Source organism: Indicator indicator, chromosome 5, assembly GCF_027791375.1.
Source record: "Indicator indicator isolate 239-I01 chromosome 5, UM_Iind_1.1, whole genome shotgun sequence".
Lineage (NCBI taxonomy): Eukaryota > Metazoa > Chordata > Aves > Piciformes > Indicatoridae > Indicator > Indicator indicator.
The window spans coordinates 29286154-29574511 of record NC_072014.1 but is presented as its reverse complement, the minus strand read 5'-3'; the positions used below and the strand labels follow the sequence as shown (position 1 = coordinate 29574511).

At 39.6% G+C, this 288358-nt stretch overlaps 4 protein-coding genes across 4 annotated transcripts; all 4 read right to left on the bottom strand.

Annotated features, from left to right (window-relative positions):
• Nucleotides 1-17949: 17949 nt before the first annotated feature.
• Nucleotides 17950-21715, bottom strand: INHBB (inhibin subunit beta B). Its single transcript, XM_054381295.1, has 2 exons — nt 21313-21715; nt 17950-18725 (listed from the first exon to the last, which is right to left on the bottom strand). The coding sequence occupies exons 1-2, from the start codon at nt 21713-21715 to the stop codon at nt 17950-17952; spliced, it is 1179 nt and encodes a 392-aa protein (XP_054237270.1).
• A 21186-nt stretch (nt 21716-42901) lies between these two features.
• Nucleotides 42902-48357, bottom strand: RALB (RAS like proto-oncogene B). The gene is made up of 4 exons (XM_054381488.1): nt 48244-48357; nt 47438-47646; nt 44530-44707; nt 42902-43153 (listed from the first exon to the last, which is right to left on the bottom strand). The coding sequence occupies exons 1-4, from the start codon at nt 48355-48357 to the stop codon at nt 43034-43036; spliced, it is 621 nt and encodes a 206-aa protein (XP_054237463.1). The 3' UTR covers nt 42902-43033.
• Nucleotides 48358-130727: 82370 nt separating this feature from the next.
• EPB41L5 (erythrocyte membrane protein band 4.1 like 5) lies at nt 130728-187020 on the bottom strand. Its single transcript, XM_054380980.1, has 27 exons — nt 186935-187020; nt 186401-186418; nt 185688-185872; nt 174939-175043; nt 168686-168728; nt 167493-167571; nt 165039-165083; nt 164623-164675; nt 161818-161938; nt 161319-161406; nt 160611-160699; nt 159500-159569; nt 158666-158835; nt 156978-157084; nt 156270-156297; nt 153558-153600; nt 152543-152658; nt 141961-142127; nt 141337-141431; nt 136201-136329; nt 135567-135628; nt 134849-134959; nt 134189-134282; nt 133211-133288; nt 132126-132167; nt 131593-131726; nt 130728-130785 (listed from the first exon to the last, which is right to left on the bottom strand). The coding sequence occupies exons 3-27, from the start codon at nt 185865-185867 to the stop codon at nt 130728-130730; spliced, it is 2307 nt and encodes a 768-aa protein (XP_054236955.1). The 5' UTR covers nt 185868-185872; nt 186401-186418; nt 186935-187020.
• An 8999-nt stretch (nt 187021-196019) lies between these two features.
• On the bottom strand, nt 196020-265493 carry PTPN4 (protein tyrosine phosphatase non-receptor type 4). The gene is made up of 26 exons (XM_054380729.1): nt 265341-265493; nt 260033-260140; nt 256480-256522; nt 256304-256382; nt 252035-252079; nt 251738-251790; nt 249405-249525; nt 248174-248261; nt 246434-246522; nt 241478-241541; nt 238079-238251; nt 229807-229875; nt 222408-222542; nt 220463-220621; nt 215407-215566; nt 211747-211830; nt 211605-211661; nt 210146-210302; nt 208494-208660; nt 206951-207041; nt 206802-206863; nt 205499-205645; nt 203130-203258; nt 201515-201663; nt 198386-198521; nt 196020-196203 (listed from the first exon to the last, which is right to left on the bottom strand). Exons 1-26 carry the CDS (start codon nt 265476-265478, stop codon nt 196117-196119), a joined length of 2790 nt encoding a protein of 929 aa, XP_054236704.1. The 5' UTR covers nt 265479-265493; the 3' UTR covers nt 196020-196116.
• Between the last annotated feature and the right edge of the window lie 22865 nt (nt 265494-288358).

Sequence of the window (288358 nt, the reverse complement as noted above, 5' to 3'; positions counted from 1 at the left end):
AAAGAACCCCAAGACGCAGTGTGGTTTCATCATCTTGCATCCCCTCCTTCACTCTGCCAGTCTGAAAGGTGTAAGTTTGAGTCTTGTAGCAGCTTTTCTAGGGAAACACAAACCTCAGTCTTCCCATCCTCAGTCCTGAGCAGTCAACACACACACAATAGCAGAATCATATTTCTCTTCTGGAAGTAGTCCTCATGACAATGGTCCTTTTTAATCACTTCCACTGCATCATTTTATTCCCTTCCTCCTACTCTGACTCTTCCCAGTCCAGTTTCTAGCAAGGAGGATTGCCAGGGACTTCACTGCCCCTCCTTGCTGCAGGGTGGCATCACAACACGTACACCCAGATCTAGCAGGTTAAAGTGCTCAGAAGCCTCTCTGCTGCATCAGGTAAAATTCTAAGCCTCTAACTGGCTTGTCTTTATGGGTAAGGAAGCTCAGCATGGGTAAATACACCCTTTTGGCCATCTCTGAAGCAATCCCTGACGTTTCTCTTACCAGTCATTTTGAGCCATCCTTCCTATCTGACCCACTGGCTTTTAGCTAGACTGTAACTTCATCATTCTAGGTCCTTTTAATCATTTTAAGTAGTACTTACAGATTCTTCCCAAATAATCTAAAACACAGCCTTCCTGAACCTCCTCACAAATGCAACAAGGACCTTCTTATAACATCAGTAGGATAAATACGTGCCATTATTTTTTGTGTCATAATTTTATGCACGCAGCTTCGATCCACTGTCTCCTACAGGATTCTGCTGCAAAGATCAATTGATCATTAACTACATTTTGTTCATAAGCTCTTTTGGAAGGCACCATATTTTGTTGTCTGCCTGTGTAGTGCCTAGAGCAATAAGGTCCCTTCACACCATAGCGGTGTCGATAATATATACTCCCAACTGTGCTAGGTGCTATACATACACAGAGTGACACATAGTAGATTGGTGCTACCAGTTTTTTCTTTGTTGCTTGCTAGAATAGGTAATAGATGACTGCAACAGAGATGAATAAATGACCCTGCATTATAAAACTATGTCACAAACACACATTTGTAAACAATTTGACTGGAGAAAGCATGAGACATTACCAATAGAGGTAGTCTGAACCAAAATAGAAAGTATAGACACAATATCAAAGGAATATCTAGAGTAATTTGTAATATTTTCCAGTAAAACAGAGATTTTGTCAACCTGTAGAACTGTAGGCACCAGCATGTTGTAGGACATTCAGAATAAGTGCTTTTCACCAGGGTGTACAACAGCAACAGCAGAAGTTACGCAACACAAAAAATTTACTTCCAGTTTATCACCCCTGGGAGAGAGATCCTCAGGGCTGTGTTATCTCCTCCTACCAAGTCTCTCAACATGGGCCACTCCACAGGGAACTGTGGAAATGATGCAAATGTTCCTCTTTCCTTTATTAGATAGCAATTGTTTGGCTGCTTTGGTTTTGCTGTGGGATAAACAAACAACTCCATAGCCAGAAGTGCCATCCCAGCAGCACACGCAGGTACCCACAAGTTAGCGTTACCTTCTCAGTTGATAGCATCTCATTCAGGGGTCAGACAACACCAAACCTCAGCCCTCTTACAGGGCTGTAACACAGCCCATGCGGACCACAGGTTAGGTTGCCGAGAAGCTCAGAGGTGTGCTTGCTGCAGCACACATCCTGCAAGAGCCCAGGAGCACTCCCACCATGTCCAGCATCACCTACTGGAGTGACTGGCCAGCACTACTTGGAGTACAGCCAAGTAGCACATACTCACTCTTCCCAAACTCCTCCCAAGCATGAGATCAACTTTTCATTCTTACCCAATATATAGATGTTTGCCAGAGATTAAGATAAACATTGCTGTGGTTTCTGCTAGCATCAGATCAGGAGACTTGTCAGGTGCTAATGTTCGACATGGAAGCCTTATGCGCAAGGCTACCTCTTGTCCCAGCTAATCTTTGTCTCAGAGTATTCTTATGGGGGTTTATATTTGTGCTACTGCTGTTCTTCCATGGTGCCTTTCACTTAGAAGCATTAAATTGCAGTCAAAGAAGCAGAGACTAAGAAGATCTGCAATTTAATAGTTCCTCTGAGGTTAAAAGCAAACCCTCTGGGTACTCAACCTTTCTTAGGTGGCTGTGTGAGACTTCCTGAGCTGTGCAGCGTAAACAGATCTGGGATTATCTCTGTCACTAGAGTTACCACAGTTTCATTATGTTTCCCCCTCTCTCCCTTTCCTGGAAGCTGGAACATGAAAGGTTTCTCACAGTAGTGAGTCTAGCTCCCCAACTCCAGCAGCCTGCAGCAGAGGGTGTGACAGCACATCTCTGCCATCATCAGTTCTTGAGGAACATACCCATAGAAAAGGCAGCACCTGAGCAAATGCAATTCTCTATTTGATGCCTTTGTTATAAGAAACAAAGCTTTTACTTCATATCACCCTGACTTTTCACTGTATGTGAAAATAAAAAAAAATATAATTATTCTTATCTAAACTGAAGCAAATGAGAAGTCCTGATTTCCTGAAAACTCCCTCATACATACTTCTCAGGCAGGCAAAGATGTTTCACAAACACACACAGGCCTGCTTCTGAACTCATTACACCAACATTGAGGAGTTATTGCAGCAGAGGCAAAACTAGCAGAAAACAAGCACCAGTGGAATAAGACTCACACCCTTGATTTTAGTCTCTGTGTAGCCCTTTTTCTCCCCTTGCATAAGCCTCAGCACTCCAAGCGCAAGGAAAATGCTCGCAATATGTCTGTGTTATCCTCAGTAACGTGACAAGAGTAATTAGAGTCCAGGAAAGCTAAGCAACACTGCTAAAACAGTGGGTGGTCTAATGGCTTGAATAGCTCCTGTGCATTAACATTGTAGTTGGAGTCCCCCAGACCCCTGCTTTGCACCCTAGGTAATTCAACCATGGTTTGCAACACTGGCCTTTTTGTTCAGGATATCGTGGCACCAGCATTGCTTAGCTGACTTGAGATACACCCAAGTTCTTTCAGGTGGTCTACAAAGTTAACTAGCCCTTTAAAAGTGTGTCCTTGCTATCTACCAGATCTCCTTCATTCTTGATTTCAGCTGAAAGTTCTAAGCAGACATATGATGACCATTTTGCAAGGAAAATCTGCTCAGAGACAGCTATTCCAGGTGCTCAGGCTTTTGCTGAGTACAGCATTATTTGGGGTATTCTCTAAAAAGAATTTAAAAACACCAAAAATCTACTTTTACAGTAAGAGAGCCATTTGACATGTACAGTGTGCTGAAATACTTTGCCACAGCAAAGTCTGGTCTAAACATGTTGTTGGCCAATAAAAGAGGGGAAATATGCTGCCAGTAAACATTTGCGTGGTATGTCTTTGAAGGCTTCAAGGCAGACTAAATGGAATAATTGTGAAGGCACATTATTTATAATACAACGTATCTTCCCCACAAGATATAGGTCTCCATTAATCTAGTACCCAACTGCTTTTAAGTGCATTTTTTAATGTGTTTACCCTGCTAAGGGAGTTATGTTTTATTATCTCCATTTTGCATTTGGGGAATTGAGGTACTGGGAGATTAATAGATTTGCTCAAGGTTACACAGCAGATCTCCAGCAAAGTACAAATGCAGACCAAGTGTCCCAGATTGCTCTTCTCCACTAGATGTATCCATCAATATGCCAGGACACATTAAAACATCAAAAGTCTCTCATGATGTGACTTTTTCTTGCATTAAAAAAAAAAAAAAGGACAGATCTCATAAGCAAGCAACGATCAACAGAAATTCATCTGTTTATACAAAAGCTGAAGTACAGTCTGGAGCTGTTGCTGGAATATTATCATTTTTCCACCTATATAGTGCATTCAACCCAAATTCACAAATATTTTTTCACTGACAAAGCCTGCTGCATCTGGCAAATAACCTAGTCATTGATAAATATTAATTGATACAGTCTTAAATTTCACATACTACCATTTGAAATCATATACTGCTTCTTGTCTTCCTCAAGATAAATGAAACTGCAGAGGGGCTTTGCTTTTGAAAGTCCGCCCCCATCCTGAGGTTGCCGAGTGTGGATTTGGGACCCTTTCTATTGGACAATGATTTTTTGGACTGGTTTGTTTTCTTCTTGACTTATGTAAATAAGTGGTGGGAGATAATATCCGAATCTTTCACAGTACCTGACACCAGCAGGCCTTTTGGGTGAATGGTTTTATAGGATTCAGTAGGAGAAATACTCTCTTCCTATATGTCCTTCACCAGCTCTACACTAAGTCAACCTCCCTGAAGAGAAGATCTTTATTGCTTTCCAGCCCATGGTGGAGTTTGGGGAACTGGGAATACTGCAAACTCCTCTCTCCTACTCCTCAAATGCTAGCTTAGTCCATTTACCCAATCCTTCCTGGAAAGAAAAGATAAAGATGCGGTGCTAAGGAACATGGTTTAAACTCAGACTTGGTAGAATTAGAGAATGGTTGAACTTGATGATCTTAAAGGTCTTTTCCAACCAAAAACATTCTATGAAATGAGCCCAACCAGTGCAACTAGAAGGTTGCATCTTTCAAGAGGATGGTGTTTCCATCAATTTCCAAGTTCCAGTTTAAACCCAAGTATAAGAGAAATTTGATTTAGAACCGATAGCAGAATACTCTGTGCCACACATGCCCTTGTCAGCACACAAACTGAAATGCCATAAAGCCTCCCTGTCTCAGCATAAAAATACTAAAAAGTAGTCAAGGGATTTGCCTAAAGCATCTTGTCTGGGGAAGGCAGTCATGAGGGTTTAAATTACTCACTTCCAAGACTAAAAACATCCCTTTGGTGGATCACGATGAGTTAAACCAAAGGAGTTCTATGAAGAACATATGAGACTGGTGATGTGTTTCTCATCCAGCATGGGCCCACTTTAGCTTAACACTAACGTACAAACAAAAAAACCCCACCAAAAAAACCAAACAAAATAAAAATAGTGGCAGAGCTCAGCAAGTTTCCCCCACAAGTCATCACATCTAAGTCAGCCTTGTGACTAGTGCAAGCAAGATATAGTCCTCACTGCAAAGATGTCACCAAAGATTCCACAAGCAGGCTTCCTCTCTCCATTTAAGCTCAGGGATACACACAAGTAAGCACCAGCAACATGTCCTGGCTGCTCCATGCCTCAGCTCACTTCGAGTAATGCTATCCCAGGTTTTGGGGCAAAACACAGACTGATATCCTTATTCTTCTTCACCAAGGTAAGCCTGACATGCAGAACACTGCCTCCAGCACAGAGTCTGGGCTGCTAAAGACCCATTCAACATCCCCCTCACACACACTTAAGGATTATTTGGTATCAAGCGTTCACCAGCATTTTGAACAGCTAAACAATGAATTTTCCCACTGCCTCTCCTGCTAATGACGAGCGAATAAAGAATCCCCTAGGGAATTTCCCTTCATCTGCTCACGAGTGCCACTTTGCTAGTCACATTTATCTGACAAATCTTACAGATGGCTTGGCACGAGCATGCAACATGCACACCATCTTTGGAGCTGGGATTGGCTGCCTGAGCCACGCGATGCTTTCTGCAGCAAATTGGGCAAGCCTGTAGCAGAGTCCCATACCGGCAACTGCTACTGGAGAAATACCTCTAGCAAATTTCCAGCTTCATCCAGTGCTGTTTCACTAGAAGACATCAATAAAAGTGATGGCATTTCCAACACTGCAGCCATCACATGAGGAACAGAGTCTCTTGGCACAGAAGTCATGCTCTGACCCAGAGAAAAAGATACCTTGCAAAATAACTCCCATTGAGTCATCTTCCTGCTGTTATTGTGCTGAATGTCTTTCTGTTAAAGATGAATTCTCCCCATTAAAATAATGGGGAAAAGAATATAAAGAGGCATCTGCAGACCACATTTTCAGAGGGTTTTTTGTTTGTTTTCCGACGCTGCCTGTGAAACTTTGGTTGAGTCTTTTGGGCTCTTTCCAGATGTCTACTCTCCTCATGCTATGCACCGACCTCTAATTCCAGTTTGTAAGCTGTTTGACTCAAGCAAATGAATAGCAGGGGTTTAAAGGAGATACAAATAGTAAAACTAGGGCTTTGTACAATCCCATAGGTACTATAGATGGAACTGTCCAAACACAGACCCTGCTAATCCACCAAGAAAATGCCCTTAAGACCTGTTCAGAGTCAGACTTAAACCCATAAAATCCAGGAAATTCAGAGATAAGCCTGGATATGTGGACTGATATTCTGTCCTAGTTCACCTTACTGGGTAAATGTTAATGAATACATTTGTTTATTCCCTACAGTTCTATGCAGGGAATATCAACAATCTGATATTATGGGAGAAAGTGAAATTTTTTTCTCCTTTATATGTGTGTGTAGTAGTTGCTCAATACAATTTCTTCTCTTTCACAATAAGGCTTAGCAGCTCCTCGATCCTTTCAGAGCTATGCCGAGTTTGTCTCGCAAAGCTTTGGAGAAGAGGCCTCAAAGGTAAATCAGTTATCATAGCAAACAGGGACGATTTTCAGTGCTCCACAGAAATACCATACTAAGCTGGTAATTCAGCACAAAACACCATCCAAATGCATTTCACAGAAGATCTGAACCCAGACCTTCAGAGGCAACAGGAAGCCAAGTTCCCCAGTTGAGACCAGAGGAGAACTGGAAAACACAGCACCTCTGGAGCAACAGCCCACATGCACCTGCTGCAGCAACCTGCATAGCAGCGTTACCACGCTGAGTACAAGCAGAAGAGCATCCATACCAGTCCATCTAGCCCAGCATCAAGAGTTCTGTAGTGGTCAGACAACCAGAAAACAGTAGAAGCAAGGCAACCACTTATGCTATTTCCCTCACATTTCTGCTAGCCTCCAGCTATTTTCAGATCAAGGTATTTCCTAAGCCAGATGTGGTTTCTAGCTACATAGTAATCCTCCCTGCATCTCTTTACACAAACTTGTCCAGTCATCCTTTGAAGTTTAATAAGCTTTCAGCCTTCACAGCCACCTTTGGCAGTGAACTCCTTGTGTCCACTACCAGTTCCATGGAGAGTATCTCCTCCTGTTTGTTTTGAGCCTGGCTTCTAGTTCATTTAATCATCTTAACTGATGTACCGCCACAGAGCAATTCCTGCCCACCTTCTAACTTGTGCTCCTGCCTTGCAGAACTCACCCCTACCTCACTGACAGCTTCTTTTCTTCAGGCTGAAGAGTTTCAGCTGAATCAATTGTTCTTCTTCATTCAACTGAGTGGTTTTATCCTTCTCTCAACTATTCCAGGTTCTGCTGTATCCCAGATGAGCAGTCTAGAATTGCTCATGCAATCTGCAAATATGGCTGAAGCACAAACCATCTCTTTTTCCTTTCCTTTTGAGCTCCCAGTACAACCCTTTCATTTCACACTCAGGGAAAAAAAAACCAACTATCTTTGCCATGTTAGAGGCAGTATGAAGTAGCTAAAAGGTTTTACCTTAGTGTTATAAGAAACCTGAAAAGCAGCAGAGAAATAAACCACAGGGGCTACTAGGAAAATGGGGACTCTAGCAGTAGTTTCCAATGTTAACTCTTAGCCCTGGTGGCTTGGTCAAACTCCAGTCTGGATAAAGTTCATTTATAATTCCTTTAACTGTATGAAGCAGCCTGAAATTACACACAGCATTACTCTTTCACCCCATAAACAATGAATATCATGCTCAATACAGAATTCAAGTTCTACTACATTCAGGAACATGTCTGAGATTCCAGGTGTGCTCTGAGCAACACAAATGCTAAAGTCCTGATACCCTCAATCCAGAAATTACAACTGTGAAGTCAGCTTCAGCAAAAACTCTAAACAAAACCCATGGCCACAGCCATCTTTTCCCACCAAAAGAACACTGTGCATCTTTGCTACCATCAGCTGCTCTTCTCTTCCTGTTTCCAAATTACACAGTACAAATAAGTTTAGTCTAAGCAAATACTCCTCAGCATGAGAAAGCAGATGTGGCACAGACTCCGTGAAGTCTGCCAAAGGTTTTGCTATTGACAGCTTATTTGATGTAAAAGATACACAGATAGTATTGTGATGGGCAGCCTTACAAGCCCATAGGACAGGTAAAACTTCCATTTATGACAAGAATCAGCCATGGTAAAAATGGCACTATTCCATTGAAATCAGTAAGGTTGCACCTGTGAATGCCAGCTGTGAACAGAGTCCATGGTTCTCAAATGATGTAAAGTGCTTCAGGAGGAAAGATGCTATATTTAGGTGCCATATTATTGCTATGTAGACATTTTCATAACCCCTAATTATGGGGCTTTTTTTTTGCAAGCTCTGTAGTATTAACTGGATTGGATAAATATATAATTAGAGAGTGTTTCAACATGCACACTCTTGATGCTAGAAGCTTTATCAGCTCTTTCTTTCCTTCATAATCTGTTTTGCTTTTTTTTTTTTTTTTTTTTAAAGCTGTTTCTATCAATTATGGTAAGATTTACTTAGAGTCCCAATAAATGGTCACTGCAGGCATCCCAGCAGAATAGAAGAGAGCTACACTTATGTTCCAGAACACTTCTTTTTTCCAGCAAGGCACTTTTGGGTTGTCATGGTATAACATTGCCAGCAGCTATACTGATCAGACAGGAAAAAAAAAATAATAATAACCAAACCCAAACCAAACAAAAGCAGAACAGCAACAAAGAAATTTTTCAGATGTTCTCTGACCCCAAACTGTTTATAGGCTATGAGTACATACCCCAACAGCTCTGACAGAGGATCTGCTGCCCAAATATTGGCTGGATCCTACTCCTGACTCTTCTGCCAGTGGACAAGAAAGGAAGATTAATTTTCTGCATGGTGCCAGGGATGCACAAATGGCTTCAAAGATCTCTATCTAGGATGCAGATACTTCCCTGCCTAAAAGAGCAACCACCTTAACAAATTACTAATTTGAGAGTAAAAAAGGCAAGTTACCTTTTTTCCAACATTATGTTTTGTCAAATTAAAAGGTACCATTAACTTTTAAAACCAACTGGTCCTACAGAAGGGGAAAAAAACAAGTAGCACCAGCATTCCTTTCCAGGTGTTAATGAAGCCTGTATTAATGTTTATTGCTAACAAAACAACCAATCAAAAAATCATAACCAAATCCATTTCTGTTCACTTTTCTGATCAGACATGGCTGATAAATTATTTGTCAGGTTCTTTCAGATGTGTTTACAAACTTTTTCCTCTTATACTAGCTAACATCCAGTGAGAATTTGAAATGCTAAATTACAAGTATAAACACTTCAAAGCAGAAGTTAATGATAGAAAGAATTAAGAACTTTGCTAGAGTGATATGATATGGATGCTGTATTATTAAACAAATGGCTCACAATGGTATTATGACATGAGTCATAATGCCTGATGCCATGAACATATTGCAGAGAACAATAGCTGCTATCACCAGCTATGGAGATACACATAGCACAATACCAGGAGCCTGACTGCTGACTGATCTAAAGCAGGGGTTTTGTCTACAAGCCAACAGAATAAATTCACACCTGGTGCAAATGGATGCAGCTGAAGGGAAGCTCACGGAGTTGCAGCATCTTCAGCTAGGCTCTGATATTGCCTCAAAAGTACTACAGGCTTTGCTCAGTGCAGTCTCGCAGCCTTGTTTATGGCTGTAATTCACTGGGGAACTCTAATTTGGTAGAATTTTGAATCCACTTCCCACAGGTGTGAATAACTGAATCTGGCCCTACATTAACACCAACAGATTTTTAAGCCCAACAAGTCACAGAGCACATCTGAACTGTTGTAACATTCAACATCATCACAAGAAAGTCTGCCAAAGACAGAAAACTGGTTGCCATCAGCACATGGACGGGTTTGTCATTCCTTTTGTTGTTTTATCTGGTAAATGTGGACTGCAACTGGTGATGCTGAAGAAAAAGATTACTGAAGGAGGTGGCACATTCACAAGCTTGACAGACAAAGCACAGAATCAAATCCTGGGGCACACTTGCAGCATGTGCTTCCAATGATTAAAAGTCTATTTGTGCCACATAGAGTGGAAAAATCTTTCACCTGGAGTAAAACTTAAACATAGCTTTACTCTCCCTGCTTAGTGCAGTAACCCGATTCAAGAAGATATGGTCTGAAAGCAAAGTTCTCCAAGATTCACATACAGTTATCAAGGGAGCAGGAAAGAAAAATGAGAACAAAGTAAGGGGAACACCCCATAAAATGAAATACAAAGCTTAATTCACTGTCATCCACCGTTAACATAGTGATTCAATCACTGTGGTGTGCAGCTAATATAATCAGAGGAGGCTTCAATCCTAAGTCTCTGTACTTGTTAGGGTTCATAAACATGTCATAGAGACTTAGGTGGGGTTCACTCTACTCTGCCCAAGTGCTGCCCAGCAGCTCCCAGTAGAAGAAACATGGCCCAACGCAGAATGCTTGAGCAGCTTTTACTCAGTTTTTACAGCAGCACTAGGGAGCCCTGGCATCTATCCTGAAGGCAGCTTTAGGATTGCTCTGAACTGTACTAAAGACCAAATCAGCTTTTAAACAGTTTCAAAACACGGGTTGAGCAAAAGTGGTTTGCTGCACTCTCTTGTATGTGGAGCTGGCTGGAGCACAGCCATATGTGAGAACAGGCTGCCTTCTCTTCAGCCATCACATGGGCACTCACATATCATGTACTTAATACAAGACAACATACTTAGACTGAGGCACCCAAAAGTCAAGAAACCTGCTCAAAGCAGTGGGTAGCTACACTACAATACTTCGATATGTCACCAGGATCCCCCAAAACACATTTTATTACCGAGGCATTAACATGGCAGGACTTGATTTGCTTAGAGAAAGGCTTACATTTCTTGTCTGTGTATGTTTACACATAAAATGCACACTCACCCATGCAAACATGCCATCCCAATCGGGCCAAACGTACACAGTGCATACAAGACATAAATAAATACCTCATAAATTACATAGCCTTACAAAGTATCACAGCTAAAGATAATTCATACAATTGGATACAAAACACACATAGGTGACTCTCATTAAGAGAAGTAAGAGCTGTTTTTTTCCTTTCACAAGAACACAAGGCCTTAATTTAGAGGGTCCTGGATTACTTTTTAAGGTTGGAGCCCTACATCTGTGGATCTGTTCCAAAAACAAGCCATAAGAAACCAAACCTGATTACAGAGAACAGAGTAAACAGGCAATGGGACAGGAGGATCCAGAAGTCCAAAAACCCAGTCTGCTCCAGTTCACAGGACCCAGACCTTGTAGCATTTATAACCCTTTATCCTCAAATGAACATTGCTTCAGCATCCACCTCTCCTACCTCGCTCCTGCTGTACTACCCAGAACCCATCACCCAAGTGAGGAGCTAAGCTCTAGCTGCAAGAAAGCATGGCCACTGCAGCTCTTCTACAGCTTGTAGCAAACTCATCTGTGGGAACAAGCACAAGCCACTCCATCCAACAAAGCAAAGAGGGACAAAATCAGCCCTGCAGACTCTGCTTGGGCAAAACCTAAATGCCACTTTGGTACCACTTGACTGACACAGCCCAAACACGGCGTGTTTGTTTTGCTGACACACGGCTTTAAGTTTGTTCCCCAGCCACATCTTCTTTCCCCTCAGATACAATAGTCATCTTCACAGCACTTATTATAACATATTGCAGCAATAACGTGCAATTATCGTCAAAAACAAAGCAAAAGCTCAAGATAAAAATAACAGGCACTGAGCACACTTACCAGCTGGAGAAAGGCAGGGAGGCAGTACTAGCTACAGCCCTAAAATGGCTGTACTGTAGTAGGCTGCAGCTGCGTCTCCCAGCCTCATTTCAAAGGCCTGTCTGCAGGAGGGCAAATCAAAAAAAAGGACCCTCCCCAAAAGCTGCTCCAAAGTGAGAAGAAATAGGCAGCAGCTTGGCTCTGCAGAGCTGTCATTAAGTAAAGATGTGCCACACCTGGGGTCTATGCACTTCACAGCTGGATTCACTGATTGGTTTGGGGTAAACAAGTTAAAATGTTCAGCACCTGGGAGGAATACTTCTTTCATTAGGTGGACAGCAACCACAGCTCTCATCCTGGGTCTTCCTTGGTAATGATGAGTGACCTAGGGAAATTAATGCATCTCTTGGGTTTTCTCCTTGCCCTTTTTTCTGTTCTGCTATATATACTTACTTTGACTTTGCCCACAACAGGCTCCTGCGCTGACCTATTTCCAAGCTTTCACAATAATGTACCCTGAAAGTAAATTATAATAGGGAGGAGGTGGAAATAATTTCAAGAACCAAAAAGAGGGAGACAATTAATTTAATAACAATAAAGATTTCAAATTCTCAGCAGCAGATCACAAAGACAGCATATCTGATCAAATATAAGGAAGCTGTATGCTTATCTCAGGCTCTGATGGCTTCAGAGATCTCTGTTATATGGTGGGTGTGTAAAACCTTGACGTCTCTGCTTTGTAGAAGGAAGAGCTGCACACATTCAAGGAGGGCCTGTGTTGAATAGAATTGGCCAAATCAGATTAAAAACCCAGTATCTATGATGAAGGCTGCAAACTGCCTGCTCGGAGAGGTTCCACTGATGTGAACCAGAAGTTCCTTGCATGTGGTCAGACCCTAAATTTGATACTGGAATTTAAAAACAAATTAAGATTCCCATGTAATATTGACTCTTTTTTTTTTTTTCCAGAGTAAAAGATTTTACAGCATGGAATGCTATATGCAGTGGTTACATGAGTCCAAGTAATTGTACCAATTATATAATTTGATATAATTGCACTAATTACATAAACACATAATAATGAAATATAAGTTATTCCAAGAGCTAAACTGGAAGAACATTAAAGAACTTAAATCTGCTCCCACTTATTCTAGTACAAATCAGAAACAATTCCCCTGAAATCAATGAAGTTACCCAAAGAAAATTGGCCCCCACCATTACAAGCAGTCAGGTAAATCTAGCTTTTGGTTCCAGAGTAAACAAATTAATGCTACTGGGGTATTTTGTACCAATGGAGATTGCTAATTCCTGGCCAAATTCCAATATATGCAGGGAGATTTTACCTGTGTTCATAACCATTTTAGGTGTCTTCTCTTGTTCTGATCTGTCAAGCAGCATCTGCAGGTTTTGCTAAGTCTTTCAGCTGCTGATTCTAAACAACAACAAAAAGTTGTTTTTGTTGGTTTTTTTTGTAATAAATACTTAGAATGACCTGGACCCAGTCAGGCTTTAAGAAGATTTTCTAGTGCATCCTTAGTTATAGTAGTTCTATCCTGAATTACATCTGCAGGCTTCAGGGGAGCTACTGCAGGCTGACACCAGTATTAACAGAAACAGACTCTGCTCTTAGACAAAAATTTGTATTTCTGATCCATTTTGTGAAATGTTCTTCAAACTTTCACAGCAGAAACCACTCTAAACCAGAATTATTCTCAAGAGGGATACATTCAGTGAGGGGTTTCCCTCTTCTGCCTTGGCGGGGGGAGGGGGGGGGGGGAGTGGCAATTAATTTCAGCTGCTGACTTCATTGCTCACAAGTAACAAAGCAAAGGATGTGAGAGCTGGCAATTTTGGAGCAGGTGTCTGTTATGTGTTGGAAATACGTGATGTATGCAGAGTTAATCCACCAAGTGCTCTGTTGCACCACATCATGACAGTCACCCTGTTCACACCGTCCTCATTGACACCAGTGGGGGGTCCAGGCACCAGAACCAAGGTTTTGCTTGGGATAGAATATTTTACAGGACAAAGATTTTTCCAGCTGAAGAGATTGAATTTGCCACACAATAGAAGACAATGATTTAGCATTTACAGAACCAAATTCAAAGCCTATCAGAGATAAGAGAGAGAAACGCTCGGTCACCTCAGGGTGGGGGTATGGACCTGACCCACCTGGTTTTTTAGGTACAGTATCTAACCTGACATAAGGCAATTCAACTGGATGCTCAGTTCTATAGGAGGGGAATAACAGATAGGAAAATAAACCTCAACATTTTCTAAAAGTAGCCATCAGGCTTGAGCATCTCATTTTTCATTTTGCCTGATTTCAAAAATGCAGGAGGTGGAAGCTGAAAAGAAGTGAAATTCTTGCACCCTCCTGCAAAACAAAAGACCAGTAGCCTTGCCACATTTCTAAAAAACTAAGCCCAAACTGTCTCACATTTGTCCCACAAAATTAAACACCTTTTAAATATTACTTCATTTTAGTCTAGAAATCTGTGGCAGGTTGCTGCTGGCACCAGAACTCAGGAATACCTCACTGGCTGCAGCATGCCCAGAGCAGTGAATGATTCCACAAAATCTCAAAGCATGTTTTGTTCAGCTCAGTTTCTAGAGATTGTTTCACACTAAATAAAAGTACCTGAGAACCTGAACTATACTCTAGCTTTTCCCACTCCTGAATGATACCCATCACACCATCCTGATTGATGCTCTATTTCTCTCCCATGAATGTCTGGGCCATAGCTACAAATAGGGGAGCAGAGAAGGCATGGAAAGAAAGTTGTGAGAGTTTTTTACCAAGAGAAGGAATGTTTGTTCTAGCTTTTCTGAAAGAGTTCAGGATCCTGTGCTTACTTGTGGGTTTTTGGTGAGATCCAGAGCATAGCCTGTTCCTGCCCCTCACTCCTGGCCAGCCCAGCCTCATGGCATCCGGGCTGCCTGCAGGTCCTTGAGGCTGCAGGTCCAAACGCCACGCTGAGACAACCAGCTCTTCTCCTGAGAGAACACAGGAGTTCAACACTAGGCTTGGCTTTGACCCCAGAAACCAAATACTTTCAATTAAGAATGAAACCTAAGTGGACCCAGCCTCCGAGGCCTTGCATGTCAATGAGCAAGATTTCTTAATACATTTTAAAAAGCACAGCCCAGTCATTCATAATGATGGTGTCATATTGGGTCAAATGTACTTCCAGACTGAAGGGATGTGTATTTGCTGGGGATTTCAAGGGGAATTTATTAAATTCATCAGCACCGTGGTTGACCCAGGGAACAAGGATTGGGAGAAACTGCTAAGAGATGGAGCAGGAACAGCAAGGGGTGGCTTTGACAGCAAACATACAGTTTGAATTGGTAAGAAAGCTACAAAATATTTTAAAAAATTGGTCTGGGGGACAAAGTTCTGTGCCGCAGGTTGTTGACAGAGCCACAGCAAATTACTCCTGGAGATTTCCCAGAAACAAACAAACAAACAAAAAACCACATTTAACCCCAGTGCCTGATTTTGAGAAGGGATGGGCAGAGCTACACTAGAATGTAACAAGAACCCATCATTAGTTGTGTGAACTTGCTGCTTCAACACTTTCTAGGTCTCAGGGTCAGATCTAATGTTTGCTAAGTCAACAGAGGTCCTTCTGTCAGCTTTAGCTGGCATTTGCTCAGGTTTCCAGGAGGAAGAATTTATCTCTGAAGATCACTGAAATCAATATCTGGATATATGCATAGCTGATGAGAATTTCTGTGAGTATTTGTCAACATTTTGGGGTTTTGTTACTAAAAGGAATATGTTTTACTCCAAAAAAAAAAAATATCTCTGGTGCTAGCTAATTAAAAAAAAATAATTAAGAAAAATTAAAGTTCATCAAACTTAATATTGACTTCTTTTTCCTGGAAGTGCTTTCCACGTTATTTTTTTGCTTCTTGTAACCAACAAGGGAGTGACCTAGACAAGAAGTTACATTCTTACATAGCAGGTGAACCAGGAACTTGCTGTAAACGACCCGCAGGTATGCGGAACAGTGCTTAGTCCTGTGCCCAGAGCCCCAGCACTGATGCAAATAGAAAGAAGCAGATGCTTACATGTACAGACAGCAATAAAACTAGAGTGTAACATTTTTAGGATTGCAGCTGAGCTCACAGACAAGGGTTTCTGCAATGACTAATACAACCACAGTCTAATGCGACAGTTCACTGTCTGCAGCCACATTCAGTCCTGAAAGTAAGCAAGTATCCCAGATGTTACATGCTGGGGGAAAAAAAAAAAAAGAAAGAAAAGAAAAAAAAAAAAAAAGGCACATCCAGTTTTCAATCTTTTTTATTTATTTAAACTGTACACAAATGTAAAATACCTCAACAGCAAATCTAAGTGAAAATTGTTTGGTTTAAATTATTATGGAACAGAACCTAAAAGGAACTTTATTAAATAAACATAAAAATTGGATTTAAAGAATGCACATATTGTAATGTATTCTACAATAGTCTTTTTTTTTTCACTCTACGTTCCATGTGCGTATGGTATAGAAAAGACACTGAATAGAACAAACAGAATCCATTTTGTACCCTGAAACAATTGGTAGGCCTTGTGAGGGATTGCTCAGTATGACTACATGATATATGATGGCTTTGCCATCTCATAAAAATTATAACTAATATGTTGGCCTCTTTGGTTCCAAAATTTATGTATAATACATTTAACTGTATTCATTTTTTGCTGCTATAAAAATAACATTTTTTTTCAAATGGCAGTTTTTTGACTAATCATGCAACTAAATCAGTGCAAACATTAAAAGCAATCATTCGCTTTAAAAAAGAAGCAAAAGATTTAATTTCAAGTATAAAAAAATATAAAAAAGTCATATCATAAGTCCAGTTTTGTCTAGTATGGGTCAACACTTTAAATTGCATAGCTCATGCGGCACCTGTTTACCTAGATAGTGAGCAAAGATAAGTGCACTATCAAGTACCACTTTTCAAGGCATTGAAATTTGCAAGTGCTATTATACGTGCATTCAAGCAGTTTGCAAGTGCTATGCTGTATCATTATTTTCTGATCTTTATGGCCATTCTTGACACCTCCTGGTAAGGAAATTGAAAGCACTCTCCTCCTTTCCAAGACTTGTTAAAACGTTCCTCGCCTGTTATTAAATGCACTGCATTTTTCAGAACGTCTCTACTCTGTTACTGTCACTCCTCTTTAGGGTTCATTGGTTTAGCCGTGGTGGCAGTTACTTGTTTGCCCGACCCCGACGTGATGTGTCCTTTCTGAGTCCCCTGTTGAAGAACACAGATTGCAACTCTGACTTTTTGTTCTCCGAACAGCGAGAGATGCCAGTGGTCAACACAGTCCAGATACGGTATTGGATACTCTTCTCCAAGACACGGTGGGTGTAGCCATCCACGGATTGCTAGTGGGCACTTAAAGCATCAGATCATGTCAGCCCAGCTTGCGACTCTGCAATGGTCAGATGTTAGAAATACAGCAGTTGCTTATGTGTCTGTCCCCTTTTTCTCTCTCTCTGTGATGGTACCACACGATTCCTTACTGGAAGTGCTGTAGGAAGATGCGGGTATCTGTGATGTTTACAATTAGGTAAATTGAAATTAAGAGGAAGTGATCACCTCCCAAACTAGGTGTCCTGCAGCTTCCCTAAGAGGTGATGGTCAACCTTTTTTTTCTTTTTTTTTTCTAAGTTTGGTCATTTCGACACCTGCGTGCAAGAATACGTCGTGTTCTCGCAGTCTGTGCTTTTGCCCGAGCAAATGGAGCTCATTTCGGTCTGGCTTTGCCAGCAGGCGGGGAAACAGCTGCTCAGCCGTTCACTCGTACTGGCAGGCATTTAGGTCCGTCGTCACTGGTCACTGACTTTCGGTGCTTATGTCCCTTTTCTGAGCTGCCTTGTGGGTGTGTGTGTCTGTGTGTATGTGTGAGTATGTGTGTGTCTGTGTGCGTGTCTGTGTATGAGCGCATGTTCACGTGCGTGCCCACGTTTTGTGTGTGTGTGTCTTTAAGATATTTCATAGCATTAACTTATAAGTGGTAGAATATATAAGTGTCCAAGATCCACAAACTGCCACTGTCTTGACACCAAAGTGAAATGATTTTTTTTTCTTCCTTTTTTTTTTTTTCCAAACTTTTCCACAGTGACTTTCTAACACTGATGCCTGGATACACAGTGAAACTTCCTCCAACACCATCTCATATGGGAATGTTTCTCTCTCTCGCCCTCTCTTTCTCTCTCCCCCCCCAAAAACACACCTTAAATCAAGCACAACCACATTCTTCCACAATCATATTGGGAACGTCCCTTTTCACAATGTTGTATTCATCATCAAAGTACAGCATTGACATTGTGCTAAGTTTGGTTGGAATGCAACAGGAGTTCACGGTGCCCGGGTTCAGCCCCCGCATTCGGTACTGATTCACGACGGCGGTGTGAAAGGAGGAAGCCGACCCCGGGACGCCGGCCAAGTAGGCCGGGCAGCTCCCTTCACAGTAATTCCCATAGTAACCTGATGGTGCTATGATCCAGTCATTCCACCCAATGAGTCTAAAGTCAATGTAAAACTGTTGCCTGCAACATAGATTGGTCCTGCCATCGCACTCCAGGCCTCTTTTCCGGATCCTGTGTTTGTTATCGGCAAGGCGGGCTTGCACCACTAAAAAAGGCCGGTGGGATTCCTCCCCGGGGTCCACATAAATTGGCAGCACTGAATACTCTTCACAACCCTCACATTGAACATCCAAGTTCAGTCTCCTTTCTCCTCTCTCAAACAGAGCCTGGATTGCTTCTGTCATAGGAAAAGTGTGCCAACCACTTCTTTTGAGATCAACTTTCTTTTCAACCACATTCCACTTGTTGCTAGTGTCCGGGTCTTGGAAATAGACTTTGACTCTTACTTTTCGCCTGCTGCCTTTCTCTAAGACATATGGAAGCAGCTTCAAGTAAAGCCACAGGCTGGCTTGAACGACAAACAAGTTCTGGTTCCCTTCATTCGAGATGAAGAAATAGAGGCGGACTCTAGATGAGGCCAGATCGTCTGCAAGATAAAGAGAGATCAGCAAGATTAAGTCAAAAAGGAAACGTTATCTTGTGTACCATTCTGGATTCAGGGACAACACTCGAGCACAGATCAAGGGAGCAGCAACAGGGCAGTGCTGGGAAGAAGGCACACACCGAATCAGATATCCCCAGTTTGCAATCAAAATGAATTGAAAAGGGACTTCCCACTACAACGTTCATAATCGGGCTGTAGTCGGATGTGTCAGATGCACAGAAACCAGTAAGAGCTCTTTCTATCTGGCCAGCTTTAAAGATGCTACAGCAGCACCTAGAAAAGACCGGCACTTAGACTCGGCTATCTCATCGGTTTAAGAACAGTTTTAACTTTCAAAAGCTACCTGCCAATTCTCACAGGGAGAACCCTTTCAATAACCACTGAAATGCCAATGCAAATGCCAAACCAGGGATTTTGTTTCAATTTTCATGTATTATCATCGTCGTTTAACAGAGAGGATTCACAAGGCACAGGAGAAAATATTTCAGTAATGTGCCTGCTTGTCCAACAGATCAAGCTAACCCCCACTTAGTCTGTTAGAATATCTGCTATTATTAATTGCTTCAATCTCTGCCTTTTCCCCCCAAAATTATAAACTCCCATACAAGGCAAGGCAATGAAGCGGTTACTCTCGCTGTAACGCCGTTACTAACTGTTCTCAATACGCTTTTCAATAACACCAGAAATCAAAGAGTGAAATTGTCAAGAAAAAGCAATGTCACCAAATGTGTAACACAACCCTTTATTTGTAAACAAAAGAACCGGCTGCAAGAAATGTTTCAGAAATACCAGTGGCCCCCCTGCAATTTTGTACAAGTCCTAACTAAATTTGGTGTAGGTGATAAATGTGCAAGCCGGCCTTCATGGGAGAGGCTGTAATTCTGGTCCTTGAATCAAAGCCTCCCAATTGCTATTTAAAATTATTGCTGGAAAGGCATTTTCTCATCTGCCCCTATCTGTTTCGCTTTTTCTGTACAAAACCAAATGCAGCTTTTTTCTTCCTTTTCTTTTCCTAAGAATCTTTATAATTTTTGTCAGTCTCTGAATAGGATTTTTTGCACAGCCGATGTCTTAATTTGTTACCCTAGATACCTTCAGTGTCCATTTGGTACCTTGTAATATTTCAGTGACAAAAATTTTCACTGTGTTTTTCTGTGTTCTATGTAAAGTTGATTTTGGAAGTGTTACAAAAGCCAATGATTGATTGAATACCAAATGGATGTACAAGCCCAACCCAGAGATCCCAACAACAGGCTATTAAAAAGTAATAAACCCAAAAACATTTGCTAAGAAAGCCTTTTGCATGTTAGTAAATGCACAACTTCTTTATGAAATGTGGTGACAGTGACAGAAAAAGAACAGCACGGTGTTTCTGCACCGATCCACATCACTTGTGTTGTGTGAGATTGTGTGTGCCCATAAATTTTGTATGTGAATATAACAAGCATATGTATGATGCAACAGATCCCATAGATACTGTAAATGTATATGCCTTTGGTAAGTGGGAGGGTAGATTAAGAAGATGAGTGGGCAGTATAAAGGAGAGAAAGAGATTTATTTTGTGGACAAATGACATATAGATGCCACAGAAAGATAAAGTAAAAAATGAACTGTGTGATAGAGTGATGAAGGAGAGATGGGCAGACAGAGCTAATTTGCAGACTGATGGTGTTATAGCCAGATGTGCAAAGTTAACAGGCACAGTGGTTGCTTGGATAAACCACTGGAAAGCTACGATGAAGGGACTCAGTGACACATAACTGCAATGCTGGACAGGACTGAGATGGCTGGTACTGCGGGGATGGATGGCACAGTTAGTAAATGGACTTATGGACAGAGAGAAGACAGACACACCTGGTAGGCGGCTGCACACAGGGGACAGATGGGCAAGGCCAACAGTATGAATGGAAGCTAAATAAATGGGAAAGGAATGGGAAAGGGAGGACAGGCAAACGCAAGCCACAACAGACAGATGCATGCAGTGAACCAGATGAATGTACAGAGCAGACAGACGAGGCGAGGGATGCAAGAGATCGAGAGAGACAGGTGGAGGAGGAACAGTGGGATGCACAGCAACAGAGGCAAGCCACGGTGCAGCTGGAAGAACCGCTGGAGGGAAGCCGGGGGCACGGAGGCTTAGGAGGGATGAAGGGATGAGCGAAAGGAGTTGCAGAGCACTACCCGGAAAGAATCCCAGGTACACGTAGGGAGGACGGGAAGGTGCGAGCTGGGCCAGAGGGGAAAGTGGGTGAGATGGAAGGCATGCGGGTGAGCCCGACAGCCAGATGCCTGCAGCAGGCTGGAGGACAGACAGGAGGACAGGCAGGGCGCACGGAGGGACCAGCTGCAGGGCCAGGCAAGGACGGCCAGGAGAACTGCCAGGGGAACTGCCAGGAGTCAGGCAGAAGGAACAGAGAAGGTGAACAGGAGGACAGGGAGGGCGAGACAGAGGTCTGACAGGGGTCGAGCAGGGGGACTGCCAGAGGTGAGGGCAGGACAGGCAGGGAGAGTGACAGGGCAGGGGGCCGAGGCAGGCCGGGCAAGGAAGAGCGAGCCGGGCGGCGCCCACCTGTCTCGGCGAAGCTGATGATCTCGGAGACGGGGTCGTGGGCCGGGGGTCCGGAGCTCGCCTGCCCGTCCAGGCTCGGGATCTCCACGCGGCCGTCCTCCCGCACCTTGCCGGCGTGCAGCTTGCGCAGCGCGGTGACCATGGCTGCCTTGGGCACGGCGTGCGTGATGTTGGGCCGGTCCCGCATCTGCAGTCGGCTCAGAATGTGCCTCTTCACCGCCTCCAGGAAATCCCCGTCCACCTTGCCCGGCTCCTCGGGCCGCCGGAAGCCGCAGGAGGTGCATGTGTCCTGCGGGGAGCCGCCGGCTGGGGCCGGCGGAGTCGGGGTGGCCGCGGCGCCCAGCAGGAGCAGCCCGCAGGCCAGTAGCGCGGCCAGCACCCCGCGGCGAGCCGCCCCGTCCATGGTGGAGGAGCGGGGGGCCGAGCTGGGGGCCGCCCCGAAGCGCCGCAGGGAGCCCGTCTGCAGGCAGCGCCGCTCCGTGCGCTCCGCGGCGCGGAGGGGGCGGTGGCAGCCAAGCTGGGGGGCCGCAACCGCTCCGCGCAGAGGGGGAGCCGCGGCGAAGGGAGGGGGTGCCCGGGGAAGCGGCGTGTGCCGCCGGGGAGGCGGAGGGGGGAGGCTGCACACGCAGGCACCGAGGGCGAAGTTGGAAGCTGGAGGGGAGGGGGGGGAGAGGTGGGGAGGGGGGGCAGCAGGCTTGGCGTGCACGGAAAGCCTGGCTCCACGGGGGAGGGGGACGGCAGCAGGTGAGGGGGTGGCTGAGGAGCCCGAGGACGAGGGAGGGGGGAGCGGGAGCGAGCCGGAGGTGCGAGGGGAGCCGGGGAGCAAAGTGGGAGGTGGCGCCGCGCTGCCCCGGTGCCCCGCGCCGCTTCAGAGTGGCATCCCTGGGCGCAGCTGCTCTTGGTCCATCGCTCGCTTCGGCAGGTCCGGGCGGGCCGCGGAGAGGAGAGCTCTTTAGTCCAGCGTCATTGAGGGGGGTCAGGGAGATAAACGAAGCAGATTTATATACAATCCAATTTATAGCCTGGAAGGAGGGGGGGGCTGGGGGGGGGAGAAATGCCACTTGTACCCCCCCGCCCACTCCGCCCCCGCAAGACAACAATCCACAGGCCGTGGGTGCAGGTCTCTGAGCAGGTCGGCTCCGCGCCGCTCGGTTGTCCCTGTTCAGCGCCCGCTGCTTCTCAACGTGCCATCAAAGTTGACCCGGAGCATAGCTGGGTAGGGGACCGGGGCGGCGGGGAAAGGGTACGCGGCTGGCAGCTCCACAGTTGCGAGTCTTCTCACCACTCCGCGTATTATTAGCAAGATGCTTTTATTTTCAAAGCAGCGCGGAGGGTTTGGAGTCCGGCGAGGATGCTGCGGCGGCTCTCGGCGCGTCCCCCCCCCACCCCCCCTCTCCGCGGGCGGTTTCACTGCTCGCTGCGCGGCCGCGGAGCGGGGAATCGGCGCGATCCCGGCGATCCCAGAAGCTGCACGGATCCACTCGGTCAGACCAGCTCTTCGGCTCACTCCCTCGCTCGCTCTTTTTAAACAATATCTCCCTTGTTGGTGGTTTGCGTTTTATTATTATTATTGTTAATATTATTTTAAGTGTGATTTCTGTTGTTGTTGTTGCTGCTGCTGCTGCTGCTCCAGTTAATCTGTCTCTCTCTCTCTCTCCGAGTCTTTTTGATCTTTTCGCTCGCCTTGTGCTGGCTTGAACGCTGTGTTTTGTTTTGTTTTGTTTTTAACGCGTCTGATGTTCTCTCTCGGATCCGCAGTGGAAGGTCTCGGGGAAGCGGCTCGCTCCTCGCTTATCTTCCTCTGATCGCCTCCTGCTAATTTCCCCCCCCTGCAAAATCACGACATTGTGGCACTTTCTACTGAAACTTTTATACAGGAGTTAGAACCACGTGGGAACTCCAACCTATAACAGAGACGCCATGGGTTCCTCACTATTTAGGAGATTAAGTTAAGTCTTTTGCCCCCTGGGCTATTACAGTAACTTCCTGATGTGGAAATATTAACTATGCTGTTTCTTTAACTCCCCTCGTCCCCTCCCTCCCTCCGATTTCTGCAAACACACCCACCGCACACCGACCCGCGTCCCTGTCCCATCCCTCGGCAGGACAGACGGACCCCGAGCGGTAGTAGCCCAGGGCCCTACTCCCGTCCCGGCCAGGATGCCCCCCACCACCACCCCACCCCCCAGTATTCCTTGCCTTTTAAGCACTTGAAAGAAGAAGTCATTAGAAAGTTTACCGTCGGGTTCACTTTGTGACGGGGCGGGTTTTTGTTTGTTTGTTTTAATGGGCCGGGTAATCGGGGCGGGTGCCGGGGATTGTGTGTGTTTTCCCTGGGGCAGGAGGGACGCGGAGGCAGCGCGGGGGAGCCAGGGGCGGCGGCTGAGGGGAGTCGGGATGGGAGATAACGGGAACGCCGCGCTCCCGCAGCCGCGGCGGGGAGCCGACAAGAGTGCCGGCCCTGCCCGTGCCCTGCGAACCCGTTTTCCTCCCCACCTCCGTGGGGCAGCCCCGGGCTTGGGGGCTTGGAGGGCTGTCCAAGGCGAAGATCAGGGGAGGAACCGTGACCCCTTCTTCGCAGAGGTCAGGAGAGGTTCCCACCTGGTTACCCCTAACAGCCAAGCGCCGGGGGCGAGGGGCCAGGTACTTGGGGAGGGGGACGCCCCCGCGGCGTTAGAGGGAGCCACGCTGCGCCTCTTCCACCGCCCCACACACCTCACATACACACCCCCGTCCTCCCCACTCCCTCAACAGGAACAAGCCTGGGAGGGTGGTCAGTGGGTGAGGCAGGAGCAGCAGCGAGGCTCCGCTCACCTGCGCGGGTCCCCGGCAGCGGCGGCCTCTGCGCGCTGCCCCGGGGCCCTGCGCGCCCCCGCCGCGGGGAAGCCTGTGCAGAGGGCGCCCCCTCTGGGCCGCGCGGGGAAGCGGGCGGCGGGACCGAGCGGGGGCGGCGGCGGGTCAGAGCGAATCCCCGGGACCCGGCAGCGGCTGCAGCAGCCGCCAGAGCCCCGCGCTGAGTTAGCGGGCGGGGTCCGGCCCGGAACTGGCTCGGGGCGGGGGCCGTGGCTCCGAGGCGCGTGGGAACCGGCGATCGCAGGTGGGGGCGGAGGTTTCTGCTGTCCGGCTCACATCGGTCACGCAGCGGCGGAGGGCTGGGGCTTAAGATGCGGGAGGCACGGTGAAGCCTGTGCTCGAACTTGGCAAAGGAGCATCGTAGGCTGAGCCTCCTACAGCCTGGGAGCGGGCCCAGACACGGGAACTGCTGGCTGCTTTGATTCTACTGGTTTTTTGTTGTTTGTTTTTTTTTTTTCAATTTAACTTCAAGAATTGAAAAATAAGGTAGTGAGATTGGTATTTTCATTGAGCCAAATGTTGTTTTTCTACGGGCAGATGCAGGACAGACAAATTTCAAGCATGACAGCAAAGAAGTCCCTCCAGCTCACTTCAGTTCTTAGAAGAGGAACGAAACTTCTCATATATTCCTGGACTGAACACTCATGCGCCCTGCTAGCTGTCACTAATGCAAGCAATGCAAGAACATAAAAAGGGTCAGCTGGAGGACCAGCTCATTACTCTGATGTAAGAATGGAAGGGATAAATACTATTCTCATCATAAATACTTACTTTCCTGTTCTGTACTGCAAAAAGAAAAGCACTTAAGGCTGTGCTTCAAAACCTCACTGCAATCCCAACCTGATTGTTGATGTTGGATTTAATATAAACGTGGTCTAATTGCCGCGACAGCACTGTAAGTCAAATCCTCAGTACCACTGGAGCTACCCTAATGGGAGATCAGAATTAGATACAGTATTTCCTCCCTGCCAGTAACAGGTTTTGAATGGAAAGCCTGGAATGTAAAAAAAGAAATAATGCTAAAAATCCAATCACTCTGACATCCTGTAAGCTAATGAGAGCACGTGAATGCAACAAGCTTAGTACTTCACAGTAATTAATTTGACAGCAAAGAGCTAACAAGAAAACAACAGGCAGAGAGCAGTGATGACTGGTTCATAGAGGTCACTGTCAAACAAGAAATAGGTGCAAACACAATCCCTCTCCATTTGAAAACAACTATGTCATTACCCAAGTAAGAATGAAATACCAAAGAGGGAAAATATCATGTCTTCAGTGGGGATTACAAACCCGGGAAGGTACTTCTAGTAGAAGGTTTTCTATTTTATCTACAGTGATTTTTCATCATCCCTGTTACTCACAGCAGTGGCATGGTTTGTCCTTTTTTTTTTTTTCCCCTCCTCTCTTTTTCAACTAGCCAAAGCCATTTTGCATATTCAAATATTGGGAAGACTTATCTTCTCTAGCAATTACCAAGCAACTAATACACTAATAACCTCTATTGTTATTTAAAGTGTGTCCAATACAGCATTCTGGAGGCAGCTCTCACAATGGATTTTCTCTGGCTTCCTCCTAGAGAAGAACTTAATCAAACCCTTGATGCTTTCAGGCAGAAGCACCTACAGGGAGAGCAAACAGGGTTAAGAGAAAGAAACATGCCATTTGATTTCTAATCTTGCTCGAGGAGCAGGGCCTATTGATTGAGCCATAAAGCACTGTTAATTTTAAGACCTCAGCTTTCAGTTCTTTCCCTTGGGCATAAACTTGTTGCTTACACACAGTGGATGAATATCAGGGAATGGGTAGCTTCACACTCCCCCAGCTCTGCTCTCCCCTCCTCCTCCCCTCTATTCTATTTGTTCTGAGCTCATCTGTGTGAGGATACATTTTCACACACACCTTCTCAAACCGGCTGCTATTCATCTGATTCAGGGTCATGCTTTTCCATACATTAAATGCAGGGGAAAACTGGTAAGGAAATGACTGGGATTTGTGCTTGATGGGCAAGCACACAGTCATCCAGGGAGCCCCTCTGTAAGAAGCTAAAATATCATTTTCTGTGGAAACATCGTCTCATGACTGCAATCTGATGCTTATTAAAGCTACTAGTATAATGAAAACATTTTAAACTGAGATCCTCAGGTGGTGTCAATTGTCATGTTTCTGAGGCATCAAACCACTCCAACTCTACCTCCATAACCTAGATATTTGCTTATGCACAGTTTTTCTCAGGGGGAAGCAGATGAAAAAGTCATGCTTTTGGAGAAGCCAGCCAGTGCAGCTCTGTACCTTCCTGAATCACTGGGAAGCTCTAGAAACTTATCAGACAATGACACAAGGCAGCTCCCTCACTGCTCTATTTCCATTATGCCCTCAGTGGGACAATAAACAATCTGCACCAGCAAAAGATCTAGCCCTTCACATATTGCTAAATCACCTTTTATACTCTTAAACCATTAATAATATCTATTAGGTAACCTTACTAATCCCTTCGAGGAAGGATTTTCTTTACTGTACTTATGGCTGAACTGAATAAAGCTTCATATATAAGAGGCTTGGTTTGCACTAGAAATGCTTCTCTGTTGATAACCAGCAAATACAAGTTTTACTAGCACAAGCATCTTTTTCTGCAAGCATTCCCAAATAAAATAGGCTATCCTGGCAAAAGCATTTTTTTTTTCTCATATAGCTGCGTCTGTATGGGGGATTTTTGCACGTAGTGAAACGCAATCTGTTTCAAATGGCACTTCAGAAAAGCATTGATGTCCCATAGAAGTTTCAAAGCTATATACTTCTGTATTGTATCTGAGAGAGTGTCTTACAAGGTGGCCATTGTCGCCTTGCTGGAAATACAGAGAAAACGAGACACATAGTTACAGGGGCAAGCTAGGAGTGCTGTGCTCTATCTGGTATTTCTATTAATGCCATTCTTTTGCTTCAGATGAAATTATGTATCCATATCACTATGCACAGTTACTTTTTAAGTAACTGCAGCAAAAGCAGTGGATGTTTCAAAAGCACCACAATTCTGGACATTTTCTGAACTGTAAAAGGTAGACCTAACTCATGGAAAAATATACTAAGAGGTTAGTCTGGCTCCTTTGGTCCTGCCCATACTTCATTGACTGATTGACTGAAAACTGTCATCTGAGAGATGCTCTCCCTAGGAAAAAAAAAAAAAAAAAAAAAAAAAAAAAGGCCTGTTCTGAACACCACTGGGAAAAAGGGGTTATAGCAGGCAGAAACAAAGGACCTAACCAAACTGGCAACTCCTCATCTAAAGCAGGCACAACAAGAATATGGAAGATGAGTCACAGAGGAATAAAATAGAGTTCTCAAAAGGTTTTGAAGAGCACCTATTGAATGCCAGTTCCTCATACAAGTGTCAGGGGGAAGCAGCACGACAGGGGTATACTCACAGCCTCAGCCTCCCACTCCCGCTGCACCTGCTTTAACACAGCTGTAGTCCCACTTCCTTCAGCTCAGCTACCTTGCAGTGCCTCACAGGCAACATGTTGGCCAATGGGTCCTCTTCAATAACCCCTTTATGCTCCAGGAAGGTTCTCATCCATGCTCCAAGGTTTGCTGTGGGGAATGAAGTACAGATGGATCTCATGAGTAGTGATGTAGTCAGGTCCCTAGCCTCAGGCAGGTCTGTGAACGAAGCAGCATACCCTTTGGCAAAGGGACTAAGTTCAGAGATCTGCTTCAATTTCCAAAGTAAGGGGACCCAACACCATGGGCTGGATATCCCATGTGATAATTAAGGCTACCCACTGCTTGTTGACAGCCAAAAAGTGCTCTTGTTTTCCTTGCACGCTCTGTCCTCTGCAGTCCAAAGCTGTAGCCTTATAACCAGGCAGTGACTTCCTCTGAAGTTTCTTGTATTGACCTAAATACGTTGGGGCGGGTGAGGACACACAGACAACATGAAAAAGCTGTGCTGGTTGCCCAACAAAGACGTGTCTGCTTTGTGGTGAGCACTTTTAACATATAAGCACTTTTAACATACTGTTAAAGAACATGATTTTCATGTTTGTTTAAGTTGACACCAAAAGCCTTGCAAAGTCACAAAGTGAGTAAAAATAAAATCTGCATTTAAGTGGTAAACAAAATAGTTAATACTTGGCTTCTCATAATTTAAATGGTACTTACTGAGGCAATGCATTTAGAAGTGAACTGGTGCATTTCTTCTATACATTCAGCTGTGACTGGTACATCTAATAGGCCAATAAACAGAGCACTGTTAAAATCAGCATTCCTGGGAAAAATCAGTGATTCCTGGGGAGTGGTGACAAGATGGAGAGGTTTCCCTACAATTTCAAATGGAGCTCAGAAGCAAAAAAAGTGGCTAGCACTTTTGCAATGCCACAGGAGAAATGGGGCACAGAGTCATCTCCTGATGGACAATCAGTAGCACTTGACAAGTACCTGAACATAAGCTACCTTCTTTTTTTCTACAAGCGAGCAACACAACGCAGAGGAAGTGTCCACACCTACTGCCTGTAGGACAGGATGAAGCTGGAAGAGCTGTGCTTAGGCTTGAGTTTCTTCCTCTTTACCCTGTTTTCACCAGCTGTAAGTTCAGGATAAAGGCATTTAACCCTCTGTAAGTTGCTTTGAAATCAAGTGAAGAAAAGCAACGTACAGGAATTCATCATTTTCATGGAGCTGGACACTAAAAGCATGGCCTTGGGTGCTGTATGACATACTGTGCACGCTTAAATTGTCAAGTCTTGTTTCCATGTGTCTTTTGGTTTATCATACAAAAAACTCATGCAATTTTGCTATCACAGGCAGGGTTTAAAGGTGATTTTAATATAGTTGATCGATGCACTTACTGCAGGGGCCAGAAACAAGGGGCTCCTGTGACAGCACCAAAGTCTCCCAGTTCACGCAAGGAGGTTCTTCCACTGAGGTAGAGCAGTAGCACTGTCACAGTGGAAATCTATCCGTTTAGCATGAGAGTTGGTCTGTGTGGTTTATAGCCATTTGCTCCATGCTGTTTAGCCACTGCAGGCCTCTAGCAAGTACATGCAGGCTGTCTCGCCCTCCAAGTTTGCTGCATTGACGTTAGCTACAAGCAAAGTCTTCTGCCACCACTCCTTGCTCATGTTCCAGTTCTACTAAATCACATGAGAAGATTATTAAAAACTTCTGAATCACCTTCTGCCCTGCTTAGTATTTACCACTTGTAAGTCAGTGCTGTCTGTCCCCTCGTGAGAGAATAGCTTAAATATGCTGTGATATTAAAACAAAACAGATTGCAAACTCTATACAACTTGTGTGCTAACATCTGCCATTTCTTCCAAAACACCTGGAAAAGCACGTACACTGTGACAGCTCAGGCTGTCCCCTTCACTAAAAAGTTGACTGAGATGGTTCCCTCAAAGGTTTTTTTGAAGACTGTAGCAGTTTTTCACTCCCCAGGTTACAAGCAGGTCTTGTTCTGCTATTTTTTGCTGCTGTTATCTCCTCAGAAGTGGGGAAGTTCACTAGTAAAGAATAATCCTAAAACTTCTCCACAGCCCTTTGCCATTTCTGACTAATGTGTCTCTCACACACACACATTTGTCACTGTAGTTTAGACCCTTACCAACAGCACTATTAAGAATAAATCACGGTACATGGAAATATTACTCTGAACTACACTGGTATGCAAGGCTAAGGAAAAAACCCACCACTCCATAGACAGCAAGAACAAGGAGTGTGTGGATTATATTAAGCAGACATTGGGTCTACCAAACCTACATAGGTACTAAAGTGTTAGGAAGGTGCAGAGCTACAGGAAAGTGCCTTGTTCTAGGGTTTTTGCTTAAAAGATGAGAGAGAGGGCCTAGGGGAGGGGAACACATGAAAAAGAAAAGGATGAACTTTTTTTTTTTTTTGGCTACTCCAGATGGGGTTTTCCTCTGTTTAAATGCTGAAGGACAGAAAGATTTTAAATTAAAATCTTAATAAATATAGCCCTGAGGGTAGTAGCATTATTACATCCAAGATGATTACAGCAGCTAAGCCACAAAAGAAATTTATTTATTTATTTATTTGAAGCATAATAAGCCTCAGTATTTAGTTAGAAGAAGGCTAAGCAGCTAACCAACTTCTAAACTAGTAAATTTGCCATTCCACTCTGCTAAAAGGATAAACCAATATGGCACACAGTTTGCAGGGCTTGGTTTCATTTCTGTACAAGACAGCATTATTACTGCTTATATTTTATAAATGTATTTATATATTAAAATTAAAATTGTAATTTTTCAGATCACTTACATGAGAGCTGGCAGGAAAGAACCCCAAGTCTGCAATGAGATATGGATCATTAGTGAGCTTCATTGTTAAAGAGCAATCCAGATCCCCCAGCTTGCTTGAGTGAGGTGTGTTCTGCTTGAGACGTGCTTTTTTCAGGTGATCCTAAGTCTTAAGGCAAGGTACTGCACTGCACTTGTTTACATGGAGTTATTTTTTTTTTAATTCTGAGAATATTTTAATAAAGGATACAGGGAAAATGCAAGGATACAAAGAAAAGGATACAAGCTGATAAAGATGATTAAATCATAGAGCGACTGTGGAGTGGGTCATGAAGTGTTATAATCCCCAACTCCCCTCTGCTTTCTGCCTCAATGTGTTAATGCATCACACTTTAGTACAGTGACACTTTCAGCCCTAGGTGGAAATTCACACATGATGAAGAGGTGGAGGAGGATTTCCAGATGGTCAGACCTCAGGGAGTGCGAAAAGGTGGGGGGGGAAGGGAGAAACTGCTGAAGGAATCGGACTCTGGTCACATCAATAATTTCCAGCTGAAAATGGAATATTAAATTTAAAAAAAAAAACAACCCCCACAAAAAAAAAAAATCTAACCAATCACCAATGATCCCACACCAGAACCAGGTGCATTCAGGTTTGGATGCTATACATGATAAATCCTAAGCAATGGTGGTTGTGAAAGATCCCTTGGAAATATTGGTTTATTTGTGTGCAACTGTGAAAGGTGTGAGCTTCATTTCCTTCGCCAGATTTCAGTGTGGGTACTAAAGCTGCCCAACACAAACCCAATTAGCTCTTTCATTTTCTACAATTCCTCTTTACTAGAGGTTATTATAAAGTGGTACTTGCTCTGAATTGTGCATGTGTTGTCCCTCCAATAGAGGCTGTACTTGGCTGCTGCACAGCCTTTGAGACCCTCTTCTACAGGGCCACCTCTCCAAGAGCAGTGAAGGGCACCAAGAAAGAAAATGAAGGCCTGTAGTCACTTGGTCCCATCACACCCCAAAACAAGCCCCACTTTCCCTTTAGGGAAGCAAAAGGCAGCAGCGGCTATCATGCAGCTGGACTTCCCTAAGACAACTTCATTTAGTGTGGCCTTCTGGGGAATATGGGAAGGTAGTTATGGCCCAGAGTTCAATGGTTCTGGTGCTTCAGGTTGAGAGGTGCTAAAGCCATATAAGAATTAGCAATATCCACCACAGCTCTCTCCAGATGTCAAGACTGTGGGGAAAGTTAAGATGATTATTTAGGCATCACGGTACCCCTGTATCAGAGGGTAAAAGCCTCCTCACTGTGACATAAAGTGAACATTAGATATACCTAAGGGCTCTTGTTTCATTTTCTTAGGTGTTCCTATGGTCAGAGTATTTCCTCTACCATAAAAGAGACACTAGAAATGGCAATGGTGTGCCATTACAATGGAAAGCCACGTATTGTTTAGTATTACCAGTATGGTTGCATGGAATTTACCTGTTTCCTAGATGGCAACAAAGTAAACTGACCACAGCACAATGAACTGCTTGGACATATCTCATGAAAAATAAGGCTGGTGCTTACAGCCTACAACACTTTGGAGAAATGTTTGTTGTATGTCCACTCCCTGTAACTCCCAGTACAAACCACGTTGTATATGCAAGTCAAGAAAAGCCAAGTCAAGATGCTGCTTTGTCTTATTCACCTTCTGCTAATACAACTTCAAATTTGTAAAATCTGTTTTAGCTGATGCTGAATTCCTCCTCCCGTTAGTTACCTTATATGCTATATAAAAGGTGAAGAAACCTCAGGTATCTGATGTGGTGGTGACTTCCACAATGATATATTTGAGATGCCCAGATGCCTGCCACTGGCATTAGTGGAAAGCCAGAAGTCTTTGAGCATTGTCGAGCCTGCAGCATTCATCTTCGAGTTCAGTCCCTTACAATAACTAGATGAAAATCTGACTTGCTTCCCCAAGGACTCAGTGCAGCAGGTGTTTTCAGTCTGCCCACCTTCCAGATCAGGTGTTCAAAAATGCAGCAATAAATAAATTTTTTTCTTCCCTTTTTCTAAATGAGCTCAAGGTGGGTGGAGGGGATGGGTGTAGGGCTATTTTTTCTTTATACCTTAATTTAGTCAGTAGTCCAACAGTTCATGAAAGAATAGTTGGACTCAGTCCACTTCCCTGCCTGACAGGAGTCCCAAGGAGCATGAGAGGCAAGCCACATCTTCTCAGATGGAGCAGGCTACGTGGTGATGCTGGGACAGGAGCATTCCACAAGCCTCCAGCTGAGTCGGCGTGTGACCAAAGAGAACACGATCCCACAGCTTTCTAGGTAGACAGTTCAGAGAACCACAAGGCCAGGCTTTCCTTCCTCCCACCCTGCTAGCTAACACACCCCAAACTTACCGATTCACATGAGACCAGCTTTTAGAGGACAGAGGCAGACCCCTTCCTGGCATGGAGTATACCCTGGTATGCACACTCTGCTGGGAGGGGAGAAACACACGCTCCCTGGGGCAGAAAGGAATTAAGCCATGTGAAATTCCCCGTGTTCAACACTAGCCTTTTGAGTGCTGAGCGTAGTGTATACAAAACATCGCTGTGCTGCCAACCACCCTGCCTTTCCCTTCCAAGAATGGACCCACACTCTATTTGTGGAAGAAAGCCAAGAGAACTTAAATTGTGAAGCCCAAGGGATCTTCAGCCCCTCACCAAGGTAGATTTAAGGAGCTGTGCTCCCCCTCACTTACTCAGGCAGCAAAGCAGCCTCTTGGTTTCAGTAGCTGCCATCTTGAGGTGGTGCATGGTGCAGGAAGCTTCACTACAGAAAAGCAGTCTGTAGTGGCTGCCAAAGGATAGGCATTGTAACCCTCCATGGTGATGCCAAAGATCTTTTGTAAGTCCTATTCCCACAAGCTGAAGGAGCCCTACCATTGCCATGCTATTCCCACAAGGTGAAGGAGCCCTACCATTGCCATGCTACCAGTCCACAAAGCAATAGCAGATGGAGCTCCCCTGGAGTCCAAACCACTGCACATTAAATGCTGTACAGATCCATGTCTGCCTAAAGAGTAGTCATTACAGCAGAGCAGGAACATTGCAAGTTGCCAGGTGACTTTTCCCCCTCTTTAAGAGACACGACAAAACCAAACTCTTGAGATTAAGCCTGTAGCAAAATTGGTCCTGCTGTAGCTTATCCTGTGTCTAGGTAACACGGCTGAATTTGTTTAACAGTAAAAGAATACAGGTGTAAGAGCAGGTGGAGTTAGACAAGGCAAACACTTAACTATATGTATTAACTTGAAAGTCAACAAGTGATTGATGGTAGTGGAAACTGCTTTTACAGCACAAGTGGAAGAATTGAATGAACTGAAAAGAAAATAGATAGAAGCAGAGTACTTCCCTGTAGTGTAACTGCTGTTGTGATCTACTACAGGCCTGCAACAAGGATGGAGGGAAAGGTCCCCATCCTCATGGCTGGGATGTTTTGCTATTTAGCAGAGACCACCTGGTACAGAACAGAGAAAACCATCTTCTCACTCTGGACTTCCAGACTTCAGAGGTTATATTCTGGTTTTGTGCTTTTGACAACACTGCATAATAAAAGCTTTCCTAACAGGAAATTCCTAGCATCTTTAACTGGGAAGCCAAAATTATTAGTCTTGCTAGGACATCTTTCCTCCCCTCACCCCTCACCTCCCAAAACAAGAGGAACTATAAAAGAGCCCTTGACCAAAAGGGAGAATCTACCAGCAGCAGAGGGACACGAGTTTGCTCTGTGCATATGTCACTTACACTGCAGCCTGTCTGGGGTGATGGTGGTGTCAGCAGGAAAGGGTTACTAGAAGAGGTGGGGCTGCTTGGAAACAGGCCTGAATGCTGCAGAGATTTTCACCTTTTGCTTCCTAAGCTTATCCACAGCTAGGAACATGATGCAAGTCCATTCCGATTTCTACATTCACGATAACCTAAATTGACTTGTTTAACAGAAAGTCCCGAGTTGGTTGTTGGTTCTTTTTGGGAATAAGCACAAAGTAAAGCATGCATCCCTTTGTCATAGACTTGCATTTCAAATATTCCAAACCTGTTTAATACTTTTGATTTTACCTAATTTTTGTCTCATGAGGAAAACTGTTCCCCTGGAACTCATATCCCTATTTCTTTCCAAAAAAGAAGAACAAAAGATAAGTTTTAACTTGATGCTGATGCAATATTCACCCCACCCAGAACCAACTTTGAAAGCTCATGTAAAAAACATGAAGAGTAATTTTTACTTAGCTCTTGTTATGAACAATTCAGAGATAAGAAACAAGGCAAGACACGTCTCAGCAGCAAGTGTGAACATGATCTCAATACTGCAACATTTTCCTTGCCTGGCTAGAGATCGGTTGGCAGCATGAGGTATCTGAAGGTAGGTTACAGGTGACAAGAATGTAAAAAGCCTATTATTAAATTAAGTGTAAGCAGTCTTGAAGCTCCATTAGGGCCAGAATATTCAGCCCTGGACATTAGGACCTGCTTAATTATTCACTAGAAACGAATGTTAAACAAATGAAAGTAAATTTGAAGCTAAGCTGGAGAAGATTCAGAGGCAGCTCTTCCTGCCCTCTGACTGGGCATCATCTGGAAAGCAGTTTGTATCATGGACAAACTCCACCTGCTTTCCTCCTTTGGAAAGAGGTGAAGTCTTCTTCATCACAAGTTTTCACCAGATATGGAAGACAGGTCATTTGCTGTCCAACTGCAACTACAGAACAGCAAACTGCAGAATTGTGGTATGTTAAAGGTGCGTTTGAGCAATGACCTATTTTTGTTCATCTGCCATGGGAGAGACATGTGGAAACATTGTGGTTTGATGGATTTGATTAAAAATATGCTAATGAATAAAATTAAGTGCATCCCTTGGGCTCCTGGCAAGTTGCCAAGACAGACACTGGGACCACCAACAGGGGTCCTTATGCTTCAGCTTTTGCAATCCTTCAGATTCCTATTGCATAGGATGGTGACCCAGCAGAAACAGGGCTTAAAGTTGAGTGTTTCATGTGTCCTGTCTCAACTCCTCTCCAAATGCCACAATATTTTAAAATGTGTGCCCCAGGTGCTGGAATTAGCATGCATAAGAACATCTTTGTTTTCACTGAAAAAAATACTTCTGCCATCATTGTCAAAGAAAGAAAGCTTGCAAACAAAGCAAGTGTACTCAAAAAGCTTGGAAACAAAAAGATTGTGAAAGAGAACTCTAAGTTCATTTTCTAAAGCATCTCATTATTTCTAAACTAAATGTAGTTTTGGAGGCCTTACTTATGGTTTTCAAGCTCCTGAGGCAAAGCTGCAAATGCGGCCTTTATTCCCACGCAGGAGAAGCTCTGCCTGCCCTCCTCCCTCCATGCTGTTGAGAGAGGGAAAAGGGGAAAAAACCAGCAATCAAAACAACTCAAACAGGCACAGTTTTACCCTCCACTCCACAACTGCTTGCTGCACTACTGCCATTGCTTAAGTGGATTTACTCCAAGTATCATATAAGAGAGCTCTACCCTGACTACAGGAATAGGTGAATCACATACTTTGCTTGCTGTTCCTCAGGTAGGAAGCAGCTTTCATTAGGAAAGTCTGAAGTGCTGAGCTCTCCTAGTGCTCATAATCCTTCTGTGCGTAGTTGTTGTTCTAGTCTGATTCACTCTGTTGTTCTGCAGTCTTGAGCTGGAAGTAAGCAGCTGACTGTAGTTGAGGATGCAAGTGCCTGTCATCCAGTGGCACTGGCTCAGTACCTAAATGAAGTACAGTCACCAGGAATGAAACAGGGACTCACATGTAGTTAGGCTGTCTGAACCCAAGTAGCATATTTGAAACCCTAGGGTAAAGATGAATATCCAATGACAAAGAACCAAGCAGGCCTATAAGGAAATTAAAATGGAGACCCCAGAGTCAAAGAAGTTCTTTCACACTCATGACCAGGGCATCCTGGAGGCATTTGTTTAGCAACCAAGTAGGTTTTGGTTTCATAGCTCCACCTACCAAGCAGTAAACAAAGTTTTAAATTCTGATTTGTGAACCTCATCACTCTGGGCAAAGATGGTTCTGTCAGTGAGGTCTGTATCTGACCAGGACCATCTCTCACAGGTTCTCATCAGCCTCTCTAGAACTGAGCAGTCAAACTTTTAGGAGAAAAACTGCAATGTTACCATGATAGTTTTTATTTAGAAGAATGAAAAAAAATTAGCTATTTTTTAGATAATTACTCCTTCCCCCAGTCCACAGTTGTTTTCCTTGTTTACATGTACAGAAAGTGTAACACCATCATTTTGTGGGGAGGGTAATCATGTTACCGAGTACTCATACAGACCACAGGTTGAAAACACTCATCCAAACAGCAAGCTGAGTTTGTTGTTATGTGTTTTCATTTTAAAACAAAAACAGAACCCTATTAAACAGTAGGGAGTAACTTTCCTTGTCTCTCAATGCTACATGTATGCACAAGTTTGTCCTTGAATTCTGGTATTTGGCCTATGAAGCAAAGATGAATAAAGCCTCCGATACCCCAAATGCTAGACTTTAAAAACAAACCCTATAAACTCTGATTATATCAAAAACATGATTTTGCCTCAAAGCCATATAACAAAGCTCATTGAGGGGAACTTACTGTAAACTCTGGAGATTAATCAGGAAAGCAAGTGCAGAGCATATGGCCCCAGTCTCACCTTCATATTTTACCTCCAGCTCCCTTTGGATTCACAAGGCTTAAGAAGCCATTTGCTGTATTTAGTAGACCTATTCCCACAGACACAGACTAGTTTGGGGGGAGAAGAGACAGAGGGACAGGGGAAGGAAAAAAAACAAACACCCAGAAAACTTTTAAATAGAATATTCCACACACCACACACTCCCCCAATTAAAGCTTGATATTTCAAAGAAAACTCAGAATCTTTAGTAACCCTTAGAAACAAAATGCTTTGTGAAATACTGCACAGTGCCATGGAACAATAAGTATTCTTTCTGGCATGCAAATCAGTGCTCAGCATGCAGAACAAACTTACACTTGCAAAGCAAACTGGTTTTAATGCCATAGAAATCGTAAAGCCACCATCCTCATGAGAAATTGGGTGTTCTGTTAGCACACTCAAATGTTTAGGCAAGAATTAACATTAGCATTTGCATGCAAAAGGAAAATTTTAATTTAGAACGAGGTCTCCTCCTGCATGAAAGAATCATACGGCTGAACAATGAGAACAGAAGAATCTAGTTAGTGTGGTTTTCTACATGTAATTCAGGTAGCAGATTAATAGCAGCTACTTCTTGTATGCTTGTCTGAGCATGCTGACAGCCCCTCTCCATGGTAGAGCATCTAACTCTTAAAGCCACAAGATGGAGCCAGCAGTTCTCAGGAAGAGGTGCCTGTACCACCCCAGAAACTCTCAGAGCATTTAGCACAGAACCACGCTACTTAAGTGTTGTGGTTAAGGCAGCAGAACACAAGCAAGCACAAAGGCCCAGCCAAACCATGTACATGCAATCCTTCTCCAGTTTCATCCTGCTACAACTTATGAAAGACCTGCTCTTCACAAGCATTATAGAATACTTGAAGCAAATAGTACCAGTTTGGGCTTTGGGTACAGCTGTGCCCAAAACCCTCCTCTTGCCTCCTGCACAATGTTTTTCATGCTACCATTTCTCTGCTGCAGGTGAGGGGTTTTTTGTTTGGTTGTTGTTTGGTTGTTTTTTTTTCAATTATTATTGACTAGAAAACAGAGCTACATAAACCACCATGGCATTCTGAAACACAAGGCAAACACCATACAAACAAGTTGCTGTAATACTTGGCCACAAGTCACCAGCTCGGAGATGTTCTGCTTCCAGCTTGTACAGCCGTGGCAGCACAAGCTACACCTAGTCTACTGTGAATCTCAGTTTTATGCCACTCCAAATTAAATGCCACAACAGGGTAGCGAGTCTGCCCTGAACCATCCTGCCTCACAGGCAGCTGAATTTCTCTGCTGCAGTTTGTTCATTTCAAACCAATGCAGAGAATAGAGTCTGTCAGAAGACTGAAGATTGGTATTTCCTAACCATGTTGCTTATTTTGTCATTTGAGCCACAACAACTGAAGAAAGCATCTCTATGATCTACCCAGCTGATATAAGCTCCCTGAGCCAATTAGGTTGTGGAACACTAACTACAAACAAATCAAACTACTGTACCAGTTCAGTTCTGAAGCATATGCAGACCACTGGCAGAAAACTGATGATGATGTCTTAGTCACCTCCTCCTCTCCTCCACAGTATGTAATATAATCATGTTAGAGATTTGATACAAAGGTTAGTTCCAGACACTGAAATTCAGCAGTTGCCTGGTTCAAGACTTTAAGGATTAGACATGCAAAAATCAGTAACAAACAAATATTAAGCCTGTTTTTCTTTTTATTATCAACAGTAATACAAATCGGTTGTATTAGCATGATAATGAAAAGTGACCAGTTTATAGACATTAAAATTGTGTGCAAGTTAGAGACAAAGCTCTGAAGCTATGCAAGAAAAAAAAAATTACATTGTATAGTATAGCATACATAGTTTAGAGGCAGTTTTATTCTATCTTACAATCACTTCCTCTACACTAAACCTCTTTCTTAGTGTTAGAGATAACACCTTCCCCTCCCAGGAGGAACACCTGCCATCCCCATGAAGTGTGGAGATTACAGTGAAAAATCATAGCTTCTTTGTTCCTCTTCCCTCCTCTTAACTATGAAGTCAACAGGAGGTGAACACAGCAACATATGCTTATAGCAATCAAAGAAAGCTTCTATCTACTCAAGCTCTGAGTTGAATTGATAAACAGTATCCTTTTTGAGCTGTAATTGGTAGGCCTCTCAGCCCTAAGCACTGGGTCAACTCTTTGTAAAGTGTTAAAAAAAGATCTTGGTGAGCACATAGTTAGATGCATTGCCCCCCATCCCACCCCCTTACATTCCAGATTGTATCTTTATGCCTTAGACCTAGAGTATTCTTAAGCCTTGTATTAGTCAGATAAAATTCAACTGGAACTTCAGATGGCTGTTAATATCTTACAGAAGTTTAATGCCCAGTAAATGTATGCATACATCTCTGTTCATGAAGGCAAGTGTTCACTTAGAAATTGCAGTAAAGGTGCATTAGTATATACAGAACACATATGGCACAAGTCATTGGAGATGTGCTTCATGTTGCATCTATGCACTCATCTGGAAAGGTAAACAGGAGTCAAGTCTGCCTTTGCACTCCTGGAGTTTAACCTGCTTTTTTCATATAACTTAGCCCCATTGTAATTGGGGCTTTTCTCATAGGTGTTTGCTCAAACCAGAAGGAAGACTGAAACACCAGAATGCATATCCACAGCTAAGCCACATACGGAAGATTGCATATAGCAGTAAACAGCTCCCTGACTTTAAGCCATTACACAAGAATATTTGAATGTTTAAGTGCAAGTGCATAGTCAAGTCTTGCATGACCTCCAGCTTCAAATATCGTTACTTGCCTGCAGCCATGCTCCACAAAGATTTAAGAGCACATTATTCTGACTGAAGTCTTAGTCCTTAATTACATAACACGCAATGGCTGCTAGAGTATATCAGCTTCCATTCAGTCTTCAGCTGCCTCAGTAATACAGCAGGGCTAGCACGCAACTACACATGCCACCACCCTCTTGCCAAAGTCATCCTTGCTTATGTAGCTGACTTGCAAGTACTCGTTTAGATTGGAAGAAAAAATTCCATTTCTTCTGCTCACAGGAAGCCCTCAAGACCAAAGCAAAGATTTCTCTGCACCATTTTGTATTTACTGTAGTCAACCCATCTAATGTTGATGTCCACTGCTGTCCAGGGAACCACACCCAGATGTCATTGAAGGACCCTCAAATCATACTGCTGCCATTTGAAGGGCATGCTTTCAGGCACTTCCACTATGAGGTGGAGGCAACAGGATTCCAGTCCACAGGAGTTTTATTGCCTTCCTGGTACAAATTAGAATGCTTGTTGCCCACTGTTATGAAGTAGCCATGTTTTCAGCTGTGACTAGAAAGTTAAACTGAAGTTTGTCACAAGTACAGAAGGGGAATACTGAAAAGCTGCTTCCAAGTAAGTCTGCCTCAGCAGTGGAGTTTTATCAGTTAAAAAAATAACCTGAGTGAGGAGAGCACATGGACTGTGACAATACCAGTAACAGACTCTCTATTCTGAGTAGAAATTCATCTGTTCTATCAAATACTGTCAGGTACTTTAAAGAGATCAGAGATCAAGACATGCAAGTCTCAAGCTAATACAGCTGAGCTGCTCATTGTGAGCTTTGTTGAGTTCATTATTCATATAGCAAGGAAAGGAAAGCTTATTCAGTTTTAAGACACAGTTTACAATCCACCTTAGAGCAGCTTGACCTAGATAAGCCCGTAATGTGAATTCAACTGTTGTTTATCCTTTAGGTTAATTAAGGACTTGGCCTTTAAGTCTCAACTAAACTCAAACCTAAGTGAGGTGCCCTTCTCCAGAACCAAACATTCATTTGCTGTATACACAATAAGCACTCAAAAATGAGCTTTATCCATGGAAGTTCAAGGGGAAACTTTGTTAAAAGGGTAACAGCTCCAAGTGGCTCATTAGGTGCTTAGTCTTTAGACATGGGTGATAGAGGTCAAAGGATAAATTCCTCCAGCCAGAAGGCTCCCAGCCTTCACTTCAAAACTGTGTTCTGAAGTTGGCTTTGCAATACTGATTACTTACACTGTTCAGACCAGTATTTCCAGAATTCCTTAAAAACATTTTTCTGTGCATACAAGAGATTAACAAAGAAGGAATTTAACTTGACAAGAACAAAGATTACAGCACCTTTTATTTAGTACAGCTTCCCCAGTCCAATGAGTTGCCTGACAAATTGAACTACTTATGGAAGACAGTGAGTTTGTGATAAGCCCCTGTGAAACGTCAGGACAACAGAGGTTCTGATATCCAACACATCTTACTTTTTTTCTGAAGTCCAGAGGTGGAATGCACAAGGATCATCTACTACATGTTAAATGTGGGTTATTTTCTTTCAGCCTCAAATTACAATGCTAAGTACTGAACAATATTCACTACACCTCAAGAAGAAACACCGTTTGTTAATTTAGTACTGCAGTTGTTTCACTGAACAACCACATGACACACCCATTTCACCAAGTAAGTTTTGTTTTTAAGCATCCAGTCAAGCAAGGTACAGTCACTACTTTAAGTCTCTCTGCTCCTTCAAAACGGAAGATAGCCATAATTTATGGTGAGACTTCACAATCAGAAGAAACAGTTACTTTCCAAAACTGTGACAGAAGTGGGTTTTGGCAACTGCACTTAAACTGCATCACAAAGCTCAGTTCGGTCAGCTGATAAGAGGACCTGCTAAATACTGACTTTTCCATTTCTAGGCTGGTTTCTATTGATCAGTACATGACTCCCATTGCATAACTGAGCAAAACTCAACACACATCCCCATGTGCTAGGTTGCTGTGCATTGGAAATAGTGCATATAAAATTAACAGTAACAGATGTGACAACTGCTTAATTTAACACTACAGAACTCACTAGCCAGCTAATCACTGAGAGGTGGAATAGGCCTCACCTATTCCAAGTCATGATTGTGTGATGTGACCCATCCTTTCTCAGATTTTTCATCCTCACCAAGACGAGACAGATGCAGATACTCCTGCTTTCCAACATGATCACAAGTGTTCCAATATAAACAAAACTGATGGAGTCAACATTTTGATTTTCACTACTCTAGTACCAGGGAGGGATGATAGGTGCAGAGTGAGTGTGACTGAGTCTAGCCACAATATATGGAAGAAACCAGCATTTTAAAGGGATGGCAACAAAATTATTCTTTCTGAAGAAAAAGTTTAGTCATTTTCTCACTCCATACCACTAATTTAAGGACAAGAAGACAGACTAGTGGGGAATGCATCTAGCCAGTATTTAAGTATCAATTTTTGCATTGCCTAAAAAAAGTCTAAATTAAGTCCACAGGCTTGATTCATGAACACTGTATTGACTAAACAGAACATGGAAGAAAATTCGTTCTGCTTTTAAGTGTCAGTTGCTAATTCTTACATGGAGCATGGGAAGGAAACCAGCAGATTTCAGAGTAAGAAGTATCAGTGACAACTAACAGAAGAGGGATACTCAAGCACTTCATCAGATGTCATCTAGCTTTTCTGAAGTTCACAACATCAAGGAGGGCAGCAACAGTGGAGGAGAAAAAAAGGTTGAACCTGAACAGCTGTGCTTGTTAAGGCTAGTAGAGGTTCAAGAGAAACATATTCAGAGAAACACCTGATTGTATTAAGAAGTTAATATAAAAGTATCTTGTATGACCAAGCAGAAGGATTGTAGTTCTGAAAGTGTTTCTAGTTTTGAAAGACACTGGGAAGACGGAGCCCATTTCCATTTAAGTAGGCATAGGTTTTGTTGGATACCAGAAATGTTTTCAAAGTTCTTTTCACATTTTGAAGGTGTGATATGCAAAGCAAAAGATAAGGGAGCCAATACAGACTTCCTTTCATGAATCCAGCCCTATATCCTTAGTGGTATCTTATCCGTGCCGCCTGCAGATCAGTATTTACAGTTCCCAAGTATCACAGTAAGCAACACCTTTCTTTAAAGCTTTTCTTGTTCTTGCCACTTTTCTTGCCATTCTTGTCTTTGTTTTCTGACATTTTTTTTGCTCTGATTTCTCTCATCAAATCAAAGAATACCTAGGAGGGAAGAAAAAGAATGATTAAACAAGATCCACCACCAGAAAGCAGATAACTGTATTCAGCAAATAAAAACGCAGCATGACACCGTACCTGATTCAGCAGAAGCAAGTATAGACATTAGATTCCAGTGACAAACTCAACATTAGAATTATGTAGCATGTCAAGCAGGGCCAACGAGCAGCAGTCTTACCTGGCTATCAAATCACTCAATAGCCCTGTCTTAAGAGCTTTTTATTGAGCATCAACCTTTCACAAAAGTAGCACTCGAAGTTCATGAGAACATATTTCTCTGCCTAGCAAATATTTCTAGGCAAATCACTCTTGTTAACCATGCAAAACATTTATTCCAGTCCTTTCCATGTAGTTACAAACCCCATTCTGCTCAATGGCATTCTGCCTGTTTTATAATTAAAAATCTGCAGCATTCAAGTGACAGTGTCAAGCACAAAAAATTCTTAGCCTATGTTATAAGAATGATTCAGACAAAGTCATTACGCTGATATTTTCTTACCCCTGTACATCTCTGATGCCTAGGTACATGCCACTTAACATGCAACACCTATTTTACTCTAGAGTGTTATAAGAAAAGTTATTTTTAGGATCTCAGGGCAAGAACTTAATGTCACTCTACAGAGTTAGGGTTTTTTTTTTTTCCATGTAGAGCTACACAAGTCCAACACTTGGAAACAAGGCCAAGTTCAGAAGTTGAATAGTTTCATGCAAAACCCTGAAAGTTTTTTTTTTGTTTGTTTTACTATGGCATCAATGCACAATCATCATGGTGGCAAATAACATATACAAGAGTGCTTATATAGAGAATAATCACTATGGCATAAGACATCTAGAGAAGACCTATGCAAGTAAGTCTAGAACACCATGCTAGTACATCCCAAACAACTACACTGCTGCTAACCCCTAACTGAGTAGAAAGCTAGTCAAAGTATAAAACAAGCTAGGCATTTGCTAGTCACACGAGATGCTGATAGGCAAAAGGAGATCTTAATGTTTTACTACCCAGAATTTATGCATCTGACAGTGACTTACTAGAAACATTCTGCAAGTCAGAATTGTTGTTATGCCTGTTAACAAAACATCATACTTTGGAGAATTCTTAAACCCATTCACCAAATGTACTACTGGAAAGATACTGATTCAGGTATAAAGAGTTAAAACAAGGCAGCAGCAGCAGCTAGTACTGTCTCTGGCTCCATTAAGATAGGTATTTGCTTAAGTATACATATTCCAATAAGTTCATTCATTTATTATAATCTAGACTTTCAGAAGCCAAACTACTGATTTGCTTTCATCCTGGCAAGAGTCACTCAATTGAGCCAGCAGTAACAATTTAACTGAGAGTATGTTGCTTGTCTTACCTTATCTACATTTGCTCTGGTCTTGGCAGAAGTTTCTACATACTGCACACCCCACTCCTCTGCCTTACTTCTAGCTTCCTCTACAGGCACTTGTCTGCGCTCTTCCAAGTCAGATTTGTTTCCCACTACCAGTAAAGGGATTTTATCCTCTTCAGCCTTCACACGCAGGATCTGTTCCCTAATGCATCAGGTATTAGAGAATAATGAAAATTTAAAAATAAATATAAATTAAAAAATTACATGTCAGTAGCCCACCCTTATCAAGAGTGGATCAAGTGGTCTACATATTACTAGAGTTTACAACAGTATGTTTCCCAACAGTTCAACACCCACTTAAAACTATTCCAAGTTTAACATAATAATGCTATGGACTTTCACTAATAAAAATCTCACACTTCCATGATGACAGTTTTACCGTTTACTAAGCTTAGTAAACAGGGTCTAATAAGAGCTACATAACAACAGCAACTCACATCTGAAAAAGTGCCACATTTATCACAGAATCACAAAATGGTTTGGAAGGGACCTTAAAGGCCGTAGAGTTTCACCTTAGCATTCAGTCACCATCTTCCATTTCCAGTCTACATGGCATCTTAACACTGGTCTGGGCAAGATCAAGGCTTTGCCAAGGCAGTAGGTTGGGAACAATATTAAGTAGCTGCCAGACATCATTCTTAATGGCTACCTAAACTTTACACAAGGGAAAGATTTCCTAAACAGTGATGAACTAAAAAGATAGCAACCTTCCTCTTTCATAAACTCCAAGAAAATATTTGAACCGTCAGCATGAACCTAACTATTCTTTGTCATTCTAAAATGACCTATCACACTCCAGGAAAGGAGACAGAATGATGCTGCATATTGGTCTCAAAGTCTGTGCTATTACTGGAGTAAAACACAGGTTGAAACCAGACTGATACATGTTTCTGTCCACTATGATGCTAGAAGAACTGGACCAGTCTACAGCTGTTTAGATTGCTTCATATTGCTATGAATAAGAGCCAAACAAGGCATGAGCATGATGCTACACTGCCTCATCCCACTGAGTCACCACACTACTTCAGATGCCTGCACTTTCCATCCACAAAATATATGCAGAGTATGAAAATCTAAAATACTGTCAACACTGAAGACAATTTGCTATTGCATTCAACTGTACCTCCACACGTTTTCACATTAGAGGCAACAAAAGCAAAAACTGGCTGCATAGCATCAGAAGAGTTAAGATTTACAGATAAGCCCATAGTTCAGTGTAACTTTTTCATAGTTTAAGAGTTCTGGAAGTTAGAGGGTCAATAATACCAATCTGCAGATTAACCTCTGATGCTGGGACTCATACTACCCACTCCCCCTTCCCTCAGGAAGATTTTTCTAAGGATCTGGTTCTTCGGTGTCAGCCCAACTAATATTCTATTTAACTTTTTCACTACTTCTGCACCATTGAAAAGCAGAGAATTCTCCAACACAATGCTTTTAGGTCCTTCTTCCTCATCTTGAGGGCTAGCATTGCTTTTTCATTGCTTTGTTCTAGATCCTTGAACCAACACAGAGTTACTAGTTACAGAAGTCTGACAAAACCCCAAAGACCTCCAAGATAGCTACTCCTATTCCTCCTCATCCAAAGCCTTAACCCTTATGTGCTTAAGGGAAATATAAGGTTAAACCCAAGTAAAAGCCCAAGCTGGGTATGGTATCCGACTTTATCCTCCATCTTCTGCTAGGAATAGTCTGAATACTTAGTTTTGCAGTCCTACAACAGTTCGATCACCTCCTTTCAGTGCTTCAGTTAGATCAAGTGAGCAGAACAGCTCTGCTTATGTGCCCCATGACTGTTAGCCTATGACGTCAAGCAAAGTCACAGAAATATTATATAACAAAGGAACAGTGTTTTTATAGTTAAGATTACAGAGTCTCCTACTACTGTTGGAATAGTTTAATACATTATGAATCTGGACCAGTCTTAGGGTGCAAGGTTTGCTGTAACTTTAAGAAAATCCTAGAAATAGGAGTCTACCTTAGCACCAGGACTTGCAGTACTAATTAGTGTCTGTTGACGTACCACCAAAGCAAAGAGACCATAAGCCACACTGATGATAAGCTTTTGTTCTAGCAAACATAAGGAACTCCTAACGCTTTCCCTATTCTTAGGCAAGTTTTTGCTTCAAGCTGTACATCTGTCCCAGGTAATACCTGGATTACCTTCTACAGCTGTTCTGAGGCAACAGCTATTATCAAATTAGAGTTAGAACACTTGCCCTGAAGAACCTGGATACCTGAGTTATGAGACCAGAACAATGGTTTAAACCTCATGTTTCTTTTACACCACATAAGCACTTTCTGTGCTCAATCTGGTGCTGATTTTTTACACTAGAACTGCTAATCCCAAGAACAAAAATGGAAGCATTTACTACTACTGTGTGTCTTTCTAGGAATACGTCTGCCTACAATAGTACTTCTTGGCTGCCAACCCTTGTTTGGCATCAATCCATACCTGAGAGCGGAGGCTAATCCTTCCTTTCCTTAGAGCACCTGCTTCTAGCAGTAAGCAATACAGTGTCTGAAACATGGCCAAATGGCAGACTTAATTCCAGAAGTACTGCTCTAAGATAATTAAACTTCACATCCATAAAGACTGAAAATTGGCTTGAATATGCATGTTTTAGGAGTCCAAGAATCTGTTACTGGCCTGAAGCTGCTGCTGGAATTATGTGCTCAGAAGTTGCAGGCATGAAGACAACTAGAGCCAGAGGCTGAATACCAAGGTCACCAGTTACTGGGAGCAATACAGTTGGGTTGCCACGTTTATTGATCAAATAGTAGAAAAGGATAAAGAGCTGTAGCTTTTAAGAGTTGTCAAAGCAACACTGAAACCAGATATTTCTCCCTGTTTGGGAGAGAGACTACTTACCGAAACTCTGCTGTTGCTGTGAAGGACTCATGCTCTGTTATTGAGAATACTAGAAGAAACCCTTCCCCACTGCGGAAATAGTTATCTCTGATAGCTGCATAATCCTCCTGTCCTGCTGTGTCCAGAATGTCTATCTGAACTTCTTCACCATCCAGAACTACTTTCTTTCTGTAGCTGTCAGCCTTGGTAGGTTCATAGTCTTCCACAAACTGAAGATAAGAAGGGGGTTAGTGTTCAGAATTACTGTCAAGAAGTCCCTGTTTTGGCCCATACCCATTTTCTCTCATTTCAGTGACATTTCAAATCCCCAAAATCTTCTCATAATTCAGCTAGCTACTAAGTTCCAAGACTTTTGTTAGCTTTGCTATAAAAAGAAAATTATGTAAGCACTTAAATACATCAAAGAGCCAGTCTCCTAGTCAAGATAAATTGTCTTGTTACACATAATGCTTCAGTTTCAGCACAGTTTAAGAGACAAAGACACAGTATAAGCTACCAGTGATCTGGTAGCTTCATCTAGATCTCCCACATCCAGAAAAAGCATTTGACTACTTCAAGTATAGGTACCTGACGTTTCAACAGGTTTAGATGATAGCATCCAGGTGCTGAACATCAGAACCTGTTCCATAATTACCCATTTTTAGTCAATTCAACACTGATCAGAGCCACAAAACCACTACCAGTTGTGCTGACAGCACATATTCAGCAGAACCCTTATCTTTTTTTGCAACTTACACTTAGTTCCCCTCCCCCACTAAAATAGGTTAGTAAGCTGTATCTACTGGTGCTTGAGAGAAGCTACTTACCTCATCATACATAAACTGAAGAGTGAGTGCAGACTTGCCCACACCTCCACTGCCAACCATAATTACTTTATGGAGGGCCAAGGAACTCTGGTTTTTGCTCTTGCTGGCAGCCATTGTCCTGCCTGCCACAGATGAAATGCCAGGCAACCAGTTAAATCTGCAGACACAAGAAACAGTCAGTATCCATGACAGTGATGACATCACGGTAACACACAGGTAAAGCACCCCACTAGTGCTGAAAGACCAGATTAAAACTCCACACAGCCATTTCAATGCACTGGCAAGCAAACCATGTTACTGCTGTCTAAAGTGTAAGTAGCAATGAGGTATTAAAACAAACACCTTCTATTTGTGACAACAGGCCCATTAATAAAAGTGCCAAAGCTTTAGCTAGCAGCTGCTAGCTGAACAAACTGTTCTTATTTATAAACCCATCCTACATGACTACTATCTACAGCATTTTCCAAAGAACAGAAAAAACCCTACAATCAAAAAACCCATGAAATGAAGGTTTTCATTATTCTTGTTTTAAGGCTTTTAAACATTACTAAAACATTTCTTTAATGTCAGTGCAGCATAGTTTGAACCTGGAAGCAGCACTATACTTTAGATCTGCTATAGGTAGAAAGATTACTTTTGATCTCCACACAGGCTAAGAAAAAGGCAGAGATACATAGTAAATGCTGTCAGGAACAAATAGTAGAAGCATCTAAAAGAAAGTCTTATGACATGTCATAAGACTCAAACTCTTTCTGCCTTTTGATGCTGCAAATGTAATTTACTTTTGAAAAAAAAAAGGTAAAATTCTTAGTTCCTATTCTTCTCCTGATGTTACAAAGCCATAAAAAAAGCAAGCTTCAATAAAAAAATACTAGTTAACAAGCCTTCATGTGTTGTGCAAACAGAGTAATTAAGTGCTGAAGACATCTTTAAAATACAACTGTTATTTTAAAGAGTAACTGGACACAGTCATTGTGACAAACAAGCATCAGCTGCCACACCCCAATGAGGTCAGAGCAGCAGCTCTAAGAACATCATACTGGGGACAAAAGCAGAAGTGAACACAAAAAACATGTCACAGGTCAGGATTCCTACACAGACAAAAAAAAACAAGCATGTGTATTTCAGACATGATGGCTATTATAAGCGAGGTTCTAGGATAGTGACACTTGAGTCATCACCATCAACAACTACTAAGGGGTCCAGCTGCTAATATCCTGGCTGAGTACCATAAGGAGAACAGCAGACCATCCAGGAAACAGCACTATGGAAAGTGGCTATATTGTAGCAGCACCCATTATAGCAGAAGCACCACGTTTGCCTGGATGTCATTACTGAAAGACACTGGAACTGCCAGACCATACCATCAAGTTCTGTGGGATGGAAATACAAGGTCTACAGTAGAAGTTATAACGTACTATAACATTGGAGAAAACTTCAGGATAACTACCTGCCCTAAACAAAATTTACTGCAGACTACAGGATTTTCAAACTACAAGCATACCAGTGGATTATTTAGCCTGAAAAGGGCTTTTGCATGCTGTTCAGACCAATGCTTTCCCTTAAAGCAGTTTGTGCCAAGCAATCTAGTTTATGCACCTTGCCCTTTGAGATTGGTAATTCCTTGATCAGTCTGGGCAACCTGCCCTGGGATACACTGATGAAGATCTTTCCCCCTTGTCACGATTTATGTTCTGAAAAGCAACAAATCAAAGTCCTCGCTGACTACTGCATAGAACAACAAACATGCCAATAATTAAGTGCCCCCAGGATAGCATTTTTTAAACATCTGGGCAGAATCATAGAATGGTCTAGGCCAGAAGGGACCTCCAAAGGTCAAGTCTGACCTCCCTGCAGTCAGCAGGGACATCCCCAACTAGACCAGGCTGCCCAGGGCTTTGGTGAGCCTCACCTCGAATATCTCCAGGGAAGGAGCCTCAACCACCTCCCTGTGCAACCTGTTCCAGTGTTCCACCACCCTCATAGTGAAGAGCTTCTTCCTGATATCCAATCTAACTCTGCCCTTCTCTAGTTTGAAGCCATTGTCCCTCCTCCTGTCACCACAGGCCCCTGTAAACAGTCTCTCCCCATCCTTCCTGTAGGCCCCCCTCAGGTACTAGAAGGACAGGTAGTACTATTTTTACATGCAGAGCATTTTACTCACACTTGTTTGCTACATACATTTAGTACAGTAACATATATTAATCATCTTTAAGTGTTTGGGAGTTTTTTGTGGGTTTTTTGTTGCTGGTTTTTTTTTTTCCCCCTCAGACAAACACTGGTAAGTGAAGACATATATTTTTCCTCTGGTACTCTTCTGCATTGCTATACACCAGCTCCCTCATCCAGGACATTTGGTACAGAAATGGTAATTCCTACTTCTCAGAGATTTTCCCTGTACATCACAGGCATTTGTGCTGGGGACACTGAATTCAGCCATTACCCCAGAGATTCAAACCAGGACTGCAAGCTTGATTTTTAGCTTTTTAATAACTAGGAGGCAATAGGAGAAGAGAACAGAGCTCCCAGTCAGAGGGAATATAAAAAAAGTGGGAGAAAAAAAAATAGGTAGTATCTGAACTCCTGAAGCTAGAGCTTTTTTGCTTATGGGTCACATGTTCTACGGGTAAGATAAAATTCAGTTTGCTTGGACAGATATCCAAGGTATAAGACCTACACGCTGTCTACACAGTGAGATAGTTTAGAGACTTGAACATGTTCCAGTAAAAACACAGCTTGCTCTTAACTAAGTTGCAGAGAAATTTGCATCCTAGTTCAAGAGTAGCCTGGCTTTGTCAGCAGATACAAACTGTTTTCTGGAGAAGCTAAGTAACTCTCAGCAACTGTTCAGTGTAATTGTGACTGGTTTTAACCTTTAACTATTCCTTTAAGAAGCATCAAAGCTGGTGAGGGGTCTGGAGCACAAGCCCTCCAAGCAGTGGCTGAGGGAGCTGGGATTGTTTAGCCTGGAGAAGAAGAGGCTCAGGGGAGACCTTATTGCCATCTACAACTGCCTGAAGGGAGGCTGTAGACAGGTGGGGGTTGGTCTCTTCCCCCAGGCAACCAGCACCAGAACAAGAGGACACAGTCTCAAGCTGCACCAGGGGAGGTTTAGGCTGGATGTTAGGAAGAAATTCTTCACAGAGTGATTGGCCATTGAAATGTGCTGCCCAGGGAGGTGGTTGAGTCACCACCCCTGGAAGTGTTTAAAATAAGACTGGATGAGGCACTTAGTGCCATGGATTAGTTGATTAGATGATGCTGGGCAATAGGTTGGCCTAGATGATCTTGAAGGTCTTTTCCACCCTGGTTAATTCTGTGATTCATCCCAAGGTTGTTGTAACTGCTGTGTTATCTAACACATACCTTTCAAGTTAAAAGTTTTTCTATGCAACACGATATTATTGCTGTTGCCCATTAAACTGCCTTAAATCCACTGTGCTATGCAACTGCAATAAAGATATTTACTAACAGCCCAGAGAGAAGACAGTAACTTTCTCTCTCCTGTCAACACAGATACTCTATCTTTACCTGGTCACGTGAAAGGAACAGCTGCCTTTTAGGAAAAATACTGGACAGCTTGCTTCAAATACAAGCTCATCATAAGGCTAAGTGGAATATTCAAATCCTTCCTTGTCCATCATACCTCAACACTGACTGGTAAAACTGCAAGGTCAGCTTTACAGCATTACCTGATTTGTAACCAAAGTATACTAAATAAATCCTGCCCAACAGCATACAAATTTACAGTTTCACTGCATCTAAAGGTAGCCCAGCTCTTAATGGCAAAGGTAGCTGACATTCCTTACAGTTACAAGTGCCACTTGAATCTTTTAGAGTATCAACACTACACCAACCCTCTGAATGTAGGAGTCTGTTCACAACACAACCCCATATTGTATATCCCCAGTGAAGTCCCAAAAACTTCACACAAAGCATCTCTTTAGTGGCAACAGAGGAAGCATCATCCCCTCCAGCACCAGAATAGCCAGGTGGTACAGAACAATGCAACATGGAAGTAGTGTAGTACAAGACTGACACAGGTAGTATCAGTGCAGAAGTACCACTGCTTACAGAACCAGCTAATAGCTCATCACTGATTCAGAAAGGGGCATGATGAGATCTTGATAGAAATACTCTAATTAAACATTGAAGCCAACTGTTTTGTTTACTGGTATTTCTAGCTCTGTATCCCAAGAACAGTTTACACCCCACGGTTCAAGGATCACATCTAACAGTGCCTTGAGGTTAAAAAAAAACCCTGAATAAAAAAACCTAATGCAAGTGGCTCTCTTCAATCATCTCAGTAGGCGAGGATGAATTTTCATCTCATTTTGCAGATTAAGCACCCTTGAGGCAGTCAAGACACTGACAGTAAGTAATCTAGTCCTTACAGAAAAGGAAGTCTTGGGAAATCCAACCACCTATCAAAAAAGCACCAGTGTCTAGGAAAACCTGTGATGACTGCAGCTGCTTTTAAAACATTATTAAATTCCCTTCAGTTTAAGGGAAAATTCAGGCCGAGTCTTAATACATCTGCCAAAGAGTCCACTGTGACGAAGCATCCAGAAAAGTAAAATCCTGAGTTAGTAATTCCCTGCTCTCCTGTATTGCTCTTTACTTGGTAGAAAGTAAATGCACCCAAACAAGATTTACCCACCTCTGAGAGGAAAAGAAGCAACCCAGTCAATGGCAGTCAATCTGTTTAATTTCAATCCATCATTTTACCCTCAGGTTTTATGACACAAAGTTGAACTTTCAGTAAGCGCATAAGCTGTAAGAAACAACCCCAATCTCATAGAAGATTTAGGGGAGTTCTTCTGGCTACAGTTCATCCTGCTTTGAAATAAAGTCTTATATGGAGCCCGGGACAGAGCATGAACTTTTCAATCAGTCTTTAAGATTAAAGAAATGACAAGTACCAGACAGTCTGCCACATGAAGTACAGCAAGATCTACAAATCAAAACACCATAGTTACTGAAAAGCTGATTTCATTTAGACTTGTGAGCCACAAGGCTACTCAACCATTCCACCCTCAAAGAAATCTAACCCTAAGCTTAACTATTTCAACCTTCCATTCTCTTATCTGTTTAGACCATAACTTCACCAGGTGAACTAAGACCTTCTGCTCCAAAGAAACCTGCACAATGTTCTGTCTCAGCTGGTCCCTTAACTGAGCACTTCAAGGCTTTTGTTTTTTAAGAAAGAAAAAAAAAAAGCTTCATAAAACTCTAAACTCAAACATTAGTTCGCTGTTTCTCCACCCTGTCCTCAGCCTAAATAGTTAAGCTGTTCAGAACAGTGTTAATGATAAGGATTGGTTTATCTAATACCAAGAATTCAGAGACTAGTACTGAATGAGTATTTCAAGCCATACTGTACTTTACATCACTTTTGACTTCACCTGAATTAAGGCTCCATAGCTGTACAGTTACTTAAGAGGAAAAAAGCATTTGTCACTTCACAATAAAGGAAACCATTTTGCCACAACCCCCACAAATACATGGAAGGGCAAAAAAAAAGCAAACATGAGAAACTTCAGTAAGTCTACCTGATTTCCAGTAACTGTTGTTACTATAATAAAAATTCAGACCATTCATGATGTTTTATTTGGAATTGCTTCTAGTTCCTCCAACTCGGTTTGGAATTCAAAACTGAAATAAAGCTCCAGGCTCAAAATTACTGAGATCAGTCCTTGTTCTGTTGCTGTGCAGCTGATATCTTTGGACATGTCTTTTCATTGCTATCCTGCCACTGAAAGCAGCAATTCTTTGGCTTTTAAAACAAGATTCTAGAAACCCTTAGCCCAACAGCTTGACAGAGGAGCTTTGTTAAACCTTTCAGATACCTACTTCTACAAGGAAAATCCAAGTATTCAACTTAAAGGCTTAAATGTGTCATCAAAAGTAAGCACTGAAAGGACAGGGTTTTGCAACAGTACTTTAGTGATTCTCCTTTATCAGAGTATTACTTAGAGATTTTAAGGTGCTTGGTTCTGTGATATACCCACAAGAGTGCAGTCACTGAAATTCTCTGGATCACAAAGCTAATTAACAATCTCACTGAGCTATGAACTGTAAGAGCTCCTCAGCTGTTCTGAGGTTATCCAGAAAATATTTAAGTACTGAAATTCCATTAGCTTTCAATGGACTGTAAATGCCCCAAATGGCGATTCAACTATAAAAAAAAAGAGTTCATTTGAGATTAAGTGGCATATTTAATGCTACTGAAATTTTTAGAATATGCAGGCTAAAAATAAAAATGTTAAGTTATCTTCTTTTGCTGTGCTAATATCTTACCTCTTGGCAGGTCTCCAGATACTGGTTTTCAAGCCAAAAAGAGCTTGTGCTGCATCTTGCCGTAATTCCTGGTTGAGATACCCTTGTACCCTTCCTCAACATACTGCTGGGCATTTCTACCTTCTCAGTTGTGGTTACACACGTTTTGGGGGGCCATGCTTAATCAGACTAAGGAATTCAGCTTGAGATGTCTTGCAGAGCAGGCTGGGGCAGTAGTTTCACAGCCCCCATTTTATCACCCAATACAGTTATCACCATTCTCTTTCCCTTTCCTCTGGCTGTTCAAGCCCCATCTCCTGCAGGAGAGACATTCAAGATGGATGACTGGGTATGCCAGTCACAACATGCCTCGGTGCAATTGCTGACGTGAAGGAGGTAAAAACTCTGTACAACTATTGCCAAAGAAGGTAGAACTATAGCAGCCAAAACGTTACTTATATTGCTGCAGAAATGGAGAAGTTCCCTGACCCTGTTCACACCATGCTCCTTACACAAATGTGTTGGTGCAGCCAGTACCCTGATGCAGTGTTCAGGCTGAGCACTGGAGCAAGACCAAAGCCTGGTATTTGCTCTTGTAGTACAGTGTTTCTCTCTGTGCAAGATCCATTAGTAGACTTGCAGTTGCAAAGATGACAACACCAAGCAGGAAACTAGAAAAGGGTTTGGAAAACTTAACAGGAGAGAATAGCAGGAATTTAGGACAAGGAACTACCTCAGTCTGTATGCATTAAGAGCATACTCTTTCACAGACTGAATTGTAGAAAGAAGTGCAACACCCATATCTCACTGAAAAAACTACACAATTAATACATTACTTGATACATTGAAAGTTACAAGCTCACATTGAAACTAGTGTAGTTATTAGTTAATCAATTACAAACTCACCCAAAACCCAGAACTGTATGTACATTTAAAGTTAACAGGTGTTACAGCTACTCTCTAGCAGCAGCTATACACACACTGCTAGTTAAAGGACACAAGAAGCAAGCCCAAGACAAGCAAGTTTGCAATGTTGCAGCAGTTGAAGATTGAACCAAAACCTAAATCCAGACCATTGTTATTCCCCATCTCCTCCAAGGCTGGGGAAAGGAAAAGCATAGACTATGAGGCAGTTTTAATTCAGGAACTTATTTCAAATTCATATGTGACTGGAGTGCTAGCTTCCAGAAGAGAGAGTCCCTTAGACTTGATTCATCTGGAATACATTATGCAGTATTTTAAATTTACGTGTGATTAGAGGTCCTCCCTGCAAGCCTGCATGAGAAGGCAAGCATTGGGACACAGAAATCACACTATCAATAGCATCAGACACCCAGTCACTGGATGCCCATCAGTTAAGATTAAGAATATCTACAAATGATCCTAAGTCTTAATACCATATCTTACTTTTGACTATTCCACACATTTGCATGCAAAGTCATCCTTAGTTCTCTACTTAGTAAACAAATTTTAATCTAAGATCAAGTGATCTTACTATAAAAAAAGACTTCCAATGTTTTTCTGACATGTGCAGTTAATGTAGAATAAGATCATGAAGAACAGGAGATTCCCAGATGCATCGCTACTTTAATCAATCATTACCCTAGCAACCTACAAAGTCTAGTAATCTTTCTTTCCAACAGATTATAGCTAGACTTTGACAACCTCACCTTTTAAGGCTACCTTCAGACCTCGGTGATCAATTTTAACTAAGAAATTTCTGTATATATTCAGCACATTCCTCCTCTCCTCATCCTTGACAAGCACAGCTCTACTTTGCCTATGAGTTTTCAGAGATGTGTTTTATAGCTAAGAAAACTAATGTGACAGCAGTAAGCATTTACTTTCTAGATAAAGCTCCATGCCCTCTCACATCTTTCAGTAGAGGACCATTCTGGACTATTCAACACAAATAAAGGGACATTATCTTGCACATTAGCAGTAATTTCAAGGTAATTACCTTGCTTAGAATAATCTTGATGTCCAAGAAAAAAAATGGAACTAAATCCTATCCAAGTCTTCAGCAAGACTGCATATTTGAATACAGCCTTCAAAGATTTAGTCACAGGAAGGATTTCATCTGGTCAGTCCAAGTATCAGAATAGTAGCAGTTTAAAGCAAACCTTTAAACTGAAGTTATATCTTATGCTGAACTGAAACACAGGCAAATGCATACATATCTGTTCTTATGGGACCTAAATATCTGGAGGGTTTTGGTGTTCTGGTCTGCCCTTTTTTTAGAATTCCCTTAAAGAGTGGAAAAAATAGCCAAGTAACTTGTTTCTGATCAGTAGCTATGTGATGAAGAGAAAGGATTGCCCTTAACTAGTACTTTTAAAGCACTGCAGCGCCCAAAAAACCCACAAACAAAACCCCCACAATTATGTCCATGTTTGATTACTAAGGTTACAAAGATCATGACAGCAAGTTAGTATTCTGAACAGCCAGAAAAGAAGGGATTAGCACCACATGTACGCATCCCAACAATACTATTCTGCAATAGTGCAGTAATATGCAGTGCTTGAAGTCTTGCAAACATCTTAGAGACTGAACACGGGCACCAAAATGCAAGCTTTATTTCTACTGCTTTATTTTTGTCTTGGGACATCTTTACACAGATCTGTAAAAAAATACCTATTTCACTGCAACTATTCTATTTTTGTCACAGGGTGTTTAGGTAGGTAGGTATTTCCATTTCCCAGCCCAATAAAGCAGTGCCTCTTTTGCCCTTAGTCTTAATAAATACAAAGACTGTTCAATGAGAGGGAGGAATCATGGTAGGCAGCATTAAAGAGACTATTATAATGAAAGAGGACAGAGCCATATAAAAGCCTTTCCAATTTACTACCAAGCTAAGACTATGCTACAATACCAAGCTGATGCTCACTTAAAAGAAAATGCACAGCTTATCTCAAAATTGAGCCCAGTAGCTGGAAGTGCAGCTACTTGACTGTGCAGTAACGCATTTGCACAACTGTTAGTAACCTTTCTAAGTGGGCAGATAATGCTGTCATCTGCTCGTACTAAATTCACATATACTGAGTGCATACAAAGCATGAACTGCAAGAACTGAAGTTAATGCTTGTCCTCACTGTTTTGTCCACTTTATCATAAGGTCAACTCCTCTAGGATATGAGGCATGAAAACAGATCAGAGAGTGCCATACCCCTAACAATCATTAGGTGAATCATGTCTATCCAGACTTCCTCATGGAGGAAGGAGATAAACTGGCAGTTTCCCCTACAGGATTCCTTATAGATCCTAATGGGGATCAGAAAAAAAAAAAGGAGACAACATAATTGTGGGAAAACTGCCAATACTCTAGCACGCATCAACTTTCCAGGGAGAGTACCATAAAAATCTGTGTTAATAAGCAATTCCAACATTGCTTAGCTTGTGTCATGCTGCTACAACTTAAAAAAATGCAACTCCTGACTACCAAGGTACAAAAACACCTAACATGATTCTGTGCTGCTGTGCTTCCAGATCATCGTTTCAAAGCTTGAATTTCTGTCCTGGATGCAGTATCAGTTTCAGTGACACTGACAAACACATGAGGAAGTGACAAACAGCAACAAGACAGACGGATCTAGTGATACCCCTAGTGATAAGTATGCAAGCAGTTTGGTCCCCACAATACTGCCAGTGAGAACAATCATCTTCAGAGCAGTAAGGAACATGCACAACAGGCATCGTTGTGGATTAAGTGGCTACCACATTTGGAAATCTTTGTGAAACCATTTAAAGCACTGTTTATAGAATACTCTACCTATTACAGCTGGGTTGCTCCATTCACTTTTGCACTTTGACTTAAATTAAAAAGAAACTGTCCTTTTTAAGTCCACAGAAGTTACATAGAAGCCAGCATCTTGTTTAGTGGATTTTTTTATCTGTTTTGGTCTTTAAAGGCTTTTAACATTTTCTGCAGATTGTGTGCACCTTTTATATTAGGAACATGGTAGAATTGCAGTTTTAATATTATACCTGTCCTTCTGGATCCAAATATCAGCCTTGCATCCTGCTTGCTTCATTGTGTGCAACCTGCCAACTTTACCAGGTTACTTATCCTGTCACACAGGTATCCATCCCACGCCAACAGTGATGAAGCAGATAAATACAAAACATGCTGCCTGCCTTCCATAGCTAGTAGTATCACTTCTCTTTCACTGGAAGAGACAGCAGCTGCATCAGACACACACCCCCTGCAGTGGGGGCATATAGCACCATCCTAAAGTGAAGTTTCTCCTGAGAGGTGAGGTGTCCCTTAGGGAAGGTCCCGGTCCATCACAGCCCCTCTAAACTTCAGCATAAAAGGTTGAACATAGGTAGTCAGAAGGTCAACACAATGCAGTTATTAAATACCTCACTGTTTCACAAGATAGCACACAGAAGCATATATAGAGTTTATGGGGAAAAAAAGTTAGAAACCACCATCCTGCTTTCCCTGTCACCCAGTACACAGCAACTAGCAGATAGCACCAAGCAGAATATATTTGATTTCAAGAAGATATTACATGAAGTCATATCACACCAGTGCCATTACTATTAAAAACACATCTAGAGGGAGATACCTACTCAGATCTCTCTAAGCACTTTCAGGAATCTTCCAGGTCTAGTATTAATGCCCAGAAGACATGCTGTAGACAGACTATAAAAGGGAAGAATCTACCACCCTGCTGTTACCCTAGTAAGGAAACATGATAGAAATCTTCTACAAACACAAAGACTGAGTTAATACAATTAATCAGCACTACTATGATGACAGCTTGTCACTTCGGTGGTCACTGCCTAGTTGCTCAACTACTTAGGATCAATTACAACACCATTTCTCATACTAGTCAATTAGGATCATACCAGAAAATGACACTTGGGCAACAGAGTTGTAAAACAGCCTTAGTACCATTGACTTGTAAAGCATATTTCAACTATTTTTTTTTCCAGCTGGTTAATCATAGAATTCTTAGGGCTAGAAGGGACCTCAAGGATCATTTAGTTCCAGCCTCCCTGCCATGGGCAGGGACGCCTCACACTAGATCAGGTTGCTCAGAGACACATCCAGCCTGGCCTTAAAACCCTCCAGGGATGAGGCTTCCACCATCTCCCTGGGCAACCTGTTTCAGTGTCTCACCATCCTCAAGGTGAAGAATTTCTTCCTAACATCCAATCAGAATTTACCCATTTCTATTTTTGTTCCATTCCCCCTAGTCCTATTACTACCTGACACCCTAAAAAGTCCCTCACCAGCCTTTTTGTAGGCCCCCTTAAGATACTGGAAGGCCCCTATCGAACTAACCAAAGAAGTATCAAAACCCACAGATTTGGTCAAATCGGTACTAATTCACCTTCCTTTGGTTTCACCCAATCCTGAAAATAAGCAAGTCAAAGACAAGCTAAAACTAAGCTACTACTGCTATGCAAAACCTGTAGTGCGTTTGTGATAACTTAAAGCGCTACCTGGTGTAAATCTGTGCGTGACAACACACATTACTCAGAACAGGGACCGCTGGTATTGATGCCTTGTCCACCTCCGAGGAACAGCGAGCAGCAGCCTCAGCTCTGCTGCGTTGCTCACCCAGCAGGTTCACAGCAATGCGGCTCTTCTGGAACCGTCAAGACACAGAGGCACGGCACTGACAGCCCCATGGCCTCTTGTCGCCCCATGCCTTGCCTTGTTCCTCATCCTCCCAAACCTCTGCAAACGCTTGGGCTACACACATCATGCCACAAGACCCCCTGCAGACGTGCACAGCCATCCATCTACACGCACACCAGCGGCAACACATGTGAGGAACGGTGGGTTATGGATCAGCAGATCCAAGGTGGGGTCAGCAAAATCCTCACCAATTTCTAAATCAGATCATCTGGGAGATTAAATACAAAAGGTGAGGTGCTGTACAACCTGAGATTTGACTTAAGTGGCATGCTAGATTTCAAAACAACTTAAGATTCAAATCTCACATCAGTACAAGGCTACAACATGGTTTCAGTTATTAATTCAGTGGATAACCTGCAGCTGTATAATCCACGAGGAAATTGCTACTAACATTGACCTAGCAGATTCTAACACCAATTCAGCCAAAAGCCATGCTACAGAGTTGCAGAATTTAATTTGTCCTTTCTCCTGAATTATTACCATGCCAAGTTTCCTCCTCTCATCCCCCCAACCTTTGAGCTAGCCCATTCATCTTGCAAATATAGCATAAGGTGTCTGCAGATAGACATGAGCTGCTACCACTGATTGCCCAGAAGATGGATCTCATTAGATAAAACCAGTCTTCAGTTTCCTCAGCGTAACAAACGCCTGGGATAAATTAGAAGCCTGAATGCTGTTTAGTTCAACTTAGGCAGTACCTGCAGAAGTAGGGTCTCTGGCCATACAACTACATTCCTTGCTCTTAAACTGAAGTCAGTGCCTCATGGTCACATCTCTGTTTGGGGAAAAGTAAGCCACATCATTGTGCTCAGATTTGATGGAGGTAGGTATGTAATAAACCCCTACTCTGAGTTTACTCTTAACCCCCAGGGCACTGGAGAATCATCATCCCACAGCCTCTGAAAGTATTTCCACTATTTCAAGCACATAACTGAAGGGTCACAGATTTGTACTATGAGTCACTAAGTTCCCTCAGTCAGGCACACCACACATGCCCCAAGCCCTGAACCTTTTTCCCCATCTTTCAATCAATGCATTTGGTTGACAAAGTAACAAAAGTGAGTATTTCGGATAATTACTAATTAACCATAACTTAGCTACTGTGTTATATACAAGAAGCTACCTTTCTGCTGGACTAAAACCAGAGGTTTTCCATAACAAAAGGCATGCAGTTTTCCAGCCTACTGTATTCATATACTTTAGATTAAAGGCAAAAGTAGTATTTCTATTTTTAAATAGAAACTGGATTGTTACACCAGTACTGGGGTCACATGCAATTTCACTACCCCTACTGTAAGGGTAGAGTTTGTAAAACTATAAAGCTGTGGAGAATTTCCCTTATGAGAAGCATTATCCTTGGTCTCCCTCACAGAGTACACTCCACCTACCACTGTAAAAGCATCTACAGCCAAACATGCTCTCGAACCGCAGAGCCTTCAGAGTGCTACAGAAGGATGAGTGACACAATACAAAATGCTTGTTGATAACTCAGTTTGGGTAGCAGACAGGTTACTCAGAACTACCTAACTTCAAACACAAAAGTGAGGACACATTTAGTACAGGATACTTCCCTTTATGATCTAGCAAATGGCAGGTCACATTAAAAATACAGAACCAATACAGAATAGAAACTACACATTTATCTGTTTGCCCTTTGAGACACTCCCTCTCTCCACAGAGCACACTACCAGAATAGAAAACTACTACTCTGATGCACATCCAGCTCATCTCATAACTCTCATGCCTTGCCTAGGAAATCAGCACAAGAAGATGCTTCTGTATACCAATGCATGCAGGACAGGGAACAAACAGGAGACATTGGTGGCATGCGTAGCTGCAGGGGTGTTAACATCCCAGGATCAGAGATGAGCTGGGATAGCTCTCATGGTTAGTGCTGCAGTGGATGGCTACAGGCTCTTTAGGACAGACAAGAGGGAGGGAAGGCAAGAGAGTTGCCCTTCCCATGAGAAATGCAGGAATGCATGGAAGCTCTAAAGATGGAAGCTTGGATGAGACAGCTTATGCATCAAGATTACCGCAGTCAGTAGAAGAGCTGAAAAAAATCTCAGAAGCGTCTTCCAGCCTCATCAACAATTCAAGTTTCTGCCCCAGCAAGACAGTTACTACAAATCCTACTTGTGGGGAGCCTTTGAAGTGGAATGCCTATTTGATAACTTGCTTAAGCAGTAGTACAGCAAAGCTAAAATATTTACATTACTAACCACTTAATTGGAAACCTTAACTAATATTTATTTACAAGAGTATAGTAGGACACATGATCACCAGACAATACCTACTACTAGAAGACAGTTTTTAATACTTAAGGCTTTCCTTAAATTGGACAAGATTACTGCTTGATCCCTGTTTTACAAAGTAGACGAAGACGTGCAGTATCACCACTAGTCAGCCTACTTATATCTAGTAATTTCAGCACCAGTTTCAAGTACCCATTCCTGTCCTTTGAAAGACCATTTTCTTAAATTGCTTGGCTAACCTATTTTACGATATGGTAGGTAAAAGCAGAAGGTTGCCATAAAAGTCAGGGAGATTTCTTGGTGGCTACGTTAAAAAGAATTCCTTACCTACTCAAAACTGGATCTCACAGTAAGCCAAGAACATTAAATAACAGAGGAGCACCATCATGGGGAACTGCAGCAGCAGTTTAGCTGAAAAGGCAGCTTCCTCAGTTAGCAAAACCACCTCTTTTCTGGAAAGTTGAGGCAACTGGCATGCAGATTGAGTTAAAAACACTTTAACCCATTAAATGCGTACTTTAGAGGGGTGCCCAAGACAGTGCCCTGCTGGGCAGAGTAGTATTAACCTTATACACCAACTTCTTTAAAGAAAAAAAAAAAACAAAACACACACACACACACACTTTGGTTAGTGCTCTGCAACCAGAGCCGAAAAAATTAAATTTTTAAAGATGCTTTGTCATGTTTTAAGTATGATCTTATAGGGCCGTACTCTGTAATAGTCTTATCTGTAATAGATGGGATATTTTTACTTTTTTTGTTGAACTTGTGACTTAAGCCACTAGCTTGCAAAAAGAAAAAAGTCATCAATATCAAATCTAAATAGAAAAATCTTTACAGTGTCCATCTACATGAACCAAACCATACCGAAAGTTGAGGCTAAGTCTAGACCTCCAGTAGTCCACTGAGGAATGATCTTTTCCACTACAGGTAAAGATATATACAGAAAAAGCTAGAAAACAGATAAATTACACAGCTGCCTAACTCGGCATGGTCTTGTCTTTCCAGTTCTCTGATTACTGGCAAGTTCTATCACATTCCAAATTTAAGAACATATTAAAAACTCCAGTTTTGCTGCACTTTTGGTAGCTTGAAATATTTCATACTAATCACATCAAGGGACAGTAATGCTAATTGACAAAGTAACAGCTCACCGGATTACGGCTTTAACAAACCCTTATAATCCCACGACTGATTTGTGAAGTCTAACTTTTGATCCTGCAAAGATTCCTAGTCAAGACTGCATTTCCATTAAGTCTCAGATTCTTGTAATTAACCATTATTTGCACCTTTCTCAGCCACTTCAGCAAACATTAGGAAGGCTATAGGCTCAGGGTCCACACAAAACAGTTCAAAGTGACTGTTCCAAGTCAGCACTTTGTCACTGTAAAGATTCAAGTCATTACTTACACAGCAGCCTAAATACCACTCTCATATTACATGACTCTCATTTTGACAGGTCTTGAAAAACGCATTTGCACATCTCAGGCACAAGAGACAAAGCAGATTCTCTAATGTCACTATTAAAGCAGTATTTGGAAGAATGTGAAGAGAAGACATGAGTTACAGAGACTTATTTTGCTTTAGTGACAAGACAATTTGATATTTCTGGGGCAAGCATGGATGAAAGTTGCTTAGCTCTGCCTAATGGGCTAAAAGGAGCCACCAACAAAATGACTGCTCTTTGGCAGCTATTAATAAGTACTTTTAAAATATCTGCTCCATAGCCTCCTATCAAGAGGCAGATATCAACTGTATCACTGAACCAAAGCCGCAAAATTGATTATCGCCACTAGGAGAAGGAAATAGCCAAGCTTGTTTGCTGACCTTGCTGCTCCCCACAATAGCAGGTAACAAGCAATGGAACCTTATCACCACTGTTCAATGGCAGTGCAGAATAGTTACCCGACACATGCAGGTGAAAGGTGGATGAAGAGTGAAAACCCGAAGAAATGGACTTTATCAGCAAGATAGTACTTCCAAGTCAAGACAGAAAGAACTTGAGAATATATTTGCTATCTAACCTGGCTGATAATTAGGATAAGCACCTTTCGTAAGTCAATCACGCAGAAGTTACTTGAAGTCTGGTATATGTGTGAAAAGCAGCAAGCACCCGTGTTACCAACTTCGGCAGCCTCCCCAGGCATTGCCTTTCACTCAGGCTCCCCGGAGGCTGCTACTCCTATCCTGAGTTGTTTGCTCCAGGCACAAGACACCTACTGCCCTCAGGCACTGTTTGCTTGCATTGATACTACTATATGCTTGCATTCCCATTAGCGCTTACCTCCTGCACTGCTGTCAGGAGAAACAGGCTCCTTCAGTACTTCTGCCAAGAAAGGTCACTAATTCCGATTAATTCACTGTATGATATAAAGCAATTCACTTAATCACATGCAGTTTGAATGCAGTTAGTAAGAAAACAAAACAAAAAAAAAGTGCAAGTACCCACTGCATGGAAAGTGAACAGTTTACAAAGCAAAAGTATGAGAATAAACTATGAACCAGATTCCCAAATCATGATGTTATGGCTTGTTCTGCTATATCACTTGGCCGTTTCTGCTCTGTTCACAGTGCAGTTCTGATGCTTGTGAAGCCCGGACCTTAACACTTCCCCCATTTTACTCAGAATTTGATGAAATAATTGTTGGTGCCTATTCAATTAAATTGCATCTGAAAAAAACCCCAAACAAACAAAACCAACCAACCACCAACACTCAAAACCCAAAAGAGGCATTAGGTCACAGAATCTACATATCAGCCATCATTTCAATGTACACATAGAAGTTGTCTAGGCATTGTCCCATCATTACTGCCTTGATTTGATCAAAATGTCTCCAGTACTCTTCTATCCAGCTATCCAGTACCATTGCACTAACAATTAGAGACAAGTTTGAGAGTTTTAAAGGGTGACTGAAAAAGGGTATTGTCTGATCAAATTAAGCTTTCAGGTAAGAGTTTTTGTACAGCAGTCCAGCTAAATCTTTAAATTAGACATTCCTCTGCAGTACATACATAACACCAATGAAAATAGGTCAACTTCACTTTTCTCTGGGCACACAAAACAGAGAATCAAGCTGGCCTACTCTAAGAGGTGTGCAATTTAACCCTAAAAATCTACTACAGGAAACTTATTTACAGGAGTAGTCTGAAAGCTTTTCTATTCCTTAAATGAAATATTTAATTCAGGAATCAAATGCAAAAAAACTTTCACCATGGTGAATTCCTATCATCTGATAAGCAAAAATCTAAGTTCAATATATAGGGACCAGAAATTATTGAAGTAGTAGATAAAACTTTTAACTAGTTTGCTGTAAGTGAATAAGCTGTAAAGATGCCATTGCCAAGTAAGATAGAGCTGTTGGTATAAATTCTCCACAATAACATTATTTTCCGCCTTTGACCAAATCCCTTGCAATAAACACAGGTCTGTTTCCCAGTTATTTGTTCATTCACTCAGCTTTGATAATTTCAGTCAGAGGGGGGCAGCGTTTAAGGCATCTAAAACAAGACGGCTTTTCCTGAAAAATCACAGCTCTGAGGATGCCCTTGAAGAGATAGGCATTTCACTCCCTTCACAAGAGACACAAGGATCTCAGAACTTATGAAGTAATGTTTGGACAGTTCAACAAACAAAAAGCTACCCAGACCGCAGACTTTGAAAAAGGCAAGGCTGGTCCTAGTGCACAGTCTCCCTGCTCCCTTTCCCCCACTATGCAAACACCCAGGGGTAAGTCAAGACTAAGACCCCTGTTCTCGGCTCAGAAATGATTCCACAGGACTTCAGCAGAAATACCTGGTTAGGCCTCCATCAGCTGTTCAGGAAGCATGACTGGGCTGCTTTGTCTAAAAACCTCTCTCCCTGCCCTTCTCCAGATAAGGTCACACTCAGGCACCACCCTTCTCCTCCTACAAGATCTACACCGGTAAGGCTAAGACAAAATAAAAAGCAGCACTAAGAGAACCTAGCCAAATTCAGAAGCTTCTGGCTCAGCTGAGATCGACAGCATCTCAAACCCTCCGATTATCTCGCACAGATGAAACGTTACCACTTATCCCAGAGCAACCAAGGGAAGGCAGAAAAGCTTGCACAGATAGAGTTCGCCAAAAAAACGAACACTCAAGGCCAGCTCCTCCTCGCCCATTCCCTCCCTCGACCCCACTTGTAGATACAAGTCACAGCAGCCACAGAGCTCCGGTGACACCACCTCAGCCTCAACGCCACCGGGACGCAGGCGAAGTAGTCCAGCCCAGGAGAAGGGCTGCAGCGCAGCGTAGCCTCACCTCCCGTTCCGGCTCCCATGCAGGCCTAAGGGACACAAGCTACACGCGCTGCCTCCCCCATTCCCAAAGCTTTCCGACGGCCGAAGACCCGAGTCCCGAGGTCCCTGAAGCCGCCGGGCCCTGCTCACTCCACACGCTCAGGAAGAAGAAGGCTACCCCGCATCCCCGGTTGACACCTTCCCTTCCTCTCCACAAAACTAAGGGGAACTACAGGACTCAGCCACATCCCCATCCGTAAAGTCCAGGCCCGCTCGGGCCGCGGCCAGAAGCCGGCAGCTCCCACCTCCTCTCACTCAGTCTCAGCGAGACTGGGACAGTCGAGCTCCCCACTATCCCGGGCTGGAAAACCGGGGCCCTTCCAAAGTACACTCCCTCTCACCTGGAGAGTGGCTAAGACCCAGTTCCGCGCTGCAGCTCCAGCCCGGCGCCTGGGTCTGCTTTAACCGCCGCCGCCCCCCGCGCTCTCATTGGGGTGCCGCCGCCCGCGCGCCCCCGCCGCGCACTTCCGCCCTCGTCGGCGCCGCTCCCGCCGGGCCTGGCTCCCCGCGAGAGCGCGCCCGCCCCGGCACCGCCTCCTTCGTCCGCCCGCCCGGTCTCGTGGAGCCCTCAGGCCAATCGGCTGGGACGGCGGGGCGGGGCAGCGTGAGCGGTGATGGTTGGCGGCGAGGGGAGCGGGCGCCTGGGGTACCTAGAACTGGTGTAGTCTTCATTTCCCACAAAGTCCTGTGAAGAGGTCCACTAGGAGACTGACCTTCTAAACCTCACAGGTTCCAGTCTGGCCCAAAAGAAGCTAGGAAGGGCTCTGTCTTATACCTGGCATGTTTCAGTGCAACTTCTACTGATGGCTGCAGAAATGCCGAGTTCAAAAAGGGAAAAGAATGGCAGCGTCCCTGCCTGTCCTCATGAGCGTTGAAGGTGCTGCGCATTGTTATTAAACCAGTGTACTACGATGCTGTCAAGTGTGTGCACCATAGAGCAGTTTTAACTAATAAGGGGCGGGGGGGAGGGGGGGAAATCTATTGCTGCGTTTATTGCAATTCTTTCTTCAAACGGATATCATCCCCCAAATTCAAATTCTCTTTGGCGAGTTCTAATATTACTAAGCATAGTGACCAGTCTTGCCAGCTACAAAGGAAAGCATGCCTTTTTTCTCTCCGGTTTAATTTGCCTATTTTTTCTAGATTTAAGTGTTGACCTTCTTTAATTTCACACATTGAAGTTAAAGTGAATATGCTGAGTAAAATTCTTCTAGAAAAACAGCTCTTTGCATGATAACGCTAGCTTTGGGAAACGATGGTAGTCGTTATTGCTACTGATTTCTGGTAGTTTAAATCCTCTGGGACAAAAGTAATAGGTTAAATAGTTGTGTTAACTGCTGGTTTTCACATTGGTTCTCTTTGTGGCTTTCTACAGAATAGAAAGGAAAATAATTAATTGCCATCTACCTCTGTCTACTGATGGCTGGATGAAATTGCCTTTTGAAGTTGGAGAGCACAAATAAAGCCTGTCACTTAAAATAAATGGGGAAAACCCCAAAGTAATCTAGTTTTATAAAAGTGATCGGTGAAACAATGGCCTATTGTGAAACCAAAATAAAATGGAGGAGGAATTGGAAAGAGATTTACTATAATCTGTAATTTCAGGGTTTGCAAAAATGCCAGGAATTGGAAAAGAGAAGTTACAGAGGCAGGAACAAAAGTAAGTGTGTGGTTCTGAGAAACGGATGAGTACTTCAGCAGTGAATGAAAACAAAAACGTATTTGAAATTTCTTCCATCTTAAAGAAAACCCAAGTTTTCTGCATTGTTTGTAAGTAAACAGGATTGACATAATCTTTGCATTGTCATCAGTTTCTCTTTGTAGCTCAGACATCTGCAAACCACCAGATTTTAGTTGACCCCATACATGGAAAAGTGATTTTTTTTCTTTTCAGGTTTATTTATTAAGACATATCTTGATTGCAGTAATTCTTCCCCTCTTCCCCTCAGTATTAATCCTGCATTACAAGACTGAGAGCTATTTCCTATTTGAGGCCATCCATGCAGAGAAGGAATAAGCAGAGAAAAAAATACTGCCAAATGTGAAGGAATGTTGTTTTACTGCTAACACTTAAATTACCCAAATCTTGGTAATTCTAGGATTATGCATAAATTGTTTGTAAAACAGATTCTGTGCATTTGTATGTAGTCATAAAAACAAATACCAACAAAACCAACCAAGCAGCAATTGATTAGACCTGTTTCCTATTTCTTCTGTAACGATTTGTCTCCATGGCCATCTTTTATGTTGCATAGGCAACGTGGTGGGACCACTTGCTTTGATGTGACTATTCATGGAAGATAAATAATTTCAGCAAATCACGTCTATGAACCGAGACAACCAAGAACCTGGGAAGCTAGATCTTTTCAGAACAAACACAGTATTAGTCTGCTGCCCATACAACAGTGGTGACATTTCCCCTTCCCCATACAAAAAAAAAAAAAAGAGGGTTGAGAAATGAACCACATCTATCCTGCTTCTGCAAATTGTTTAGGGTAAACCTTCTTCTATGTAGTAATCCAGTCATGACAAAGAACATTTGTCTGATGCCACATTTTGAATCATTATGCATGTTGCCTAGTATAATCTCCATGGTTACCATAGGTGTTACAGATATATTTTTGCTTCAGTACTTTAGGACAAAAAATTCTGTAGAACAATTTAGGGGAGAAAATGTCTTTTCATTGTCATTTTATATTGCATCTATTTTATTCTAAGTGCTTTGCAGAAAATAAACTTTCGCTTCTAAATGAGTAAGATTTCTGTAGAGATGGAAAAATTTATCCCCAGTCGTTGCTTTATTATGCCATAATATGTTCCAAACTGCAAATTCTTAGCTGTAGGGACAGTATTTTTGATGCATGCATTTAGTTTCTAACCCACTAAGAATGTAACAGGGCACTCTGTGTCACTGCTCGTCATGAACAATATGTGTGGTGGGATGACTGCGCAACAACTATTCTTTTTTTTGCAAAGGTTAGGACTCATACTTCCCTTCTGAACAACTTCATTTTTTAAGTACAAAAATGGTTAGCTAAAAAAGAATTAACTGAAATTAGTCCTAGAAACTAGTGATGGGAAAGATGTAAATCCGAGATATATAGCTTTTGTTTGTTTGTTTGTTTGTTTGTTATTGTGGAAGTACCTGACAAAGAAAATCAAGGCAATGTCTATAAGGAATTAAATGGAGAAAATGCAGTAGACACTCCTAGTAAGATGGGTAGCAGACCACCAAACCTTGCCTGAATGCTTCGGGGGAGAGGGGAGCTGTGCGAACATTATGGGGTTTATTGATCTGATCCCTTGGATTGCCATATCCACCACTGCTGAGGGGGCAGATACCAACATTGTTATCTACCTCTTCCTTCTGATAAAATTCATGCTAGATGGGACTGACAGTTGCCTTGGCCTCCATGTTTGTCATTTATGCCTGTACAGTACCTTCGCCTGCAGACCCAGTTCTCCTCTGGCAGTGTTGTATAACATCCTGGGCGTATTTTTTTGACACAAATGACTATGAGACAAGCAAGGTAAGGAGCCAGTTTGGAAAAAATGTATTTGAGGAACTATAAAGCCTAGTTGGCTGCAAATGGTGGACCGAAGGAATTCCCTGTTTCTGCAGGGAACATGTAATAGTAGTCTTAGGGGGTAAAAAGAAAGGTATATAAAGCGATGAGGAGCTTGGAGGGAGGGCCTTGGATTGCAAGGGAATCAGTGCTACCTCAGTCTTTGCAGATTTAGTGATGTCATTTGCAGTCTCTGGCAGTAACAGAAATAAGAGGCAGATTCTCTTCTGTGCTGACATCTGAATACTTTCAAGTGACAGCTGCAGGACAGATAACTGATCATAACCTTTACCCTAGACTCAGTTTACAAGAGACTGGGGCAGGAACCGTTGCCAGTAATAACCACACAAAGATTAGGGGTTAGTGCAGAAATAAGTGGTCCTGCAACATCCCCAGCACTGAAGCTGAACCGGTAACGTAAGAATAGCTTAAAATAGCAGGGAATTTTTGTTCCTCTCTGAAGGAATTCTTAGTTACATGTGACCATTCCACTGTAGCACCTGTGCAGCACAAAGCAATAGTTCAGTGAAGGTGACTAAACCTGTAAGCTTTTATTAATTTGTTCATTCCAAAGCCACTGTATTGTTTTTCATCCTACATGTTGAACCAGTGTTCAATCAAAATGAATGGTACTGTAAAACTTGGGAGAACAGAAGAAAGCTAATTGGAGAAAACGGGAGGAAAGGTTGGAGTATCTAGAATGCTGTGATGTCCTTTTTGTTCTCAAAATACATTTTTTGTATGTGCCAAAGTTAATCTGCACTCAGATAACTTGTCAGAACAGGTACATGCACATAATGTGCACTCAGAGTTTGTTCTAAAATTAAAAAAAATAGGGGTTTTTCGGGTTTTTTTGCATGGGTAGTCTAACAAGAACTACATTATACAGATTATTTGTATACTTAAGAGAACAAAACTGACCTTGCCATAATTTATGAATTCCAGCATTCAAACCCCCTAAAGCAGTAACCTGAAGTACGCCAGAAACAAGTGATAGTAAATGAAACATAACTGGTTTTGGCCTGGTAGGAGTTTATGGCGTTTTGACTATATCATGCACTTTATTTTTGCTACAGACAGCAGGAAGTCACCACACTAAAATAAAGTTCAGTGTCAAATCCCCTTTCCATTTCAGATGCAGCTAGGATTTGTCAGGATCATATCACAAGGTCATTTTTAAGGAGATTCTCACTGACATTTTGTGAGGTAAAGGATTTCACATTCCACTTTTACAAGTGTTACACTTCTGATTGTCATGATTGTCAACAGCTTGACAGATTTAGGGTCTGATCTTGGAGCCTTTGCAGAAGGAGCTAAGTTTATTGTAAATATCTTGATAGACAAGAATCAAAAGAAAATAAGAAGTCAGGTCGTCTTATTCCATGGCCCGAAGGCAAGATCAGTTATACGTATATAACTTCTTTAGGCATGTATTTTTTTTTTAATGCAATTAAGATTGTGGTATCATCAGAGCAGTTTATTTAAAATATTGCATTACTTTATCATAAGGAAAAACTCAACCACATTTACCTTAAATGTCACTGCAGCTTAAGCATATTAATTAGTTGTATACTAGACATATCAATCATATTTTTTGTTATTTTTGCATAAATCTGCTAAATATTAATTTTTTTTTTCACTCCTCAGAATTCTTTCTTTCCTTCAAATTACACCTAATTTTTTCAGTTGTTTTTTATAGGTCATGTTTCCTAATTGTCAGTTACTTTCTCTTATTTGGATTCCCTCCAGCTGGCGCACATTTCCTGAAATGCACTGCTGAAACAGATACATTAACTAAAGTGTTACCAGTTATATACAGGGTAGAAAGCATACTTCAGTGTCTCACAGATAAAGTTGAATGTGATTAGCATTATCACACCAAAGTCAGCTGCATAAACCCTGGAATTACTTCAGAAATCGATAAGGCAAGGGATTTTTCCATAATAATAAGACACCTAACATTACTAAGAATTTAGCACACTGGGTTGAACAGTCCTACCTTGTTGAATAGCTGTTGCTGGAGAGTGATTTGGGCATGCTTGAAAAATATTCATGCTAACAGATCTTGTGTGCCTTATGTTTTAATCAAGTTTTCCAGATTAAATTATTGACAAATATTTTAAATTAATAATTAAAATAATTTGGTTTGCAGCAACCAGCATTCTAGCAGAGTGAGAGCAATACTTCAGAAAGATCTGTCAATTAAAATTATATCATTTGTAAGTATCTACTTGTGTCTACAATCTCTAATTAAGTTGATGTAACTCAAAATGAGGTTCAAATGCCCTCTGCTAATTAAATCAGAGCAACTTTTGTGCAAACATTTGTATGCCAAAAAAGCCCTTCATATTTAGTCTGCTGTCTTCACTATTATCAATGCAGTTTTCTCTTTTCCATCTTTAATCACAACATCTATTGCAATCATTTGGGAGCTTTGATGCCCCTTTACTAAGTGGCAGTAGAATTATTTTTTTCTCAAACACGTCATTATTATAAGAGGGATGCTGTGACCTGTATTTCGTAATAAAGTTATTGTTATGATGGTATTTTACCTATTCATCAATGGCACACCTTCTACAATTAACTCTGATACGACTCAGTGGCTCAAAAATCAGACTTTTCTTGCTCCTGCAACATGACTTTGCACTATCATGCTGGCAAAGGTCAAATTAAAGATGGTCTAAATGTGAACTGGAATGGAAAAATCTCTGCTGGAAATCCAGGTTCTGTATGAAGTGGTTTGGATGGTAAAACACATGGCTACAAATTGTCTGCCACAACTCCTCTTCAGCCTCACTTTTCTACAGGTTCTTTGCTTCCTAAACTTGCACAATATAATAGTTCATTGTTCATTAGTTGCTGTATTTCAACGCAGAGGTGAAAGCACAGTCTCAAGCTGCGCCAGGGGAGGTTTAGGCTGGAGGTGAGGAGAAAGTTCTTCACAGAGAGAGTGGTTGGCCATTGGAATGTGCTGCCCAGGGAGGTGGTGGAGTCACCATCCCTGGAGGTGTTCAAGAGGGGATTGGACGTGGCACTTGGTGCCATGGTTTAGATAGGCATGAGGTGTAGGGTGACAGGTTGGACTCGATGATCCTTGAGGTCTCTTCCAAGCTTCTTGATTCTTGATTCTTGATTCTTGATTCTTGTTCCAGCAGTGGAGTTCATACGGAAGTTTGTGTGCCTATGAATATGCTAATATAAGTATCATAGTGTTAATGATACCACTTCATTCTCAGTTCTAGAACTTGTTAAGAACATAATACAGTTGTGATAATATTGCTCCCTTTGAGAATCTTTTCATTATGGAACTGCAAGTGCGTTTTAGTTTGCACAGCATCATTCTCTCGAAAATACATGTTACTTGTGGCTGAGAGCCTGACACAGTCTACAAACCTACAAACATGCTCTTCTTCTTTGTTTGTTCGTTTGCTTGTTCGTTATTTTTGTTTATTTTTTTCAAGTTAAATTGATAAGAATAAAATATGCTTTACTTTATAGGATTGAGGAAAGTAATTTCAAAATAAACTCTTATATTCTGGCTTCTGTATTATTTTATCTTTTCGGTGAAGATCTGTCTGCTTAGGATCTCTCAAAAGAGTCAGAGAATAACTTTTGAGAAAACACTACTTGCTAGAAGCTAATTATGTCAATAGAGACCAATAAGTCAATTATGACTTATTAATATGTACAACATATTAGTAAGTCAATATTTAACCTGTTAACTAATTAATAAGTTAATTGTAAATAAAAATAATCTTTTGTCTTCTGATGTAATTTACATTAAGCCTATTCCTTTGTGAAAGCTTGGGAGGAGCGTGTACTGGTTTGTAGGATCCTCAATCTACAAATCCACCTACGCTTCTGCCTAAACTAATTTCCTCAAAATAAAACAACTGAAATCCTAAATTCATCTGATATTTGGAGCTCTTTTGGGAAGCAGTGAACTCTAGCTTTAATTTGGTCTTACCTTTTTGCTTTTATTGCTGGCATATGTTTTAAAGCCTTACAAGCTGTGTTGTAGTTTTCTGCCACAGAGCAGAATGGCCAAAGAATGGCTTTTTAGGGGACAATTTTTGATCAACTGTAGTTTATTCAACAGTGTTATATCTTGGCTTTCTTAAACCTTGTTTACTGGAATTGACATTATTATAGATGAGAGCAGAATCTGTATATACCATATACAGCAGATCTGCACCCATGCTACTACTGGAGCATGTTTGTCTGTAATGCAAATGTTGAACAAATTAATTTAAGAAGTTCCACCTATTCAGAGTGAAAAACCAAACCAAACCAACCAAACAACAAATTTACTGTAAAAAAAAAAAAAAAAAAAAGAAAAAACCACCAAGCTGTGGCCGTGTCTTCTAAGAGTCCTTGAGAACTACGATTACCCTTAATCACGCAAACCACCTTTGTGTAACTTTGAGATCTTTAGTAAGAAGCTTTATGCAACCTTTCAGAGAACAATAAATCAAACCTTGACTTTTCAAAATTGCTTCTCTGCATTCAGGCATGAATTTCATCCTCAAACTGGATTTCTTCAAGGGCAACAATGTATCTTTAGCTTCATTTTTTCTGATTAGACTTTCAGTAACACAAAATGAATTGATCTGGCTCAAATAACTATATTTATGCCCCTTATAACCCTTGTCCTTTTTTAAGGCTTTGCTTTTTCTATGCAGTAGTTCTCTGACATTTTAAATGGAATTACAAGCTGCTGATAAGACATACAAGGCCTGCTTTTCCTCTACCTTTTTTCTTCCATATCAGTTTCTGTCTGTGAAAACATCTGCAAAATGCTAAATAACAGTTAATGCAGATTTAAATCACTGCAGAAATGGTCAGATAATGAAGAAGGTGGGTGATAATCTTTCCACTCTTCAGAAGCCATGCACAGTGCACCAAATTAATGTGGAATCTTTCAAAATACAGAATAAGTCAAAAAACTAGTGATCTGATTCTAAGCAGCACCATCTGAGACATTGCTTTTTTTCACACTTTTTTCAGTGTGACTTCATTATTTGCTGTTTACTTTTAAAACAATTACATGATTGAAATTAGAGAAGGGGTGAAAACTGACTAGTTTGAGAGACTGTTCTGAAAACTTTCAGTACCATCTGAGAACACTGAGCTGCCATAAGTCAGCAGTTTCATGGCACACTTCAAATTAATTGTTGGCCTCAGGACAGTTTGTATAGTGTAAAAATCAACCTCATATTGAATCGTTATTTCAGTTGAACACAAAAAGGAAGTAAATTCTCTTCAATAATTCATTTCTGCAGATAAAGAGTGGTATCTGCATATGCACTTTATAAAGAAATGTTTTTCCCTTCTACAGATCAAAAGAAGACTTAAGTCTGCAAACTTAAGCTTAAACTCTCTGTTGGTCACTGTAAGTTAGCTGACAAGGTTAAAACCTAGAAATGGCCATTTATTACTGTCCCGTAATGGTTCTGGTTCACAGAAATAGATGGACAAAGCCAAATGGATAATGTAAGCCTTCCCATGGTAACTATAAAGGCTCAGATGCCACCGGTGTAGTTAATATAAATTTTGACACCTTTGTAAGAGCAGGGACTGCTCAGTGTGTGCTGTAATTGTTAGATAAGATAGTTCAGTCTTGCCTATACTGTCTCTGGTTTGGAGAACAGTATTCCATGCAAAATGGATCAGCTTCAACAAGGTCTTTGGCTTGCTATTTGGGGCATTTTCCTATTATATAGGGGCTCAAATCACCTCAGAAGAGGAAGTTGATGTCTGTTTTATTACATGCTAGACAGATGTTGCAAGCCCTGAGACCTTGCAGACAAAGGATGAATATTCTTCTTGTGATTTGAAAGAAAAGACTGCTACTCCCCCTTCCCTCTTTCAATTTGTGAACAAGGATAGGAATTACAAGATACCCTCTTCCTAAGTCATTTCCTATCAGCTTCCCACTGAACTTGTTGGCTTACAGAGATTACATTCAGAGAAGGGTCACTGAATCATAGTGCAATGGCTTAAGATGCTATTTTCCCCCAAGTCTACCCAGTCCTTTCACTGAAGGTCTTGAAGAGAATGCTAGATGATAATGTTTGTGATCTTAGCTCTTCCATTTAGCAGTTATACTTAATTTAGACTGCAAGACTTATGACAGCTAAGAAGCAGGTACATAGCTGGCAGAAGGCAAAGTAAATGGAAGATCCAAAATGTTTAATGATCTATTTTTTTTCTTGACAAATGTTTTAACCCACTAAGTTACTTCCTTGTAAATTTAGAAAAGATCTTTACATATATCAAGCATGAAATATGATTATAGTCTTGTGGTAGCTGCCACTTCCTTCCAAGAAAGGACAGTCCTTCTTGCTTTTTGGAAAGCAAAAATGCTGTGGATTTTACTGGTGTGACTGGAGATATCCATTATGTCAAATGCAATAATCCTGTCACATCCATGCTAGATTCATTTTGACGCAGTTCTACTGTTTCAGTTTCTTTTCACAGAGCAATGTGACCAACCTTGATGAATCTCTTGATTAGTATTGATTAGTATGTAAAGAAACCTTTGTTGGGATCGGATGGGATGCTTTGAATTCTCAGCACTGAAGACTTTTCTTCAGCTTCTCCAAGTGTTTTCTGGGGATAATTTGGGAAACTTTCAATTCAGAAAATAATGGTAAAACTCAGTTCCTTTTCCACTTAGATGATTGTACTTTCTTACATGATATTACTGGAAATAGGTCTAAGCTGCCATTTGTAAATACTGTCTGAATCATGGCAGAAAGAGTTGCAGCACTAGTCTGTAGAGTTCATGAACTTCATGGACTTCATGAACTTCCATGAACTTCAGGACTCATCTTTACAATTTTTTCTAGAATTCCTTGCCAAGAAATAGCTGTGGTTCTCAGAAAAAAAATTCAGTACACTAAGTCATAGCTAGCTTTTCTGTCACTAATGTTCTAGGTATCTTCACAGAAGTTTCATTTCTTTGTTCTTATAATGTGAACAATGCAGTGAAAAAGTAGAAGCAGGTAAAGACTGCAGCATGAAAGAAATTAAAAACCTCTGATAGGACACTACTTTGTAAATAGAAGTAAAAGGTTTACCTAGGATTCTTACCTGTGCTAGAAGAATTATCTTCAGTAAAAGATAGGAATCATTGTAATATGATTCCAGAGGGCCTTGAGAGACCTCAGATACTTGGGTTTATTCTAGTTAAAAGAAAATGAGATTTATTCCATGGCTGTGTGAAACACACTGTCTCATCCCGAGAATTTCCCAGCTTGGTTTAAAGCTGTCCTCATGGAACGACTCCACACACAAGTTCATTCTGCTTTTGACATAGCTGTTTCAGGATACCGGTGAACTACCTGATAATTGTAAGGTCTTCCTTCTCAGAAATAGGCATAATCTTTTCTGGAAGTTTCCAAAAGCCGTAAGTGTAAAAACAAGTAGGTGTGGTTGCCATGCTTACTCCTTGGTTGCTGCACCTACCGCATACATTTCACCAGCAACTTTCATCTCCTCCCTTTTAAAAGTTCTTAATAAAAGGGCTGCTCCCCTTACCGTGTTAGTTGGAATAAATCTACAGGTGTCACAAAGTAAGATGCTGTATAGATAAAAAAATCAGGTCACAAATCAGCAATGAAAAAGGCTAGTTTCAACATCAAAAAAAGATTGTTTCTATATCTCTCAAGATAAACGTATGTTCACTTTGCCTACTAAAGAAGTAAGGCTTTTTATGCCTTTTTGGCCAGCTAGTGGAGGACCATGCTGTTCCTGACAGAGACTTCCTTCAGCAGAAAGCCATAACTAATGGGGAGATCAGCCTGTGAAGCTGACCAATTGCCAGCTTTTTTCAACACACATTCCTACTTCAACATGGAAATTTGCAACAACCAGGCTTGCTCTGTCACAGTTTTGGATTGTGGGAAGACTTTTGAGTTTCTATTAGAAGAGGTATGAAAACACATTAGTCCAGACTGGAAAGTGCTGGCCAGCTCACAGCATCACATTAAATGGCACCATGCTTATGGCTATTGCTGGTGTTATTTCTGATGTAATTTTAAATCTACACCACAGAGCTACTTTCCTATTTTTATTTTGTTTCATATGCACTGGTAGCTCTCCAAGACACATGCCTTGTGTTCCAGCATGAAAATATGAACCAATTTTTATTCTCATTGACCAATATTAATTCTAGTTCAATTTTTGTTAGACTCCAAACTTATGTCTATTTGTTTGTCAGTAGCCATAACTTGTTGCTCCAAGACATAACTCATCTGTACTCTCAATTCACCAAAGCAGCGTTCTCCAACATGCCAGAGTCACTGCTCCACTCAGGCAGCTAGAGCTTTCATTCAAAGTTTTTGAGCATAAGCTTTTTCTCATAAGCTCCTGATGATTTACAAATCTATCATTCTACTTTGCTAGCAGCCTTATTTTAATTATATTTTTTTTTTAAATAATGGTTTAGTTCCAGTTCCTACTCTGTTCCCTGTACAAACATTTCATTCTAATTCTGCCAAAACTTTGCCACTCTTATTGTAGTTCCTGTTAATAAAACGTATAGCTTCCTGGTCTGCATCCTGATAGTGCTGACACTGCCTCACAATATCCAGGGTAGCTTCATCCTCCCAAGGACAGGAAACGTTCTGCTTTGCTGATTAATATCTGAGCAGAAATAACATGGACAAAGAAAATTTTAAAAGGGCAAGTTTAGCTAAGAACAAGAAAATTAAGAATGTAACAGTGAGAGTTAGAAATACAAAGGAGAGAAATACCAGAACTGGCTTGAAAGTCCTTGACAAATGGTAACAGTAATACTAATGAAACACAGCTTGAAAATATAGCTTAGCATTAGCATTCTTCTTTGTAGGTTTTTCCCTTCTAAGGTTTTTGTTGGGTTTTGTTTTGGTTAGTGGGCTTGGTTTTTTTTTTTTTTTTTGTTTGGGTTTTTTGTTTGTTTGTTTTTGTTTTAAGTATTCTAGTTTATTTGACTTGTTATTTAAATTGGTTTGAGTGTAGACCAATTTTAATTTATATTATTCAACAAAAGGTGGTTACTAGTGATTGATTCTTGAAAATATTAATATTACAAAAACCGCCTATGGAACTGGAAGCTTCTAGACAAGAAGCAAAGGACTACTAGGGAAAAAAAATATACTTGAAATTCACAAACTAACAAATAGTATGTGGGAGTTGTGCAGCCAAAAGGGTGGAAGTTCCTAGCTGACGAATTTAATAGGACATGGCATCAATATTTAAGTCAAGGCATAGCATGAAAAAATGAAAACTGATCAAGTTTGCTTGACAAAGGGGGACAAAACAAGACAGGTGAGTCCTCATGTTCTTTATACAGCTCCTTTGAGCAAATGAGGAAGTCACAGTATAGGAGAGTGAAGTTCAGCCAGTGCTTTGCACACTCACGTACAAAATCTTGGCTTCTCTTTCCTAACCAAATCTGAATATCCTCCTTCTTAAACAAGAAAAGGTAAGGGACTTGCTGTGTTAACAGGGACTCTCTAGCTGACTTAGCATGACAAGGCAGGATGGTTTCCTTCCTCTGAGATTGCTAATGACTACCAGGAAGTATTGCCTTCCTTCCCAGCTCTCAACTTGCTGCCTCTACAACATCCGCTGCCTCTGCTGACAGGGCTTCCTTGCCAGACCCCAGCACAGATATACATACAGTGTAAAAACAATAAGGTGGTCCATCCATTTCTGATGGATGTAATAACCTTACTCCTTTCTTCTCATGTGTTGTATATAATACATAACTGCCATGTTTTACCTAGCGGTGAGCGTATTTTGGTTGTGGACTGATCTGAGAGCGGTGAGGCATTGGAACTGGCTGCCCAGGAAGGCGTTGGATTCGCCATCCCAGGAAGCATTCAAGAAGTGTGCAGATGTGGTGCTTCAGGATATAGTTTAGTGGTGATGGTAGCTGTATTATAGTTGGACTTGGTGATCATAAAGGTCTTTTCAAACTTGAATGATTCTATGACTAATTACAATTTTGGAAAGCAATGGTGTTGACACCTTTGGGCTTGAAAGATGCTGTATCAACAGATTTAAATATGTTCACAGAAGTAGGGACTGTTTTTTTCAATTCTAGCTGTCATGTTCCCATGTTCACTCTTGTAATAATGGACTTCTCCCTCTGATGACTCAGAGGAAATAGCCTCTCCACCCAGTCTTTCACAGAGTAAAATACTGCAGTTCCCCAAATTTTTCACTGCGAAAACCTGCTATTGTAGAGCAAGAATTTAAAGCCATTCCAAATACTAGCATAAATATGCTTAACAATGAATTTCTTGGAGCTTGTGACCTCATTTGAAGCTGGTGTAACCTCACTAGTTGCAATAGTGCCTGGTTTGAGAACCACTGATTTATGCACTGTTAATTAGCAGATGTGCATTTTTTAATTATATTCTCAGCCTATAGCACAAGGCAACATAGAGTCAGCATGTCCTGAAGAGAAGACTAGTGTTATTTATTGCTTGCATGGCCTAAGGTAACGGAAATTAATCTATTAGGTTCAGTATTACTCTCCCCTTCAGTCGTCTTTGTATCAAGAGCTATGACCATATTCCATTCCAGTGACTTCAACACCAAATCTGGATTTACACTAGGATAACAGAGTGGAATTCTACTGCTGATCAAGACAAATCTTATTCGTAATGTAAAATTACTTCTTGTTTCCTTCGTGTTCTTCACTAATTTGCATAAAGCTACAGACATGTATGATGCCTCAAAGGTGCATAGGGACAAGCACCTCTTCCCTGTAAAAGATTACAATCCACAGTAAGAAATAAGAGTGCAATATAAAGAGCTACTGCCAGGAGCCAATAGACTTTTTTTTTTAATGGACTCAGCTGTTCCATAGGACATACATGAGTTTAGTAATTCTAAATCAACATTCAGTCCAGATTAAGTACTTTGTTTCTTCTAAAGATGCAAATAGCAACGCCTAGTGGATTAGCATAGAAACACTTCATGGAATAAATGAATCCTAGGAAGGATTTGAATGAAGATAGCATTGTGATTTCTTCCAAAAGACTTATCAGAAAAGAATTTACAGCTGAGAATAATAGATTCTGCCTTTTCAGCACAGTTGCTTTCTGGAAAACAAGTATTGAAGGCAGATAAGGAAACTTTCTTGTAGACTACTCCTATTATCAAAGAGCAACTTCACTCCACCCCGCCCTTCTATTTGGCTTCTTATAGAGCGCCTGGAGCCACTGTTTTGTTCCAAGATTACCCTCAGAAAAATCCCCCTGCATTATCAGACGTGCTAACAAAAGAAAGAAATGTATACTTCTTCCAAAGAGGAAAAATGTAATTAACTGCCATCTGTCAAAATCAGGAGGCATACCCCTTTGGTTTGACTGAAAGTTAATGTGGCTTTCCCTTGTAGTGTCACTGGCTGCATGTTCTGAAGCCATGGACACATCCAGTAGCACTTTCTTCAAGCAGAAATTTCATATGAGATTTACATTAATCTCAATTTTTTAGTCTCCCTGATGATGAAGTAGTTGTTTCAATGCATATTTAAGTGAGGGCTCTCAGTTTTGGTAATTTATACTTAGATTACAGTAAAATTAAGAAAATATTTTAATTCTTTCCATTGGCTTTTAATCTTTGTAATAGCTCAGAGTGGTGCCTGTTCCCACTAGCAAAAGAGTTTTTCTATCAACTCCAAGGACAGCAAATTCTTTTCAGTCCTCACCAGCCCTATGCTTACTGTACTGGAAGAAGACAGGGCCCAGAACCTGGTGAGTGTATTCACTTGAATACAAAGCCTGGAGGATTAACCCATAGGTCCTGCGTCCTCGTTTGCATCTAGAATTCACACTTACTGAAATTATTTCTGTAATTACAAGGAACTCATAACTCCTGCAGTTGTGCAGGAAAATTGAAGTCATACATTGCATGCAGGTGGACAAAGAAAAGAGACAGTTGTGTCATAAAAATACAATACAAAGAATACAAATACAACAAAATGCATTGGCACACATTCCTTTGAGGTGAGTGACACGTACGGCAACATTAGGTACAGTAACAGGATAGTCAAGCTCCAGAGGCTACATCACTTATGTCCCAGTTTAAAGACAGGCCTTTGAGATGACAATTAATAGCAGCTTAGGACTGTGATTTCATATCTTCTACACCATTCATACGTGGACAGTGAAGCAGGCTTGTGAGAGGAGGCTGAGCAGCACAATAGGCTGCAGGGGAAACTACTGTTCCCTGCTCCCTACTACTCTCTCCCCTTTCCCCCCCTAGCCAAACAGCAAATAAGAATGTCATTGCTGGAGGAGTGCTGCTGTTCTTACCTGCCCAACAAGGAGACAAGGCAGCAGGCTATGCAGGAGTGTTTTCTTTCATGCCTTGAAGCACTCACAAACTCATTCAGACAGGATGCAGTTCTTGCACATCTCTCAGAAGGGTGGGCAAGAAGCATCCTTTCACCATTACTTCTTTTTGGGATGAGATGGCAACTTGCTCCTTGGAATTTTCATAGGAAAGGTGATCCAGGACAGGCAAAAAGTCGTGCAGACCAAATTTGGCTGTTGGGCTGTATGTTGAACCACACTGGTGAAGAATTTTCAAAAGTCATGTTTCAGCCTGACTACATCCATTCACTGTGCTGTGAGTTTGGCCAGTGCTAAGAGCTTTTGTAATCACCATCCAGATCTGAACATAAAGACTCTTACTCTATTCTCAGTCTTTATGCAAACTTTCTCTTTGCAATGGGACACTCTGCTCATAGCAAGGCTTACACAATTCTAGTTCTATAATCTCAGACACTGGGCAACATTATAAAGGGAATTGTCATCACCCAGGAACTTCACACACAGCCTTTGGAGTCATCAGTCCTTACTAGAAACAGACACCAGTGTGAACAAGCTAAAGAATTATATTGAAATCATAATCCTGACAATGGCAGTCAGTTTTATTTTGATTTGGTTACCTCATTTGTTGTCATGACTCTATTCTGGAACAGAAACTCACTGGACAAAGCACAGGATTAGGAATTTAGTGATTTAGCTGTAGCCTTAACACTAGCTCCTATGTACTGTGGCAACATGAATGAAAGAGTTCTGCATCAGTGCTGAGGTGGGAAAAGGATTGTTCATAATTGTGGTTGATACCGTGCGGCTACAGTGTAATTTTAGTAAGAAAAAATGCTGTAACCTAAATGTTTCTATCAGTTGGGAATACACCTTGTGTGTAAGATTACAAGAGTAGAAGGAATGTTCATCACTCAAGTTTAAAATGTGCCTTTTGTGTAAAACTGGGGTCTTGGCTTAACTGAGACTGAGATAACCAGGACTGAAGGAGGTTGGCATTTAGATCACAGTAGCAACAAAACTAGATGACAAAGCACAAAGCAGAGCTTTTAAAAATCTCTCAGATGGAAAAGTTGGGCTGGAAAGGAAGTGAGAGGGTTGCTGCTTACTAAGCGGAGGAGATAGGAAACAATGGTGCTATTGTGGCAGTGGAGCTGATGAAGGGCAGAAAAGAAAGTTCTAATTTGCATGTCTTCAAAACATTCATGCAAAGTTTGTGACTTTTTGGTGAAAAATATGGTGGCTAGGGAATCTGCTTTATTTGTATGAATTGTAATCTATGATGCTTTAGTTTTCCAAGTGAAAAACGCTGCCTTGGACAACTTTATCCAAATGATATCTGCTTTGCATTAGGTTTGCCATATAGGCCTCTGAACAATTAGCTCTAAACCTTAAGAGCTGCATTTTAGAGGAATGTCTGGGAAGGGTCTGTCCAAGCTATGTTATCTGGAGAAGTGACTGCTGGATGTGGAACAGGCAGACTGTCAGGTCTAACTCTATCAAAGAGATACTAAGCAGACTATTCCCACCTTAAACACAGGCTTTTGTGACCCTCAATTGAAGAACTGTGCCCAGATTTAACCAAATGTGAGAGAGACAAGAGTCTTGAGGGCATGGGATCATAGCAGGGTCTTGTGAAATTAATGGGAAAGAGCTCTACAGGGGCAACTATGTTAAGTTTCTGTTACAGAAGTTGCTTGTACAAACCTATCTCCTAGGAAACAGTATTTGTCTACATAAACATTTTTCACCTAGTACTAGACATATAGAACGTGCCTAGGTTCACTGCTGTTTAGATTTCCCTTCCTTAGCATTCCCACAGCTTGCCAGAATGTCTGCTTCTGCAGAAACAAAGGTTAATTAAACACATCCGCCCATTAGAGCAAGGAGTGAACATTACAATCTGGCCCAGAGCTACCTTCTTCAGCTGTCAGCACTGAAAGACACTTGGAACCACAAATTAGTCCTCGAGCAAAACTAGTTTCAGCAGAAACTGCATGTTTAATTGAACAGAGAAGTCTTTACCCATATTTACACTTTCAGCTTGTACTTGCCTCACTCTACCTAGTTCCAGCAAGAAACATTCTAGTGGTATTTTGCACTTTGCATGATCCAAGATTCTTGGATCTTTACAGTGCCATGATTAGCACATAAAAAGGAATGTTGGAAAAAATGTACCTTGCCTGCATTTCTAACTCCACCTTTTTAAATTAATATAATTTAAGGTAACTGATACTGGATTTTTTTTTTTTACTTGGGCCATTCTTTAGCTTTGTACCTTGCACTGTGCTTGCATAGTGAAACTAAACTGTCCAGCTCCCTCATTATTCTTTTCATTTTCCATTTCATTTTCTGGCTGCAATGTATAAGCACCATATTAGCACAAAATCAAATACACATAATTATACATTCATTATACTAACTTTTCAGAATATCACAATGGCAGTGCCTCAGTTTCCCTGTCACTCTCATGCAGGGAATGAAGGTAGACAGCATACACCTCTCACAAACATAGGCTGTTGCCCTGCTTATAGTCCCCACTGCTGGAAGAACTGACCTGCCTAGAATGTTTTCTTTCTGTGCTGAATCAACAGGCTGTGATAAATATATTAAAGGGCAGGGACTAGTAATATGATTACTAATGTAGGCAAGGCACACTGAGGGTTTAACTGAAAAATAGGATCTTAAGTAAAGCTAATTATGTAAAATACCATGATGTCTACTTAATCATAAAGGCTGGTTTGTTTTATAGCCTCTTCAGTAATAGATAAAGAAAGCACAACTCTCTCTACATCCAACATTCTACATTCAAGACCCATATTTTGTGACAGCTCTTCTCAACTGTGAATCTCATTCAGATCACACAGAAGCACTTTCTGGTTTTCTCAAGATGACTAATTCTTCTTACCTATTGGCTGAATTGTTGATGAAAAGGAATCTCTGCCCATGAATACTGTGCCTGTATTTAATTTCTACTCTTTTGGTTAGTTTTTATCAGACAAAGTCTTTCTTTTCCTAATTTAGAAGAGTAGACCTAGGCACGTTATCATTTCAAATCTGTCTGCAATGTCCCTAGCCCTGATGCAGACAGTGCATCTAACAGAAACTGGAAGTGAAGTCAGAGCAGTATTCTGACCAATATTGGACAGTTGATCACTGATGACAGAGCCCTAGTGGCAAATGTAAAATAGTTCCTAGTTAACATTTTAAGGAGAAGATAAACTCAAAAGGAAAACAACATGGTAAATTGCAAGTATTGATCCCACAGAAGAAACAGAATAAACTATTTGGAGCATCTCTTCTTGGCTTGTTATCTGAAACCTTCTCTCTGGCCCTGTAGGCAAGATGTGACTCCTTTCTTTACAGGTACAGTATGTTAGATTACATTAGAGGTTTTTTCCATAAATACAGCATGCCAAAGCTTACTGGCTGATTTTACCACCTCAGAGCATTCAGTGATGAAGCAGTTGAATTTTTAAGGCATTTCATTGTTAAACTGCAATTAAGTTGGAAGGCTGCTTTCACGGCAATGCCCTATTCATTACATATAGCAAAAATATTTACGAAAATCTTAGAGCCGACCACAACCTTGTGCTGCTTGTCATGCACACCCCAAAAATACTATACCGTACAAAGCATTGTATAAGGCTGTGTAAGACAGCTCTGCCTACACCCACGTTTAATAGGGAGCAAGCCATGGTAATATTATTACTTCATCCTCTCTCCTGAGCCTATTTCAGTCTTATGACTATGTACATATTTTCTGGGCCATTTATTCTTTCCTGTTCTGAGGAACACTATGAAACAAGTAAGATAGTGAGGACTGGAAAAATTTATATATGTCCTATCAGCATAAAAAAAAATATGTGGCCTATAGATAAGCTGTAAAGCTGCTGGAGCATACCATTAGCCTGAACACAGTTTCTATTCACTTAAATATGTTTTCAAGGATCTCACCTCTTTATGTACCAGTTTATTCCGAGGTGACACAGCACACAGTTCAGAGCTGCACTTGTAAGAAGGCATTTCTTAAGATACAATTGCTCTTTTGTGCTTCAGGCTACATTTTCATTTAGTCATGATAGTGTAACCAGTAGTCCATCTTTTGCTTTCTGTGGGGCAATAACTTTACTATGCTCCACTAATTAAGGCTATGGGTGTTATTAAGTGGAAGTGGAATGGCTGTTGAGAAAACGAAAAAGCATTGCTACACTGACAGCAAAGAGATTGTTGTGAGGTTTAACTGTGCTCCTTATTTTATTGTGGAGATCTGCTTGAGTGTGTTTTTGAAGTTCAGGATGACTCTAAACAAAATACATTCAGATGATATCTGAAGCAATATCTGAACAAGAAAGATTAAAAAGTCCTAAGCAAGCAATACTTCTGCAAGTATTTCATGTGCTTAGGTGATTAAAGCATAATACTCCAACATGAAACTGAGAACAATGGTTTTAATCATTTAAGGAGTTTGTTCAACTTTAGAGTTAAGACTGGTTTGATGATTAAAATACAGGGCAAGGAAACAGAAGACAAACTCTATTTTCAGTGTTAGCACTGACTAATGGTGTGATATTATGCAAGTCACTTTTTTAACCATCTCTCTCTCACACCTGTAAAACAAGGGAACCTACCTCACAAGTTCTTCATGACATTAATAAATTAAACATTTGCCACGCATCTAACATTTCTTGAATGGAAGGTGGTGAAAAACTTATTATTAAACACATATGTAAACAGGACACAAGAGCAGAGCTAGGTAGTTTATATAAAGGAAACTCACATCTTTCATCTTTGAATTTTTTAAGCATGACAACAAGATAATTAAATACAGGACCTGTTAGTCACCAGTTCAAGTCAGCTAATTGGTGATGTCAAGACTGGAGGCAGCCTGAGCTGCAGTGATCATGCACCAGTGAAGTTCACAGTCCTGAGGGATATGGGTTAGGCAAAGAGTAAAGTCAGGATCCTGAAATTTTGGGAAAGCAAAATTCCAGCTCTTCAAGGAGTAAGTCAATAGGACCCCCTGGGAAACAGCCCTCTGGGACAAGGGAGCAGAACAGAGGTGATATCTTTAAGGACACTTTCCACAGAGTGCAAGAGTGCTTGATCCCCAGGTGTAAGAAATCAGGCAAGGAAGGCAAGAGACTGGCATGGCTAAGTGCTGGAAACACAAACAGTAGCAAATTACAGAGCCCATAAACACACAGTGACCAGAGCAGGTACAGAGGCTGGGTGGAGACCTGGTGGTCTGTGTTACCATGGCACTTTGGAGAATGGAGGGGCAAGGAGGACCACCATTCCATTCTTCCACTTATCACCTGCAACACTTCTGACCAGAGGAGCTACACCAAACCCAAGAAGCATTTTGTCCAACTAATGAAGGAACAACTGTTTGGCCACCAGGAATGACCACCATCCCACACATGCACTTCAGTAGTGGGTGGGACTGGGGATAAATAGGTTCTTGTCATCCAGCATTAAAAGAGGGCCATGTGCTCATGCACGGGTGCTTGTCTAGCCACTATAGCAGCTCTTTTTTCCTACCTGTCCACAGTGAATGGGCACATTGCCTCACACAGTGCATGTACCTTGGCCCTTTCCTACACCTATCCACACTTTCGTTCCTATCTCTGCACCCTGAGAGCTCCCTAAGTTGCTGCTATCACTTTTCTCACCCTGGCTGGGTCAGGAATGTCCTTTCTCTTCTCACTGCAGTGATGAATGACAGTGAGTTCTCCTTTCACTTGTATTTGTGTCCCTAACTATACATACAAAGATCATACAGAGAAGAGATCTTCTTTCAACACAACTTTACAAGCTAGCTAAATAGTTTGCTTTCTCAGCTGATACTCACTGTGCTCAAAGGGTTGTTTGTCCTGTAGCAGCAATTTCTTCAGTAGTGTGAATAAGACAGGCAGGCGGACAATGGCAGAAGCAGCTCCACTGTAATTATGAACCATTCACATGATGACTGTAGCTGGACTCCTCCTAGTGCTTCAGAAAGCTGCAAGAAAAGGGAAGGGCTCAGGATATGATATCATGCACATATTCTAAAAACAAGGAAACTGTTGTAGATGATTGAAAAAGTAACAGCTGAAAAAAATCCTAAATGGCCAATAATAGAAAATTACTTTTCTGCCTAACCTTCCCTACCATCTCCAGTGAAAAGTTTCAGCAAATACAAATGACAAACTTAGAAAACAACACAGGTCATTACAGCCAAAGAGATGTATCACAGCCGTGCCATCTCAGATCACTGCTTGGCGTTGTCTGTTGTCAGTGCCTAGGTCAGATCTTAAACTTCGAAGTTGTTACCAGGTCTGTTCAGGAAAACACAGCAGTCCTCTGCAGCCACAGCTGGGTTTGAGTAAGCAGCAAAGACTCATGTGTCTGTACTGCTTGGCAGTACCCTGACTTCTTTATTGCCTTTTTCAGTGAAAGTAAGGCACTTTCTAGAGTACCTACATGAATTAGGAATCCAGTTAATATTTTCTAACGCAGTGTCAGCAAATGGGCTTGTAAATCTCATGGAAAGCCAATGTGATTTTGTGCAGAATTGCTAAGGTAAGTTTTACTCCTTAGATCCCATTATACTTGCAAGCCTACTTTAGAGATAATAATCCACTTACAGGGCAGTGTTATTATAAATATATTTTCCAGGTCATCATTTATAGGTTTAAAAAAAGAAATTAATGAACATTTGAAGCAAACCAGATGTTCTAATTCAGCACTGTTGTTCCTAAACTGGATTTAGCTTTGAAGTTTGCTGTATCTAGTTCAGATCCAAAGAAGCACCTTCATGCCTGGAAGTTTGTCTGTTCCTTCCAGCTTTATCAATTGGTCTAATAAATCACTCATTTTTCTCTCAAATTGTCAGGATAATTTTCTTTCTATTATAACCCCATAAAACACTGTCAGAGGAAAATTAACACAGCCTTCAAGCACTCAACTTTTCTCTGTCATGTTTGGAATTACTAAATTCTGTGTTATGGCAGTCACTTTCAGGTTTCTTTTTTCGTGTTAAAAAATCTGTGGTGTTTTTTTTTCTCCCGTGTAATTAATCCCAGGTTTAGCATTATAGAATCATAGAATGGTAGGGGTTGGAAGGCACCTCTGCAGATCATCTTGTTCAATGCCCCTGCAGGATCATCTAGATCAAGCTGCACAGGAACATGTCCAGGCATGTTTTAAATATCTCCAGAGGAGGAAGTGCCACAACCTCTCTGGGCAGCCTGTTCCACTGGTCTGTCGCCCTCAAAGTAAAGTTTCTTGTTAAGTTCAAGTGAAACCACCTCCATACCCATTGTCCCAGCCACCACTGAAAAGAGCCAAGCCCCATCCTCATATGACATGACCATTTAGATATTTATGAGCATTTATAAGATCCCCTCTCTTTCCCAGGCTAACCAACCCCATGTCTCTCAGCCTCTTCTTGTAGGAGAGATACTCCAGTCCCCTCATCAGCCTCATGGTCCTCTGTTGGACTCTCTCCAGAAGTTCCCTGTCCCTCTTGAATTGAGGAGCCCAGAAAAGGCCACCCATGAGTGATATATTACTGTTTACTATCAGATTCAAGCTCCTGTATTGGCTTTTGATTTCATGGCTTGGAATTTGGGGAATTTTATCATGTTAAAATAGCTTAGTGATTGGGCATTTTACATATTTGTCAGTACCCTTCAACTGAGCTGTGCAACAGGGTGTTGCTCTTGCAACTCTATTGTTTAAAAAGAAATATTCTGCTGCCAGATTTCTTGTTCTATTTGTGCTCTTTGTTCCTGAACTTTCAATTTCAGGAACTTGCTCCATTTAAGAGGATAGTGGGAGAACAATAGTTATAATAAAATATTTATTAAACAAATCATGGTATTATCAATACTTGTTTGTCCAGTGGTGATGAGTTGCCCAAATAAACCAGAAGTAGTAGTAAAATTAAACTGGAATGCAAACCAATTCTTTTCATAAAAACTCTAGGGACTTTTTTTAACTGTTTGTACCTCTCAAATCAAGGATCTTTAGTTATTCCGTGTAGCAAGTGATAGTGACATCTCAAACTGGGAAAACAAATTGTTTGTGAGGTTGAGGAGTGTGAATTAATATCACTGAACATTCACTTTTACAGAATTCATTAAGTCCTCCTCAAAAAAAGGGGATACAATTTACATTTATATTCTTATTTCTCTGCCTTCACCTATAACACCTGCATCAGTATATTTGAGATTTCCTGCAAAAGCATAGACTTGTCATGGCTCTTGGACATTTCATGTATCCATACACTGGAACACAAAACATACTCGTAAATGTTCAGAGGATGAGAAAGCTGGACCTGCTGCTTGCTATGAAAGAAAACAGGGTACTTCTGGTTTGCTCTAATTCCCTCTGGGCCCCTGAGAAAGTTACTCTACAGCACCCATCTGACTGTAGCATTTGGGCCATTGCTCAGCCCAGGCTCTGAGAAGGTGCTCATGCTTGCATCATGCTCCTAATCTGAATCTGCAGGAATTAAAACAGAATATTCCATCTGAGAATATTCTAAAGACATCACACACATTAGTAGCCAGGCCTTGGGTGCAGACAGATGAAGCAAGCTCAGACTAATCACAGGCATGTTGGTGTTGATTCTCTCCTTGGTTCTCTACTGAATTTAACATCCATCTGACTTCATCCTGAATTACTTAAGTACAAGCAAGATGAAAAGCAGACTAGTATGTAAAGATCATTCTTCATGACAATACTAAAGAGCTGGAGCAGTGATGAGAAATTCTAGCAGTGAGTACTATGCAGTATGAATAATTTTCCAACACTAATTAAAAGGAAAACCAGAAATTGAAGAATTCTTTTCCTTTGCCAATTACTTAAGTGCTTAGGAAAAGCCAGTGTGATTCTTAAAATTTCTCTCAGGTGTCCAATAGCAACACTAGCAGCAACTGTGACTTAAGAGTAGCAGAAAACAAAGAGGAATATTGATGTGTGAAAAGAGGGAAAAGATCTTTAAAAAGGGTGAGATAAATTTGTGTTCCTAAGAACTAAAGTCTAGGGCATTTAGACTAGGAAATCACGTTTAGTCATGCAAACATGTTAAGTGATGAGCCCTTACAATACCATTGTGAAGTAGGGAAGGATTATGCCTTGTTTTGTTGGATGAAGAAACATGGACAGAAAAGGCTAAGTTCTTACCAGAATCCTTGCCATCTTCTGTCAAAGCAATTTCTAAAGATCTTTCTCTGCAGAAAGCTTGAAGTTACAGACATTTCTCCAAGTTTCCCAGTGTTACTATAGGAGATTGTCATAGGTCTTCAAGCTGCTAGCCTGGCCTCTTTTAGAGCTCTTACTGGATTACAATCTGAACAGACAGCAGGCAGAAACAACCTTTTCTATATGATGACTCACCTTGCCAGAGGAAGATTAGTCAATGGAAATTTCTGTCTGCCTGTTCTGGTTAGTAAATACGTACTAACGTTTTGAGTTTTTTTTGCAGTTGGCACTGCATCCAACATCAACAGAAGAGCAGATGAGTCCTAGGCTGATTTCCAGCATGTAACAGACCTTACGCTTAAATGATGTCAGGTGCTGAGTCCCAGATCTCCCATTTACCCTTTCCACTCACAATCTGTGCAAGGCATACTCCAGCCTTTTCTCAACACACTCAGAGATGACAGCCCTTGACTGCCTTGATGTTGGTTGCTCAATTTTAGTTATTTCAGGAGAGGTCAAGCACTGTTCCTAGTCTGAACAGCATACTACACCAATATAGTCCATCTGAACTTTCAGTATGGACTAAAAAAAAAGACAAAATAGCAACCCTAATACAAACAGAGGTTCACAACCAAAAACAGCTTATAATTTGACTTTTGCTTCTCTGACATGCATCTCATCTTTGGAATAAATACTATTGGGATGTCATGTAGGCATTAGGAGGAAGAGCAAAGGAAAGAGCGGAAAACATGACTCAGTGTGTTACTTGTTAAAGAAACATATTGCAGAGAAAGGAAAGTTCTCCGTTTAATTACTCTTTACAGTTATTCTTAGTCATTGTAACTTATCAGATGTCATCACATGCTGGATTACCATGCGTAAGTGTGTTCATCTGAGGTAAGAAAAAAAAATGTATAGGACTCTGTTGCAGGATTTGTTCCTGTTTCTTAACCATCTGCCCTGTACCCCAGCTTCTCCTCATGAAAGAGGATGTTATGTCCTCCTGAGAATTGGTAGCAAATACATTTTAACTCATGTAAGTTTCAAAGTCAGCTCAGCTTTTCACAAAAACATAGAAATAAAATTCATCATAGGTTAATTGGTTCTTAGCTAATGTAACTTCATATATTCGCGCAGCATTTTAGGCGCTGGGAAATTTAGTCTGTGTTTCGATGGATAGTCTAGTTGGCACAACAGTGTACCTTTTTTGAGCAGTGACATCTTTATTTGCTATATTCTATTGAGCCACTAGATGTCCCTCGGCCCTACATTAAGCTCCAGATTCATGATTAATCAGTGAGACCACATTGGAGCTCAAGCAGCGTGGAAGCATGTTTGCGTTCTGTAATAAATGATGGCCCTTTGAATTGCACCACTGAGTGTCATCTGTAAATCGTGGCAATTGGAAATACTGATGTGCCAAACACATAACAAATGTAACTGTTTGGGAAAAGGGCAAATAGAAAAATCAGGTGAGGCTGAAGAGAACAGATGAAGATGGTGCTGAGCAAAATAGGATAACTGAATAAAGTGGGTCATTCAGTTCCCAACTTTTCATTGACAACAGCATTCTCCACATACATATATTATTACTAACTTTTTTGGCTATTGGTGCAGTAAAATGCCACAGTCTCTTAGTCAAACTAGGCCTTATTTACTTCAAGCATGCATTTGACTGCAGTCCAGTTGGGGTATGGGTGGACCATACCACAGCATGGGTTTGGATAATTAAAGACTAGGTGAAGAATGATCAGTATCAGATTGTGAATTCTGGGCAGTGTAAACCAGGCACTATACCAGTAAAGACTTAACACTGGTGATGGTGAAAGCAAAGTCAAACACTGCTCTGAAGGAAACAAAGTGCTTCACCAAGTAAATAGTGTCAGGAAGCTGCTTGCAACTGCCTACAAGCTGTACAACTCCCTTTTCCCTTCCTGCATCCTATCTGCCTTTAGCAAGTTTCCTCTATGCACACAGACCTGACCCCCATTAGTTAATTTATACCATCAGCACTTAGCAAGACCATGCCACAGACAGTGCTGCATCTCTAATTCTGTTTTGGAAACTCTTCCTCAGATTAGGATTCACTTCCTCAGTATTTTGATTTCATGGACCAGGAAGAGAAAGGTCACCAAAAAAATTGAGAAAACCTTCCTCCAGATTAGTTTTGCATTTTAGGTCACATGAATGCTGGCAAATTACATCAGTATAAGAAATAGGATGTCAATGGCCTTTCAGCCTTTTTGTGTCACCAAAATGTTCGTAGCAAAGGGTCACAGCACGTCCTTTCCCTGTTGTTTTTGAGACTGGTCCTGAAAAACAAAGGTGCAGTCATTTTTCAGTAAGGACAGCTACAGAGGGTTCTGCCACTCCTGTGTTGCTACTCTCCCAGTTTTAATGTCACTGACTCAATGATACAGATTTTCATTGCTAATTAAGTATCAGATCATGGGGTGCACTCTCAACGTTATTTATGCTTTTATTGCCCAATGATTTCAGGGGAAGCATAAGCATCTAAATGCCTTTAGGAGTCTTGTTCCTGTTCTTAAAATATAAGGAGAAAAGTATGCAGTTCTCAAGAATGTACTTGTCTGTTGAAGGCATTCTCAAAGCATGGAGAGCTGGGAATGTAAGAACTAAAATCTATACAGTATGTTTATGGTCTTCTCTACTTGAGACCTTTGAAATGATTCTTCCTCCCAGCTGTCCTCAGACTGACTCCACTGGAGTAGAGACAGTGTATGTAATGCATCGACCATTTCTAGCTCTTCAGTGCCCGCACTGTGTAGAGCTGCTCAGATGACAGTTAATGACAATCTTGCAATTAATACGCTGTATACTAGTGATCTGCTTCCACTACACCATCTATCAGTGATGAGAGGATCAAATCCAGAGCCCGGTGACCAACAATGCAAGATTGTCATTGGTTTTGGTGGAATTCATATCAGTTTGTTATTCCCAATGATGAAAGATAAACCATTTGGGGGCTAATAAATCCTACAGTTCCATATAACCCCTGATGTTTTTCTAATGCTTAATAGCTCTGCTCTCACCAGTTACCTAACTTACTCCGAAGCTAGATTTTTTTTTTCCACAGGCTAATAAGTACACTGAATGTCCTTTCCCCTCCTGCTTATTCTTGTTGTTGGCCATTTTAACAGGAAACTGAGGACAGAATGACCTATTGAACCAATTTTGCTCCACAGCATAGCTGACAGGAGGACGACTGTCTCAGCTCAGGGCTCCAGGAACACAAAAACAGATGTTTCTTGGCTACATTTAACAGATGCTATTCCAGATTGGAACAACATTTTAAAACCCAGATCCCAAGAGTTTCATGTATTTTCAAATTATTCAAAGAATGGAAATGTGGAAATTTCTTGCAAGTCTTCAAGTACTGCCAAGCATGCCTTCTTTCTTCCCCTTCCCCCACCTCCCTTTTATTTTTCCAAATTAACTTCTACAGTTTAGCATTCCTGTGACTGATACATCCACCAGAACATGCATTGGTGCCTACATACCTGAGATTGGTTAGATTAACACTGCCACCAATTTAGTATACAACCTTGAGCGAATCACGCACTTTCCCTAGATCTGTGTTCTCCACTTGTGCTACCTGAAGTTTTTAAGTTCTCCACAACAGTGTTCCTCTCATCTAACGGTACTACAGCACCTAGTGTGAAGAAGGAAAGAAGGCTCTGCGGAGAGATCTGGATAGGTTAAATCAATGGGCTGAGATTCTATGATCCTGTTCTCTGAATAGATTCAGGTTGCTGTGTATTAAACCATAACAGAACAGACAATTCTTAATCTGGAGCATCCCAGAGTGACTAATTTATGCTAGGACCATGATGACCCTCAGAATAAGCGGAAACCAGGGAGGGCAGGAAAGGTGCACTGAGACATTGTTACCCTGAGCTTGCTAGGCTTGCCTCTGTGTACAACATGCATAACCACAACCTCTCTGGGCAGCCTGCTCCAGGGCTCTGCCACTCTCACAGTAAAGATTTTCCTGATGTTGAGGTGGAACTTTCTGTGTTCCAGTTTGAACTCCTTTTCAGCTCAACAAAGGACACCGATGGAAGCCATGTCAATACACAATTTGGGCTATGGCATTGAAACTTACAGATGAAGATGCTGAAAACCACAGATGAGCAAAACATCACCACTACCACACCTCTGTTGGTGGAAACCCTGCTGAATTTTATAGGCAGATGTTTCTTTTTATTCATAACACTTTTTCAACCTAATAAAGATTTACAAGTCAAGCCATTATCCATTTATATCACACAACAGCATCATTCTACAGAACCCCTCTGTCTTGGATGAAAGCTCAAGTATTTCCATAGCCTGGTGTTTTCCTCTTGGGAGAGAACCCTGTCTGGCCAGAAAGGACAATCAGAGACAAGAACAGAAGCACCTTCTCTAAAGAGGAGGGACATTCCCAAAGAAGGGTCAGACCTGTGTGGTAGACCACACAGGTAATGCAAATCCTGAAAATTCTCTCCATACCCACTGCTTTGTCTTCAAGAGCCACTGGCAGTTTCCAATGTGTTTCTTCTCTTTTTTTTTGCTTTGTTCTACCACTCATCATCCATTTGATAGAGTTCTGATGGGCTTCCTTACTGTTTGGCTGCTAGGTGAACATATCTTCTGGATATATTCAGGAATACTCAGCTGAGGCACGTTCAGGCTGTGTTATCTTGATGTGTATGCCAGTAGGTTTGCCAAGTGTAAAATTCAATGATGAGAGGTTACCAGGTGGAGCTATGGACCTAATTCTTTCAGCCATTCTCCAGGCTGATGAAATCAAGCAGGAAAGCTTTGGTTTGTGTTTTTCCAGCCTCTGATCCTGACACAGATCAGAAACAATTGGATAGACCTTACAAAGTGTGTGTCAAAGTATTGGCAGCAGCATTCATTCCAGCTCAAGGAGATCAAGACAAAGTCTGTTAGATGCTTGCTTTATGGACTTGTAGGAATCTTAACTGATGAGTTAATGGAGTTGTTTCTGCTGCACCTCTGCACAGAGAGAAAATGTCCTGGAAATCACTTTGGAACCTTCTGTGTTTTATGTAGTTATGTAAATGGACAAAAGAATGAAAAGCCCTCTGCAGTCTGAGTCCCTAGCTGGGAAGTTCCCATCAAGAGCTGCCATTTCATTTGGACTTTTGCAGGTTGGCCAGCAAAAAGGTGGACTTTTGCACACATTGCCCAGAGATGTTGTGGACACCCCATCCCTGAAAGTACTCAAGGCCAGGCTGGAGGGGGCTTTGAGCAACCTGATCTAGTGGAAGGTGGCCCTGCACCTGGCAGGGGGGTTAAAACGAGATGATCTTTAGGGTCCCTTCCAAACCAAGCCATTCTATAATTTTGGCAACAGCTGCATCTGCAACAAGGAGTACATTAAAAACTAAAAAAGCTAAGAGGGAGCTTGGAAGCCAAGGATGTGGGGGAGGGAAGGTATTGGATGAAGACAATAGGCTGGACAGCCTCTTTTCTTGTGGCAATGCAGTTCTGCAGGAGGTGGTGAAGGCAAAAGTGAATGGGTTGCATAATGCTTCAGTTGCCTTCTCTGGTATTAGAGCTTGCGCTCAGGAAAATTACAGCCTTTTAGTTACTTAGCAAGAAGATCTCACTTTCATCTACTTTACTGTAACACATACATGTCCATCACCCTTGTGAGTCATGGAGGGAAAGACAAGAACTTGATTCTGTGCTTAAAACATGGGCCCAAGGCTGGGGGGCTGGCAGAAGCTTGACCCTGTCACTCACAGCATGTAGTTTAACCATCAAATGTTCAATATCAAGCAATTATTATGAAGACTGCAGCTCAGACTAATACAACTGTTTGAGTCCATAGACAGTTTCCCAAGTAGTAGCATGAAACCAGCTTAACCCCTTCATCTTCCCAAAGCAGCTCCTGCTCCCTCTAAACCTCCAGCCTGCCTAAACAGCTCCTGCTCCACCACCACCATTTTTGCACCCATCCCAGAGTCAGGGGCAAGACCATCAACCAGCCAAGCTACCACACAGAGGAGCTCAGTTCCAGTAAAGAGGCCCAGCCAGCACCCGTGAGATGATATTGGAGCAGTTGTCAATTTTGTTCCTAACTAACTGGGGGGCCACAAGGCCCCCTGGCCTTTGTTCCCCCATCACCAATCACCTGGTGTGCACCATGGGGACTCAACAGTGATGAGAGGAGGATTCCTCAGCCCATGATGGGCTCAGCTTGAGGCTTCAGCCTTTCCTGGAGTGGATTAAAAAGGGGAGTGGGCGGGGAAGGGAAAGTGGCCACACCTGGGCTGGGGTGGGAGGAGACTCCAACAGAGCCCAGGTGCTCTGGGATTTGAGGGGAAAAAGGGGCTGGTGGGGTGAAAAGGAGCAAATATGGTTGGAAAAGGGAGGTGGTGTTGAAAGAAGGGGATTTTAAAATGACTTTATTTTCCATAAATCTTCCATAATGCACAACTGCAGTTCATGGTTTGCTTTGCCTCCATGCAAAAAGAACAAACTCATCAATACTTCATAAAACAAAGCACAATGATGGCTATTACAATGAAATTTTTCCATAAGTATCATTTTGCTTGGTGGGAAAATCTGTGCTTTTCAGATCAAAATAACAAAAGTTTTAATAACAACAACAAAAACGTTCTCCAAGAGTGAATTTTCTCCCTGGATACCAGCAGAAAACACCAGGATGATGAAGGGACTGGAGCATATGCTCTATGGGGAGAGGCTGAGAGCCCTGGGGCTTTTTGGTCTGTAGAGGAGAAGACTGTGAGGGGATTTAATAAGTGTTTATGAGTATCTGAGGGCTGGGGACAGGGAGGAGGGGACAGTTGCACCCTGTGATGGGACAAGGGGCAATGGATATAAACTACAGCACGGAAGGTTCCACCTCAACATGAGGAGGAACTTCTTCACTGTGAGGGTCACAGAGCACTGGAGCAGGCTGCCCAGAGAGGTTGTGGAGTCTCCTTCTCTGAAGATTTTCAAACCCTGTCTGGGCTGTGTTCCTGTGTGACCTGTGCTAGATTCTATGGTCTTGCTCTGGCAGGGGGTTGGATTCGATGATCTTCAAAGGTCCCATCCAACTCCTAACACCCTGTGATCCTGTGATCATACCAGAACACTTCTGTCAAGCACCACAGAATTAGTGTGATATTATCCTCATGCTACAAATAGAGAACTTAAGTGACAGTACACAAATAATAACCAAAAATACACATTAAATACCCCAAGTCCATGTAACTGTGCATTTCCCAAGAATAAGCTTTAGCCCACGTTGACACACTTTCCTTCTTCCAGTTATGGCAAGTAAATCACAAGAGCTGGCTGTCATAAAATACTCTAAGCACTTCCTTCCCTGGCTGAAACTAGATATATGCTACCAGCCCCCAAATAGGAAATGCCTCAGCTTATTGATTACTAGCTCTCTTGTTGGTTTCAGTGGAAGTGAAGATAGAGAAGATGACTTTGCTGTAAGATTTCTTGAATTTGTCAGACATTTCTAATACTCAGATCTGGGATGAGGAAACTGAAGCTCTTTACAATGGAGAGAGGTATCACCAACAGAAATGGAGCAGAAGCACAAAATTTCATGTTCAAATGTGTTTGCAGATATTTCCTGGTGTTATCTCATACACTCCATTGATATACAACACATGCATAGTACATTATCTTAAAGGGTTGTTTTGGATATGATTCTATTTCAATAAAGAGCTGCATTAATCACTACTTCTTAATATGCAAATTTAGTCCAAAATTGATTTCACCTCAGAAAACAAAATACTTAAAAAAACCCAAACCAAACCAAAAAAAACCCAAACAAACAACAACTTTTGCAGACTTATTCTTCTATTTGAAAATAATTGAACCATTTTGCAAGTATTTTAAGATAAAAGCATAATATTTGGGATTAGAAATGACTGAAACATTCTTCAAGCATTTTAAATATATAGGCTGGAAACTTTACAACAAAGATGTTTTAAACGCTGACTTTTGTAATGAAGATAGCTTCATGTTTTACAGCCAGACATAGAATTTTCTTCTATCTTTATGGAATAGTGTGTATAATATAGCAGCCTTAGGGGTTAAAACACTGGCATGTAAAAAAGCATTAAAGTCAATCATTAGAATTTAGTGTAAGCTGTACCAACACAGAAGAACTGAAGCTGGGTGCTCTTGGCTTTTCATGGCCACAATCTCTATACCTGCTCCTTGTATTTAAGTTTCATAAATTGTTCAAAACTTTATTGATAGAATTAATAGCCAAAATTCTGCTTCTCAACATCTGGTTCATATTCTTCTCCCAGTTATGCTGGTACAACTCTAAATTAAACTGAATGCCTTATGTAAAGCCACTCCAAATTTATGATGGTGTAAGGAAGAAGTGAACTTGGTTCTTTTGTCCTTAAAAGATGTCTGCATTTGCAGCCAAATAAAATCACCTGCAGTTACATACTCTGTGGCATACGAGTGCCACCCAGTGGTAATTCGCAAACCTGTGTTTGCTGAAGACATTCACAGAAAGTTTCACTAGTAGCCAGTACTGGTTATAGCTACCAGTCTGATGGCTACAAATATAAATTCCCGAGTAGTTGCTAGGCTGAAAAGAACATTTCTGTTAAAGACTAATAATTTTTCCTTTTATAAGTGCTCAGTTTTCCCATACTTCAGATAATGAATGTTGATTGTTGTTTGCTTGAGAATAGGAGCACACTGACATGGAAGGCTCCTGGACTAGCTGGACTCAGAAGCAGTGCATACATTCATAGCATATGCTGCATCTTGGTTAATAAACCGATGCTTTTCAGCCCCTCTGACAGCATTGTATTATTCACTTCTGACAGCAAAACATTGCTGCTAATTTAAACATCCTTGTACAGAGCTTCACCACCCGCTCTAGATGTGTCCTGTGCAGGGGACAGGGTTGGAAGTGATTAAGCTTTAAGGCTGGTTTCAATTGAATACTTAGGCACTCAGACATCAAATGTGACTACTGATACCTCTGATCTGCAAAGAACAAGCCCTGAACTCAGACCTTCCACTTTGTGAATAGCTTTACCTGCTCTAGTGTATCATAAAAATGTCTTTTTAGAAGGAATAAATACAGTTGCAGTTGTGAAGATTCGATCCCACTGTCATCCATTAAAGGGGTTTGAAGATTACCTCTTGAACTTCTTCAGGTACTTGAATGGAGTAACACATGGTGTTCTAGTTCTTGATTGAGCTGAGATACATAAGTTACTCTACTGTATAGAGCCTCTCTGTAAGTGTCTAGATCTGCACCAGCTCAACAGGGCTAAGCAGCTTGGGGAGGGTGAGACCAATAATAAGGTAGGTCAGTAAAATCTGCATGAAATACATGGAGTTTTAATTAGAATTTATTTTACTGGTCATAGGCCAAGTCCAAAAAGTACGTGGTTAGGGCAGAATTTGAGCTCTTAAATTTGAAACAGAGGTACTGAAACCCCCCAGTGAGCTGTGTCTGACCTTGCATCATGTCTAAATTCCCAAGTCTCACCCTCCCCAGCATCTATAAAGTTTTCTTTGGTAGTTAACTGTATCTATTGCAATGCAGATGCAAATGAATGATTAAGGGATTTGTTTGGCTTGATTGACCATAGATTAAATCATTTTGTACAATGTTCTTGTTAATGTTCTACATTCATCTTACTTCTAAACAGAAATTAAATTATCTGGGGTTGTGGGGTCACCACTGCCTGTAACACTTGCAAAGCAGTCAGCTCATCCCAATGAGCAACCACGTCTGCAATGGTCTCTTCAGGAAATGTGGAATAAGCAGAAAGAACAGTTTTATTTTTAGGTAAAATTCCACTTTGCTGCATCTCTTGCACTAATATATGAGGTGAGATATTGAAGATTCAGCTTGCTCCTATAAAGCAATACAACACTGGAGTTTCTCCCTCTAACCATCTGCAACAGGCTAGTGGGCTGCATATAAACAAACAGGTAATTATGCATTCTTTCTACAGTTATCTGCTATTTCTACTTCACATTTCACTGTGTTCAAGAATGGACAGGTATGCACTAAAATCACAGAATCATAGAATGTTCAGTGTTGGAAGGGACTTCTAGAGACCATCAAGTCCAACCCCCTTGCCAAAGCAGGATTGCCTGGGGCAGGCCACACCTGAACAAGTCCAGGTGGGTTTTGAAAGTCTTCTGAGGAGACTCCACAACCCCTCTGGGCAGCCTGTTCCAGTACTCTGTCACCCTCACAGTAAGAAAGTTTCTCCTCATGTTGACATGGAACTTCCTGTGTTCCAGTTTATACCCACTATTCCTTGTCCTATTACTGGGACACCACCCAAAAGACACTGTCACTTCCATCTTGACACCCACCCCTCAGATATTTATAGGCATTAATAAGATCCCCCCAGGCTTCTCTTTTCAAGACTGAACAGCCCTAGATCTCTGTCTTTCTTCATAGGACATTGGTCTAGCCTAAGTAGTCATATACAAAGCTACCTGAAATATGAAGGAATGTAGAAAATAAAACCTACACTAACATTTTCCATTGAAGAATAAATACGTGAATGCTGGAAATATGACTTATTCTTCAGGACTAAAATTAATATAATGTGACCTATTAATTTAGAGTGGTACAATTGCTTTGACTGTGAAGGTAAGAGACCAGTAAATCAATTCTGTGTATTTTGTAGCTATTTTCAACATTATAGATGTGTAGCAAAATGAAACAAAGGTTCATTTCTGTTTCTTAGTTCTAGAGCAGGTAAGTTTAAAAAAATGCGTTCCTAGACATTGTGAAGCAATTTTAATCCCTTTTCTGCTAATGAAACTCATGATCCAATCTGCCATTCACTCAAGATTTCAGAAAAAAAGCTTTGTCTCCACTTCAAAACAAAGCAGAACCCAAAAACTTAATAGCAGAAAACAGTTATTACTTGGTATCCTCAGGACTGACACGGTATGCTTGCATTTGTTCAATAAAATGGGACAAATCTTTTGCCAAGTCTTTTCTTAGGTGGGCTGCCTTTTCCTAGAAAATATTTTATTGCTGACTCCTCTGCATAGATGACAGAGCAACCTTTTCTTCTTGGAATACAAGTGCTTTGTGATTGCAAAGGCTGCAGTGGGCAGTTGCAGTGACAGGATTAATACTGACTTGTCCAAGTGAAGCTTTGGAGCAAAAGTGGGATACAGAGAAAACCACAATTTACATTTTCTGAAGCCTTTTGTGAGGCTTGCTATTTAGGAAATGAAAAAAAATATTGGTTGAAGGGCGTCTAAATTTAGTGAAACCTTGATACTTTTCATATTTGATCAGACTAGAAACGAAAGGACAACTGGCACAATTGCACCCATCCAGGGGGCAGACCTCAAAGGATGAGCCAAAACCAAGCGCTCCCTGCAGATACCTAAGGATCTGCCACCTCCTGTTTCTAGTATGGACAATATAATGATGGAAATAATTAGTTAATCTTTTGTTTAAATAAAGCATTTGGGAAAAGAGCTAAAAATAAACACTGATTCATTCCTTGTCAAGGAAGTTTCTCCTGTCAATTATCACATTGTTACTTCTGTTTTTAATCTAGTCAGATGGCGAGATTGGCAATCCCTTCTGCAGGGGCTTCTGGGTGTTATTTTGTAGAGAATCTTGCTTGAAGGACTGATTACTGCTTTTATGGGAGCCAGTGGGAGTTTGGCCACAGTCCTTCACGCATGTTAATTTGAGGGACTTCCAAATGTTAGCTAATGATCTCAGAGTTCTTTTTATGAAGAATGTGTGGGTTTGTTTTGGGGTTTGGTTTTGGGTTTTTTTGTGTTTGGTTGTGGTTTGTTTTTTTAAATTCCTAGCAGGAAGCAACTAGGAGGGTCTAGGGAAAGTTCTGCACAGTAGTTCTGGACTTGTGTCTAAGTAACATCTAAAGGCTTAGCATTAAAAAAAAAAAGAAAATCAGCAGCATATATTGCTACCATACTCAGATATATCATGCATAATATAATTGAAGGTATTCATATTATACAGCTAGACCAGGCCACATGCTCTGCATTGCCTCGGACTAGGTGTATTTGTCAGCCTTCACATGTGAAACCTGAAAAAACTTAATTACACTCTTTTTTTAGGAGCAACGCTAAGGAAAAAGCAGTAGCCCACACCCCAAAACATGTCAGCATTGAGAAGAGGCACATGTGGGCAGGGAAGTATCATTGTGACTATTTTATGAAGCCCTATGTAGCTGTAAAGGATAAACAGCGACGAGAGAAAAACAAACAAACAAAACCCCAAAAACAACAAAAAGGCAAACCCGGTGGAAGCCGAAGCAGATGAGCAGAAAGCCACGGACACAAGTCCAAGCAAGCACTGGGGCTGTGGCTCAGAGGAAAGCGTACGGAGAGAGAGATCTTTGGGCTAAACGCTGACTTAAAAGGGCTTGGAACTGAGTGCAGAAACAAACAACTGCTCTCCGTACTCCCCAGCAACAAACAAAAGAGAGAGAAAAAGAGAAAGGAAAAAAAAAAAAAAGTTTGTTTCTGGCTGCGTTCAGGCCAGAAACAGGATTTTACACATTTCTCATGAATAACAGGTTTGTGCCACGGCGTTTAACGGCTGCGTGGCGCTCCTCCCGGCTGTGTACCCAGCCCGCAGGACCGCTAGGCATCACGGCTTCCCGCCTCCGAGACCACCCGCTTCCCCGCCTGCCTGCGGAGCCGGTCCTGCCTGCGGTCACGGCGGCCACGCTAGGGCCCCGATACACGCAGCCTGCCCCACCCGAGGGACAAGCCGTAGCGCCGTGGGCAGACGGCAGCACACCGAACTGCTCCAACACCCGGCCTGGCCTGTCGCCCCCGCTGCCCGCCCTGGGCTCACCGCCGGCCTCGCCGCCCTCGTGAGGTGAGGGGGAGCCCGGGGAGAGGGAGGTGGCAGCCAAGGATCTTCGGCTGCCGCCCCAGGGAGGGGGATCTCGCTCCCGGGTGTTGCTGGCCGAGCGGGAGAGGCCCCCCACCCCTACGGGCCCGCCCGCGGCAGCGCTCCTCGCCTCACGCTGTGCCAAGCGGCCTCCAGGCGAAGGCGCCCCGCAGCCTGCTGAGGGCTGGCGGCCTTCGCTCCCGCCGTGGTGCCGGCTGCCCGGGTGCTTCGGGAAGGGAAGATCGCTCCCTTCTCTGCCGTTGAGTGTGCGTCCCGGTTTAGTGTCTGGGCGGGGGATGAGCAGGGTACAGTGTGCCCCTGTGAAGGCAAACCCGAGGGGAGGCAACGGGTGAGCTGGAATGGCTTTACCCTGACAAAGTTAATGGCTTTAAACTGGATGAAAGTAAATTTAGAACCTGAAAGAGGGTTGATGTAGATGTAAGGAAGAAGTTCTTCACTGTGATGGTGGTGTGACACAGAAAGAGGTTGCCTAGAGAAGCTGTGGATGCCTCCTCCATAGAAGTATTTAAGACCAGGCTGGGTGGGGCTTTGAGGAGCCAGCTCTGGTGGAAGGTGGCCCTACCCATTACAGGAAGGTTGGAACTAGATGATCCTTAAGGTCCATTACAGCCCAGACCATTCTGTAATTCTGTGGCCAAATGCTAGCTCACGTAACTCTTATTTTTCCTTTTTTTTTTCTTTTCTTTTTTTTTTTTTAAACAACCAACCAAACACCACAAATGAAACAAACCCCAAACAAACAAAACCACAAAAAAAAAAAAAAAAAAAAAAAAAAAAAAAAAAACCAAAAAAAAAAAAACACCAAAACCACTACATATTTTGTTGTTATTGTTCCATGCCCTGTCAGGACCAAACCCCAGCTGAAGTGGTGATCTGTAGCACTCAGGGAGGTGCCAGGCGCACAGCAGGAGGGGTGTGATGGGCTCCAGCAGCTCCTGCTTCAGCCAGAGCAACTTCGGTGCCTACCGAGGGAAAGCCAGCATCTGAGAGGCTGTTGCTGCCACCCGGAGAAGGAGCAGAGGGAAGTTGGTGAGGACACTGACCAGCTTTAATGCATGCACAGCATCACAGGGAACACAGCCTTTCAGTACACACAGTTGTATCGTTATACACAAAGTTGCTTCCGTCCAAAGGTACAAAAGGAAACAAAGCACAGAAAGGAAGGAAGCGCTGTGCAGCCAGGAGACTGCTGGGGAAAGGGAACCTGCGGCTTCCGTGATGCTGCGCAGGAGGTCTGTGGTAGGGCCAGACAGAGCTCCTGTTTCCTTGCTTCCACTTTAGGAGATTCACCACCCTTTTGCTCATTCCTTTTTCCACAGTCAAAGAGCATAAAGCAACAAAATGCTTTCTACAGAGCAAAAGACAAAGAAATGCAACCATCCAAAACTCAAGCCAAAGTGCATCTGGCTTGGGATGAATACTGGACCATGTTAGCAGAGAGCGAGAATTTTTAGGAAAGCCAGACTCCAGTCAAAAATGGACCCTGTCATTCGGAGGCTGAATATGAAAACAGCTTGCAAAACGTTTTTTCAGACTTTTAACAAAAGAGTTGGTCCTTCTTTTGCTCTGGTATCTAGGCTACACTGTGCGGGCTCATGCATATCACTGGTTTTATTCACATGAGTAATTCCATTTGAATTTGGAGAAAAAATGTGTATGTGTAAAGTTACTCATAAGCTGTCTCCTTTGTATATTGAAATTGTGTGGGTTGATTTTTTTTCCCATTTGCTGGTGCAGCCCAGTAACTGTTGACATCAAGGTTATTGTGAACCATCATGGTTATTATTATTGTTTGCCTGCGTGACACTTTTGTTTTCCTTGCCAGACTAAAATCCAGCCATTCCTCTCTAAGCAATCTACTCCAGCTATGCAATTGTATCTGGTTTTATGCAACCATCTTTCACCTGACTGTGAAAATTTATCGTCTCTATGAAAGATCTATTTTGTACTCAGTTTTTCCTCCAGTCATTACTGACAGTCTTTCCAGTTGTGCCATTGGATTCTTTCTCACGCAAGTCCCTCATGATTTCTCCCATATTGTGTAATCTAAATTCATGCTGATTTTAACATGATATCTGGATGTTTTAATATTTGCCAGCTGGGACATTTTATTATTCTCATTGCCAAATGTTCTCTCTTTCCTCCCTCCTATTTCTTCAAGCCACATCTTCTGCTATTCTCATAACCTCTTATGTCTTTTCTATGCCATTGTTCCATGTTTTTATAAGGACAAAATATTTGGGGGAGAAGAAAACCACACTGTCTGTCTTCCATGAAGTGTGGGCATTAAGTTGTAACTGTGGCTGAGTTTTATTAGATGTTCCTTTTTCTCAGTCAGGGAATATAAAGAACAAACAAGTAAAAATTCATTTCGTAATTTTTTTGTTAATGGAAGATAATAGCTTTCCACTGATAGACTCTCACCTGTCAAGTATACACTATAGTATTCTAATTCCTGCCTGAGGAGATGAGGCAGACTGGGCAGCTACTGACTCCTTTGTCAACCAGAGTCTTTCTTCTGAACCTAGATGACTCCTTTGTCAACCAGAGTCTTTCTTCCTAACCTAGAAAAGTTTGTGAATTAGCACGAGTAGAGTTTCCCTTAGGAAATAAAGCATTTTGAAGTTGCTTTGGCAGCAGGTCATGAGCTGTCAAGAAGATGCATTCAGTTACACCTAAGTACAGATTCATTATGTTCAATCTCCAGGGCATCCACCTACTGTATCTTGAAACAATTCAACTAGTAACTTTTTGTGAAATCCCCAAATGATGCCTTCTAGGAACATTGAAAATTGGTGTTTCCAGGGGGAAGAGGTGATGACCCATGTATTGAAATAACCTGTTTCCAGTGGTGACAGTATAATTACTTCCAAAGAAAGGGTAAAAGGCCAAACGTATCTTAGAAACCCCTGTGAACATGGTCAGAGTTTCTCATTCCTTTTATCTTAAAGCGTGATGACCAGGAACTGCATTTCCTCCTTCTGCCATATATAGAATATGAAAAATCACCTGTTTATCTCAGCTGAGATCCAAAGAGCCATCTTGTTGCAGTGACACTTTACAGTCAGGAGCACAATGGAGACTAAGCTCTTGACATGCCTGTGGATGGAGTCACCAACAAAATCTTAAGTAAGATTTGAAAAGCAGATGAGATTGCTGAAGTAAGTATTTTATTAAGGACCAAAAAATAAATAAAGCTCTTACACACACTGATTATCAGCATAAGCTTTTGATTAGGTGTGGCTGGTGAACTGGATTTATGTGTCCATAACACGCTGTACTTGTGCCACCTTACAGATGTGTATTTCAGGAATCTCTCAGAAACTTCTCTCAAAATTGGGTTGCAGTCAAATGATTAATTGCAGCACTAGAAGTCATAATTAAGAGATGACTTGGGGAGATCTACTACTAAAAAAAAATATACTCTTAATTTTATTTAGAAAAAAAGACCCATTTTTAAAAACAAACAAACCAACAATGAAAAAATAAAACCCTGAAGAAAACCCAACAAGTGAAATTTTAATTTACTAAGGAAAATAAGACATGAAAGTAAGGTAGTATAAATATATTTCTTGTTTTTCTTTTGTTTTTTTGTCTGTACCATAAAAACTTATTTCAATACAGTGGCAAAGGTAATTTCCTGATTCACATACTAGAGCTGTATATAAATACGTGACAATCATAGAAATATTTCTTTTTTCTGAATTTCTTTTCTCCAGACCACCCCGTCCACCATATGTGGTAAACAGATTAAATATTTACTGTATTACTCCAAACCAAGAGCTATTTGTTTACTGTAAAAAAAAAAAAAAAGAAAAAAAAAAAAAAGAAGAAAAAAAGAAATATAGCTAGATCATAGAATCTACAACTGGGTATTTTTATACTTCCCAATTTAATGAATTCTTCTATTTTTTACTACTGTAGAACTCACTTTGTCATAGAGGTGGAGTAATCCTACACAGTAATGAGTGTACAGGATTTATTTTCTGGGTAAAAATCCACCAAAAAGAATATATGAATAATGTCAATTTGCAAAATTCAATTTTGGAATTACATGCAAACATAAAAATCTATTCTGAAATTTTCAAATTTGAGCTTCAATATTAATGGAATCTGAATAAAAGAAATGCAGTATCTTACCTGCAGAGCTCCATAAACAAGCAGACAAGCTGTTCACAAAGAGAGATTCGTGATGCACTCATCTGTTTTGCAGTAGAGGTGCCAATGCCCTCAGTGGTCTAGGGCTGCACACTCTAGAAGTAGTAGTTACATATATAGGTTTACAGTATATAGAAACTGTCATTATACATTACTGTTTTAGAAGAGTTACCTCTTTTGAAATGCCTGTTCAGTGCAAAAAAAAAACATTCTGAACCACTGAACAGTGATAGTACTTGAGAATACTCCCCTAGACTTGGTAAAATTCAAGTAAGAGTTACTGAACATAGAAGCCTTTCAGATTTCCTGTAAATTTTCGTTATGTTTGTTTTATAAGGAGAGATGGTTTTGTTTTACTTGAAAGTACAAGTAATTTTTCTGAACTCAGAAATCAGGATGGATCTGTGTCCCCCCTCAACATCGAGTTGTCTAATAAGAAAATACACTGTTCTGCACAGAAGGGTTCAAGAGTTGAGTTCAGAAAAATGGGTCATTAACAAAATTAAATAAAACCAACTCAACCAACCCAAACCAACAAAAGAAAAAACAGCACCCCTCACCCCCTCAAAAAACAACCAACCAAACCCCCCTCCCCCCCAAAAAAAAAAAAACCAAACAAAACAAACCAAGCAAACAAAACCCACCAGGAAACACCACCCCCACAAAAAACCCGGAGATAGCCTATTTTTTCCCCCCAAATAAGGGTGGTTTCATATTACCTTATACTTCAAAAGGCCTGATCCTTTTAAATCTGAAACTTCTGAGCATATTAAAATCAGATGGGTATTAATCAGGGGACCAAAGTAGAAAAAAAAAAAAAGCTTTAATAAAGATCTATTTATGTAATACTTTAAATAAATAAATAGTTTGTCTGAGAAACCACATCTAATAGAAATATAAATAATTATATAATGAACATATAAACTACATTTCCTGAAGCGATTCCTGTCTTCCTGCATTTCCTGAATTATTTGTATTATGAAACAGTAGTGAGGCGCCATTAATTGATAAGCACTCTGCTATAGTTACCTTGCTAATTGCAGCTCTTTAGGTCCTCATCTCACAGCTCCTCCAGCCGGTTGACAATTGGGATTGATTGCACAGGAGCTATTTTTAGAACGAGATGGCAGAAGCGTTTGGAGAGCAGCAGACATTTTTTTGTGTGCTACAGCTGTTTGGAAGGAAAAAAAAAAAGTTGGATAAAAATGTTCTGAGTTGTCTTTCTGGGTATTTTTTTTTTTTTTTAGAACTTCTGCTGAAGTTAGAGCTTGCTATTGGATATCCGACGAAGTTGAAGCTGAGGTCAGTGTTGCATGACACAGAGGATGTTGCTCGGTGGCACTGTTCTCAGAAGCCAGTCAGTCTTTCTTTGGAAACAAGACTGGTAAGGTAGATAGTAGATGAACTTTAGTGAATCTTGTTCTATAGTAAGGCAATTCAGGAGTCAAGTTTGTAATTTAAAATACCACTGATGAAAGGCAAGATTCAAGATAAACTTTGAATGTGTTTTTTCCCCAACTCTGAAGTTAAGCACTTTGTTAACTGATCTGCTTAAGTGATTGTAGCTCTGCTTCCAAGAATGCTTTACGGAGTCAATGGCGATGATTCACAAGGGTCAGCTGATGCTCAGAAGGTGTGATTAGGAGGAGACACCCATTCAGGGAATCTCTGATTGGCCTTTTGTTATCCCATCCAGCTCACTGCATTACACAGAGTTCGGCTGGGGTAGATAAACAAGAGGAGGGGATTTTGTTGCAAATCTACCATATGAAATCAGGACTGCCTTCTCTAAATGTTTGTATAGCAGGAGAATAACAAACGGAGATATGTGGGAAGTTTTATAGCTAGGAAAAACACCAACCAACCAAAAAAGCCAAACAACTACAGCAGCAATAGAAACAACCGAAACTCAAGGGGACAAGCCACAAACCAATTTTACCTTTGTACAGCATTAATAGCAGAGACTATAATTTTTTTCACGTTAAGTTATATTGATAAAATTTTTATACCTTGGCAGACTCACACAGCACTGCATCAGCAAATTTGGAGTGTTTTACTAAGGAGGTGTCTTTGTCCCCATTTTCTGTGGAAGTAATTGGCTATGGTTACACAGAAGCTTGGCAGGGTTAGGCAGAGAATCTTACAGTACTAGCTTGCATAAAAAAGATTAGCTTAATTTAAATAACTGGTCTTGTCAGAATATGCTGAAGGAGATTCTCTAGCATGTTTTTGTCACTGAGTACATTCCAGTCTTACAAATAGTAAGCTTTAGAGAGAAATTAGATTATAAATTAGATACATGCATTTCTTAACATGAAAAAATAAATTATGACTGTCTTTTCTGTACCTTGTTTTACTGTAATCTTTGTTTTCCCCCAAATTATGTACAACTTCCCCCTGGACTTCTTTGTAAGTACCTGAAGAGAGTGATGTAGTAAGCATTCATCTTGTAAAACACCTCCTGGGTTCACTTTCCTTGGGAATAAGTAGTGATAAGTCCAAATTTCAAATACAGAAAGCACACACCTTTTTCAAATAGCATGTTGAACATCTGACAGATTTCACTGTAGCATGTTGTCTTATTGTGTCTATTTGAATTTCAGGAATCAAAGTAATTGTGTCCTAACTTCTCAATGACAGAGAAGTCAGTCATATCAGGGAGATACTGGGCTACAGTTCACTTCGTATTTTTGGGACAGTAGCAGTAGTGATACTCCAGAAAATGCAAGGACCTGGGACGTGCTACAAAAAGCATTTTATACCAAGAGTGATACTGGCCTGAAGTCAGCTAGGTTTTCAACAGCTCAGCACAAGCTTGATGGAGGCAATCTGATTTTAAAAAGAGAGGTGAGTAGGTACCAGGGTTTATTTTCTAGCAGTATAAGAAGCTACTGCTGTTCTGGCCTGGAAGCATCTTTTGAAGCAGGTTACAGTGAATGCTGGAAGATATCTACACCTGTGCTAGTTCTGCAGACTCAGCTCCAGAGTACCAGTGTCTACTTGGTTAAACGATAATTTGAGGTGTAGAGGCCTTCTTTCCTCATAGATTTTACATTGGCACTTTGCTGACAGGTATTTCCTACAGCAGGGGCCAAGTGGGAATGTGTAGCAGTATCTGAACAGGAGTGTCTTGCCTCTACACCTTAAGGAAGGGACAATGAGGGGCCTCCATTGTGCATGGGTGGAGTGAAAATGAAGACATGCAGGATTCTGAGACAAAAATGAAAAGGGAGGCTTATTATAGAAGTACACAGAAAAATAACTAAAGGTTTATATAGCTGGCCACCATTATTCAGCATCTTTATGGACATAAAAACTTGTCCTACAGAAACATTATATAGATTTTTTTTAAAAAATATGTAATTTAACTGCTTGATGAATCCAGGAGAACATTGCTCTTCCCTTTTTGTAAGTCAGCTTTTGATGGAGATGCACAGAATCAATCAGGCTGGAAGAGACCTCCAAGATCAAGTCCAATCAGTCACCCAACCCTATCTAATCATCTAGACCATGGCACTAAGTGCCTCATCCAGTCTTTTCTTAAACACCTCCAGGGACGTTGACCCAACCACCTCCCCAGGCAGCCCATTCCAATGGGCAATCACTCTTTCTGTGAAGAACTTCCAAGATCAAGCCTAAACTTCCCCCTGCTCAGCTTGAGACTGTCCTCTTGTTCTGTTGCTGGTTGCCTGGGAGAAGAGACCAATCCCCACCTGGCTGCAACCTCCGTTCAGATACTTTGTTGTCTCTGTACTTAAGCCCTTACCCTGCAATCAGATTCGCACAGGCTGAACTGTGCTTACATGGACTGTCACGGCCATACATACAGCGAAACACACAACGAACTTCAAGGCACAGCTCATATGTCTTAAATTACGTTGTGGCAATGCATATAGTAAAAATACTTGCATGTAGATCTGAGGGGGAGGGCTTTGTTTAACCTCACCTGGTCGTTGCTGTATTTTTAAGTAACTGTTCTGGCTTAAGGAAAGTTTAAATTACTAGTTGCAGGAAACAATTTACGTTTCGAATAGTACCTGGAAGTGTCTTCTGATCTAACAGCAGCATTGCTGCTTTTATGCAGCGTCCTGTGCTGCTCCTGCTGCTGACATGAAATGACCAGGCTTTGTAAAAGCTTTGTTACTGTCATCACATTTCTAAAGAGAGGGAGGGAAAATTTCCAGCCTTGTCACTGCTTTACTCAGAAAGGCTGTGGGCAACAGCTACAAGGAAAATTCTCTGTGGATGTCAATGTTTTTGTTGCTGTACATCCAGGGCAAATCTGGTATGTCTGCTGCTTTGTTGGTGTTGCTGGTTTTTAAAGTTAGAAATAATTGGGCCAGGTAGGCAGAGGTTTATTACATTTCTCTTGGAAAAAGTCTCAGTTCAAGAGAAAAAAAAAATGCTGCACGATCACGAGCTGAGAGTTCTGACTTGACCCACTGAGATGCTAAATAACTTTTGCTTAAGCGTGATGTAAGTGTGGAAGACAATGAAACTGTGGAAGAACAGGCAGGGTGTGGTGCTTTGCAGTATTTAAGAGTTAACAGTATGTCCATACTGACAGATTGTTACCTATCAGTTTCCATTCTAGGTCCTCAATACGGCTGGAATCTGCCTTTCACTGAAATAGTCTTGGAATTGGGAGGCTTTGTGGTCACGATATATTTTAAAGAGGATTAATAGAGGAATGTTGTTCTTGGTCCTTCTGTCTTCACAGAACACATTGCCATCTTGTGGCAAGCGAAGGGATCGTGTCCTTTTTACCAGATGCATCCTAACTTCAGCTCAAAGTCTAAATAAACGCTGGACAGCTACTAATGCATTACTTTAATTCATGCTTTCCAAATTTTACGTTCCGTTTTAAGTACTTTATAGTGGCACAAGAAGACAGAGCCTTTCTTTGCACCACATTGCATTGCACATGCTGGGTATTGGAATTAATTACTTCAGCTCACCCACATTCTTTGGAAAAGTTGAAGCTCTGGGAGTGCTCCTGTCCCAGTGGCACTGATATAAGACCTAGGGAGTCAGCGTTTCAAATGCTTCACTTATGTTAGTGTTTTAGCACAGATGACCAAAATTGTGATAGGAGTAAAAAGGAAATACAGTAAATCCATATTGTAAGGCAGAGACTTTTCTTGTTTTCTATCTTTTTCAAAAATTATTTTATCTCAAGCTATTTTATTTTATTTTTACAGACTAAGCAGGGTTTAAAGCCCTGTCCCTGATGTTTTGGGAAATTCCCCTGACATGGCTGTCCTTTGAACGTTAATACTTGGATGAGATCCTAGTTGTCAGCATGAAAGGACAAACTGCACACTGTGACTGGAAATCTGCACCCCAAAAGCAGCCCTCTCCCTGTGATCGATACAAGCATGCTTGCATTATTTGCAGAGGATTTATTTATCTCTATGGAGGACGGAACACCACCACTCTTGGGGATTTTTGGAGGTATGACATAGGTAAGTTTGCCAGTTCACTTGTCTGTCAGGATTAAAGGGATTTCTGCATCCAGCCATGAAACTGGGGATGCTTGGTAATTAACAGGTTACCCACATTTAAAGTCTCTCCATCAAAACTATGGTTAAACTGCATTTTGTTATTGGGCAAATGGTGTGTGTTTGTTCCTGTTGCAGGTGTCCCAGAAAGTTAAGAGTTCAGTTCTATTTTTATTTTCTTGACCAGGAATACTGAGTTACTTAAAACATTCTAGTTCTAGCAAGGGATATCTGAGACATAGCTTTTTTGACTCTAACAAGGGAATAGTTTATGCATGGGAAAGTATACAAAGGGAACACATGAATACAATACCTTGTAAGATTGTATTAATAATGCATAATATGCATGATGACTCTCTGTATTTTTTTAATGTATAGTGTTCCCTGTTCGATTGCTGTTAGTGGAATAAAACAGAATTGTGCTGGGTTCATGCTCATGGATTAGTTGAATTTTAACGTAGGTAACAGTATAGCACTAAACTAAAAGCAGTAACAAGATCAATTTCTATTACATTTAAGTTTACCAAATAGAAAAATGCACATATTTAATTTTAGATAAAGTGCCCCTGTCTTCTGAACTAACAGAGGGGAAAGGTGATAAAATTTTTCATTTCCCCCTATTGACTTTTAGTGCAGCCAAATTCAACTTTTCTCTAAGGTTTATGTGTTGAGTGCACCACTGTCTTAACTTCAGCTTTGGTTTATAGTGAAAAATGAGTGGGAAATGCTAGACTGCTCAAGAGATGGTCCAGAAGAACTGGAAGAGCATTCAATGGTGGCTTATAAGGTAGTAGAACAAGAACTATATTGTGTGTATCCTATATACCTATTTCCCGTTATACAATGAGATAAATTGCCATAGATTATTATGCACTGAAAGACTATACCCAGAAAATACTTCTGTGTCCCTGTAATTCTGGATGTAACTGTACCAGTGTTTTGGAATCTTTCTGAATAAAGTGACAGTAGTTCAGCTTTGCAGCAGCATGGAGCTCCCCCGTTTCTTTAGTCAGTGCTCCATACATAATAGTAATACAAAATAAAGACCTTGGCAGCATATTCTTTGACTTAATCGTGTAGTTGTAACAGTTGCTCTGAATTAATTTGCATGATAAGCTCCAGCATAGAAGAGGCATGGAGGAGTAAGGGACGGAGGAGTGAAGGCAAATAAAAATTACAGCTTTGACTGTAAGGGAAAAAAAGCATTCAGGATATCAGGAGCTGCAACACAATGAAGTACTTCTATAAATGTGCATAATCTACCATTACCTGAGCAATGCCTCTGAGAATTCCTTAAGCTGTCCCAGATTGACAAGGAAGCAAGCAAGTGGTTCTGGAATGCCATCCCTGTTAAAATAGCAGAACGTTGATCGGGGTTTCCTACCGGGAGACGATAAAGACACTCAAAGTCGGTGGCTTCTTGTGATTGCCTCTTGAATCGTTAATAGATAATTGTATGGATTATTATTAATTATATTTTGGTGGTGGCAGGTTTTTTCATTTAAGAACTGATTTAAAAATTATTTTAATGCTCTATGCCCACCTGTAAGTGACAAATACTTCTGCATTTTGCAGGGCACCCTATACATTTTTGGTGGGATGGTGGATTCTGCTTTCACGCAAGCCAAAACTCCTCTCTGGATATATGACATTGGTATGATAACAATAGCCAGTCTTTTCCATGGGACATTCCAAGCCCATAAGTACTAATAAAGAGTAAGAACCAAACTGTTCTCTGCTGCTTGTAACATAGCCTTCCTTAGGCTTTCAAATAAGTAATGTGTGTAGAACTCTGTGCACAATTTCCCCCTAAAATGAGACTGTTAAGCTATCAAAGAATCAGCTTTAATTAGGAAGTATTTTATTAGAATTTTTTATGTATTGGAAGGTCTCAGAATTTTCATTCCTTCCCCCCAGATTTACTATTAGATCATAAAAAATAATTATTGCATATAATATTTAAAGTTTTTTTCTTCTGCTACATAAAATTTTAAACCCAAGCTTTTTGTTTTATTATGGAAGAAAGTAGATCTCATTTCGTATTTTTACTGAATAAATGCATGATCTGGCAACAGATCAAATGATGGAATAGGCAAAAAACAGGTGTAAGTAAATAAGAAGGTACAAAATTAACATCAGCTTTTTGTAACACGGGTTTTTTTCTTAGGAACAACCATTTGGGATTTCTCAAGTGTGTTTTCTAATAAAGGCAGTGCAACATGTGAATTTAATAGCAATGTCATAGACTGTATATCTTCCCCCTGGAAATACTCTGTGTAGTAATGGCTGCTTATTTTGATGTCAGATGGAGAAGAGAGAGAGATAATGATTTCTTTTCAAGATAATAAATCTTATGACAAGACCAAGATTTAAATTTCTTGGCTTCTTTTGCTATTTCACTATATAATTTGAAGTCAAGGTTGTTGTTTTTTAAATTCTTTCTTTGGCTTCTACATTTCTCTGAAATATCTGCTAAAACAATAGAGATTATCAGATAGAATATATTTCATAGAAGAAAGCCTCTTATTATTCACAGAATTTACCAGTGAAAACTGGGAATGTGTTACGCAAAATTTGTTGCATGTCTAGTTTTTTCATGGTCATTATTTAAAATCTTTCCTGGCACATACAGCTTTTAGCAATGACAGCTTGCACTGATGTTTCTTTCTGCCTCTGGTGATAGGAATCTGATATTTCCTCCCCGTCACAGTGATCATAGATCAGTTATTTCTGCCTGTTATTTGAGGACTACTTTTAAGGAATCTGTGAAAAGGAACAAGAAAAATGAGGCTGTTGTCATAAGGTTTACATCATCATAATAATAATGAGCCATACATCCATCAGTAAATCTGGGGCTTCTGCAGGTTCAGCAAATGCTGGAAATGACAGATCATTTCTGCACTGTGAAATTTAGCCTTAGGAAAGAGGAAATACAGGATGGCGTCTACATGATTCAGTATCAGAGAAGGATACATGAAATCCAAACTATGTTTCCTGTGAGTCTCTTGGTACTCCTGTCTTAGTAGGATGCAAATTTCTTCATCTTTGTCAGTGGGAAGCACCAGGATGAGACTTACTTGAAAATTAGATCTGTAATTTGAAAAATTAGTGTTGGAGGAGTGTCCTCTTGTGGCCTGGGATATAAACTGCGCTTTATTAAAACAATCCCCTAGATTCTGCAAGATGGACAGAGTGCCGTAACGTACCAGCAGAGACTGAGGTAAGGAGCCAGGAAGTGGTGAATGTGTGAATCAAATGCCTGTTGCTTTGTTGATTAAACAGATTGCTTTGAAATATGTTCCTCCAAACAGTTCCAATCTCATCTCTTCAGAGACATGTGGCTATACTTTATTTCTTTACACTTTCATCAACTAAGGCTTTTTCCTTCTTTAAAACAGTGTTTAAAAATACTGCTCTTAAATTTTAAGTGCTATAAAAGAAGTTAAGTCCTCTCCTCTCCTACTGCTTCTGTTTCTCTGAATTCCTTATCAAGAAAACTAATTTTAAATGGAATATTGCAACTGTACATGAAGTCTGTGCTTTTTAAAGTAGTGTTGTAAAAACACATTGGCAGTCACACTAATAAATTTTGAAATGTGAAGTGCTGCAAGATTTTTTTATTTCTTCAGTCTGAACACGTGGGCTCACCAAGTTACTGCCACTTCTAAATGAAACCTCAGTGGAAGCATTTATGTCTTGGTCTTATGAGAGTTGGTTTATATCATTTCATGTAACGAATGACTCAGTTTTTGCTACTGAAACTTCATTCTCACTATCTTATTGTACTATGAAATTACAGAAAAAAAATTTCTTAAGATGTGAGCCAGTTACTGCTGTGGTTACCTGTGTTTGATAGAGAAGTGATGAGAAAATTTGAGACTGCTCAGTTATTTTTTTGTGGGGAAAAAAAAAATGCTGATAAAATTTTGTTTGTGTGCAAGGAATATGATGGAAATATGTATCAACTCTTTCTTACATATGGGAGTGAATAGTTTGTTGTAATTGTCCTAAACTGAATATAGAGAACATGACTCCTACCCCCACAAAAATAGGCTGTTTGAGAAGAAACAACCGAAGGAAAAAGAGCAAAGCCAAACACTTGCCTGGTATATTTTGTTTTGGCTTTATCTGGGCTCCCCAGGTTTGGGTGAGCAAGTCTCAGCAGAGCTGAATACTGCTATGGACACAGTGGGAACCACCTGCTCTCCCGCTGAGGGTCTTGGTGTAGCCTAGGACTTGTGGCAGGGCAAGTCCATATGAAGCAGAGCGAGAGTTACTCTTTGGGCCATAAGTTTCATCAGTGTGGAGAGGCTGTGCTTGATGGTGGAAAGAGCTACATGCCCCCCCACCATTACATTCCCAAAAGTTGCCTGATACACTTAGAATGTGTTCTGGAACTCTGCCTAGCAGTAGTAGTGAAAGCACTGCTGCTGGTGTGAGTGCAGAGAAGGGGAGGCTGTAGGCAAGTGATTGTGTGGTGGGCTTAGGAAGGGAGAGGTGCTCGGATTTGGGAATGGTTTGCATTTGCATCCGTACAAGTTTCCACTGGTGGATTTATTCTATTTTCCAAAAGAAACTTGACACAACCCAAAGCCATGTTGTTCATTACTTGGGAACATTCCCAAGACAGACATTGCTCCTGATAGGACTCAGTCTATTAACAGCTCTTTGTCTTATTATTAAACTGCCCTAGAGCTCAGCACCAACTAACAGAAAAGGTCACAGTGCAGTAGTGTACCACTGCAGCATGTACATCTACGGGGGGTATGTTGGCATCAGAGGCATTTCACAGGAGTTTTGGACTTTCCATTTTGGTAAGTTAAAAAGCACGGTAAGGTTGTCATCTAGTCTAAAACAATGGCTGCTGCAGGAAAGCACAGCTTGCCCTGTGAAGAAAATTCTTAGCAGTAGAAATGGTGTAATTAGCTTTGACTTCTGTTTGGCAGCATTTAGTGATGAATTCTGTCAATTAAACTAATACCCAGCTGGATTTAATTAAACTGTATTATACTGGGAGAAGTTTTGCAGTACTTCTAGAGCTGAAAATTAATTTTTTTTTTTCACCATATACTAAATTCTTCAAGGATTACCAGAAAGTTTCAGATGCAGCAGAGACCTTGACTTCAGCCTGTTAATGCCATCTTTTGAATCTCAAATTGAGAAATGACCATGGGGAGCCAAGCCTGACAGGAGATGGTTTCATTAGCATATTCATCATTAATCTAGTGGTTGCAAACCATACGATTCCCAGAGACTTAAATGGATAACTTTTGGTATCTGGTGGCTATTCAGTCACTGTTTTGAAATTAATGATGGCTATATCTCATCCTTCACTCCTCACAGGGAGAATAAGCACAGACATTAATGAAGGAATGTTTTTGTTGACTAATTTTTTCCCCTCTTACAGCCAGGAAATTATCTTTCTGTGTTGGAGTTAATGAATTAGCAAAGCCATAGGAAAAACTGCTCTGTAAATAACATTTCCATGGCATCTGTCATACAGCATCTGACATTTCTGTTAAAAGTTTATTTCAAACTGGTATTTTAAATGCACTTTCTCAGTGTCTGATTTTTCAAATGCCCTTTTTCAATGTCAGATCTTAGATTATAACAAGCTTAGAGCAGAAACTCTCAATTCTCCAACAAAATAGTTACTTTGTTCTTGAAATAAATCCCTTCTCAAATACTAGGGTAAATTTGATACATGTATAAATTAATAATTTGCTTTCAGATACAAGAAAATGGTTGTGCATTTCCATCCCATCTGACTGTACTGGCCCAGGAGCTCGGCATGGCCATTCTGCAGTTGTTTATCACACAGGCATGTACCTCTTTGGAGGACTGATGGGACTGAGTGAACAGAAGGACTTATGGAAGTGGGACTTCATAAGCAGCAGCTGGTCCAACATCAGAACAAGGTAAACTGTACTATTTGTTACACTAAACTAACACACAAAGAGAGAATTAATCTTACCATTTGATACTGCCTGCAGGCAGAGAGGGAGATGTTGCCCTTTTGGCAGTTGTAGGAATTGTTCAGATCATGTGTGGTACTGCTGCCATGGCTGGGGCTCCAGTTGGCTTTGCTGGGAAGAGCTGCTGGCAACGCATCGATGCAGCTGTCAGCAGTGTAATTGTGAGATTCCAGTGCAGCTGTTCAGCAGCCAGTCTTCCAAACAAAAACTAAAAACACAGGCTAAAATCAGTGTTCACTTCTTGTTGGTCTCCCTTTAACTGCTGGTTTCTCTTACATTTAGCCTGGGACCTCCTCCAGTGGTAGGTCACTCTTCAATAGTCTTCAAAGACTCGATGCTGGTTTTTGGTGGAGGGATTTCAAATTCCAGTCCTAATGATGACCTCTGGAAGTACCATTTCCATACGCAGACATGGAAGAAGCTTAGTAGTGCTACAAAGGCAAAGTTTTCTCCTAAGATGTATCATTGCATCTTGGGAATTGGTGTTGATTTCCAAACTACCTCGGATTTCACTGATACAGTCCCCAGCCATTGGAAGAGTAAGCAGAAGGACCATCTGGTGACCATCCCAAAGCACACTCGTTTTTGCAGCTACTTCCGTCAACAGCCAGCGTACCGAGCACTCAGCAATGAGGAAAGAAATGCAATTGAAATGAAAACCTTCAGTTTGCCTCTGGAGCCTGCAGGCTTTTGTGCCTTTCAATCCACTTCAGAGGCACAACTAGACCCAAACAGGGCAACAAATGTTGAATCAAAGGACAGGTCTCTCCATCTGTTTCTTTCTTCTGAAAAAAAGACTTCTGCTGCTGCTCAGGTTGTTGGAGAAGAGGAAGGAACCACCACTGAGGTCACAGCCACAGTGGATAAAGTTAGCTGTGATACTAATGTGCTCCTGCTCCTTGGGGGCAAACCTTTGTCCACCTTCTCTGAGATTTCATTCTGGCAAATGGAGTTTGATACCTTCTAATTGCTTTGATTACAAAGTAAAAGAATAAATTTCTACCAATGTGCCAGTATGTGGTAAAGCAACTGCTTGCCACTGTCTTCAGTTTCCTATCAGTATACTGGAAAAAAAATTTCAACCTTCTCATACGTGCTGTGAATTGATATTTTACAATGTCAAAAAAAAAATCCACATTTAAGTCACAACTTACATGTAACTTGCAGTCTCTGAGAGGAGGATGTTGGAATGCTGCTCTTTTTGTTACATTTCTTCTGGTCAGTTGCTGTGGCTGATGCTGCCTCAAAAGTCAGAACAAGTAACCTTCACTGGCTCCATAGGGGCCATTTCAGGGGCAAAACCTGCTCATTCTGCACCCATGAACCTGTATTTTCATCAAGTTTGTCCACATTATGGTCACACTGAAAGAATTAATGGCAACATTTTCTAAGTTCTTTTAAGATTTTTTCTTGAGTGTTCTTTGCACAAATGTATCTGCAATGCAAGATGGCCTGTAACAAAGAAACCCATCAGACAAGTTAAGCAGCTGAATTCTAGAAGATACTCAAGAACTGCATCTAAAACTGAGGAGGTGAAACCACGAGTCCCCCTGAAAATCCTGTGCAACCAGAGGAAGTGCATTACTCCTGGAAGAATAAAACAGTTGCTCAGTGAATGCTAGATTTAATGACTGAGCACAGATCAAAAGGGTTTGACTTTCTATTGGAAAAAGAAAGGGTAGAGCCAAACACAAACATAAGCTGTTTGGATTGGTAACTCAGATTTTAGCCACAAAGGGATTTCTGTTTTTCCAACTCCATCTCTCTCCATTCTGTGAACATATGTAGTATTTATTACACCTTCCCTCCCTACCCTGGTAAATCCTGAGTTCATCTGTTTTTAGTTTGTTGAGAAGTGGTGTGGTAACATTGTCCAGTCTTTCCAACACTTATTTCTGTAGAAGTTCATAGATTCGTAGAATAGTTTGGGTTGGAAGGGTCCTTAAAGATCATCTAGTTCCAAACCCCTGCCATGGGCACAGGTTGCTTAAGGCCTCATCTAACCTGGCCTTGAGCATCTCCAGGGAAGGGGCACCCATCACCTCCTTGGGCAACTTGTTCCAGTGTCTGACCAACCTCAATTTAAAGAGTTTATTTCTAATTCCCCATCTAAATCTACTCACCTCCTGGCCTTCTGATAATTTCAGCCACCCATAAGAAGAAATGTTGATGTCTGAAGTTACTGGAAAGCTTAATTTAATAATTCTGGATAATTGAAATTATCATTTTTCTGAAGTTTCATAGGAAAAATGAATTTCAAGTATTTACAGATACTTTCATTATCTCTTCACAAGTAGCTGGCACATGAATTCCATAGGAAAGTTATAGATGAGTTGACAAAAAGCTGCTTAAGAGTTATTTGGACCTTCCATATCCTTTGCTTGGAACCAGAGAGGACTGCATGCTGTCCTGTAAATAAAGCCTGTTGCACTTCATAGCACTGTATACTCATTTTCTGAGCTTTCTTGAATGTAAAATACATATCTTTTCCTTCTCAAGTGGAACCAAGAACTTACCTTTCTGAACAAGGAACGTGCACCCACAAGCCTCAGTCATCTTACGGGACTTCAGCCAGCCTTAAGGGCTGCCCAGGCTTTGAAATTCTCCTCCAAGAATGAGGAATTGCCCACCTTGAGGAGGCACATTCAGAAAGGACTTCACTTCAGCAGCTGAGCTGAGCACTTACAGAGCATTGCACACTGGTGAGCCTGCAGCCTGTTTTCCCTTTGCTTCCTGACGTGGCCATTTTGGCACTCTCCAGCGCGCTGACGTAACGTACAGGCTTCTGTCTTGGGTTGACGAGGGAAGGAAATTTAATTGCAAAGGGCAACAGTAAACCAGTGATTTTTCCAAGTCACATGAAGGCCTCCTGGCAGGCACAGATATCCTGGGGATGTGCAAGAGCCCCAGGAAAATGCCATCCAGCCTCTGCCATTCTTTTCTTCCTCCCTCCCCAACTCTCTTCCCTTTGGCAGCCCCATGAAGGGTTTAACATTTGCTTGGAGCCAACACAGGCAGGACATGAGCCAGCCCAAAGGCGATGGCTTGGCACAGGCAGGAAAAAGCAGCTTGCAGAACGTGCCCATCTCCCCCGTTTCCTCCCCTCTGCTGGCATGCCAGGTCAGGTGGCTGCACCAGTGCCTTTGGCACAGCACCAGCTTCTCCCAAGAGATCCTAAGTGTCTCAAACTGACTTGATACTGCAGGGTTCTTGCTGTTCCCCAGCCCCTGTAGAAGACACAAGGTGTGCAGCAGCTCAGGGAGGGCTGTGGCTGTGGCACAGGGCTTGCTGGTGGAAGGCGGAATTGCAGTTAAGCCCTGGTAATGGTATGGAAGAGGAGGAAGCTCCAATCCCAAAAGTGGGACTGTGTGCAATAGCAGAATCCCTGAAGTCCCCAGAGGCTGTTTCTTCCCTTGCTGACCCATTCTCAAGTCATTAAAAAGCAAGGGTAAGCTCAAGCTGGAGGGGGTTTGAGATGTAAAGTTACTGTACCTCTCAACCACTCATCCAGCAGAAGCACCTGGCACCTCAGTCCCTTCTGGGCACAAAATACCTGCATTTCAGGTTCTTTCCTAAAAAAATCCCCAGTAACCAGGACATAGGCACAACAACCTTTGCTCACACCACTGCATCACAATTCCCTGGTCATCTTCCCTTCCAAAACTCAGCCAGTGCTATCACCTACACGTAACAAGGTTCTCAGCATCTCAAGTGGTTTCGCTCCCGTTTTCCTAGCACATTTTTATCTAACAGTCTCCTTTTCACAGAGAAAGAGAAGAGCCTTTGTGGATGTGCTTGAGATATTTCTCCATAACTGTGGCAATGAGAATTCATCCCAGCCTCAAATGAGTGACTAAAAGCTGCTGCCATCTGAAAGCTCTGTGGTGGCCTGCATGAAATAATGAATGGACTTACTCCAGCTAATGGCAACTGCTTAGGAACAGAACAAAACACACCACACCATTTTTGGCTGAGCACAGCCTGGATGGGCTGCCACTAAAGCTAGCTGATTTAAAATGTCTTTGAACAAAAGGGAAGCTTGCAGGTGTATTTGGTGTGCCCACAGTCTAATGCATTCCACAGAATAAAAGCAAAAGGATGCAGCATTCTTTGGTAATTGTGTCTGAGAGGGGAGATGCAGTTCAGTGTCATAGATCATACGCACAGGAGAACAAAGTGTTCAGCCTTCACTGCCTCAGCAGACTCCTTGTCTTTAATTACCATTTGGTTTCTGAACATTAAAATGCATGAATGGCAGAAGGACTTTCTTTTAAAATATGCACAGTAAAAGAGAGGGTTTTTTTTTGTAAATAATAACCTAAACTAAATATGTTTCACTGTTTTGAAGATTTGAAGAAAATTCACTGATGTATCAATGGGATCATTGTTTGCCAACAATGATCCCCAAGGGAAACAACTTTCTATGAGCTTATTAATGAGAATGGAATTATTTCTTCTTCTTTTGATACTTTCCTGAGTGTATTAATTGTTGTGAAATGATCAAATGGTTTGGTCACCTTTTGTTGCCTCTCTCAGCATTTCACCAAAGTCAGGGTTTGGAAGTAAACAGCTTGCTTTAAATGACCATTAGCACCACTGTGCTTCAAATATGGAACAACTCTTCTGGGAAGTAAAAGCTGATTGCTCAGTTAACCAGCATGCACTCCTGTCTGCATGTTGTGGAACTACACTTGAAGTTCAAACCAGGAGGCACACACCTCAGTACTTTGATTTCCAAAACCACTGAGCACCTGATGGTCCTCCTGGTCAATCTCAGCTCTTTTGGAAAGAAGGAAATTATTTCTTTAGTATCTACCTGCAAGTTCAGATGCCACCTGAAGGCATGCTTTAATTGACAACAGAGTTTCTAACACCGCCTGCAGCTTTGACATTCCAAGTAAGTTCGCAAATCTTTCAGCTCAGGTACCCTTCCCTTAAATTAGAAGCTGCCAAGTGACCTTGGCACACAGACAAAGAAAATGCAGTCCTGCAGAGAGTGAATGTGCTGCCAGAAACTCCTTCAGTTGAGGATCAAGGAGTGCTCAAGCAAAGCTGTATGCTAACAGACCTTTGGCTTCAATTTCAGGGGTGCAGCAGCCCACCAGCTCCCCCCTCATAGTTCACCTCCCATGTCCTGGTCAGCCCACCTGTCTTTTACTGCCACAGCAGTGTAGCACAGCGGTGTGTAAGGACGACTCTGCAAGACATTTGTGCTGATGTGGTATATTTAAGACAAAACTACAGTAAAAACATTTCAAGATTAATTTGAGTGGACTACAACTCACAGTTTCTTGTTCCCATGTACATTTCAATACAGATTTCAGTGCAGTGCCTAAAACAGTTCATACATCACTACTGTGAAACAGAAGAGGGTGAAGTTTGTTTTATAAAAAAACAACAAATAAATTATACATTGAGAGCTATTGCCAAGCTTTACATATAAAAAGTAAAAATACAGTAGTTAGTGTGGCTTTAACAAAAAAAAAATCTAGCTAAAAAAATATTCTTACTTTAAGTTTGTCCAGTTACAGGTAGGGAGGGTACGTGTGTGTGTGTGTGTGTTTATGCAGCAGAGTGCTCAAGCTGAACAGTGACAAGCAGGTGAATTCTGTAGGAGAACCTTGCACCTCCCAGCTGCACAAGGTCTGACACTGTGAGCAGGGCAGCACCCACTGCCCATTCCCAGTGGGTGCCCACAGCCATGTGTGATGCTCCTGAGCCACAGATCCTGGCTGCCTGTGCCCACCACTTGGGTCTCCTGAACACCCCCACCAGAGAGCGCAGCATTTGATGACATCACACCAACTCTATCCGCCTCCATTTGAGCACGGTGGGAAGGGCCCTATGTTTGTGACTATGGTGCTCACACTCAGACCAAACACACATGGACCACACCTGCATCACTGAAAGGCCATTAACATGGATTAGGTTTATTTTTTGGTATAAAAATTACGATTGTCCAGCTGCATTTGAAAGCTGTGACATTCCCACGTCTAACAGCTATATATATACACACACTACAGCTTTCTAGACTAGCAAACACTCTCTGTGCCCAGATAGAGTTTTAAATGCTAGCTGACCATGAAACATAGCTGCTAACAATCTGCAGAAGGTCAGGGGTGTACCAGAATATGTTCACAATGTGAAAAATACATCCAGTGCTGCTTGTGAAGGACATGCTGATCTTCACAGTATGCCTTTGCTTCAGGAAACGAGAACGAGCAAGGGGCAGACAAATGGGCAACAGCCGAGGGCTGGAAACAGCAAATGTAACTGCACTCTTCACCTGAGCTGCTCTTCTGGTGCTGCAAATTTTCTTGCCAAAGTTGTGCCCCAGATTTTTTTCCAAAACATAAGCTTTTACACAGCTATCTTTGACAAAATGTATGTGGAATTTAAAATTCAAATCAACTACATTCAAGCCAATTCATTATCCAGGACTGATAACCAGCTAAGTAGTTATTTTATCTCATATGACTAACCTAATATGAAACCCTCTCACCTCTGAACTAAAGGAGAGATTCCCTTACTTGAGTTCAAGAAGTCCTGAACTCCCACATTTTCATACACATTTCAGGAGCCTGTATAACCACTACCACATGCTCAGCATGTGCAGACTCTGCTTTCTTCCTGCTGGACTAAATGGGTGAAACTGAAATGCAGTTCTGCCATCCAGCATCTCCTAAGATTAATCAGTTTGAGGTATGGGCTGAGGGGTTTGTGTTAGATGAATGTTAAGATTTCTATGAAACATTCTACTCCAATCACTTACGGAGTGTGACTGGAATAAAATCACTTCTAGATCCAGTCACACTTCAGTTTTAAGACAGAATCTTTTAATTCTAGAATTCACAAAAGCATCCATCTCTGATCAGCACTGCACACAGAGCAAGAGGGCACAGGGCCAGTGAATGAGGGTAGTCTGGGACATGCACTGAGAAGTTAATGGGAGAAAAATTTGGTAGGGGGAAAAAAAAAGGAGACTTCTGGTTGTTGAAGGTTTTTTTTGTTGTTGTTTTGGTTTGGGTTTTGTTTTTTAAATCAGGGAGCTGGCTTTTTCCAAATGACTGCAACAGAATGTGCATTTATCTATTCCTGTCACCTCTTACAGCCTTTAAGTAGCTGGCAAATCTGCCAACATCCCAGTGCCAAATCTCTAGACATAAACACCAAATTACCCCACCTTTAGAGGACGGTTGGATCTTACAGCCAATCAATACTATAGCAATGGTAAGAAAATCTATTTTCCTCAGTAGTACATAGGCAGTACTTTATGACATTAACTGCATTTATAACCTTAAATGCATTATACCTATTAACTGCATTATACCTATTTGTATTGTATACTAAAATGCAGGTGATGAGTAATGCTGTTATCTGTTAGCCAGCTGTGATACATCAGGACACCTACAGTTTTAAAGCAAAACAACAATGCCAAACTGCAGGATGTTCAGGTATCTATCTCTGTGTCTGTTCAGCTCACAGACCCTTAGTCTCACCAGGCTCCCTGTAATATAAACAGTAATTTAGATTAGCTAAACAAAGCTACACTGAGGTAAATAGAGTGAATTTTGCTCCAAGTGTCAGATACCATTAGAAATTGAGTTGGGTTTGTGGCCCCAAATCCTAGAAAATGCAAGTCTCAAAATTTTCAACTGTTAAATTGGATTTTTAAATACAGTTTCAAGCATCAGACCTCTGAAAATTGAAGAAAACCTTGCCCCTCTGAAACTTTGTGGCATGCATGTGTGCAAATACAACATTCCCTTCCCATCAACACTATGCTAAACATGCTGAGATATCAGCTGGCTACTTAGAACCACTTATATTTTAGGGGGACGCACTCCCCACATGTGTTGTTTACTCCTTATGTGGTGCACGTGATTGCTTGGGAGGACTCCAAGATGCTATTCGACATGCAACACTGTGGAAGTGAAAACTTCTGTTATTCTGCTTTTGGGAGGGATTCAAGCTAACAGTTCACAGAGCTCCTGAACCCAGTGGGAAGAGTCAAATATCGAACGTGCCTTAAAGAAAATGCTGGTACTGCATTCTGTCTATTTACACACCCAACACATGTAGCTGGCGCATGCCAGCTCAGCTGCTGAGCAAACAGATCAATAGCAAGTGCCAAGTTTCCCCACACAGTCCTGGCTTTGTGCAGGAAGCAGGCTGTTGCAGCCATAGCTTCCCTTTTCCTGCAGCAACTTTGCTGGCAACTGTGCTATTAATCCTGAGTAAGACATTTCATATTTGATTTTGGGAACCTTCTAGATTTTGATATGCAATAAGGCTCACACTTTAAAGTATAAAAAATAGCCAATACTCAACTGGAATTAATGGCAGAACTGGATGGTTAGTGAACAGAAACACTCCACCTGGTCCAGAGCAGCAGCTCCCCTCTAGCTGGCAGTGTGGGGAGCAGGGAGTCTGCCCAGCTTTTGGGGCTCGCTGGAAAAGGAGCATGAAATGCCTGCCACCAATTTTGACTCTCAGTTCCTGAGGCAACAGCTGCAAACCATTGTCTGCAGAGAGTCACTCTGGTACGTCAGTCCTAAGAGCTCCCCATGCGTCTCTATTTCTCTATTAAGGCCTCAGGGGTTTTGAGGAGTGGCAGCGGGCCACACTAAATGCCACTTGGCTTCTTCCTTAACACTCATTCAGCATCTCACAAACAAGAGCACAAGAGCTGCTCTGAAAAAAGCAGCCTAGCTGGGCACCAGTGTGCTTGCACAACCCACAGTGGTTTGGTCCAAATCTTTGTCTACACTGAGAGACATGCACACAGCCAGTGTGCAGAAGTGAAGTTGTGCACACAGGTTACAGGAACAACGCTCACATTTAACTTGTTTCTCAGAACCACACATACATAAATATTCAAAAACAGCAGCACTATGCAGAAACCATCCTCCAACCCCAGCCATATGTACAAACCTCTTCCTAAGAAAGAAAGATCCCAGTTGTTTCATCTGTGCTTCCAGGTTAGGGAGATGTGGAGTTCGTCATCGGCCTTCCTCCTCATTTCTCTTTCCTCTGACCTTTTTTGCAGCCTGTCCCCCCAGGGTTCATGTGCTTACCTCTACATATCCACATGAGAATCCTGCTGACCAGGACTCAAACTGTACCCTGTAGTTCACAAACCTGAGCACCTAAAGGCTTTCACCATCGCTGTGGAGCTCTTGCAAGTATTCCTACCTTCCTTCTGCAAAGGAGTCAACTGCTTGCAGGAACTTCTAATCTTTTTTTCTTCCTCCTGTTTTCAACTTTCTTCTATTCTTTGTTCTACACACAACTATTAGATGACACTTGCAACAGTGGAACAGTGACACTTGGTGGTGTTAAGAAGTGATCTAGTTATACCCTCACCCTCATGCCACAGCTTCTGGAAACACCACCCAAAATGAATAGAACTAAGAAAATTCTCTCCCTTCCTAGTCCTGTATGACAGCAAAACTACCCAAAAGCAGTTCCTGAAGTAAGCTGTACTCATCCTGTCACTGCTTCAGCAGTTACAACTCACATGTCCCCAACCAAGAATGCATCTGTTTGAGTCATACAGGAAATGAATTAAACAGTGTCAAGCCATGGGACCTCTGCTGTCGCCTGCTAGTGCTGTCGGACAGGCTAATTTTTCTTTTCCTGCTCACAGCGAGCAGCTCAAATCCAGTCAGTGCAGTTTGTCACTGATGGACTAGATCTTTCCTCATTTTTCCCAGGTACTATAACAAGAGGTGCAAGGATTATGAATAGGTTTAAGGCCAAAAAGGAGAGTAGGTCTTGGTAAAATAAAGGAAAAACACACGGAATAACAACACAGAGGAAAATGTTCTTGGCCATATGAAGCAGTCGTCACTACTATGAGCCACTATACACAGCATGGCCACAAGGTGGCCCTACAAGTTCTCCTAACTCTTCCAATGTTAAACTACAGAGGTGATGGATACCATCCTCACACACTACATCACAGCTAACAGAACAGTTAATGCTTTCCATTAACACTTGAGAGGCAGCACAAGATGAGTAGGACTAAACTCAGCGTAAGCAGAACACAACTAGATTCTCTTCCTCATGTCCAGAACTATATCCAACGTGGCATTTCATTTCTGAGGGAGAAGATCAAATGTGCATGTGGTATTATCCTGCTTTAGATTGTAATTCCAGTTAGGTTGCAATAAATGTTGAAGTCTCTTCCTGGATCCTAGCAAACCAGCTGGCTGTTGGACTCCCAATCATCAAGACTTTGGTCCCAAGCAAGTCTTTTGGAAGGATCCCTTGGAGATGTGTTAGAAGATTTAAGTTTTTACAAGGTGAGAAGTGCAAAAATTCCTTCTTCTAGAGTTCAGTGGTGAGTAAACATTTTGCTCTTATTGTAGCATCCTCAATAACTGGGCTGAAGGGGAAAACAAAGAAGCAAACAACAAAAGGCCCTGTAAATACACTTCTCCAAAATGACCTGCCATGGTGGATTAAAAAAAGAAAAATATTAATATTGTTCTGAAGAGTGTTAGTAGCTGTTCCACTCACAATTTAACGAGGCTAATGGACAACTGCAGAAGAGCAAAGTGAATCAATTTCACACAGTGCAGCAGGAGCATCATTGCCATCCACATCTGCACTGGAAGAGGCTCACTGACTGTCACTGCCACCATTCTGCCTCACCAGCACAGCAAAATGGAATAGCAAGGGGGAAAAGGTTGCAGCAGATCCTGTTCTCTGACTTCCTTGCAGATGGGAAATAACTGGAGGACATCCCCCCACCCCTGCCAATATTCTGACAGGTACTGAAACACTGTCAAGACATTTCTGAGAAAAATCACCTGCACCATTGTTTCAGTCCAGTACTAAAACATGGGAGCAGATAAGGAAAGAAAACAAAGTGAAATTATAATTTAAAAATTGATTTTATAGCATTATGACAACAGGTTTATCTCCAGCTCCACCTAAATTTACATGCTTTGGTCATTCACTTATTGGAATTACAACAAACAAAATGTTATATAAAAATAAAGACACCTCAGCTGCTCTGTTTATTGATCAGGTATCAAATGCTATGAAGTGGGACAGACCTAGAGTTCAAGTGCACTGCAAAACACAGCACTGTGCCCATGTGGCCACTACAGCTAAGTGGAAACAGCAAGAGCACATACTTCCCTTCCACCACATACAGGCTTTGCAGTGAGTGCTGAGGAGACCTTACCTTGCAAGGGCTTCAGATGCCTGGTGGGATGGTGGCAATCCAGCTGATGACAACAGAGTCTCTGTGCTGCCTTTCACTGCCTTCACAGCCAAGGCAACATCATTTCCCAAAGGTCCATTGGAAATCAGTCCAGTCTGAATTAGAAAGAACGAAACAGGCAACTGAAATAACAAACCTGCCAGGACAAGTCAAGCTGATTTTTTCCATGTGATTTACTTGTAACAGTAAAAACTGAGATTCATTAAATTCCAGGTTAGGCTTCACTAAAGGCAATTCTTAAAGAAACTTTATGGCATTTATCTGCAGTGTAACACAGCAAAAATGAACTTTAAATACTAGCAGGATATGTATGTTGTCTGATTTATTCCAGCTGAGCAAGTTGCCTTTATTTTTGGCCTGGTACATTATTTTATGGGCTTTCAAGTTATTACAAATTGTTATATTTTACTTGAACTCCTGTTTCTTAATCATGACAAAAGCTTTCTTTTTTTTTCTTCAAACTTTTTTTACTAAGGAATGGTCAAATAACTCACTGGCACTATCCACCTCGGTGCTATTATGGGCTGAGAAGACACCTGCAAAAAGCAAACACGCTCATTAGAAAATGTTACAAGTAGCTGAGAACATTTTCCAAACAATATTGCCTCCCAAAACAGTACTGCCCCCCAACTGAGCTTAGGTACTTGTCCATCACTAAGTCTTTGAACTGTGCTAGTGATCAGCTACAGATGATGTGACTTCATTCCCAAAGGTAACTGGCACCCACACAGCAACTCCCTGGGAGCAGTTTCAGCATAGTGCTGCCTTCCAAAAGGAAACTGAACCCCCTATTTTTTTCTGCTTTGTGGACAAAGCAGAAATGTGAGAGCACATTTCTGAACAGTTTGAAGTTTCTACTCCTTCCCCCTCCTTTTGGTGCACACAATAGAACTCCTTGATGATCCTTGAGGTCTTTTCCAACCTTACTGGTTCTGTGATTCTGTTGATTCCTCTTTCACCAGCACAACTTATATAAGATTTCCTGTATCTAAATAAAAGGGTTGATTTGTATTAAAAAGTTTATTTTTCCAGTATTTTACAGATTCACAGACTGCATGGGTTGGAAGGGATGCTCAAAGGTCATCTTGTCCAATCCCTGTATTATTTATACACACACAAATTTATATGTCTCTGTGTGTATATATACACATTTACATATAATTTCTCTGGAGATATTCAAACCTGCCTGGATGTGGTCCTATGCAACCTGCCCTAGGTGAACCTGCTTTAGTAGGGAGGTTGAACTAAGTGATGTCCAGAGGTCCCTTGCAACCTCTACCATTCTGTAATTGTATGTACCCAAAAGGCTGAGAGCAGGCTGGCACTTGCAGGTGTACTAAAATAAGACTACAGACTTTTATGGCACAGATATAAATTAACTCTTCAGGTTCCTTCACTTCAATTACAAAGCTGTAAGGTCTACAGCTATCCTTCAAGTAAGCAGGGCATAAATGTGTGATCCAGGTTAATCACCACTGCAGCAGATCCCTGGTGGACAGATACTAAAATCAGAAGAGAGCTGATGAGTAAAAACCACTGTGTGTGTGAAGGAAGAAGTGTGGTTTTGAAATACATTTACCCGAGGTGTGGCTTCTGTAAAGTCAATTAGATTCTCTGTCAATGATGTTAAGGAAACGTCCTGGTCATCTGGAGTGCTCTAAGGAATAAATCAGTTTTGAATTGAATTCCCAGTAGTAACCAGATAGGTCTGCTGAATACTCTAGTGGCTCCCCAGGTTCTAAATGAGCATCTTCGATGAACACCACTGTTTATCAGGTCTGTTTTCTCAAATCTTTCCATATGAGCTTTTTAAAATAGCCTTTTCATTTCACTTACTCTCATCAACGTACTGGAATTGCCATGTAAGAAACTGTCCTGTTCTCCTGTGCAAAGGTGGGGTACTGCACCATTTAACAAGGTCAGTGGTCTGTGAGCTGAGCATTTGAAACCAGGAGATGAAACTGATAATTATTCAATGGGATCAGTTACTTGATACCACTGTGGAGGGACAAAAGCTAAAGCATACTGTGCTTCAGTGGTCCAGAAAAAACCCTCAGTCTGTTGAAGTAACAACAGAGTTAAATGCTGGACTCCACTTTTCTTTTGGAGACTAACAAAGTCAGCCCCTGAATTACTATGTGCATTTTATGGAGTCCAGTTAAAAATTACCTTATCCTTAAAGCAACGAGAATATAACAAGCATTTCAATTTCAACTCTCTCTGTGGCTTTTTGGAGAAGAATTGCCTATGTCACAATTTCATCCCTGCAGTCTCCTTCCTGAAGCATCAGAAGCTATAAGGGGCTCCCCACCAGTGTGAGGAAAACCACCGGTTTAGAAAAATAAATGTCAGGCAAAGAACCTGAAAGGACACTCAGAAATGGCCTTTGAAGAGAGCTGTAGTGACCCTGTCTGCTCCAGAAAGCACTCTTTGGCATGCACCAGACTGGTATTCAGGGAGTTATGAGAGGCATGTAGCAAGGTCTGTACTTGCCCAGAGGCATCAGTAGTTCAGAATGTGACAGACAGAAACCTTCCAGGCTGGCAGGTGGTGATACCTTTGAAACAGCAGCCTCCTCAGCTGGAGCCAGAGTAGCTGAAATCAGCAGGTCCTCATGGTTAGAGACAGTGTTATCCTCATTTAGCACATTACTGAAAGAGGAAAAACATTCTCATCAGCACACTGCCTGGACAGCATGAAACAGGGCTGCTTCAATGATGGCTCAACCCAGGAACTCAACACCAGTTCTGTATGATGCAGACAGAAGACTGATGTTTGTGAGTACACTGGAGTAAATGTCTTCCAACCACCTCTGCAGATAACTGCTCTCTTAGATAGTTTCAGCTACAGCTGTGTATGTACCCAACAGTAACAATGTCTTCTAATTCAAAGGAGCTTCTTCAGCTCGTTTCTAATTTGCCTGAAGCCTTTCCAGCCATCTTATCTTCCTCTTCAGAGCCAGGGGCAGCAGGATGTCAGATATTTCAGTCATTCCAGAAGATGAGAGAGATTGGCTTACTGCCTGCTAGGATACTCACCCCAAGGCCTGGATACACTGATTAACTGTTGCAACAGTAATTAAAGATGCATCAGCAAACCTGCTTAGTCAGATGTAGCCTAAATGCTCAGCAATTGTTCCTCGTCTTTTCAGGCCTGTTCATAATACTCTCCACACATTTCCCTTACCCCTGAAATATGTTTCTCCTCAATCACTTACGGAACAAAGGTGTTTGAAGCAGGGATTGCTTTAAGCAGCTCTCTTGAGTCTTGAAATACTGGACTGCTGGCTGGAGTATTACTTTGTGTTTTGCCTGAAGGGAGAATGTTCCTGGCACAAAACAAAAAACAGGTACACCCTTCCATGGAAGGCTCTTCATGCATCACTTGTGACAGCCTATTTTTGAGATCTTCAGATGAACATTTTTATTCAATATCTTGAATGCTCTTTGAGGCCTGACACATGCTCATCTTCACAAATGGTCAAGAAATATTGTAACTTTTCAACTTTTTCAATGGAGCTACCAGTCGTTTCAGATTCAGAAACTCTCAGGAAGTCAACTGTCAGTATCAAGCTTTTGTCCACATTTTTTATCCCTCCACTAGAAAACAGCTGCTAAAGATCCATCCCCTTTTGCCACAGTGAATATATACAGAAATAACTGTAGTGATTGAAGCTGCTGTTGGAACATTTATCAAATCCAACTGTGGAACAATAAAGAGTATCTGGGTTACTTTATATATAATAAAACCTAGCAACTAATACTGCTTGCTGGTTTACACTTTAAAAACACTTCAAACTCCCCAGGTTAAGCTACACTATAACAAGGTAAAATATAATGGTGACTAAGCCATTAGAAAGACCACCCTGAAGTGCAGGTTCTCATTGTTGTATTCAGGTAACTAGATCACACATTTCTTCCAAACCTATTCAGTACCTGGCAGCAGCATCTTGAATATTGGAATTCTTGACACCTGCCAAACTGTCTTCTCTTACGACCTGTGAGGAAAAAGTGAACAAAAACATAAGTTTCTGATACCTGTTTCCATCTTGTGTCAGTTCTGAGATTCACAGAAGAGCTGAGTGCCTCCCTTCCAGCATGAAAACCTGCTGTTCATCTTCTGCTCAGTGACTTAAAATATGAATTATGTATATGAAATATACACTGAAGTGTAAACTTCAGTGCAGAAATAACAACTCACCAATGTAGCCAAACAAAAGACTATTATTTGCTACCAAAGTTACTATAACGTGGTAGAAGCAAAGTCTTAGAGAGTAATTTCTTGATTAGCAGGCAACCTTTGGAGGTTATCCAAGTCAATTACCACTGAAACCAGGACCCTGTCCAGCTACACACTGGGGATCATCAAGTATGGAGATTCCTCCTGGGGCAGCTGTTCCAGTACTGGACCACTATTACTGTGAAGAAAGGTTGCAAGGCTCTCTTATTCTGCCTTCAACTCAGGCTCTTGGAGCAGGCTTATCTGCAAGGCACCTTCTCCAACACTAGGTTAACTGAAGAGAAATAAAACATTTGAGAACGTCACAGTCCTTATCAGTTGAGTACTTACCTTGTGCCCTGCTTCTGCCTGGGCCTTCAGGATATTGCTTTTGATATCAGCTGGAAGCCACGTTGCTGCTACAATTGGGCTCTCAATCGCATTGTTAAGACATTTATCTGTCAACTTTACCACTTCATCCTAGATGTGAAAAAAATCTGTATCAGAAGCAGTTCCCAGGCATGGAAAAGTATGGGCTGAAGTTTATTAACATCTCTCCAAGTAACAACAAGCCTATGAGAGGAAAGTCAGCATATTTATACTAAAATGAAAACGCAATTTATTCCTTTATTTTGGAACTCAGTTGTAAAATCCCAGGAAATTATAAAATAAAAAAAAAAAAACCACAACACATGAAGTGGAGATGCAAAAGTGCTGTGCTAAAAATACACTGTGCAAGACCTGATGGGGACCCTAAATTTGCAGCCTAGTTTACTGATAGGCATCAATATAGCAGCTTAGCTGTAAGCTGCTGATCATTTACTCCGAAATGCAAGTTGGAAGATTTTTACCTTAAAAGCGATTTATAAATTAAAACAACAGTTTAAAGTGCTAATAGTTACCTCTCCCATCACTGATTTTATCAGAGCAAACTGGCAGCCAGATACATAATGAAGTAAAAATTATATACCTTCACTACAGTGTGTTTCATTATATGAATTGCATTTCTTAATTGTAAAATGTTAATTAAGCAATCTACTAACTGCTATTTCATTAATGACAGAAGTTAATTAACTCAGTGGAAACAAAGCCTTGTGACCTTTCTTCGGGATATGACACAGCAGGGGGAGACAGAGTCCTGCTCTCCTCACCATATGCCACCCTCCTAGCTGAAACAGGCTCTTTCCTGCAGGCAGGTGCTGCACTTTCTGTAAGGTGCCCCAAGGCAATTGTGCTGCACTCCCACTTGTGCGAACTGCAGAGCATCCAGAAAGAATGAAGCTTGTCATGCAGAGAGAGAGCAGGAAGAAGAAGATAAAAGGAGGAGACTATCTGCCCCCTATGCAGCTCTCCATCTACTTCTACTTTTTTTTTTCATTCACCAGAAACACTAGTGAGAACTTTCAGGTACCTGGCCCTTAGAGATGGTGAAAATGTTTCCTTTTCTTGTCTCCCTCTAAATCACCTTTCAGGATATCCAAACAGGAAGTTGTGAGACCATCTAAAGGAGACCTCATTTTAAATGTTTGACCCCAGTGAGAAATGAACTTCACAGAATATTCAAGGATCATGACCAGCCTAAAAACTTGTGAGGACCAGTGCTGCTAATGACTACTACTAGCAGATTTTAAGAGATGGAAAGCACATAGTTTATTGAAAGCTAACAAAACAATTCATTATTAAACATTTAAGTGGCTTTATTTTAGAGAATATTTTTGGAATTTTTGGAATTACCAGAAGTCTGAAACAATTGGAATTGAATTATCATTATTTGTGCAGTCACAGTATCCAACTACGATCATCCTTAAATCCTTACACTGGACTTCACTGAACCTGGTGCTGTATATAGCAGCCTCTATACATAATTCCTAATGCAGTATCAGTGACATAATGAATCTGCTTATTTTAACTGAGAACATCAGTACACCATTTTTTTAACTTCCTTGAACAACCAATTTAATTAGGTTGCTCTGATCTATTACCAATTAGATTCTCAACTTCTGAAAAGTTCAGTCCTACAAAAAAATACGTTAATATAAACAAGTGTAAGTCCTACACTGCCAAAGAAATATTTCTATCAGTATTAAAGATCTATTTTTTTTCCAATCTTTTCTATTTTGTGCTTGAAAAAAACATTGGTGTTTTACTTGCTTTTTAAAGGAAAGAGCTAGAGGGGAAAGCACCTGGCACCTGACAATGCCTCAAGATGCCTAATTGACAGGACACTTCACTCTTTCACAGCAAACAGTAAAGCTGCTGGGGCTTGTCAATATTCTAGCTTGTTACAAATTTTTGGTTTTTTGCATGTACAAGACACATTGTATTTGTACTCCATTCTTCAATCAAAACATGGAGCTAAGCAGCAATGGAAAAAAAACAGAAAAAAGGAGTTAAAGGCAACAGCCACAGGGTGTGAGATCCCAATCCTTTGTGCTTTTGAGCAGTGCTCCTGGTGTCACTGAAAATCACTTTGTGCAGTGAGATGAAGTCTAAGGCAGGCAGATTTCGGAGCAACTTCCAAAATGTTTACAGATGACAACAAATTCAGAAAACCTTCATGTCCTTGCATTGCTAACTCTGGAGCAGACTCAAACACAGGCGAACAGGGTGAACTTTTTATTGTTCATTTCACTTCAGAAGCTGATGGAAGCAGAGTGTCAATACATTTCAGAGCTATTTGCTCTCTTTTCTCAGATCTGGTCACTGTGCTAGTGAAAGCTGGGAAAGGACAAAGTTGCATTCTTCCATTCCAACAGATTTTGGCAGGGAGCAGCAGTGAAGAATGAAGCCATTCATTCCCCCTTTCCCAGTTCTTATTCTACAAAGACTTCTCATTTTCTCTAAAAGGACACAGATAGCTAGATAAATATTTCCCTCTCAAAGAAATCAATCAAGATCGACTGAATTATGTAAAGATGACTGTCAGGATATCTCTGCCTCCTTATGAAAAGCAGTTAAAGACTTTTAATTAACGAAGCTGAACTTTCTGCCTTCATAAGCAGAAACCTAATGCTTTCCTCAATACACTTCAACAAATGTTTTTATGTGCTGTAGCTGTTTGTACATATGTTTGTATCTTCACTGGCAAAACTTAAGGGAGAAGAGACATCCTGAAATGGTAATGACAGGCTTTCAGAGAGAACACTGCAACACTGCATTGATCTGAAGTAACAGCAAGCTCCAGGATCCAAGCTGATTGCAAGGATTTAGTGGTTGTGGCAGTTCCATCAGAAGATGCCATAAACACCTCTTACAAATACATGAATGGCAAAAGTGCAGAAGGAGAGCCAATAAGCACATTTTTGTAACACCATAGGTGGAAACCTATTATTTTTCTAACACAGCTTTGAAAAACAGGAAACAAACTTTTTTTAACAGTTGTTCTAAGGTCACTCTCTTCACGGCTCATTTCCAAACCATTAACCATCATCTCTAATCACAACTGGGTGTGCTCAGGTGGTGCTACTGTAACCTGCATGTCTTTGCAATTTGAAACATACAGACTTTAAAGTATACACAGACAGCCTTTAAGCCTTGTCTGCCTTTTTATACACTCTTGATAAGCTACATCATCAACTGAAAAGCTTTATTTAGTCTTTTCTACCCAAGGAAAACCACTGATGATCCACTTGTATGTTTTCATAATACAGTTTGCACTTCCTTCTTAAAAGGTGAAGTCTCTACCTGAAGAAAGAATCACATTGGCATACTGCTGATGCATACATTAGGTCACTTCTCAGTCATACACATGTTCTTACTCTCTAGTCAGGTTACCATCACCCCAGTATCTGTAACCTCTGACATTCAAAGTTACTCAACACCTCCTATGACAGCAGCTGGATAACAGTGAGTCTACTGTATTGGCAGCTGTTTGATAGATTAGCTCATTACAGGGCTCTTACCTTGCTTATGTATCAGCCATGAATTAAAAACCACTAAGAAACTGTTGCTGCATTCTCTCCATTTAACCAATTAAATGTTTTTACCCTCTCTGAACTAAAATGGAGCTCGATAGGCAAAAATACTCTGAAATAAGCTGTGTTCACCTGCTCCAATTTATGCAGAGGCAGCATTTGGGCTTAACGGCACCTACTACTAATAGTAGGCTACTGACTAATCTACTTAGAGACTTGGTAATCTTTGTAACACTCACCAAGCAGACAAGTGCCCAGGGCATCTCTGACAACAGTCCTTAAGGGGGACATGAGCCAAACAGCCTGCAGCTGTTTGCAAGCATACCAAAACTGCAGCCTTCTCTCACATGAAGGGGGAAAAACAAATGCTTAGGAATGGTCTTAGCCCAAACACTGAACACCTCCCTTGGCACCTGGTTCAATTTACTCTTAAGGGAGCAAGAAAAGTCATATCTGCTTCACTGAAAGTTAGATAAATTCTCAGGCCTCCCTGCAAGGGAGGGTAGTACAGAGATAACACTGCCAGGTGTTTTAAGCTCTCTGCTTGTTCAAAATGCAAGAAAGTACCTAAAGCCTTAACAGTGGGGAAAAGCAGAGTAGGGGAGATCTAAATTTCCAAGTTTTTAAGACAAGAACAACATCCTGCACAGGTGCAGTTGCTTGATAACCAGTGAATCTATGAAAGTTCACTGCTGTAAAGGAGAATCCTATTCTCTCCTTCCCTTCCTTATTTTCACTATCACTGGCTTTTCTTTGACCCATTCCGTGAACCCAGTTACCTTATCCTTTACCAACTTAAAACTGAAACAAACCCAAATAAAACCCTAACACCTTAACAAAAGTTCAAAACAAAGAAGGAAAACACAATTTTGCTTGCCATTTCGGAGGCTATACTGGCTCAGCAAAACATGCAATAGTTCCTGTAGATTACAGAGGAGAGAAGGAAGGAAGAGCAAAGAAGAGTGAGGGAGAAGAGAGCCTTCATGCTATTCAGGGCACTGAAGTTCATACTTCGGCTCAGCTGCCTGTGGATATGCATCCTGACCTACTCAGAAGGCACTAAATCAACATGTATCACTCTTCTCTATGTAAACACACAGGGCACTAACACCTACTTCAGAAAGCAGGTAAAAACCAGTTACTTAACAAGAGGGATGGGTCACCAACAAACTTGACTCAAAACAAAATGCGAAAACAACTTCTGTACGGCTTCCCAAAGGCAACTGAAAAACACCAGGAAAAAAGTTCACCCCCTCGAAAAAAGAGGATGAATTATAGAACACCTACAGACACAGACTGAGGAACATTTCAAGCATTTATCAGTATTACTCCCACTTATTTCAGAAATTTTCACCAGACTGCATGTGTACAAATGCACCTCTGCACCCCATCTCTATCTCACTGCCTTATCACACACAGGTTTTACAGATAAGCAAGCATTTGTATTTCCTTTACTATCCTCTAACATTATATTCTTTAAAATCTTGCAGAGAGCCCAAGGTAAGTCTGAGACTTTTCATAAAGACCTGAACAAAACTCAGCAGCTCTTCCAGGAAGAAGGAAACCCAAGTACCTGTATGTTTATGTTTACATTGGGACGCTCGGTTGGCACGGGGCTGCTCCGCTCTGTCTCCAGCTCTTTCAGTTTTAGAAATGCTTCTTCAAAGGCTGAAAAAGACAAAAAGGTATCATGCTGATGTTGTCACTGCGGAATTCGCTGACTTTAACTGGCATTCTTCCTCAACTAGTATTCCATCCCTGTGGAAGAAAGCAGAGGGATGGGAGAAGCTACTTGCTCAACTTTCAATGCAACTTTGAAGCCTACAGACTATATGTACCTCATCACAACAATGCAGCACTCCTGCATGCTGCTCATTTACCCAGACAGTAACAGTCAATAAGCAAGCAGCAAATGTTAATTATTTGTGGCCAAAGCCATACCCCATGAAAAACTTTTGACTTTTCCCTTGTACCTCTGTCCTTGGAAATAAGCTGCTTCCAGCTGAACACGAATTGCTGACAGATTTTGTTGTCCAAGTGGTGGGTAAAATTACCCTTATGCATATGATCTAAGGGAGATTTCTAAAACACTTCTGGATTTACATAAGCAGATAACTTCATAGCAACCTCATCAGCTAAGTTTAACCCCACACATCACAATAATAGGGGAAAAAAAAAAATCTCTAAGTTTGCTTACGATCAGAGTCTGCTTTTTCAACAGCAGCTTCCTTTGTCCCAGGATGAGGGCAACTAAGAGCCTCTTCTGAATCTCCTGTTGCCAGGCCAACAACTGGACGGCCTACAGCGTCATCAACACAAGTTTCTGGCAACTCCGTGCTGTCTAGCAAATCAACAAGAGGTACACTGCAAAGGCAGAAAGACGGGCAGAGATACACACAACCATGTTACCATTCTTCCTGCAACAAGAAGAAGCTTCAGCACATGCAACCTCTTGTTTTCGTGCTGTCTTCTGGTAACTAGACACATTCTGCAAGAATTGTTTCAGGTAACTACTAGACGTTGGCTTTCAGTGAGTTTAGAAAAACAAAAGGGCCTGCAGAATTGACTTCATAATAGAACAGGTCCATATTGCATGCTACTTCATCACAGAGCAGTGGAAAAAAGTGAAAGGAGAAGGAGGGAAATTTTTATCTGTTAAATACACTTACTGGAACAATAAAGTTTTTGTAACAAACTCAAGGTATGCTTTAGTCTTTTTACATGAGAAGAAGTTAGGGGGAGGGAAGACGATACTGTTCACAAAAAGCTTCTTGTACAGCACTTCACTCAACACTTGTAAGCTATTAAAGGGCAGAAGGGTGCACTGCATAGGTCTGCTAGACACTGTTATGACTAGGCATACCTATAGCTAGTTTGAGTTTTATTAATGTGAGCAGAGACAAGAATGAAACCTCACACAACATTTAAGTCAACTACAGCACATACTCTGTACCCTGTTAGGATCACTTGATTCACCTCCTTTGCTTTCTAATGGAAACATTTCCTTTCCGTTTTGCCCTACCCGTCTGTATTTACAATGAAAACAGAAAACCAATAACAAACCCAAAAGTTGTACTATGATGCTTACGTTGTGCAAACAGTCAGGAATCTCATGCATCTCTGCAAAGTTCAGGAACAGCTATAACTATCCTAACAGCAAACCGTAACAAATACAGAAACACAAACTGCTGCAGAACAGGATGGGTAACCAGACATCCTGTGCACACAGCTGCGATTTGATCATTGTCCATTTCAGTCAATCACACTTCCATGGAGTGTGGATGCAATACTGCTTTTGAAAGTCCTGTCCCAGATGCGAGAACAAAAGACACCAAGCAAGCTCCCACCACAACAGAACTTACCCTGATGCACAGACAGAAACATTTCCTACTTGACAGTTTAGACCAGATTCTCTCTTATCACTACCATGTCAACTCCCATTGTCTCCCTCCAGCCCCTGGATTTTGGAAGCAGTCACTGTCACTAGTGACTCCAGGAAGAAAACTTCCCTCCAGCTCAAAGACCCAAAAGAATCCTTTCACTGTTAAACATATATTTCTGAAACAGATTACAGTGTATCACCCTTTTAGTGCTAATAATATACAAATCAGTTTAAGACAATTAATTGCCATGAGGCAAACTGAAGGCACTTGCTTGATTAACTTAAAGCAGCGGAATAAGAAGCTACTAGCAAAGCAAATAACAGGAAACTTTTCAATCTACTGTGTAGCCTCTCTGTGTACCACTAATAGGAAATGGTAACCAGCAGATAGTCCTGCAAGAAGGGAATGATGGATACAGACAATTCCAGTTATTAGAAGTAAGAGGCAGGAACGGATGCTCTTTCAGTTAAAGCAACAAAGAAAGCAGCTGAATCCCATACCTTACTATCAGAGGTTGCCTATGCACCATAGTGAGAATGTTTTATAATCTTCATACGAAGCCAACGATTTGGCTGACAGTTTTCTGTAAATAGCCTCTGAAATGTTTAATATGACTACCAGGATATGGAGTGCGGATCTTGCCCACAGTGCAGAGAGGTGCTGATGCCATGCCATACTGAAAGAACAAGGAATAAGTTCCTATCTTGAGAGGTGTAGTGCTCCAATGACACTTCTTGGTGCTGTAATCTTCTAATGCTTTTCTCAGCATTGCAATACAATAGGGGAAAAAATGAGTGAAAAATGAAATTTATCTTCATTAGAAAATTGCTAGGATAATTACACTAGCCTTTTTCATCCCTATGACAACTGCAGTAACTGTAGACAGAAAAGAGAGTTGATTCAAAAACCTCCCTGCTAGATAAGGGCAGTCTTGAAATCTGGTGGCATATTCCAATGGACCACTCAATAGCCAGTGTTGCTTCAAAAGCATGTACTACATACATTGAGGTGGTGAAAGGTGGTAGAAAACCTTATTGCCATTTGATGGAGGACTGGCTGAGGCAGCAAAGACAACTGGGGTAAGTCCCTACAGCTTCATCCTGCCATCACAGCATGGCCTTCAGGGAAACTAAAACAATTTCATGTAGACTCAAGAGAAGCCTCCTAAGCAAGATTCAAGTAGGTATCGACTCCATTTTGCATTCAGACCTACTGAAGCACCTACTCCAAGTCACCCTGAGATAGGCAGTCACGAGAAGAAAGTCCTACTGGCTACACCCTCAGCCTCTGGAATTTGCAAGTGCAAATGAAGAGCTCCCCAAAGAGCAATAGATTTTTCTAGGCTGCCCAGATTCTTCATCCTCTTCAGAGTATCAGCAGAAAATCTTCCACGCAGGCTTCATAATCTTATGTAAGTAAGAAGCATAAGATACTGTTTTTGGTCACTGCATAGAATGTCTTACTTCTTTCACAAAATACTGAGGAACTGTCATGCCAATCACAAGACAAATAATAAAAGACTTCCCAGGAAAGGCAGGACTTCTGTGACAGTTGCTGTGCAGTACCCAAGAATGAAATAAGCGTTAGCTAAGCTGACAATACCAGGAGTTCAAGCCACACAATAGTTATGAATATAGGAATAATCACAGAATCAACCAGGTTGGAAAAGACCTCAGAGATCATCAAGTCCAACCTATTACCTAATACCTCCTGACAACTAAACCATGGCTCCAAGAGCCACATCCAATCTTTTCTTGAACACCTTATCAAAGGTTTGAACATCTGATCAAAGGGGTTTAGTTTATTAACAGGTTGGTCAACCCACTAATAAATCACACAGAAGTCATTACATGCTCAGGGAATGCCCACAGTTAAGGCAGTTAGCTACTTTTCTTCTTTTTGCCTGACAAATACATTGATACTCATCTGTACCACAGAGCATACAACACAATTTGAAGAGAATGCTGTCAGTTACTAAGTGTAGCACTTTTCTTTTTCTAGTTGAAAAGCAAAGGCATACTTCATTTTAGTGTGCAAAATGCAGTCTGCAAAATATTGTAATTATCTGAGTCTGCTGCAGAAGAGCTAATTCTTTTGCAAGTAATCTAACTTGAAACAGCGTGGTAATGACAGAATAGTTTTTCACATTGACTCTGCAAGGTAGTAGAGTAGTTTGAAATTCTTTGAACGCCCCAAAATGAAGTAAATTAACAATGCTGTACACCTGAAGGTAAGCAGAATAGTAAAATTTAAGGCTATCACCCTTCCAGATTTTGATTTTGTTCTTAAACAAAAATGGAAAATAATCAGAAAAAAAAGAATGTCTCTTTCCTTTTAAAAGGAAAAAAAGAAAAAGAAAAAATCCTGGGGTTGTACGATCCTACTGCAGACTGTTCATGTGCATTCAGTTTCTAACCAAGCAGGTAGAGTCCAATATTCCTGTCTCATTTTTTTTTTTTAAGAGAATTCCACATACTGATATAGTATAATATACACAAGTCAACAACAAGAGGAAAGGAATGAAAACACCCTCAGAAAGAGGAGATGGCTGCAGAACCTTTGTGCGTATCAAGCAAAGATCTGTCACCACTGCACTGTTTAAGAAGATGGAACCATGTGTTTAGACAATCCATGCTATTCCTGTCCCCATAAAACTGCAGCTAGGTGGTGTTGATACTCATGTAGTACTCCATCTGCAACTGAGAGCTGCCATGCCAGTGGAAATGAGGATAACAACTCTCCATGAGTTAACAAAGTCACACTAAAATAAGCCCAGCACAGAGTAAAATCAACCCTCAGGTGATTCAAAGCAAGACAGCAAGAGCATGTGACATCTACCACACTAAACCAAATAAATTCTACAGATAGATGGATTTCAGGCAACGAGGGTAGCTTCTCCTGCCTTGAATCTGAACTAGCTCTGCTGTCATGCAGAAGATCTACTATGAAAACTTTAGGCACAGCTTTAATTACCAAACTTGCAGTTAGTCCATGACAACGCTATTGTAGGTGTCTGGGACTGGTGAGTGTTGGTCCCAACTCTTGACTTCCCAGGACGAGAGGGACGTGGACATACTGGATGGGGCACAGCAAAGAGACAGAAACACAAAAGTAGGTCTGGAGCATCTGACATAGGAGGAGAGGTTGAGAGACCAGGTAGGTTTTTAAGGCCAGGCTGGATATGGCTCTGGGCAACCTGATCTAGTGTGAGGTGCTCCTGCCCATGGCATGGGGGTTGGAACTAGATGATCCTTGAGGTCCTTCCAACCTTAACAATTCTATGATTCTATGATTGTTCAGCCTCGAGAAGAAAAAGCTCAGGAGGATCTTATTAATGTGCATAAAAACCTCATGAGAGGAGTAAAGACAACAGAAGACCCTTCTCAAGATAGGCCAGAGACAGGACAAGAGGCAACAGTACAAACTGAAATGGAAATTCCACTTAAGCACAACAACAGAACACCTTTGTTTGCTGTGAGGTTTGTAAAACACCAGAATGGGTCACTCAGAGTGTGAAGTCTCTATCCTTGGAGATACTCCTATGACTTGGCTGGCATAATCCTGAACAACCTGCTTGCTCGAGCATGGGAGTGTACCACATGATCTCCAGAGGCATGCTGCAACCTCAGCTATTCCTTACCAGCAACACAAAACTTATCTGGTACTTGAGGAGTCAGCCAGTACTTAGAGTGGCCCGACAACTACATAAGAACATCTGAACTTAAAACCATTTTGTAAAACACTGACTTGTTAGTGCAACAATGTTCTTGCGTTTTGAAAACATAACCATCATAAATTCCTCTGCTCAAATTAGTGGCTCCCTCATCTACATGGAAATTATATGATATTTTGAAGTTAAAACATCTGTTCTCATTTGCATATTCTTAAGCAACTTTATAAATAATAAAAAAGTTTACTTTGCAACATCCACCTTGCAAAATGGACAACTAAAACCAGCACAAGAGATCGCTCTCATCACCTCTGCAAAGCTCACAGATCTTTAGTAGGTAGCTTGCATATCAGCTTTTTTTTTTGGTGTGTTTTTTTTTTAACAGCAGAGCTGTAAAATAGAGACTCATATTTAAGTAGTGATTTCTTTTCTCCTGTCAGATGCAAGGATGAGGTGACCAAAACATCTCAGGCAATATTAAGTAACGTCCTAGCTGAGACTTACTTGGTTCTTGAGGGCTGAATATCTGAAAACAATGGGTTTTGATTTCTAGGCCCTGTGGCAATTCCAAACTTACTGAAACAATTTGATTATCATTCAAATACCTTCTTTATCCTAAAAGCCAAACGTAAGTGAATTTTAAGAGCATTCTACCACACCTTCTCTTCCTTTCCCCCCTGCCCCCATTTTTTTAAATGGGAAAAGAATATTTGCAATTTAAAGGGAGCTAACTTCAGAAAACACATGAAAAAACAACGTGTTCAAAGGTAAAAGTAGTTCCTTCATGTTGTTAAAGGCCCCCAAGAACACCAATGAACCATGAAGCTAGAGTCTTAACCCCTGACTTAACAATTAACCTTGTGAATCATATGGTAGAACTGGTGTTTGTCAGGAAATATTTGTTTCATTTCAGCTGAAGCACAGCAGCAAAGAAAGGAAAACTTTCTAGAAAGCAGAACAGATATTACTCTTTGCTTTTTCAGAAGTTCTGATAATTTTATTCTTAAAAAATTAAAATAATTCCATTTCCAAACAGTATTTTTCAGAAGAGAATTTGTTAAAAAAAAAAGAAAAAAGGTTAGTTTTCAGATGAATCACCTATCTTCGATAATTTTTCATAATCATGGTTCAAAAGGAGGGGCAATTAACATCCTCTAAGATTTCTGAAACCACATTCTAGCCCACTAGTGGTCTGATGTTACCTTTTTATCTTTAAAGACTAAATACCAACAACATGATATGCAGAGCCTTCATAACAAAAGCTTTTTTTCCCCCCCTCTATAGTCAACTTCGGGTCTGTTGTTCATATCTCAGAGACAGCTCAAAAATGCAGTCCCCCAGCCTCTGCTAGAAAGCAGTCTGAAGCTCCAGAGAGGCCCACGTCTCAGAGACTGGTCATGGTGGTTTGGACAGCATAGGTACCAGCACCGCTATGCACTGCTGCGTTCTTCCCATTGCGCTCACGGACAAGGGCGGGGTACTGGCCGTCCGCAGCGCGCGTCCTCGGCGGTGCCCATGCGTCCCACAGGCTTCCACCACGTTGGCAGCGGTCGGCAGCATCAAGGGGCCTGGATTATTGGGGAGCGGGAGGGGGCACAATTAGTGAACAGGTACGGATGAGGAAGAGGGTGGAAAAAGTAAAGTGAGGGTAAAAGACAAGAAGATGGATGTGAAAAGGTAAGGAAAAAGGGCGCTGCTGGAAGGTATATACTGAAGGGAAAGAGGCATGCAAGTTAACGTGTACATAATGAGGCTGTCAAACAAACCCCTTTTCTGCTCAGGATCATGCATATTTTTGCAGAAGCCTGGAATGACAAGTTAAGCTATTTCATGTATACAGTGTCTACACTTACCAAATGAAAAGCACTTCATATTTCAAAACATTTCACAAAGCTGAGCAAGAACCTTGTGCATTTTACGCATGAGAGAAAAATAATCTGATGGAGGAACAGGCCTCCTAAATATTGGACACATTTTGGCTTTGGGATGCTGAAAGGGTTTAAGTGACAGCTCCAAACGTACACCTGGAAGAAGCATCTATAAGCAACATCAGTTTTCAAAGTCACTGGAAAATGCAGATTCTAATGCAAGTTAAAAAAAAAAAGAAGAAAACAGAAACTCAGAAAAGTGAGTGTTACTGTGCAGAAACAAACAACAGCATATGCAAATCATTCACAATTTAGGTGACTGAGGGACTCAATACTAGTAGAGAAGCTGACTGTACCTATACTTGATTAACATAAAAAACTTAGTGGAAAATGAACAATTTTTAAAAAGGCCAAGCACAAACTGGGACCTTGCTTTCCAATTTGGCATACTAAGGTATAACAGCTCGTCAAATCTACTTCCTGAAAATAAAACCCACAGAAATGCCATGTACAGTCTACTACACTTGGAATAAAGTCCTCCAAAAGCTAGAAAGAGGAGAAAGAGCAGGACATTCACCACTTTAAACAATGTTTTGAAAATATTTTTACACAGGAGCCCTTAGCTAAAAAACTCTAAGGCTTTAGGCACAAGCATCTCCAAAGCAAAAAAGATACGCAATTTACTAAAACATTTGAATTTTAAAAGATTTTCCTAAATGGACATTGATGTCTATGTTCTACTAGGATCCTTCACTGGTATGCTTTGGGAGAGGCTGATGTAAGGTACAGTCAGGTATCAAAAAGTGCTTGGAAAAATGCACTCAAACTCCTCAAGCAAGGAAATTTGTAACCCAAACGTATCTGCTCAGATAAATGTAAAATTCTCTATGTAATGACCCAAATCTAAACAAAGTGGAAACATTGTTTCTGTTCATCTAGAAGGGTCCTGGACAGCCCTCAGCTTAAATTCCACATTCTCATGTTCCAGAAAGCCTGGTGCAGCACTCTCAGCCCTGTCAGAACAGCCAAGCATCCAGCACAAGTTGGAAGATGACACATGTTAAGGCAGGGAAGCAGAAAAGCATGCGGGATTCACAGCAGCAGTAAATGATTAATGCTCAGCCATAGTCCTCCTTTAGAAAAGAGAGAGGATTTATACAAAGGTCACGCATGAGTAAATTCAGAGCTTTGGTTTCTGTGAAATATTCTGAGACAGTGACCCATGAATGCTGAAAGCTCCAGTCCTCAACACTTCATTACATTATTCCCCCCATTTCTCTAATTTAAGTGGTCATGTGAAAGCCATATCTACTAGCAACAAAAAAAAAAAAAAAAAGAATTACCTATTTATTCCACAATAAGGAAAAAACAAATTATTAAACTTTTGTATCCTGTCCTACCTGAGTACAGAAACAGCTTCTTGAGAAAAGACTACAATTAGAAAGATGCTGATTGCATTTTTGGCTTCCCAGCCCTGCAGCCAATATTCCAAGACCATTTTCAGACCATGGCAAACCAGCAGAGTTTTCCTGTTCTGAAAATTTTACAAGAATGGAGCCAAGAGGAAAAAAGAAAAACAAAAACAAAAAAATCCCCACCAATCTGAACACTAAAATCCTTCCTATCTGGCAAAGTACTTTCTACAATGTGGCACAACTGCTGTTGGCAGCTGCAGCATTAATATTTTAAATCAAAGGAAACATTGACATTAGGAAGGGATCCAAGCTGCAAGGTAGCCAGTACAGGCATCTGCCAAGCAGCGTACAGAAATCCATGAGGTCAGGACCTCACTTCTAAACCCCTTCAAACCTAACCATCTTAAAAATCCCCAGTCCAAAAGATTTTGGTGTTCTCAACAATTCTTGGCAAACTCATTCCAGAAGAAGACTATTTTTCTGACAGAAAGCAAAAGATAATTCATGCAGAAACAGGCCAATTAAAAACAGTAGCAGCTGAAAAGAGATCTTGTTAGCAGCATCGAGACACCAAGACTTGAAGGTGCAATAGCCAAGTCACAGCCCCTGAAATAAATGTGTATGTTCTGGCAATTAACTTAACCCCACTTCCCAGCTAGGAAACCAGAATGTAGCTCAATTGCTGACTCAGCTCCAAACTGTTGTCTTCTTCCTACAGCTGGATTTACACTCTTTATTACAGGCAGTACTGTTTCCAGTGAACACATTAAAACCTGTTTGCCAGAAGTCAACTGCCTGCAATAATGATATGTCTCTAAGAAACATAAGGCAGATGCAGTTCAAGCATTGCGCTCTTGATTAAAACGTATCAATTGCCAAGGAGCTTCTTTGCTTTATGGCATGCTGTTTTGGGGTATGTTAGGTGCACTTTATATTCACTCCCACTCCTCTACAGAAAGGCTACGCACATTGTGGCAGCTGACATGAAAGCTTTAATTCCTTAACAATGTTAAGATAGACAGGCCCAAGTTCTTAATCCTAAACCAGGTGTACCAAGACCAAAACTGAAACAGGAGTCCTCTCTGCTTCTGAACAAAAATCAGCGGGATTTCAGTGAGCAACAGAAGTCTTGCAAACGCTAGCAAGAATGCTACCATGAATCAGATACCCAAGAAAAGCTGTTTGGAGCAAGAGTCAAACATCTTCACCAAAGGAAATACACCCATTTCTAGCACACATCTTGCAACTAGACCAACAGAATAAAAACAAAACCATATTGAGAATGCTGAAGAACGAAGAAACCACCACCTTTCACCCACCACCACGGAGGGAATCGAGCGATCAACAGGATCTCACCACAGACAAGCACAGATTTCAGATACTAGACAAATCAAGGGCAGAAGAAAGAAAAACAGCATTGATCATATGTTCTGATTGAAATGTCAATAAAATGCAACACATAAAGCAGAATTACTGTCCCACTTCTAATCCAATATCCATAGGGTTAAAACACTTTAATCAGTAAGATTCATGAAGTGAAATTACATTTGTCATTGCACTGGTGTAAACAGGTATCATCTACTTCTAAGAGATGCTGAAGCAAAGGAGACTCCTATACCCAACAATGGCAGAAAGATCTTTTCTTTTGAGGGTTGAAACTGCTTAGGATAAGAGCTTTTGTGTCACTCAATTCCATTGCTGCTGCTCCTGAAGAGCCTTGTATAAACCAGAGTTATCCTTTTAGGATAAGCCATACTGCCTCTGAATGCACAAAAACATGAAAAAAATAAGACTATGTGTGCACAAGTAGTGGCTTGGTATGTCAGTTCAGGTTTTAAACAGGTTTGCAATGTAGAATTACTTTAAAGAAAATTATATGTACATTTATCTTCAAACGAATCACCTTCATTTTGAGATGCATCCAATCCATAAAACAAATACTCTGATTACATGAAATCAAAGCTCATATCTTCAGCTGGTGTCATTTTCCTCAAGCTCCCATTCCACCCAAGATAATGAAAAAAACCCGGCCTGCCTATTTCAGAAGGTTCAAAAGATGATTAACAAGGATACTGGTTTATAGAGTTCTGCATTTTCTTAAGGATGAAGTTAAGTCCTTGGGCTCCATGATACCAAGCAAAGGGTTACAAGGAGCATTATGATAAGTGAGAAGGACTCAGCGCTCTCAACTTGAAAATGCTGTTCCTGATTTAATAATTTCTTCAGTCCCTGAAGAAATTTTCTTTTGGTTGGCAGTGACTAAGCCTGTTGTCTTCACCTCCCCACTCTACATTCACAGCAACAAATCAGCTGCATCATCACTAACTTGACTGTCAACTTACGTTAAAGATACAAGGATGACAGCTTAAGTGCAGATGAAGAAACAGCAACTTGAATCATGCAAAAGTAAGCAAGATTCATTTCCCAGCAAAGCACAACGTACCACTTTTTGTCTTGCTGGCTGGCTCCTGGGCTCCTTGGGAGGTTTTCTATTTCCACTAAGACTGGGGCAGAAGGAACCCCTGTTAGGACAGGTAAGTTTGGCTTTGCATTCCAGCTCTTTGGAGACAGAATACAAACAACTAAGTTACTATATGCACACTAATGAAGTAATGACACATTACACATAGCAAAACATATACCCACTTCTCAAACATGAAGTTAAAGCAAGGCTGTTGTCTTCCATTACTCCCACAGCACTGGAAACCAGTCTTTTCCAATACTGCACACAGATGGCAAAAGGTTGGGCAGAGCAGCAATCCATCTATTAGTTGACATTGAGTATTCTAATGTTGAAATAAACTAATGTCATCTCTACCAATACGTGACCCTTTCTGTTGCATACTGCACTTGAAAGTGAGATAGGGTCTTTCCAAGCACCAAGGCTTAGGTTTTGATACTCAGAAGCAGACTTACTTCACATCAACATCCCTTTTCAGTGAAACATGGTATTCTGTGTGTAAGTACTGACATACAATACTTATGTGGAAGTAGGACAGACGTCTTTGATTTCCTTCTCCATTCAGGAAACACTGAATTTTTGCTAACCTAACCATGGATTCTTTAATTTGCAGGTGTTTTCCTGTCTTTCAGAGGAAAAAAAAAATCCTGTAACCAGGAATCAACACAGCTGTTTATGAATTGTGCTTTTCTTCAAATGTGACTTAGCATATAGAATTGGTATACTGTGGGTAAGAACGACACTCAAACAAAGGTACCTGAAAACCTGTATCTATAAATAGCATTGTTTCTGTAGTACTGGGACATGGGCTATCTTCTTGACTCCAGCTAAAATAACCAATTATCTTGTTTATACATCAGCAGTAATTTCTGGGCATGCAATTCGGCAGTTCACTGTAATGTTCAATTCAGTCACTGGATTTCAAGAATCAACAACAAAACCCCCAAATCTGTTTTAATGCATGAAAACTGCCTTTGAAAACAATGAGAGTGCTTACTTGTGATCCATTAGTTTGGTTGATCACAACATTGTTTGCAGTACTGAAAGAGAAAAAGAATTTAAATCAGAATCAGAACAACAAACTGTTTTTGCTGTCTTGTCAGAACCACAGTGATTTTTCAGAAAGAAATACAAAGTCCAAAGATTTTTTTCAAAGCACTTAACTGTTCTCAATGAAAACCTAAAAACTTACGTTTTAGATCAGCTGCCTCACGCTAGGTAACTAAAAGTATCACATTATTTTTCATTTATTCAAGCTGGAGTTTATCTGTAATTCATCTGATTTTTCCTTTCCTAAACCAGTTCAATTTAGAAATCTTCCTGATTCAGCAGTAAGGGTGGGGCACTTTTAAAGCAAACATTACATAGTTCTAGTTGAACACCCAGAAAAATGTGACATTGTTAAAACCTCACCTACATGCTGCAGATACTGTTTATTCTGTAACTAGAGCTCTTCTGACTTGGTCTCACATCACAAAGTTAAGTAGAAAAATTCAGGAGTTTCTGCATACAACCTCTAATGGACTGAACTACTGCTTCAGAGTCTTAAAAGCATCCATTTAAAATTATGTGCACAGGAGCTTAGAAGAGCAATAATAATATTATGAAATATTTAATGTAGTTAATGAATAAGATGCATAGCCCTATTCCTGATGATTTCTGAATCTGCCAGAGACATTTCACATTTTTGAGATACTTAAAAGGTTTTAAACCCTACAGAATAATTATGTGCTATGAAACCTCATGCAAAGTAAACTTTCTTCCAGACTTAGAGTCTTCTAAAAAAAATTGGTTCCAGTCTCCTATGGGCCATTAATCTTCTGATTTACAGTCTGGACAACAGCCATGCAATCTGGGAAGCTAACAATTCAAATAGATTTCCTGTATCTACTTTACTGATTCTTTAGAGTGATTTTAGTTAAGTATCACAATGTCAAGATCAGACAAGCTGTTCCTTGCCTATTTCCCAAATTCACACCTTCTCTGTGGGACAATGTGGAGGTTTGCACAGAATAGTGTGCAACAACAATCTTAAGGAATGCCTTCTGGGTAGCACATTCCCTTGTGCTGAGTTAACACAAAAGAATGGAACAACATACATCTTTCATGATGCATTTCAATTAGCAATGCTCAAGTGCAGAGTTTCAGAAATGGCATAGATTGCTCAGGAGACTAACATAACAGTGCCACACCTAGGTGTACATCAGACGACCGCTGTCTTATCAGAAGGAGAAACTGCATATGAAGTTTCTCTTCCCACTCTCAGAATGACCTAAGCAGCATGAAATTTGGAGAGGGCATGACAATGCAGCATGATGAAAGTATTAATCAATCACATTTTGCATGCAGAGGACCTTTAAGAACTTTAATGACACCCAGTTTTGAAGAGTACTTTTCCAATTGAAAACAAAGACAATACAGAAGGTCACAGAGACACCTCCATATTAAAGCAACTGTAGCCTTGTTCCCTGCTGCTACACACAGAAAATGTATGGCTGTAAGAAGCCTATCATGATGCCTAACATCCATGGGTATCTACTTGAAAAACAGTAAGTGGTTGCAATTCACCACTGCAATGTTCACAAGTTACAGGGTGACGTACAGAAACCAGAACTGAGCATCTTAGTTCCTTCACTACCACAAAATTCTTTTTAGCCTGGTTTCCCCTCTTCCCCTAAGGAAGGGTACGGAAACTGCATGATTCATATTCACATGAGTATTTTAGCTTGCCACAGGAAGTATAAACCTACACATGCAGAAAGAATCCAGGTAGAGAAATAAAGAACCGAAAGGTCTCCCTCTTAATGTTGATCATTAATAATTTAGTACATATCTATGAAAATAAATACTTAAATGCATAAAAATAAATGCAAGTGTAGTACAGAATATCAGACCAAATATTTATTGTACTGTATTTTCCTTGTCTCTGACACCTCCCTTCTGAGGAAAGGCTGAAGGAGCTTGGTCTCTTTACCTTGGAGAGGAGGAGACTGAGAGGTGACCTCATTAATGTTTATAAATATATGAAGGGCAAGTGGCAGGACAGAGCCAGGCACTTCTCAGAGATGCCAAGCAATAGGATAAGGGGCAATGAGTGCAAGCTGGAGCCTAGAAGGTTCCATAAGGAAAAACTTTTTCACCGTGAGGGTGACAAAATACCAGAACGGGCTGCCCAGAGAGGTTGTGGAGTCTCTTTCTCTGGAGACATTCAAAACCCACCTGGATGTGTTCTTGTGTCATCTACTCTAGGTGATCCTGCCCTGGCATGGGGCTTGGACTAGACGATCTTTCAAGGTCCCTTCCAACCCTTAACGTTCTGTGATTCTGTTATTCACTTGATTATGTATTTCAAGTCACATAGCCAGAGTGGGCAGATCTCAGAGAGAAGACATCCTCACATGCTTTTATCTATCTTTAAAAGGCAGCACACAGAACTACCACTCATATACAGCAGGAATCATATCTGTCATAACCAAACTTCTTTTCCTGCTAATAAGCAAGTCTGGCAAAATCTTCCATGCGATAGCAACACAGGAGCTTTGCTTTGAACAGTAGGTTTCATGTAAAGCAAACAAAACCCACGGCAAAATCACAGTTTAGAGGTTAAAGCTCTCTACATTTAGCTAACCTTACAACAACCTCCTGCAGACACATGTTCAAGTACAGGTGGTAAACACCAAAGAAGTATTTATATCGGAATGCATCTTACCTTGTGTCTTCAAGCTTAGCAGCATGAGCTACAAAAATACAAGCAGTAATTAAGGTTTAATGTGCAATTAGGTTAGCAGTTAAATATTAAGTATATTATTAATTAAAATAGTCTAGCATTACCTGAAAGTAGGCAACTACAAGAGCTAAGTTTTGCATGAATCTCGTGTATAGAAAAATAAAATTATAAATTGGAAAAATAAAATAATCTGAAGAGCAAACTAGAGTCAGATTTAAGCAAGTATCTCAAAGCACACATGGAGGTCAGGTTTGACCTATACAAGAGTGGGCATAAGAGACCAAGCATATCACACCATCACAACCATCAAGTTGTGACAACAGAGTGCAACTTCTAAGAAGAACGTAAGAAAAACAATGACAAAAATTTCAAACTTGATTCATTAATTTCAAATATTATCATGAATACATTGCTGTTTCATGGACCCAAGTTTGTCATCTTTATACAGACACCTATTGTGCTATATTCATGGGTATTTTACCTGATAGGCAAGCTAGAACAACAAGCTTTGGCCAGAAGCTTTCTCTGATAAACAGATGTAGTCTCCCAAAAAAGTCAAAGAAAACCTAACTTTGAAAATTCAAGAGAAAGACAAACAGCTATGGAAGAATCTCTACACAGAATCTTTAAAGGGTATGATTACTTGACTCTCACAATGGATTATACTTCTCAGAAGGAAAAGTCCTTTACCTTTCATTTGCAGTGTTCGTCTTGAATATCTCTTGCTGGGCCTTCTTTCAAAGGATGCTGATCTCCTGGCTTTGTTGGTCTTGGTGGTCTGATACTCTGTTTTCCCACTAATGTCATGCAAAAGTATAAAACAATAAGTAACTTATTTTTAATGGCAAAATACAGACACTGCTTATCAAAACATCACACTTCTATTTTAAATTCATAGCTTAATAATGTGATCTCAGTTCTATTAAAAAAAATACAAAAAAACCCACACTTAACACCTCAGAAGGCCTTTCAGAAAAAAAGGGAAGTTCTACAAACACTCCTTTTTCACCCCATCTTCCCCAGACAAGAGGCTGAAGCAATGACTACTTAAACATGAAGTTGCTGAAAAAACACATTCGCTCTTTGCATATTTCTGTGATCACAGTTCATGCAGTTTGGGAGAGGCTGAAAATTCTAGGAGCAAGTAAAGCTTAAGGTATGTTGCCAAAGGTCATAGAGAAAGATGATAATGGGACTAAAAACCAGCACCTAGAAGGTTTTGTTCCTAGGCAAGCCTTTTTCCCCCAGATTTGGCCAGACTGTCCCCAAAAACAGCAGCAGCTTCCTGTTCTGCCGAATCCTTGGTACCACTGATTCATTCTGAAGCAGACTAGATGGTATTGCTACAGTTGCTGGAAATGGAAGCAAAGAGGTGCTGGAGCACCTCTCCTACCAAGACAGGCTGTGGGAGCGGGGACTGATCAGGCTGGAGAAGAGAAGACTCTGGGGAGACCTTATGGCTGCATTTCAGTATCTGAAGGGTACCTATAGGAAGGCTGGAGAAGGAATGTTTAGAAGTGATTGTAGTGAGAGGGCAAGGGGCAGTGGTTTTAAACTAGAGCAGGATAGATAAAGGTTAGAGACAGGGAAGAAGTTCTTTACAATGAGACTGGCAAAACACTGGAACAGGTTGCCCAGAGACATGGTTGAGGCCCCATACCTGGAGACGTTCATGGTCAAACTTGATGGGGCCCTGAGCAACCTGATCTAGTTGGAGGTGTCCCTTTTCACTGCAAGGGGGCTTGAAAAAATGACCTTCAAGTGTCCCTTCCAACCCAATGCATTCTGTGATTCAAAGTACAAGCATACTGCTTGGGATCACAGCCCACCCCCTTTCATATGTTCTCATCAATGCTGGTGGAGCAAATGACACATCCTGCAGACTAGTCTGGGACCATAAGCCATCTGGAAGGCTGTTAAATGCACCAGTAGTGCCCAACATGAAATAGGCATTGTTTAGGCTTCTGAAGCTCTGCCACCACTCAGTCAGGAACTCAGGAGGTGAAAGACTTGCAATGTCCCAAATTTATGCAGATCAATCTTTCATCCTCTATGGTTCATTTGAAAAAGAGTGGGCTTTCAAGGGAAAGTGATCTATAAAACAGTGTACTATTAATGCTATGTAAGGAGTATGAACCTTGAGAAACTTCTGGTTTCCTACTGCATGGATCAGAATAACCTAAATATGAATCAGAAAACGCAGGGGAAAAAACCATATAATTTAATAAAACTGATAACGCTACTCACTTAGCTTGCAAGTTTCACTGTTTTACATGTCTTAGGTGAACGAATACCAAGTTCTGTCCTGTTTCCATGCACAATGCAAGAAAAACCAAGAAGTAAAAGCAGGTATGTGCTGAAAAGCAGATGACACCGACCTGTACCGGAACCGGGATCCTAACCGAATGAAGCCTGACCGACTGGAGTTTTTTTGGACAGGCCCTCGGAGCCGGAAGAAGGCATGATGTTCCACTGCACATTTCCACAAGTGTTTGCAGGCTTTGGGATGATCCAGTCTAAAGACAAAGGTGTGCTCCTGCTCTTTTCCCTTAAAGCACAAATGGCACACTGATGATTTATAAGGGGCTTGAATAAGTCAAAGCTACAATTCAATGCCAGCCAAATACATTTTTATGTTGTTGTTCATGAATACTGAAATATATGCTTAAAAAATAACATCTTTCAGGCAGAAAAACCCAACCTTTTCAGAAGCTTCTGAAGCTTTCTGTCATTACAACAGGAATGTACTTATCAATGAGGCCACCATGGTCTCACTTCCAGATGTGACGTCCTCAAATTACCAATGCTCACATTTTTATTATCTCAGCTCTGAGCAATTTCTTCCCATGGGAACCATTCTGGCACCTGCTTGAGGAATTCATTCCACTAAACATGGTGCACATTTTTTTGTTTTTACACTTCCTTGCACAATGCAACACTATTTCCAAATTATCTGGTCTACACTAGTTTCACAAGGTATTTCCCTTTTACAACAGTGTGAGGGAAAAAAAAAAAGTAATTTAACCCATTTAATTTATACTTCCCTTTATAATCCCTTCATTCCCCTCCTCCTCATGAAGTCACAATAAAAAAAGCGTAGCAAAGGGACCACGTTAATTCCCAAAAGTTAGATATCAAGAAAGAGATCAGGAATATCTAAATTAGTACTGTATAATCAAGACTGAGATATAACTACACAGATAGTTATCTACCTGTTCATCATCCTCAACAACAACTAGAGTGAGTTTGTTTTTCTTGAAGTCAAGCCTTGTTATCTTTGGCCTGCAAGACGAACAGAAAAAGCAGGTTATGTCTAACTCTCTTAGTAACTCACTGACAGATATGTTGATAGTGGAGGGACAAGATGCACAGATAACACTTCTGCTACAAAGTGAGTGTTTTTCTGAGCAGTTTATAAAATTGGACTGGGCTAACACAAATGTACTATTCACATGATGAAATTCCCCTAAACATCTACGTACTTATTCTTTGTATACAGTTTTGAAATGCTAGACGGGAAAAATACACTTAAAAATAGAACACTTAAAATGCATAAATGCCTGTGTACCCAGACCCAAATATGCTAGCTAGAAGGTTCTCCAGTTTGGGGTTTATACAATATAAAGCCCTGCAAAATTTCATCAGAATGCTTCTAAGAAACCATGGGGAGCTATTCAGGTATTTGACAGATAAAGCAGCACACCTTCATAAAAAACGAAGGAAGCTCTGTATGTCCTGAATGCATATTGATCTGGTTTGGAAATGCATGTGTGTGTGAGCTTTGTTTGTTTGCTTTTAATTAGCCATTATTGATGAGCACATAGCAACACTTTTGCCCTTTACCGGACACAAAAAACCATCTTCTTAATAAAAAGTTTGTCTAGATGGTATTGTATGTAAAACCTGCACTAGTACTATTGCTTCTGCTTCTTTTTCAACAATAAACTTGGCTAGAATTCCTGAAGTCATTTCACTGACTGGGCGCATACTTTATTTCCAAAGCAAACTAGTGCAAAACACAACAAATAAAACCCCCAAAAAAACCAAAACAAAAACCATCCTAAAGTTACTCCATCTTTTACTTGCTCCTAGCATGTTACACTTACACAAGCCTACTAACATATCAACAAATAATGCTATAAAAAAAAAGAAAGAATGTTTTTGGACATGAAGAAAACATTCACAGGCTATGGAGTACTTCTGCAGGTACCTAGTATTCATGGTGCTCTCATAGCCCAAATGAACTCTTTTTTTAGGCCAGATGAAAAGGAACAAGACAGTAAATATCTAAAATGTATTTTAAAATACTATCAGAGAGCTTACCAGAAAAACAAACCAATCTTTGTGTCTCCTTCAAAGACAAGGACTCCTGTAGGTGTTAATCCCAGGCTGTAATCATTGCCGTCCCTTGCCTAATTGCCACAAAATAAGGATTATATTCGTTTTGGTGTTTGACCCTTTATTCAAGTTACTCTAGTGGTTCGTGTAGCTTATTTCCCAGTGTTAAAATTACACACATATCTGCTTATTTTATACAGCAAAATTCTCATCTTCCAATGATCTTATGCAATGGATTTTTCTGGTTTGTAACCTTTCAGTAAGGCTGACTGAAGGGGAAAATGAAAGTTTCTTGATTTGTCTGTATAATAAGGCCCTCCTTGTGCAGTTCCTTCTCCACAGGACATCTATTTTTTACTTGTAGCTTTTCAGCTAGTAGCTGACTGGATTCCAGCCAATTTAAATTTAATTACTATGATTTTCACATAGCTCTCAGTCTAAATACAAACCATAGTACATATTGCCATACCAATCATGTATTTAACACAGAGCAGATATGTTTGGACTCAAGTTATACCTTCAAGAAATGTGTAATATAATGTGGAATGTTGAAGCAAAGCCACATCACTTGTTACACAGTTTAGATGAGAACAACACTCCTTTTTTCCCCCCTCAAAGCAAAACCCATGTTGAAATGCAGAACAAAGCAAACATTATAATTTCCAAAGGTCATCATGCTGTGGTTAAACATACCTTGACTATATGCATGTCTACACCATACATTTCCAGCCACTTAGCTTTGTTTAAGTAGTTAGTTTCAGCCTGTGCTGGTGTTTGTCCCCTGAAATAAATTTTTTGCTGTTAGTTACATGCCTGACAAAGCGCAGAAAGGCAAAACTGGTACATGAAAAAAAGAGGGAAAGAAATTCCTGAACATTTGTGAAAAACCTAAACACTGCTGATGCTTGTTTGATTTCATGAACATCAAGGTCACTTTTCAATGCTTTAATCTGAAACCACTGCTGCAAATATAATTGCATTTCAGGATGTTGTACCTCATCATTTTACTCAAGACTTTTGAAAAGCTTTATTTTTCACATTGTATCCTCTTAGAAAACATGCCAGAACCATATTAGAATTACGTTTCTGAACAAGACCAGAGAAGAAGCATCAGCAGCATCTTTTTAATACATTCCCTTCACAGAAAAATCAGTGCAAAGAGCTGGTTAGCATGCACTGGAAGATCTAGTACCTGCATTCCTTCCACTTCTCAAAAATGGCCAGTTCCATCTCTTCAGTCTGAGTGGGAACAAATCTGAACTCAGACACCAGTTCAGGGACGTGTTCAGCAGGATCATAGTCTCCAAGTTCAGCTACAAAAGAACAGGATTGTCAAGCAATGTTCCTAGTAAACACAGTGGATATTAACAGGAACTTTTGCATACTTTTCTAGTGCATGTAAAGTAGTAAATTTCTTTTTGCCTTTCTCCTCCAGTCCTCCAAGATTTGGAGCATCAGGTTTTTTTGACAGGGTAATCGTGGATACTGAACAAATGGTCATGTTGTCTGCACAGCAGCTTGCATGAATTTTTACAAAGTGCTACTGATATATTCCTTAATAAGCCTCCTGTAAATGGAAGTTATCAATGTCCTTGAAATTCACATTTTTTTCTTTCTTTCAGAGTTTAACCTTTTTATCACTGAAGTCTCTGTTGAGATTACAGCTGGCTAAAGTTACAATAGAATTTTGCCTTAAATAATTGGAACAAAATCTACTAAGATTATAAGAAGCAAACCCACTTCAGATACTTTTCATAAACTTATTTGTCCATTCAGAAAATGCTGGGTTTATGACTAGAAATCCCCCTGTCCTGCTAAAACTACTCTTGGTAAGGGCACACACATGCAGCTGTTATTTGTCGCTCTCCTTTTCGTCTAAGGACACAAAAATTGCCCTCCTGGGTCATTCAAACGGCTCACCTAGTCCACAGCTGCACGCTCAACAGGTGCACTAAGAGATGCCATTTAGAGAGCATGCTGGAACATACTAGTCAGTGGCTGTGCTACATTAAAAGTACAACCTGCTTTTCCCATGGATGCTAAGGCCAGCTTGCAGAGACTGATGTATACCTAAAATGCTGAAACTCACATTTAGAAATCTTTATAGAAATGTCCTAATTTTCAGAATCACTAAGCATTTGCTCCTCCCAATGATTTCAAGTGACTTCTTAATTTTCAGCTAGTACAAAAGAGAAATAGAAATAATTCTAACTTGCACCTTGGGTGTCTGATACAGGCCAAAAATCGTTCTGTGTTCCTACACAGATGTTTGTGCAGGAAAAAAAGTAGTGACATCTTTGGGAAGACCTGGAGAAGTCAAATACTCCACAGGTGCAAAAACTACATATGATCTACAAACCTTCTTGGATTTCTGAACACTGCAAGCATAACAATAGTCTTTCCCACCCCCCCTCCTTTTTTTTCCTTTTTAAATGCTGACTGCGGAAGTCTGTAGTTCTGTAATAATTTACTCCCACTGAAACGCCTGCCTCTGCTGAAAGGAATGCTGTCAAACCCAGCTTAGGTTCCAGCTGATTTAAATAAAAGTACACAGCTGTCAGAGTAAGATTAAAGTCCTGCTAAGGGCCTCATTGTAGGGAGAGGAAAGAAAAGACCAACACAAAAAGCAATGGATATACGGCCTAATTATATCACTTTGTTTTTCCAAAAACTTATTCACTGAACCTGTATCTTAAGGCTCTAACAATGCTAACATTTTTAGCTATGGAATGTGTTCAAACTGGTTTTCTTCTACACAAAAAGGCAGGTATCTTTACAGTTCAATTCCAACTCTCCATACCTACAGATGATTAGGGCCACTAGAAATTCCTGCCTAAAGAACAAAATGCGTTTTGGAAGTATCTGTAGGAGAAAGTTTCAGCAACTCAGTCCTGCTACCTGATACAAAGTACAACAGTGCATTGCTTTATAAAAGGAATGTTGTGCACAGAATCTGTGCAGCACAAACACAGGGCACATTTCCAAATCCTCTCTTCATCAGAGGGCTATACAACAGCTGTACAGCAGAGGTTATGGGATTTGCTGTAGACCCAACTTGAGTCCTCCAAAAAAGGACCCAAAAGCCTAGTCTAGCAGACATTTCTAATACTCAAAGCCATCTCTCTCTATTTTGTGAGTTCCCCTGCTTGAACCACAGCAAACTTCACATTAAGATAACACCCTCTGCCAAAAACACCTGAAGATATTGGCCATGAAGATCAGTCATGCACAAACTCTGCAAACAACTCAAGGTGAGACCAAAGCTATCAGAGAAGGCATGGATGCTGGAGCGTAATCAGCTGGAAACAGAAGTTAAAGGCAACTCTTTAATAAGAGTCTCAAATGACTCAAGCCTACTGCTATAGAGCTGAAAAAAAAAAAAAAAAGAGTCAACTTTTTTGACTGAGGAAGGATCTGAAATACTAACAACTGCTGTTTGCCCGTAAATGCTCAAGTGCAAGTTTTAAGACGTGGAAGACTAACATGTTTTTACAAATAAGCTGAAGTCAAAATCTGGTGGGTTTTGTACACAGGTTGAGTTGAGTACACAGGTTTCAGTTGAGTGTACAACCAAAATAATTCTGTCCCTAATTTGTACAAAAAAGAAAATATACGGTAGAAACTACACAATGGTGGAGAGCAGGGGGAAGTGAACTATGTTATTTCATCAAAGCAATTCAGGAAGTCTGCAGACCTCGTATCTTGTGTGAAAGCAGACAGGTTTGCAGACAAGCACCTGAGAAAACAAGTTTAGGGCAAAGCTGTTTATGTTCAGAACCTCCTTGTTCTGTTTCCTGAGGAATCAAGTAATTTTCTAGTTATGCTCTCAGCAAAATTAGTGTCAAAAAAAGCTGTGTTTCACACTGGATCACTAGTGTCTGCACAGAACCTATTTTCTGGGTATAGCAAGGACAGACTTAAGAGTCTATACGAAGCAGTAAGAGTCTACACGAAGCTGTTCATGCAACTTCATCCTTCCCTGCTCAGCAACACTCACCTTGCATGTTATAAGCTGCCAATTGGACGGCTGTGTCAAAAGGACATTCTAATCTGCCATGGGAGAAATTAATTGTTAAAACCTCAAATGACACTATTTAGCAGACAACTCATATATCTGACACCAAGAAACTGTAAACGTTCAGGGTAAGAAAGTGAAAAAGGATGAGCAGATTTTCAAGAAATTAACAAGAGAGAAGCACTGTATAACTTAAGCCTTCCTCTGCTGTTATTCATGCATAGAAAAGCCATATTTTAGGAAAACCCCATTACATTTCTTAGCAAAACTTAGTCATTATCCAAATATAAGTTTAATAAGCCCTACTAAACACACTGTAATTGTTTAAAATTATGTTTAAAATTATGTTTAATTAGGATGCTTATTTAATAGACTTTTTTTTTTTTAGGAATACATACTTTCCAGTAAGAATATCCAGTTTCAGCTGCAGAACAAATAAATACCTGTAAAATTAAATAAGAAGAGTCATGATTAATACTTCTAATGTCTCAGCTAACAGGAGGAAGTTAGAGACTGCCATTGTTATCTTTCAAGGCTTTATCAGTTGGGTTTGCATGCATTGCACACATTTGAAATCAAGTAACCCCCAAACTAGAAGTTGTCACAAGCAGAACTGTATTGTTTCATGGAAACGAAACAAGATACCTAAATAAGTCTGCTTTTTTTTTCCTCTTCTGATACCACTTGGACAAAGAACAATTGTACCTTCCACAATTTCTTCATTATTCAGACATACTGACCTTATAAAAGAATGAGTATTTTAAAGTCTCTCAAGAATAATGTTCCTGATATGGATTGCTTAGTTAAAATCTAACCTAGAAAGCTGACTGCAAAGTGACAGAAAGATACCCCGTAGGCTGCAGTCTTTTCAACTTGTTTACTCTTCAGAGCCAGCTCTCCTTCATTCACTGCTTTGCTTATTCTGTACTCTTTTTGCTTAGAAGCTGGGTAAATACTGAATGCAAAGCTTTTGGCGTGCAACACCAATCCTTCCGATCCAATACCCACAAAGAGTAACCCTCTTATTCCATGACGGTACACAGCTTTCCTTTAACAAGAGAAGTCATCTCATCTTCCAAAACACTGGCATCCACGATGGTACCCAATCAGAATTCTTCCTCAGATGAACAGAAGCCTTATGCACAAAGCCAAAGACAATGCTTCTGTTCCAACATGTGCCTATGTCTCCTCATACTCACACACATCAACATGAAACAGATGCAGGCATTTTTTCTACAGGTACCTCGGAAATCCACAATTACTTTGTGAAGCCATTTATTATCCAAACCATTTTGAACACCAGCCCTACAAGGTGAATACATTTGTTTGGTACTGACCCCAGATATCAAAAGAATGAGCACTGGCCTCCACTCTGTAGTGGGTGTGACCAGTCTGCGCTTATCAGCCACATAACACTGGCAAACAATTCAAGCATGCTTCCCATGCTTAGCTGTGTTACATGACCTCTGGTGGCATCTGAAGGGAAGCTGACAGAAAATGTGAGCAAGCTATCCCTCTGGAAGCTGAAAAGTGGCTTCAGCTGGGTGTCCTGGTGTGTGAAAAAATGGTGGAATACTCACAAAGCCCCTGCTAATGACACCTATGGCCCATAGCAGAGCTCCCTTTCCCACTGCTTCTTTAAGGTGCAAAATTGTCTGGAGACAGAAGAAAGACTTGCTGCTCTCCTCTTCTGGAGGATTAGCTAAGCAGACAGACAGGGTTTAAAAGCCCTCAGGTTTCAGGTCTGCCCTGCTAAAACCTGTACTACAAGGTTGGACTGGCAGAACTCAGACAAGATAGATGAAAATGTTTCATAGTGGCAGATACAGACGTAGGTCTAAATTTTGCCTCTGGTTACTATTTTTAAAGATAGTTGTTTATTCAAGAACATGAATGGGAAGATGAAACATTTTTCCAAGATCAGCAGGAAAGCATTAAAGAAGAGCAGTTATAACATTGTTTCCACAGCGTACATATGGCTGTAAGACGTAATGCCACTGTAATCTTCCTGGGTTTGCTGTAAGGGATTTGGCTAAAGTGCAGATCGAAGATCCACAGAGACATAAACCTGAGAAAACAAACAAATATACTTTACTCTTACAAATGGTTGTCTCTGACAAATGAAGTCTCTGCAGCTATCAAGAAAACCAAACAATTTAGTCTTCTCTCCAAAACGGATCATCAAACAGCAGTGACAATGCAAAGAAATGTTATCTTTACAACAGATTTATACTACTGACAGGTGGCAAAGCACCACAAGTATGTTTCAGTCCAATGTGAAATGCAGCAATATGAATGGATCTGTGAAATGCTTTAATCAGGAGAAGCTGTTGTTCACTGATACTACAGTCATACACATACAGTACTGTCAACTCACATCTCAACTCAACTCAAGTGGTAGTAAAACACTATTGTTCCTTTCTGTAAGCTCTGAAAAGACCACAGTGTCAACTGAACTTACTTTTGCTAAAAATTCTAACTTGGAATTCAACACTTTTCTTCCTAAAGAGACAGGATGACCACATTTGGTTGAAACTAAAAGCAACATAAGAAGAATAACAAATGATGTCTACTCTCTTTAGTCAAAACCGCTGTCCGTTGTGCATAAGATACTAAGATCAGTGGCCAGAATTGCCTAATGAAATCTAGTGCAACAAATAATATAGCAAATACACAGATCTCTTTATATTAGAGCCCATGTATTTCATGAAAGCTACTTTAGAAACATTTACAAAAAGGTATGTAAGCCAGGAGCCCTAAGAAATTCTCCAAATATCCCACAACTCTTCAAATAAATACCACAAAAAGCATTTTCCTGGCTTTGTTTGGGTGTCTCACATAAAATCTCTTACCTTGTTAGCTCTTCACGTAGATTGTTTGGCTCTGATGAGTAAAACTTTACACGAAAATGCAGACAATACGGTGGGCCAACTGCAAAGCAGAATTCATTCAGAAGAGCAGTAACAATTACTGGATGAAACAATTCTTTTATTACATAGAATCACATCACAAAACTTGACTGAAATTAGCTCTGTCCTACCATAAGGCAGGAAGGAACTCCTTTGTGACAGGGAAATGCATGAAGAACATCAGGGTGAAAGAACACTTAAATATATGCACAAAATAATTTTATATGTTACAAGTCAGTCCAACAGTCATATTACTTTAAATTGATTGACCCAGACAAGAGCACCCAAATCTAGCTTAATCCCTCTATCTGAGGACTCTACCCATCACCAGGAAAGCTATGCATCTTGGCTCTGCAGTTGCCCAAACCCCCAGGTACTCAGTTGGTCTCTGTAATGCCTTCCCAGGCCTCTGGGAAATACCCACTGCTGACAACTTGGGCCCCTTTATTCCACAGAAGTTTAGACGTATTCAGGGGGGGATTTAACAGGTCCTTCTGTGTAAGAATCATGTTTTGGAAAACAAAGAGTTAATTCAGCAAAAGAATGGATTAACAGTGCTTAAAAAAAAAGCACAGTGCTCTGCTGATTCTTCCATCTGACGGGAGGAATTTTCTCTCTCTCAATGCTTCCAAAACCTTTGTTGTATTAACACAGCACCACAAATCCCTGAAGACTTCACAGTGGAGGGCAAGGAAGCTGCTAAACAAAAAATCAGCTGATGTCACAGTTTACCAAACATGCACCACTGAAACCACCAGGCCACACTAAGTCCTTGTTCACCAGGTAAGAACTTGGTGTACTAAACCCTGGTGCCCCAAGGGATGGAGACTCTAAGACAAGTTTTCTTACAGTCAGGATAATGATCTATAAGACTAAAGCATCTTCAGCTGCCTTGACTCCATTTAAACTATAATTAATGAGCATCTAACATGTTTAATTAAGGACATCAGACTAAAGTAATATGAGCTACAGAGGGAAGAGGTCATTAAACAATCAGCAGCACCATGCCAGGTTTTTGTCTCTAGGTCTTGTCACCCCTCACAGGACACTGCCCTACTGCTCCCCCCAGTTTCAACTGCTTGTGTCTCTTGTATGCTCAATATAAAATCCCAAGAGAAAACAGAAAGGACACTTACTTTTAACTTGCTTTTTAATGCTTTTCGTGTTGTCCAACCAATGCTGAAAAATAAATTACTTTCATTGAATTATCAAAGAAATCTCATAGCAAGAAAAAAACAACACACTATTCATTAGTGAAGACCATCTTGGAATAACAAGCAGTTTATTAAAACAATCTAATCCAAATCTTTCACAATTCACAGCTCTCTCTACCCAAAGTTCTTTTTGCTTTACAAACATTGTCAGTTTTGAACAACAGAAACACGCTGCAGTACCTTACATAATACCAATCTTCAAGAAAGCATTATCTACTTTAAAAAAAAGGAAAAAAGAAAAAAATGACAAGCCACTGTAATTACTAAAACTCTGTTCAAACAAACAGTTCACACATCAGGTCAGCTAGTGACAATGCGACAGAGAGGCATAAATCATAGCTGGCAACTCTGGAACTCAGTTGTTTATGATGTCTACTTGGGGTAGAAGAAGAGAGACAAAATAAACACTGTTGACCTTCAGGCGTTTTCTATAGATGACTCAAGCATAGTAACAGCAAAGCTGCCTATGTCCAAACAGAAGGGTCAGCTCTACCTAATTCTCCAAATTCTATTCACACAAACATTTTAGCAATTGTCACACAGTAGGACAGAAGTTACTGCCTCACCTACTAATGGTAATTATAAGGTACACGCAAGATGCAAAGCAAAAGAAGGGTTTCCCTTATAGTGCATATGACAGCATGCGAAAGTTAAGAGGAGCATCTACAAGTATACGCTATGCTCTGTGAAATAACTGCATATACTCCCACTGCTGAAGAGTTTATACCAGAAATTAAAGCTGGAAAGCTAACGCAGAGCTAGCAGAAGAGATCTACTTCCAAGCGCTGTGCAGAGTGAACAGCTCCCTCCACCAAGGGCAGTGACTTGGTTCAGCAGGGAACACACACCCTCCTCAGCATCAGGGCATTGAGTCAACAGCAGGAGCTAATTACCTAGCACACCACGTCCTGCATGCTTCACAATGCCCAGGTTACACCACCTCGTTTGATCAGTCCTAAATGTCACCTTGCAAATAACACAGCTGAATTATACACTTAGCTACACTCTTTTTGTTAGGCTATGTGCCATGGAGTTCACAGTGGGGCCCACGAAGGACAGAAACGCAGTAGGGGAATGAGAAAGAACCGGTATTTTCAGGTTGCAATGCCAAGTGCAAACACATTCCCGTCTCCAGAGCAGCCCTGCCTTCTGCAGAGAGTGTGTAAAGTCAGCCTGTAATACAGCCAGGACATGTAGTGATTGACATATTAGCTGCAGATCACAACAACTGAACCATCTAGTGCTGCTATTCACACAACTGCAAGTACTCTGCTACCTATTAAAACAAAGTAGCTACGGAACACTGAAATGTATCTAATGTATTTCTTACATAAAGCTGGAAGTTTAAGGAAGAATGAAGCAAATACTTATGCCAACTTTGTTTACACTACCGTAAAAATGGAGTTGAGCAATCATTTTTTTTTTTTTTAGAAAATTATATAATTTCTCTTCCTATTTCTCATATGCTTAGTGTAAGAGACAATTTATTTACTCCTTCCTCCACCATAAAAAATATACAAACTACCCACTTGGAGGCTTGCAGGTGATTTAGATACAAGAATGGCAAAGAATCATTTGCAGGCTCCAGGACTGGTTGTGCATGTCTGTTTCATCTCCCTCCTGTTTTCTCTCATCTCCTCCACATTCCATGGGAAAGTAACTAAGAGGCCCATGACAGGCACTGATAGTGTTTGTTTCACTCTGCTCAGCTCCTACCACCACTGCCTACAGGACCTCTTGTACCTTACCAAACACTAAGGGTGTGCATAGAAGAAGGGAAACAGAACTGCTTTTAAACAGAAAGGGGAACTGCCCCACGAAAGAAAAAACAACCCTCAAACATGCATGGACACACACAGAGACATCAGGAAACCTAAGATTTATTCCAAGTGATTAAAATGGAATTCAAGTGGAGCTGGCAAAAAGTTTACATTTTGATGAGAGTTTGCTCAGCACAGTCTAATGCTGAAATCCAGAGATAAAGTTTGCAACATGAACAGAGTACTGCAAGTCCTTACTAAAACAGTTCTCTGCTGCTTTAGAATTTAAAGCCAACCAACCAGAACAAAACACACAAAAAATCCCACCCCAAACCCAGCAACATTTCAAGGAGGTAGGCTAAACAAGGGTTTTTTTCTTCAAGATGGTGAGGCTAAAACTGCTACCATACTTTATATAATTAATGGGTGCATACTTCATGCAATGCTATGCAAATAATTTTCAAAATTAAGCACTACATTAAAGAAAACAGAGTAACAAAATGTGTTGTACAATTCCAACGCAAGAAGGAAGAGCAAGTATTTGATGCCTGCAACCCTGTATTAGAAATCTGCCACCTGCTAAGTGTTCAGTGCCTTCTTATCAGAAACATCTCTCCAGCATTGCTAGAGGAAAAGCCAAATAACCTAACAAGTAAACAGTAAGCTTCATCTTGTGTGTCACTGGACATGTTGCGCTGTTCACTGTCAGCCTGAATCAAAGTTCCCTTGGTTTCCAGACCAAGTCTGATGGTGGACAATCTTGCAAAAAAATTCCTTTTCCCCATCTCCTGCCTCTCACTTGGGAAGAGAGGGAACAATTTGTTCCTGATCACCAGGCTAGCAATGAACAAAGAAATCACATGAAAATGACAATTTTTTCAGTTTACTAATTGTTTCAAAAGCCTCTTTAAATAAGCTAATATTTGAATCCTACCCATTGGCAAGAATCTCTATTATTTGGGCTTCCCTCATTCTCCAGTACATCACAAACTCAAACATCTACCTACCTAATCACATGAGCTGCTATTCTTCAGTTGTATCAAAATTAATCTACTGAAAACTCACTTGTAGTTAAAACAAGCAGAAAATGTCTCTTTTTTAATTAACTACATATTATTAGTTTGCCAGTGCGTTTTTATATCATCAGGGGCAACTAACTAGTAAGGCAATATACTTCATTTAAGTCTGGCAGCACAAAGATTACTTCCTTCGTAGCCAGTGGACAATGCTGTCCACAGTCAGGGAGTAGATTCTTACTCTGTTTATTTAACAAGTCTCCTGAATAATCTTTGACAGGTCACTTGATTAGTCTCTGTTTCCAGCTGCAGATTGGGTTTCTGCTAGGATGTGCCAGCTCCTCTTTGCAAGAACGGCTGCCATAACAACAGCTCTTCATTTCTTAGAGCAATTATCTCTGGCTGTTCTGTTCAGCTCTTCTGGTGAAATGCAGTCTTTTCTGCTTTAGAGTGTATCATTAACGTCCAGTTTAAACAGATTGTTATCTCTGCTCTGCCTCTCTTCAGTCACACATAGTTAAGAAAAGGAAGCAAACTAAATTCAAAACGGCTTGTACCTGGTAGTGCAGTATCAAATAATCAGATGCCATCTGGACTGGGAGTAACAATTTGCTGGACAAAAACAAGCCATGAGCTATTGCTGAGGCAGAAAATATTACCTCTTATTTCTCCTTTTCAATATGAAATTATGTTTTTCTAACAGAAGAGAAAATAAGTTTACTATATGGGTACTTTCATCAGTTATAACTAACCCGCTGTGAACTCTTACGAGATCCTAGAGGCAAACAGCAACACTCCAGAAGCCACATGGCAGAAATTGAGTTAGGACACCTAAAACGTACTGATTACTTTTTTCCTGAAGCAAAAAGATAAATGCAATGGAGTCATTCACTATCAATACTCAGCATCCTAGACTGCACATATTTAGCACAGCTAACATGATTTTTATAAATATAGAATAGTATGCAATGGACTGTTTCCACAAATCTGTTTTCAGGTCATACATGCATGGTTCTGAATGACATCCCTCTGTCAGTATAATGTTCTTTTTGCTCCTTGGGATTAAATATCTCTGTTCTGCACAAAGTTTAAGACCACTTTTACTACAGGAAACTGCAGCCCACCAGCAACTAATCCTGCCAGCCAAGAAGTTTGCTTCAAGATGCTGAACACAGATTATTTTCTCCAAATGGAATGTTCTCTACAATTACAAGCTAAGCATAAAACTCAATCACCATAACTCTGAAAGGAAGCCATCATGTTTTAAGTGTGCTTTGGGGTAGATAACGCTTTGTCCAAAGCTGTTGGCTTCTGTCAAAGATCTAAACTTGGGGATTTTTTTGCCATTGTATGAAGCTGTAACAATTAAGATGCCACCTTTGGACTGTTGCAGATCTTGACCATGACAGAGGTAACGGAATGTGTCATTGCCTCCATTATGCACGACAACCCCAAACAATTCAAGTATTTAGCTCAGGAGCAAATGTCTGTGTTTCCACTCTGACACCCCAAATACTGAAAAAATTCTGAAGTGGACTTGAAACACAGATACAATTAGGTCATATACCTAACACTTAAGAGTGACACACAGTATGAAAATTCAGATCTGATTCTACCCAGAGGTGCTGGGGTAAGTGAATGCAAGATTTAAGTTATAAGGATGCAGGACAGAGGCAAAAAATCCACTCCTTGTCTAACCCCTCACTTGCAACTATCCATGTGGGCAGAATTAAGTACTTGACCACAAGAAGTATCTATATAAAACTGCACAGCCTGCAAGTGAATCACAGAATACATCTGGTTGGAAGAGACCTTCAAGATCATCCGGTCCAACCTTAACCCAGCACTGAAGGGTCAACACTAAACCATGTCCCTAAGCACTAGGTCCACATGCCACTTGAACACCCTGAGCAGACAATTCCAATGTTTGATAACCCTCTCAGTGAAGAAATATTTCCTAATATCCAGCTTAAACCTTCTCTGGTACAGCTTGTTACCATCTCCTCTGATCCTGTCATATGATACCAAGGAGAAGAGGCTGGGCCCCTCCTCACTCCAACCTCCCTTCAGGTAGTTAATAGAAAGTGATACAATTTCTCCTAAGCCTCCTCTTCTCCAGACTGACCAACCCCAGCTTCCTCAGACATGCCTTGTGGTTCATGTACTTCAGGCCCTTCAGGAACCTTGTTGGCCTTCTCTGGACACGCCCCAGCACCTCAATATCCTTCCAATAGTGAAGGGTCCAGAACTGCATACAATACTCGGGGTGTGGCCTCACCAGTGCCGAGTACGAGGGAATGATCAACTCCCTGTTCCTGCTGGCCAGAGAGTTTCTAATACAAGCCAGGATGCCATTTGCTTTCCTGGCCACCTGGGCACACCGCTGACTCCAATTCAGTCAAGCATCAACCAATACCCTCAGGTCCCTCTCCAAGCTGCAGCTTTCCAACCAAACATCCCCTAGTCTGTAGACTACTATGGTGGTGTTGTGTCCCAAGTGCAGGATCTGGTGCCCGGCCTTGCTGAACTTTAAATTAGCTTTGGCCCATCAGTCTCACCCATCCAAATCCTGCTACAAACCTACCCTGTCTTCTAGCAGATCAACACAGCCACCTAGCTTGGTTTCACCTGCAGACTTACTGAGGGTGCACTCAATCCCCTCATCCAGATAATTAATAAAGATGTTAAAGAGGACAAGCCCTAGTACTGAAGCCTGAGGGACACCAATAGTGACTAGGCACCAGCAGTGATTGCTTCTGATAAACAATGCTCTGTGCTTCTGTTTTCAAAAGCAGTCACAGTTTTACAAACACACAATAAACTTCACAAACTCAAGGCTTGCCAAGAACCCTCTTCCCTGGTATGCACAAACACATCTATGTTCTCCCCAGAACGTCTAGTTGTAAGACAGAGCCCTAACCAACTTGTGAAAATCAAAGCTATACCCCTCTTGCCAAAATTATTTCCCAAGCAGACATTAACAAGGTGACTTTTGATAAGAAAGCTGATGGTACTGGCAAATGAAAACTTTCTCCACTGTTGAACAATAAAGGGATAGGCACACACTGCAGCTTTGCCCCTTCCTCTCTGCATCAGCAGCAACAAGAATTTCTGCATGACACACCATGCTCTGGGGTGCTACTGACCCAGTCTGCCTAATGGCAACAGAAGGTATGACAGGAAGAAGCAGAAGACAAGAAAAGAAGAGACAACAGTGTTGTAATATGTCAGAATGCTTGAGCTGGAATTAAGCTTGGAGTCACTTTAAAACAACATAGAGCTTCTGCAGAAACCTTAACTCAAAAAAAGGCAACTTTCTTGTAGCATTTTGGTCATTATTAAGATTTAAACTTTTAGACTGAACAAACAAAACAAAACCAAAGAAGCACTGCTACTCACCGCCACTTGTGCTGAATCCATAAACCTTAATCCAAAGTAGTCACTTTCTATAAGGTCTAGGTGATACATGATCTGTTCAAATAGCAGCTGGCCTTTGGCTTTTTTCTGAAAATATAAAAGAATGTAATAGTTAGCAGGTATATTTATTGTAGTACCTACCTTGTTTCAAGGGATACTTTACATTGTAATTTCAAAAGTAAGAGAATTCCAGAATTAAGCTTTGGAAAACATATAATGCAGAAATTATGCTTTTCTTTTTTTTTATGTTTTTGTTAAAGGCAAATGTACACTTCACAAGAAGCACACATATTATCAAGGCTATTATCAAAGATCATTAAGGGAGTGGAACATCTCCCTTATGAGGAAAGGTTGAGGGAGCTGTGTCTCTTTAGCTTGGAGGAGACTGAGGAGTGACCTCATTAATATTTATAAATACATAAAGGATGAGTTTTGGGAGGATGGAGCCAGGCTCTTCTCAGTGACATCCAATGACTGGACAAGGGTCAACAGGCGCAAGCTGGAACACTGAAGGTTCCATGTAAACATAAGGAAAAAGTTTTTTTTACTGTGAGGGTGACAGAGGCTGCAGGTGGAGCTAGTGCAGGCTGACCAGTGAGGTTGCAGAGTCTCCTTCATTGGAGACATTCAAAACCTTCCTGGATGTCTTCCTGTGTGACCTGCTCTAGGTGGCCCTGCTCTAGCAAGGGGATTGGAGTAGATAATATTTTGAGGTCCCTTCCAACTCCTAATATTCTGTGAGTCTGTGATAATATCCTTAAAGGTGTTGAATAATATCCTTCTTTTGGTAAATGTCAACACTTGAGTCACACAACACTGTTAAAATGTCATTATATCATTGTCCCTTTTAGGCTTTCCTTATTCACTGAAGTTCATTATATAGCTAGTAGAGTTGCAGTAACTAATGCACTGGAAAATTTTCAGAGGCAAGTACAGCAAATTGCTTATGAATTTACTACTGTTTCATACCTAGGTAGGTAGCAAAGCATACTGAATTAAGATACAGCATTTCATTAGGAAGTCCTTTTAACGACTGCCAGGAAATAGATGGAAGCAAGTAACTTCAACAGTTAGTACTTACATAACATTTACAAAAGCAAGTTCATAAAACTGACTTGTAAAAAAGCCACCGCTGATGCTCATGCATAATTTATGAAAAAACAAAACAAAACAAAACCTTAGTTCTGGCCCCAAGTAAACACCATTTTTACACTGATGATCTAAAAAATTAAACAGTTGTTTTTAAAGAGAAGTAAATAGCACTGGGCAGTTTCTAGACAACATACATTTTTCATGCTATGAATTCCTTTATAGTAAAACACTGAAGGAAAAGCTTAACAGCAATACCTGAGATACCAAAATGTAATAAAAATACATTAATAAATTAGGAGGTCAGTGTATAAGCCACAGTGTTGAAAATATTTTTAAATGCAAAGAAATGCAGAAAGGATTTATGTTTATTTTGCAAGCAGCGTAAGGATTACTCTATTTCCGCAATGTTATAATTATAATATTGGAATCTTTTAATAGTTACACATTCACAACTTGAGAAATGGGCCAACTTTCTGGGCGTATTTTTTAGTAAGGTACAAATCAGCAGATTTAGTTCATCTCTCAAAATTCTGGGCCAGAGTTCTAATTCTGGGAAATAATATGTTTAATCGCTGAGTAATATCCACGTAAGTACAGCAGCATGCACAATTTTTGTCACCATCCCCTACCTTGATCTTCAAATTATTTATATTAAGTTTTGCAGACATAAACATTAGTTTACTCAATCAATTAGCAACACTACATTTCAGAGCTCTAAGGAAAGGTCTGTAAATTGAACCTGCACAAGTAGGTTCTCCCACAGTTATTTATTTCCACGTATTAGGGAAAGTAGGGTAAATGTAGACCTTATTAAAATCATTCAGGGCAAGCTTTTTCAGTTGTCTTCAAGAAAAAAATACTACGGAGGCACCAGCAAGACCGTCCCAACAGAAGCCTTAAGGAAAATTGCCTACATGTAAACCCATGCATTTCTTCCACCACTTCAGTCTGTAAGCCTCTTTCTTGAAAGAGCATTGGAATTCTGGTATTTTCTCTCAGCACAGGGCATCCAAGTGAAATCAATTCAGCATTTGTGACAGCAAGAGTGGAAAAATGTTTCACTTTACATGAACCTTTCTACAGCTCATCTGAAACTAGAAGAAAACTTCCCCTCATTGAGCAAAACACTTCAGAGCCTTCTCAATTTGTCATTAAGTCATCCTTCAAAACTGTAATTAACCAGTTATCTCAGCCAAATTCCCTCTCGGGGACAGGCAATAGAGCACTTTAACTTGAGCCTGGAATTACTACACTATTTCAGACTACCAATAACCAAAATGTATTATTGTTCAAAGTTATGCAGCATCAAACGAGTTTTGGAGCATGTTTGCCATTTCGATAATCTCAGCAAAGGACTCAAAGATCGAGTGGACCCAGAATGACTAATGTGGGAGAAAGTCCCTGAAGAATAGCTCTGGAGCAGCTGTGGAAAGATTTACAGGGCTACTGGTTGTTTTCTGACTTCAATCACCATGGAATTAATTATGCAGTACTTTGCATATGACTTAAGCCATCAGTGACTGAGTTGGTACAAGTCTGCAAAAGTTTCATGCATGCTTTAATGTTAAATTAAAAATCTTCCTCCTTATAACTAAACAAATGGCAAACAAAAATATTATTGCTTTGTAGTGGTCAATTTTTACGAATTAAAATTAATTTATTTGTATTGGATAAAGCGGTGATCTCAAGTGTTGTCAAAAAGACATAGCAAGGATACACTTTTGTGAGATTTTGTGCTGAAAAATTATCCTAACTTTCTAATGGCAACATTCAGTTCAAATGACATTTTTACACTGCTGCTACCCCATTTGAATTATTTTTTTTTCTTTTTTCCTTTACAATCTCCTTTCTTTTCCTTTCAGCAGAGTTCAGGTTACTCTCAAAGGACAAATATTTTGAAGCTGCTTAATGGTTACTGATGAACCATTAACGACTCCACTCACAAGCAATCCAGCCAGCTGCTGGTCCTCCCTTCAGGGCACAAATTAAATTCCTCATGGGTTTGTAATTCTGTAAAACTCTACCGTATGATTTATACAGTTTGCTATACTCTGTATGAAAAAAGAGCAAACATCTCACAGCAGGAAAATCAACAACTGAGCTGGGAAACTTAAATAAAATATATCATTTATATAGGGCAGGTCACCTAATGGTTTTGCCACACTTCAGAATGAGATAAAAGCATCTTTTGATCGCCTTGGTTAAGAATCCTGCCCCCCACCCTCGAATGGAAGGGATGCTCCCAACTATGTTCTAATGACATCTCATGCTGCTCTTAACTGCAATTGCTGGCTGAGTAGGTGTTACAAAGGCTGGACTTAACCTCTGTGGCTCAGCAGCAAGGTCAGGTAAAGCCAGCTCTAGGGATCACCTCAGCAGGCTCGTTTTTCCCTTGAGGCATCATTCGCCATGGCTCAGGTATCTCAGGCATGGCCTAAACTAGAGGGGCAGTGTTTACACCCTCCTCACCTGGTCTCAGAGGTACGGGTTTTCTCATGGACACTCATTCAAGAGCGCAAACCAGCAACCCAGTGCTTCACAACTTGCTTATGTGATGCAAGCGCCATTTTCAGTACCAGTAGCAGCCTTTACAGTACTGGTAAAGGGCTTGCATCAACTGGGGTGAGCGCCTTGTGCTGGGCAGGCACCAGTTGAACTGCTCACTAGTTAAGGTTTTTATCAGGTTTCTAATCACAGTGAAGTACTTCAAACTCCCAAAACTTGAAAAAAAAAAAAAAACAAACCAACAAAAAACAAACAACAAACAAATCAACCAAACAAAGCATGAATGTCCACCTAAAGAATTTACTGACCAAAACCAAGAAAAGGACTTTACTCCTCTATTTCACTTCTTTGTGAAGAAAATGAGGTCCCTGTAGAAGATGAACTCTAAGAAGAGAGAAGAGTAAATTTTACTTTCATGGAACTTTCTATCCCTTGTGTTTCTGCAGCTGTACTTTTCCGTCAGATTTCTTTAGATGATTATGTCAATATTAACCCAGTAATAATAATTAACAGTAGCTTTTGCCTCTAAATGGCTACTGAAGAGCAAAAACCTCCCTTTCTGTTGTGGTGGTTTGTTGGGTTTTTTGTTTGTTTTCCCCAGTTCCTTAGCAGGGTTACCATTCATATTCACACAAATTTCTGGAAAAAGACCCCATTTAGAAAGACCTCTCTCTGGAGAAACTAGGGACGCCTATTCAGGATTTACAGCTACCTAGTTGCTAGGATGTCACCTATGCACATTTGTAGACCATAGCAGTCCAGCGTGGGATCACCAGATGAGCCTGCCCATTCTTTAAGTTAATCTCCCTTCTCCCAAATGACACGTTAAAAATAAGACATGAGGTAGCTCCAACAGTGAAATTTATAGGAAAACAGATATCATCTCAATATCATGAAAACAGGATCCATAGTTAACACCATTAAGGTTTGCTGGAGAATTTGAGGGTTAAACCCCTTTACAAAAGGCAGTGTTAGAACCACATATTATTTCTATCACCCTGATCTTCTTATGACTTTAAGTACTGACCTACTAACAGAGCTGCTCCTCAAACTCCAAGCATCAACCTTCCAAATAACTTTTCCAAACTCCCCAGTCAGTTTTTTCCACCTAAAGATGCCACTGCAGCAAAACACCAGTTCTGCTTCTCTCTCTGGTTTATCCCCGACCTCTGACAACACACACCACATATCCTTGTACTGAGTAAAAAAGCACTGCAGGCTGGAAAGATACAGAGAATAATTTCTACCTCCAGAAGCAGATCTTATCAATTTTCGATCTCTCCCAAATATAAGCAGGTAAGCATTTGGGACTAAATATTTTTTTCTGTTATCCTCTGGAGAAATAATATTTTTATAAAGAATTTATTATAATACTCATTGTAACTGTATGTTTCTTTAGAACACTGTCTGAAAATCTTCTAATGAACTCTGCTCAGGCTTATCGACCCTACATGTACAAAGATAAAGGTTTAAAACATTCATACTTGTCAGTTTGTTTTGCCAGAAGTCTCTCATTTTTCCCAGAAAGTTTGCATCTTCTGGTCACACATTTAATTTAATCCATTTCTGAGTCCATTTCCTTACAGTCTTTCTAATACAGAATATATTCAACTGTTTGTCCAGCATCAAAGGTTTAGAGACTAAAAAACTCTCCCTAGAATATTCTCAAACATTTTTTATCTGGTGTTCCACCTTCAGGTTTCTCAGGAGCAGTCCAGATAAGAGGACATGAGAGTCACAGTCTTTGACCAAACTCTCGCCAGGGGCAGCTCAGCAGGGCTTCAGACAGAATTTGCTGATATGCCGTGAGTTAGAAATGCTAAACCTTTGGGCAACTAAACCAGCCTGCAGCACCATCCCCAGCTGCTCTGCAGGCCAAACAAATTACTCTGACAGCAGCCTCAGCACCATTACAGCTGCTCCAGGCGATCGTGCACTGCAGCAAGCCCAGAACGGTTGCCTGCCCAGAACCCATACCGGCTGGACTCAGCCTGCTTCAGCACAGCCTGTGATTCGGCTGCTGCTCAGCCGCGCTGAAACCACTCAGCATGTACCAGGTATGTTTACATTCATTCTCAGGATGCATTTAAATCTGGCACCCCAGGAAGCACTGGATCAACCTGCACTGTGGCTTGGGCCCCCTTATACCACACAGACAGCACCTCTTCTTTGTAACACTTAGCTCAAGCTGGATTTTTCCAGCTTCAGCCCCCTAAAGGTCTTTCAGTAGCTTAAGCAAATAGTCAAAAGCACTTCAATAGCTTAAGTCAAAGGTCACATAAGGAAAAAAAAGTTTTAATCCAAGACTTAACAATCTTAACACATACAAGCAAATGTGTATTTATTATTTTTGTCAGCTAAGATTTATTTTGAAAATTTAAAAGCCAGTCTTGAAGACTGAGATGATTCATATTATTCAAAGACTGATTTTCTAACATTTCTAGCATTGCTGGATTTTCTTCTTAGTTGGCATTTGTGCCACAGACAACGTTCTATACTTCATACTGACAGCTACGAATATTCAGCAAGTAGCCACAAACATTCTAAATGCTTTTCAAAAAGATGAGTGGATTACTGAGTAAAAACAACTATCACAACGTATTTCTGATCTTGTAGTTGGATCAACAGAGATTATCTCCCTCCATCAACAGTAGTTGTTAGTAGTTTGCTGACAACGTTTTTGGCATTCCAGATAGATTTCTTGATTTTATTTAAAATTATCACTACAAATACAGTCCTTTTTATCTTATTTTGTAAGCATTACTCCAAAACTATAAAACATCTTACTTAATTCCTTCTATTCCACACAGCTCTTAGACTGGTTTATGCAAGACCTTGTTTTAATTATACTTCATTATAATAAGGATAAAAACATCTCATTTTGCAATCTCCGTATTAAATTTCATGCATGCATAAGTAAGGAAGAGTCTAAGATTAAAAACTACTCAGAGAGCACCCATTCTCATAAGGTGTCTTTCACCTTTTACCACCAGGAAGCCTTTGTCTAAAACTTAGGTGGCACATACAGAAACCGGAATACAATTAACGCTCTATTATCCGTGAGAAGATTATGTAAATTGTGGGTTAAGCAGGGTCAGGGTTTTTTACTGAAACACTTCCAGCTTCCATGAAGTACAGTGCTGCTTCTACAGGACCCCACACTTACTATCTATTGCTACTATAAGGCTGACCTCCCAGAAAACTATCCACAAATTTTGAAAAATATGCACAGTCTGAGCACAGCCTTGTAATTTAATTTACATTATTTACCTTTCCGTTTTTTCCCTTTATCTCAGTTATCTTTTCCCTCTCCCAGTTATTACTATGAACAGCATAGAACTGATAATCTCTATGACAAATACTCATTTTTGGATATTTTGGCTTTAAAATCCTCTGCAGCCCCCTAGCACTCAAACGAGCACTTTATTCTAAATTCTTGACAAATAGTTTTGCCCACGAGAATTTTATAACCTGTTAGCAACTCTGATTAAACACAGCTTTCAGGGACAAGTACAGCTATGATGCCTTCCCCCTCCCACAAACTGTGCCCACCACGAGAGCCAGTATTCCAGCTGCTTAGGAGTTCCCTGGGAGCCCAGAATGGTATGCCTGAGCTGATGGAGTCTTCTTCAGGTAATAAACCAGGACTGTTCATGGCTCTTGAGGTTTTGGGAATGCCAGAGGTTAAATGTGGGAAGATGCAGTTTAGTTTTGTATGGGAACGGGATCACAAGTAAAATAGGGGATGTCAGCAAAACAGAGTTCTTATCCTCTCACCATTCATACCACTAAGCAAACATTCCACCCATGGATCTTTAATAATTAGAAGAAAAAGCACTACCTGGCTTTTGTCCAAGTTGAACTTGAGGTAAGCTGACAGTAAACAAGTATGCGTGACAAACAACATTAACAGTGGCATAGTTAACTGACACCGTGTATTTCATAAAAGCTTTTAATCGATAACAGAAATAATAAGCTTCTTACTGTTTCACTAAATAGGTAAGTGTGTCAAAATCACTGAATGCATCTGGACAGAGCTTCAAAAAGGTGGTAACAGGCAAGGAAAATTGCCAAGTTGAAACACAGCTTTAGAAAAAGGATGGGAAAAAGCCCTATACCTTTCAATCTGCCCCAAAAGAACACTGATAACTCACATGAAGTTCATGCCTTCCATTTTGAACATACCAAAGTGACAGCAAATAATATACATAGCACTGACATTCTTCAGTCATTGACATGGCTATGAAATAAGTAAATTCTTACAAGAAATCCTGTCTATGCACTGTGCAGCTTTGATGAACAGTTAAAGTCAGGCAATTTTGCAATTAGAAACAACAGAAGAAATAGAAGAACAGACAGATTAAGTGGCTTGACAGACACCATAGATAAGATCAGTGGACAAAAAACAGAGTTACTGCTCAAATCCTGGCTCTGTGTTTAATAAATCTCAACTGCATCACTTACATGTCCCTTCTGTCTCATTGTCAATATTCATTTAAAAAAACAGTTTCTGCCTCTTAAAAAGACTGAAACACATTTGGCTTACATAACAACGTTCCCTGTGATTGAGGGTTTTTTCTATCATTATTCTGGTTACTTTTTTGGGTTTTTGTTTGTTAAAAAATATTAAACAAATTCAACCATCTCAGATTCACTGGTATGAATAACCACAACTTCAGAATACTCTTCTCTCAGTAGCAAATTCACTTTAGGGGCACAGCTCAACAAGCATTTTAAGCAAGCATAAGCCTCATACTGCCTCAAAATGCTTCTTTGCCACATTTGGGAAGGCACATGGGGAACCAGATTGGAGAATCACTCCATCTGGAAACTAACATAAAAAAATTATACCAATTATTTTCAGCCACAGCATTTTCTTGACTTAGCTTAGTGCCTGGCTGCCAAAAAACTGTTTCTTCTGCCAAGGGGTATGTGAAAACAAGGACAAACTCAATAATGAAAGCAACATCCCTTCTTCTGTGGCAGCAACAAGTTATGCCACTGTAAAGTATTTATGTAGCCACAGATACAAAAAGGTACAAAATTCATTCCTGCCAAGACAACTCTTTCTCTGCCAATAAACCAACCTGTTTACCAATTAATCAATTCAGTCTTCAGAAACACATTATGCCTTTTTTTTTTTTTAAATAAAACTTAGGTAGACCATGGGACTGTGCACAGGTGAACTCACAGACCTCTTTAAGATAACAGGAGTTTATTTTAAACCAAATCTACTGACAAAGCAACAGAACCAATCTTGGAAAAGGCCTTACCTCAAATAGAACAATAATTCTGAAGCAAAGCTTTTGCAAAAGAAAGGAAAAAAAACCATATAGACATGTGTACTTTTAATTTATCTTTGGATTTTAAAAAACAATACTGTTTAGTTAGGATTTTGGACCTTGCACTTCATCTCCTGTCTCCCTGCCCCCCTTTTTTTTTTCTTTAACTCTTTTCAAGTCAACCCTGAAATATGACTGAGGGACGTAGAAACACAAGAACAAGCACACCAAGGAGCCTGAAAAAATGTAATCTACTTTTAATTTATTGCATTTTAATCACCAAAGACACTAGCACATGTCAGACACTGACAATGCATTCTAATTACTGCATCTAGCTATACAGATTTAGCATATTTGTTTACTGTTACTCATAACTTGGATGTTCACAGACTTTTGTTAGCTTATTAAAAAAAAGAAAAAAAAACAGGAATGAAAAAAGTTTCCTGTAGAAATAAATAGTTACTACGGCACCCTGATCAAAGTTTTATAGTCCAGATGGCAGGTCATGACACCTTTTCAGGTTCAATGTATGCTCCTCAAAGCCTTAGAAATGTTGTTAGAGCCGCCAGGAATTTGCCTACAGAGCCAACTCCAGCTCCAAAGATTACTCCTCTGGTTATACGGAGACACCAATTTAAATGTGAGTGCTTTTTAAGTGTAACTCTTGTTATAAAGTGTTTGTGGGCATTCCTGGCCTCAAATCAAACATCCTAGGCACTAACCAGTGCTGGATATGTTCACTACATGGTTTCAGAAATATACATATTAGTTTTACTGCCCTCTATAAATTTATCTTTATAATAATTTCATAAATAGAGATACAAACTCTTTAACCCTAGACTGCTGTTCTGGATATTGCAAGATATTTCCATTCACTGTCAACAACATTGTTCAGTACTCTAACAAGCTGAGCCTTCCTCAGACCATGAGACAGTATAAACACTCCAGAATTGGTCTTTAAAGAAAAAAAAAAAAAAAGAGGAAAACAGTAATTTCAAGAATGGCTGCTCTACACACTCTTTGTAGCCAGAAGCTCCAGCATCTTCACAAATGTTGTTACAGCCAAATCCTAGGGAACTAGTTGGAAGGTCTTGCAGATTCACAGCTTCCTAAGTCAGCCACGTGAGGTCAAAACAACTCACTAACAAGTATGGTAATGGAAACACGTGGTAATGGAAAAACAGAGCGCATCTCACTTCTGTTGCTTCTGTTCATCCGGTTGGCCAAAACCAAGTATGTAATTAAGCAGAACAGACACGTGTATACTAAGGGAGCTTTAGAAATGTTAAACAGTGGCTAACTCCTCACTCCCAATAAAGCACTATGCTGTGAGACAATTTTCTCTATATACTCTGCCCTGAGGAGCAACGGGAAGTACAATTCATCTCCTCCCTTCTCAAAGGAGCACTAAAATCTGAATTCAACCCTGACGCAAAATCAAACAAACACACAGAAATTACTGCTAGTACTTCTGCTCATTCCTGCTCTTCAACAGAGTTCCACTAAGAGATTTACCTTCCTTCTCATGATACACACACAGCTCACTAAAATTAAAGTCCAATTCATTCAGAACGTTACCTTCTCTAAGTATCAGCAAAACAATTATGTTAACATGGTACAAAATGTTCCACATACAAGGCAGAACACTCAGCAAAACACCCCTAATTTCAGTCAACAACAAAGTTAACTATTCTTTCAGTACCTTTTAATGACCAGTAACTTAGTGGACCTTAAGTTACAAGGTCAGTTGCTATGACAAACAGATATGTCTTTGCTTACTTGTACAGAAAAGAGCACAGTCAGACTGACACAAACCCACAGTGTTGAAAAAGCGCACTTGCATCACTCGTACCGGTAAGTCCACACTGACATCTGTTCCATCCAGTAGTGCTACGCGACATGTAATGATGGATTTGGCATCCCCAGCTGCAGGGATGTGGGTTGCAGCTCTTTGGGCCTCTCTTAGCCGTTCCCTCTCTGCATGCTTACGCATGGACCGGCGTCCAAGGGTTCGACGGAAAAAGCTCAGCATCTCTGCTGCAAAATCCAAGACAGAAAAAATACGTGTCAATGTTAGTTTTACGCAGGAAAAGAGCATTTAAACTACTTAGAAAATACCAGACATTTATAAAGAACTATTTAGAGATTCAAATTCAAGTTTTGCTTCTTCAGATTTAAATACCCAGAGCGTTTGGCTACTTTGAAAAAATCTCAGCTCAAACTGTTGACAGTAGTTTGGGGGGGTCTGGGACTGTCTGAAAGTACATTAAGGAAAACAACGATTGTGTATGTCTCTTACAATTAACTGCAATTTTTTCTTAATACAACTGCACTCTGCACTCTTCAACGAGACTGCGATGCTCTCTCAACCCTGGAAAACAGCTAAGAACTACGGACCATCTGCTATTTTCTTGGCTGATACACTCCACTCTCGCATCGAAAGAAGTTACAAATGGTCCTTCCCGCCCCAGAACTTCGCTTGCAGACCACAGATGTCGGTGCCGAGTCTTTCGGTCACGGCGGCTCTCGTATCGCCACGGCTGCGCCGAGGCTCCAACAGCTCACCGGCAGCGGGACGGGAGCCTGGGCCCGGGTCCCCGGCGGACACCCGGTGCTGGAGCAGTTCCGAACTTCAACAACCGGCCGGTCTGCTCACCGCGACCCAGACCGCGGACGCATGGCGCCGAAACCTGCCGCCACCCAGCCTCCTCATGGGGGTAGTGCGGCCAGGAACAGCCCCCGCCCCACTCAAGTCCCCCTACCCGGGTGCTGCCGCTTGTTAATTTAACCCCAAACTAATACACCGGGACACGCCGCTTGGGCGCCCCTGTCCTTACATAACTCCCAGAAACCGCCGTCCACCTCAACCCCGGCCCGCGGCCCCGCTTCAGCCCCGCCTCCTCAACAGCCTCGCCTCAGGGGTCGCGCCGCACCCTCCACCGCCGCGGTCGCGGCTGATCTGGCACCGGCGTGGCGTCGCTACCGGCCCACCCAGGAGCCGCTGGCGACGGTCGCAGCGAGCTCCTCACGACGCTCACCTGGAAGGCGGCCCCACGGCCCAGGCGGCGGGAGCGGTGGAGCCGGGGGCAACTGGAGCGCGTCCCCGCGGCGGTGCCTCAAGGCCCTGGCGGCGGTAGGAGGTGGGCGGCGAGGGAGCCCCCGGGAGGGGGCGGGCCTCCGAACATGGCGGAGCGACGTGGGAGGCCCTTAAATGGGCAACCACTCGCCCTCCCTTTCCTGCTGTCCACGCTTACTCACCTGGCGGCTTCCGCTGCTGCTCTCTCCTGCTCGGCTAAGCGGGGAAAAGGGGAGGAGGATTATGGAAAAGGAAAGCAGCAGGGAGGCAACGAACACAGAGCAATTTTCCGCAGAGATAATCATCCCTTTAAAGGGGGCGGCTCTCAGTAGCGAAGAGACGCCCCCGCCCAGAGCCAGGTGGTTTCACCCAGGCGAGGGCCGCAGCGGGAGGCGGCCCGGACCACGCGCTCCTGGGAAGGGGGGCCGAGGGAACGCGCGCCGCCTGGTCGCCGTGCCGCGGGATCGGCCTGAGGGGGAGCTCCGGCCCTGAGCCAGGCAGGGATCTCGGCCGGGCAGGGACCTCCCTAACGAAGCGGCACTTCAAACGATCTCGGAAAATTTCTGGATTTTTGCTCACCTGTAGTGGAAGCCTCCCTCAGCGACTCAGCCACAACAGTCACCAGTAGTGACAATATGCTTCAGGCAAAGGCGTTTTAAAACCATTAAGTTTAGAAGAAAATGGTTTCTGCACACACTGCCTGAAAGAATTCCTGTAGGACGATGTAAGACAAAGCGGAACCATCTAAAACGACCACTATTAGCACCGATAGACTGAAACAAGACTATGACAACAAAACCCCGTTTGTGTTCTGATGTCCTCTTTCTGTTCTTAGCTGTCTGAGGAGGAAAGCCCCGGCTCACCGACACTGGCTACAGCAATGCCAAACGGCTGCACCTGACTTTTTGAGTACATAAATATTTGTGTTCAGCCTAGCAAACAGAAAACCTCAGGAAAACTAATACAAAGAAGGCAATATAAACTCTGCTTGCAAAATACAGCGCCAGCTAGCATTGACACTACTCTGTGTAAACAAGCTCCAGACTTCTTTAAAATCCCAGGACAACTGGACATCCAACCTACGTAAACAGTCTGGGAAGCAGAGGCTGGTTTGTTACTGCGACCGTTTTTGCTGCTCATACATTTTCCGTGCTCAGCAGAGAAGCCTAGGCTGAGATAACCGTTCACTTGCCCTGCTGAGGAACTGGCATGAAAGACATGAAACATCTATGGCAAAATCCTCTCCAGTGCCTGAATATACATCGACTCATTTGCTGAAATGGAAAAACTAAAACCAAACCCGAAGCTTCCAGATGATTGCCCATTATTTGCTGATCAAGCAATAGGTTGTTACTTTAGCATCCCTGCACTGACAATTAAAAAAATCCTTCTGTTACAAGCAGGAGCAGCAAGGAAAGCTTAGGAGAAAGGCTGAGATTCAAGTTTGTGCCTGGTAATTTACTTGGAAATTAAATCACAAAAAGGGGTAATATTTTATACCTTTTATTAGAGGAGCGGGGACTATGATTGCTCTCAGCCTGCCATGAAATACACATCGGAGCTTGCAATAACATTCAAAGGAGACAGAAAATACTGTCTTTAAAAGGGGAAAAGTAGTTTATCTTGGAGGTTTTCAGGTATCTGATGAATTCTCAGTGCAGATCAACTAACTGATCATCTGCATAACAAAGATGCTTAGCTTTTAGTAGACATCTGTGTTACATACATGGTGGTCTCCTAGCCATTATGCGTACACCAATTCATATTATCCTGTTAGGCAACACGTTCCAGAGAAATACCTGATTCATAGACGCTGTCCCTAAATTTTCTGCCCATCTTCAGCTATATGCTCAAAGTGAGCTTCTTTCATTCTGTCACTCACAATTCTCCCTTGCTGTTATTGATAAGTTAGTCCCAGCTTCCTTTATGTAGATTCAGTGACACAAGTGTTTTTACTTAGTTTTGCTCGTTTCACATCAGCATTTTGCTACTCTCCAAGTAACTACAGTTCACTCCTTCCCCATTATTTGGTACTCGGGTACAGTCCAAGTGTATGAACACACAACTGTGACTCACCTTCTATCCAATCTTGCATTTTAAACAAATACATTCCTATTTAATTAATACCTCTTCTTTTGTTTCTCTCCTTGAATGCTGTCCCAGTAGTTTATCTTTTTGTACTTCAAAGCCAAACTCTTTGTCCTCACTTTGAAGTCCTATATCTATCAGTCAAATTAAGAACATACAGGTCTCACTGCTCTTTTAAAAAAATCTCTGGAGGGGTAAGTCTATCTTGCCTCTTAAGGCCTTTCATCATATTTTCCTGCTTTTGCTTTGAATAACCTCTCACTTTTTGGCAGCAAATATTATAAGCTTCCACCAGTGTTACACCAGTTTTGTGATCAGACTATAATCTCTACTGAACACTGCCTCCAAAACACTCACTGTATAAAGGAAAAGTAGTTATCATTCCATTAGAGCAAAAACCAGAGCATGAATTTTCAGCTAAAACACTTTGGCTTATACTGTCATAATTCCTCTCTAGCCAAACACTTCCTGACAATTTAGCATCCTCTTCTGTTGCTTGATCCATAGGACCGAATTTATGTCATAAAATGTCAAAAAGTAAACCACAAGATGGTCATTATCTCACATCAGAAGCATATAAGAACATAGTAAACTCATGTGTACAGTAGGAAGAAAATCACACACAAAAAAGCCAAAAAACCCTTTAAATTACTAAAGCACATCTTTATTTTGCAATTAAACAATTAAGATCCACAAGTAAACTATATATATATTTTCAAGTCTGTACCTAGACAACTATTTGTCAACTGAAATTAAATATATCCACAAAATATGCATAACAGCATTTTTTCACATAATAGAATGAAATTTTACTTAAGACTAAAACAAGACTTGTTAAATGTTAATTAGCATATTTATCCTGGGAACTGCTGGTTTTCTGTAGAAGTTAGTGTATCATTTTAATGGCAAGAAATTTCATTTTATCAAAATGAGGACAAATACATAAGGCCCTTTAAAGCATACAGTAGCTGCAGTGACAAAAGCTGAATTTATTTTCACATTGTCCAGTGTTGACCAATTTCAAGTTTCCATCATTTTCAATCAACCACCCCAGCTCTTCAGCCAAGATGTTGCTTCCCCCCCCCACCATGTGCTTTTAAACAAATTTATAGGCAAAAGTCTACTCAATGAGAAGTACCTTCCCATTCCCCCCAACATTAATAAAGATACACAAGAGTTAGTCTAAACAACAAAAGAGCTATTCAACTCCGAGATGATTTACTTCATACGTGCAGTCCATCATTCAGCAGTATGAAACTGAGATGAAATTCGACAACTGAAAGCCACATCTGGAAATGCAAATTAATAACCAGAAGAAACTAGCAAAAAATATTGCCACCATCTGATTGTTAATAGTGACCTAAATAATACTCTTTCCTTTGTATTTACACATTGTATAGCACCTGTTACAGAAAAAAATCCAAACCTTACACACAAACAGCCCTGCCAAATTGACTGGTTAAAATCGGATCACTGGTAAACAAGCCAAATGAAAAAGAAATCTGGATACACAGGATAAAATAAAACCTTCGTTTTCTTACCTTAGCTTTGCTGTAAGATTATGACAAGTTGTTACTGTGGTGCCACAACGAACTGAGATAATTGCAACGAATCATTTATAGTCTAGTCTTTGTGGATATATTCTTGTTAAAGAAAACAACAGCTTAATGTAAACTGTTTAACCCTTTCACTCACATCTTAGGCCCCCAGCCTAGGAGTAAAAGGGTGACAACTTCTTTAAAATTTATTGTGCATTATCTTTAGTTGCCAAAAGTCAAATAAGTTAAATAAAAAAAAAAACAAACAAAAACAAACAAAACCACCACCACCAAAAAAAACCCCAAAATACTGATTTCCAGGCAATTGATCTAATGTTAAAAATAATGTTTAGCAGAAACATTTATGGTAAACATAGCTAATTTGCAGCTAGCTGAGAGAGATCACAGAGATAAATGTACAAGTACCCTGTAGTTTCTATTTGCACTTTCTTTTTTTCTGTAATTTTCTTTTCCAAATGCAAGTTTTATATTCTTTTTAATAGGAAAATTTAATAGAATTACTAACACCTGTTTTCTCAAAGTCCCTCAGAAACAGAGGCACAATAAACTGGAAATGGTTGGAACAATAGCAAGCATTCGTACAAGGGTGTAATCTGAATCATCTCTGTACAGAAACCCATGAAGCATCTCTCTCCAAATTCAATTTATTTTGTCCAATAGTTTAGTCAGTAGTAAGCATGAGATAAAGTGCTACTATTCAAACATTAAAACAGTCTGAGAAAAAAAATACCCTTTAAAAATGTAAGCTTGCTAAATATGAAATAACACAACCAACACACTGTCAGCCAGTCCATGGAAATGATTTCATGGTTCATGCTGTAGCAGGCTGGAATGACAATATTAGTGGTGCCTTGTTTTCAATGTTTGAAATTTTTTTTTAGAATATGAGGCTACTGGCTCAAAGGAATAAAATCTAACAGCAAATTTCAGCACTTTTCTGAAATGTGATTTCTCTCAAATTTTTACTATCGAGTTATCAATGAGCAAAACATGCCATAGCCAACTGCCAGAGCTTGCTGTTTATGCCCCAGTTAAAAACTTGTAGCTGGAGAAGCCTTATGAACTGAAAAGATGCACATTCATAGATAGCACACAGGTAAAATACAGTGATAACAAACTAGCCTCACTTGTAGACTGTTAAACCCCCCCCAAAAAAAGAGAGAGAGAACTGCAGTGGGGTAGACAGAACAGTTACACTGAAAATACTTTCCCCTTCACCCAGTCACCACTAATTACAATCCCTGCAATTTCATGCAAGATCCTCACCTAATCAATGAATATATTTTTACCAGTTTTTGATATTAGATCATAGCACGAGAAATAGTGCAAATGAGCTCAAGACAAAAGGTGGGTACTTAAATTAGTAATACCCAGTTACCCTGGGACCTGAGATGTGAGATAAAGAAAGGATACAAGTGAAATTAGACAGCACCATTCCTGCACTTCATGGAAGTTCAAATATGCAAAATTTTGATTTGCACCATAACCTAATCCATTCCTTTATTCTCAAAGCTGAAGGTTGTGATGATTTCCTCCATAGGCATAGATTGACTGCTGCACAGTCAAAACTACGGCACATGTATTGGACAACTTGCTTTTGCTTGGATATCAGTGGATCTATCAGAGCTTGTCATGCTCACATTAATTCCCTGAGCCATCAAACATCACCCACACACCTGCACACACACTGCAGAAGCATAAAAATTACCATGTAGTTCAGCTTACAGCATACCTGGAGCCCCAAAACCTCTATGTCAAACCTTCCTTACTTCCCATCTCCCTGGGCAGTGCAATTGCAACAAGTCCACTGCATTCTGGCCCTTCCACAGCTATCAACAAAGCTTCTTTGTGGAAACCTGCTGGCTACACTGGTTCTATAACAAATTCCTCATGTTCCTTAATCTCCCAAGTGCTTTCTCATCCTTTGCCTGAAAGATGGTGTGCTAGACTGCAATCAGATATTCTACAAGTGTGCCTGCTTTATCTATATGGGACCAAAGTTTTCCAAATATAACAGAGAAATCTAGAAGAAACATCAGCTGGCATTAGATGTACTGAGGAAAAAAAAGTAAATCATGTTTTCTCTTTTTCATAACTGGGAGGGAATATATAAAAATAAAAAAAGCCTAAACCCAGTATTTTACTGCCTAAGATTTCCAAGTTACTTAAAATACCAAATGCTTCCAAATTCAGAAGAAACAAATTCTTTAGCTCTCAGTTATCTGGTATATTTAAAGCAGTATTTCTGAAAGTAGACTGGCTGACAATCTGCAGGTGGTTTATTGAACAATACCTCCATCTTATTTCATATTTAGAAATAAACAAAAAATGTCCCCAAAACATGCAAAGCCCGCACTAGAGCCCTGTGTCTTTCTATTAAAAACACCTTCAAATCCACTTTAAGCAAGAGATGGTAGTGGCAGTTTTCAATCCAAATCTAAAAGGAAAACAACCTTAACATTACACATTGGCACAAAATTGTCATAATATTGCTCTTATTTACAATGAATTCTTTTTAAACTGGATTTGTATCACGGAAATGTTACAAACATACTCTTTCCCACACCCACCCAACATTTTTCCTAATCAAATGGTATGAAAATAGTTATTCATAAAATCCAACAGTCATAACACCAATCACTTATAGGTCTATGAGTCATTACGTCTGACAGATACATTCATGTTTTGTACAGCATGAAAACATACAAAAACTTCTTTTAAAAACTCTGAAGGATGATACAGATCTTCATAATCCAAATATTTAGCAGTTTTGCCTTTTTTTTTTCTTTTTGGCCATATAAAAATATTTTAAAGGCCCTTTATACCACAACAGGTAGAAACATCTTAACAAACAATTTATGGTGCAGAAAGGCTTCAGTGCTATTCTCTTTGCCAATCTGTTTTTGGTTACCACTCCCCTGGCTTTGGAGAAGCCACATAGCCACTGAGTCGCTGATGGCCAATTATCTAAGAATAGTTAAATTGTTTCCATATTCCCCCCAGTGTAACTAGTTAATACACTACACATCAGCTTAAGTCAGTACAGAGGAAGATTTTGAAGAGATCTGTTATTCTTACCTTATGTTTGTCATAAAAACAGTAATGACAGACAAACAATAAATATCCCACACTTAATTGTGGTATAAATGGGTCTTTTAAATTCAAACTGCTTTGGCACCTTTACATAAGAGTATATGTTTACCAACACTATATAATGTTGCTATAAACTCCATTTCTGATTTCCCTCAGAAGAAAAGGGGAAATTCTGTTTTCATTTACAACTATGAAGAAAGTTTATTTCAATATAATGACAGAACTTTTTTAAGTGCTGAGTTTAAAACAGCCTTCCAACTAGTCAGCATCTCAGCTAATAATCTTGTAATATGGAAATTAAAGCTTGTACTTTCCTAAAGAATTTTCTTTTGTTGCAAATGGCTTAAAATAAAACTGAGATTAAAGCTACCTTATTACTCTTTTTCAGTTTATCAGATCCAGAGATTCTTCTAAGATTCACTTTTGAGGGATAATATTCATTTAAACATCAAATCTAGAAATGTAAGTAACAGGGCCACAGGCCACCTAGTATTACTTTGTTTTCTAAAAATACTTAAAACTCTGTCGTCGATTTGGCATTGTGGTTTATGTTTATCACTAAGTCTTAAGCCAGGATTTCACTTTGCCTGAACCCCTTTCCACTTAATAGTTCATAGATGATCTCTTTCAAATGTCCATAGAACACAGTATATTATGTAATTCTTCCATAGTTAAAAATTATTTAGGCATAGAACTTTCCATTTTAATTCTATGCTCCATACAGCTTACAAGACAATTTACTGGATAAACATTTTCAGGAAACCAATAAATTAAAACATTTAAATAGAGGGCACAAAGTTATGTTGTCACAGGGCAGTCAAAGAAGTGACTGATTTGCTTCTTACAGTATATCACACCGGGTACTTTGCTTCTGACTTGGTTTCTCCCGTACTGCAAAAACATTCAAAAACTGGGACAGTTATGTATCTTTAGAATGAGCTCAGACACTGTATCAGACAGACACTTCTTACAAAACTTCTATCTACTAAACTGAAAACAATCCATACCAACTGGAACAATTTTTCACAAGCATAACAGAAGTCAACTGGAGTCATTATAGAATTAAAATAAAATTTTAGGACAACTTCATAGTGTTCTTCTTCCTACCCAAGCAATCAAAAAAAAAAAAAAAAAAAAAAAGGAAAGGCAGACCTGTACGAACATGGCTTGAAATCAACTATGAGGACTTGAAAAAGTAATTGGTTAGCAGAACATGGAATTAAATCACATCTGATTGCAAGTTCAACTTAATTATCAGTGCTATTAAAAAGTTATGTTCTAATCAAGATAGCTATTCTCAACAAAAGGATAAAACAAAGTATCAGCTTCTAATGACCCACCAGCATTTCACGATAAGCTGCTAGTAAGTGACTGTTTGGAAGGAATGAAGGAATGTGTCAGATTTTTCACAAGATTACCACACAGCAGCATACAATGCTCATTCATTAAGTTGGCAGAGGTGCTTTATGCTGCCGAGAGCAGCACACAGGTACTTGTATCAAGAAAGAGGGAATGGTATTTCCATGACCCCTTGTGGTAACACATTCCAAGCACCAAGGGCCGGTTTAAAAATCTGAACCCATTAAGATAAATATGACAGAACAATACCACCCCCACAGAATCATGAGTGCCTTTCACTGGATGTACGCTGTAAGTCTCAAGGCACTTAAGGGGTTAAGACACAATGCATGCACTAGTTCCCATCACGTAATCTTAAGTCACACGAATCAGAATACACCAGTGTATGACACACAAGCTGTGTCACAGAAATGCTGTTTATTTATTATTTTTTAAAGTTTTTATTGTTACTGTTATTATTTTGTACAAGATGCTGGTAAGTGGGCACTATGCAGCTACTGCTGGGTTAACATAGATGCCAGCTTTTCTCTAACAACCAGCTGGTCTCTAGTAAGGGTGTAGGACAAAGTGTGCTGCATCAGTAGGCAGTGTGTATCTATCTAGTATTGGCAATATTGCTAATGTTGTAGAAAACAAAACAGTGAGAGTCTGTACATAGTAAATAAACCTAGCACTGGAAAAAGACCATGGCTTAGTGTGTTTTTTTTTCTCTCTTTTTTTTTTCTTCATTTTAAGAGACATGGGTGTAAAACAGTGAAATAATTCCAAGCCTTGTTTGTAGCAATTCAACCAGAAGCGCAGTATATGGCACTACAATGAAGTATCGTCGATTACCCTGAACACAATTAGTTCTTTCAGTTTATGGTTTGTTCGGAGCAAAGCATGAAAATAAAGTCTTCAAAGAGATGAAGGTTAGAAGAGTTTCAGAGACTGATTTTTTTTTTTCAACGTAAAGTGCAACAGTGCTGAAGTTTTCAAAGTCCTTTGTCAGTTCTTTGCTGTACTTCACTATCATTTCCTGCAAGCAGTATTATGGCACAAAGAATGCTGCCAGTTCATTATAGAGGACAGGATTCCTCAATTGATATTCTAGGTTTTTTTGCTCTTTACTTATGCAGTGATGCTTGTAAAGGTTTAATAAATCCTTCTTCATACACCTTCAAAATAGCTTCACATACAAATCTGTATTGACTCTGAAAAGGAAAGGAGATTCAGTAAATTGAAAAGAAACATAATCAAACCATGCTATTTGGAAATGGAAAAGGCCTTTAACATTTCCCCACCCCATTCCATTGACAGGCCAAGAACCGTGCTTCAAAGTTAGTTTAGTAAACACATATATGAAACTTTATATTAGAACATGTTGTTTCTCAAGACAAGAATGGGATGAACAGTGCTTTGAAATACCAAAATTCCCACCCACAGAACCAGTACTATTTTATTAAACATCACATATTTAGTAACTTTCTGCTCTTGGTTTCTTTGCTGAAGTTTCACTGACCCGAGGTTTCCAATGCACCTAGGATTTAGGAGCTACCGTTTCAAAGCATTTTTTCATACTTACATTATTTCTGGCATGTTACTAGCACCTCCTTTGATAAGAAGGCAAATTGTTTCATGTTTTAGAAAGCCAGAAGTTCAGTTTCTTAACATTATATGATGTCTACATCTGCAGTGTATTTAAGTCTAGCACCTGCATACATAGAAGTCACTAATACTTTGTTTTAAACATGTAATAGATAAAAAAAACCCTACAGTAATCAAATTAGACTATCAAGAAAATAAGATGAAATACAAGCACTGCGTTGTAAAGCACCACAGCTATCACTGAATACTGCCTAATGGTGTATATGCTGGTCTGAAAGCCAGCAGTGCCCTGGAATATCTCTTTCTTTCTATGCAGTAATTAGTCATGTCAGATCTTAAACGCCCACAGTAACAGATTTAATAATAGAATCATAGTTTACTCTATTGTTGCATGTATATTAAACTAGCTAAACACACATATTTGTGTAAAATACAGATTTTTGCCTCCAGCAAACACACGTCCAGAGGGCCATCTTGTGGGCACTGAAGGAATCTTTCAGGAGATAAAAAAAACCAGGAGGAGTGCAAAGGAGAAATTATAACAGGTAGTGTTTCTGAAACCTTTTTAAGAGCTACTTCAACTCTCTTACACTCCCCTCTCCCTCTGAAGCAGTAAACACCTGTGTTTCACTGAAGCTTCAAAGTTCTGGTTTCTCTACAAGAAATGAGAAGACTGGAAGATATGTAGCATGTGGCAAAAAAACCCAAACCAACTAACCAGCCAAAAAATCCCCAATTCCCAAGTCAATTAAAACACTTATTGCTGCATCTCCTTCCTTTACTAACAGAGTTCTCTTCCTCTCTATGCTAGAGAGATATACTGCTCATCCCATATAATCAGCACAAAGAGCAAGAGCTATCATTTATTATTTTTCATGTATCATCATCTTCCTCATCCTTCCTGTGCAAGTTGAATAACACAACTGATTGATTTAGAGGAATTAAAATCTTGGAACTGGTCAAAGCTTTTTTGAAAGACAACACAACTTAATCTTTTGACTTTTTTTAGGTATTTTCTAAAAACATAACCACAAACTTCTCTCGGATACGCAACACCTGACTGAGACAAAGTAAAAGCTTCTGAAACTTTTACATTTATGAAATATAATTCATTAAAAGAATATTGCAATTTCCTGGGGAAAAAAAACTCCAAACAACCCAAACATTATAGATGCAGGAAAAAAACCTACCATCGTAAGATACATCACATATGAAGAAAGCACTTAAAGAATCCTGGTGGCAAGTCACTTTTTAAAGACTACACTGAAGATTACTTTGAAGATTACTGTTAAAAAATATTATTTCTCTGATTATTTCCCTTTAATAGAGTCACTACAGGGGAAAGCTAAAGCTTGTTTTTGTTACAATTAAGACAACAAAAAAATCACTGAATTGCACCACTGGAGGTTTTCCTTTGCATGTCTTGTATCTTTCTGTGTTTATCTTTTATACTACTCCCATTCTTAACATCTGGGATTAGGCTCCTTCTTTCTTCACTAGGTAATTTTTAGATTACTGAAAACTAGTAGTTTTTTATACTAATTACCAGGTATCACTGAAACAGCCACTGCTTTTTTTGAGTCATCTTTGTAGAAAATTGAAATAATTACTCCTTTTCCAACAGCCTTAGCAATTTATTCCTGCCTAGAGCCAAGGCTGTTACAAGGCTGTAAAGGTGACCTCTCTGCAATATGATCAACAGCAAGTCTACTAAAACTCTATTTAACAGTATGATTTGGTACAGAAAATCATTCTTCTGCAGCTCAGAACAGCAAGTGTGATACTCACAGGTGTTTGGATCATCATGGCTCTTTGATCTCTCATGGTTCTTACAATATCTAGTGGATAAACAGGCTGATTGCACTCAATGAGACACATAGCTGTCTCCATAGTAATAAGAACTCCTGTCCGTCCAATCCCAGCACTGGAAAAAATAGCAAACAAAAAAATCCAAAAAACAACAACAAAAAAATGCTCAAAATGGAAATGAAACAAAGCATCTGGAATATTGCCCGTAAAGACCTCCCTTCTCAAGGATTCTCATGACTGATCATTAATAATTCCCAGAGTATTAGGGCAGGGGTTAGACAGATGGTGTCTGTGTCACAGTTAAGTTGCCATCCTGCCCAAACAGAGCAAAAACTAATCAGGGCAAGAGGGCCTGTCTTAAGCTAACCATTGACTTGAGAAGAATTTACAAACTGGTATTTATTCATATCATATTATAAACCACACTAATATCCAGACAACAACAAAACAGAGATACCTAGCATACACTGTGCACTTTGTGTCACTTAGACCATAACTGGAATGACTGTCACTGGAATGCTGGGCTGATTTGACAAAACCATGTTTATGTTCTGGAAGTGATCCATGCCTCCATATTTCAGAATAGGTAACAGAATGATTACTAGAAACCTTTGGAGGATAACACTAACGATAATAGTAATATTTTCTCAATACTGAAAGTTATAAGACAGATCTAACTTGAAATAGAAAGCAGCAATCATTTTCAAGACAAGGAAGAACTATAATGTGTACATTTGGGAATGGCAAAATTTTTAATAGAACTTACATGAATCACTTCTACCTTAAAAATAAAACAAATCTAAAGATTTATCTGCATTGTATGACATATGCATACACTTTTCCACAAGTAGCAATCCTGAAAGACTGAAAACCGATGTTCTCCAAATTTGAATACAGGACCAAGCCCATACTTTCAGCTGTACCAGTTGAGATAATACTGGAAACTAGTATTTTAGTTAATCAATTAACATGTTTACTTCTAAATTAGTTATTATAAGCATTCTAAAGTCTGAAATTTAGTTGTTCCAATGTTGAAGCATAACTTCAAACTACAAACTACTACTTTAAATCTTTGTCCAGAAGGTGGCATTAAAGCTACTATATATTTCACTGATGTCCTAAGGATTTCATGACAAGAGGTAAATGTCTGTGTTATATAAAATTATTCAATAACATTTTATAGGTCTAGAATACGTATAGAATTCACATGCACAATGCTCTATCAAATCCAAATGGGAACAGTATCTGTCAAAAAAACTAAAAACTCATTTTAGAAATTCAAAGGATTCAGCTAAGGGCAACAACAATGATGGAAAGTGTGATAGTTTCCTTGTAAGTATCAGGTAGTCAAGGACTCTTCAGCCTGGAAAAAGAATCATTCACTGATGGAGGGGAACAGTGACACAATACATGAAAATCATGAAGGGAATGGACAGAATGGGTGGCTCACCATCTCATCTAGAACAAGAATTATAAATTTTCAACTAAACTAGTAGGAGCCTTGTAAAAATAAAAACAAACACACGAACACAAGCGTAGAAACTAGAGGTCTAAGCAGTTCAACATAGCAAAAACCTTTCCAGTTTCTTAAGGTTTTTGTTGATTTACAATTTCTCTGAGGCTTTCTTTGGTTTTGTTCTTAAACTACTATTGTACCCAAGAAAAGTCTGCTCTACTAGCTACTGGGACTCTCCACACTAAAGCTGGTGGCTTAGTTCTGAAAGCAAATTTCACCATTTTGTTACACTAATGCCTTGTCCTATTATACTGAACAGATGTTCAAAACAATGTGTGTGTGTGTGTGTTATACATGGGGGAATCCCTGGGATCCTTCAGCTTGACTCACTAGTGGAATTTAATTGTACCTTCCAACAATCACCAAGTTAGGCCAATAAAGTAAATTATGTTGAACTATGATAATCCCTCTCTTTTGTGAAATACAAACCCACTTATAAATACTGGTACTGAAATTTGCAGTGTAAAACTAAACTGATGCTTCACTGAAACATACTCCCCAAAGTTGTTGTTCCAGTGTCTCTACAGACTTGCACACTTTCTATTGTAAAAGTTGTATTTGGCTGATATTTTCACTATTCGTTCATAGCCATATCAACTAAAAGTACATCAATAGCGGATGCTGAGGAACAAAATCATTTAAGATAGTGGCATTCTCATACTGGTTTTCCTAATCAGTAAGATTCACCCTGACAAACACAAAGGAAAAGAGAGTGATAAACTAATTAAATACTGTTTCTGATACACAAAGTGTTAGAAAGAGGGTATTTTCTTTCATCTAGTTGACTTGTAGATTAAATAATCTTTACATTTATTTTGTCCCTTAAATCTCTCATCCTCTCTCTAAAACAGGAGCAATACACCCCTAGCTCAGAGTATTTAGGAATTTGCAGGTCAAATTCTATTCACAGAATTGCTCATCGGAGGTGGTATAGCACATTTTCACTTGAACATGGCATTAAGCATATTTATAGTTTACTAATTAGGTATTTTAAAGGACTAAGAATTTGACATTTAGTATAGGAATGTAGAATGCTATTAAAACCTGTATCACAAGGGAAATAAAACCCCACATTACATGTGTACATAAAAAAATTGGGTAAAGGAGCTATTTGAATTCACGACAAAACTAAATTGTTGAGAAAAAAGCTTACACCTTAATGTATGCACCAACATATGTAGCAAAGAGTGCAGAGTTGAGAGGAAGTGTCTTTTATTTGATTGCTGCACATACCACTCACTCTTTCCGCTGTGGATTATTTATACAGTTATCCTGGGATTTTGTGCAGTAGTCCCCATGACAATAGTCATTGTTTCCCTGAATTATTATGAAGACCTCTAGCACAAACACATCACAGCTGCAAACAAAACTAACAAAATCCTGCACGGATCAATGCATACAGATATTCAAAATTTTGCTTATTGAAATGTGGTAACAATTTCAAGCAATTGTTTGAATTAAATGTTGAGTTCTCCTAATCACCCTCAAAGCAGATAAAACCAAATGCTTTTCAACAACAAAGCACAGAAAAGACACTGGGTGATAAATAAGTTCAGTTTGATGATATAATAAAGTTGGAAAAAATTGGATACCTGCAATGAACAACAACAGGTTCTTCTCTGCCAGCCCTCTTTTTTCGCACAAGACATACAAAATCTAGGAAATCACTGGAATCGTCTGGAACCCCATGGTCAGGCCATGCTATATACTGGATTTGGGTTAGTTGGCGGCTTTCTTCTTTCTAATCAGAAACATGAATTTTATTCAAGGGTAATTCAGGCCTCATTAAAAAAAAAACCCAAACATAAACCAAGCCAATCATCATCATCAACAATCCACTTACAGCAACTTGTACCCATAGCAAAAGTATATTCAGGCAGCTAGCAGCACTTTATTAGTGTTAATATCTGTTCATCCTGGATTTAATAATTATCTTTTTGTTCTTAAAACCAAAAAAGGCAATCCACAAATCTTTGCATCTTCAACTAGTTAAAAAAAAATTACATGCCATGTAATAGGAAAGCAGTTCAAGGATATCAATGATTTATCTGAACACTACACGCACATGAAAAGTAGTAAAATTTTTAGCAAAACAAACGTAATAGAGAGAGAGATGCTATCTTACTAGATCAAATGACAGAACTGGGGTAGGGCGAAGAAAGGCAGGATTTTCAGACATAAAAGCTTTCCATTTCAGACCTCATGTCTACAGCAGCATTGTTTTGGTTTTATCTACACCTCTTAATTTTACCCAGTGTACTATACGTAAGATGCATAATGACTTTGTTTTCCACTTCCTCCTGCCACTTGCTCTAATATTATAAACATAATTTGCCCCTGGTTAGTGATGGGGAGAAGCTGTCCAATCAGTGTAAAAGCAGCATTTCCAAGGAGAGAAGTTATCACACTTTAAATAACTTCAGGCATTTAATCATTTACTGAGGTTTCACTGCTGACAAGAAATGAACAATTGTCCCAACAGGACACAGAGAAAATGAATGTAACTGCAAATTGACTAAAAGACAGCTCTCTACAACTGGCAGCTCATCTAGTAACCCAAGCAGTGAGAAACAAGTATGTGAACTAAATTCTATACGCTCATTTCCAAACATTTCTGAGATTGAAATGCTGGCTGGGGGTGCTCTGTAAACTGCGCGTGCCCTGAAAATCATGCAGTTCACATTCAAGAAGGTCCTTGTTTACTTGCAGTCTCCAATCCCTATTCATTTTTTTCTCAGCAGGATTTATCTTTCATCTACTCACATATATCTCCAAGACAGAACTACTAAGAACTGTTTGCCTCTATGAAGACGGATTTTAAGTTGTAATAGTGAAAACATCAAGGCAATAAAAAGTTTCTCAGCTTCTCTAATTACTCTTTTTCTTTGTCCAGGGCATGAAAGACACCACGCAAAGACTTTTAAGACAAATAATACATATTTTATGTGATTTAAAACCAATTAATGTGACTATGGAAACTGAATCTTTGTGGGTTTTAAGGAGTGTGAGATTTGTTATCATTCTAAGAGTATAATTTAGACTAGGTAAGTACACAGCAATGAGTAGTTTATAAAGGGGTCTAGAAATAAACAGTTCTATTAATGTGGCTATGTTATCAAGTTGACAAGATCGTCTGATTCCGTAAGTTTTAGCTAGACTGTAAAGACTGCACAAATTAAAACTTAAAAACGTGTATTATGATTTTACCTCCAGATTAGTCAATGTCATTTCTCGAAAGACATAAGCAGGGTTTCCTTCTTCTGAATGGCAGGTAATCTGGAAATTCCCATATGATGAGCTTCCTGATGGTTCTGGCCAGTATTGATGGCATTTAACCTATGGTCAACACATTTTAAAAGATGCCTGTGTTTAAATGTACAGACTGTTATCTACCTTATTACTTTTGTTCACTACAGACTATTTTGATCATTTTGCAATCACTATTACTTACCAAACTGACTGTGTTACCTAATTATAGTTTATAACATAAAGCATCGGTTCTCTTTTCAACAGGACACATGAACCAGCTCTTGAGGTTAGCTTAACCTAACATGGATGCTTTCAAGTTTCATTACATCTTTTAAGGAAAGTAAATCTATAAATACTCCATCTTAACACTTGTGTGACAGAAATGCTCCTTCATAAATATTGCTAACCTCTAATAGAACGTTCTCAAAGCACATTTATATGGGAAAGATGCAAAAAAAAAAGCAGGGGGGCAACAAAAAGTTGCTAAACTAATGCAGGAATTAGGAGATGCAGATGGTGGACTTCAAAAACTCTTGGATGAAGTCATCAAATGTGAATGAAAACTTCAAACACTAAGATTTTCAGAGATATTGCGTAAGTACCTAATTACAGAGGTCATTTCAGCTCAAGTGTACTTTTGTTTTTCCAACCCACCTGGCAATTCTTTAAGAGCAGCCAGATTTGCAGACTTCCTGCTCCACTGAGACATCCTGGCATGCAGTGGGATAGTGATGTCAGTAGCCTCATGATCAGCTTTAGAGCAGGGAGTCTGCCTATGGGTATAAGACAGATAAGTCCTTTTATTTCGTTATTAAGCAGCTCTCCAAAGAACTCCACAAATATCATTATTGAAGGGGTGGGGGAACCTTAGAGAACTGCTACTGCAAGTCTGTTCTTAGCAGATCTGCAAAGAAAAAGAAAAGGCACTTGTACTGAAATTCTCTCTAAATCTTTATTTGGGAGCAGGCAGCATCATGCTAATACTGAGGCACTGAAAAATAGTTTAAAAATCCTGCAACTCCCCTTCAATTATTTTAATTGTATTTAGATGCCTGACTTTCCATTAAATATATGGTTATTAAAAAGTAAGAATATATTCAGACAGTGGAACTGCAGCCTGAGCTGATCAGCACACTCACAACATACTATAAATCCATCTTCAAAAAGAAATACTGAATGTGGAGAAATTCCACTAAGCTATTATTCCACTAAATTATTATTCTTTCTTCTGTCCATACACTCAACTAGTCAGTGCAACCGTGAATGCTTCAGACTACAAACCCAGTAACTCTAGTTATTATGTTGTATAGCAAGATCTGATTGTTTTGCCTGTATCCAAAGGACAAAGCTGCATAGTAAGAGAGGAAACTCTAGTTTAAAAAAACAAAACCAAACCCAACCAAACTAAAAAATACACCCAAGGCCTTTTACAGTATCATCTGTAACTCTAAGATACTTCATTATTAGTATGGTCTTTTTACACATTTTTGTATGGAAATGACTTAGGGGACAATGATTCTTTCATATGATTAAACAAATGTTTATACCCACAAAAGAGTATTTTATAAAAAATTTCAGATTTCAAGCTTATCAAGGACTCTGAGTCACCCAGTCATGGGATCTTAACACTACAAAGAGGTGTCCTAGGCTGCCTTAAAAATATTCACCTCTTTACATATCAAAGAAGTAACATACAGAAACTCATGAAACTTCTTTGAGTTCCTTCATGTGAAGAATAGAGGAAAAAATCCTTGTAGGTAAATTCTAGTTGCCTTTTACTTTACAATAAAGAATTAAAAAAAAAAAAAGGCCTAAAATATTTTGAGAAATACATGAAGACTTCCAATATATTTCAGAAGTGAAAAAAGTTTAAATGTTAGCTATGCCAAGAGTATCAGAAGGTTTAAATTTTAAGAGTCATTACTGCAACAGTGCTATGAGTGCAGTACCCTTATGCAATAATAGTCCTAGAATCACAGAATAGTTTGGGTTGGAAGGGATCTTTAAAGGTCACTTTGTCCAACTCCCCTGCAACAATCAGAGGGACATCTTCAACCAGATTAGAGCCCTGTCCAACTTGACCTTGAAAGTTTGCAGGCATGAGGCACCTACTACCTCTCTGGGCAACCTATTCAAGTGTCTCACTACCCTAATAGTAAAGGATTTATTTCTTATTCCTTTTATCTAGGCTCTGCCCTCTGTTAGTTTAAAACCATTATCCCTAGTCATATTATTATAGTATATTCCTCTTATCTTTCACAGGCTAGTCATCAACAGATTTTTTTAGACAATTATACTAACAGTATTTAACGAAATCTTTTACTTACTCTGCCTCTTTCAACTTGAGTTGTTAACATTACAACCATAGATGAGCCTTGTTCCCAAGTCATCTGCCAAAAATCAGGACAAGTGTTTGGCAATGGACCTTGACAAGCAATGTACTGGTTTATTATTGTGGAAGAAGGGATTTCCATCTAAGAGAAGACAAAGCAAAGAGAAGACTTACAGCAAATGTAAGTCAGGCATCAGACATTTAGAGTAACTAATACTTTAAAAAAGTAACAACTACATTAAATCTATTTATTCTAAATTAGTAGTATTGATTGGCACAGATAAAATTATTCAAAGTGTTTCATTTGCAAAATTATTACAAAGATCACAGAATCACAGGATGTTAGGGGTTCGAAGGAACCCAAGGAGACCATCGATCCAATCCCCCTGCCAGAGCAGGACCATACAATCCAGGTCAGGTCACATAGGAATGCATCCAGACAGGCCTCAAAAGTCTCCAGAGAAGAAGACTCCACAACCTCTCTGGGGAGTCTGTTCCAGTGGTCTGTGACCTTTACAATAAAGAACTTCCCCCTTGTGTTGATGTGAAACCTCTGGTGGTGCAGCTTCCATCTGTTGCTCCTTGTCATATCACAGGGAGCAAGTAAGAAGAGCCTGTCCCCTCCGTCATGACACTCAGCCCTCAGATGTTTATAAATATTCAAGATCTAAGTAAACTTCACATGTAAACTGACAGTTATGTAGGTGCCATAATCAAGATTAATGATGGTCAAAAACACAAGTGATAGAAGAGCTGCAAATAATTCAACTGCTAACATTTCATGCTCTGTGGATTTCTGATGCTAGCTTTAAAGTACTGATCTTGGTATAAATTTAACCTCTGGGTTTTGATCACAAACAGAAAAGTAAGTAGCTGTAATTTTGTTGCTACTGACAGTGGGAGAAAAATAATAATTGGGGGAAAAAAAAAAGAAAAAATTAAAAAATATGTAAAGGAAGTGCTGAAGTGCTGCCAGGCTAAACGTTATTGATGTTGAACACAACCATCATATGAGTAAGTAGAAAAGAAGAATGAATTCCTCTGGTAGAGGGCTTGTTTTTCCAAGTGCTTTTTCTTTTTCTTGGTTTCATTTAAAAAAAGAAAAAAGCACCTGCCAAGAATCATTAGCAAAAATGTATCTCTACAGTAACTTTCAAACCACTTGACTACAGGTTTATCAGCCATTGTGCTCTGTACTAGATTTATGAAAATGTTCAAATTTTACAATCAACTTCTCCACTGAAAAACTGCAAAATTACTTAAGTCAGACACTCTTTTGAATCAAAAGTACTACTCACATTTATGTAATTTGCATTGATGTAATCTTCATTACTTTTTAAAATAACCCGTGTAGCATCATCTGAAAAAAATAATTTGAAGGTGTTACTTATTTACTAACCACAGCAAAATGCCTTTAGAACACGCATGTATGAACACACATACTTACAAGGCGAAATGTCTCTGTATCTATTTTTGGAAATGTTTTGAGGTAATCTGGCACAAGACATTGTCATTCCAGGCTTTTTCCTATACAATTGCTACAAGACAAAACCAATGGTCAAATGGTAACAGACACAAAAGACCTGTTAGTATATTATTTGCCTAGAGGTACTCTTTAGAACATAAACCACTGAGCAACAGTAGCTTCAACACACATGGAAAATGCTTTTCAAAAGCAAGCACTATAAATTTATTATGCTGAGGAATCACTGAAAATAATCAACATGTCATCACAATTTAAAGAAACTGAATGTTACATTTCAAGCTTCCATAAAGAACGCTGATCCAGAGAAAAGTCATTATTATATACTAGTAAGGGAACTGACTGATACTGACAATCTACACTGTGATTTGGGACAAGCAGTCTGCAGTGTGTACAGGTGTTTGCCTACAATGCAGTTTGTTTGTTTGCTTGTTTATATTATTCCCTAGATATCCTTCTGTATTTCAGTAACTGTAGAGCAAATTCCAGTCTACCTTGTGCTTTTTCTGCAAAAACTCGCCTTTGAGAAGTTCCTGCCCTCTCACGCCTTAGCCATGCTCTGCAGTAACTCTTGTGCTGCAAAACAGCATCAGTTTTGCAGCACAGAAATGATCCAGGTCCAATAAACAGTAATTCGAAAACTTCTGAACACTGAACCTGTTTTGGAGTCTGAGAAGCCAAGTTAAGGAAGCTTTTAAATTCACTTGGACAAAACCTTTTCTTTCAATTAAATTTTACCAAAGTTCCTAAAGAATACCATGTATTTTACAACTGTATGTTGTAATACATAATGCTAAATTTTATTTGGTGGGAAATTCACAGAATTCACACTGCTGTTTTACAAACTTAGTGCTTCCTGCTTTAAGTCACCTGATCTCATGCATTAATGATGGAATATCACCAAGGCACAAGAAATTGCTAAAGAAAGACTAAAGCTATCAGCACCTTAGGACCTCTCAGGAAGTGTAGTGTCGTTTTGAAAGAAGTCATTAAAAGTACAAGTATTTATAAAAGACATTATTACATTAAACCTTAAGTTTAGGGTTATAACCCTTAAGATTAAGGTTGCAGTCTCCATTGGTAATTTTCCCTTCCCTCATTGAGGCTGTCAACACAACGTCAACAGCTCAGCCGTCATTCCATTTCTACAATAACTTAGCTATGGAGTGAAGGGCTGAGTATAGAATGTATTTTAGTATACATTTTTCAGCCTTCATCTCTATGACAGCATTTTATCAGCATAGGTCCTCAATGACCACAAAACCCTCTAAGTAATCAATAAAGCTACATATAACAACCAACACTAAAAACTAATACTAGGACTATGCTGTGCCGTAAAGTAGTATGTACAAAACAGGATTTTTTTTTTTTCTTTTAAGAGAATAAGACAATTGTTTCACTAAAAGATACTGACTCTAAAATTTAACTGAAATCTGCTCTGTTTAAAGTAATTACTATCCCCAAAGACTTGGAACTTGCACACAGCTACAAATGACACAGTACTCACATCAAATTGAGCCAAAACAGTTCCAGTGATAAGCCCCTCTGCTAGCTGAATCATGGACTCTCGCAGAGCATTATCATCTTGATGGATACTATCAAGTGGAGATTTCTCAGGGATGTACTGGAAGTCAGGCTCACTCTCCAGCTTCTCTTCCACAACATCATAGACAGCTGTAACAAAGTGAGGTATGAATGCTCTGACTGAACATGCTGCTTGGCAAATAAAGTTAACTCTAAATCATTTATTTCAAACAGAAAAAAATACGTATTTTGCCTGTCCAAAATCCATATTTTTTAACATACTCATTTTAGTCATCATCAGCAAGGGCAAGCAACCTTTACTGATCATTATAATCCATGACAAAACTAAATTTTTATTTAATAAGAATTTTAAAGCAAAAGCACATCACTGACAGCTAGGATTTCGATTGAGACTCATGTCATACCCTAACTAAACTGATTTAACACCTGAATCTAAGATCCTCCACATCGTTCCTCTGACTCACGTCTGCATTTAGATTTTAATTCACTTTGATTCTAATCTTCAGTAATTAGGCCAATATGTGCAGACCACCTGAGAAAATGGCATTTAGTATGTGCCATTATAATGCTATCAATGTTGTATGTGTGCCCTACCAATAAATAAACTGAAAAAAATTATATGCATCTTCAAACAACATGTAACACAAACATAGGCTGTCCAGAAGCTTGTTAAGTATCACATGACTATGAAGGAGGAAACCAGCAACTCCTTAGTTCTACAACTCTAATGTTTTTATGCAGAATACAAAGACAACACGTAAGAAGAACCTGGTTTAAATAAATTTGTAAACAAAGCTAACAATTTAATCTGAAAAAGTAAGTGCGTGCAAAAAAGCTGCAAGAGCACTCACACACAGAATGAGAGATCAAGTAAGTGAGGAATGCAAATAAGAGAATAAAGTAAAATTGTTTATGAGGTGGCTGAAGTACTCTTCTGAAGTAATTTCAATTATTCCAATTAAACACCATTATTTTTCATTTTGCTTTTTCCTGCAACTGGGATGTTCACATTAGAATAAATCCAGCAACCATCTGCTGGCAATGCTCCCACAGTGTATTTCATGAATATAATGCACAAGCTGTTATTTAGATTGCATTTTTAGCACTTTCTTCTATTAAGCTTCCTTGAGTAGAAATATTATCAGTCCTTCTGGATTGTTTTAAAAAAATATAGAAAGATTTTGCATGTATCAACCTTCAAAGTCATCCAAACACTGAGTGTTTGGTGAGGGGTTTTTTTGTTTGCTTGTGTTTGGTTTTTATTTTCTTTATGGCAATAATAGCAGCCTCAGAAACTGCATTCAATATCCATATAGCTTTCTGGACATTTTTATAAATGAGACTGAAAACAAAATTTCAATTAGTTCTGCCAGAAATATTTGACCTCTGACTTTCCTATTAATTTTCAGCACTTAGTTATGCACACTCAGGGTATGGGATTGATCAAGACTTGTATGTAGATTGTGTTGTTGCAATTCTTTTCCAAGGAAGGGAGTTCTTTCTTACAAAGATGTTAAGCATTCCATCTCAGGACACAAAATAGAGGTTAGGAAATGGAAGTAAGGTGTGAATTTTTTTTTTTTTAATTATTCTTACTATGTACAAATCACTCACCGTTGGGTCGAACTAGGAGCACAAGTTCCCCTGAGTGTCTCTCACAGCTAGCTTTAATAAACATAACAACTTGATCATGGGTATGCTCTGCTATATCCCTGCCATTAATCAGTACAACCTGGTCCCCTTCATTCAAACGAGGGACACAGAGATCAGCCTGCAAGAAAAACAAAAATTAAAAATGTAATCTGTAAAATGAGCCATTTCCAATTTTATACCTTAGAACAGCAGCTTACAGTAACTATACTTGGGAACTTGAATCCTAACAGCCTAGTTACTATGGTTGCAGCACTGTATTCAACAGAATACATAAGACTGCCATTCAGATGATCAAATCAATTTGCAAGTGGGAGGTGACTGCCATTGTAACATCTTTGGGCAGCTGTTCCTCCGCTCCTCTGGTTGAAGTAGAAAGTTCCTCTGTTTGAATCACATTTTGTGTAGGCAATTAAGAATGGATGGACTTATCCATAAGGGAAGGGAGTAACATGGCAAAGCCTTGTTCAAATCAATTTCACAGGCTTAGATACTTGAGATGTGAAATATCACACCTCTAATTGCAATTGTAAGACAGTGCACAAACCCCAGTAATCCCAGAAAACAGGTAATAAAAATCATTACTATAATCACAGCCTAAAAATTGTCACAGGAAGAGCACATGCCATCACCAAATATGTTCTTCTTAGAGAGAGGATGTTTAAAGCATTCATCCAAAACTATTTAAGCTGCTAAATATTTCAGAGATCATAATTAATAGTGACAATAACAATGCTCTTGTCAAACATTTTAATGATTCCCAATAATCAACAAAACAGAAAGCTGTACTTCTTAAACATTAGCTAATAAATGGTCCACTCTAAAATGTATAAACAGAGCTGACTCCAGTCAGCTGAATACCAGGTCAGTATTTTTGGCAATTGACTGACAAAATATTGTGCCTAGTAAGAAGACACTACTGATAGTCACTAAACATCAGTAACAACAGACAATTAGACCTGATGAATGATTCATGATGTCTGATTTTAATCTAAATCTTGGCTTTATTCAGCTACATCTGTCACTAAGAGAGATTTGCTATTTTAGTTATTTTTAACATACCAAAAGACTCACTATTTAATTCATGTGAAATTATATGAATGCCTACATTTAAAAAAAGTAATAAAGTAAATGTATTTTTAGGATGACACAGCTCAAGAAACAGTGCATAGTGAACATCTGTAATTCCCTGAAACATTTGGGAACCAAGCTTTGCTTCACAGTTAAGAAAAAAAAAAAACAATAAACTTTTTTTTTAGGATTGAAGTTCTAAAAATATGTTATGCAGTCCCATGAAATTCTTGCTGCAAATAGTTTGCTTTGTTATAATGTTATTGCACAAACTAATTTTCATAGGCACCTATGAACACATACTTCAAGATACATAGGTAGTGCTAACAAGTTTGTTTTTTTGAAAACTTACAGGTGTTCCTGGAGCTACCCTGGACACTATTACTGGCATCTTCTGATCATATCCACCCTTTAAAAACAAATGAAGTTAGTAATAAATCACAACTGTCAGAAAATAATCTTAATAGGCATGATGGGAATAGATGTACTGTTACCTTTACATTGAAGCCAAACCTTCCATTTTCATCTGGTTTCATTCTGATCATAACAAGATTGTCATGGGGGATACCACCATTGGGCTAGTAAATAAAAATTACATTATATTAACATATATTTTGTTCATAGTTAGACTTTGCATGTAATAATCTTGCAGCTTCCTCATCAAGTAATTACAATGGACATTTGAGAAAACATCAAGTAACAGTGCAAACACCCTGAGTTCTGCATAGAAAAATTAAACATGCCTTGGACATAACTAAGTTAAAAGTCTATTCTGCCAAAGCAATCTCAAAGTAAGAAACAGTATTAGAAAAGACTAATTCACTACTACTAGTCTTAAGAAAAAGTTTGCAAATAGAAACTTCTTAAATTTGTTTTAATTAAGACTGCAGTGAACAATCATCAGTAAAAATGTCACATAATGAAAAGTGAAGCAATTGAAGGCATATTTTTGTTTCTGTTAACAGCAGTGTGATGGTACCAAGCAAGGGAAAATTTGGCAACAAAATCCTAGTTTCCAATCCCCTATTCCATTTCCAGTGTAGTGGATTATGAGGTGTGGCACGCATTCTGCATTGATCAACTCTGTCAATTTCGGATGTTTTCTATGCAATCACAACACTACTGTTAAAGGAAGTGCCAATAAACTGGGGAATACCAGATACTTTTTTAATCAGGAAAAAAATCAACTTGGTGCCATTGAAGTGTTTTTTTTTTGTTTCTTCTCACCAATATTTAACCCACAGATTGAATATTAGCTAATATTTCCATAGTTTCAATGGTGAGGATGTGAAGTATTAATAATTTGTTTCACGCAAGTTTTCAGTATTGTCAATTGCAACCAATGAGTAAGACTCATTCAGGAAGAGTGAGAAAAATATCAAAATAAGCAAACAAACAAAACTTACTAAAGCAAACATTTCTTAAAGTAAGAAAATTCAAAACCTGCAGATGCAACATGTAGAACAAGCCTGCTCACTTGGCTCACAAAAAGTTAACTCAATTTCAGGTGTTTTAAAACCAAAGAAACCCTCCTGAACACATTCATAGTAATGAAAAGATGAAAAGTTTGGGTAAGGAAAGTAACAGTGTGAGATATGTTAATGAGAATGAAAGGTGCACAGGAAGCCTGATCACATGGAAAACATTTTAGTCTATGTTCACTGGCCCTAAAGACCACATCTGGGTTCCCAGGCAGCTGGGTTCCCAGCAAGCAAGTGCTCACCTGCAGTATTTGGCAACTTCTGTGCCATTGCATTCCCCAGACAAAACGGGAATAGTGTTTCTTGCTCTAAGAGGCTATTTTGAGCAGCAGCTTATAATTAGAAACTTGAAGAGAGCACTGTATATCGCTATTAACCTCTTTGACTGAAGGAATCCTGGCCACACCTGTTTTCAAATATTCTGGGACATTCCAAGTCTAGATATGTAGGGACTACAGATGGCGTAGGAAGTTGTCATTGCTGAATCTGTCCTACTACCTTTCTAAATAGACTTTCCATACACACAACAGTCTAAGGGTATTCAGTAGCTAAATGAAGTAAACATGTTAAGGAGATTTCCCTAAAATAGCTGAGATGGAGCAGCATAGAGACAGTTTGGTGATACAGGAACCTGAAGTGCATTCTGGTCAGAAACCTAACTTTGAGAAACTAAAACCCACATTCCAAATCCTAAAATTACAATTTCACAAAATTTCAGACTCACGCTGCATCCTTTCTCTAATACTGAAAAGGCATCAGCAAACCAAATTTGATCTTCAATTACAATAGTGTTCTGCCTTAAGCAAGGCTGCATAAATGTGGAACACAGCGAACAATCACATTGATAATGCACAGACTAACAAGAATCTCATTTGCACGCAGCTGTGTTGGTTTTGCAGAGCTAAAACGAGTTAAAACAACTGAAAGTTATTTTTGTCTATTTGGTAAAGATAATCGAATACAGAGCAGGAAAAAATTAGTAGTATTATCTTTTGAAATGGAACAGTGCTTTTAACACGATTCAGGTAAGCACTGAGAAGACAAAGTTGTTAAAAATTTAATTTCATTATTTAATTAAAGCAAAAAGTCTTTACATTCCCAAAATGCTTATAAATCCAGAAGTTTCACTTTTGTGTCTTTTACTAAAACCCCAGACACGAAATGAAATATGTCTTTTATGGGAAATTCAACTTTGTAAAGAGGCCTGAGAGAATAGCCTAGGTTTAGAATTCAGAATGCAAATAAAAATAAACCAAAGTAACCATTTTGGGAGCTAACTCATAATTTTGAATGTCTGAGGTTGGAAAAATTGTTTATATAGATTTTGCTACATCTGGATGTTAAACAGTTTTCTCATCCTGCAAAATGTTTCTTGTCCCATATCAGTACAAAACCAACAAATTTAGAAACTTCCGGAAGAACAAAAAAAAAGTCACAAAAATGGTCAGTGAGATCTGAACTCGGACAACAATCAACTGACTGGATTACTCATTTATAGCATGTGCTTAAGTGTTGAAAAAAGACTTTTGCTCAGATTTGTATATTTGTTGCAGGTCTTTCTCGTAGAAAGAAAATGCAACATAGATTCAAGAAGCCTCTCCTGAACTAAACTGCTCCAGAAGCTGGTAGGCATTTTCAGTTTCAGCTTTTAAATTATCACAGATCACAGTAATCAGGGGTTGGAAGGGACCTCAAGAGATCATCAGGTCCAAATCCCCTGCCAGAGCAGGATCACTTAAAGTAGTCCACACAGGAATGCATCCAGGTGGGTTTTGAAAGTCTCCAGAGAAGGAGACTCCACAACACCCTGGGCAACCTGTTTCAGTGCTCTGTCAGCTCTGAGGTGAAATCTTCTATGTTCAAGTTTGAACCCATTGTTCCCTATCTTATCACTGTGAACCACTGAAAAGAGCTTGGCCCCCTCGACACCCACCCCCTCAGACATTTATACATCTTGATGAGATCCCCTCTCAGTCTTCTCCTCTCCAGACTAAATAGCCCCAGGGCTCTCAATCTCTCTTGAGAGGGGAGTTGCTCAAGTCCCCTAATCAAACTCATGGCTCTCCATTGGACTCTCTCCAGCAAGTCTCTGTCTCTCTTGACCTGTGGAGCCCAAAACTGGACACAGTATTCCAGGTGTGGTCTCACCAGGGCAGAGTAGAGAGGTAGAACTTCCCTAGACCTGCTGGACACACTTTTCTTGATACATCCCAGGATACCACTGGCTCTCTTGGCCACAAGAGCACATTGTTGTTCCATGGAGAACTTCTTGTCCACGAGCACTCCAAGGTCTTTCTCCTTTCCAGCAGGGCAGCCTGCTGATAAAAGCTAGTTTAAACACCTGTGGTAGCGCCTGCAATACCTTCTTTAAAACTGATGGTAAATGACTTATCAAAGAAGAGATTAATAGAAATTTCTTCATGTGCTGAAAAGCTAATGTTTAAAATATTTGAGCATCTGCCCCAATGCAGTCATCTGATGACAACTGACATAGGCCCAGTCCAGCAGGTGGAAAATATAGTGGGAGCTAGCAAAGAAACGCTATGTACAACAGAAATGCTGCAATGTAATGCACACACACAACTCTGAAATGCATCAGAACCAAGCTTATGAAAAGCAGGCTGCAGCATTTCTATAAAAAGCAGAATGGTTAAACCGGATCGAAAAACTTACTGTGGATTTTTCAGGTGATGAAGGAACATCAAATGTTTCATTAATATGGTTATCCAGTTCTTGCTGTGAGTGTGAATGATGAATTTGGTTCCAACTGTTCTTTTTAAATTGTTTAGGTGGTAACGCAGGAGGCTGCCCATCTATAGGAGTCTCTTGAGATCTAAATACCAAAATAGAAGTATGAAGTGGAATGATCATGAGATATTGACAATTCTTTCCAAATAAAGGGAAAGTGCTAGAAGAAACTGAGGAGCTTGAGAGATGCATATCTGTATGTATTTTTAGAACCTCAAAAATTTACTTGTGGTGGAATACATTGCACATGGACGTTTGCACATGTAACTGCTTTTTCTTGACAAGCAACTATACACAGAACCAGTAAGTTCATCTTTTACATATGTATGTTTGTTTGCTTTTTCCTTAAAATGGTCTTAGTCCTCTTTATACTGGAATATTCTAAAATTCATTGTATTTATACTCTGCACTATTGCTAAAAAAATAGTATTTCTAATGAATATATCATTTAATATGTTTTCTTCAGTAAGAAAATAAAATTAATTTGCATCTCGAATTAACGCCTACAATTTAAATCTTTAAAAGCAGACACAACCAGCATAATAAAGTACTCCCACACTAGTTTCTGGGGTTTGATCTAAAAAAAGGAGTGCAAGTTGAAGACAACTCATCTGTCTTCCTGCATTTATCTGAAAATCCCATTGGTGCTCACAGTCTTAAATTTTAATTTTTCAATTTAAAAGTGTACGTATACATTTCAAGAGAACTTTGGGATTTTTTTCCCTCCCTTGAACATGTGCAGCTTTGAAACATTTGCAAAACCTGGCATTCATCACATGCATTTTTTAGTTCAGTTATAACACCATTACTGAAGATTAAAATAGCAGAAAGTTCTATTTCTGTTTTAAATCTGCAAGGACTCTACTGTTCATTAATTAAAAAGTTCTTGTGTTGATGTAGAATATGGATCATTTCCTTTATTAGTCCTTTTGGAATAAAAGCATAATGGTATAATTTGTAGTGCATAAATGTATGATTCATCTTTCATTAGATGGCTTTCTGTTTGAGAACTAAGAATGTTTTTAGAGGCCCAAAAGGGCAGTCAGCACATAGTTCCCATTAAGGGAGTCTGAATGCCAGTTTCTAAATACCAGCAAGGATACACTTCCTACCCATGAACCACATTAAAAGGTTTTAAGTAATTTAACAACTTAAGACAAGAGCCCACTGAATCTAGTGGCAAATCCAAAAACCACCAAGAATGAAGCTACAGGTTACAGCTAAACCTAGAGAAGACACTACCAACAAAAATGGGTGCATCTGTTCTTTCTTTCACCCACGCCCACTGCCCCTTCCTTGAAGCGCTCTGGTGCTTCTGGTGCTGTGGCTATGGCAGCTTACCAAGCAAACAAAAATACAGTGACATATTGGAACAGCCTGGGTAGCTCTCTGCTGGTTTAACAAGGTGAACTGGCTCATCACAGGGTTGACCACTGCGTAGGAAGGGAAGTACACTCCCAGAAGCCAGAAATAGGACACTGCCCCTTTCGTGCAAGCTGTGGTGGGAACTCACAGCACAACATCCCCCTCAAAAGCACAGGTAACCATGTGAGCAATCTTACTGTATTTAACTGGTCTAGCCACAATAAACTGTTAGCAGTTACGAGACAGTAGAACATTTCAAGTTGCTGCAAGTTAAAAAAAAACCGAAGCACACATCAAATTTCATAGCATATAATTTGTTTCTATTCAATTAAAGAAAGGCAGATGTCAGATACAAGTTTTAAAATGAAACCAAAACATCAGATCACAAATGTCTACAGTGATTTAAAAACCCCAAAACTTTACAACATTTTTCTTTCCAAAAAAAAGAAAAAAAAACATGAATGGGAAATGGAACACTTTACTTGCAAAGCCACAAGTTCTCCACTTCAATTTTTAAAAAAATTAGTCAATTTTCTCAGAAAACAGAGTATTGGTAATTTTTTTTGGTCAGTGTATGAAAACAGTACATTTGAAAAGATCCTAACAGTATTTTTTCCTCTATGTTTTGGCTTAATTTCAACTTTCAGAAGTTTTTTTTCATGTAGTGTTGAAAGAAAAAAAAAACACAAAACCTTGTTATTCAATATCTGATATCTCAAGTATCTCACGTTCAAAACACACTAGGGAACAAAAATAACATTTCTTAACACTTTTCAATGCAACTGACAGGAGAAAAAAAAGCATATCATCCTCATATTTTATTTTTTCAGAATAAGAAGCTTTTAAAAATTCATTTCTGTGGAAAAAGACAAAAATATGATGATGATTTTCAACATTTGCAAAATGAATTTTCAAGGCAGCTATAAATTGTTTAGAAATTGAATTACAAAGGTCACCCAGAACTCTTTAACTGCCTATGTGTTTATTCATTCAAGTATGGCCAGCACAGATTATTCAGCCTTTTAAGTGAAAGGCAACATAGTTATGTATTTTCCTGCAAACAACCACTCCTGAGAGTTTTAAACTGAATGAGAAAGGAACAGAAAACATGAGTAGGGACAAAAAAAGTAATTCCAATAAAAGTAAGAATGGGATCTTAGGTTTGACTAGATGTCTGTACGTACATGTCAACAAACACAAGTAAATTCCTACTGAACATACAAACTTACAGAAAAGATTTGAAAAGTTACTTAAATGAGATTTTAGAAACAGCAATGCAAGTACTGTAATATATTAGCATAATGAATTGTGAGAACTAACAATCAAGCCTTGGGCAAAAACTTCATTGCTTTATATTTGCCCAGTCAGCTTTGAATTTCCTTATGAATGCCTAGACAATGGCAGTGAAAGCAGCCTATTTTGCAGGCAAAGCAGCTCTCTGTTTCTGCATTCAGCAATTTACATAATAATAAAATAACACACAAACCCTGCCACTGACAAGCTTAGGGTATTTTTGTACCAAGATATCCAGTCTGACCTTTTAATGTATTAAGCAAAAGTTTCATATGCATCCCCATAAATTTATTAAACTGAACACATATCATGAGTTTGGAATTTAAGGTTATAACTAACTAGGGATCTACAAGAAGAAATCTCTCAAGTGAATTCTGAACAGCACATTAAGATGAAGAAAAAATGTGGAATTAAAACTTTTATTTGTTAAGCTATAATATCCTTCTAAACTGTACTAAAACTCAAATTTCATTTGCTATTTTGGCTCTGAACTCAAAGAGATGAGGTTAGCCCCTCTGACTTTCCTACATACATAAATTTGACCAATAAAAACTCCTAAGTAACAGCTGGACTACTTAAATCTCACTCAGAGAAGTCAAATTGTTTAAGAAATATTTTTTTTTACTCCAAAACAATGTAATTTTCAATTATACAGCTAATATGAATTTCACAACTACTAATCCCCAATCTTGAATCAAGAACATAACCTGAAACTTTTAGAAGATCCTAATCAGTTTCATGTATTTTTGGCAGTCATCGCCCTCACCTTATGCTAGGTATCTATACTGGGATGTTAAATTCCACTTTTAAGCTTCCAACATGGGGGGAAAAAAAAAAAACATTTAAAATGAGAATTTAGTGATGGAAGAGCAATAGTTTTTCTGCTTGGACATAAAAAGTGCAAAATCATGGAAAAGAACAGTCATAGTTGCATAACTAATTTACAAAACCACTTCCCCTCTTTTTAAGACTAATCCCTATGGTGACTTAAAATTAGGTATTAAATAAATTAGGGACACTCAATGTCCCTAATTTTACAATGTAACTGAGACTAAAGACACATAAATAAAAGAATATTTTAGAATTGTGCTTACTTCACTGTATCAACTCTACTATTAGATTTTCTCATAGATTACTTCACTTGAAATTCTTGGAACACAAGACCCTGTGTGGCCTTTGTACAGCAGAACTCTAACATAAGAAAAGATTCACAAGTGTTCCAGTTTTGAGCCATGTAAATAGGTTTAAAAAGTCCACCGAAAAGAGGGAATTTTATATTATTCAGCCAAATTACTGTTTTATAATTCTGAATGCTAAATAACTAGCTGATGGTAAAATTGTAACTATGGTACTTAAAACAAACAACATGGTGTGTTACTTCACCAAAAATCTGTGTATTTTATTTCCCTCTGAAAAGTAATGCAGAATTGTTAAAATTAAAAGTACAGTCCAAGAAAGGTTTTTCAATTGTGTTTCTGGAGTAATCTGTCCTGAAACACACAATTTGTTTAGAAACATCTAATTTTACCTGCGCTACTTCATAGCTCTCAAATGGTTTTGAAATGATTTGCACAATTTCCTAATTAACAGAGAGTATACAAAAGTATGAGGGCAAATTTACCATTAATGTATAGCTACACAGAAGAAGGCACAGTGGCAGGGTTAATAAGGCACATATTGTGCACCTTTTTTCCCCAAGTAATCTGTACTCTGGCCATAAATTACTAAATATTTCAAATCTTTGAGTAACTCAGGCCTTTTTTGTCATCCTTCTGGACTTAATACACAGCAACAGTTTTTATTTTGCCCAGCATAGCATAGTAAACTTGCAGTGTCAAGAATATTCAGCATAACATCTTAAAAACCATAAAGATATACTCAGAATGCTGGGGTGCTAAAAAGGTATTTTAGCAAAGTAATTTGTAATGCTCACTTATACTTCTGTGTCTTGACAAAACGCAGCATTTCCAAATTCACTAGAATTAAGAACTTTTATCATAAACCAACATACTTCAGTTCTGTCAACAAAATAACTCGCTTCCACAGCCAGATGCCGTTGATCAAATTACAGCAAACCCACATTTTGGGTGGGTGGGAAAGGCATTGCAAACCTGCACAGGAAACATGTCAGATATAGGTCTTCGCTCCTGTATCATTTACATCTCATTAAGACATATAATAATACTCCCTAAACAATAGTTACCTTTTTATTGGACTTTCTGGTTCTCACCCAAATTTAACACTAAATTCTTAATAGTGAAGATTTCTGACCTATCTTCAAAGGTCCTGCATGCTCCATGCAGGAACGGCCAACAGAACTTACGGTGATGATTCCAGGATGATGCTATTAGCCTGGGTGGAAGACGGAGACCTGTGATTTACAAATACTTCACTTGGAGAAGTGTGAACCACATGGTCCACTAGATGTCCAACTGATGAGGGTCGTAAGCGGGCTCCTTCTTGGGTGAAGGCAGAGTTGCGACTAAGAAGGAAAGCATAGCAGTATAACGTGAGAGATTTAAACTTAATCTGTATTTCTTAAACCATTACATAGGAATGTTGTATCAGTGCAAGCAAATGGTCATATTTTTATGAAATGAAGTTTAAAAAAAAAAAAACTACTGAAACAATTACATTGTCAGATCAACAAACTACATTTCACAATTTTTTTAAGTGTTACCAAATTATCTGCATAAACACTACATGGCTAATAGTTGTCTCTGTTGGTTTGTTAGGGTTTTTGTTTTGGGGAGAGTTTTTTTGGTTGGTTGGTTGATTAGTTTGGGGGGAGGTTATTGGGTGTCTTTGGTTTTGTTGGTTTGGTTTTTGGTATTTTGTTTCTTTTTTTCATTTTGTTTAGGTTCTCTTTGTCTTTTTTAAATTAAAGAAGCCTGAAAGCATTATGGTCCAATGAATGGGCTATGGGACTGACATTCAAGTCAAGGAATTAAAAAAAAAAAAAACCATCCCCAAGAAAAATCCTCGTTCTGTTCATGGCAGAACTTATCCCAAATTCATCAAGGTAAACATTTTATCCCCTACGTCTTCTCTTAGAAGAATTATAATCTTTGCACTGAGAGTATTTTCATCATTTCTGTGACTCAAAATTCTCCCATTTGAAAACTAACACAATGTCACAGACATCTTTCTTAAAACGATTTGAAGCATGCATGACTGAGTTATATTATGCTATAAGCATCATTATTACACAATTTTTACAGTAATTTTTATATAGTATTGATATTTACAGCAGTCTTTTAATAACATGCTGCAATGTCAAAGCATTTTAAAATCTTCTAGATTATGCAATAAGAAAATGGATAATACTGATTCTTAGGCCTGTTTCAGAAAATTGAGAAAATTGGTTACTTTCCAAAAGCAACAGGGGTGATTTTTCCACTAACTATAAACACACAGGGGATCACAGGATGTTAGGGGTTGGAAGGGACCTCAGGAGATCATCAAGCCCAACCCCCCCTGCCAGAGCAGGACCACAGAATCTAGTGCAGGTCACACAGGAATGCATCCAGATGGGTCTTGAAAGTCTCCAGAGAAGGAAACTCCACAGCCTCTATGAGGAGCCTATTCCAGCGCTCTGTGACTCTCACAGTGAAGAAGTTCCTCCTTATGTTGAGGTGGAACCTCCTGTGCTGTAGTTTATATCCATTACCCCTTGTCCTATCACAGGGTGCAACTGAGAAGACCCTGTCCTCTCCCTTTTGACACCCAGCCCTCAGATATTTATAAATATTTATTAAATCCCCTCTCAGTGTTCTCTTCTCCTGACTAAAAAGCCCCAGCTCTCTCAGCCTCACCAGAAAGCTCTATCCTGTAAAGAGTGAACTTTGAAAGACAATGCAGAAAAATTAAAGGAAATAAACCTGTAAGGATTTCTGATTAAATAATTTTCACCAGTGTTTGAAGAAGTGGCATTAACCAGAAACAATTATTTGTACAATATCACAGATTTATTTTTTTTTTCTTAGCCAAATGAGTAATTTAGTTTTAATTGTTTAAGAAAATTCAAGCTCTCGAATTTAGGGTAGTACAGTCTCCATCTTGCACTTTTTATAGGTCGAGTGAGAAGCGCTTTAAATTTATCCCTAAATAGTTTCTCTTATACAGGGCTAAATGTTCCAAAGAACCACTCAGCACATAACCTGCGAAGTTATTTGTCTTCATAATATATTAATCCTATTATTACACATGTAGGTCACTCACATCAGAGGTAGACAGCCAATTCTAGGGAGAAATTTGATGCTACTTACTGATTTGGTGTTCCAGGAGGAGACCGCGATGGTAGGCTCTGTGTTTCCAACCTATCATCAGACAGCGAGTTCCTACTCACTACTTCCCAGTCCATCCCACTCATCACTTTCCGTGCCAAGGGTTTACTGGGGGATCTTAGAAGAAGAAAGAAAAATGACTAACCACAAATTGTATGAGGTAAGAACAAAATTACACAAAATTCACAATGAAACTGTGTGTGTTCTATGATAGGAAAACAAATTATATGCATGAAAGGAAATGTAATAATGCAAAACTATATTTACATAGGCAGTTCTACATTTTCTCAATATATTGTACTTCATTTTTTGTACTTTGTACAAGAACATCAATGAAACAGCCGCGAAATATTGTTGGCTTGGAGGGAGACAGGCAGGATGGAAGAGGAACCCACTAAACTTCCCTAGGCATTTCTAATGCCTCATAAAGAATCTAACTCCTACAGAATAGTTACAGAGGAAAAGGGGGAAAAAAATCAAACCAAACAACCTCTAAGAAACACAATTATTCAGCCATCTCAGGAAAAATCAAGCAGTGGAAACTGCTTTGGATGCTGTGGACTACTATGTTCAGATCCGGGGTTCCTGGTTTAAGAGAGACAAAACTGGAGACAGTCCAGTGAAGGGACACAAAGATGATTAGGGGACAAAGCATCCCTCTCACAGGGAAAGGGGCCATTTAGCCTGGAGAAGTGAAGACTGAGGGGGGATCTTGTCAATATTTGTAAATTTTTAAAAGATGTGTGTCAAGAGAATGGTGCCAGTCTCTTTTCAGTGGAGCCCAGTCATAGGACAAGGGGCAGCGGTAACAAACTAGAACACTCCAAGTTCCAACAAAGCGTAAGGCAAAATTTCTTTGAGGGTGATGGAGCACTGGAACTGGCTGCCCAGCAAGATTGTGGCATCTCCTTCTCTGGACTTTCAAAACTCTCTAAGGCACCTTCCTTTACAAACTCATTTAGGTGAGCCTGCTTTACCAGGGGGTTTGAGTAGACTATCTCCTGAAGTCCCTTTCAACCTCTACCATTGTGTGATTCTGTGAAACACCAGTCCAAAAAATGTCCCAAAGACTCTGAAGAATTGAAAGTGGGGTGACCATCAATAGGCAATAGAACTGCTGAGTTTGTTTACTCATCAGGAATTTCCACTAAGGTGACATGCTTTCTTCCAGAACATCTTTTGTCACCTGTAAGGCAGATGCAATCATTCTATTTAAACTTACTGGTGGGTAACCAAACTTGGCTTGGCTTTGTACTAGAAACATTCTTCAGTTTAGAGGTTACTGCCAGCATTTTTACACAGAAGGAAATGTGTTTTCTACTAGTTACTCTTTCTTGATATTGAAGAAAAATTTTCTCATTCTTCACTCATCCCAACATATCTACAATCCCCTTTGTCTGTTTCTTCCACTTATTTCTTAAGGACAAGTAAGACCATACCTCCAATGTTTCATGAAATAGTATATTTAACTTTTATACCGGATGCTGTCAAATGAATCATTTAAGAATTGTGGTTGCTTTTCTCTTACCAGCACACAGAAGGGTTGAGCCATTCTATGACTGAGCACACCCAGATTTCTGCTGTTCATTGTTTTCAATTGAAAATTCTTTAGCCAACAACAAAAATCCTTTTAAACAATCCTTAAATATCTGTGCTCTGTGTTTTGTGTAACTGGGTTTTTACTTCTACTTTGATGGTGCGATATATTGTTCAAATTTCTCCTTTATCGTTACTCTGCTGTCTAGTTCCAATAATGCCTAAATTTCACTAGTCTTGTGCCACGACCATTTTATTCTCATTTGCCTTTATATTCTACCGCTATTCTCTACCCTCCAGCTTTGAGCAATGAAGTTGCAACATACTGTATTAGCACAATACCCCTATTTCTTTCTCCAGCTCCACACACCAATGTCATAGAACAACTTCTGCCTTTGCTGTCCTTGGGACACATGGTAACTGTTGTTTATCCTCTTCCTATCATTACCAACTTACTGATTTACTGAAAGTGTTAAGTCCAGAAAGAAGGAACTCTGAGAAATTAAGGAACTACCCACACACAAATTACATCATTCTGAAAATGAAAACATTTTTGCTCCTTGCTGACCTTAAAACAAGTGTACAACCACCAACCAAGTGTCATATTAAATCACCCTCCTTCACATGCAGAAATACATCTTATTCAGAGTGTTTGAAACTAAAGGAGTGGTGATCTATATACGAGGGTTTATTTTTCTTTTACACCTCCAAGCAGTTCTGAACATGTACTGCATGGTGCTGTTGCTGCTCTGAAGACTTACCGAACAACAGCAGACAAATTTCAGACAGTTAAGTGAGGTGAGTTAGTGTAATTACCAGTGTTTCAGGTCTTAATCCACTTGGGAAATAAAAACAAAAAAAGTCTAGTAGTATATTGATGTTTCAAAACAGGGAAAATACCAGTTATTTAATTCCTGAGGGAAAAAAAAAATCCCATTTCTTAGCATTTATTCTAAACAGTATTAATTTGATTGAAAAATAATTAGCTTGATACCATGTCAATTAAACCAACATTTCAACTTCAGTAATTTGCTTCAAATGTGAGCAACTCAAACCATTTCCATATGTTTCTTCATAAACGTAGCAAATTTAAGCAGTTCTGAATAGGCAAAACAACAAGAAACAAGTAGAAATGCATATCTAATGTTATCAATTTATTATTCCTTTATTAATCAAAGCTATCACTAGCTAAGCTTTGATGACAACACACTTGCAGCCAGCATATTAGCACCAAGAGCCAGATCTGTTAAGAGGCTGATTCTACTAAACAAAGACCGGGCTGAGGGAAAAACGCAGAGGAACATAGCAACTGCCACGCTAAATTAGGTTACCACAGGAGTACAGATACAGTATTTTCTGACAGACATGTAAAGGCAGCTATTGAACCTTCTTTACCTTCAGTAAAAAAAAGCAATAAGTACACTGTGGGAAAGGTAATGTTTAGTAGTGGTCTTGTTTTGTTTTGAAATGTGCAATAACAGTAGGCATTATCCTTCCCTGTATGAAAGAAATTAACCTGCAAGAGACATACAAAAGCATATAGGGAAGGGAAAAAATATTTTTTCCAAAAAATAAATGGATTGCTTCAGTAGAAAAAGCCACCACATCGTATCTTAAATCATAGCTTGTAACTATGTTTTCGAAAACTTTTGCAATCTACGCAACAAATTAGCATAGCCTTAAAGTGAGAGATATCACATTTTTCCCCATCAAAACATCCAGTGTTAAGAAAACTCACCTTTTACTGTGGACAGGGTCTGATCTCTCAGAAATAATACCTTGCTACTATGACAAACAGCTGCAGTGTTTATCAGCAAAGGTTCGTTTTGATTATTTTATTAACAGTTCTAACCTCAGAGTCCCACCCACTCCTGTTTGTTGCCTCCATTTCCTGTCTTTGCAGAAATTTCAAAGAAAAAATTACCACACTGAAGCACCAAACTTTTCAGTGTGTTGTGGATTTTTGATACCAGTTCTCCTGTAAGTTAATTTTTTATTAACTTTTAAGACATGTTGTGAAATATTTCTGTAAATTTCTCGTGTCACTAATTCCTTACAATATTCACATAAATTTATCATAACAGAGTGCAGCTGAGGCAATGGAGATTAAGCTGTGAAAAAAATTTTAAAACGCTTTGATAAACTTTGAAATTCTAAATTCTGTGTTTGTCTGTTCAATCTGGATGCTTTTATTGAACCCTAATACAGGGCATTCCCAGTTAACAAAGCAAATTATTTTCACATTTAATTTTTTGGTGTATCTGCAGAGTCATTCTTACAAAGAAATCCTGAGTAGGGACAGAGATCACAAACTTTACCTGCCCCTCAAAAATCAAGAACCATCTTACAAGCTGTGATACTATGTCAAATTTTTAAAAAGGAAAAAAAGGACAAAACCCACACAACCCCCCCGAGAAAAACCCAGAGGGGGGGTGGGAAGAGAGAGAGTAGCAGGGATATTACATAACTCAACTAAAATAAAGCATGGCAAATTACAGGAGCTCAGTTACAGTACACAAAAGCTTTCAAAGACAAAATTTTTTTGTTTGCCTCAGTTGAACTGCTAAACTCCCACAGGAGCTGAGAAATAAAGGGGGTACTGTTTGGGAATACAGGTGGGAATCTTTTAAATAACTTCTGTCCCCAGAGGAAACATAACCTGGAGCTATGGCCTTGCTGCATATTTCAGCAAGGAGTACAGGGAATGTGTTTTCTCAGAAAAACTCATGACTACTGCTTCCAACCAAGAGACTGAAACTGTACACAAATCTGCAGATACACCACAAATGACAGATGCAGTTTAAATCAACTGAGGAATTAATTAACCTCAATAAATGCAAGGTTGAAGCAAGACTGAATTTTCGTAAACAAGAGTCTGCAACTTAACGTTAGGGAGTTTGCAAATACAAATGACAGAGATACCCACAATCATACATAAACTACCTTCTCTCAGCTCCAGTTGACATCCTCAGAACTGAACAGAATTACAATAGTTTGGAAGAACTCTAAGAGAGAGAAGTACTCTTGATTGATTTTTTTCACTTTTATTATCTACTTTCACTTTTGCTATGCTTATGGGAATTCTTACAGGTTTTCTTGGACTGCCAATGTTCTGCCACAAATGAGACCAAGAGAACATCTGTAATAAAGATTAAAAAAATCTTAACAACTGCAGCAAGTCTTCTAAATGCTGAAGTTAGTGCTGCATGAAGCTTAAGAAAATACTATCCGCAAAACACATCAAATTTATTACATCCTTCAAAGTCATAGATTCCATTTTTTAAAATGAAATTTTAAATGGTTTTATGATTTTGGGGAAAAAAAAAATCCGTAAATACTACTTCAGTTAACTTTGAAGTAAAACCCTCAGGACAACAGCCTGCCAGCTGTGGGCTGTTTTTTTTTTATTTTAATGGCTGCTAAGAAAGTTTAGGTTCATGTCATGTGCTCTGTATTTGCATTCCACTCTGTGTGCAAAGGCTAGATGATCTTTACTTGTGGAAATCACCATTTCCCAACTTAGAACAAACAGATCACTCAGACAACATCTCAGTGTAATAAGTAATGTTATTTCCTTACAATGAAATGATTTAAAAGTTTGCTTAGACAGTATTGGCTCAAGTAGGCAGTTTCTAGCTAGATGTTGATGTGAAAATAGAATCTAAATCTGGATAGCTATAAAAAACCCCTGTTGCTTCTTTTTTTTTTTTTTATTGACCTTGAATAAATATTCTGATGTGGTATTAAAAGTAATAGTGTCCACTTAATTCTCAAGAAGCACCTGATTGTAATTGCTAGCATGCTCCTGGTTTCACAGCAAAGAGCAACCAATACCTAGCAGAACTTTCAAAAGCAACTGAAACAAGTCCACTGCTTTTCAGCTTAAAAAGCTGTTCAACAACATGATGATTTTGTTTCATAGAGACACAATGAGAAAGAAAGGCAGGTTCCAGGAACAAAACCCACATTATACCTATAAAACCTTAAAAAGCAAAATGTATCCTCTGAATTCAAAAGGGCTAACGTCTACTCAGTACTACAACTTGAAATGTATAGAAGACAAGGAGTTAGGGAATAAGATAATGTTCTTAGATTAAGCTCCTTGAACCACATAGTGTTTCATCACTGAATATACAGGAACTCTTTAAAATTAAAAATGCTTTAATTGTGTACTGTGATGGGGAAGACAGAAACATATAATCTATTATAAGCCTTTTGAGACATATTTGTTACAACATGCCATTGCTTTCAGCTCACTGATGTACACACATTTATACCTGGAACATTTATCAGTCATCAACATTATGAAACAACTCAAAAGGTGAGGATGAATGCTGCATTCCATCTAAAAGTGACAGTGGAAAATAAAATTACTGGAAGACACTACTTTTATTAACTTTCAAAAGCTAAAAAGACTTGAAAAAGCAGACAAATTCTAGCCATGGCTTACAAGTTTATCCAGCGTATGTGTTACAAATATGAGTGACCTTAGCACTATTTGTTCAGTTTTGACTCAAAGAGAAGAGTGCCATCTACTGAATAACAGTTTCTAAAATGTTATGTAACCATACACCTCAAAACTAAATATCACCTCTCTTTCACCTTTCTTGTGGATAATTGCCAGTTTCAGAGTGCAACAAAAAAAAGTATTTTTTAATCTAATTCAAAATGGTTATTTAAATAATTAAAACTCAGTTGTCATGGTGCTGAGTCTTCTGTGTACTGGAAAAGTTGCCTCAAGTAAAAACTAACCAGATTCCCAAAGCGAATTAGAGTAAAAAATAACTCTACAGCACAAAACCCAAATTGGTCTAATAAAAATCTGTTAACAAACATGGCACACTACTTCTGCCCTCAGATCCTTCTACCGCAGCTGGGTATTTATGGTGTGCCCAGCTTAAAACTCAAATTATATTGTATTGCACGGGGGGAAGGAAGGAGAAGCAAGAAATCCAAGACAAAATTAACTAGTGCTCTGATAAACAGCATTTGCAGGTACTTGAGAAAGGTTTCTGGTCTCATTAGAAATCTCTGCGGAGAGATTTGAAATCCAGAGTTCCTCAAGGGGCAACTGTATTAAGAGATATTCCTCATCTCAGTAAAAGCGTAAAAAAAGCAGAGAGCATGCTCCCTCCTCCTAATGCTTCTTTCTACTAACAATCAGAGAAGACTGCCAAGCAGATACAGCAGCAGTTTTGAATCTTGTATCATAATTTCTGAATTAAGAACTACATCTGTGCCTTCAGTTTTCTGGTAATCACCAAATCCCTCAGAAAACACAAGTAATAAATTCTACGATTAGCCAAATAATCCATGACAGCATCTTCAAAAGCAGCTCACTTCCAAAGTGTTCAAAGTAAAATACCTCCCTGTGATTATAATGATAACTGTTCTCGCCAAATCAGACATTCACAGTATCTTAGTCTAAGGCAAACGTGTGTACAGTTGTAGGGTGTTATCAAACGTACCCAATAACTCAGTATTTTAATGGACTACAAAGACTATTCTTTGCAATAAAGACAGCACAAGGAGGGCCAGTAAACGTAAAAAAAAAATCACAGATGGAAAGCAATTCTCAATTTTCAAAATATGTAAAGGAAAGGGGGGGAATATTGAAGAACACTCTTACTAACTTTTCCATCATATTGTTTCTGGCTGCCCCAAAGAGATACTCTCCCCTGTCAAAATTAAACTCCTTAATATGGCTACATCAAGCCACTAATAACAGCCTGTTACAGTTGCACTTTCTTCTACATTTTTGCAAACAGAAAACAATGATCCCATAACATCCTAAAAGATAGAAACAGAAGACTTAACTGATTCTATACAAATGTAAATTGCTTACCTTGCAAATACCCTGTCTTTGTTTGCTCTTTCTTTACCATACTGCACAGACTGGACCTCTGTTCTCCCACTGGAAAACAAAACCAAACCACTAAATGCAACAAACTTAGGATAACATTTTCTTGCTTAAATTGAATGATCTCAAAAAACCAAACCAAAACAAAAAAATCCTCAGTTTTATTTCCAGTCATGCTCAAGCAATTATGCTAGCCTCAGTTCAGTGTAACTTTAGATATCATTTGGGTAAGTGTTGGTCTTCTTTCCCACTAGAGTCTAACTGTACCAAAACCAATTAATAGAAGGAATAAAGTTTTCTGCTCTCTGACATTTTCTTCTTATTCAAAGCAGTAATAAACTTCTGCTTGGATAACACTTAATGACATAATCTTTCCTGTCAAAGCCACAACTCAAAAGTTACAGCATCTCCTCCGTATTTATTTCCTGCTAAATTATTTCCTGTATTTCTAATAACTTAGTTGCTATTTAGTTTGACAAAATATCATCAAAAACTTAGGTAAGCTGGACATTAGAGGAAAAAGTACTTTTACTGAAAGGGTTGTCAGGCATTGGAACAGCTTGCCCAGGGAAGAGCTGGAATCACCATCCCTGGAGGTGTTCAAAAGACATGTAGATGTAGTCCATAGGGATATAGCTTAGTGGTGGATTTGGCAGAGTAGGATCAATGGTTGGACTCAACAATCTTGAAGGTCTTTTCCAATGTAAATGATTCTACAATTCCCATTTATAACTTCATACTACAACACAGTTAGAGGACTCACCTTCTACAAGCATCCTGATACTCAAAACTGTTCTTTCCTGTTCCTTAGAGGAACATTTACATTACAGAAGCAAAGAATAATTCACTATTTTCACATTCATATAACAGAACTACTGGATAAGTAAAGGCTGGAGTAGTAAAGGGTGGATAAATGGGCCAGGTGGGATGTCATGAACAGAAGAGAAACGCACAAACTGGAGGCTGGTGGGGAACAACCTCATGCATAGGCTGGGAAGGAGGTTCACTCAACGTTGGTGAGATCACATCTGCAATGTTGTCGAGTTCTATGGTCTCTCAAATCAAGCAAAGGGCCACAAAGGGAAAACTAAGGGTCTGATGTATTTCAGGTATGAGTAGAGGCTGAGAGAGCTGGGGCTGTTCAGCCTCAGGGAGGCTCAGAGGGATCAAATGAGTGCATGTAAATGCCTGAAGGGGGATTGAAATCCAACTTTTTTCAAGGGAGCACAGACACAGGGCAAGAGGTAAAGGGTTACAAACTGAAATACAAGATATCCTACTTAAACAGGGGGGAAAAAACCCAAACAACAAAACCACCCAACAAAAAACTCCACCAACAACCAAGCAGCCTGAACAAATCCACAACTTTTTTGACTGTGAAGATGCTCAAACACTTGAACAGGTTCCTCAGAGATGGCGTGAAGTCTCCATCCCTGGACACATTCAAAACCTGGCTGAACACAGTTCTAGGCAACCTGCTGCACTGATCCCTGTTTGAACAGGGCAATGGACTAAGACAAGTGTGCAGAGCCACCTTCCAGCCTCTGCCATGCTGTGATTCTAAGAGACCTCTCTTCAAATTTGCTGTCTGCTAACTTCCTGGAGTTATAAATTTTTCATTCCAACAAGCAGCAAGCTATCTCTATTTTCTTCTATTCCTTTCCAATAATTCTATCATTTTATTTGCCTTTCTCTAATTGCTACTTGATGATTGAAATGTTTTTAGAGAACTACAAAGCTCCAAGACAGCAATTAGCTTACTTATAATTGATGCTCCTCCTCTTTTCTCCCCCCATGTAGATTATTTTGCATGTTTAGATGCTGAACTTTGATCTACCATTTCACTGCCTACTCACTTCTCATTGAGACATGCTACCACAACTTTCTAGTCAACTTCAGCTTTTACTACAAAAACCTGTAGTACTTCAGTGGTATCTTCCATTCATCACAAAGGAGGGACATACTTGTTTCCCATCTGGTTAAAACAGCTGTTAATATCAAATAAAACTCTTAATGTTTTGGCAGTTTAATGAGTATTTTGTGAGAAATGCTATGTAGAACCAATTTGAAAATCCAAGGACAGTACACAGAAATCAGATTTTCTCACCCCCTCCTGGAAACTTCTTTTATTTTTTAAAAAAATGGTTTAAAATTTGCTGCATTAGAATTTTTTAGTCCAATAGAAGAACAGATTTAAGAGTTCAGCAATTTTATGTCTCTGATTTCTTTCAGAACTGAAGATACCTCTGTCCAGGCCTGGCAGTTACTATTTTATTAGTTTGTTCTGATCATAGAAATGTTGCCGTCAAGTCTCTAGTCCAATCTCCTGCTAACACTAGTCACGTCTGGCCAAGGCACTTTCTAGCCAAGTTTTGAAAGCCTCCAAAAAGAGAGATCCCACAACCTCCCCTCTATGTAACATGTTCCACTAATGCACTATCCTCCTAGAAAAATGAAACAAACAAAAAAAAAAAAACCCAACCAAGCCATTTTGGCTGGTGAGCTGATCGGGATCGACACTGGGTCCGCTGTGCCTGCTTTGGGTTCTCTCTCTTTTTGTTTCTTTTCGGGGTTTGCGGGGCGGAAGGACCCTGGCAGAGAGCGACAACCAGCGGTCGTCCTCTCGCATGCCTGCTCGGGATTGTGACGTCAGCCGCGGGAAAGTTTAAAACCCGGCGGGGCTGAGCGCGCGACGCCATTTTGGCTGGTGAGCTATAGGCTTCTTGCCTGCTTGCATGTGCCAGGTCAGCTGACAGGATACAGGGGGAAAAAAAAAAAAACAACACAACAAAAAAAACCAACTCTCAATAAAATCTCCGATCTCAAGATCTCTTGCCAGCAGGTACCTACCATGGTAACAACTCGGACAAAGGGTGTTAAACATGCAGTAGGTTCCCAGACTGAGTCTCTCTACAAGCATGCTGGTGTTAAGGCTTCTAGCTGCAGTCAGTGTTTGAGCCTGGCACTTGGTGTGGAGGGTGAAGGAGACACCTGTGTCAGGTGTGACCAGGTGAATTGTCTCTTAAATTTGGTAGCTGAGGCGAAGGATGAAGTGGCTGAGCTGAAAGCGGAGGTAGCAAGGCTCAGGACCATACAAGAATGTGAAAGGGAGTTGGATATGTGGGAACAGGCTTTGAAACCCCCTCCAGTTGAGGGGAGCAGTGGAGGATGGATACAGGTCCCTATCAGGGGAAGCAAAGGGAATGCACCCCGACCCTCTTCCCCTCCCCCGCTGCCCTTGAGCAATAACTATGAGACTCTGCAGGCTGAGGGCAATGTGGATGAGAGTATTGTAGAGGAACCATCAAGGAGATACCAAAGACGAAGCAGCCCCCCCAAACCTTAAGGACCAGTGCCACAAAGAGAAAGGCTATAGTTATTGGAGACTCTCTCTTGAGGGGAACAGAGGGACCCATATGTCGTCCCGACTCATCCCATAGGGAGGTGTGCTGCCTACCTGGGGCCCGGGTAAGGGACATCACCCAAAGGTTCCCTAAACTAATCCATCCCTCTGACTATTACCCATTGCTGGTAGTCCAGGCTGGAAGTGAAGAAATTGAAAAGAGCAGCACCAGGAAGATTAAAAAGGAATTTAAGGCCCTTGGGAAATCGATTGACGGGGCAGGAGCTCAAGTGGTGTTCTGCTCAGTTCCCTCAGCAGCAGTGGTGTACACTGAGAGGAACAGGAAAACCCACACCATCAACAGTTGGCTTAGGAGATGGTGCCAGCAGCGGAATTTTTGCTTCTTTGATCACGGGGCAACTCTTACTGCACCCAACCTGCTGGACCAAGTTGGGTTGAATTTATCTAGAAAGGGTAAGAGGGTGCTGGCACTGGGCTTGGCAGGACTCATTGGGAGGGCTTTAAAGCCCTAGGTCTGAAGGGGGTGGGTGTGGAAACCAGTCTCCCTGGAGAGGAGGGAGGACCACATAAACTGGTGAAATCAGCAGCCCAGCTGAAGTCCATGTACACCAATGCACGCAGTATGGGCAACAAACAAGATGAACTGGAACTCTTGGTTCACCAGGAGAACTATGATGTAGTTGCCATCACAGAAACATGGTGGGACGATTCTCACAACTGGAGTACCGCACTGGGGGGGTTATAAGCTCTTTAGGAGGGACAGGCAAGGGAGAAGAGGAGGAGGGGTGGCCCTATATATTAGGGAATCCTTTGATGCCTCAGAACTTGAGGCTGCAGATGAAAGGGTTGAATGCTTGTGGGTTAAAATCAGAGGGAGGCCGCACAAAACTGACATCCTGGTTGGAGTCTGTTATAGACCACCCAACCAGGACGAGGAGGCTGATGAGATATTCTATAAGCAGCTGGAAACTGTCTCAAGATCATCAGACCTTGTCCTTGTGGGGGACTTTAACCTACCAGACATCTGCCGGGAACTTAATTCAGCAGAGGAGACAGTCCAGAAGGTTTCTAGAGTGCATGGATGACAACTTCCTGATGCAGCTCTTAGGTGAACCTACCAGGGGTAAGGCTCTGCTTGATCTGCTGTTCTCAAATAGAGAAGGGCTGGTGGGAGATGTGATGGTTGGAGGCTGTCTAGGGTGCAGTGACCATGAGATAGTGGAGCTTTCAATATGCAGGGAAATAGGGAGGAGCAGTAACAGAACCCTCACTTTGGACTTTCGGAGGGCAAACTTCAGGTTGCTCAGGCAACTTATTCGGAAAGTTCCCTGGGTAACAGCCCTTAAGAACAAAGGGGTCCAGGATGGTTGGACCTACTTCAAACAGGAGTTCTTAAAGGCACAGGAACTGGCAGTTCCCACATGCCGTAAGACGAGCCGGCGGGGAAGACGACCGGCCTGGATGAGCAAGCGGTTCCTGAAGGATTTAAGGGAAAAAAAGAGGGTTTATCGCCTTTGGAAAGGGGGGGGGAGGCAACTAGTGACATGTTTAAGGATGTTGTTAGATCATGTAGAAGAAAAATTAGAGAGGCAAAAGCACAGTTAGAAATTAAACTGGCCGCTTCCATGAAGGATAACAAAAAGCATTTTTATAAATATATTAACGCTAAAAAGAAGGGCAAGAGGAGCCTCCACTCTTTATTGGACGTGGAGGGTAACATTGTAACTAAGGATGAGGAGAAGGCTGAGATTCTAAATACCTTCTTTGCCTCCATTTTCAACAGTAAGGCAGGAGGACTTCAGGATAACTGGCCTCCTGAACTGGTTGATGGGGTCAAGGAGCAGTGTTGTACTCCTGAAATCCATGTGGAATTAGTTCGAGACTTGTTGAGTCACTTGGATATTCACAAGTCCATGAGACCTGATGGGATTCATCCTAGGGTGCTGAAAGAGCTGGCAGATGAGCTGGCCAAGCCTCTCTCCATCATTTTCCACCAGTTCTGGCTCACTGGAGAGGTCCCAGAAGACTGGAAACTGGCCAATGTGACACCCATCCACAAGAAGGGACAGACAGAAGAACCTGGAAACTACAGGCCTGTCAGCCTGACCTCAGTGCCAGGGAAAATCATGGAGCAGATTGTCTTGGGGGCAATCACTGCGCACCTGAAGGATGGCCAAGGAATAAGGCCCAGCCAACATGGATTTAGGAAGGGCAGGTCCTGCCTCACCAACCTGATCTCCTTCTGTGATCAGGTGACCAGCCTGGTGGACGTAGGAAAGGCTGTGGATGTAGTCCACCTGGACTTCAGCAAGGCCTTTGACACTGTCCCCCACAGCAAACTCCTGGCCAAGCTGTCAGCCTGTGGCTTGGACAGCAGCACTGTGCACTGGGTTAGGAACTGGCTGGAGGGCAGAGCCCAGAGAGTGGTGGTGAATGGTGCCACATCAAGCTGGCAGCCTGTCACTAGTGGTGTCCCCCAGGGATCAGTGCTGGGCCCCATCCTGTTCAATATCTTTATTGATGATCTGGATGAGGGGATTGAGTCCATCATCAGTAAATTTGCAGATGACACCAAGCTGGGAGCAGGTGTTGATCTGTTAGAAGGTAGAAGGGCTCTGCAGAGGGACCTTGACAGGCTGGACAGAGTCCAACAGGATGGCATTCAACAAATCCAAGTGCCAGGTGCTGCACTTTGGCCACAACAACCCCATGCAGAGCTACAGGCTGGAGTCAGAGTGGCTGGAGAGCAGCCAGGCGGAAAGGGACCTGGGGGTACTGGTTGACAGTCGCCTGAACATGAGCCAGCAGTGTGCCCAGGTGGCCAAGAGAGCCAATGGCATCCTGGCCTGCATCAGGCATAGTGTGGCCAGCAGGAGCAGGGAGGTCATTGTGCCCCTGTACACAGCACTGGTTAGGCCACACCTTGAGTACTGTGTCCAGTTCTGGGCCCCTCAGTTTAGGAAAGATGTTGAATTGCTGGAGCATGTCCAGAGAGGGGCAACGAGGCTGGTGAGAGGCCTTGAGCACAAGCCCTATGAGGAGAGGCTGAGGGAGCTGGGACTGTTTAGCCTGGAGAAGAGGAGGCTCAGGGGAGACCTCATTGCTGTCTACAACTACCTGAAGGGAGGTTGTAGCCAGGAGGGGGCTGGTCTCTTCTCCCAGGCAACCAGCACCAGAACAAGAGGACACAGTCTCAAGCTGCGCCAGGGGAGGTTGAGGCTGGAGGTGAGGAGAAAGTTCTTCACAGAGAGAGTGGTTGGCCATTGGAATGTGCTGCCCAGGGAGGTGGTGGAGTCACCATCCCTGGAGGTGTTCAAGAGGGGATTGGACGTGGCACCAAGTGCCACGGTTTAGATAGTCATGAGGTTTAGGGTGACACGTTGGACTCGATGATCCTTGAGGTCTCTTCCAGCCTTCTTGATTCTATGATTCTATGATTTCCTAATGCCCAGCTAGAATCTTCAGTGTGAAATGTGTGGTTGTAACCCCCTGTTCTATCACATGCCATTACTGGTACAAGTTCGGATCCATCAATTCTGAAACTGCTCTTGAAGTAGCATTAAGCTTGCTACCAAATTCCCTCTTAGCTTCCCTTTGCCAGGTTAAACAAGCCCAGTGCCCTTCACCTGTCCTTGTACACCACATTACTATTATGCTGCTGTAAAACAATCTCTCCAACAACTTGCAGAAATCCTAGCCTTTTGGCTGCTTCATTAACTTTAATGACCTCCTTCATTTTTATACAATTTCCCTTTTCATTTCACAGCCATGTTACATTAAATCATTGAAGTGCAATTCTGTAATAGTAACCATGATGATTCAAATTCAAAATCTTTACAGAAATGAAAAAGTTCCCCCAAAATCACTACAGCTTCAATGAACCAAGTCTCAAGCACTGTTCAGGATCACAAAAGGCCATTTACCCAATGGTGCTGAGAATGCTGGTCAAAAAAACCCAGATGGTATAAAAATTTAGCCACTGAATTACTTTCCTCTTTATACATTTGTGCAACTCACAAGTGTAACAGAAATAGTCTGTTATTGTGTTTTCCAGCTTTTCATCATTTCTCTTTGTACGTCACAGGCACTGTTGCCATTCTAGGCAGACGATCAGCAGTAGCTCCATTATTGTCTATTCCAGGCATGATTTATACCATGAGAATTCTGCATTACTTGCACAAAGAGTTAAATTCAGTTACTCAAATGAGCCTTTTTTTTTTTTAATAAAAAGCATAAAAGATTTTATAACCAACACCACCCACTCCATCATTAGAACAGAAACTATACTAAGGAATTATAGTTATTCCACAGTCATTCTTCTTTGCACCTCCAAGCTTTTTGCCTATTATGTCAAGTTCATCCTTAAAAGTTACAGACTTAATTTCATCCTTACTTTCTACATTTCTGGTTATAATGAAGAACACGGATGTCTTTTTTCTTCACCTAGTTGCCTATTTGTATGCACCTAGCTTAAGTTCGCTTTACTTGGACAAGCTCCTTTTCATTGAATTCTGTTTGATCTTTACTTAGGTCTGTTTTGTCACTGCTGTTACACACAAGATCTGAGATCCACCAGTTTTCAAAAATACCAGGCCAAAAACTTTGAAGTTCTGAGACAATGTTTAAGACAGAGATGTAGTCTGTGAGACAATCTCAGAGTATCAGCTCAATAATTACTGCTAATAATAATAATAATTCTATTGCCAAGATATCCTAGAAAATTACTGACAACATATGAAACAGTGCTCAACAGGGGAGGGGAATAGTTACAGGATTCAAAAGCTACTTGATTTATGGCACCCTTTAATATAGATTCTAACATTTTCCCTACATTTATTGAACAGTTGCCTGTTTCCTTATGTTCTTTCCCATATATTTCAAATCAGCACTTACCAGTACCGGAACTTAGAACCCAAAGTGAAATAATGTGCAAAAAAGTTCTTCTGAGGGGGGAGCGGTCTGTCCAAACGGAAGAAGGTGTGATGTTCAACACAAGCTTTCCACAAATTCTTACATGCCCGGTAATTCACCATATTGAATCCCAGTAAGGTTTCTCTAGATTCGTGCTAAAAAGGAGAAAAAAATTATTTCAGACCAAAAAAATATTCCAAACTATTTTTGAAATGAAGATAAGCACTGTTAGCTTTAGGTTTCTGTTTGGGCTTTGGGGATTTTTTTGTTTGTTTGTGGGTATGTGGAGTCTTTTTTCAGCTCTGTTTTTTGAAGTGGTTCTCTAATTTTACACAAACTCTGTGTATTATAAACCCTTTAAAAATACCTCTGAATTTTCATTGAAGGAATTCATTTATTTTGCTTGCAAATGAGCCTGCTCAAAGCAAAAGTCTGTTTAGTGATACTGAAACACACCTAGATGGTCTGAAATGTAGTACCCAAATGACATTAAAAAAAAAAGTATGTGATTTGAGAACTTAAAGACAACATGTCTCCCTGTTTCAAGATTACTGCAGTTAAGGCAAGGAACTCTCCTTCACAGGTGCCAGTTAGAGATTATGAACAGGTACTGAGCTCAAGAGTAACTGATGTGCCTACTTCTACATGATTAATTAATTAGGTTCCTTGTAAAAGAAAGAAGCATAACTGCAGAAGAAGCTAAGCTATTCTGCCCGTTGAGGGAACTTGATTACATCAGAAGTATCTTTAGCACTCGGGCTGTCTCTTCACAGTACTAAATCCTCCACAACATTTAACACACCTTAACTGTTTTCATTTAGCAGTAAACTCCCTTTTCCAACTCAAGCTTTTGCTGGCCTGCTCATCTTTAGGTAATCTGATACGCTGGGGCATAGACCTGCAACTCTTCCCTCAATGTTGTATTTGGGAAATCATTTTGACTAACAGCTGACACTATTTTCAGCCATGTGATGAATTCAGGTTGAAGAACAAAATGGATTAAAAAGGTAAACAGCAAATTCTGAGCATCTATTAATGAAATGATATGAAATGTTAAAATGATATGTTAAAAAAGGCTTTATTAACAAAGTAAATGTACAATAATATAAACAAGATACATTACTATTCTGCAAAAGAGCAACTATGTAAAATTATGAGCTGCTTCATGTGGATCCAGTAAAGGACAAACTAGGTAAGATTTTAGATTCCAATAAAAAGTTCTCATGATGTAGCAAATTTTAATACTCTGTTAACCTTTTATACTGTTGGAAAAGAGAATTTGGGAAGTTAAATGAGCTGATGATCATGCATTATAATGCTCTGGCTGACATGAAAATTATAGGCTGGAGTGGGGAGGGGGGAACCCAACCTTCTGTTTCCTAGTTTGTATTCCAGAGAATGAGCTGATCTGATTCTCATGCTACCATCTGATCACTAGATCAGGCATGAAGCATGAAGGAGGAGTCCATATCACATGATGAGGAGCTGCTGCTAGATCAGCTTAATTGTAATTCGAAACAGCACTTTCACAGGAACTTGGTGTGTTAGAGCTTTAAAGGTACCCTAACAATAGTTCTATTCATAGCTTCTAAGGCTCTCATTGCAGCACAGAGAGAACTGATTGTCAAACCCTACCCTTCATCACAATTAAAGCTAGGAATAAATCTTTAAGTAGAGTATGAGATACTGGCTCTTAAATGCACTCATCCTTTTCCTATCTACCCTTCCTAGTTCTAGGCACTTGTAAGGATAGGTATGAAACAAACTGGGCACTTGAAAAATCATCTTTGCTGATGATTCTGGGCTGCAAACCCAGATGGACAGCATTAAGAGTTGACTATTGACATTACCACAGCCAAGGGTGCAACTAACTAAAAAGAAGAGAAGCTTAGGGAAACATTAGAAAAATGAAACTATTGATTTATTCTCAAACTTCAAACCATGTAAGGAAAGCAGCACATGGAACAGGCAGAATCATCAAAAGTATCGTGGAAAAAAAACCCAGCCACTGAAGTTACGGTTCAGAGGGCTTCTAATGTTCGATGAAGAAGTCATACATACATTCTTTTCCCTAAACAAAATCATAAAGAAACAATGGGGGGGAAAAAAAATCTACTCCAGTAAATGTGTGCTTCAGCTATGTAATTGTCAGAATACACACCAGCTTCAATTTAACATTATATTACACTACTAGGGGAAGATGACTATGACATTACAATGCCTCATCTAACTTCAAGTGACTTATTTTAAACACAGATAAAATCTATCAAAAGTAGGCAAATAATCCTTTAGTGATGCCTCTAAGCAATGCCAAAACAAGGAATAAATTTAATGGGTGATTAAAAGATAAGGCACTTGCACTTTCGATGACAGTTGCAATTAAAAGCTTTCAACACTCAGTAGTGCTATTTGAAAAGTAGCTGTTTAGGACTCCTGAAAAGCATTATGTAGCCCAATTAAAACAAAACAAAAAACCAACAAGATGAAGATAATTTCTCTCCGAAGTCCACTTCTAAATCCTCTAAATCCGAAATAGTCCTATAGTACTCAGGATGCATTTCTGCCTAGAATCCATCTTTACAGTCAGTAACTCTACATTTCAGGCCTTCAAAGTCTTTCAGCTGTAAGAACTTCACAAAACCTTTTAACTAATCTGATGAGTTAATCACATAGTCATATTTTTAATTTATTCCTCTGTCTTTCCCCAGTGATATGCCTGTGATGGGTTAAGGCTAATCTCTGAGAGGCGTGGAACAATCCATTTCTTGCTGAATTAAACAAGCAGTGGTCCTGTTGTGCTTCACAGGGTAGCAAACACACCACAGTAGTGAAACATACATTCTTCACAGAAAACTTCACCTTTTCCCCAACAAATTTAGAGGCAAGCATAAAAAAATTATTGTACGTATTTTAAAACTGCAAAGATATTCTTATTTCCTATGTTGATATACAAGTATTAAAGCCAACTTGTATTATTACTAAATCTGAGTAGCACAAATCAGCATGTTTTAATCAAACATTTACTTGCAAGTACACATACAACTGATGCAGCATTAAGCATTACCTTTAATTTTTGTTTGGTTTCTTGTGAAACTTGAATTTAATATTAATTTACTTTCAACCTTTTCACAATTTTTCTTATATACACAAGTTATATTTCCTGCATAGGGAGAGCTAAACACATTTAAAATTGAAGTAAAATGAAAAATAGTCTTATAAAGCACTATAATGGTCTGTTAGAGAACTGGAAGAGCCAGAATGTTTGTGAAACTCATCTTGTAACTAGATACAGGCAAGAATCAAGGTAATGTCATGCAGTTTTGCAGTATGGACAAATTGCATTGCTCTTATTTTTGAGATGAAATTTAAGACAGTACTCACCAATTCTTTTCTAAGTTGAATAAAAAACTGTTTGCACTTAAAAGAAATTTTTACAATCTTCAACCTAAATGAAAAATAAAATCACAGTATTTAAACACTTCGCATGCTGAATCATGGTTAAGGCCTTAAAAACATGTACCAAAAAAATACTTTATAAAGTAAACAGATATGATTTCATTTCCATGAAATAGCTTGTATAATTGGAAATTTATGAGCTGTATATTTATCTATCAAATGTACTTGTTTCCATCCTAAACCTAAGTCAGTTGTTAATTTAAGTATCTTTTCACAGTTCCAAGTCCAACAAGTTATTCTATCCACAGGTCATTCCAACCAGATGTTCCTTTTTTCTGAGACTGCTTTCAGAACATGAAAAAATGTTTTGAACTTCATCAGATTCCTGAAATATTTCTATGTTCCTACATGTCTATAAATATATGCAGAGCTTGTTTTTATAAAACAACTAAGACAAGATATAAGCACAGACATAAGGACTTGCCATCAAAAAAAAAAAAATCATTACACTATTAGGAGGGGAAAAAAAAAAAAATCACTTCAAATATCATGTAACAGGGAAAAATTCCAAAGACCTTTTCATGGTCACTGCAATGCTAGTTCTGCTATATGGCAAGAGACAACCCATCACAATCTAAAGAAATGCAACGTTAGGACAGTGCACATCCTTTACTAAATATATAGGAGTACTATTTTGGTCAAGAATAAAAGCAGGGTTACAATTGTAACAAGAAAGAACATAGTAATCTCTATGACTTTGAAAAGGAACAACTGATGATACTGCAGACTATGGAACACTGAATTTAAACACTCTCTCAAAGAGCCCCTGTACCTGGCGCTGGTAAGGCCACACCTTAAATACTGTGCTCAGTTTTGGGCTTCTCACTACAAGAAACACACTGAGGTGCTGGAGCGTGTCCAGAGAAGAGCGACAAAGCTGCTGAAGGGTCTGGAGAACAATTCCTATGCAGAGCAGCTGAGAGAATGGACCTGTTTAGTTCAGAGAAGAGAAGGTTGAGAGAAGACCTTATTGACCTCTACAGCTACCTGAAAGGAGGCTGTAGTGAGGTGGGAGATACTTGGTGTTCTCCCAAGTAACAAATGATAGGATGACAGAAAACAACCTCAAGTTGTGCCAGGGAAGATTTAGATTGGATATTATGAAAAATTACTTTACTGAAAGAGTGGTCAGGCATTGGAACAGGCTGCCCAGGGAAGTGCTGGAGTCACCATCCCTGGAAGCGTTCAAAAACCTTGTACACGTGGGCACTTTGGGACATGGTTCACTGTGCATGGTGGTATTGGGTGGACAGGTGGTCTTGATTATCTTAGAGGGCCTTTTTCAAATGAAATGATTCTAACAACTGTTATGAAACTCAAAGCAAGAGAGAACTTAGATCTCTCAGTTAACTTATGGGAAATTACACAGCAAACTCTTCAGGGGTTACCATCAAGCTGTTACACAGAGCACCCTTACTAATCTCAACCACCATCTCTGATGATCCCTCTACTTACATTGGCTTGGCAAAGCTACAAGACAAAAACAAAACAAAACAAAACAAAAACAACCCACACAAAAAAACCCCAAACCCACAAAATAAACAACAAACCCAATCCCCCCCAAAATCCACATCAGTGAAGATAGCAGCATTATTTTTAAGATTACATTTATTTATGAAGATTATATAGGGACTTGAATTGTGACTGGAATTACCATTTGCATACTGATCATCTTGTTGAATAAAAAAACCTTCTAGACTAGGAAGGACAAGAAGCAAAATATTAACAGTCACCTAAGACAGATATCTATATCTAGATATTATTTTTTTTACTAAATCAGATGGAGACATTTTTCTCCAGGGGATTACTCAGAGCAGGATCCTAATTTGAATATCCTAATTTGTTGAGAGAGTTTCTGTCTCCAATATCATAAAGGGAGCCTGTGAATATTAGCCTTTAAACTATGCTTACTTAAATATTTTCCCAGACTTTCCCTTTGACACAGGTTCTAGACTGGTCAGCTCTGGAAGATAAGCTTGGTAGCCAATTCACAAACAAGGAAGAATTGCCCAGATTTAGTAGTCAAAGACAAACTTGGCTCCAGGAGCTATGAGATTATGAAGACAAAGTGGGAAGTGAGAAATAATGCAGAATAAATCAACCTGGAGTTCAGGAGAAGAAACTCCAGCTTGCTCAGAGCTATGGCAGACAAAATCCCTTGGAAGTGACTGAGGAGAGGTGGCCAATCTTAAAAGACAATCTTCTCTATGCAGAACAACCCTGTGCTAGCAAGCATGCCTGCATGGGAGGAGAGCAACTTGGATGAACTCAGGACTGCTTACTGTGCTCAAAGACAACAGGAAATGTGCAGGACATGGAAGCAGAACTAAATGACCAAGGAGGAACACAGAAGTACTACCTAGCCATTCAGGAATAAAGCTAGAAAATCCAAAGTTGCAGTTGCAGCTGGCAATCGATGTGAAAGGAAACAAAACGATCCAGGGGTGCAACAATTACAAAAAAGAGGCAAAGGAAAGTGTGTTTCCACTGCTGAACAGGTGATCTAGTAACAAAGGAAGGGCTAAAAGGTACTCCATACTCTTTTTTTTGGTCTTCAAGGGCAAGATCTACTCCCTGGATTCCCAGTTTTGTATGTTTGGCAGCACAGTTTGAGGAAAAGAGGAAGTGCTCATAACACAGGAAGATCAAGTTAGAACACAGTGGATAAAAGGTGGGTTTCCTTTGTTATGCTTTATTCCTGTCCTGTCTTCCCCTTCTGTTTCATTTCTTCCTATGATCATAAGGCTCATTACATGCAATTTAGATATAACATGAAATTAAGGAGGAAGAGGCAAAGACATTTTGCTTGATTCTTCCCTGAGCAATACAGTTGAAGCTTTATTCTTCCCTACAAATACGTATGTTTATCCTCTCTCTCATCTCAAAATTTATCTCAGGTATACTGAAAAAGGGCTATCTAAATATTCACTGTAGCAATAAAGGACTAGGAAGATATTACACAGCTTCAGCTGCACAAGAGCAAGACTAAGTGGAAGCAAAAAGTATTAGTACTGGTGTCACTGGAGCAGCTGCATGACTATGGATAAAAAGGAAAGCTAATAGGTGTACTACTGAGCTACACTGTGAGAACTGACATTTCAGACCTTTACTCATAGCAAAATAAAGCTGGTAGTTGGAAGAAAATGAGCATGGGGGTGTTTCTTTTTAATTTTTTTGTAAAGACCAATCATGTTGGTTACTATAGTTTTCACAGGAAGAAATTCATATCCTTGATGTCAGCTGATATGGTTGAATACAAAGAATAACTGTTTAGGTAATTATACACATACAAAAACCATACTAAGAATTTAGATCAGTGCCCCTGGCATGCAAACAATATGAAGCAGAACTCTCACAAACCTCTAGCTTTCAGCAGGGACACTTAGCTTAAATAGTGACTTACACTGTACATCACCAGCAATTTGCCAGTGTGTTTTATAGGCCCTATTTCTACTATTTTCTGTTTTCCCCAAAATAACAGCAGTAAAGGTAGCTTGAATCAAAACATTTCTAATTATTACAGCATTTCATTTATAAAGCAACCTTAACCCAAAAATGACTAACAGTTGCAAACTCTTTCCACATGAACGCTATCCTTTTTAGAACGTTACTACAACAAAGGCAGGTCTGACTGACTAGTACAGTAGTTCCAGACTTATCATTACAAGATCCAGTTTTATTTATCCAAAAAAACATAGTGACTGAAAATCAACATGCTCTGAAATTGCCTCAGGCTTACGTTTCTTTGAATACTTCAGGGTGGAATGACATCTGGCTGTGAATAACACTTGTGTCACAGCTTTGCTTTTAATTTCTCTCAAAAAATCTATGAAAATTTCACTATCCCCACTGTTTCCCAAAACGGTAAACCACAGAATACATACCATCCTACAACAAAACTTAAAACTAAGCTTAGCACAGAAAACCAGAATGTCCATTGGGTTGCAGGTGAGATCAAGACTGTGATTAACATCTTGAATCTCTGAAAGGTAACTTAGTGAGAACAAACAACTTAGTAAAGTCTAGTGCTGCATTGCCAAAGAACACGCATCGGCAGCAAATGAAAATGTAAAACTTTTCAGCATTTTTCTAGGTAGAGTGAACAAGTTTTGTGCCCAGTAGACTAATGTCCATTATGATAATCTCCTATGGCTGACTTCACCCACTCAGAATGCTGCTATAGCACACTCAATGACATATGTAACAAAACAATTAAAACTGAGTGTCAAAGTGGATTCCACGCAGCAATGGAAAGCAAAGGGACAGAAGATATAAAGCACTATAGAAGTTATAGTCTAGAACAGGATTTCTCTTAGATCTTTTTTTATCCTATATGCATACATAAGAACAGGGCCCCAACTTAAGAATACTGGTAACTAGTTACATATTTAATAAAGCAACTCCATGTTTAAAAAACAGCATAAAAAACTTAAGAGGAGAACGACAGGACAGCATTATCTGCTGTCCTGAATGCTCCACCTCAGTTTTTCTCAAAATGCCATACCTATGTTAAATTTAACGCAGCACAATGAATTATATATGACAAAACAGTTAAGAGCAACTCTCCAGGTTAATACTTCTAAGTTTGATTGCCTCTTTAAAGACTGGAAGCTAGACCATAACACTGCTTCTGGCTATAAAGTATGCTGACAAACTCCTGAAGAAAAAATAAATTACAATATTTTGCACCATAGTCATTTAACAGCCAAGCATGCAGAACAGGACAAAGACCCAGCATAAAATTACCCATAGCATAGCACAAGATAAATAATTTCAACTTGATACAAGTTTCAGTATTTTTTAAAACATGCAATACTGGTAGTGCTAAAATTATATTCTGAAATACCAAACAAAAATATAAGCTTCAACAGTTGTCCTTACCACTGAAAGGTGTTAATTCGTACTCTGTTCTTAAAAATTAGTATTCCACCTGACATCACTCCAATCATTATTTCATTGTTACTCTGATCCTTTAAAAGAAAAGACAGAATTCGTTGAAGAAACATAAATATATTTAAAACCTCATATACATTCATTATCATTTGTATTTCTAAATATAAAAATATCACAGTAAAACAGGTTAACAACATGGAAGGAAATGTGTTTTAATAAGACAAGTAAGAATTAAATTATTCATTCCTATTCAGGACAAGCCTGAATGTTTGGTCTGAATTCTTTACACCCTATCAGAGAATCTTAATTTGTTAAGTTAAATCTTCTGTCTTCTGCCAACTTCAAAGTAATACACAATATAGAGTATGATTCTAGCAGTTTTTTATGAACAACAGCACTTGCAGACTGGCTTGATGTTGGCTACACTAAAAGCAGCAACCAACAATTTAAATTCCTACCTGAAAGGAAATTGCCATCTCAGAGTGGAAAGATTCTACACCAAAAAGTATCTTAAGCATGTTTAAATAGCACATTTTCCCTGAAATATCTCTGCACTCTAAACACTTGCTATAGATCTCTCAGTATGTGCACAATAGCAGGATATAGAAGGTACATTTCATCTTCTATTGCAAGTTTCTCACAGAGCACGACAAGAATATTTAAAGCCAAAGGTGTCTTAGTTACTAGAAACAATTGCATTCAGGGTCTTTGTGAGTACAATGTTACCGTTTCTGCAGAGTAAGATGGAATCAAGACCTCAAGCTACTGGCTACTTGCTTCACCAGCTGAAAACTGACACTATATCTAATTATAGTACATTCATTTGGCATTGAGAGGTGATATTATATAATGATGATCTATAATTTGGCTCCAACTGAAACCCAATTAAAGATTTTAAAAGCTAACAGATTCTTAAATTTCAAAAGCACATTCAACAAGTACATTTTTCTTCTTCACCAGTATCCACATGGACTGGCATTCAGATCAATAACATTCTACTCTGCCCTGGTGGGACCACACTTGGAGTATTGTGTCCAGTTTTGGGCTCCCCAGTCAAGAGAGACAAGGATCTGCTAGAGAGAGTCCAACAGAGAGCCACGAGGATGATTAGGGAACTTGAGCACCCCCCTATGACGAGAGACTGAGAGCCCTGGGGCTGTTTAGTCTTGAGAAGACTGAGAGGGGATCTGATCAATGTATGTAAGTATCTGAGCGGTGGGTGTCAAGTGGAGGGCACCAATCTCTTTTTCGTGGTGCACAGTAATAAGACAAGAAATAATGGACACAAACTCAAACACAGAAGGTTTCACCTAAACACGAAGAGAAACTTCTTTACAGTGAGGGTGACGAAGCACTGGAACAGGCTGCCCAAGGCAGGTTGTGGAGTCTCCTTCTGTGGAGACTTTCAAAACCTGCCTGGATGCATTCCTGTGTGACTACCCTGGCTGATTCTGCTTTTGGCAGGGGGGATGGATTGGATGATCTCTGGAGGTCCCTTCCAACCTCTAACATCATGTGATTCTGCAATTCTGTGAAGACATGCATAATTTAAGCAAAGAAACTAGAGTGAAATAGTGGCTACTGAAGTTGGTAAATCACAGGCAACTATTCTTTTATTTCCTCCTGTAAGCAGCACCCAGGAAGGTTCACTAAAAATAAATATTTATTTTTCCATAAATCTCAGAGGAATCAATTTTTACACTACAATACTAGTTTACCCAAACTTACCCTTGCATAGTGCAATTCAACTCCATAAAGTTCTAAGGTTCGTGCTGTGTTGAGATAACTGAACTCTGCTTCTGCAGGCGACAGCCCTCTGGAAGAAAGAAGCTAAATCAGAAACATTCTAACACAGTCCCCGTATCAGGCTCCCTGGTGAGTGCAAACAAAATCTGCTTTTGCTTTACTACTTCTACCCCCACACTGAAATCTTAATTTCCTTTCTCACCATAAACACATTTAAATTTTAACACAAAAAGCCTTGTGCTTCCACATAGGCAAAGTCTTGTCAAGAGTTCGTGACACAGCTTGGAAACGCACATCATTTTATTTCTTAAGGCACTATCATAATTTATATGTCTGTAGACCTCTAGAATCCAGATACTACTTTTGCATTTCTTTGTTTTGTATTGGTAACAGCAATTTCTCTACAAGGCTCACACTTAAAGCTTAAATTACCATTAATTCATTTTAACTTCTTTACCCTACCTAACAGAATTTGCTAAGCCATTGATTGAAGCGTAATGCAACATTCGGTAGTTTCTAAAGCCAACAACCTGCCCCAATTAAGCAAATGCTTTTGTAAACATAGCTTACATTTTGTTAAATTGTTAACAGAAAGCGCTTAAGTTCTAAAATACCAAGGAAACATTACTGAAAAAGTACCATGAAGTTACACACTGGGGGGGGAAAAAAAAAAAAAATATTTTCCATTGCTTCATCGCCTTTTCCTCTTTAGTTAAAGGTCACAGAATTGAACACAGGAAAGAGCAGATACTGAAGAAAAGAACTTCGTTACTTCTAAAGTAACTCCTGTGTTTACTGGTGAGAACACTATGTAAACAAAGCTTTTATGCAGAGCATTCTGAAACACCTAACAACCCTGCTAAGTTAACATCCTATATAACACACACAAATACTGTTTACAGTGCATTTTTAACATGTTCTTTTTTTCACTGATTTTTCCCTATCATTCTGTCATAGATATTTTATCTGTGCAGAGTATCAACGGTACTTATCATACAATCTAAAAAAAAAAAAAAAAATAATCGCATCAAGCGTACTCTTAAAAATAACCAAAAAACCACCACCAAAACCAACAAAGCAAACCCAACAAACCAAACAAAAACCCCCAAACCCAGAAACCTTTAAGACAAATCATCATTTTCTACAAAATAGCACAGCACCAGCAGTCAGGATTTGACAAAGTCAGTCAATATCTTCTGCTGTAAATCCTTACATGTGCTGCTGATGTAATTTTGCTATTTCTTTTTCAAAGTCTTGAGGCTGGCTAGGGATGAAAGAATAGTCTGAGAGGTAGCCTGGCAAGTTTTCTGAATGGTTGTAGTCTCCCAGCTCGGCTAAAATATTAAAAAGAGAGGTTATTGTTTATCACTGATGTACTAGGCACTGTGCAATGTCCCCAAATCCGTAAGAGTCTGCTCCCATACACTTTATGATCTATAGCAAACAAAAACAGAGAAGACATTTGAACTCCCTTTTCCCGTTGTGAATAAACAGTAACATCTCAGTGAATACCACGGAGATCATTTAAAGAGAGCTTTGAGTAGGCACTTATGAAGGAAGTTGATGAAGTGTTTAATTTCAAAACACAAATTAATTCATAAACACTGTCATAATGACTAGCACCAAACAACACACTTCAAGCACACTTCAAGGTATTTTATTGGATTTTTTTTCTGTTTTTTTTTTACCTTTGCTTGCTTTCATGTGATTAGACAACATATATATTTTTAACAGTATAACTGCTACTCATTAAGATCTGCAAAAAAAAACCCCAACTCATTCTATACCAATACATATTCAGAAGCATTAGAAAAATATTTTTTGCACATTCTATTGTATGCATGGGAAAAAAAGGCACACAAACATATACCTACATTGAAACTGCTTTAGTTGAAACTACTAAAAAGGTGCATTTACATAGGCTCTAACACTTTCTTAAAATTATAATAAATAAATAAAAATCACATTTTCAGAATGAAACACATACAAACAATGTTTGCTAAAAATACGGGTTTTGAGGCTAAACATAATAGAAACCCAAGTCAGTGTTGATTATCTGCAATCCATGTAACAGAGAGAGAGTGTAAGTAACGTTAACAGGAAACCAGGAAAGTTCACAGCAACACAGCACAACTTGGGGTCCTGGTAAGCCTACTGACACTTTTATGGGGCATGGAAGAACTGACAAGAAGGCTGAAGGTCCCCATTGGAAAAGGAGGACAAGCAAGGGAAGAGAAGGTACAAAAGAAGTTTAGGGCATGTTTACTGGCAGAAACAGATCTCCTTCGAAATAATTTAAAAATGGGAAAGTGGGACCAGGTTGTATAGCAGAGTACATGTCTTGGTGAAATCCACTACAGAGAATACGCCACTGAGATCTGCATCTGTTCTTTACCTATATTAATAAAGAATCTCAAGAACAAAATTCAAGAAGAGCTTAATAATAGAGATGCATGGAAAATCATTAGAGATATGTCTGCTCACTGAAGAACCTAAAGGGGGTAGAATCTCATAAATAAATGTAACTACAACACACTGAGCATACCCACCACTTCTGCAACATTCGGGAAAATAAAACAAAACAAAAATGTTGCATTCTAAAAAGGCTTAAAAATGTTATAAGCTTTTCATAGTGCTTGCTTCATTATCAAAAATTCATCTCTTCTAAGGGAAAGCCCCATGGCATGGCAGGACTCACAGCATATATTTTTTTCCAAGTAGTTGCAGTTTGAGGATTTTAAGAAAAATTGCTCTATTTAACTGACCTAGAAAAAGTTGACCACTTATCAAAATTACACATAAAACAATTGCATTAGTATTACTGTAAGTTTTTCCCCCTGAAACAATTAACATGGACGCTATTTTTTGGGTATGTACAAAATATAAGGATTACTATATTGCAGAGATAAGTGTCTTTAGTAACAGGAAAAAAACACATGAATTTAGATGAATATATCAGGATCGCTTATAGAATTGAATTCATGACAATCATTAATTTCAAGAACTAACTGCCTGTGATTGGTTGGCTGGGGTTTTTTATCACTGAATGAGGAAAGGAAGAGGACTGAATCTCAGTCTTCAAGACTTCTCTACTTAAAACTGACAACAGGGGTATTGAACTTCTTGTCCAGATACTATCAGAATTCCCTTTTCCACATCCATTTGGACGTTCACCGGATGTTAAAAATGCTTAGCGTCTAAAAAAGGCTTTAGTACCATTCTCAAGAAGGAAAACAAAAAAAAAACAAACCCCACACTTCATGACACAGAAAAATACACAAAGGTTGTTTTGGAGTCTTTTAATTGAATGGGTTTAAAGAAGGAAAACAAAGAGCATTACCAGTATTTTTTCCGTATCCAATTCAGCAAAACGTGCTAGGGGAGAAAAAAACAACCAACCGTATTTCCTTAATCACGAGAAATGTAGCAGCACATCCACAAACATCACAATGTAATACTACACAAACAACAGCCTGTAGAAGCTAATCAATACTACTTACAATGTATTTCAGTACTAACATGTCCAGGGATACTAATTATACTTACATTGAACAGCGTAGGAAGCCAGAAGAGCAGCAGTATTATAAGGACAGGGCAATCTGTTTTGGTTTGGTTTTAAAATGAGAAATAAATAAAATTACATATTTCATATGCAATTTGGTTACTTCAAAAAGCCTAGTTTTCATGTGAACAAACCAGACAGAAAATTATTATAAACACTTCCACTTGCACAAATATGTATTTTTAATATATTTTTGAGGTAAAATCCCTCACTATTAACTTTTTTCTCAAAATTACATTTAATGTTTAACATGGGGGGAGGAGAAAATAAAAAGGTCTTACCTTCCAGTAAGAATGTCTTGCTTAATTTGCAAAAAATACTGGTACCTTAAAGAAAGAAACAAAAAACCTCACTATAATTAAAGATAAAATGATTCAATTTTTTTTATCATTGTAATGCCATTTGCTTTCAATTAGCGCAAAACTAAAATTTCACATTTTGCATGCTATTTCTTAAGCTCCTATGGGAAAGAAATTAAACTGTAATTAGTAAAATAACATAATATTGCAAATTGAAGTAGTTACAGGCTAGAAGTTTGTACATTTCACATTCTGCTTGCTTCATTTTCCATTATTTATGCTAAGTTTTAAAAAAGGCAAGGTGTCTTCACAATGAATGAGTGTGAACAACTGAACTACAGAACACAGCAGCCAAAAGTCAAAATTTGCATCTGTGTGTGGAGGTACCTCAATAAGAATGATTATTTCTCCAGGTAGATTAAATGGATTTATTCTCAATGAGTATTTGGTATTATTTTGCTTTCATTTAAATTAAAATAATTTTGGAGTTACATTATTAAGTGTGGATTCTATTATGTCAAGTGCCTTCCAACTGACTTTCTTCAAACTTTTGGATTTTCCTATAATTATGATGTGAGAAAAACTAGGTTTAGAAATTCATCTAGTCTTCCCATGCCCATCTTTTCAAGCCAGGAAAGGGGACAAAACAACAAAAGGAACTAAAACAGGAATTATTTACCACCAAACAGTGACAGCAGAAACACTTAAAGCTACCAGCAAACTTGAAAATGCAAACAGATTTCCCTCTAAATTACTTCCTTTGTTTCTCCAACAAAATCCAAATATTTTGCTAACATCCCAGAATTAATCTTTTGTTCATTCAGTTTAGGTCCCTTATATTTTACTCAACGGTTTTAGACCATTTCAAAGTATAAATGTTCACATTAAATGGCAAGTCACACCTGCTTTAAACCTCCCCGACACAAAAACTGAAGTCAGGTAACAAGCAAGACTTTACTGAGACAGCAGAATGTTAGCAATAAGCTTAAAGTGTCAGCAAAAACTCCTTCTAACAGCATAAAAGCAGCTGTGGAATTCAGGCTCTAACGCATTATTTTGAAAATCCCAAAACTTTCACCAAGTGGAAAATGTAAACATCATGACCGGTTACTTATAAATTTGTTCTGTTTCGGGACCTTCTACATTATTATTCTAACAAAAAATAATCTGTTTCTTTATTGTAGTTCTGTTTCAAAAGCAAGCAGTAAGCCATATTACCCATTCATAATAAACACTCACTGAAATTACTTACCAAAAACATCTAGTGCAAGTTTGATTGAAACTAAACTATAAATATTTCCCACTATTACCTTGAAATAAGAAATTTTGAGGGGAAAAAAAAAAAATCACTTATTTCACATAATATAAGTTCAAATAAATGTGCAGTCTTCAGAAAGTGGATTAACTACTGCTTTAAATACTTCCACAAACATTTATAAACACACACAGCAAAATCCAATCATTTACAAGCTAAATAAAGTAGAAAGGTAAAATACTCCTTGTTTGAAAGAAAATGAGGAAAAACCCTTGCAAACTGACAAAGGTCAACTCCTACAAAACTGCCTAGAGTTTCTTTAACTGACCAGAGTGGCAAAAAGCTCAGTTTAAGGTATTAACCTTAAGAAATTAAAACTGAGACATTAGCTAGGCTTTAGAGACCCCAAAATACATTTTTGTTTTCCCATGTAAAATGCATATTGAAGCCAAAAAAAGAGATACATAAAGCAAATTTTCTTTACCTGTTTAAAAAAAGGCAGTAAATGACAAGTTAAATTTATATATTAAAAGGATATGCCTCACATGCTTAGACCGAGTATCTCTTCACAAATACACTGAGCAACTGAGTTTTTCTATTTTTTTTCTGGTAACGTTTATGGCTAATAAATGTAGAATAAAATTCTGCTGCAACTTTTTTTTTCTTTTTCTTTGTATAATGCTTTACTAGAAATATTCCATGATACCTGGGACCTCAGGATTAAGGAACACTAAGTAGAGTTCATTTGCTATCCACTGATTTCAGCAGTGAAGTTAATGGCTTGTTAGCTAACCAGCCCAGTTTGAACACTGAAGCCTTGTATATTACAGAGCAAAATGGGAAATCAATGGAAACTTTAGCAATGTAGATCTGAAAAAGGCCACATGACAAATCCAGCTAACACAATGAAGCTGACATTGCATTATGTTTTAATCTTCCTTACATAGGTATATCTAGAAAAGGGTAAAATAGAATTATTGCTATCTGGAGTCAATGTTAATAAGCAAGTCTTTCTGCCAGGAGCAGAAATAATGAAGCTTCATTTCCTAACAAGACAAGTTTCTAAAACTGAACTCTCCAACACGAGGTGAGCTCCCACTGGCCTTTACTGACCTGGGGAATTTATGACCTGGGGAATTTATAACCTGCCTCCCTCACACAAATTCACAGAGGTCTAATTAGGTACAAGCTTGCACTGAACCTTTCCCTGATGTCTATTCATATCATCTCATATACTGATTCATTTCTCTGTTTTCATGACATTTTTAAGAACTGAGCATCTTTGAAAAGTCTCAGCCTGACCTGGAATTGTCATTAGTTGATGCTGTGTTTCTCTTGTGTTTTGTTGTGGTTTTGTGCGTTTGGGTTTTTTGTTCATTTTCTTTTATTTTAAAGGGGGGAATACGGATTACACAAAATGACCCCATATTTGTGACACAGCATCTTAACCGCATTCCTAAATACCCCACAGACATTAACACTCTCTTTATAATAATTCCAAATACAAGCAAGTTTTCTCAGAGGCAATTAGGTCTATTAGCAAAAAAGGCACAGCTGACTTATACACAGCCAACAATCGTACATTATGTCTCATCTAAAAGGACACTTATGGGGGATGGTTTGTTTTCAAGTAGCTTTGAGGAGGCTATGTTCTGTCCTTGAGTTAGAAACGTAGACCTTATCAAGAACTGAGAAAGACCAGACAGGACTTGGCTGGACATGTTGTTAGCATTGTTTGTCAGCATTAACCAATTGTATGCCTTGCTTGAGCGCATGTTAGTAGAAAGGCAACCAATTAGTGTGTGACAACACTGCATTAGGTCTGTGTAGAAACATATATAAGTTAACTATGTAACACAATAAATGTCTTCGCTTGGAACTGTGTTGCCGAGGCTGTGCTTGTGTCGCCACAGATACTGTATTTGGAGCTTTTTATTTGCAGCATAATATTTAAGCAGCTCTCTTCTTTACTGTTTATTTCATATTGATTAACATTTATTGTTTTTTTTCTGTCTCCTTCGGAATATTACATATTGTCCTTCAATTTAAGTAACACATCTTTCATTATTCTGATACAGTAAATTGCCACATTTTCCTAGAGTAAATATTTCAATAAAACAAAAACTGATCCAAGATCTTTGAGACTCATTTTAGTAAATTCTGCATGTGTAGATATTTGTGAAAAAGTCACCCAAATATGACAATTCAGAAGAAATTACAAACAAATGTGGACTCAAATAATGACAGTTTGGTACTTAAGTTTCTAAAGCTATCCTTAATAATTTAAATATTGTTTCTTTGAACAGGGCTGACCTCTTTTCAAAATGGCTAACATCCAAAAACTCCAATCTGTGAAACCACGCCACTTATGTAGAGGACCAGAACTAATTAAGAATACTGACAATTTGAAGTATTTCTTCAGGGACTAATTGCAACTCACAATCCTCCTATCTTAAGTCACACTGCACACTTTCTTCAACAGATTTCTAACACACTGCTATCAAAATAAGCTTACATGCTTCAAGCTAGGACTACAGCCATACAGATTAATTTTATTAGTGCCAAGCAGAAAATGGAGGGGGGCTGGAGGGCATGGAAAATCAACAACAACAACAAAAATGCAGAAAAGAATTTTTTAATCACAAAGGAGAATACGAGAATAAATTTGTACTCATTGATAAATAGTGGAATTAAGTTTTTCTTCTCGTCTCTATTCTCCCTTTTCTGTTTCTACTTGGTAGTATTTTCTCCATGGAGTTCGCTTCACTTTGCATATATATTTGTAAATATATTCACTGGGACTTTTTTGTTATATTGATTTGGTGCAACTGCATAGTTCATATCTGTAATGATTAGGCAAAAATTAGAAGCTTGCACATATGACAAAAATTATTTAAAATTCTGTATTATATCTTAAAAAAATATGAATGATTGTTTTCCCCTTTAAACATAAGCCTTCTGGAATAATGTTTTATTGATAAATTAACTAGACCTACCTTGTGTACTCTTCTTGGAGCTTGTTTGGGTCACTTACAAAAAACTTAACTCTGAAGTTCAAGCTGTGAGGAGATCCTCCTACAGTCAAGAAAAGTTATTTCTAATTAATGAGAGTACCCTGGAAAAACAGCATAGTATTGATAGATGAATTGACCAAATACATACATGTACTCACTTTTTAATTGTTTCCTGATAGGCTTGTTTGCATCTAACCACCTCTGGAAAGACACAAATTATAACACTAACTTTAGAGAAACAAAAAAGGTATCAATTATGGCCTTACACATCAAGAAACTGTTGCTTTTCTACTATTTTTTACTTGTTCTTACTGGCATACCAAGTCCTGTTACTGATTCTTGAAAGACACCAACATTATCATCATCATTTTTTCTTGTTGTTCTTTCCCTAGGATTAATCCCCATTGCCCAGGTATATGTCTGTTATAGAGATAATTCAAGTATGACTTGGATCTAGAACGTCACATGAGCCTGAGGAAAGTTAGAACACGTTTATGGTGTGTTTAATGATCTTCATCTACTCTTTAAACCAATTATCTAAACTGAACTACCTGTGGCAGCAAAGAGCTATAAGCAGCTTAACTTAGCCAATTCGGAAGTTAATTTGCTTAAACTAGCTCCAGTACTTTTGACTGCATTTTGCAGGTCTGACACATCCAGGGAGTGATTCCACTGGCTCAAAGATTCTCCTTAAATTGTCATCTCTGGTAAATCGCTGAGACCTTGGAAGCCAGAGGCTCCACCCTCACCCTACTGGATTATGTACTACAGAAAATTTTACTGAACACTATCCAGTCTTGACAGGGATTTATGACAGATGATGTTGTGGGGAAGTACAGACAGATCTTTATAAAAATCAACACTGAAAATTTCAGACAGGAGTATGGTTCTTTGCAAAGCCATACAAGTTGTTTAAATCACTCTACACCAGCAATCCTTAAGACTCATTATACATAACAGTTTAGCTCAGTTAACTTCTAAGTCTAACTTTGCCATAAATACCATTCAGTTTCTCATCCTGCCTTGCAATGGAAGCCCATGAGCCTCAAGAAACTGTTACATGGGCACAGTTCCTATGAAGTGGCATTGATCTAACCTGTATGGCATGTAACTATCTCATATTTATCACAGGGCCTTTTATTTTTAGCATGTGAGAGAAGAGGAAGCAAACACACAGAGGCACCTAAATTATCTGACATACACTGTAGATATGAAGTTAGTTCTGAGTCATTTTATTCATTAGAAAAAGCAAACAATGGCTACATCCAAAAGCTGTATCCTTACAGTAGATAACTTAAGAGGAATTGAAGAGACAGTGCAATACATTTTCAAGAGTGTGATTGTGTAAAAAAAAAAAAAAAAAAAAAAGCCAGCCAACTCTCACACAGGATTGGGCTAACTTTTAAGACTAAATGTAAAGCCTTAGGGAAGAAGTCTCCAGCCAGGGGTACACATGAAGGCCTCCTGGAGAATCATTTCGGCACTCCCTCCTCCCTCAGCAATGACCCCTGCGCCTCACTGCCTCCTGCCACAGGTCCTCCAGCACTCACAACGACAGTATTCACTGCACCCCTGCACCCACTATACACCATTTCCCCCTTTTCACCATTGCTCCAGGCACCAACAGCCCAACACCCTAGCCAAATACAACTCTACCTGCACACTGCATCGATGCTTTCTTTGCACTGACTTTTATGGCAACCCTAATATTATACAAAATCATAAAGCTTGTGCAGCTTGTGAAATTCTTGTTTAGTCAAAATAACAGAGGTTTCACATTCCACTAGCAGAATCCCCTTTTCCCGATCACCTTTATCTCCTGCTGCAATGACCATGTCTTAGCAATTTTCTTTTGTGGTGTTTCACAAGTAACAACAGCATTTGTCAACCTAATTTCAGGTCTTTGTCCAACTGAACTGAGTGTAAAAGTAAGCTGGTATCAAAAGCTGAAATTAGTCAAACCCATACATTCTTAAGCTTACCTGACTAATACTGGTAACAGATATTTCTATTTTGCTCTGATATGAAGTTTTCATTGCAACTAGATAGGTACTGAGAAGTCAAAATATTTAGAAGTCAAAAAAATACTAAATCTTTAAAGCATGTGCTTATATCAAATAACTATGAAGTTATTTCTCCTTCAGGCTAACTCTTAAACAGATCCTTCTATTACAGTGTTGTGTTCAGCTGTTTCCAGAAAGACAAACTGGAAGGAAAAAAGAAAAAAGAAAAAAAAAAAAAAAAAGAGCGAGCTTAGAAGCTTAAGCTTTGAAAAGCAAAGATAAACGAGAAACACTACAGATTTCTGACTAAAATATTGAGCAATATTCCTAAAGCTGAAAAATAATCTTCTGCACAGCATACCTACATCTTTTTGGCCTGGTAACAAAGTTTAGAATGAAAAACTTAAATGATGCCAGGCTACCAATGTCTTATTAGAACTATCCATAAAGTTACAAAAGAAAACTTTTAAAGGTATCTACAACTGTACTATACAGCTTTATTCATATTAATAATCTTTATGTTAGCAGAATTTAGAAAAAGAACATAATTAAGAATACTTTCCTCTAGAGAAAAAAGAAATGGAAGTAGTTCACTATTGAAGCAGAAGAAAAATTATAGCTGTATTGTGACTTCTTTCTTCCTCTTCTACATTAAAAAGAAGAAAGTCCAACCTTTCAGTAAGATTAAAAAAAGGACTTTTTCTATTTAGAACAGATGCTTTTGATGGTGAAACAACAGTAGCTGAAATCTGCACTTACCAAAGAAAGTTGCCTTATCTTCTGAAATTCATCTTAGTTACTGAATGCTTAACACTTTACAGTGTCACTTATCTCTACACATTCTGCACATTTTGTGAACAAAAATTACTTCTGGCAAACAAGTCGGGAGATGAATTTACATCTCATCTCTGTGACACATGTATAATGGGAATTAGGTAAAGAACTGTATTACAAGGAATAATACTTTATTAAACTGAACATTTGATACCTGTAAAAGAAAGTATTGAAGAAGTATTCTTCAAGCAATCACAATCTCAACAGTACCACAATAACCATTACAGCTATGAACATTCCAGCTGGACGTAAAAGCTTCTACCAGTGATTTACAAAGGTCCAGTCCTATGGAATTTCCTTTCATTTGAAGCTCATGAACTATTAGAAACGCCAACTTTCAAAGGAGTCCCTTTCTTTTTTTGGAGAAGGTGATGAAGTGGCAGCTCTTGTCAGATAGTGGACTATATGAAGCACTATTGAAAGGCTTACCAGGTATCTGGTCTAGAAAGAAAAACACCATACAGGACAATCAAAAAAAAAAAAAAAAAAAAAAAAGGCCATTTCTTGGTAAGTCCTAATGAAAGCAAAAGTATAAAAAAAAAAAACAAAGCTACTATTTCTTATTCCATCTAACAATGACCATGCAGTCTAATAAATAAAAGTAAATTGATACAACAGAACAAGTAATGTCCTTTTTAGGTATTGTTTTAGGTATTGTTTCATAAGCACAAATCTCAACATTTTACTCCAAACTTCTAAGTATAAAATATTTGTTTTATAGTAACCACAAGGTGATATCAACCCACTCAAATGATTCATTTGTAGAAGTGGCACAATATTGCAGTGACTTCATTTCTCTTTACAATTACACAGAGCATAGTGATGAACAGTAGTGATTTACAATATTTTATTTATAAAACAAGAGTCAACTTACAGGGTTATCAGTAGATTCATCAGCTAACTGTAAACCAAAGTAATCTCTTTCTGTCAAATCAAGATGCTTGAAGACTACGTCCAATAGAACTTGTCCCTGATCATGTTTCTGCAGAGAACAAATACAGATGATTTTTAATGAACAAATATGTAACTGAACACACAGACTTCAGGCATGCAGAGCTCTTTCAGATGTGCTCTAGCAGCCTAAAGTTTAAATACTGCAAAGGTACATCATTTTTCCATCAGTTTCATCTCTCTTTCTGAAACACACCTAAGGAATTATTTGTCCTCTATCATTTTCTGACAGTAAGAATTTCTGTTCTCTCAGCTACTTACACGACTATTACTGAAAGCCATTCATTACCCAAATTTAAGGGGTAAAAAGGGGGAAGCAAGCTAGGAGTTGACAAAGAACATTTCAGCCTTTTTTGAGTCGCTGACCTTAAAAGTACAGGTCTGTATAAGTTATTATTACTTATTTTATCTGGAAATGGACTCCTGAATCTAAATGAACCAACATATTGAAAATCCTTCCAGAGTTAAATGGCATAGACAGCTGAAGCAGCCAAATTACTCTGAGAAGTGTTAAATGCCTTCTCTCAAAGATACTACTTCACCCTAAATGAACTAATTCAAATGAACTGAGTAACAGTTAACATTCCTCTTCAGAGACAAGTGAACAATTTCCACTACAGGAACAAATTTTACCCTCCAAAAGATATAAAAATAATCTATAGTTTCTGCTGCCTAGCAATTTTTTGGGTAACCTGGAAATTCTGCCAACACCATAATTGAAACACTGAGTGTGCCATTATGACAGGACTCAATAAATACATTTGGTGAAATCTGGAGGGAGTTTCCCAAAGAAGTTAGTGTCATAATGTCTTGAAGTACAGAAGAGGAGGAAAAATTCTGCAAGAACAGAATTCTGCAAGAACAGAATTGTCTGTCAGAGAAATGAACAAGCAAAAAAAATGAAAGATACAATTGACACATTTTTTTACTGAGATTTTTCTACTTCCCTGGTGCCAAGCAAGCTTGTAATAATCTTCTAGGTGCCAAGTATTATTGATGCTACAGTGGATTTGTTACATCTTGCCTTATTTACTGTAGGCAATAGGGTATTTTTTAACTTTTAGAACAAAAAACCTGCTGTTCTGCTCCCAAATGACCTAACTTTTCAGAGATTATACAACAGTTTATTTTTACAGCCATGAAAACAGAAGTATGTAACCAGAAGGTCAAAAGAAGGTTGCAAGAATTTCAATAACATCCATATATCAGAAAACTCTGCAAATCACATTCAAGACATCTGCTAATATCTAAAAGCAGCTTACCAAAACACTTTTTGTTCAGCTGAAATTACACTCAAGTTGAGTGAACTGTCAAAAATTATTTCGTAATAATAATTAAAAAAATATATAAAATATTTAACAAGTTATGTGTGAAATGATCCCAGCAGGAGAATCATGACCCCAGCTCTGTACATTTAAGTTGAAATTACAGAATGCACATAATTCAGATCCCATATAAATTTGGCTAAATGATCTAAGAATTGCCATAGTTACTTTGAAAGAAGACCTTGGTTTAAAAAAAAAAAACCAAACAAAACAAAACAAAAAAAAAAACCAAAACACCCACCAAAACATCACAACCAGAGAAAACTTGATAGGAACACAACCGAAAAATATATTTTGCAATAATTAAAAAAACTAAGAAAAGGCCCAAGATGTTAAAATATAAATACACAAAAGCATAAATGCATAAAGCAATTTTAATACACAATCCAAAAACAATCATATTTACTAAGTTAGTAGTTTCTAGTATATTTTAAAATAAACCAGTCATCAGTACTATTTTTCAGCAAATAAAACTAATTTTTAAATGACATAGAAACAATAATTGCTTCTTGGCATTTTTCCCCATGTAGATTTAAATCAGAAATCAAAATAAGAACTTATGACACTAACTAGCAGAAAGGAGAGAACTCAAGTTTAGGCTCATATTTACCATAGCCAATGTGTTACTTCCTCAAGTAACATGTAGATATTAATTCTACAGATTTTCTCCAATCTAAATCTGAGAATTTATAGCATTTCTTAATATAGGAATAGGTATTTCTTAACAAAAAAGCTTAGAACTTGTTGTCCAGTTTAAATTTAGTAATACTGAACATCATTTCATCACTGCAAGGAAGGTATTTCTCCTGCAATAGAGTAGCAAATTTGGTAAGAGAAGACTAGTTTCAACATGAAGCATGTTTTGATCATGAAGTCTTGAAGATAAGCAGATCTCAGTTTAACTCATCTCTGATACTTATATGATGATGCTGCAGCTTGTCAGAGCAAGTGAAGGTCAACATCCTACTTCTTGTGAAGTACCCAAAATATTTGTTATCCTAGCATGGCCACTGAAGAGCTACTATAAATGATAAAAAAATATGGTAACAAGCTTCTGAGTTTTTTTTTTTTTTTGGGAGGGTTTTTTGGGTTTTGTTCTTTGTTTTTTGTGGGTTTTGTGTGTGCATGTTTTTTTTTTTTAATTTTTGGTGTTTTTTGTTTTGTAAGAATGTAAAGCCAATGGATTAGCATAAAAACAAACTTGTTTTATTCCTACAGATAAACAATTATGTCCTCTTAAAATAGAATAATGCAAAAACATATGAAAAAAGTAAAATACCTAACAATAAAAGTGCAGTAGATCGATAGAAAACAACACTTTCTGAACTGAAATATTAGAATGCCACGTGTACTTCTTGTTAGTCACTGCTGAAGGTAAAATGCGTAACATATTTTGGCCTTTCAGAACAAATTTGGCATCAGTGTATTAAGTGCACTTTAGGAAGTGTCCATCATCCAGTGGCTAACAGTATCACTTGATACACACACATAATTTCTAATTGCAAAATGATTGTTAGCTGTTTACACAATCCCATGTTTGAAAATTTATGAAAACATCTGCAATTACATAGGTTTAATTCCTGCTTACCAAATACCACCATTTTCCCAATTTATATTACTGACATTATGGTTTTGTTACTGTCCTACAGAAACAGCCACATCCACAGCAACCACCAGGAGATACAGTTGTCATGCCAGCCCAAAGAAATTTGGACTTCTGATGGCAGAGGAACAGGATTACAGGTCGCAGATTTTCCTGGAAGGGGTGAGACACCCTTGCTGCTCACAGATTTATGAAAGACTGTGCTGCTCCTTCACTAATGACAATGTGGAAACCTCTTCTGCAGTTTACCTCAAGAGGTGTTTTGCAACTCAGGCAGGTGCACTCCTAAACAGCTAGCACTGCACTACTGTCTTCTTTGCATCTAGAGCTTAACTTCAGCCCTAAAAAAAGCTCTCTTACTGTAAGAAAAAGTTTCCAAGCAGGCTATTATTTTATTTTCAGTCAAAGAGAAAAAAAAAAAAAAAAAAAAAAGAGAGAGAAGCAACTAAGTAATGGTGAAGTAAAATTAGTGAAAACTTTCACTTCTGAAATCACAAGCAGGTTAATGCAGGACTTGGTTTGGAGGTTATTTTACAAGTATATGAGAGTGCAATTTTATTGACCTGGAGGAAAATTCTGAAATAATGAGGGCTCCAAATGGAAATATTGGTCCATGACTGCTAACCCACTAACCTTGCTCACAGAACAATTCATCTTATCTACCCTGACTTGGTTTTCCCTCAAGTTTAGAGAGATCTCCGTATCTATGTACTGGTTTTCAGGAAATACTATTAAGTGAGCCTGCATATAAAAGATACCATTTGAGGTATTTCAACAATTAATTAAAACTCATTAAATATGATCTTGAAGTAGCAGGTTCACATTATTGACTCAGGTCACTTATTCCAACTACACAGTCCAAGAAGCATGCTTTCAGGGGCAAAGTACGAGTCCCTCATTCTGTAAGCAGAGCATTTTACAAAAAGGATTTGTTCTCTTCAAACATATGCACAGGTTAGTTCGAACTGATTCTTCTGCCTGATACCAAAATAACCTTTGTCTGCCTACAATCTGCAGGGATTATTTGATTTGATTTGTTACGCTAAGGTAAAGCTTAGTACAAAGAACGCATGTTTTACAGATCAATGGAAAAGGCTGGTTGAAATGTGAACTTAGCACATGTCACATAAATTATCAAGAGACACTGTCTGTGATCAGTACTTTGCTGTGTAAGAAAAAAATAGCACTTGAGTACATTTTTATTAATACAACACTTCATACTCTACATGATTAAGCCTTACAATCATTAGCATACAGAACACCTTTAGCAATCACCAGAAGAAAAAAATCTGCTAATTTATTTGATGATATCTTTGTTCTTCCTATTTTGAAAACAATTTCATAAATATTTATTGTCAAGTATTGTGTCAACAACAATAAAGTATAACAAAGCTATAAACCCTGAAAACCTGTATACCATGTAGGTTAGCATATATTTGCTATGATTGAGTATTTTATACTCCCTATTTTTGAAAGAACAGATTGAGACTAAGACCTGAGATCAAAATGTTGAACACCAAGGAACTTTTTATTCCCTAAACTCAGTTTTAACAGATAAACTTGCAGGCTGATCTGTATAAACTGTAAAACATGATCCATGCAACAAAAATATTTAGTGCACTAGGGAGGTTGCAAGAACATATTATGTAATTTTTTCTTGAGAGAAGCAGAACAGACATTTAAGGATTTACAACTGTTGATTCTACTCTACACAGGCACTAGAATTCTCTAGCAACATGCAGCTTTTGAACACCTAGATCAAAAAGAGGCATAATCTCCCACACCTATTGCAGAACAATTATTATTTATTTCAGCTAACTCTTATAAGCAAACAAAAAACTGCAAGACGGGTGTTTTAATGGAAAACTCCTCTGTCTTAAAGCAAAAAACACAACATTTACCATTTTTCATGCACATAGTTGAACAGTTAGCTACAAAAGTCATGAGAAGAGTTAACTCATACTCAAAATGCCAAAGCTAGAGGAAAACAAAATCTCAGTGGTAAAACTGCCCTCAAATTCCACTACAAAACTTTAGTCCATGAAGAGAATTACTAGCAATAAATTATACTTTGTATATTCAATTTTGAAATGAAGATGTGTTAGTACTATGAATGATGCCAGAATGACTAAGCTGACAGTGACTTGGTATAGACATGTAGGAGCATGCCTGCCTGAACATAACTTTCCCTTCTATTCTATTCTATACTTAATACTGTTTTCAAGGTCCAGCTCTAGTCATAGAAATCCCACAAAAGGAAAGGAAGTTCACTGATATTGATTTCCAATAAACAAATTACTTACATTAACTCTGAAAGCTTGTACAGTGTTATCCAAGAGAAAAACGTTGCAGACCACCTCCGTATGCTGCCTGTCTCGTGCCAGCTCAGATGCTCGTACATTGTAGGTTCTGCCAGCAGGCAATCGGAAACGTGCGGTCATTACTGTCCACACAGGGTCTTGAGGAAAAACAAACAAACAAAAATGAAAAACATCCAAAAAATGCAAGTGTAAGAATGTCATACTACAAAGAAACATCAACACACTACAAGTTCACTGTTACTCCATTACATGCAAAAGAAAAAAAAAAAGGTACTAAATTCACAGTATCCAATAATGAAACAATGTCTAACGAATTACAACACATCCTTATCCCCAAAGACTCCATCCTTTAGTTTCTGCCCATTGACCACTCCCTTCCTATTTTAAGGTTGCTTTGTGTGTTTGGTTTTTTTGGGTGACTTTTGTTTGTTTGCTTGGGAGAAGGGGGGACCAGATTCTGGTTTTGTTGTTTGTTTGGGGGTTTCATTTTATTGCTTTTTGTTGGTTTGGGTTGTGGGCTTTTTGTTTGTTTGTTTTAAAAAGAAGATTCATAATGGTTTTTTCACTTCAAAAAGCATTTTAATTGCTGGGCATCCTAGCTACTAGGCTCCCAGTATTAGAGGCAACTAATTAAATAATTTCAGTACAAACCAGCAAAAATAAAATGCTTACACTAAAAAGCTTCATAAAGAAAAAACATGCCGAAAACAGCAAATATACAAAGACTCTGATACATTATTCAGCGAAGCCTGTGCATTCACTGCTTAATCATTATAAGAATACAGGGCAATTGCAAAAAAGTTAGCATGGCTTTTCTTTGCCTTTTCAAAAATTACAGCATTTATTGAAGCATTTGTCAAACTACTGACTCCTCTTTCTCCATCAACTTGATTTGATTTACGCATCCAGTTTGAAAGCACAAGCTGCTCTTACTCTCCAAACAAAGAACTGTGACCAGCATGAGTATACACCCTGCACTAAGTGCTGATAAATAAAATGCAAGAATTGTGATGTGATTTTGCTTTTCAAAACAAAGATTCTAATTACTGTCATGCAACCCCAGTCCCTCAAGGTACTGATGTGCACACTTGATCAATTGTATTAGTCCTGCACAACAATACTAGTTACTTTCTTAAGTACCTCACAGAATCAGGGCCCGTGATTCACTTAATTACACACTCAGCAAATGATTACTACATCCTTTCACAAGCGCATAACCAAACTGAAAGTTTCATAATTTAAGTGGAGAATATAGTGAGATAGAAAATATCTTAAAGCATAATAGAAGAAAATAGTTATTATCAAAATAATTTATTTTCCCTTGTTATGAAAAAAATTATGAAGGCTTCAAAAATGTTTACACATTTGGTTACTATTTTGGGTGTGGTGGGAGTGTATCATGATTTTTTTAAAAGGTAGAATTTAGTATAGGACAGCAAACATCCAGCAGCAATTAGAGCTTTCCTGGATCATAAGAGATATCCATGGCTTCAGTATAGACAAATGAACAGGTAAAAGATAGTAAGAAGGTCAAAGATCAGTCCTCTCCTAGCTTAGATACTTCAGGTCTCCTGGAAACATGGAAGACCAAGATCGAAGTTGATTGCATGAGGAAGGGCTGGTACTTCACAGCTTAACCTTCCCATCATCTGCAGCCAACCTTCTGAGTAACTGTCCTGAGAATCCCTTTTCTACAGCATGCCTTCAGTTCTTTCAACTGCACACGTATCTCAGGCATAAAAACAATTTTTGGATGATAATTTATCCTTGCAAAACATTTCAGTTTTAATTTAACCAGCATTTACAGATTTAAAAGTACTTGCACCAGAGAGTTCTGGGGGTTTTTGGGCTACTCAGTCACTCTGGCATCAGACCTGCAATGCTGTATTCATGTAGAATTACATCAAGTTTATTCTATTTTGCTAAGCCAATGTGACAAACTAAAAAAGGATAAAGATATCAGACAAACCCACCAGCTGCAAGCTAAACTCATTACTTTCTCTTCATGATGGAATAATGAAAAGTAAAAAGCCCCCCAAAATACTTGTAGAGGCCAGAAACTAATATGCTTTAAGGGAAGAAAAAGGTACGTCTCATGTTTCCCTCCATTCTCTCCCCTATTTTTTTCTTATTTGCTGATTGAGACTGAGTCCTCATCACTGACTTAAGCTAGACAGAAAGCTTGTAGGTTCAGACAGAGCAAGAAGTTCCGAAGAGTGAGCAAGGAGAAAATCTGCCCTCTGGTTTTGCTGTAATACAGATGATCTTCACCCAACCAAACGGAAACATGGAATAGTCACAGGGCAATTCAGGTCTTTCTCAATGCATAAAATACATTGAAAAATTCAACACAAAAGGCACTATGAGTTCATTAAGGAAACAAAACCAGCTATATTGAGTCAGAGCAACAGTTTATCTAGCTCAGAGACCTGGAGGGCAATGCCCCCTCACTATTCCTAAGAAAGAAAGAAATGGATAGGACACCTAAAAAGATGCTTCTCACATACTTTTTCACGGTTAAGAGTTCAGCACCTTCCTGACATGGAGCTCATATGCACACCACCCTGGACATCACGGACATTCTTAAGTCCATGAAGAAAACACTTAGGAAACCACATTTTGAACTTTCCAGTTAGGAAATGAAGACATATTCCATGTCCCACATACAATATGCAGCAACCTGTCAGCAATCCTGCTGCAGACAGGTTTCCTCCATGAAACTAAGAGGCTTTTAGAACTACAGAATAGAGTTTTATAGCTAAGTATAACTGAAATCCTGAAATATTTCTACAAAGTGGAAATGCAACATCCATCAAAGCAATACAGAGAAAGGTAACAAAGACAGACTATTTTCTGCAAACCACATTCAAAAGTACTCTTTCCCATACATCAGCAAAGAAACGACTGGAGTGTGCAAAGACTATGCTAAAATGCCTTCACCATCATACACCCTCGCAGAAATACCCTTTCTAAAATCTGCCAGGGCTATTATGCATAACTGTTTTGTGGCCAATCCTACGTACACAAGCCATATTTCATGTACATATAGAAAGGACCCAGTTGCTAAGCACAGACAGACCCTGCAACTACTGGTCTTACTATGATACACAATATAATTGGCACCAAATGGTATCCATATCATCTTTATTATTCCTTTCTTCCAGAAATACATGCACCAAGAACACAGATAACATTATTTCTCATGATCAGGTATAGCCATTCTTGCTATACATTTTCAAAACATGCTAGCAAAATAGTGAAATGGCTAGCAATTGCGCAAGACACTATAAATCATAACTATCTGATTTCCCAGCAAATATTGATAGATAAAACGGAAGAAATGATAGAGATTCAGCTACACTGGTGGCAAATTTCTTCAATGAAAAATCTGTTATAGCTAATATAAGTATGGAACAAATAAACGACTGACAAAGTAATCTGCAGCCCCAAAAGAAACTGGAGTAACGACAAAGGGTGAGACTGAACCAAAGAAAGGTTTGAGAACAGCTGATTTAAACAGCATGTAACTTAAGCAAGGTACTACCTGTGTGTGCATATCCACGTCAGTACCATGGCTGCTTACAATAAAATCTATTTAAGCAAGTGGATTATTTAAACTCAATTTAAAGCAGCTTAATGTTTGCATAGGAAGGTTTCTGCTTATAATTTTTCATCATCCTCTGCTAAGCATGTAGTATTTAGACACTTGAATTAACAATCCAAAACACATGTTGCTACAGCAACTGGCAAAGGACAGAACTTGTGCAACCAAACTCCACTTACCTCTCAGGTCTGTGGAGGGAGTTGTGCATTTCCTGCCCAAGCTCAAGTTTCAAGTGATGAAGCAATTCTAGGGAGTGTTCCCTACCAAAGAGCAAAACATTCCAGCAATACTGGCTTGGTTAGGGCATTAAAGAGCATACAGAAGCTTCACAAATGAATTTTCAGCATCCTCTATTCTTCTATGTAAACTCATACAGTAAAATGACAATTCGCTTGGGCTTATAATAAACAACCAATTTTAAGCAGCTTAATAAACAAGCAGTTGGTTAAGAAGATAATTAACTGAAATTTAATTTATCCAAGAGTGCAACCAGTGCACTGACTTAAAGACCTCTGTCAAGAGATTTCACATGTACTGTCCACAAACAGCCACCTCAGCACAGTACACTATGCATACATACATGCAAGAACATGAGAAATTTCATTTTTTATGATGAATATTAAGCAGCCTTCTAAGAAGGTAATGCATTGCCACATCTCCATGAATTTAAAAGCTGGTATTTTAGCAACTCAGAAGAAACTTGAGCCCACCTGCTGATTTTGGTTCAACACAGTACATGAATTTGCAACCAGAGGTGGAAAAGTAGGCCGGCCTAATAGAAAGCCCACATCCTCATATACAGCTTGACTCATATATAGCTTGACTACATTAAATAGATTGCAGACTTCATGGTTGCTAAAATGATCCAGACAATCTAATTAGGAGGAAAAAACCCTGTCAGAAGTACAAAGACAATTCTGAAGGTTTAAACAGGGCAATACAATATACTGCATTTCAAACGAACGGTTATGTCTAGAATCCATCTTCATGTAGGTTTACTGAAAACACATTAGTGAAACTACACTGATTTTTTTAACCTAAAACCAGTCTGAAAATTCTAAATATTAGCTGGTTGTGCACTGTTTTGAGGGAAGTCCACGTTAGCTCAGCAAATAAGTTCCATTATTTTATCTTTCAAAAAACTGTTTTGAAGGCTTTCAGCAATTCTGATGTTGCACACAGCTCCAGGACGTTCCTTATAAATAAAATAAGAGTAGAAATGCACTTTCATTACGTGAATCAACCCATGCATTACAACCCTGAACTTGTTCCAACAATTCATTCTTCATTCACTTCTTCCTGCTTTCTGGTGACCAAACAGTTGGAAGTATCCATATCCAAACGCTGATACGTAAACACTGGATCATTTCACTCTGTTGTCACCAGATGCAAAGGTTCAAGCTAAACTTTTAGCCACGCAATAGCATCACTGATGATTCTGGGCTCTATCAAAATCTTCTGCTTATTTTGTAAGTTTATTAATTATCTGTAATATAGTCATCAAATGCTTTCTGCTTAAGGAAAACAATCTATTTCTGTAAAGGTGTAATATGGCCACTTTTTAAACTCTTCCTAAAACTTCCACTGGAAAAGAGGGCTATCTCATTTTTCCTGATGATGAACTGGAACAACTATAGTGACCAATTAACTACAAGCACAATTCCTTCAGTGCTACTACATCCCATTAAAATTGTCAAAAGAGAACGCTGGATACAAGAAAACAGTGACACTTTAAGTTAGGGAGGTGAAGCTTTCAACATCTCAGCAACTTCTTTGCACTGGTGGGTAACCAGGTTGTGGTCTCGTTAGCACAGGTATCTATTCACAAGGGCCTGGCACCTCTGGGACTCCCAAACTCACACCCACACCCTGCTTTACAGCCTGGCCCTGAGCAGCCTCCCTGCCTCATACGCAAAACCAATACAGGAAACTTATCTCATCTGCAGCTGCTTTTATACATTCCCTCAAGACTTCTATTGTCTGTGGGCACTGTGAGCTGCCTGATTAAATCTCTTACAAATGCAGTAAATATAGAACAGCAAAAGAAATTCCTATCTACAAGTACTTCACTCTTGAGAGCAATAAAGAGCAACATACTCACATCACCCTACCCCCCAAAATGTGCATAGTCTCACCTGAATTTCAATGAATGAGCTACTCTTTCATCCTCGATCCTCAACCACATAGAGAGGCAAGTCTAACACAAAAAGCATTAATTCTTAAAGCAGATCTTACAGTTTGAGGATTTTGTGCCTGAAGTTAAAGAGCTGACAAGTTGGATTCAGTCTCTCTCCTCCAACATCAACTTCTCCTATACACACACCAGTAATAGAATTAATATTCCATTCAGATATGTTTAAGATTTTTAACTCATTTTATAAGCATGACAATTTAATGGGGTTGGCTGTGAATTTCAATACAGGCTCAACACCTAAATTAGTAATTACTCTCAGTTTAGAAATTACTTGAGGACTTCTTTTTAAATTAAGATCTCCTTGGAAAATACTTTATCTGCTTCTTTGGATAGGAGTTTCAAATCTGAATAAATGCTGTGTGATACCAAGGAAGACTTTTTTTAGTGTTATAATCACATTGTTACTGAGACAGAGGTTAAAGGAGAAGCACCTTGTTCTGTCACTGCCAGATTTTCATTCTTTCTAACAAAAAAAAACTAACAAGCATTCAGTCAGTCTACACAGGATAGTGGCCAGTCTGTTTTGGAAGATGCATACCACAACATGGCAGCTACCAACTGTTTCATGTGAAAAATTAGCGATTTCAACAATTTGACAATTTCCTCCCTTGCTCAACCTTTTACTCAAGAACAAGAGTAGAGATAACAGAAAAGCTTACTACAAATGACACTAATTAAAAGCCAATACTTATTATGCTTGAATTGTACATGAGGCTCCCCCCAGATTAAAAAAAAAAAAAACAACAACAACAAAACACCCTCTTAAATTCATCTGCTCCTTTTCTCTGCTCTGGGTCTGAGTTATGACAGTGGAGGAATTCTAGTATCTGCTTTTCTTCACTCCTGCATGCAGCATTTCAGGAAACAAAACCATCAAGGTTTAGTCTGAGATTACATTAGTTACTAGCAAAACTTATAAGCAATACTAATAAAAAAAGTAGTTCCTAGAAATCGTGCCACCAATACTGCCAATTATTTCGAACCTAAAATCTTTATGTCTTCCCTTTCTATGCCCAGTCATTTTTCACATGAAGTGACTCTTTCATCTTCACTATACAGGACTCTAATTTAGATATAGCCCAAGAAGAAATTAAAATTCTTTTGAAGAGGAAAAAAAAGGACAAATGGACTTTCAGATTTCAAACAGCTCAATATAGTTCATTTTAAACCCATTTTAAGCTTCAAATTTATTCTTAGTGTATATACCTGACACATCACATTGCAACTAGCAGACTTATAAATGCTCTGGATTTCCATAGCACATCCTTCCATGGCAGTATCATCTCTTCTTTCAGTTTTTGACCATTGTTCTAGATGGAGGACTGAGCTTCAGAGAGGCTGAAGGAATACACCAAATATAGTAGAAATCTGCAGCTAAGAAAGATCTAGAATTAAAACAATCAGACTTCTTTTTTTTTTTTTTTATCCTATCTTTCTTCAGTGGGTTCAATTCATTTCCCTCTTACTGCAGCAGTCTTACAGGTCAGAGTGGGAATGAATGCATAGACAACAGAGAACCTCCTTCCAGCTAGCTCCTGCCAGCTTCCAGGCTAAGTACTCGCTGACCTGATGATAACAATACTTAGAAGACACAGAACTTTAGCATCACTTCAAAATAACACCAGAAAAACATCCAGAGTCCGTGTGCCTGTTGTACTTTAGCCCCCCAGCCCAGAACCAGGATAACATGTTTAGGACAAGGCTTCATATTGAGTACCTCTGGTTATTTACAACAAATACAAACCCATCTGTCCTGCAGGTGACACACTAAAGCTACAATTGAACTCAAAACAATGTATGAATTTCTGTAGCCATATTGTTTCTGGCCCTGAGATCTTTTATTTGCAGGTGATAATCAAGGGTAAGGGAAACTTCATGAAACAAGTCACACACACACACACACACACTTGAACAAGGTATGGGAAGAAGTTTGTCTGAGGTTTCAGATATTACTTTGAGCATGTGTCTACAAAGTTTCTACATGATAGCAAGACACCCATATACACCTTAATGAACCAGAAAAAACACAAACATCTACACCTCTATCAAGCAATAAACTACAACTGAACTTCAGAAGTAATCTGGATCGTAGTGCAACCACTTTACAGAACAGTTCAAGAAGGGAATGCCACAATATGAAGAAACAGAGAGCAGACAGCTGAAGCAGAAATATCTACATAAAAATATTGGTATCGTTTAAGGCCTGTAACACAAAAACAGAAGCTGATGGCAACCACCAGCTACAGCAGTGGCCAACTTGTGGGCCATCAAAGACACAGGAGAGGAGGAACCCCTGAGTGCACATCTGTGGTCACTGCGCCTCTGTATGACTTCAGCTGGTGCAAAGTGCAGCAAAGAAACATGCGTACTGAGTCAGCAGCAGCCCACACTCCTAGAATAAGCAATTTAGGATAGAAAATGGCAAAGGGGAGAGGGAGGGGGGGGAATCTAATTATATAAAAGCCCAAACAAAAAGAATCAAACAGGCAAAAAACAAACAAAAACCCACAAACCACACACAGAAAAAAAAAATAGACCAGACGAAAGTCTGTAGAAGGGCAGAGAGTCGAAGCAGTTAGAAAAGGATAAAGCTGCCAGGAAAAAGAACTAGGAAGAGAAGTACTGTTTACATGTCATAAAACCGGGAATTTAACTATCCTTCTATATTTTAAAAAATATTATAAATTAAACAAATATGCAAATGCATCAATAAAAACCACCTTGCTTCCTAGTGCAAGTGCAAGCTCATGATATTTGGAGGCATTTATCATGTCTAAAGATTACTAGGAATAAATAGAAAAGATTTTAAAGTGATTCCCACCACTTGCCCTTGTTTGAAAATAGCCTTAAAAATGGCAATCCATGACCCCGACACAGATGATTACTCCACCAAACTCTTCCCATTCCTGGCGATGGATCTCTTACTCTTGGTTTCATGACTCAGTGCTATAATAAGATGCAATAAATGGAGCTATAATGAAACATTACTAAAATACCTTCTTGATAGAAACTACTCAAAATCAATGTGCAGGGTTTTTTTTTTAATGTGTTCTTAAATTAGTTAAGCAGATTTAAATAGAATTTTCATTAAAAAGAAATTTTGACTCCCATACAGCTCTAAGATTAGGAAGCCTAAATATTTACTTGACAAAAGAAAAAGAGGGTTAAAAATCAGTGCAAGTTCAGACAAGCTAAAACTAGAAGCACCAGCTGAAAACAATTTGGTATTTTATACCCTGCTGAAAAAAACCCCAAGCTCCAACAAACCCAAAACCGAACAAACTTCTTCCTGTAGTTTTCCTCAAAAGTATCAAGGGTAACTATATCTGATTTCCCTTTGCTATACAACTCCGAGAGATTTCTCTATCAAACAAAACAGTTCACAGTTCTAGTAGAAACCAAAAGCTCTTTAGTATCTAAAAGGAACTTGGTAATATGATAATGTAGAACTACCTGTAGGCAGAACAACCTAGTACAGTTCTTTTAGGACAGTAATTATTTACAGCTCTGAACTTGAGCAACAGCCTGACTACACATGCTGGGTGAAGGAAATGTAGCAAGTGAGAATTAGGTTTTGATTTCAGGCTTCCGACTACAAATAGTAGTTTTCAATGCAGTTTCAGAAGTCAAAAAAAAGAAACAAATTACATATAAATAACAATTGCTGCTCTTCTACAGGTGTATACAGCTAAGACAGGAGTAAAACACCAAACACTGGGAAGTTACATGTTCTAACTTGGTGTGACTATATATAAACACAAGTCCCACATCCTGTATGCTCTACAAGCCTCAACCTCAATTATCTGACAGCAACATCAACAGAAAACATATTAGTGGAGAAAATCTGTGGGCTAGCTATTAGCCACTTGAGCACCCACAGATCAATACTGCTGCACACAGAGGGATCTTCAAGTCCAGAACAGAGAGCTGGATTGGCAGCTTTAGTTCCAGCCATAGCATCTGTGTTGTGAAGACTTTGAAGGCAGTTCGAATTCAAAATAAGCTGGCAAAATTTGGAAAAAGTTTTTGTTGTAATCATAGTCAACTTCAAGCTGAATTTTGACTGGCATTAGAACTGAAGTATTAGAAGAAAGAAAGTTGTATGTGTACAGCCTGTTCAGAGTTCCTAAACCTAAACCAAATTATCTTCAACAAATTTCAACACAGCAGATAACTTTAAGGCTGAATATAAGCAATTAGACATTTCCCAACAAAATTAGATTTTAATCAGAAATGTCATTTTCACAAAATTTCAATTTTCATATGGAAAAATTTTAATTTTGACAAAACCCACTTTTTTTCCTCTTGAAAAATTAAAATAATGTCTGTCTGGCTACCTGCCTGGAAAACACTTGTCAACTCCACTTCCTCCTCCAACAGAAAATAAACCAAGGGATGTCTTCTAGCAGAGCTGCCCAGAAAAGTGACCTCACTCCATCCATGCCCCTAGCTCTCAGCTGCCCTGCCTCATACTTCTTTTCCGAGTACCCTCACACTCAACCTCTCCCCAGCTTTCTGGCACTAGAATGAAAAGCTCTCTGGACAGGGCAAGAGCAGCTTTACTGACAGACCTGCCAAATAGCAAAAGAATCATCCTATTCATACAATCTCAAATTTGAAATTCCCTTTTTATTTTTTATTAATCAGAGCTCTCAATTTTTCACAACTTCAGTGCAGCTTAGGTAAGTATTTTTCCAACTTGCCTCCGCCTATCTCTCTAAGATTTTCTTTATAGGAAACGATTTCCATTTTCAAGCCAGCTCAAGAGAACTAGAAGTTCAGAAGAACTTCAGTGAATCTGGAAATGAAAAACATCACTCATGCTCAAATGATTAAACAGTTAAAACCGATAATTATTTATCGACAGTGAAATTAAAAAAAAAAATCACCATTTTACAGGTTTCGTTTCTCTAGCAAAGAATTTCAAATAGTCTGAGCTCCTCCAATTTGTGACCTGTACAAATTTACCTTGAAACAGGACCATTTTCAAAAATCAGGACCAGAAAACAATAGACCAATTTTATCTGTACTTAGGTGAAACTCAAAACCAAAAGCCTTCCAAAATTGTGGGATACTGACCTCAGCAGTCACACCCTGTCAGGGGTTATGACTGATTAAATGTTAAGGCCAGACCACAGACTCCATGCATTTATGTTCATGTGTTTTGAGTTTTGTAAATTGTTAAACCATAAGCAATTCTGTACATGAACAAGAGGAAAGATTACTTCCCAGCGTATTTCTAAGACTTATCTAAAAAATGCTTTTCCTTTTGGGATGCATTTCCTTCTTTTGAAACTAAACTGACAAAGTTACAGAAGCATCTGTAAAAAAACAAAAAAAAAGTACTGGAAGAAAGTTTAATGCAAGAAGAAATACAAGATCCAAACTTACATAAAAATTTTGTAATTCTTACTAGGACTCAAAGCTGGCTTTTGGGGAAAAAAACAAACAGTTTTATTTTTTGTTTCTCTATATGACTGGATTATACCATATAGTTTTGTTCTTTATAGAGTTATACAGCAACACTGCAAAGTTTCTACAAAATTAACTTAAGAGAAAGAGCAGATGTTATTAAATGAACGAAAAACAACATCACTGTCAAGGTTAACTACAAATATACTCTGCAACAGCAAAAAAACCTCCTACATTCCAGTATACAAAAAATATAAGCATCAAGTTGCAGGTAGACAAATAAAACAGAAACAAAACCTATGAAGAAGGAATTTTTTAATGCGGTACAGCACAAAACCAAAGGCACACAATGTTACCCAAGCAAAACTAAAATTCACTGTCAAACTCCATACTGTTAAGCTAAAATCACCCAATTAAGATTCAGACCTTTAATTAGAGGTTAGATTCATTTTATTAACGTAATAATGAATTTCCAGGTACAGGTTGCTTCCTTATCTTACTGGCTCACTTCAGTGTGAAGTTTCACGTCCACTGAAAAGGCATGTTAGAAGACAGGTAACCAAAAATGAAGCAGTAAAATAAACCACAACTCCATCTGCAGTGAAACGTCACCAAGAAGGGCAAATGAACACACAGATGCAGAATTGGCAACTATTTAAAAGGAGACAGTACTATGAAATTATAAAAGGCCATTTAGAAGCTTAATGTCACACTACTATTTATCGCTCTACTATATATGGTTTCTGTCACATATTTACCATTTTTAAGTCAGAAATCCTGAATGCAGATTAATTACCTGCATGTCACAGGGTCTTCAATTTCATTTACTTACTTCTCTGAATTTCATTTACTTCTCTGCTGCTCCTGAGGGCTTTCATTTGGCCAGATTAATTTCCTCATAGGAAGCTAGCCCATACCTTCTGCCACATACCAACATGAAAAGACCACCACAGGCCAAACAATATCTTGACAGTAATCAAGTTACTTTTTATTCTTCTTTGTAAAACAACTGAATGTCTGGAAGTACCCTGTTACTGTAATTTCTGTGCCACTAAAACTGTTAAATGGTTCAAATCCTCATCCCAGGCCTCTTCACTGGGTCACAGGCTGCAAGCACAAAGTTGCTGTACCTCAGCTGAGAGGCTGGGGCTGAGTTCAGTACTCGGTTCGTTCCCCTACAAGAACTATAAATGCCAACCTGATCATAGGCACAGTCAAATACAGTCCACACATCATCACAGCAAACCTTCTCAAACTTGTGGTATGGAAGATAGTATTTTTTAAAAATAAAGATTAATTCTAAGGAAACCATGCTGACAGGTGGTTAGTCACTAAACTTTAAGTGAAATGCAAATCAACTTCTCCACTACATGGCCTGTAATGCAGTAATCTATCCATAAAATTTGCTCTCAAAAGAAGTCTTAAAGCAAGTAACTAATTTTGCTTTATATGTCACAGTTAAGTTCACATTAGTTGTGCATAAAACAATTACTGCTAAAAATGAACACGGTATTTTACTGTTCAACTGTGTATCAGAGAGACTATGACATCCTAGCCTTTAACAAACTTTTCCCACTGTTTTAAAAGTAAGTATATAGCATACTTTTTCTCTTTGAAGTGAAATGACTGAAGCAGCAGATTGAGTTAAGTTAAGCCTTCTATGCAAAGTAATTCACCTTTCAACATACAGCAGCTTTACAAAATGCTTAGCAAAAACTCCATTTGGTTAGTCTCTTCCACTATATCGCCGTTAACAGATACTATTGTAATCGAACAAAACCAGTTATAATCCCCAGGCTGTTAGAAACCAGAAGTCTGCAAGGCTGTTCCATCTACTGCAATCAGCTCTCTTTGCTCCTCCATGCAAGTGCTAAGCTCCTGAGTCCCCACCTCTGCTGACCCAGGTCTGAGGGTAGCAGGTCTGAATGACAGATTTTAATCAGTTCCCTCAGCATTCTCAATTCTCCTTTCATTCCATTGGAAAAACCACTGTAAGTAATAGTGAATGATTATGCTGAATGTCTTATCTGTTCCACATTCATAACAAGCACTTGAAGCGTATGGTAGTCGATGAAAATCTGACAGCAGAGACCTAACGCAAGGCTCAGTGAGCATGTTTTCAGTAAAGTTGGCATGCTACAAGTGCCAGAAAGGGATTTCATAGTTTAAAAAAAACACCAAACACAAAAAGATAATGTAAAGATGCAAGAAAAAAAAAAAGAAAAAAAAACTTACCCACAATACCTTGATTTCCAAAAGCATGTAAGGAATACACATTTTAAGCAGCTGATCTGCAATGACAGTCCAAGAAAGGCACAGTATAAAACTCACTCTGCTACCATATTCATTATTTCAATGAGGTATGAAACTCTGCCTCCAAAGCTATCCGATGTGTCTCTCAGTAAAACAAGTCAATGTACTTTTATGATAGTAGAGCTTTAATTGGATATACAGTACAAGCGATTATGTAGATGGCTGGTATTTTGCCAAAAACACTACCAAAGCAGTAACTCCTCACAGTAAAAACTAAGCATGGAAACGCTGCTGCAGTTCCTAAATCTAGGAATTAACTACTTCCTCAGGTGTAATTGTGGTCCATGTCAAAGAGTAGAGGACTTCAATAAGCAAGTGTTTTTCTGTCCATCATTTCAGCCCTCAAGGACCTGTGAGCATTCAGTGACCCATACTTCTATTGTGCACTGCTGAGACGTGAATCTCTGAAAAACAAAAATCAAACTCCTCAAAGCCTGTGAAGCTGGAAAGATTCAAGTCTTTTGACAGAAATCATAAATTTAAGTGTCCCTAACGAGAAAAAGATATGCAGAATGCACTCAGGCCTCCCAGCATCTTGTCCTTCTGGTAAAGATGGGAAGCTGCCAGCAACTAAAATCATCACTTCCTTAAATACCTTTCCTTTGAGGCCATCATTGAACACTTTTTCCTGCTCATGTGTCAAGCAGTCATTTTGGGACAGATTCATTTCCCTTTTCTGAAAGGGAACAAGCTAACACAGTAGGAAAAAAAAACATCACAACAACAACAAAAAAATCACACTCTCAAAATACAGACCACAAATAAACTGTGCAGTGTCACCCTCTAAATAATGCCATGTGCAGAGACTGTTGATGATAGAAGAATGGAACACCTAAAATTTAGCCTGCTGTCAAGCCATCCCAAAATTATGGGCAGTCCTCAGAAAAAAAAAGTTCACCATTAGATCAGGTGTGATTAGTTTCCACTGGTGCTGCCTTACACAAAAAAGAAGTCATACCTGTGAAATCAATTCAGTAAGCAAATCTCAAAAATAACCAAGGAGGCAAGTTTTTATGAAGAATCTAACTTAGTTTCCCAAAAAGCTCTAAAAGAGCTTAGTCTAAGCATTTATGTTTTATTTATAGGAAAATGCTGTTCTAAAATTTGCCACTACATTTCTTGTTTATATCAAGTGTTCATGAAGTCATGATAAAAGGCTATACAGCTCTGTAGTCAAAGGCATCAAGATGAACTTGCAAAGAAATGAGAACAAGTTACAGTAAGGAATATTTTAATTTCTTTTATGAATATCATTACAGACATCAAAAACTCCTATCAAGTTAGTAATATAAACAAGAAAACTTTCACAATATATTTGGTCATTTTATAAAGACAGACCACAGTATTCTGTTGAATGAACCATTCTTCTATGAACATCTGACATGTAATGCAAGATTTTTTTGTCTTACACAGGACATGTTATCATCCCTGAAAGAAACAATAGATGGACAGCACACACTGGAGATAGCACATGGTTTCAGACACTTAAATGTGGCTACTGATAGTCATGAGGCATTGTTAGACAATTTTAATAAAATACTAAGTAATCTTAAAATAGCCTGACTCTTGTTCCTGCTATTTTTCCTGGAAAAGCAGACACAAACATGGGTCAGATTCACAAACTGATGGTTACAGATTCACAGGTTGATGCAGTAGCCATGTATGGAACAGCAATAGAAATTACCAAATGTCCACCTGCAGGCAAGAACAAAAGCTGTAGCCAAGAAATAAGAACCATGCTTAAACTATTTCAAAACTTAAAAGAGAGATGCCAAGTACATCTACAGTCAGAATAAGAGGGGTAAGGTACCTGATTGCCTGATGCACTCCACTGAGATGCTTTCTTTATGGTTACAAGTGGAAGGTATGGTTGGCAACATAGTTAATCGCCTAACACATTACCAAAAATCATTAAGAGGCTTTTTAATGTCACAAATTCTCATACCATCATAAAAATCCATACAGGACCCGCATGGTCAAGCGACTTCCCCTTAACAGTCTCCCACGTGCACAAATTTTGAGTTAATTCTGGGTTTCAGAACTTTGCCCTGCCTCCTTTTTCTATCATCTTCACCAACAGAATTAATTCAATGCCTGCAATGCCTTGGGATAACCTCCTTCAAAACAAGACTTTCAGGAGAAGAGAAAAGCCTGCAGGAAAACTGATTAAGTACAAGTTTATTCTCAACATGCACAAACATGTTGACAGTGACATGATACAACTTTACAGTAGCTAAGTTTTTCAACACATAAAAAGAAGAAAACTTACAACCTCTATCAAGTGTGGAGACACTCAGAAGATAATATATTTTTTTTTATTTAAAGCGAAAACATTATACAACATGCATTAAGAAGAAACAGTCTAACAACATAGAAACAAATTCAGGAAGGCATTAAAAGGTGAGGTGCTGTCCAAGTCAGCACATTTGCACTGCTCCTCTGGGGCATTACGCTTTAAACCTCCCTTGCATTCAAGTGCCTCCACAGTCAGGCTCAATCACCTTTTTTTTTTTTTTAAACACTCTTCTTTTTAGGCACCTTTTTATGAATAAACTCAGCTTCCCCAAACCACTTGCTAACTTCTGCACTGCATGACAGGAACTGAAACTTCTACCTCACACTGAGAATCAGGGGTTTTTCCCCTTCATGGAAAAGATGCGATATCATAAAAATTATGCTATTATGTGACTTCTTATTACAAGGCAGCACCACTAATACTGCTTTGCACTGTTTGCTACAATGCTTTTTTATCTAGAACTCATCCTTAATAAAAGGATAGGCTAAGCTGAAAAGCTGTTTAGCTAATAGCTAAACTGTATTATCTCAGAAATTCAGTTTACTTATATTGCCTATGAACAATATTATTCCTTCCAACTACTGTAAGGATAGGTTCTCAGGGTACAGATAAGAAAATTTCTTGAGCCTCATTTAATACTACTGTAAAGGATAAAGTCAAATAGTCTTTTGTTGTTGTTGATGAGGATTTTAGTTAATTTTTCCATGCTGTATTAACACTAACATTACCACAACATTGTTAAAAAAAATTAAAAATTTGTTTGTTAGTTTGTTCTAATGGTGTTTCACAACAGGCATGCAGCCTACTATTATTGAAGCACTGCTGAAGGCATCATCTATAACATTTCAGAATTAAAAGGCTAAAGAAAAGGGACATATGGCAGGATACAGAATATGCACATTAACAAAGAAACCAATTAACTGCATTCTTCTATTTTTCAGTGTCTACTCACATACACTTTTCCCTGAGGGCAGCTTTGCAGCACAGCCCAGCTCCCCTGGAAGTAGTTGCAGGTGCCACAGGTGAAAGCAAAAGGAGCATTGTTCTACAGCACAGGGTCTCTCTGCACAGTGGTATTGTGCTCAGCTTAGGGCACAAAGCTCTTCCTCACACTCGCAGATGCTTGATGAGGTATTTTCCTAAAACGAAGACACTAATATCACACAAGCTACAGCCCTATTTACTGACAGGTTCTTTCTAAACAGCATGACAACATCATGGTATCACTGATCTTCTTGTAGTGAAAGACCTGGTACCCTAGAAGTAGTTTAAACAAAGACTTTAAACAAGGACTTCAGAAAATTCAGTATTTCCAAAAATGCAGTGGTAAACTGAATTAACAGCAAGTTTCAGCTTAACAAGTTTCAGGTTTCATGCAGAAAGCTACATAGAATATTAAGGCTTATGAAGAGTTAAGAGTGCCAAGCCAAAAATCAAACCACCAGACACTTAGCTTGGTTTTCCCATTTAAGTACTGGTTGACATGATTAATGACTCTGTGACAGGGATGAACAAACTTGTCCTACTACAAAAAGGCAAAAAAACCTACAACCCATGAAATCAAGAGGATCCTTTCCCCATTACAAAATAATAAACCTGGGAGAGATATAAGGACTTGATTCTTTAACAGCATTCAAAGGAGAGGTGAGCACATTACACCTCCATTCTGATTATGGGGAGCACTCTAGTCAATAAAGTCAGTATTATCCTTTCTGAATTCCAACCACCATACCGGCACTGGCAATCCTGACATCAGAACAGGTACATTGCAAGTATCTGTCACTATGGGTTGAAAAATACTGACTTGTCATCAAGATACAACTATGCAGTTGTTGAGCATTTTAGAGTTCAACACTTTCAGAACTGTGAGCAAACCAAGTAATACTGACAACAGCCTGGCCTACCATGAAATCGCTGATACTTTCTGTGGAACTGTGAGACAATGGCATATGATTTTTTCCCTAGGTCACAAGAATAAGACCCTGATGACCCATGACTGGAAAGGTTTCAGTGGCTCCAGGAAGTCACAAAGAGAGTATAAACACACAGATGGATGAGTTCCTTTACATTTCAGTAACTTTTGAGATGCCTCAGCTTTGTCCTGTGCTGGAAAAGGTCCTCTCCTCTTAAGTCAGTGCTAGCAGGTCAAAAAGTGGAGTCTGTAAGGCCAGACAACAAAAGAGTTCCAGCTGAATTGCTTGATTACTGAACTGAAGCTGCTAGGAACACTACCCACCACTCATGAAACAGCAGGTAGCCAGTGCCATGCACCATGCCATTCCTTCAGTGTTATTCAATGATGGGGTAGCTTAGAAGCCAAGCTGAAAAATATGTGAGTGTTCTTAAGCTCCAACTATTAAGAAAGAAATAAAACAAATGTTGTCCTTTCCTGTTTCAGGAGCTGGTGTCAGGACTCTGGCAATTACCACTGCTTTTGAAAAGTAACTCCTACTGTCCAAGAACCAACACTGCATGTTTATTTACTAAAAGGTCATTTAAAAAAAATCTCTCAAAGAAATGGAACTTCTCAGCAGCCAAGAGTATGAGGAATCTACAATGCTCCTCAGAGAATGTATCATTCTCAAACCTTGAAAGATGGAGCCCAGAGAGCAGAAATCCCCATTATTTAGCACAAAACCAGCAAGAAGCTTGTGTCTGCTACTGAAAAACAGGCAGACGGCTAGGAGCTACTCTGTTTCTTTATGAAGGATGTAACATGAGTATTATTAAATAACAGACATGTCCATCTGTCCTCTGGAAGTATATAAAGAGAAACACGAATTAGAATTTCTTCACAGTGTTAGATCATCCGCCTTTCAATAAGAAAATCTGCTGAAAAACACAGAGAGAAATGAAGAGGTGCCAACTAGACTGAACAAGTGCTGACAGAGCTCAGGAAAGTGCAGAAAAATCTCATCTCTCAAGAAATCCAAAATAAGTAACTGAAGAGCACAGATACCCAAACTTATGCATACTTTGCAGTAGGGTTTGCTGTTTTTAACAGATACAGCAGGCTACACTACATGTACATCTCTCTGGCACATGGTGGTCGCTACAGTAAAATAACTTACAACTATGAATGAATGCTAATATTTTTGCCACTATATATGCTATTAAAGCATTTTGTAAACTTGTTGTTATACTCCTCTAAAACATGAGATAGGAAGATACTGGTAGCTGGACAAGAAGTAGCCATGACACCATTCCATGGCAAGTTTTAATAAGAGTGCAAATCTGGTTCTTACATTTCATCTTGCAATTCTGAGGACTGTTGAATTTTTAATCTGAAACAAAAGGGATGGGAAAGGTCTTAAAATTATAGTTTTCTGAATATTTACCTGAAATTCGCATTTGTAGTTACACTCTTTTTCCTGTGTTGTTTGGCATCATAAAGATGTTTCTTTCAGTTTTCTAGTGAATACGACCCACTTAAGAGAATACAAAATTGCTTTCCAGAGTAACTAAATCAGAGTTAAGGAAGATCAGAGTCTTTACTTAAATGACTGTTTTCAGAACATTTACAGATAAAAATATGACATCTATGCAAATCTAGGCAAGGCAAAGGGGAGAAACAGTAAACTGACCGACACAACATCTAGGTAAAGAGAACACAACCACCATCTCCACTGGCACTAATTCAAGAACATTACCTCATGAATCTGAAAGCAACTCCTGAATGAAGATCATGCCTTCCTTTCAGTTGGGAAAAGAGAACAGGATTCAAGGTCTTACTGAAGACTAGGCAGTAGGATCCATGTTAATGACAGGTACCAGAAGCATAGAACTGATAGGAGCCAGAAGACATTATACAACTACTGAGAATGGGAGAAAAGCAATGCTAAGAGCTCTCAGGCAGAGGAGTGCTGCTAGCTTTATGACAAGAGCACCAGATGCCCAAACACATACATAATAAGGCCCTAAAATATTTTGGGAGAAGGTGTAGAGATCATGGGCCAATTTCACAAAAAGTCATATTTATTTAAATTTTTAATGCCACAAAAAAGTCTGCTTTCCATTTCAGATTTAGGGTTGTATTTAATGATATTGGATTTCAAAGGTTCACCTTCCTCAGGGCAGTATATCAAATCCTGGTATTGAAATGCAGAAAACGACCTATTTATTGAAAAAAAAAAAGCAATAATGAATGATCATCAGTAGCCTGAGTGAGCTCTTTTTTTTTTTTCAGTGCATTAAGCTTAGATTATTTTCCTTCGTGTTTTGATCTTCGAAAGAAATAAAGCTTGATCCTTTTGTCCTAGAAACAGATGGAAATTTTGAAAGTCAATAATCAGGATTATGATAACCAAAAAGAAGGCAAGGACATCTCTGCTCTGCCCTGGTGAGACCACACATGCAATACTGCGCCCAGTTTTGGGCTCCCCAGTTCAAGAAAGACAGAGAACTGCTGGAAAGAATCCAACAGAAAGCCACGAGAATGATTAGGGGACTTGAGCATCTTCCCTATGAAGAAAGACTGAGAGCCCTGGGGTGATTTAGTCTTGAGAAGAGAAGACTGAAAGGGGATCTCATTAACATGTATAAATACCTGAGGGGTGGGTGTCAAGTGGATGGAGCCAGGCTCTTTTCGGTGGCTCACTGTAGTAAGACAAGGAACAATGGGTTCAAACTTGAACATAGATTTCACCTCAACATGAGGAGAAACTTCTTTACAGTGAGGGTCACGGAGCACTGGAACAGGCTGGCCAGGGAGGTTGCGGAGTCTGCTTCTCTGGAGACTTTCAAAACCCACCTGGATGCATTCTTTGCAGACTACCCTAAGTGACAGGGGGTTGGACCTGATGATCTCTTGAGGTCCCTTCCAGCCTCTGATATACTGTGACACATCACAATGAACTACAGTTCATATGATTGACCAGAGGGTAACATCCCTTTCTGAAAGGACATACACAACAAAATATCAAAGCTGAGCTGCACACACAGTCTCAATGGTGTACATCACTGTTAAACAATGCCACCCTTTATGCTACTTTGTTCCAGGTAATCAAACCAACATAGGGAATATAATTTACGTTAATTGTTTAAGAACAGCAGGTTAGTTGAAACATTTTGAGACTTAAACACATACAGATGCACTATTACATACAAGTTTGGAATAAACCAGAACATCTGTCTACCCATAACCATGGGAATATGCAGAATCAGACTTAGATGTGACTTCATATTCTTTGTGGGCCTTAACCTCAAGATTTAAAGACATCCTGCTTTGCAGGTAACTTAAATTCAGATGTATATGTCACCATTTCAGAATCAGTTTAGTATCACAGAATAAAACAAACCACTCTCACATCCAAAATAACCCAACCACAAACACTTTTATGCTGCTATTAATAACTTGATTGCAGAATAATGATAGTGCATCTCTGTAGACCACGGAAAAGGGTGGGATTATTTACTACATATATTTACAAAGAGTGCCTTGCAATTTCTGGGACAAGGCAAACAAAAGTTTTGTTGTGAAGGTATCTGTCCCTGTTGGAAGGAAATTGTGAAAGCAGGTAAGGTTGTATGACATATTATTGTTTTTTCCCAATGATTCACCAAAATGTCTTATGTCTTTAAAATTTCATACCGAACAAGTATCATACTGTGCTGCCTTAGATAACTACTGATTTAGATAAATAGTTTGAAACTTTTATTATACAACTCCATCAGCTTATCAGTCTAAACCTTATCACAATTATTTAATAGGTACTTCTAAATGATGGCATATAGTTTCAAGAATTTGACTAACGATGCCCACCCAAATTATTTAAATTTGAGATTTTCAACATGTCATGAGGACATGTTGAGCACATGTGTGCTCAGAAATGGGAGGCTTCTACCAAAGTTATTACTCATCTCTTTTATACAGTAAGAGATAAACAAGCAGGTTTTTAAAATAAGCTGAAAAGCAAGGGGGAGAGGGAGAGAGGTTAAGGAAAAAGAAAAAAAAAGTAGCAGAGATCAGGATTTCCAGAAGTAGGATGTAATCACATCACAGACAATTAGACCTTACTCTGATGAACTCTTTATTTTGATATAACCTGGCAACACCAGCTAAGGCAGCATTCCCAACCCACTCCTGAGTCTGGCCACTTGTTTCCAGCCTTGCATCATCCTTCCCCTACTGCTGACACAGCCATTCGTACAGCCATATGGTAAACCAGAGTGGGGAATTAAAAAGCAACACAATTTTGGCAAAATTATGTTTCAGTCAGACCAGTTCCCCAATATGGTTCACTGTGCAGCAGCATAAGCACTACAGCAGCACAAAAAGGACAGCAGGTGGCCACAAAGGGGAGAAGCTGCTTCTTTCATGATCAAAACCAGGAAAACAGAGCAAAGGTATGAGCAACCAGTCAAGTGAATAGATCATTCATTTTGGTAAAAGTAATTTTGAGAGTAGAATAAAAGTGGAAAGTACTGAAAACTTGGGGGAAATGTAAAGAGAAATTCAAAACTAACTTTTAGATTTACTGAATTTTGGGCAGAAAATGAGTGGATTAAATGAGAGAGAATTGATGAATGAGATTTTGTTTTGTTAAATTATGATGCTACAACAGGCATTTCTTGTAAAGAAAAAGTCTGAGGAAATCAGTAAATTAAAAAGGGGTGATGAATGACGACAAATGGACTGGAAGGAGATAAAGACACAAAAGCAAACTTTACAAAAAAAAAATTTACCGAAAGAGACAATAGCATATTCTTCCTTGAAGCACCAGAGACCAGAAATTTCATGTACCCTCCACTGCTTCCATCACTATTTATGGACTATGACAAAGCAAGTCTGAATTTATTGAAAGCCAAACCATACATAAAACCTAAGTTAACTTTCACATGTCAGTGCTGCAATAATGGCATTCTTTTTAGGTTTATCCAAATCATCTGTATGTACCTGAAATTCTTGTATCATTTCTCTAACTTCTCTGCTACTGTACCCCTTAAAATCTCCTGCATTATTTAGGTCCATTTCACCACAGAATACACAAGGACTTGTATACAATACAACAAACAATGACAATAGAGAATAGTTGGGAAGAAACAAGTGGCATGTGATTTGTTTTGTGGTGTCTGAATCATTAATTTGTATTTTGTTTCAGGAGGTGCAAAGGAAAATATTAAGACTATATAGCATTAACACACACAATTCTGGAAAGGTCAAGTTTCCCAAAATATTATGA

Excerpts from the sequence above, each read along its gene's own strand:
- RALB (XM_054381488.1), bottom strand. The coding sequence starts at position 48,357 with ATGGCTGCCAGCAAGAGCAAAAACCAGAGTTCCTTGGCCCTCCATAAA. Across the intron at positions 44,708-47,437 it reads ACAGCAACAGCAGAGTTTCG|GGAACAGATCCTGCGTGTGA; the intron begins GTAAGTAGTCTC and ends CTGATGCATTAG. Across the intron at positions 43,154-44,529 it reads CCAGAGCAAATGTAGATAAG|GTATTCTTTGATTTGATGAG; the intron begins GTAAGACAAGCA and ends CTTCCCTCCTAG.
- EPB41L5 (XM_054380980.1), bottom strand. The coding sequence starts at position 185,867 with ATGCTGAGCTTTTTCCGTCGAACCCTTGGACGCCGGTCCATGCGTAAG. Across the intron at positions 167,572-168,685 it reads CATTAAAAAGCAAGTTAAAA|TTGGCCCACCGTATTGTCTG; the intron begins GTAAGTGTCCTT and ends TCTGCTTTGCAG. Across the intron at positions 152,659-153,557 it reads ACCAAACTAATGGATCACAA|AGCTGGAATGCAAAGCCAAA; the intron begins GTAAGCACTCTC and ends CTGTCTCCAAAG.
- INHBB (XM_054381295.1), bottom strand. The coding sequence starts at position 21,715 with ATGGACGGGGCGGCTCGCCGCGGGGTGCTGGCCGCGCTACTGGCCTGC. Across the intron at positions 18,726-21,312 it reads CATCAGCTTCGCCGAGACAG|ACGATCTGGCCTCATCTAGA; the intron begins GTGGGCGCCGCC and ends TTTATCTTGCAG.
- PTPN4 (XM_054380729.1), bottom strand. The coding sequence starts at position 265,478 with ATGACCGCACGTTTCCGATTGCCTGCTGGCAGAACCTACAATGTACGA. Across the intron at positions 229,876-238,078 it reads GGTTCTAAGTTCCGGTACTG|TGGGAGAACAGAGGTCCAGT; the intron begins GTAAGTGCTGAT and ends TTTGTTTTCCAG. Across the intron at positions 208,661-210,145 it reads GCTCCTAGTTCGACCCAACG|CTGTCTATGATGTTGTGGAA; the intron begins GTGAGTGATTTG and ends ACTTTGTTACAG.